Raw genomic sequence first — 207141 nt, 5'->3', positions numbered from 1 at the left:
CATGAGATCAAGCCCCATGTTGGGCTTGTGCTCATTGGGGGGGGGTCTGCTCAAGATTCTTTCCCTCTCCCTCTTGCCCCACTTGTGTGCTCGCTCGCTCTCTCTCAAATCTTTAAAGAAACCCCATAAATAAGTTTCCAAGATCTATAAAGAACTTATTAAACTCAACACCAAAGAAACAAACAATCCAATCATGAAATGGGCAAAAGACATGAACAGAAATCTCTCAGAGGAAGACATAGACATGGCCAACATGCACATGAGAAAATGCTCTGCATCACCTGCCATCAGGGAAATACAAATCAAAACCACAATGAGATACCACCTCACACCAGTGAGAATGGGGAAAATTAACAAGGCAGGAAACAACAAATGTTGGAGAGGATGCGGAGAAAAGGGAACCCTCTTACACTGTTGGTGGGAATGTGAACTGGTGCAGCCACTCTGGAAAACTGTGTGGAGGTTCCTCAAAGAGTTAAAAATAGACCTGCCCTACGACCCAGCAATTGCACTGCTGGGGATTTACCCCAAAGATACAGATGCAGTGAAACGCCGGGACACCTGCACCCCGATGTTTATAGCAGCAATGGCCACGATAGCCAAACTGTGGAAGGAGCCTCGGTGTCCAACGAAAGATAAATGGATAAAGAAGATGTGGTTTATGTATACAATGGAATATTACTCAGCTATTAGAAATGACAAATACCCACCATTTGCTTCAACGTGGATGGAACTGGAGGGTATTATGCTGAGTGAAGTAAGCCAGTCGGAGAAGGACAAACATTATATGTTCTCATTCATTTGGGGAATATAAATAATAGTGAAAGGGAATATAAGGGAAGGGGGAAGAAATGTGTGGGAAATATCAGAAAGGGAGACAGAACGTAAAGACTGCTAACTCTGGGAAACGAACTAGGGGTGGTAGAAGGGGAGGAGTGCAGGGGGTGGGAGTGAATGGGTGACGGGCACTGGGGGTTATTCTGTATGTTAGTAAATTGAACACCAATAAAAAAAAAAAAAAAAAAAGAAACCCCATAAATAGGTGGAAGTTAAATAACACTACTAAACAATGAAGTTTCGGGCAGCCCCGGTGGCGCAGCGGTTTAGTGCTGCCTGCAGCCTGGGGTGTGATCCTGGAGACCCAGGATTGAGTCCCACATCGGGCTCCTTGTATGGAACCTGCTTCTCCCTCTGCCTGTGTCTCTGCCTCTCTCTCTCTCATTCTGTGTCTCTCATGAATAAATAAATAAAATATTTAAAAAAAAACAAATTTCTTGGTCAACCAAGAAATTAAAGAGGAAATTAAAAAATGCTTGGAGAGACCAATGAAAACAACACAGTAATCCAAAATGTTTAGGATGCAGTGAAAGCTGTTCTAAGAGGGAAGATTATAGCAATGCAGGCCTATTCCAAGAAACCAGAAAAATTCAATGTAAGTTTACACATAAAGGGCTAGAAAAAGAAAAAAAAAAACAACCCAAAATCAGTAGAAGGAAGAATAAAGATTAGAGCAGAAATGAAATAGAATGAAAAAAAGAACCCAAGATCTTTGAAAATATCAACAAAATTGATAAACCTTTAGCCAAACTAAGCAAAAACTAAACCTACTCTTACCATGTTCTCTGGCAATCACATTCCTTGGTATTTGCTCAAATATGTTGAAAATGTATGTTCACAAAAAAACCTGCATGCAAAGGTTTATAGCAGCTTTATTCAGACTTGCCCAAACTTGGAAGCAACCAAGATGTCCTTCAGTAGGTGAATGCATAAATAAAATACGGTATATCCAGATAATGGGAAATTATTCAGGAAAAAAAAAAAAAACCTATCAAGCCACAAAAAGACATGGAGGAAACTTAAATGTTTATTACTAAGTGAAAAACGAGTCTGAAAAGGCTATATGATGTATGATTCCTACTACATGACATTCTGGAAAATGGGAAAACTATGGAGACGGTGAAAAGATAAGAGGTGGGGGGTGGTGTAGGGAGAGATGACAAGGTGGAGCACAGACGATTTTTAGGGCAAGGAAACTATTCTGAATAATACTATAATGGTGGGATACATGTCCTGTATTCTTCCAAACCTGTAGAATGTGAAATACTAAGCACCAACCCTGATGCAAACTGTGGACTTGGGGTGCTTATGATGTGTCAGTGTGGGTTGCAGTTTTGACACATGTACCATTTCTGGTAGGGGATGTTGGTAGTGGGGGAAGCTATATGTAATGGGAAATCTCTATCTGCCACTCAGTTTCGCTGTGAACCTAAAATTGCTCTAAAAAAATATTTAAGTGAGTATATTAGGGAGACCTCTGGCAACATGGCAGACTGAACAAATGCTGACCAAAATAGGAGGAAAAAAATGTGTGTGAAGTAGCTAAATTTGGGGAAAATGGAACAAGGGAAGGGAGGGAAAGAAGAAGGAAAGAAAACATCAAGGTACAAGAAAGAAAGGGGAGCCAGAGTCATAATATTTGATGCCAACACAGCTCCCAGGATTATGGACAAAAGTGCATGGGCAGAGCAGGAGCAGTGAGGATTTTCATTCCACTTAAGGATAGAAGATGCCTATGAGGTGCCTCATTACAGGAGTGAAGTCTCTTGGATGAAGAGAGCTAGAGCCTGAAAGGGTCCCTGCCAATCATCCTGGGGCGGCAACATGGAACTGAGGGGTAAAAAGACAATCATGGGAAATCCAAAGCCTGGGCCACATGTAGGTATATGTAGTCTGAATTTATATTACTAGCATGTGGAAGGACCAGAAGCTACCATGAACATTACCATGAAGATTGGTTCGGATGGGAGAGGGCCCAGAGCCCTGCAGAAACAAATGCAGTAAATTGGATTGCAGCAGGTTAAAGCAGCTAAAATGAGCTCCTGCAAGTTAAAGGAGAAAGAACGAGTGGCATAATATGAAAGATACAAAGACAGGGTACCTGGGTGGCTCAGCAGTTGAGCATCTGCCTTCGGCTCAGGTCATGATCCTGGGGTTCTGGGATCGAGTTCTGCATCGGCCTCCCCACGGGGAGCGTGCTTCTCCATCTATGTCTCTACCTCTCTGTGTCTATCATGAATAAAGAAATAAAATCTTTGAAAGAAAGATACAAAGACAGTTTTCCAGAATTAGAGGCAAATATCAGTCTTCTATCTGAAGAATCGGAGGATAAAGAAAAGCACATCCACTTCTAAGTATACTGTAGTAAAACTATAGAACCCCCAAAGACAGAATCTTAGCAAGTTAGAGGTGAAAGATTGCTTACAAAGAAAGGGTGTCAAACTAGCAGCTGATTTGTCATTCACCCACAAGTGCTTAATACGGAGGAATAGTAACTTAAAAATGCACCATTAGGGACGCCTGGGTGGCTTAACGGTTGAGCGTGTCTGCCTTCAGCTCGGCATGATCCTGGAGTCCCTGGATGGAGTCCCACATCAGGCATGTGGAGCCTGCTTCTCCCTCTGCCTGTGTCTCTGCCTCTCTTTTTCTGTGTATCTCATGAATAAATAAATAAATAAAAATTTAAAAAAATGCACCATCAACTTGGAATTCTGTTGCCAAGTACACATTTATTCCAAGGCAAGGGCAAAAATAGTGATATGTTTTAATAAAGATCAGAGCAGAAATTACTGAAAGAACAGAAAAACAAGAGTTGGTTATTTGAAAAGATTAACAAATGGGCAGATCTTCAGCTAGATTGGCCAAGGAAAAAAAGACTCAAATCACAAAACTCAGGAATGAAAGAAGGGATTATTGACCTGACAAATAAAAAGAATTATAAAGGGAATACTCTGAACAATTGGAGACATATCAATCCTCTCTATGCCAACAAACTAAGTATCTTAGATGAAATGGGTAAATTCCTATAGTTAATTTGCTACTTAATCAAAGTGTTATCTTTACCAGTTGTCTTTTTTGTTTGCCAAAACCATTTGATGATAACAGAAGTGACTGAGGCTAAAGGCATTCTCTTTCTTTCGGCTGACGGCAGAGTATGAGGTGCTAGTCCTCTGACATATTTTGGAGAAACCAGAGCCTTCACATTCCCTATGATCCTCTTAAATTCATTAAACCATGCCAAAACATGAAAAACTCATCTACCCCCTTGAAATCGTCTTAGAAACCTGTCTATGGGGATCCCTGGGTGGTGCAGCGGTTTGGCGCCTGCCTTTGGCCCAGGGCACGATCCTGGAGACCTGGGATCGAATCCCACGTCGGGCTCCCGGTGCATGGAGCCTGCTTCTCCCTCTGCCTGTGTCTCTGCCTCTCTCTCTCTCTCTCTCTCTCTGTGTGTGACTGTCATAAATAAATAAAAAATTAAAAGAAACCTGTCTATGGTTTCTCTCTTCAACAGGCCTGAGGGCTGGGGAGCAGAAAAAGGATCTTTGCCCCACCTGCTGATCAAGTTGCCTACCTTGTCAACACACACCACAGAGGGCGGGGTTTGATTTTCTGAGTCCCCAGTCCTACCCTATACACACTCAGGGCTGGGGTCTCATTTCTCTAACTTCTTTCCCAAGGCTGTTCAATCCACTTCAGCTATGCGTAATCAGTGTATCTTTTGACTGGTAGCTGTCGTACCTTGTCAGAAGGGAAACAGTCATGAAATACGTCAGGTTTTTGTGCTTAGTTCCCTTAAATATCATCCAACATCAAACTTAGTGAGCTGGCCTATTCATTCATCTAAAAAAATACTGAGAATCTATGATCTGCAAGATGTTATGTTAGGGGATGCAGGGATATACAGAAATCTTTAGTAATCAAGACAGTTTAAGGTCTAATGAGGTTAGAGATAAAAATGAAATAATTTTTAAGGGGAATATGCAAGTACCATGAACTATATAAAGTGTTTTTCTTATTTTTAAAAAAGTATTTATTTATTCATGATAGACACAGAGAGAGAGAGAGAGAGAGAGAGAGAGGCAGAGACACAGGTAGAGGGAGAAGCAGGCTCCATGCAGGGAGCCGGACACGGGACTCAATCCCAGGACTCCAGCATCACGCCCTGGGCTGAAGGCAGGTGCTAAACCTGCTGAGCCACCCAGGGGTCCCCCATATAAAGTCTTCTAATTCTATGGGTCATGACCAATAATAGGTCCTAAAATCATTTTAATGGGCTTGTTACCACTTTAAAAAAAAATTAAAGTAGGGATCCCTGGGTGGTGCAGTGGTTTGGCGCCTGCCTTTGGCCCAGGGCGCGATCCTGGAGACCCAGGATTGAATCCCACGTCGGGCTCCCAGTGCATGGAGCCTGTTTCTCCCTCTGCCTATGTCTCTGCCTCTCTCTCTCTCTCTGTGTGACTATCATAAATAAAAATTAAAAAAAATTAAAGTAGAATATAAAATAGCAGTACATTGCATATACTAAGGAAATTTTGTAAAACTTGTTTGCTGTATTATTTATACTGGAGTTATTTATACTGGAGTGTAAAATATTTTTTAACGTAGGTTACAGTCAAAAAAATTTCAAAGGGTGGATCAAATGTGCTACAGAAGAATCAAAAAGCTTTCTGGAGGGAAGTAGCTTTGAAGAGTTAGAATTTTAACAGGTGGAAAATGGAGCTAATAGGAAAAGGGGCATGTCATACGGAAAGAAATATAGAATTGGGGGCCCGAGCATGGCACTAGTATAAAAAATGGAGTACTACTCAGCAACAAGGAGAGATTTCGGGTTCACCCTACAGAATTTTGTGTGGGGGTGGATATGGAGTGTTAAGAACCTTTTGATTTTAAGCTGTGTTAATGATTAATTGTATTCCCCTAATGGATTACTGATAGCTTATCAGCTTTGGTGGACTTTGGCAACTTTACTCTCCGTCTGGTTGCAAACAAGTGAAATGCTGCCGTAGGCCCTGTGATGGGGTGTCTTGTCTTGCCTGCCCTCCGGTCTCTCTGACAGGAGCCTTGTTCCCCTGTGTAGTAATGACACCTTGCCTAGAAAAGTCATGGGATTGTTTATGGACCTCGGGTTTAAGAAGAGATTAACACATTCCTGTAATGTGCATTTATGGGCTTAATACTTTTCAGTGCTGTGTTAGAAGCATGCTTGTTTTGTTTAATCTCTGTGTGAGTTTCTCATTTCTTTCCCAGTACTTTAAGGAAGGAGTGGTATAGACTGGACCATTTCTGATGGCCCATTGGAGATGGGATTGAGTCCCAATGGATGACATAATGTCTGAAAAATACTCCGAGTTTAACCAAGAAAGACAAATATAAAGGGTTATTACAAAGATGAAGGGGCTCTGAGGGAAATTCTGCAAGAGATACTATTACTTTGAAATCACTTGGAAAATGAGAGGAATATCACCCCACCCCTTACCCAACTGGAGCACTATAATTGCAGGATGAGGATAATTGAATTTTAGAAAAACTCAGGGCCCAGCTAGTCTCTTCAGGAGTGGCATAAACAATCTGGCCTGCTCTGGCTTTGTTTCAATTCTTTCTTTTCCCTCTCTACCCAGTACTTAGGAACAAGCTGCCAGTGTGCCCCGGAGTCTTCCTGCTGTGTGCTCCAGGGATTGTCTGCTTTCCTCTTATCATTAGCACTGCCAGCATGAGGGTTCTCTCCAGAACTTTCAGAGTGGGATATAGTCCCCCTTCCCTGGGCAAATTCACAGAGACACTAAGTGCCAGGGAGGCATTAGTCATTGAGGTAAAACTGGGACATGGGTAGAAACCGGCTCCAGTTCTGCTTCAAGACCTTTCCTTTCGGTCCCCAACACCCAGGTGGCAGCTGGTATAGCTGTAGAGGAAATAATCATGATGTCCAGCAGAATAGAACAATGGGAGTTTAATGGGTGGCTTATTTTCTCAAGAAATTTGCATTTCCGAGGCCTGATATCCATCTCAATAGGAGTATCCCACACCGGAAGAGACTCCTAGGAGAAGCCTCAGCCCAAAATTAACATTTCTCCCACTTTGGGATTAAGAAATGTAGCTCCCTTAGTGAGCCTGATTATTTGGGGACGTTTAATTTGAAAGTAATACATGGTTTATTTGGAACTTGAACAGGACATTTTTGTTTTATTTTTTTTAAGATTTTATTTATTCATGAGAGACACACAGAGAGAGAGGCAGAGACACAGGCAGAGGGAGAAGTAGACTCCCTTCGGGGAGCCCGATAGGGGACTCGATGCCGGATCCCCGAGATCACGCTCCCTCCCTGAGCGGAAGGCCTACGCTCAACCGCTGGGCACCCAGGCGTCCCTGTTGTTCTTTGTTCTTCTGGCTGGTTGGAATACGCAGAACAAACATCCTATACGGGTGCATCCCTTCCTGGACTCTATTTCAGGGACGCCCGGGTGGCTCAGTGGTTGAGCGCCTGCCTTTGGCTCAGGTCGTGATCCCGGCGTCCTGGGTTCGAGTCCCACATTGGGGTCTCCATAGGAAGTCTGCCTCTCTGTGTCTCTCATGAATAAATAAATAAAATCTTAAAAAAAAAAAAAAAAAACAAAACCCAAACAAAATAGACTACATTTCAGATTTGAGTTTGGGGGGGTGGGGTGTGTGTGAGAAGTTTTTTCCATTAATCAAAAGTGTTAAAGTACATACGCACGTATAGGGTGAGTAGCAGTCTTAACTGCTGAGCGACGGAGGCCAGGTTGTAAGAGCTTCCCACGCTGAGAGGGAAAGGTCTTAATGGGAGTTTCCAAAGGAAGGAGGAGTCTGGGGCCCGGGTGAATGAAGAATGGAATCATGTCGGGCTGGAGGACGAGGCAGGTCCGGCCGGGATCCCAGGGAGCCGGGCTCCAGCGGGCGGCCAGCCGGCGGGGGCCCCACGTGGCAGGCCCCGGGGAGCGCAGGGTGCGGTGAGCGGGGGGCGGGGCCGGCGGGGCGGGGGCGGGGCCGGGCCGGGGCGGGGCGGGGCCGGGGCGGGGCGGGGGCGGGCCCTGCCGCTGACGCGCAGGCTATATAGCGGGGCATGCGCGGCGTGGCGGGGACGGCGGCAGGAGGGGGGCAGCGGCGCGCGGGGTCCCTCCGCTCACGCACCGACCGAGCTGCCGCCGTTGCTGCCGCCGCCGCGGGCCGCCCGAGGGCCTGGCTTGTGAGGTCGGCGGGGCCCAGGCGGCGTCCGCCGGAGCTTCAGGTGAGGGCGTGCGCGCGTGCGCGCGGGGCCGCGCAGGGCTCCGGAGTGGGGCATCGCGCCTCCAGGTCTCGGGGTCACCGGGTGGGGGCGGAGGCGCGCGCCCGGCGGCGCCGCGGACCCGGAGCCCCGCTCCGGATTCCGAAGCCTCGGGCTAGAGCGGGGAGGCGCCCCGGAGGACCCGCGCCTGGGCCGGACGCTGGATGGAGGGGACACCTGGCCGCGCTGCCGCGGCGGGGGTTACTTGGTGGCGGGGAAGGGGCTCGCAGCTGCTTTCCCTTCGGCTGGAGAGCGAGGGATGTGGGGGCCGGAGAGGGTTGTCCGCAACGTCTATAGCCGCCCCGAAAGGCCGAAAGGCTTCCTGGAGCCCGTGGGTAGCAGCTCAGGAAAGGCAGAGAGTAGATGGGCCAATCTGGTGGGCGGCTCCGATGGGACCCTGGTGTCCGGACTGGGCTTTCCGCGAAATGCGTCGCCCCAGCCCACCGCACCCGCCAGCCCACCAGCCCGCCGAAGACCGATGACCCCTGCCTTCCGGCTGCCTGGTAACTGGAGCTGGAGAGCGGCAGAGGAGGGATGGTGCTAAACCCTGACCTGGCTTACCCCGTGGGCATGGCTTTTTTAGCTATTTTTGGTCCTACCGACCGAGTTGGGCGATGTGGCTGAGGCTGCCCTCTCTTGGTGGGTTAGGGCAATGGGACAAAAGAGCCATCCAAGCAGCTTCACCATGTGATTCTGAGATTCAGTTAAAGCCAACAAAATTTTCTCAGCTCGGGGTTGCGGCTTCCGTAGCGAAGACCTCGTGTCTGCCAGCGCCTGGGTGTCCAGTAGGACCGTGTGGGCATGACTGCAGGAGGGCAGAGGGCTCACCGGGGCCATAGGAGCGGCGAGGGTAGGAGCAGCTTTGAACCTGACTTTTCTTCCTGGAGGCACCCTGGATTTGGTTTTGTCTTTAGAATCGCTCTTCCCTGGGAGTCACAGGCACGTGGATAGGCTGCTGGGAGGTGGTGGTGGTGGTGGTGGTGGTACAGTGTGCTGGGGACCCGCCTGGTTACCCTGGTCTCTGTCCCAGCTCTGCTCCTAACCTGCCCTGTGACCTTGGGAAGGGGGTTAGTGCTAAGGTCAGAATAGATCTATCTGCAGCATCTGTGATTAACCCTTAACTCTTAAAACAAGAGCCACAGAAACTGAGAGGAACTTGGTGGTGAAGCGAGGGAAAGAATGTCCAGAATTGTGACTTTTAAAAGCTGTGATAAAAACGACATATCCCATTTCTTGTTGGTGGTCCAGAGGTGGGCTTTTCATAAATTGTGTGGTAGCCAGGAGATAGATAAGTGCTATTCTTTCTGCCTCTGGTTTGCAGGTATGACTAAAGGGCACCAAACAGAATTACTGGCCTTGTCATTTAGGCAAGAAGAGTAAATAAAAACTGTAGGCTCTGTGACTCTCCAGTAAATCCGTACGGAGGGCCTGGTTTGTGTTCAGCTCTGCAGGGCCACTGCTGGGTGCAAAGAGGGGATGGATGAGGCCTGGCTTCTGCAGACTCTTGATGAGGAGAGAGAACATCCAGACAAGAAGAATAAGGTAGCAACACAAGAGAGGCCATGCTGTTGTGTTCAGTAAGTTCAGAGAAGACAGCACTCTATTAGCGGTGGTGTAAGGTGGTGGGAGAGTCTGGGCTTTTGAGCCAGATCAATCTGTTCAAATCCTGACCCCATTACTCAACAGCAGGGCGGTTTTCTAACCTCTGTAGGCCTGTTCTCCCTACAGTGAAGCACGCTGTGATTGTTCTTGGAACATCGTAGAGGTCTCATCATCATCTCTGTGGGATGGAGTGTATTATTTAGGGGTCTAAAGCTGATAGGTAGGTTGGGTTGTAGGAGTGGTATGAGTGCAGACTTGGGGTTGATTCATCTCCTCCTTAGGAACATGGTTGCAATTTCCATGCCTTTTCTAGGTAGGTGGCATTTCTGTGCCCTGCCAGGGATTGTCCCACAGAATCACCGAGCAAAGGGAAAAGAGGGTTGTTGTTTTTTTCCCCTAACCTTTAGTTTTGGGAGCTATTCTGTTTTCTTCAGGTAATCGAAGTGTACTCCTTTTCTGAGCCGATAATAGGCCAGAAAGACTAATATTGTGGGTTGGAGGCCTGTGGGTATAGATCAGTCAGTCACTGGACTGGTTCTGTTTTCAGTCCCTTCCCACAGTTTTCCTTACCTCCTCCTACCCCACTCTATTCCAGGAGGAACCTGAATGCATGTCCAATAATCACAGGATCTTGGGATCTGAGGAGTGGTTCTGTGACTAGATGGTATATGTCTGAGAATTGGAAACTCCTTCTCCCCACCATGCTACAATAATTCAGCCTGTTTGCATGAAGAAAATAATGCTTAGGCATTTTGCAGAACTACAACTAAAGAAACTAGATCTGTAGAGGTTAATTGGTATTCCCAAGTCACATTGCTTGCTAGTGACCAAGGGACTTAATGGAGAAGACTGAAGAAAGCTTCTGTTTTTATTCCTAAGTGTGAAGATAAAATTGCTAATTCTAGTCTTTTCCTTGAAAAGGTGAAGAGGAAGGAGCTAGTTATCCCCTGTACTTATTTAGGGGAAAGGAAGTTGCTTTGCTTGTGTGGAAGTTTCCTCTGGAGAAGTCTTCTACTTCTCTTTCCAGAATGCCTTGAGACATGTGAGGGTAGGGAGTGGATGCGGAAGGGTCATGCTGCTGGGGCCCCAGCCAGGACTCACTAGATGTCTACAGTGGGACTTTTCTGACCTCGAGACTGGCGGGTTGGCAAAATGCCAGCAGATAAAGCAGTCCAGAGTCTGCTGCCAGCCAGGGGCCTCATGCCCTCCCAGGGAACCAGTAGGACAACCTCACCACAAAGTCTCTGAGACCCAACTGCCTTGTCCCCACCCTTACTGTGGTCATTGAGCCTCCCCGAGGCAGAACTCTTGTGGGCCCTCTGAGACCCACCACCCTAAAGCAAGAGGAAAAGTGCCCACAGAATCAGCCTGGAGAGAGCCTGGCATGCTCAGTTGTGGGAAACAATAAATATTCCCTGCCTTGAGAACTCAAGATCTGGCTGTGTTCTCAGGCCTCCTAACCAGCATCTGGCCCTGGAGAGTGTTGGGGTTTGGTGGAATGAGAAGGTGGCAGTCCTAAATTTGTGCCTAGGGGCTCATAGGCAAGGCACTCAGTAAATTAAAAAGTCAGCTTAAAGTAGGGAGTTTTAAACAATCCATATTTTAAGCAATTTGTTTAATTTTAAAAACCTACGCATGTATTTTTTTTTATTCACTACAGTGATTTAGGGCTGAGGCCTTTTCTTTGGGTTTCTGGGTACCCTAATTAAACTTGCAAATTGTCTATAAAAATCATACCTATACATAACCACCTGCAATTTTCACATTTCCTTTTTTTTTTTTTTTTCCTTTTTTTTCCTTTTTTTTTTTTTTAAGATTTTATTTATTCATGAGAGACAGAGAGAGAGAGAGAGAGGCAGAGAAGCAGGCTCCATGCAGGGAGCCTGACATGGGACTCGATCCTGGGACTCCAGGATCATGCCCTGGGCCAAAGGCAGGTGCCAAACCACTGAGCCACCCAGGGATCCCCTTCACATTTCCTTTTATTTTTAAATATTTTATTTTAAAGAGAGTGAACACCTGCCTGCACAAGCAGGATTGGGGGGTGGGGGGTGGGAGTAGGCAGAGGGAGAGGGAGAAGCGGGCTCCCTGCTGAGCAGGGAGCCCCACACAGGGCTCAATCCCAGGACGCTGGGATCATGACTTGAGCTGAAGGTGGAGGCTTAACCAACTGAGCCACCCAGTGCCCCCACATTTTCTTTTCTTTTATTAATTTTTTTTTCACTAGGCTCTGTTCACATAGTTCAAGAATCAAAAGGTTAAAAAACAATATACACACTCACACCTGGTGAAACATCAGTGAAACATCTTACCCTTGCCCCCTTTTTTTACAGATGGTTCAAGTTAGCACTTTAGACATGACATGTTGTTTACCCTTTGCTGTTTTTACCTCCTAGCTGTATTGGATCTTTCCATATGGGCACAGAGAACACTTGGGTCATTCTTTTATTGTGGTCACATATTCAGGATATGGAAGTACAGTGATATTTTAACCAATGTACGTAAGTCATCTCTCCCTGTCTCTGAACTTGGGTTATTTCCATTATTTTGTCTGTTTTGTTATTACATACAATGCTGCAATGAATAACTTTGTACAAATGGTATTTCCTACGTGTGTAATTATGACTCTAGAAGAAATTCTCAGAAGTGGGATTGCTGGGTAAATGGACACAGACATCTGTTCATTAGTTTTTCTTTTTCTTTTTTTTTTTTTAATATTTATTTATTAATGAGAGACATAAAGAGGCAGAGAACATAGGCAGAGGAAGAAGCAGGCTCCCTGTGGGGAGATGTGGGACTCAATCCCAGGACTCTGGGATCATGACGTGAGCCAAAGGCAGATACGCTCAACCATTGAGCCACTCAGGTGCCCCCCAAATTTTATTTATTTTTTGAAGGTTTTATTTATTTATATGAGAGTACACGCACAAGAGTCAGGAGAGGGCCAGAGGGACAAGCAGACTCTGCTGAGTGCAGAGTCTGAGACCAGGGCCTACATCCCAGGACCCTGAGATCATGACCTGAGCCAAAGTTACGTGCTTAACCGACTAAGCCACGTAAGTGTGCCCATTTTTCCCCTCCTTTGTTACATGCCTTTCTAGATGAGCAGTTCTCAGACTTTTTGATCCGAAGATTCTTTAATAATGTCTTTTATGTTCCAAATCTCTTGATATTTGCTGTGTTAAGAATTAAAATCGATTTGAGGCACCTGGGTGGCTCAGTCAGTTAAGCATCCAACTCTTGATTTCAGGTCTGGTCCTGATGTCAGGGTTGTGAGATTGAGCCCCATGTTGTGTTCTGAGCTGGGTGTGGAGACTGCTTGGGATTCTCTCTCTCCCTCTCCCCCCACCAAAAAATTTAAGCAGATTTAAATATAATAAATAAAAACATTATAAGTAAACATAAAAAACGTATTTTAATAAAAATATCTTTTCCGGGGCGCCTGGGTGGCTCAGTTGGTTAAGCACCTGCCTTCAGCTCAAGTCATTGATCACAGGGTCCTGGGATCGATCCCTGTGTCAGGCTCCCTGCTTCTCCCTCTCCTCTGCCATACCCCCTGCTTGTGATGTCAAATAATTTTTTAAAATACCTGTTTTCCTAGATTAAAAAAAGCGGAGAACAGAATGGCGTTTGCTTTTACATTTTTGCTGATCTACAGGATTTCAAAATAGTCATTTATTAGATGATAGCAGAAATTGTAATAGCTATAGTGTAAGTTTGCTGGTAAAGACTCAGTTGAAGTCATGAGAACAAACTAAGTTAATCCCTGAAAACACACATATTTATACTCTAAACTTCTACCTTAGAATTCTTCATAAAACTTAAGGCTACTGTATTCACCATACTTCATGTAGCCTCTAAAAAGGACAGTGAAGAGACTTTTTAAAATGTTATTATAATGAAGATAGTTTTTATCTGCTAGACCTCCTGAATGGGTCTCAGTGACCCCAGTTATCCTCTAAGACCGGAATTGCAGAATTGCTGTGCTAGAGTGTTTAATTTTCATAGAAACTAAACTTTTTCTTTCTGCACTGACATTTCAGTTACTACTTAATAAAATCATAACCACAAAAACAAAACTAGCATAAAGATGTTTGGGCATAGGCTCAGCAGACTTGGTAAATGTGACCTCTGCTGGTGACAGCAGAGGGGCCATTTGCTGGAGGACATACTGGGGCAGAGGTGGGGGGTGGGGCAAGCCCCTGGAGCTCAGCTGAGAGCTTCCACCCAGTGAAGATAGGCAAACTCTGTCTCAGGTCTAAAGATGCTTGCAGAGTCCATGCAGAGATGCACTGAGTACACATGGAATGTTATGTGCTGTCTTGTGGGTTGTTAAGCTACAGTTGAATGAAGCAGGTGAGATACTTCCACTGAAAGAAGGTGAAGGGATTAGGGTAGGAGTAAGCTGGGAGGGCTTTCTGGAGGTGGAATTAAACCAAATTTTGAAAGCTATGAAGAAAGGAAACTGAGGAGTCCTGGCAAGGAGGGTTGTGTGAATAATGGCACAAAGAACATACTGTCCTGGAGTAGGGGTGCTCAGCATAGACCAGAGGTTGATAGCTGGAGAAGAAAGAGCAGGTGACAGGCATCACTGAAAATTTAGGTTGGATCCAGGGGTTTTGAAGGGCTCTGGAGTCTAAGGTACTGAAACTCACTCTGAGAACCCTTAGCTGTTTCCATGTCAAGCACTTAACTGCCCTCTTTCAGCAGCTGTCTCGGGGTCCAGCCTGCTCTTATCCAGAACAACTCTGTGGCTCCAAATCTAGATCCTCTGCACCAGTCCACTTAAACTGCCACCTCCTGCCTCCTCTTAGCCCTCAGAGGCAGGGAACACTTTTCTATCCCATCTCAACACTGCCCTGTCTACCTTAAAAAGCCTTTTCCAGAAACTTTGTGGTTAATCATATTCCACAGCATCTCCAAGCGGCGGTTGTGTATGTTTGAAATTTTAATTTTTTTTCTGATTATCAAAAGTAAGGCATACTTATTGTAAAGAAGAAAGTAAAGAAGTATTGGAGAAAAAGACTGTAATCCTGTGACCCCGAGGCAACCTCTGTTCACAAATTGCATATTTCTTTGTCATTGTTTTTCATGATACAGTTGGGTACCCATCCCCTGCCCCCTTACCTTGGCATCAGATTTTCTCCTTAAGGATTTAGTCTGCTTTCTGGCTCTCTAATAACTTAGGCAACTATTTCCTTTTAAACTTTTAATTTTGAACTAATTTTAGACTTAAGGAAAAGCTGCAGAAAATATAGCACAGCAGAGTTCCTTCATATCCTTCACCCTGTACTGTGTAGTACAATTCTCAAGAACAGGAAGTCAACATTGGCAAATATTATTTACTAAGCTATAGGCCTTCTTTAAATTTTACCAGTATTTTCGCTACGGCCATTTTCCTATTCCTATTATCCCACGTTACATTTAGTAGTTATTTCTCTTTGGTCTCCTCTAGTTTGTAAGAGTTCCCCTGTCTTTCCTTCTTAGAATGGAGTCAGGCATTTTGGGTAAGAATATCACAGAAATGATGCTGCATCCTTTTCAGAGCATCCTATCAAGGCATTCATGACGCCAAGATGTCTGATTACTGGTGAGGTTTTCCTGGATCACTTGGTTAAATTGGTGTCTATTAGAATTCCACACTGAAAAAAAGACTCTTTCTCCCATGGCGAATCCTTTTATGCCTCAAATCCCTTTTACCAGGAGGATCCTGTCTCTTTCAAGGGCTCACCTGATTAGTTGTGGTCACATAAGGTAATTTCTCTATCTTAAGGTCAACAAATTTGGTCAGCTAACACCAGCAAAATCCCTTTTTGCCAGAGTTTGTAACATTATGACAGGCGTGATGTCTCATATTGACAGGTCCTGCCTCCACACAAGGGCGAGGGTCACTGGGGTCATCTTAAGATCCCGCCAGCCATAGCAAGAGAACCCCAGATCAAAATAATCAGACCTTAATTCCAGCACCAAAGCATGAGTTTGCCATTTCTGCTCTAGCAAATGATCACAAACTGGGTAGCTTGAAACAACAGAAATGTATCCTCTCACAGTTTTGGAGGCCCGAAGTTTGAAATCAAGGTGTCAGCAGTACCACACTCCCTCAAGGCTCTAGGGGAGAATTCGACCTTGAGGCCAGCTTCTGTTCTTGGCTCACTCACTCCAATCTCTTCCTCCATCATCAGATATCTTTCTCTGTGTGCCTCTGTCCAAATTCACTTCTACTTTATCTCGTAAAGATGCCAGTCATTAGATTAGGGGCCCACCCTAAATACTGGATGGTTTCATCCTAAGATCCTTAACTAATTATATCTGCAAAGATCCTATCCAAATAAAGTCAGATTCTGAAGTTTTGGGTAGACATGGATTGGGGGGGTGGTATTTTTCAAACCACTACACTTAGGATGGAGGAGGGAATGTCCTTTGTGGACTGTCATTCAAAAGAAAAAAGAGGGCTGCAAAAGAAAAAAGAGGCTTCTTTTTAGACCTAAGTCAGAAAGCAGGCCTTGCTATTGAGGCAAGGGCCCAACCTTAACTTGCCTGCTCCCCTCATGTTGACACAGATCTGAGAAGCAAATATAAACTAGAAAGCTGGCCTCTGAGGTCCTTCATGCTTGGGATCCATACATCTTGCAGTACCAACAGCTTGCCTGTGCATGGAGCTCTCACTGAGCACTAGTTTCCATATAGGATAGGCAGGGCAGAGATGGTGGGACTCATTTGGTAGGGGGAGGCAGGATCTGACTTCAGAGAGTTTAGATATATCACAATGTTATAATTTAGTCACGTCCTGTCCAGCGGTTCTGAAATGTCAGACCAGTGCTCCAGCCCAGTTTCAGGTTGATCTCTTAGAACTTGATGTACAGATAGATACCTGGATCTCACCCAAGATGCTCTGATCCAGGAGAACTGAGGTGAGGCCCTGCTCACTGGGGTGGCCAGGTTAGAAACCAACCAAGCACAAATGTAAACCATCCCAGGGCAGATGAGGACTGCCGCCTACCTCCAATTCTTAAGATCTTTAAAAAGGAGAGGGAAAAGCCTTCCCATTTGGTCATCATTAAGCCTGTCCCATTTCCTAACTGGAATCTAAAATTAACTTTCTTCTTAAAAGTAATACATGTTCATTGTGGAAAATGCAGATGAATAAGAAGATAACAACCATTAAACCCATCATCAAGAGATAACAATTAGATATTTATAGTCATTTTCTGTGAATGTATACAGCTTAAGGAAAGATGGTCTGCTGTGCCTACAGTTTGATAGGTTCTTTGTTTCCATTTACCCTATCATGAACATCTTTCCATGTTAATCTTTCCCCAAATAACTAAGATGTATCAAACAGTTACTGTGTGTTGGGCACTGTATTTATATTCAGTATCTCATTTACTTTTCTTCCCTGTTCTTCAGGAGGGACCATTAGTAAATAGGCTTTGTTTTTCTGTATAAGGAAAATAAGTCTTTTTGACTCAGGCCTTGAAGCTAGTGAAAGCAGATTTAGAATTCACACTGAAGTCTGTCTCACCTAAAGCCGAAGCTTCTAATCTCTGTGCTCAAACTATACAAATTTTGTTATATGGATTTCCTTGTTCTAGCAGTCCCCTTCTCTTATGCATCCATTTATTTTTAAGATTTTTATTTATTTGACAGGGAGAAGGAGAGAAAGAGAAGCAGGCTCCCTGCTGAGCAGGAAGCCTGACTCAGGGCTCAAACCCAGGACCCTGGGACCATGACCTGAGCTGAAGGCAGATGTTTAATTGACTGAGCCACCCAGGTACCCTATTTTAAGGTGTTTTTTTTTTGTTTGTTTGTTTTTTTTAAGATTTTTGTAGGTGTTAGAGAGAGAGAGCATATGCACATGCGAGCATGAGTTGGGGGAGGGACGGAAAGGGACCAAAAGAATCTTGAGCAGACTCTGCGCCAAACACAGAGCCTGACATGGGAGTCAGTCCCATGACCCTGAAATTATGACCTGAACTGAAACCAAGAGTCAGGTGCTCAACTGACTGAGCCACCCAGGTGCCCCTAAGATTTTATTTTTATGCAATCTTTACGCCCACTGTGGAGCTCAGACTTAAAACCTTGAGATCAAAGTTGCATGCTCTTCTGACTGAGCCCATCAGGCACCCCTATTGTGCATTTAGATGACTGGCAACTTTATACCATTACAAGTACTGCAAGAATGCATGCTCTGTGAGGGTAACATTTTTGTTTTGTTTATTGCTGTATTCCCTATGCCCAGAACAGTTGGCACTCAATAGATAGATGTCGAATGTATGTACACTTCTGTAAAGTCCTTAAAGCTGAATACCCTCTTGCAACATGATTTCCATAGGATGAATTCCCAACGGGGAAGTATTGGGACTTGACAAGAGAACTTAAAAAGTTTTTTTCTGAAAGAATAAATGTGTAAAAATAGCCAAACAATTTAAAGAAAGTGGGGCAGCTGGGTGGCTCAGTCGGTTAAGCATCTGCCTTTGGCTCATCTCATGATCCCAAGGTCTTGGGATCAAGCCCTGGATCAGGCTCCCTGCTCAGGGTAGGGGAGTCTGCTTGTAGGCTCTCTCTCTGTGTCTGTGCCAAATAAATAAATAAAATTAAAAAAAAAATAAAGAAGGAAGTAGTGAAGTTAGACTTGCTTTACCAGGGAAAAACATGGTGACATTGGCACAGGAGAGGCAATTAAAACTAAATAGAAACCTCCAAAACCAGACTGCAATGTGTGTAGGAATTTAGCAAATGATACTATTTCTGACTAGTTTTGATCTGATTTTGAACACGTATTCTTAGCTTCAGTATCCTCACCTGTAAAATGAAGATGATGCTATCTTACGGTGCTTTGGTTTTATTTTAATGTTTCCAAAATAGAGTTATCTCATTTATGTGGGCATTTCATGCAGTGTCTTCTACTCTGAAAAGATGTTGTTAATACTTTTACAATTAGGGAAGTCCTGTAGACTCTATCGTAACACAAAGGTTGTTAATGAAGATTAAGTGAGGATGAAAATGAATTGCTTAGCCGTGGTACCTAGCAGACAACAATAAATCCAGGCAGTTCTTACTGTAAAATAAAGAAAAAAAAGGATTATGGATAAGTTACAGGGGTGTTGAGTACAAATGACAGAGGCCAACCAATGCTGGTTTGGTAAATAACTTGTAAGGTCGTATAAGGTGATGCCTGTAGGGTCCCAGGCTCTCCTTAGTGCCTCTCTGCTCTGTCATCCTTTGCAGAGGACTTTGGTCTTGTAATAGTTGCTTGCCAGCCTATACCTCTGGGCAGGAATGAGGAAAGAAAAGAGAGGACACCCACATTTTATTAGCTAGAGCAGCCACCTATGCAAAGGATATATCTGACTTTTATCTCTGTTTCTTATCTTTCATAGACTGTACACTTAAAGCTTATAAAGAAAATGGACTTTATTAAACAATACTGGGTTAAATGAGTATTTTTTAAAAGTTAGATTTTCCAGGCACCTGAGTGGCTCAGGTGATTAAGCATCTGTCTTAGGCTTAGGTCATGATCCTGGGTCCTGCTCAGTGGGGAGTCAGCTTCTCCCTCTGCCTGCTGCTCCCCCTGCTTGTGCTCTGTCAGGTGAATAAAAAAAAAAAAAAAAAAAGTTAAATTCCCTTTCTTACACTGTGCCAAATCAAATTCTAAATGAGATTTAAATTTTTTTTTAAATTTATTTATGATAGTCATACAGGGAGAGAGGCAGAGACATAGGCAGAGGGAGAAGCAGGCTCCATGCACCGGGAGCCCGATGTGGGATTCGATCCCGGGTCTCCACGATCGCACCCTGGGCCAAAGGCAGGCGCCAAACCGCTGCGCCACCCAGGGATCCCGATTTAAATTTTTTAAATGCAAGAAAATACAGATGTATATTTCTGTAATTTCAGGTTGGGGAAGGATTTTCTAAGCACACTACTTAAAGCAGAAGCATATTTACTTTGCCTCTATTTTAAAAATTTGTCAGTAAACCAATTGACAAAATTAAGAGGCAAGTAATTAATCAGGTAGGTATTTGTAACTATGTGGCAGGAGATTAATATTTTTACCATACAGTGAACTCCTGCTAACACCAGTAAGAACAAAGATGAATGAATCTCAGCAAAAATGGGCAAAGGAGAGTAATTGGTGAAAGAAGATATAGAAATGTTAGTAAATGAGAAAACACATTTAGCCACACTGCTAATGCAAGAAATGCAAATTAAAAGAATTGAAAGAATGATTTTTAACCTATTTGGCAAAGGTGGAATGTTATTTTAATAGTAAACATTGGTGAGAATCTTACAAAACAGGCATTTTTTTTTTTTTTTAAGGGAATGCACTGTGAGCAGGGGAGGGGCAGAAAGGGAGAGAGAGAGAATCTCATGTAGGCTTCAAGCAGGCTTCTTGCCCAGCATGGAACCAGTCACCAGGCTGGATCTCACAACCCTAAGATCTTGATCTGAGCTGAAATCAAGAGTCAGATACCCAACATACTGAGCCACCTAGGGTCCCTGACACAGGCATTCTTATGCACGGATACTAGGAGTATTAAATTAGTTAAACTTTCAAAAGGGGCAGCCCAGGTGGCTCAGCGGTTTAGTGCCGCCTTCAGCCCAGGGCCTGATCCTGGAGACCCAGGATCGAGTCCCATGTCAGGCTCCCTGCATGGAGCCTGCTTCTCCCTCTGCCTGTGTCTCTGCCTGCCTCTCTTTTCCCCCCCCATCTCTCATTAATAAATAAATAAAATCTTATTAAAAAAAAAACTTTCAAAAGGATGGAGTAAATTGTGGAGTAAGGGGTGTGTGTGTGTTTGTTTTTTAGAGAAAGGGTGGGCGAGGGAGAGAGACTCTCAAGCAGACTCCCTGCTGAGCTCAGAGCCAGACCACATGGGGCTTGATCTCAAGACCCTGAGGTCATGACCTGAGCCTAAACCTGGACCAAGAGTCCAGACCTTTAACCCACTGAGCCACCTAGGCACCCCTAAAGTAAGTTCTTAGTAAATATTTGTTGACTGCTGCTCTGGGACAGGCCTGACCCCCAGGATAACTTGCTCCTGGATCTCACTGATTCCTTCTGCAGAGACCCCCTGATGCTTTAGGGCCTCCCCCGCATGCCCTGCTGCCAGGTGGAGGTTGAGAGAGGAGACAGCTCACCCCTCTGAAGGCCTTTCCCCACCACTCGGACCCCAGGATTGCTGAGCCGTCCTCCCAAAGGGAGGTTAGGAGGGCAGACTCAACAGCTATTTGTTTTCTCACTTTTTTACTGGAAGCCTAAAAAATTGGATTGTGGGGGGAGGGGGTGGAATGTGTGTGTGTCCTGCTAGTCCAGAAAGTCCTGTAAAATCATGGGGCGCAGGCTGAACTGTTGGGCACTCTCATCCTTTCCTGGAAACCGGAGGGCTCCCAGCCAGCCCCAGGGACTCTTGTTTTCTTAGAGCACAGAGTACGTGAGGCTTGGGGCGAGGTGGAGCCATGTTGGCCTGGGGAAAGCTGGCCCTGTTTCCCTCCAGGAGATGAGCCAGTGGCCTAAGGCCCTGAAATTAATCCCTTCCCGCCTCTTTCTTTCTCTCCCCCTGCTCATGGATGGCATGGCCCGGCTCTGCCATCCTAGGCCCAGGTGACACTGACTGGCATGTGTGTATTTCAGCGCTGAACAGTTTTCTCTGATGTTGGAGACGTTCCATCGGAGAGGCCAGGCAAGTTCTCAGGATTCCAGGTCCCTGGTTAATTTCCAGGAGCAGCAAGCCACGACCCATCTCCTCACCTTTCCCAGAAAGGTGCAAAAAGTACAAAGACAACCACCCCACCAGGCTCTAGCCACAGAGGCCTGTGGAGCAATCTGAGCAGCCCTAGGAACAGAGATTGTGACCCTCAGAGATTGTTCCTGCTCGTCCCTCCTCGTCCCTCCTCAGCCACCCCCCACGTCCAGCAGACACTGTGTGGGGATGCCTCCCACGGCAGAGGCCTTGACCATGGGCAAACCGAGGTGTGTGCACAGCCCTGCTGCCCAGCTTATGCCTGTGACCTTGACTGTTCTCACACCACTCCCTCTTGGCAGCCATTCACAAGCCCCTCCCCCCGCATTTCAGGATGTGTGCAGTTGGCACATTGAGAGGTTATATGCAACTAGGCCGGGACTCGGAGTTTCCATGAGCAGCTGAGAAATTCTAGAAACAGCCTGTACTTGTGGGGTTTGCTTTCCTTTTCTTCCCTGCCATGGGGAAAAGTTCACGTTATTTTTGGCGGGATCATCAGATGGCTGCCCATCCTCTACACTGTCTTCGGGGTTGCAGGGCAGGGAGACTGCCTGCCTGTGCCTGCTTCTCTCCCACCATCTTGCTCTTAGATCCCCTGCTACAGCTTAGATATCTCTGTCTTACATTTTATATTTCGGCTCCAGATAAACTTCTGGGGGGGATCTTCAGCTCTATTTAAGCTATAGGAGAAGGGGTCCAGTCCCCAAGGTTGCTGTTAGTTCAACTGTAGATAGAGACCAAAGAACAACACGATTCTAAACTGCCTGGCACTGTGAAAACAAGCAGTGGGAAATTAACCATTTCACTCAGCAGGTATTCTTTGGGTGCTGACTTGGTGCCAGCCACGCATTTCTCAGGCTCTGGGAGGGTCAGAGATCTGGAGTCTCCACTACTGTGCAGTTTACAGCATAGTACTAAGAGACAGAAAATAAAAATATAATCGAAAAAAGAAAAAGACTATTTTATTAAGATTTTATTTGAGACAGAGTACAAGTGAAGGAGAGGGGAGGGGCAGAGGGAGAGGGAGAGGGAGAAGCAGGCTCCCCACTGAGCAGGGAGCCTGACTTGGGGCTCAGTCCCAGTACCCCAAGATCATGACCTGAGCCGAAGACAGATGCTTGACCAACCAAGCCACCCAGGCATCCCAAGAAGATGATAGTGACTTAGGCCAAGAAGAAAATAAAACAGTGTGTTGGGGGGCACCTGGGTGGTGCAGTGGTTGAGCATCTGCCTTTGGTTCAGGTCATTGGTCCTGGGGTCCTGTGATCGAGTCCTGCATCAGGTTCCCTGCAGGGAGTCGGCTTCTCCCTCTGTCTCTGCCTCTTTCTCGGTCTCTCATGAATAAATAAATAAAATCTTAAAAAAAAATAAAACAGTGTGTTGAAATTCTGAATGACTGGAAGTGGGCTCTTTTTTTTTTTTTTTCTTCTTCTTTTTTTTTTTAATGAACCATGTGACTCTCCACCTTTGTAGAGGTGACATTTGAAAAAGCACTCTAAGCAGAGGGAACAACAAATGCAAAGGCCCTGAGATCAGAATGCATATAACACATTAAAAGGATAGAAAGAAGGCCAGAGTGGCTAAATCCTAGTGAGTGAGAGGGCTCAAAAATGTAAGTGGGGTTGGCAAGGACCAGATGACACAGTGACTTTTAGACCAGGGAAAGGAGTCTAGGTTTTATTCCACTTGTACTGGAAAGCCATCAGAGGGTTTAGAGTAAAGAACGTGCTGTGATCAGAATTATGCTTAAAAGGATGACTTCTTTCATTGAGCTGTACACTTAAGATTTGGGCACTTTATATGTGTGTTATAGTTTAAAAAGGGAGAGAAAGGACTGACAGTATGGGGGTAGGTAGGTGCCCAGTGGAATCTGGAAGGCTGGTTAAGAGGTTTCATTTCATTTCAATATCCCCTCCACTCGCATTCCCCATGCTCCATCAGCTTTACAAGGAACCAGAATGGGTTCTTGTTCTTGGGGAGTTTATAGTGTAGTGTTTTCTTTTTTTTTTCCTTTAAGATTTTATTTATTTACTCATGAGAAATACAGAGAGGGAGGCAGAGACACAGGCGGAGGGAGAAGCAGGCTCCCTCCGGGGAACCTGATGCGGAACTTGATCCCAGGACCCCAGGATCACACCCTGAGCAGGTGCTCTACCCCTGAGCCACCGAGGTGCCTCATTTGTAGTATCTTTTGATTCAGACAGTCCTTCCCAACCTTCCTGGAGAAGAAGCCTGAAACAGTGAGTGGCATTCACAAGGCAGTTGTTATTAACGTCTTGTAATACACACTCGATGTTAATGTCACTGTGGGTGATTTCACTTTTGTTGTATACTATTCTGTTGTGAGAATTGGTTCATTTATTCATCTACTCTTGCTGATGGGTTTTGGGGGTTGCCTCCAAGGTTTTTGTTATTGTGAGTAGTGCTGCCCTCGAATCATTCTTTTCTAACCCCCTCTCTGTTTTGGGTGGAAAGTCACCCAAACTACAGCTCGTCTGAGTTGCAAGCCAAAATCAGAAACACTTTCCAGGGGGTAATCCAGTTGCCCCTCAAGGTTGGGGTTGGGGTTGGGGTTGGTTGGAGAGGGGTTAAGCCTCTAAGTCTGGTCAGAATGTTGATCCCTTTTTAATAGGCAAGCAGTTTATAGGAAGTGGGGAAGTGGAAGGGAAAGTGGAAATACATGCATAAATAGTAGTGTTTTTAGGGAAGTCACTTCTGCAATGGATTGTCCAGACTGCTGCTGTACCCACAGCCTTTGGGATGTTTTAACCTGCAGAAGGGGAACTTTGCCCATGTGGGTCTTTTGTTGGCGCTGTTCTGTATCTTGTGATAAGAGGCAGAAACCTGGTTGCCTTTGCTCTGGAATCCATCTGTGTGCTCTTGACAGCCTCTGTAGAGCTCTGGCAGAGAAGGGACAATCCGGAGGGCAAAGGGTCAGATCCTCATGCTTTCCTTTGCCCCTTTGGAGTGGGCTTTGGGAAGACACTCTCACTTGGTCCTGCCCTTGACCCCACGGCTGTAAGTGGGGCATCTTCAGTGAAGCCTATCTCTGTAATCTCCAGACAAGATGGTACATTTGCATATATATGCATTTGTATTTACATATTCATGCAGCAGGTGCTTATGTAGGTTCTACCAACCTAGGACTGTTATGAAGCAACCTGGGAAGGTAGTCGAAAGTATTAGAACCAGTTGGCCTTCAAGGACAGAACACAGTTGAGACAGGAATGGTAGGAACCAGAGGAAGGTAAGGGTGCTTCCCCGAATGGTGGGACCTGTGCTAGGAGGATTTAGGGTGGGTCAGAGGGGGAGCTTTGTTGCCTGCATGTCATCCTTTTTTTTTTTTTTTTTTTTCTTTTCCTCCTCCACATCCAGGCCCTTCATACCTTATGAAGAGAATGCTTGAAACACATGCAGACTTTCTGACAGGTGTTTCTAGCAGGTGTTAATCAGACTTCTAGCCTGTGGGTTGCAAAGACAGGAGGTACAGGGGTGAAGAGGGGTGTGGGTAGGGCATTCCCGATATGAACCCAGGGTCCAGGCCAGAGAATAAACACAGGCGATGGTGCAAGCGTTAGGGTCTAGTTGCAGGGACTCTTAGTCCTAACTATAGGCAGAGGGATTGAGCTTGCTGTGGGGTGGAAGAAAGTGCTGGGAAGGTAGCATTATTTTAGCATGAGAGGTAGGATGGCATGGTGCAGGGGAGTGGAGGGAATGAGATGGAGTCTATAAGCAGATACAGCATGAAGCTGTGGGCGACTCTGGTTTCTCTTTAGGAATCATAGGAAGAGGGGTTCTCTGGTCACGTGGCAAGGCCTGCAGTGAGGAAGCAGGATGTGGGAAAGCCTTTGCCTCAATAATTAGATGGTAACTGCCAGTAACCTTGGGTCAGTGATGAGCCATGTGGGCAGTTGGGACAGTGGGAGGGAAAGTGGAGGAATATGATTCAGGGATGTAATTACTCAGTGTCCCTCCCTTTCCTGTCACTTTCCCCAATTTGGAAATAAGGGGTTTTTTCTTTCTTTTCCCCAATAATCCTCTTTTTCATAAAAATAGGGCTCATTTATGACTCTGCTGAGAAATCTGTGCCTCTCTACTGGGGCCTCTGGTCACATGCAGGAGCAGGAGCTGGGCAAGAAGGGGTTGTCCTCTTTGAAGAAATCGAGTGCTGGGCCCCACCCCAGGGTTGCTGACTCATCTGCTTTGGTGCAGCCGAGAATTTGCACTTGCAGCAAGTTCCCAGGTGATGATGATGATGCTGGTCCAGGGGCCACGCTTTGAGAACCAGTTTTCTAGAAAAAATTATCACACAGTTCAGCATCTCACTGTGGAGATTGGCATGGTCAGAGTCTTTGACGAGGAGTCAGGGGCTTGAGCCAGCTTAAGGATGGAAGGGCTGTTATAGGGGGAGGTAGTGTGCAGAAGGGCATTGAAGAGGAGGGGCGGGTGGAGCAGCTGGCCCCAAGGCAGAGATAGTCTTTTTTTTTTTAAGATTTTTAATTTTATTTATCCATAGAGACACAGAGAGGCAGAGACACAGGCAGAGGGAGAAGCAGGCTCCATGCAGGGAGCCTGACATGGGACTCAATCCCGGGATCCCAGGATCACGCCCTGGGCTGCAGGCGGCACTAAACCTCTGTGCCACCAGGGCTGCCCAGAGATAGTCTTTGCTACAGAGCAGTGGAGCTGCCCAGGTCCTGGCTCCTGGTAGAGAGAGGTTCACTGCATCAGGAAAACCAAGCGTGCCTCTGCTGGGTGTAGCTCAGGGTCTTATAAAGGCTCACTGTCTGGTAAGGGCCCACCTCACCTCCCAGAGGGAGCCTGAGGCTCAGAGGATCATTCTTACCCATTTGGGGAAGAAGACAGCATAAGAGACTTGTAGGCAGAGGCTCTTGGTGGCAAATTTTGCCCGCAGTGTTGCTGCAGGGAGTTGGGAGTTAGCATTTATAAATGGCACTCTTGTGACAGCAGGACAGTTGTGCAGACCTGTTTGACCCTGATTTAGGAAATGATGGCAGGAGGTAGGTTGGTCTTTTTTAACTCACTCTGATACTTTTGGTTATGAAGACAATGATGTGGCTTCTTCCTTCCTAATAGCTGCTAGAGAGGAGCCCATTTGGTTTTTTTAATGGAAAACTAGGAGGCCGGCAGGGGCAGGGGAAGCACACCAGGCTGGGTTGAAGTAAGGAGAAAGACGCTTTGCTCTTGAGAACAAACTGAGTGCTGTGTTCTTTCTTCCACCCATATTCAAGAGCGCCTCTTGGTCTCCCAGCTTTAGTGCTTGACCACCTCAAGTCCGTTCTCCAGACCATAACCAGACTAGTACACTAAAATCACAAATCTGATCACCTCTTTACTGGAAATGAAGTCCAGCCACCTTTACATGTTTTACTGAACTTGTAAGTTCTTCTGTGTGCCATCTTCGCAGCTACATTCCAGAACATTCTACTTCACCCCCACTGCCATGACCTTTCCTGGCCCACTTTTACATGTCCTCATGTCTCTGCTAAAATAATGTTTCTTTTTGGAGGCCTTTTCTGATGCTAGATTTGATCGCCCCACCGTGTTCCCCGTAGCATCCTGTACCCCGCCTACTCAACCAGGCCTCCGTGCCCAGGCCACTCTGTGGTTTACTCCTGTTCTCGCCATGTGTTTATTCACAGTGCCTCCTTTCACTATCTCAAGCACACTACTTTGGATAATTATGTTCTGAACCTACTAAAAGTAGAGTCAGAAACTCACTTGCACTAAAATTCCACTGTGACTTGGATTCACTGATTAGCTGCCCTCAATCCAGGCTTTTTTTTTTTTTTTTTTTTAAGATTTTATTTATTTAGTCATAGACACAGAGAGAGGCAGAGGGAAAAGCAGGCTCTCTGTGGGGAGCCCAATTCGGGACTCGATCCCAGGATTATGACCCAAAGGCAGACGCTTAACCACTGAGCCACCCAGGTGCCCCTTGATCCAGTCTTAAATGTGTGAATATCCTCTTCCTCAGGATGCAACCCAGGACATCCATTTTGCTGGTATAGATCATGGCAGGGGCGACATCGTTCTGAAGCAGGCAGCTTCTTGATACCATACCACCTGATGGCAGGAGAGGCAGCTGCTCCTTGGTGATCCATCTCTACCCTGTGATCTGGGGAGCCCTCCTCAGTCTACAGTGTGCTGTATGTTTCTTCACCTCTTCCCATGATTCTCTAAGCCGTTCAATATGTTCCACAAAATCCCTTTCTGTTTAAATTCCTGGCTGAACCCTGAACAACATGATGACCCTTGTCATCATCGTTCTTGTAAGTTGCTGAATTATTTGCTTTCCCTACTCCCTGAGGACAGCTACCAGGCATCCTCAGTACCTAGTGTGATTCCTGGTATAAAGCCAGTATGCAATGAATACTTATTGAAAAAAATGAACTCTTGGGCTCAGTTTTTAAAAGTCTGGTAGATGTAGCTAGCTTTTAGTTCAATGAATATAAATGAAATTGAAGGAATGGGGATTGTTTAGTCTAGAGAATAGGAGAGTAGTAAGTGGTGTTGGCCGCTGACTTCAGATAATATCTGAAGGCCCCAGGTTGGGGAGACAGAATGTCTCTGGAAGGGGGCACTGAGCTCCCTGTTTCTTATCAAGCTGTAAGGACAATGCAGGCAAACATCATGTTGGAGGGACGCCTGGGTGGCTCAGTGGTTGAGACTCTGCCTTCAGCTCAGGGCGTGATCCCAGGGTCCCGGGATTGAGTCTCACACTGGGCTCCTTCAGGGAGCCTGCTTTTCCCTCTGCCTATGTCTTTGCCTCTCTCTCTCTCTCTCTCTCTCTCTCTCATGAATAAATAAAGTCTTAAAAAAATAATAGAAGGGACATTGGACTTCACATCTTCCAGCAGATTTTCTGCTTTCCCTTCCTTGTGTGCCCAGCACTGGTCCAGGCACTGTGTTCTGGGGAGGAGTAAAGTGAGGCCCTCCTGGCCTTCAAGGAGCAAAAAATCTGTTGGGAGGGATCCCTGGGACACCAGATGATGAGTCCAAGGTAGTTGGAGAAGAGTGTCCAAAGAGTGTTCCTGGAAGAAGATAGCACTAAGCTTCTTTCTTTTAAGATTTTATTTATTTATTTGAGAGAGAGAGCACAAGCAGAGGAAGAGGGACAAGCAGATTCTGTGCTGAGCAGGGAGACCACATGGGGCTCAATCCCAGGACCCTGGGATCACTACCTGAGCTGAAGTCAGACCCTTAATCTTAATCGACTGAGCCACCCAGGTGCCCGCACTGAACTGCCTTCTGAGATTAGGCAGGAGTCAGCTGTAGGTGAAGGGATTGGCCTGAGAGCTTGGGGGTTGAAAGGGAAGGAACAGACTAAGCTCTCTCTCTCTTATCAGCGTGCCCCTGTGAGGTGGGACGTCTCATGGCTTAATTGTACTGGGGGCACATGGTAAATAAGTGGCAGGCCTCAGATTTGAACCCAGGTCTGCCCAGCTTGTCATGTTGTCTGATGATTTAGCAGCTAGATCATACATTTTTCTTATTTATTTGACTTTGAATAACAAGTTAGGGAGTTTTGCTTCAGGCAGGTGACGTAAGTGGTGGATGTGAGCACTGTGTTTCCTAAGCCACATGTCGGGCCCCGTGGTCTGACAAACAGGAGTGGACTTAAGGGACAACAGGTCAGAATTTTGCAACCAAGTGTCTGGGAAGTGGTGATGGATGAATGATGAGAACAGCAGTGACTCTTGACCTAGCCTCTGGTGGGGAAGCCCCTACTGGCTGCTGCTCCCCAGGCCGCCTGACTCATTTAGTTAGTTTTGGAAGACTTCTCTGCTTTGTCAAGTCCAGGCTCCAGCTGAATGCAGGAGCCTGGCAGAATGCACTTCCTCTCTCCCCTACTGGTCCAGCCCTCAGGGCCTGGCTGTCATTTCCCTCACTCAGGGCTCAGCAGGTGGCTAAGTCAAGCCGCTAGCTGCATCACCCCACCCCACCCCCACCCCGCCTCAGCTGTCTACACTGGGCCCTGACTCCAGGCTCTGACTTTCTCAATCTCCCTCCCATAGGCACACACACAGTGGGGGCTCAGTAAATATTACTCAATGAGCAGCAGGCTGGCTGCTGGTTCTAATTTTGTTCCCTGCTTCTGAGTCCCCACTTTTTATATATATATAAAGTTTCTCATCCTGCCCCTCCCAGCAACAAGGGGTTTTTCTGGGGAAAGTAAATGGGCCACTGCCCCTAGGTAACACCACCCTTCTCCCGCCCCTCCACCCAGCAGACCTCCTGCACTGTTTGCAGAAATCAGGCCTGATTTCTGGGTGGCCTTTGGTTGAGCCAAAGCTCCAGGCTAAGGTTCTGGGAGTAGGAGCTGGGAGAAGAGAAGACATCCTTTTAGGGTGTGTAAGAGAGCAGAAGCCTGGAGGGGGCAGAAGAATGGGCCCATTGAGACCTGGGCCTCTTGGGCGAGGAGGAGGGCTGGCTTTCAAGCCACTGTGTTTGCACTGTACTTGGAGGGGATTTCAGCCCACCCCAGAGGAGGGTGGCTTCTTGGACATGGTTCTTTTGGTGAATGGGGGTGGGGGGGTGCTGCATACTGGATGGTAGTTCTCAAAAATTCTTTGAACTCCAGAGAGCCAGTAGGGTATTTCCCCCGAGGACCGGGCTGTGAGGCTACTGGTTTTCTCATTCAGACGACTGTATCACTATTAGTTTGAGCACGAATACTGGGAGTATACTAATTTATAGAACACTGGGCGGTTTTTGTAGTCAGATGTACTGATCATTGCTTTTATAGATTGTAGGTTTTATGCCATATTTAGAAAGTTCACCCTAACTCCTTGACTATAAAAATAACCACCTATGTTTACGTGTATTGCCCTTATCCCCACCTCCCATTGGGACACATCAGTGAGTTGAAGTAAAAAACTAAAAACAAATGCTCCAAATCCCACCATTCAAATGGTCCTCACTACTATTAGGTAGATACTCTTCTGGATAATCTTCTAAGCATACTTACAGGTGAATGCATATAGAGAAAGAAATAATCTTACAGAGAAGTATTTAAAATTTCCCTGAATGTAACAGAAGAAAAGGAAGCAGTAAAATTAAAGGAATTATTAAGCTTTAAAGAAATATGTTTTTTCACCAAGAGATTATTTCGTAAAAGAGGTTTAAAAACAAAAACTGAGTCATATCTATAATAACTGTTTTAGATAGTATTTATTCCTGCTAGGAGAGATGAGGACATTAGCATTTTCACATTTTTGTGTCCTCATCTTTTTTTTTTTTTTCAAATGTGTCCTCATCTTTTTGTCTTGTCTTGTAAATTGTCCATTTTTATAACACTTAGGTTCTGTACTGTAACCATAATCCCCAGGGTTTATTTTTCTAAGGGTTTTACCTTAATGTTTACCATCAGTACTTTTACCATGGTTTCTGCTTTCCTAAGATCTTTATTTCTCTATATTAGCTGCATTTCATTCTTCTGTTTTCGCACTCTAGGAAGGAGACTATAGCCTTTGACTTCTTTCATGCTTGAGAATTTCTGCCTGTTGTCCTCACTAGATTTGTGTGACATCTCGGCTGGGAACAATATCTCTGGTTCTTTTTTTTTTTTTTTTTTTTTAATTTTTATTTATTTATGATAGTCACAGAGAGAGAGAGAGAGAGAGAGAGAGGCAGAGACATAGGTAGAGGGAGAAGCAGGCTCCATGCAGGGAGCCCGACGTGGGATTCGATCCCGGGTCTCCAGGATCGCGCCCCGGGCCAAAGGCAGGCGCTAAACCGCTGTGCCACCCAGGGATCCCATATCTCTGGTTCTTTTCTCTCCCACTGATGTAAACATTGGTGCATTTTCTTCTGATACTGAATGTTGCTCTGGGGAAGATGAGGGAAGTCTGTATTTTCTGCCTCTTAAGAGAGTTTTAATATGTTTCACAATTTCTGTAATAAAATTTTTTTGGGGAAAAAATTCCTTTTTGATGCCTGAAAACATCTTTCAAGTTTAGCATTCTGCTTCAGATTGTTGTGGGAGGTAGTTTATTATTTCAGTCTTCAGGTTCTGTTGCTCCTTTCGTTTCAGGGAAATCTTGTGCCCTTTATCTTTGAACATACCTTGGAATCCAGTCTTGGGTTTAGGAACTTTAGGAACCCCAGTTATCCTATGTTTGGTATCATTGTCTTCTCATTACATTTTTTGTTTGTTTTGTTTTTAGATTCATTTTTTTAGTAATCCCTGCACCCAAACTGGGGCTTGAACTTACAACCCCAAGACCAAGAGTTGCAAGGTCTGCCCACTTGAGCCACTAGCGCCCCTCATTCCCCACCTCCCATTGGGACACATCAGTGAGATGAATCTGTCTTTTCCATCTACATTCACTGTGGTTATCTTGGACCCTCTTTTTGTCAATGTTTCTATTTTAAATTACTGGTAGAATTTTGTTCTATGTTCATTATAATTTATTGATTGATTGTTTAGTGATGTTTTGTTCTTTTTTTAGGAAGCCTGCATTCTCTTTGATCTCATTTGGTTTTGTAATTTCATCTTTGAGCTCTGGTTTTATTGCATTAATGTTTTAATTTATTGTGCAGTGTGAGGCAGTTGGGAAGAATTGCTTCTCTGGAGTTATGTTTTACTTTGGGTTGATGTCTTTGTCTTTTGCATTATGTTTCCATCATGTTCACGCTAGTGCTGTTGGACTTTGTCAGCTCTAAAACATGACCATGACTCTACACTGGGGCTGACTTGCCCCCTACTCTAGCACCAGCAATGTTAAGGGCTGCGTATTTCTCACCTGTTTACGGAGCCTTGCACCAGTAGGAATGTGGAGATGAGATGGGGCAGATGGATCTGTCCCAGATTCTGGGTGTTAGTAGCAGCTCCTGTGGCATGGCTCAGCCCACAGATTTGGGGGGTGTGTCCCACTGGTGTTGGAGGGGGAGGTATACTCACTGGATGTGGATCATTTCTCCAGTTCAGTCTATGGCCTTGGAGCTCCCATTTCCCTCAAAAGAGAGTCACTCATTGTTCTTGTTTCAGTGTCACCTGTTTATTTTCCCAGCAGCTTTTCCCACTACTCCTTAATTGGAGAGGAAAAGGGATTGGCAACCGTTTGCCTCTGCAGATGTGGGGGAGGTTAGTGAGAACTCTAGCTCTTCTCCGCTGTCCCTGCTAATGGCTGTGAGGCTGGGCCAGGCGTCAGAGGTGGGCCATGGGTGGTGCCTCTTGGATTTCTTAACCTGCCTCTGGATTTGAAGCTACTATATTAGACTATGTCTACCCTCTTGTTTGGTTACTCTTGGTGTTTTGTTTTGGTTTTGCTCATGTTTTACTCAAATGTTAATGATTTAGGGGAAGGAAAATTGTGAAAACCATTTGGGTTCTCCATCTGAACTCAGGTCTTTATTTTCATATAATGTTTCAACGTACTTTATCTTTCTTAATATTGAGAAAACGCTGAAGATTTCTTTTCCCTCTTTGTGAACTAAGGAAACAGACCCAGTGAGATGAGTGTGTTGAGTGGAGTCCCTGCAAATTGGCTTTCAGGCCCAGTGGTCCTTCTCCTGCCAAAGCCAGCACTTCCTTTGGTATTTCATGGATGAGGAAGACAGATGCCCAGTGTTCTGAAGACAGATGCCCAGTGTTCTTGATTCCTCAAGACCTTCCCCACCCACTCTGTTCCCCCTAGCTTTGTCTTTGTCTGCGAGTTTCAGGGTTTTGTATACCTCTCCTAATAGAGGTGCAGGAATGTTGCCCCCTTGACTCCCCTGGGGCCATCTGCATTTGTTTACCCCTCAATAGTTAACCATTAGTGAGGAGTCTCCCCTGGGGAGACAGTTCTACTGGAGAAAGACCAATCTATCAAAAGCTGTTCTACAGAAGTGAACTGTTGACCTGGAAAGAATCCCCAGAGGGGTGGGGAATTGCCTCATAGTTAGCTGGGTCACTCATAGCCCTGGAGCCCTGGATGTGCTGAGGTCACAGGTACCTCAGAGACCCCCTACTGTCTGTCCCCAAGAGGAACATAAGAGAACTAGACACTTCTTTTGACATCCTTTGGATTTTAGGTGGAGGAGAAGACAGTTCAGAGGAAAGCTTAAGGTGATTCACTGAGGCCAGCCAGTGGTGGGGCCAAGGGTTCTGGGGAGCCATTGTTTCTGTCACTGTGGCATCCCCCTCGCTCTCTGCTACCCCTCCAACCCCCATGGCCATTCTTGCTTGCTTGCTTTGGTATGGACAATCAACCTTTTAAGTTAAGTGCTTTGTAAAATTTTAAGTCAAGCGCTTTGTAAAAACCCAGTTGAGATGCCCTTGCCCTGAATGCTGCCATTCAATCTGCAGCTAAGACATCAGCTTGAATTCTAGCTTTAGAATTCATGGTGCTCCTACATAACCCATCATTTGAGGGGTTACAGGATAGGCCCAAGTAGGTGTGCTTACAAACATCTTTCACCCATTTCCTGCGGCTTACCAGTGGCCTCGGATACAGTTGTCTCTGGAGCATTCTTTTCTTTTCTTCCCTGTTCATTCCTTGCTCAGAGGGATCTGAGAATGAGAACGGTGGGCCAGCTGGTAGTCAGGGAAGGAAGTGGATGTTGGGAGGCCTAGAAGATCCAGCATCAGGAAAAGGTGCCACTGTATCACCATAGAGAGAAATCAATGTTTGCTCATGTCTGACAGGGGAGGTGGGCATAGAAAACCAACAGTGTGGTAAATACAACAGTAAAACTATGTCCACAGCACAGAAATGCCGTGTTTAGGATAAGATACTTCTGAGCCAAGTGAAGGGATGGGTGGATGGCAGGCAGGTGGAATTAGGAGCCCCCAAGATGGTAGAGAGACCTGAAGGTTCACAGAGGGTCTGAAAGCAAGCGTCTCTCACTGACTTTCTCCCTGGGGGTTTTTTACTTCCCCCTAGAAGGGCTGGGTCTGGCGCCTTGGAGGCAGACCTAAAGGCACTAAAATAATTGACTTCTTTGAACCCAGGCCAAGTGAACAAAGGAGTGGAGAGACTCCAACTTCTCTTGAGTGGGAGAGCCTGGTCCTCTGAGCCAAGAGCACATTTCAAACCTTTGTCTCTTTCCAGCTTGTTTTCCTGTCCTGTGCGCTTCTCTTAGGACTCCTGGAAGGTGTCCTTGAGCGCAGCTGGCTTGGCTCCCTGGAAAGACCAGAGCGGCTCACCCAGGGGCCTGCCCATTTCCATAGCCATCAGAGACTGGGCTTGTCCTGCAGCTGGGCCCACAAGGTGACGGATGACCCCTGCTCAGCACCACCATCCATCTGCATCAAGAACTCTATGTGTTCTCGTCCACTCTCCTTTCTTTCCTCCAAAGAATCTTTCATAAACTTTTTTTTCCCCCCTAAGAATAACTGGGAGCGGGCAGCCCGGGTGGCTCAGTGGTTTAGCGCCTTCAGCCCAGGGGGTGATCCTGGAGACCCAGGATTGAGTCCCGCGTTGGGCTCCCTGCATGGAGCCTGCTTCTCCCTCTGCCTGTGTCTCTGCCTCTCTCTCTCTCTCTCCCTCTCTCTCTCTCTCCCCTCCCCCCCGTATTCTCATGAATAAACAAATTTTTAAAATCTTCAAAAAAAAAAAAAAAGAATAACTGGGAGCTAAAGAAAAAAAAAAATCTCTATTGGAGCAGAAGGCTCCCTTTTGTGTCTACCAAAAGGCCAGGGTCACTTGGATTTGAAGTGTCTTTTAGCAACTCCAAGATCCCTGGACCAGGACCTCTTCCTGCCCTTCAGTTGTTTTTAGATGCTCTGAGGGGTGGGTTGTGTCTTGAGTGTTGGGTCAGGCAGTAGGTCCCACTCACTGAACGTACTCATGCACTTGGGGAGCTGTGCCAGCCGGCCAGGGAGTTGGCAAAGAGCAAATGTTTTGTAAATGCTGACTTTGAAATGAATGGCAATCCAGGTAAAGCTGCTAAAGTTCTGTGGGGTGTCTCACACTTGAAGTGATTTTGTGTTTGTTTTGAGGTTGCTGCAGATAAATGTGAGAAATGTAACTGAAGTGGGAACCATTGTTTATTAGGAAGGTACCCGTAACACCGCCTGGCCTCTAAGGTGTACGGGGTGTCTCTTGCGCAGGTCTTCAGCATGCGTTATGCCTGGATTTGGGGTGCTTGCTGAGGGTGGTAGAAATTGGGAAGAGCTGGGGTGCCTGGCTGGTTCAGGCAGTAGCATGTGCCGACTCTTGATCTTGGAGTTGTAAGGTCGAGCCTCACGTTGGATGTAGAGGTTACTTTAAAAAAAATCTTTAAAGAGATTGGGAAGCCCTGCCTAGGAGACATGCGAGATGTTTCAGGCCTCCTCGGGGAGCCAGGGCGTGTATTTTATGTCTCCATACAGCGGGGAAGTGGTTCAGAGTGCATGGACTTTCCTTTCATTCAGACCTGGCTTCACTTGATGAAAAATTTAATTTCTAGTTTCACTGCTCAACTTGTTGGCCATCGATCACGTTTCCTAATCTCTGAAACCGGGTTTCCTCATCTATTAGATGAAGATAAGCATCCCAACTTCTTTTCAAGGCATCTGTGACTGTCAGGTGCTTATTAGCAGGGTTGGCGCTGGTGAAGCCAGCTGCTGCCCTCATCATCTCTTTGCCCTCCTTTGCTAAATCCACAGCCCTGCTCTCCTTTGATAGTACAACACCTGTCTCAGATGACAGGGTGTTCAGGTAGAGAACCATTTGCTTTGTACATTGGATTTTAGCCATTTTGGCCTAAGATCCCACCTGCTCACTGTATGAACTTCTGGTTCTCTGTAGATTTGAGAGTTGTTAACCTCAAAGTAACACTTTACAAAACCGCCGTTTGTTCTGATGGCTAATCCACTCTTTTGTGTAACTCAAAGGACATTCCACTGAAGGGTGAGATTTTCCAGATCTGTGCATGTCCCATGTGTGGAAGCTAAAGCCTGGAATGTCCCCTGGGAGAATTGTGTGATGTGTGTTCTATGGGCCTGGAGTAAAGTTAGCCACAGGGGTATTCTTGTTAGTTCTAGGTGTAGCTGACTCCCATCCCAGGTCCTGAAAGTGGAGGAACTCTGCTGATTATAATCAAATTATAACATTTGAGGGGATCCCTGGGTGGTTCAGTGGTTCAGCACCTGCGTTGGGCCCAGGGCGAGATCATGGAGTCCTGGGATCGAGTCCCGCATCAGGCTCCCAGCATGGAGCCTGCTTCTCCCTCTGCCTGTGTCTCTGCCTCTCTATGTCTATCATGAATAAATAAATAAAATATTTAAAAAAAAGAAAAAAAAAGAACTAGGCCATGAATAAAAGAAAAAAAATCCCTTTAAAAAAATTATAACATTTGATTGAGTGCTTTCTATAGGTCAGGCCCTTGGTGACTTGCCGTAGCTCATGTCATTAATTTTCACAATAATCCAGTGTGGTATGTACCCATTTTATAGAAGAGAAAACTGAAGTAGAGAGCCCAAGTAACTTGCCCAAGGCCACTTAATCTGGCCAGCACAGTGGCACAGAAATTCAGACCAGGTTTTCTGACACTAAAGGCCAGGGTAAGCTGCATTACTACTTTTTTTTTTCTTTTTTTTAAGATTTTGTTTTGTTAGGTAATCTAGCCACCAAATATGGGGCCCTAGATCAAGAGTGGTAGGCTCCATCATCGACTGAGCCAGCTGGGTGTTCCTGCATCACTGCTCTGATTCCAGAATGTTGACTCTGGTTAAATTTATCGGCCAACATTGCACCACTTGTAAGCGACAGAACCAGGGTGCAAACAAGCCTGTTCTTAAGCACTCTGCTCTGGCTCCAATGTCACCAGCAATGGCCTGGAGGTGGAGTGATCCACTGTGGGACGTGCCCAGGCCCCGGAAGCCTGGGAGGCGTGGAAACCCCTGCAGTGATTGGGTTCCTGGGCCTAGATTAAATAGGAGGCTCGTTTTCCCCACCTGGTGTTTATTTCCCTAATTAAATTATAACTATACTGAGGGAAATGATTAACGAAAGAAAATCATCATCACCCCTGCTATCTCTCAGGCCTGTATTTCCCTCTTCCTTCTCACAGCCTAACTTTTACATAATTGTTCTGTTTCTTTGCTTAACATTAAACTCCATACTATTGGATGAATTGATATAATTCACCTGACCATAACTTTCTGCCTATAACCTTTTTATTTTTGGATTGCTTTATTAGTATCAATTTTATAGGCTTTTTAAAAATTTATTTGAGGGAGAGCATGAGCAAGCAAGAGAGAGCACCATCAGGGGGAGGAGCAGAGGGAGAGGGAAAGGGATGAGCAGGGAGCCCGTTTATTGTCCTATAACTTTTCAAAAGTCTCGATATTTACCTAGCCACCGGCAGCATCCTACTCTGTTGTTTCACCTCACTAACATTCAGTTTTGTATTTTTTTGAAATCTGTTTTGCTGTAATAGACAGCAATATAGCACCATCCATCTTTTAAGTTTGTTTGTTTGTTTTTTTTTTAATTTTTATTTATTTATGATAGTCACATAGAGAGAGAGGGGCAGAGACACAGGCAGAGGGAGAAGCAGGCTCCATGCACCGGGAGCCCGACGTGGGATTCGATCCAGGGTCTCCCGGATCGCGCCCTGGGCCAAAGGCAGGCGCCAAACCGCTGTGTCACCCAGGGATCCCTAAGTTTGTTTTTTTAATTGAAGTATAGTTAACATACAATCTAGTAGTTTCAGGTGTGGACCATAGTGATTTGACGTTTATCTATGTTACACGGTGCTCAGCACGATAAGTGTATTCACCACCTGTCACCACACCAACTTATTATAGTAGCGTTGACTATGTTCCCCTTGCTGTACTTTTTTTTTAGAGGTTTCTATTACTACTTTATTTTTATTTAAATTCAATTTTTGCCAACATATAGTATAACACCTAGTGCTCATCACATCATGTGCCTGTTATGCTATACTTTTCATCCCCCTATCTTAATTTATAGCTGGAAGTTGGCACCCTCTTAATCCCCTTCACCTGTTTCGCCCATCCTCTTGCCCCCTTAAGTGTGTATTCCTAACAAACCAGAGAGTATTCTTTCATTTTTATTCTCTAATTTAGGTGGTATAGAAATAAACCCATCATGTTTGGTGTACTCCCCCCACCCCTTTTAGTTGTAGTTTTTTTGTGTTTTCTTTTTAAGGAAAATTTTTTATTTTGGAGAATTTCCAATGTACAAAAGTGTAATAATAGTATAGGGGTGCCTGGCTGGCTCAGTCGGCAGAGCATGCAACTCTCGATCTCGGGGAGTTTGAGTCCCACATTGAGTGTAGAGCTTACTTTAAAAAAGGGGGGGATATAATAAATACCCATTCACTCATCAAGCAGTTTCATGAGTTATTAACTCATGCTGAGTCTTATTTCATCTATGCTCTTAGTGCAAATACCCCCTCCTTTGTTATTTTGAAGCAAATTCCAGATATCATTTAATTTGTGATCTAAGTATCTCTAAAAAGATAATTTTTATAGCATAATCACAGTTTTAATTTTTAAATTTAGTCAAACCTGTTGATTTGTCCTTTCCTTTCATTTTTTTATTCTATGCTTTTTCTCAAAAGTTTGGCAGAGGTTTTAGAGAAGGGTGAAGAGTCAGAGGGGAGAGAAGGCTGTGTGGAGCTGAGGCTGCCGGGTCTGGTGCATCTGGTGGGGAAGTGAGAGGAGAGGATGGGTTTCTGAAGCCTCTCACTCACCTGCCTCTCCTTCTTGCAGGCTTATTTGTCACCATGAAGCTGCTACACCCAGCGGCCTTTAACTGCTTCCAGCTGATCCTGCTCAGTTTATGGAGTGCTGTTCCTGAAGCTCACGCTTTGTCCACGGGGACGCCAACCATCAATGCAGTCTCTTTCCTGCAGGACCTCCTGCATCGCTATGGGGAGGGTGACAGCCTCACTCTGCAGCAGCTGAAGGCCCTTCTCAACCACCTGGATGTGGGGGTAGGCCGGGACAATGTCACCCACACCCTGCACGGACAGAGGAACCTCTCAACGGTAAGGCTGTCAGGTCTGCTGAGCACGGTCTGCCCTCGGGGTGGGGGGGTCACAGTCCCATCAGGCATGAGTAGCCCAAGCAGCTTGGGACAGACGAGCCTTGATGGCAGAGCAGAGGGGCCAGCTCTTCCCTTTTAGTCTGGGTCCCCAGCAGCACCTCCTGTCCTTCCACATGGCTGTTTTGGAGCCCTTACTGGAGGAAGCAGCCAGTGAGGCTCCTCAGTCCTCCACCGGCTTCCTCACAGCTGCAGTGGGATCACCTGGCCCCGCCAGCAAGCTGAGCATTTTTCACAGGGTTTATGCTCTACAAGGCCTCTCTGCAGTTGCAGGGGAGCCTCACAGTACCTCCAACAGAAGGCGGAAGGTCTTCATTATTTTTAAGGGAATTCCAGGGGTCCCACAGTTCCTGGTCCCAAGTCCTTGGCTTCTCGTTCTTTGTTCTTTCTTCCATGTCATCTTGGCTAATCATAGTCTGAGGCTATTTGTGGCAGCCAAATGTAAGTCAGCCAGCAGTGTCTTTATATATCTGCTCTGTTCCCGGGGTTGAGTGCTGCGAGAAATAGAGAAAAATGAGTCATGTCGAAGAGTTTGCTGTCAAGATGGAGAGCTTAACCAGCTGAGGACAAAGTTATCGGATAATAAACTGAAGTATTAGGGGCATCTGGGTGGCTCAGTTAGTTGAGCATCTATCTCTTGACTTTGCTCAGGTCATGATCTTGGGGTCATGGGAGGGGTTGTGGGATTGAGTCCAACTTTGGGCTCCACGCTTGGCAGGAAGTCTACTTGAGATTCTCCCTCTCCCTGCCCCTCCCCCATGCTTGCTCACTCTCATTCTCGTGCTCTCTCACTCTCATTCTCGTGCTCTCTCAAAATGAATAAATAAATCTTTTTTAAAAATGGAGTGTTAGGGGATCCCTGGATGGCTCGGCGGTTTAGCACCTGCCTTCGGCCCAGGGCATGATCCTGGAGTCCTGGGATCGAGTCCCATGTCGGGCTCCCTGCATGGAGCCTGCTTCTCCCTCTGCCTGTGTCTCTGCCTCTCTCTCTCTTTCTCTGTCATAAATAAATTAAATAAATAAGTTAGATGCTGTGAGTTGGACACTCTTCATAGGGCTCAGAAACGAGAGAGGGAGTGGGGTGTGTGTGCTATAGTAATCAAGGAAGGTCCGTGGGTTAGGTGTCCAGGGACTTTATCTTGAAGGACAACTTTTTGTAGAGGTAAGGGACCAGGTAGCCTGGACACAGAACCACAGGCTGGAGGTAATGTCAGAGTTGGGGAGGAGGCTGCCCGCATAGGCTCCTGCAGACTGACCCCAGAGGCCCTCCTGGCATGGCAGCAATGTCTTGAGGTCACTAGAGTCCAACCCTCTGCTCTGTGGGCCCAGAAGCTCTCACTTGTCAGCACATCCAGAGGGCTGTTAGAGACCCGTATTAAACCACCTCAGATAGATAAAGACTGATGTGTAAGTATATAAAGTATAATTAGAAGTAAAACTGCAGTGTTTCATGAGAACGGTATGTGAGAACCATTCCCTAACCGCCTCCTAAGGGGACTGAGTGTTCATGTCCTGTACCAGCCCTTGCCTGCTCCACGGTAGAGTGAATCTTTATTTTTTCCTTCCTTCCTCCCCTAATCACTGTCAACACATTCTTCAGGCTGGGGTCAACGCTACGTATATGGTCATGGAGACCTCCTTAGATGCCGGAGCTCAGTAGCTCTGGAGAAGTCTCTCAAATAGGCACTTTGATACAATAGCTCCTCAGGCTGTTGTGATGTGCGGGCAGATTTGGTATCTGGATGAAGCTATATCTTCAGGTATGCAAATAGAATCATGTTTTCCAAAAAACACACCCTGCTCACAAAGATTAGAAACCAGCTGTTCCCAGACCTCGTGGGCAGCCATGTTCTAGTGCATGTGTGTCAGGTGTGTGACTTTCACTGGGTGACTGATGCCTGAGATTTTACTTCTAAGTTTTCCAAGTTTAGGGACTACCTTGTTCTCCTCCCATGAGATGAGTCTGCAGACTCCCCAGGATTGGGACAGGTCCCATCTTTGTTTTCCATGCTTGTAAGGCCGAGTCCGTGGCGACAAGGGGCGAGATATGAGTTTGGATCCTGAGAGACTTCCTGCTTCTCCCCTTTGCCTCAGTGCTTTAGCTCTGGAGACCTCTTTGCTGCCCACAACTTGAGCAACCAGTCACGGATCGGAAGGAACGAGTTCCAGGAGTTCTGTCCCACCATCCTCCAGCAGCTGGATTCCCGAGCCTGCTCCTCTGAGAACCAGGAAAACGAGGAGGATGAGCAGATAGAAGAGGGGAAGCCAAGTGCCATCGAAGGTGAGCTGGGGCAAGAAGGCAGGGGCCGGGGGCCATGCAGGTCTTCGCGTGGACTGCCGGGCTAATGGATGGTGCTGCTCGCGGCAGATCTGACCAGTGAGCAGCTCGTCCACACCTGGGGAGTGGATTAGAGGAATGACTACACTGGCATCTCCTGCGCTCACAAGATGCCCTGGCATATTGTTTGGACCCGGTGGTGTGGCTGTTGAACGTTCAGTACTGGCCTTTTGGACCAGCCACTTTTTCATTTTTGTAACTACAAGGGACTAATGCCTCCGTTTTTCAGTTTGGCTGCCCTTGGCCCCCACCTCCCTTCCCCCGCCCTGCCCAGTATCTCTGCTCCAGCCACAGCAGACTCACCGTGGCCATGAGCTTGTGTGACTTCACGGGCCTGCATCGCCCTGAAATTCTGCCTCGCTGGTGCCCGCGGCCCACCCCTTGGTGCCTAGCACGTGCTGCCTGCCTTGTGCTCATTGTTTCCTGCTGTCCATTTCCCTCCCGGTTTTTAAACTTTTCCTGTTGTTTTCACCTGCCTCTCCCATCTGACAGGTAAGCTGCTTTTGATAGCGACTCTGCTGTGCTGTTGGTAGGCTTCCCCACAGCATCCCGCCAGAGATGGACTCAACAAACACGTGCTGATGGGTTGGTGTTCTCTGTCTGCCCCGCTCGTAGCTGAACTGAGAACGGGCCTCCCCAGGCAGCAGGAACACCCCCACCCTCAGTAACGGAGGCCCCCATCTGTTCTTGTTCCTCCGCAGTGTGGGGCTTTGGCTTCCTCAGTGTTTCACTGATTAACCTGGCCTCTCTCCTGGGAGTCCTCGTCCTGCCGTGCACGGAGAAAGCATTTTTCAGCCGTGTGCTCACATACTTCATCGCCCTGTCCATTGGAACGCTGTTCTCTAACGCGCTCTTCCAGCTCATCCCAGAGGTGCAGTAGAACAGAAACTTGTGCGTCCTCTCTCCCCGGGGGCTGGCCACTGTGCCGCCCTGCTTCATGGCCCTGTCCCACCCCCTTGTCCTGAGGCACCTGGCAGCCACCACCTGGAAAATTCACTTCTCCCTCATATGAAGGGACACCAATATGTCTTCAAACTCTGGATCTCAAGGGCCTTCTTCTTGCTCCTGGGGCACCCAGGTTGGCCTGTGGCCTCTTCAGGTGATGTCAGATGCAAGGCACTCTGAATTTGCCCTCCCTGTCCAAGATCTCTCTGTCTCCTTTCCCTGGTCGCTGACTCTCTGAAACCCGGTTTGCAGGGCTCAGAAGGAGCGCTGCAGCTGGTGGTCACTGTCTGAGCCCTGGTCCTTTGTGCCGTCTCTGCTCTAAGTAGAGGTCCTGGCTATACTCCAGTGTGGCCACCCAGAGATCCATATGGAAAGAGACGGAAGGAAAAGAGGCTACCAACTGATCGATAAAATTGGCTTCAAAAGCAAGTGATCCTTTTATTTTTTTATTTCAAGTAGGCCACAATTCAGAGCATAGAGAGCCAAACAGAACCAAAACTTTATCTAACAAAACAAAATTAAAATTCTGAGACAAAGAAAAGAGGCTCTCAGTCCTTTATACCTTGCATCTTGACTTTTTCCTGGGATAGGACTGACTTCCTGGTGCCCTTACTTGACTGTTTTGTAATATTTGTTAATTTTGCTTTTTAATTGTGACCAGTGAGGAGCTAAAAAAAAAAAAAAGAAGAAGACCCAAGTTGATGGTCTGCCCATGTTGTCAGCTCTGGCAAGGCTGTGCCCATGTGGTCGGGGTGACTCTGTGGGCCGCCTTTGGGAACAGGGGCAGCCGCCTTTCATAAAAAGAGCCGGTGTCAGTGGCTGCCCAGCTTATCCCAATCAAGACTCTTACCCAGAAGAGCTGCCAATAGGATTCCTGGGCCTTTCCTGGTTCTAAGTGAAGGAAGAAATCTGGCTTAAGAGGAACCATCTCATTGTTAACCTCAAAATCCCACGTAAATCTAACAAACACTTGTCATGGGAGGCCTCATCTTGGGCTTTTCTTTTTTCAGCTCCAGACATTGAATTTATTAATTTTTTAAAGATTTGAAATAAAATACCGTATTGCTTATTGAATGGAAATGTAATAATTGTACATTCTGTGCCCCTGTGGTTCACAGGGGCATGCATCTCATCCTGGCTCCATTTCATCCTACCTAGAGTGTGGGATGCTGGGAAATGACAGAGGAAATACTGTTTTGTGACAAGGTGATCTTGGAACTCTGCCCTGTATGTTGGAGCACTCTCAGAGCAAATGGCAACAAACTTGGGGAGAAAAAAAAAGAAACAAAACACAAACCCTGAGAAGTTAAGAGACTGAATTTGATGGGCATCAGGCTTTGCCTGTTCTCTCTCCCGCCGCCCTGCACCTCTGACCTGTTGTATCTTGCACAAAGCCGACCTAGTCCAGGTGGTACTGAATGGTCCAGATGTGAAAGCAAACACGGCAGCACCGTGAGCTCTCTTTGTCCCCTTGATCTTGTTTCCTATTAAAGAGAGCGCCCTCAAGTCCAAAGTCTGCCATGCACTGCCTGGGGATAGGCCCGAGCACACCTCAGCACACCTCAGCACACCTCAGCTGTGTGACGAGGCGGCGCCCCACCCTGTAGCTACAGCAGCTGGCAGGTGCACCTCCAGGTGTCACTCGGGCCACCAGAAGCGGCAGCCACAGGGTTCCAAGGCCACCTTGAGTTCCTCCTCATTTCTCCTGAACTGATTGAAGGAAATTTCATCAGACCTGAATCACTAACAAATTTTCTGTTTCTCTCTCCCTCCCTACTTGTCTCTCTGATTTTTCTTTTTGTTTCCTTGTTAATATCCACCCAAACCTTCCTCATTGCCTCCCCATCCTTTCCACCCTGTGTTTCCCCTAAATGGTGGTTGCTGTGAAATGGGGCATTTGCCCTGCTCCCTGTCCCGGGTGGGGCTGGCTCTCCCCCAACGGCAGTGTGGGGATATGGTCTCCTCTGTGTGACCGTCATCTCCCTCTGCTCCCTCATGGGGGCCAGCGTGGTGCCCTTCATGAAGAAGACTTTTTACAAGAGGCTGCTGCTCTACTTCATAGCTCTGGCGATTGGAACCCTCTACTCCAACGCCCTCTTCCAGCTCATCCCCGAGGTATGACAAGCCAGGGCTTTCTCACACAGGAGCATGCCAGTCTCTGGGGGGGGACTGCGGGGCACAGTGGGAGGACCCTCCACTTTGACGCAAGGCATAGGAGGTCCTTTCCTTTCGGAAGGTGAAGCTGAGATTGAATCTCGAGTTAGGAAAGACCACATAATGTAGGTTTGGGAGCTAAGTTGGATCCCAGCTCCACCTTTGACAAGTTCTTTGACCTTGGGCATGTCGCTGGACCTCTCTGGGCTTCTGTTTCCTCCTATACAAAACAGGGGAAATGATAGGATGGGCCTCACGATGACGTTGTGAGGGCTACGTGAGTTAATACTTGTAAGGCAACTGGGTGCCTGCTATGTACTCTCTAACTGCTGGGTGAGAAGATGCAGTGTAGTTAAGATTGCTTTATGGCTCCCAATTTGGAGCTTGTGGCACAAGCAGAGAAACCAACAGAATCCATAGGTCTCAGTAAAAAGATCAGTTCCCTGCAGTAGGTTGTTTTGGGGCAAAGGTAATCTGAATAAAGCAGCCTGGTTTTCACGTACATTAATGGCACCTTTGCCCCATTCCCTAGGTTACTGAGAAAATCTTCAGAGAACTTAGTCCCTGTGGGGTTTGGCAGGCAGCCGTGGAGAAGCTTTATCTGACTTGGTGCAGCGTCTGTGGTGGTGTGCGGGCGGCGTCTCCTTGTGGTGGTCTGACAGGCCTGGGCATAGCCAGAGTCTGGCACAAACATGACGCCGCCTGCTGCTTCTTAGAGCACCTTGTGTTTTCTAAGAGGTGGTTTTCTGTCTCCCTGATCGAATCTTAGATCAGCTAATGTCTAGAGATCTAGTAACATTTTACCCATTTAACGGATACGGAACAAGAGCACATATCCTAGAGGCCAGGTTTCATAACTCCTAAGGCCATGCCTTTGTGGAGAACTGTTAGTTGGCGGTTTCCACTCCACTCTTCTGAGATGCTGTGCCTCTCCTGGAAAGTCGGCCTCCATGTGCCGTTTCTACTCTACAACTTAACCTTTACATCTCTTAGGAAGCTACACAAGCAAGTGGAGATGCGTTTTTGCCCCTTTAAAACAGAAAGGAAAAACACTTAACCTTTTAAGCAGTCTAGTGTTCCTGGTACTTAGGATCACTTTCATCTTAGACCTATCCACATGAGAAGGTGGGTTTATTCAAGAGGCTTGTTTCCGGTCTGAAAATGGAGAGAGCCCTTCACTGGCCAGCTTCCCAAGACCTCACCACAAGTCAGGAGCGTCACTGAGCATGGAATTCTCCCGATTCCTATTCCAGTCCTCTTCCCAGTAGATTGCTTTTTTCCACCCCCATGGTCATTGAAGTTTCCAGAAATAACCCCAAACAACCCCCCCTTCCCTTCCCACTCCCCAAATTGGCATGTGCAGCAACACAGTTTGCTTTCTTGGCTTTGTGGTCACTGGGAGGTCTGTGGTCAGGAAGATGCCAAAATTCTTACTATTTAACTGGGGAATGGATTTCCCATTTTAGAAAGCGTAATTACACCATCACTCTTTGTTTATAAGCAGATCAGCGAGGGACATTAGATAACAATGAAAGTAAACACAAGTGTCTCCTTAAGGATGGAATTTGCAGGCAGATTGTGTCCTTGTAGCAGAAAACCAGGAAAAATGTAAACAGTCTTTTCTAAAAGTGGAAAACCATATCCAAGGGCTGTTCTTCCTGACAGTAAAATTCTAAAGAGGATCGGTCTTTTGCATCTGAAAATAAGCTAGAGAGAACCTAACAGGCATGGTGATGTGGCTTGAAGGAAAGTCAGGAGTTCGATTTTGCTGGGAAAGGAAGGAACTGGTAGGTAGCAGAGCTACCCCCACTGAGGGCCACTCTTTCCAGTCCTAGAATAAGAAAGTGGTTAAGAGACAAGCGGGGACCTGTGAAGATTTTTTATTTTCTTAAACTCATTTTGTTTTCCTGGGTCCACAGGCTTTTGGTTTCAACCCTCTCGAAGATTATTATGTCTCCAAGTCTGCAGTGGTGTTTGGGGGCTTTTATCTTTTCTTTTTCACAGAGAAGATCTTGAAGATGCTTCTTAAGCAGAAAAATGAGGTGAGGCCCAATTTTTGGTTAAAAACAGTGCTCCTGGGCAGCCCCGGTGGCACAGCGGACTGGCGCCGCCTACAGCCTGGGGTGTGATCCTGGAGACCTGGGATCGAGTCCCATATCGGGCTCTCTGCATGGAGCCTGCTTCTCCCTCTGTCTTTGTCTCTGCCCCTCTCTCTGTGTTTATGAATAAATAAATAAAATCTTTAAAAAATAAAAACAGTGCTCCTGGGCAGCCCGGGTGGCTCAGCGGTCTGCCTTCAGCCCAGGGTGTGGTCCCTGGTCCTCCTGGTCCAGGGATCGAGTCCCACATAGGACTCTCTGCATGGAGCCTGCTTCTCCCTCTGCCTGTGTCTCTGCCTCTCTTTCTGTGTGTGTCTCTCATGAATCAATAAATAAAATCTTTAAAAAATAAAAATAAAAACAAAAAAACCGTGCTCCTAGGCATGCATCCATCCTAGAAATGTTTGTATGTCTCAGTAGTCGTATTATCTTACAAGCACCAATGCAGTGAACTTACCTGCTGTGGACAGATTTCAGGAACAGATCTCCTATCTCACCTTACCAGGCAAGGATGTCCATGTCTGGCCTGTGTGTGTGCCTTTGCTAGGCAGCAGCAGTTTATTCCCTTGTCTCATTCAAAATTATTTCTTTAATGCACCTTTTGTACCTTTAGGAGGTGAGGGAGGTGCTTGATGTGTATAGTCATGGTGTAGGAAGTACCACTACAAAGAAACAGGATGATTACTGTAGTATAGCTCCGAAAAGGTATCTTTGGTGCCTGGCATGTGGATGTCCTCCAAATAGTTGCTGAATGGAATAAAATGAGCCATTGCAAAGGAGGAGCTATAAACTTTTCAAGCAAAGCCGCCTCACCGGAACAGGTGTTGGCTCTGAGGTCACAGCTTCGATTTCTGTCCTACACCAAGTCCTGCCTTCACCTGGGTTCATCTTCCTATAACAACTTTCCTTTTCCTGTGTGTATTGCCTGCTTGTGTTTTCTCTGATGGTGGGAAGGAGGAGGTCTTCCCAGTGCTGGGAGCACCTATCCATAGTGAGTGCTCAGGAAGCTTTGTGGTTTTGGTGAGTGTCATGCTGATCCCTCCTGATGGCCCCTCCAGCATCATCATGGACATAGCCATTATGCCTCTGAGACACTTCCTTCCAAGAAGGACCAGGAGGAGGGGGTGACCGAGAAGCTGCAGAATGGGGATTTGGACCATATGATTCCTCAGCACTGCAGCAGTGAGCTGGATGGGAAGGCCCCCGTGATGGACGAGAAGGTCATCGTGGGCTCACTCTCTGTCCAGGTCAGTGGGCCGTCTGCTGTTGGGTGGGAGCCTTTAACTAGTAATGGCCTTGATGGCTCAGGCTTACCTTGAAGGACCATCCTCCACCTTTTGACCTGGGGGCCATGGGGATGGGCTCTGTTGTAGGACTTGCAGGCTTCCCAGAGTGCCTGCTACTGGCTCAAAGGCGTTCGCTACTCTGATATCGGCACTCTGGCCTGGATGATCACGCTGAGCGACGGCCTCCATAATTTCATTGATGGCCTGGCTATTGGTGCCTCCTTCACCGTGTCTGTTTTCCAAGGCATCAGTACCTCAGTGGCCATCCTCTGCGAGGAGTTCCCACATGAGCTAGGTAAGAATGCCTGCACTGTGCCATTCCCGTTGTACCTGCACTGCTGTGGTTGTTGGCACAGCACCCTTCTTATTTATTTGAGAGAGAGTGGGGGGGGGGGGGGCTGGAGGAAGAGGGAGAGAGAATCTTAAGCCATCTCTACACTAAGCATGGAGGCTGACACAGGGCTTGATCCTGCAACCCAGAGATTAGCTGAGCCAAAATCAAGAGACACCTAACTGAGTGAGGCCCAGGTGCCCCAAAAATGATGGACATTTTTATAGAGGTGTTTGTTTCCCTGTGGCTCAGTTTCCTCACCTCTAAAATGGGGTTAATAATAATACTTCATAGATTTTTCATGAGGATTAAAGGAGCAAAAACAGTGAAAAGGACTTGCTTTGTGCCATGTGTATTCTAAGTGTTCAGAGTAGGTTATCTTTCTCTCTCTCTCTCTCTCTCTCTCTCTCTTTATTTTTTTTTCTCTCTCTCTTTTTAAGGTTATCTCTTACATCCTATCAATCTTACTAGGTTCAGATGTCAGTTAGAGGTCAGTGGGTGGAAGAAGTAGATGAGCCGGGAGTTAGGAAGTCCTTAGTTTTATCAGAGCAAGAATGTAAAAGGCCCAGACTTCAGAGGCTCAGAAACTCAAGGTCAGGTCCTGGCTTTGCCAATCTACTGGCTTGTGACTTCGGGCAAATTATTTAACTTCTCTCAGTGTCACTTTGGTTTTCTGAGAATACCATTCAGTGTAGTTGTGAGGAAAGAAGCTCCTATTTCACCATCCATCTAAAGAGCAGTGAGGTTCTTGCTAGTTGCTTATCTATGTTGAAAATCCTGTATGTTATTTTCACCTCTAGGCTGGAAATGCATGGTTACTTTTGTAAATGGAGAAAGCTCCTAGATGTGAAGAGGAAAGGGTGCTTTGGACTTGTCATTGCAGTCTCAGGCCTGAGGCTGTCTTGATTTTTTTTTTTCCCCCCCCAAGACATGATGCATAGCTGAAACAGTTTGTCCTCATCACGTTCTCTGTCTGTGACCTAGAGTAACTCTTCCCCACCTTTCCCTCTTGTCCCCCCTTAGGAGACTTTGTCATCCTGCTCAATGCCGGGATGAGTATCCAGCAGGCTCTCTTCTTCAACTTCCTTTCTGCTTGCTGCTGTTACGTGGGTCTGGCCTTTGGCATCCTGGCTGGCAGCCACTTCTCTGCCAACTGGATCTTTGCACTGGCTGGAGGAATGTTCTTGTATATTGCTCTGGCTGATATGGTAAGTCTTCCATAGTTCATGCCATGTAGGCACCATGGGAGGGACTGGGTTATTCACTGGGCAGGAGGCAGCCGAGAGGACATGAGTTTGTTTTTAGTAACAGCTTTGTTGAGGAATCACTCCTACCACACAATTCACCTACTTAAGGTCTACAGTTCAGTACTTTTAAAGAAGACATTGGATTTTAAAGGACAAAAAACTTACCAGCGTGTGTTATTAAAGAAAATGATTAACCTTAATCCCACACTCCTCCCTTAAATACTTAAGTATTACAGAATAAGTATGTACAGATAAACGAAGGGAAGGAAGGAAAAGAAATGAACATTGAATATATACTTTTATGTTCTGCTTTCCTTTTTTACTTCATGTATCTAGACATTTTTTCCACGTTGCGTACCCTTTAGAAGCATATTCTATTCCATGGCAGTGTTATTTGGTGAGAGGATATACCTTTTCCAGAACTAGAATTGCTGGCTCAAGAAGGATGTATTGTGGTTGGAGGCTTTTGATGAGTGTCACTGCTTTCGGCGGTGACCGCCAACATTCGTGGTACTGTACCCACTAACGTTGGCGTGACCCTTTTAAGTGGCTTTAAGTCGGCTAATGAAATACCTGATTGGTTACATCTTTTGTAGATGGAGGTTGATTTCTTGTTGGCATGACATTCTCTGGCATGTTTGCATGACTTATTTCCCACATCCTTTGAAAATAATACTTTTGGTACAGTGATGAGAGTGCTGACCACCATGACCCCTCCTCACTCCCTGGAAACATTTTAAATTCCCTCCTCTCTTGTGGGGAGCCCCTCCCACGGTGAGGATATCCTTTTGCATTACTTGAATTAGGAGGTCTAGGAAGTTTGTTCATTGTCACCTGCTTTGCTGGCCAGCAGCCCAGGGCCTTGAGTCATAGCCATCTCATAGCTCCAAGCTCTGGCTCCTCGCACAGTTGCTGAATTTTCCAAAGAGGTGGCAGCAGCGTTTTAGTAACAAAAAGATCTTCTCGAGTGTTCTTCAAGTCCACAGCAAAAAGTTGACTTTTATCAAAGCAGTTCTTTTTAGCCAACATCTAAACCTATCCAGGGTTTCATGCACAGATACTTTTACCTCAGTAGTTGAAAAGTAGTAGTAGCCACCTTGGACCAAAGCTGATAAGGCTACTGCTGCTGGCGTTTTTTGTGAAGGACTTCTATGTAATATACATATATCTCATTTACATATTCTTTCCCTATAATATAACACTTGAATGATACATAACATACTCTAATACAGATATTCTTAGGATAGGTATAACGATGAGTCCGTCCATGTGATCCATCTCTCACTGAATTGTCCTGGACTCCCCAGGTTTGGAAAGGAACTCTAGCTCTCTTGTTTTTCTCCTTTCTCAGTTCCCTGAGATGAATGAGGTCTGCCAAGAGGATGAAAGGAATGGGAGCGTATTGATCCCCTTTGTCATCCAGAACCTGGGCCTCTTGACGGGTTTCACCATCATGCTGCTCCTCACTATGTATTCAGGACAGATCCAGATTGGGTAGGGCCCTGCCAGGAGCCGGCGGGATTGGAAGTTGGCTCTGGGCCGCCCAGTCCCTGGCCCAAGGACTCTGCACCCGCGACGCACCTCCGAAGTGGCAGTTGTATTAAAGACTGTGACACGGACTGTACTCCCGCATTCAGATGTCAGCTGTTTTTACACATGCTCTGTCCTAGGAATAAGCTGCCCTGGCAACCAGTGTCTAGGTAGTGCCTCTCTCCCCTCTCTCCCCCTTTCTCAGATTGACCCTGGAACCTTGAATGCAGCTTACTTAGCAGGCAAGCCTAACTTTTTTCTTTGGTTACCCTGGCCTCTTTCTCTTTGAACCAGCACTGAGAGGTTTTGTACCATCGCCCTACAATGCAAAAATACCACCAGTGTTCATGACTTGGTTCATGGTAATGGGAGGCAAATCTGGGGTTTCAGGGCCCATGAATCTAAATGTGTGTCCTGGACCTCAAGATAACCCATTTTGAAGTAGATTCACCTATTTTTACAGAGAAAGGGTCCAGGGAACAAGAACCCCTCCTATTTTTTTCAAAGTCTGTCCAGTTGCCTGTTTTCTCAGAGAGAACTGAAAGTTGGAACACGTGTAGGGCAGGAGAGGAGCGTAAGAATCCTCATTGCGTGCGAGGTGGGTGGCTAGCAGTGATGGTTGTGCCCTGTCATGATGGTTACCTGTCCCCCTGGCATGCTGCAGCTGCGATCTCATGGCTGTACCGGTGAGCTCACATTCCCCACTGGTGGGCCGCTGCATGGGGCCAGTTGCCTGGACCACCTCCCCTTCTTTCACATTAACACTGACAGAATGGAAGGCCAAGAATGGAGACCTGCAAGATACCAGTTGGTTTTGCTATGATTTCCACCTCCCCTTCCTCCCCTCTCCCTTCTTCTGAGAGATTTTTATCTGCCTCCATAGAAGCACATTCTGAGCACACCCAGTCTTGTATTTGAGGGGAGACTGCACAAATTTCCCTCCCCTGGTCACCACTTCTGCTGCAAAGTGGCAATCCAATCACTTGCAGAATCGGGTGCAGATCATGCTCTTCTTAGACAAAGGTGATCAGAAATGGAATCGGTGCGGGCACAGTTTAGGATTTCATAGATAAAAAAGTACGAGTCATGGAAGTCTGAGTTGGAAGATCCAAGTGCTCAGATGGGGCGCTGCAGATGCTTGCAGAACAGGAGCTTCCTGGTGATGCCACGAGTGGGTTTTAGGTTCCCCTTCATCCCTCACCCCAAGCAAGAAAGGGCGAATCCTAGACTGAACGGAACATGAATTGCTCTAACCCTCTTCAGAAGATGGATTGATAGGCTTGTCTGTGAGACTGTAGGCCAGCCCCAGGCACTGTGGAGCCGTCGCCTCAGAACTCTGGCTTCAGGGGGAGCTCATCTCCAGGTTCACTAGGTGAATTGATTTATTATTATCATATTGATAATGTGAGATTCTTAGCCACTTTGGGGAGCCAGTCTCCCCAGAAGCCTTTTTTAGTGGTGCCCACAGTTGCAGCCCAGGGGCTGTGCTCACTAACTGATTTGTGTGCATGACTCACAGGTGTGCTGCTCATGGCCCACACCTGTGAGCTTTTCTGTTCTTACACAGGAAGACTTTCCACAACACAATAATTAAAAGCCACATCTCTTTTGGTTTTTCCTCTTCTTGGGAAATGGCCCTCAAATCAGGAATAGTCTTGAAAAGAGTATGAGCGGGAACACTGCACTGCTGGCGATGCTTTATAAGTTTTTTTCCTTCTCTTGCCTGTTGACTTGGAGAGATTTGAGAAGGGGCTGAAGAAGAAGGAAAACTTGAGTTCTCATGATTCTAGAGTAAATATCAGGCCTGACTCCTGATAGGATTATGGTCCAATTTTACCAAAGAACCAATTCCTCGAATGTTGGAATCTAACTTTTTATATTATCATTGTTTTTATTATCGTTGTTGCTATTTTAAAAACGGTTCTTTGTCTTCTCTGTTTTATTTTTCTGTGTCTGACTTTGCTTTCAGGAGCTAGCAGCCAGTAACAAACTTTAAGACTTTACGGAGATTTTTCTTTCCCTAATTCACATTAATATATGAAATTTATAATTTTAGCATTCCCTATAGATCCGTCATTCCTTACAAATACCGATCTTCTTGGAGTAGAATACTAAGTTAGAGGTAGTGGGATCCTAGTTTTAGGAGAAGAGCTTGAACATGTAATTGTTATCAAATTTAAAAATCAAGTATGAAGTAGTAGGGTGCTTTCCCTTTTCATGCACATCTATATTAACTTAAGAATTTTTCCTTTCATAGACAGCTGCCTCAAAGAGAAATTCTCTTTAAACTGTAATTGGTCCAGAGACCAGTCCTGGCTGGAACTCAGGAGGGGTGGAGGCACGCAAATAGTACAATCGAGTCTGTGTTGCCATTGGCAGCAGATTTGCCTCGAGCATTGAAAATGTGGCAATTCCTTTTTGACTTTGAAGTATTGGATTTGCTGTTTTAAGCATTTGTACATATTAGAAGTCTGAAGAGTAGCAAGCTTTGAGAACCCCTGGCATTAGCACCTTTGACATCTTTCCCCAGGTGACCAGCTCCTAATGTCAACAAGGAAAGCCTGTATCATGAACAGGAGCGGTGACCCAGGAGCAGGCTTCTGCTGCTTTTACCCTTGCCCTGGCCAGCAGGTTGCCTTCTGTCCTCCCCCCTCCCAGAGGTGTTTAGGATCTTTTGTTTCTAGTGTCAACTCGGGCTTTTCCTCATAGGTTCTTTGCCCTGGGTTTAAAAGAGGAGGCGTCTCTGGGTGTCCTAAGACCTGTCTTTAGGAAGTCCCATTCCAAAGAGATGGTAGTATTCTGGAAATCTGCTTAAAAACAAGAAGCTGTCTGATTTTTGCAAAAGAGAGAGGTTAGGTTTTTATTCATCTTTTCTTTTACAGTTCTGCAGTTCCATCACAGTGTTTTTTTTCAATAACTCAGGTGTTAATGAGGATAAATTAGAAAAGAAAATAACTTATGTGGACTGTAAATGTTTTATTTGTAAGATTCTATAAATAAAAGCTATATTCTGTACTACTGAATCACAAGTGTGATCTTTTACAGTAAGGGAGACTGGGGGACACAAGGTGGCGATAGTGTCACACCAATGTCTAAAGCTTTGTGTGCCAATCCCGCTTCTATTTGCAAAGGGGATTTTAGACAGAAAGAACCTTAGATACCATAACCTGCTCGCTTTAAAATGATTTAGGGGCACCTCGCTGGCTCAGTCAGTGAAGCATGCAACTTTTATTATTATTATTATTTTTTAAGATTTATTTATTCATGAGAGACACAGAGGGGCAGAAACACATGCAGAGGGAGAAGTAGGCTTCCTGTGGGGAGCCCGATGTGGGACAAGATCTCAGAGCCCTGGGATCACACCCTGAGCTGAAGGCAGATGCTCAACTGCTGAGCCACCCAGGTGCCCCAAGCATGTGACTCTTGATCTCGGGATTGTGAATTTGTGCCCCATGTTGGGTATAGAGATTCCTTAAAAATAAATCTTTTTAAAGAATGAAAAGAAAATCATTTATCTTTGATGGAGCCTGACTTTGCTAATGTTGCATCACAGAAGAACTTGGGTTTCCTTTTTTTTTTTTAAGATTTTTATTTATTTTATTATTTTTTATTAATTATTTTTTTATTCATGAGAGACACAGAGGCAGAGTGAGAAGCAGGCTCCCTGCAAGGAGCCCGATGCGGGACTCTATCCCAGACTCCAGGATCACACCCTGAGCCAAAGGCAGACGCTCAGCCGCTGAGCCACCCAGGCATCCCTGACTTATGTTTACTAAGGAGAGCTTTCTATCCACGCTCTTCTCCCTTGTGCACATCCACCACTTGAATGAAATTTGTAGAGTAAGCTTGGTTGATTTGAGCCACATCTCCTGTATGGGTTACAGGAGAAAATCCTGTCATGGGACCTAAAATTTTAAACCCTTCTTATTCCAGTTTAGTCACAGGGCCAGGGATCAGTTATGTTTCTTCCGCAACAAAAATGAGCAGTAAGGAGGTGCCTAGGTGGCTCAGCTGGTTAAGCAGCTGTCTTTGGCTTAAGTTATGAACTCAGGGTCCTGGGATCGAGCACCACCTTGGCTCAGTGGGGAGTCTGTTTCTCCCTCTCTGCCCCTTCCCCTGGTTTCTTGGTGGGATTTCAGCACCTGCCACACAGGAGGAATAAATGAAGAAAAACAACTGAAAGGTCTGTGAAAATAATCTTTTTCCACTGGCAATTGTTTGAGTGGGGTTTTTCTCTTTGGTGTTGGTTTTGCTTCTGCCTTGCTACCTGACTCTATCTACTTTTCCTAATTAAATATTTTAAAGATTTTTTTTTAAGTAATCTCTATGTCCAATGTGGGGCTCAAACTTAGAACCCTGAGATAGAGAACCACATGCTCTACCAACTGAGCCAGCCAGGTGCCTCTAGTCCTCCTTCATTTAGAAACAAGTTTTTTTTTTTTTTTTTTAATTTTTTATTTATTTATGGTAGTCACACAGAGAGAGAGAGAGGCAGAGACATAGGCAGAGGGAGAAGCAGGCTCCATGCACCGGGAGCCCGACGTGGGATTCGATCCCGGGTCTCCAGGACCGCGCCCTGAGCCAAAGGCAGGCGCTAAACCGCTGCGCCACCCAGCGATCCCTAGAAACAAGTTTTTGAGAGTTGAATTTGTGGTCTGTGTAGAAGAGAGCTAAACATAAATAAGTCCTTCAGGGGGTTAAAACAGATCATAGCCCATTCTTTGTAATGCTCTTAACCAGGTAGGCCATTTAAGACTTTAAGATTGTTTTTTTTTTTTTTTTTTAAGTTATCTTTACACCCACTGTGGGACAAACCTACAACCCCAAGAGTCACATGCTTCACCCACTGAGCCAGCAAGGGGTCCCATCCCAATGCTCTTCTATTTTAAGATTTTACTTACTTATTAGAGGGTACAAGCAGGGGGAGGCACAGAGGGAGAGGGACAAGCGTCCCTGCTGAGTGTGGAGCCCAACTCAGGGCTCAACCCCAGGACCCTGAAATCATGATCTGAGCCAAAATTAAGAGCTGGACATTTAACCAACTTGAACCACCCAGGCACCCCAGTGCTCATCTCTTTTAAAGATTTTTGCACTCTAGATTTAGTGTGGAATACCTAGGTTTCTGAGGAATGATAGGTTCGAATCCCACCAGAAGTAGACTCCTTTCATCCCTCTGGAATAAAATGAATTAACATTCCATTTAAAATAGAAAATACTGGGGCAGCCCAGGTGACTCAGCGGTTTAGCGCCTGCCTTCAGCCCAGGGCCTGATCCTGGAGACCCCAGATCAAGTCCCACATCAGGCTCCCTGCATGGAGCCTGCTTCTCCCTGCCTGTGTCTCTGCCTCTCTCTCTCTCTCTCTCTTTCTCTCTCATCTCTCATGAATAAATAAATAAAATCTTTGAATAAATAAATAAAAATAAAATAAAATACAAAATACTGGTAGTTGGAAAAGATCCATAGGCCCTTATCAGCCCTTGGAGAAGTATGTTTAGAGTCCATGGCCAAGAAAACATTTTTCTTACCAACATCACAGCCCCTTCCTGTTGGATGCCTGTTGATGGTTTTGAGGGGGTGGGAGGTTGGCTCCATCCCCAACTTGGAGCTTGAACTCAACACCCCCAAGATCAAAAGTCGCTTGCTTAACTGACTGAGCCAGTTAGGCACTCCTCATGGTTTGTTTTTAAAGATTTTATTCATTCATTTATTCTTGAGCGACACAGAGGGAGAAGCAGGGAGCCCGATGCGGGACTCAATCCGATGTGGGACTCGATCCTGAGACCCTAAGATCACACCCTGGGCTGAAGGTAGGCGCTAAACCGCCGAGCCACCCAGGAATCCCCTCATGGTTTGTTTTAAACGAAGGGAGGGAGTTAATAGACCATGTCCCTGTAGAACAGCAATCTTTGACCCTGGCAGTAGGTGAGATTTCACGATATAGTTAAGGAATAACCCCAAATTGTTCTCTGACCGACAGTCACAAGCCAAGAAGTAGTTTTTTCTTCCACTGGGATCTGGATTTTTTCTTTTTCAATGTAGTTTGCTTCTAGTTTTTTGGAACACTAAGAATAAACTCATAATCATGGGAGGACGCCTGGGTGGCTCAGTGGTTGAGTGTCTGCCTTGGGCTCAGGGTGTGATACCGGGGTCTGGGATCGAGTCCCAGGTCAGGCTCCCTGTGAGGAGCCTGCTTCTCTCTCTGCCTATGTCTCTGCCTCTCTCTGTGTGCCTCTCATGAATAAATAAACAAAAATTTAAAAAAAATCTGTATCATCCTGCAGTTGGCTTTGTGTATGTGTATACATTTAATAAAAGAAGTGGGGTATTGCCATCTCTGTCGATGTGGATGGGGTGGTAGGAAGACAACCAGAGGGACTAATGCCCCAGAGAGGCTGTCATGGCCCTAGGCTGGGGGAAAGGGTGCAGACCGAGGGGTCAGGGCAGGGTTGGGTGAAGCTCTGCCCGCATTCTTGGACCACAGTCCAGGCCCACTCAGTCACCAAAGGTAGAATCGAATACAAAAATTGCAACCCCCGTGTTGGGAGGGGGAAGAATGAAGACACCAGGCTTGCCCACAGCCCACCTTCAGTGCAGCCAGGTCTGGCCCCACCTCCTGGCCAGCCCCTCTTGACCTTGACCGATCACCCTTACATCCATCTGTCTGCGAGCTAGGCGGGGCCCCTGTGCAGTTACATACATACTGGCTTTGAATCCGTGGTTATCAGCAAAAGCCACCACCGCATGGCCGGTGCCAGTCCCTGTGCGCCCCGCGCGGGATCTGAAGACCGTTGATACAGAACAGGAAGGGGCCAGGGTGCAGAATAACCTGGATGCTACTGTTGGCTCCACCCCAGTCCCTCCGGAGTCTGCAGCTACTCCCCGGGGAGTAAGCTTGAACTGGAACTCTCCACCCACTCTCCCGCCTTCACGGGATTGATTCTGGAACTCCTGCACTACAATCCCATTCTTGTTTAAGCCACAAAACGGGGCCCTACCAAATGCCCTTGGGTTGGAAGGTGAAAACACAACCTGTCAACCACCATGATGTGGCCACTTTGGGGGCCCAGGAGGTGGCCGGCTCCAATCTCAGTCTTTTTTTTTTTTTTTTAAGATTTCATTTATTTAGGGATGCCGGGTGGCTCAGCGGTTGAGCATCTGCCTTTGGCTCCGGGTGTGATCCCAGAGTCCAGGGATCGAGTCCCACATCGGGCTCCCTGCAGGAGGCCTGCTTCTCCCTCTGCCTGTGTCTCTGCCTCTGTGTCTCTCAGGAATAAGTAAATAAATTCTTAGATCATGACCTGCACCAAAGGCAGATGCTCAACCACTGAGCCGCACAGGTGTGCCTCCAATCTGTCTTCAACTTGCCCTCAGGGCAAAGGATGCTGACCTGGTGGTTGTCCCAGTCTGCCACAGCTGTCAGGCAGGCCCTGCAGCCGCCTAGGGGAACCCTCTGAAACCCCTCAGGGGTACTTGCCCTGGCCTTGCTGGAGGAAATCAGCTTGTGGCCGTCTGCTACCACTACGCTGTGCTGCTAGCTATGAGCTGGTGAACTTGACCTCCCTTCCACAACTGCCGGCACGGAAGATGGGGTTGTCCTGCCTGAGGCCTGCGGTGGCCTGGGAGCTGGGTCTACGGCCTGCCTTCTGGTGCATGCGGCTGCCCGGGAGGCAGGGATGGACATCGGGGGACTGGGGCCAAATCCTGGGAGAAAGGATGTGTGCGCTGCTTGGCTAACTGTTTTTTTAAAAAGATTTTATTTATTCATAAGAGACACACAGAGAGAGAGGAGAGACACAGGCAGAGGAAAAAGTAGGCTCCCTGCAAGGATCCCGATGCAGGACTTGATCCCAGGACCTCAGGATCATGACCTGGGTCAAAGGCAGGTGCTCAACCGCTGAGTCATCCAGGTGTCCCGGCTAACATTTTTTAATGCAACAAAATCTAAGAATGACACCCAAGCCAGTTTAGTGGAAATTCCTTCCAAACATGATGCTAACCCTATGGGTTTTAAGGGATGGGAAAACAGTTCATTCGATAAAGACTTTTTGTTGTTGCTTAAAATAAAAGTTTAGGTCTTTCATTACAGATGCTAGTAAGGAGGTGAAAAAAGTCTCTTTGATCCAGCACATCCTCCCAGGATAGGAAATTCTTTCAAGTGGTATATTTCCTATAACTTCTCAACTTCTTGAGGTTTATTAACCTCAAGAATAAATTCTTTTGAATTCAGTGTCTGGTTGTATCCTATAGGTGAGGCCCCTGAGGAGAAATCTCTTAGCCTACCAAATTCACATGGTTTAAACATTTTGTAGTAATTCTCCAAGTAATGTAGGGTTTTTTTCCCCTTCTCTCAAAAATTGTGTGAGCAGAAGAAGAGATTAAATGATTTTTTGGGAAGCCCGGGTGGCTCAGCTCGGCGCTTTAGTGCCACCTTCAGCCTGGGGTGTGATCCTGGAGACCCAGGATCGAGTCCCACGTCGGGCTCCCTGCATGGAGCCTGCTTCTCCCTCTGCCTCTGTCTCTCTCTGTGTCTCTCATGAATAAATAAATAAAATCTTTTTTAAAAAATTTAGATTTTTCTTTTCTGGAAAAACTGATTTTTAAAATTTTTTTTGAATGTAGGCTCCACGCTTGATGTGGGGTTTGAACTTATGACCCCGAGGTCAAGAGTCTCTCTATGGACTCTGCTCAGCCAAGTGCCCCTGGAAAAATTGATTTTTTTTAAATTAAATTGATTTTTTAATATAGATGATTCAGTCGTATATCCTAATTAAAAGTGTAGATAAAATCTAAACATTAGAGATTTCAATGTTGTTTTTATTTAGTTTTAAAGTTTATTATATTTAATCCTGCAATCTGATTTTCCTAATTATGCTCTACTTAGCCTAACAAAACTAATTTGCAATCCTTGGTTCATGCATTAAAATTTTGCTTGAAAACTGCCTTGATCTAGCTGATGGTAATTTTTCATTGAAAATTTTAATTCAGCCTTATATGCTAGTTTAAACAAAGTTTTGAAGCAAATGAAGATGAGCAAGAATGAATACAAGACTGCTCCCCCATGGTTCTGGATTCTGTTTATGTCTTCACCTAAAGAAGCATAAGATCTTTAGGCCAATTGGATGTGTCAATTCCATTACTGACTGGCTAGGTGAACTGCACCTCAGTGCCTTTATTTATGAAGTAGAAGTTGTCATTTCCATCCCATCTATATCCATAAATGTAATGAGAACAAAATGTATGAGACAGTGCTTTATAAATTAAAACTCTATACCAGTGGTAATTAACATGAATATTCTGTTTGGATTCCTTTCAGAATCTGAAAATTTTCTAACATTTCTCTCACACACACCCTAAACCACTTGCAAATATACTCTGAACCTTAATTTCATTTATAGTTGGGGGCAGGATGAGAAGGGAGTGATCTGAAAGCCTTGCACCACAGGTTAAGAACTGCTTCAGACAAGGGTAAGATATTCATTCATTCAACAAATTATTGAGCTCCAACTTTGTGCTAGGCACAGCACTGACAATGGCAGTGAACAGGACAAAGATGTTCCCCTTGAGGAGTGAGGGTAGACACACACACAAAAAACAAGTGCTACAGATAAAGTAGGATAAAGTAGTAGTAAATGCAAGAGCCCTGGGACAGAAATGAACTTGGTCTGTGTGAGGCCAGTTTGTAACTAAATCTAGTACATACAGTATAAACAAGGCCACCATGTCTGAACTGCAGCAGGCAGAGGAAAGAGGTCTGAGCTGAGTTCAGAGTAGACTGGAGTCAGGCCACTTTGGGGAAAGGAAGAGACACTTGAGGATTTTATTTTATTTATTTATTTTTAAAAGATTTTATTTATTTGAGATAGTGAATGAGAGAGAAAGAGAGCATGGTGGGGGCACAGATGGAGAAGGATAAGCAGACTCCCTGCTGAGCGGGGAGCCCCACTCGGGGTTGCATCCCAGGACCCCGGGATCATGACCTGAGCTGAAGGCAGATGCTTCATGACTGAGCTACCCAGGTGCCCCAGACACTTGAAGATTCTAAAGCAGAGGAATGATACAAATCGGGTTTATGTTTGAAGTTTGGAAAGATTTGTTGTGTGAGAAAATGGACTGTAGGGGGCGTCAGTTGACAGGATATGTCTCCTGAAGGAGGGTGTCCTCTCCTCTAATCGCCCCCCTCATTCTAAATTTTTGGCCCAAGCAACTTGATGAATGCCAGTGCCACTTACCTTGGCATCCTACCTGTGGAATGCTGGGGCTCAGGTGTGAAAGAGGTATTAAATTCTATTCTTCTAGATGATTATATTATGTAACCAGTAATGACTGCCACCATTATTTCTTGCTTTGGAATGATGCAAACAAAAGTAATAGGGGATGATGGCAGTTTTGGGGCTCCTTGTCATATCATGGTTCTCACAGTATGGGGGTCTCCCAGGAAGAACAAGGGATAACACACTAAGAGGTTTACACACTGCCCCAAAATAGCCTGAATATCAACCTGTAAATACATATTTACCAGTCAGCAGGACTTTCATGAGGATTTTTTACTTACAAGTGTCTGAAGAGATTCCGAATTTCATATTGGGCTCTTATAATTAGTAGGATGTTGCTTTAGGCTGTGTTCTTAATTTGGATTCATTAATTGTTTTAGACCTCAAGACTGTGGAAGGTCCATGCCAAGATAATCCAATCAAAATTTAATCAAGGTAATTTAATCAAAACTAAAACATACTCATAGGAAGATATGAATTAAATATAATACCTTATATGATGTCCATACAATATGTATTACTAATTGGGGTACCTGGCTGGATCAGTTCATGGAGCATGGGACTCTTGATTTCAAGTTGAGCCCCATGTCGGGTGTAGAGATTACTTTTAAAAAATTATGTAGTGCTTTTCTTTCTTTTTTTAAAAAATATTTTATTTGTTTATTCATGACAGAGAGAGGCAGAGACATAGGCAGAGGGAGAAGCAGGCTCTCTGTAGGGAGCCTGATGATGAATTCAATCCCAGGACCCGGGATCACACCCTGTGCCAAAGGCAGACCCCCAATCTCCTCTGAGCCCCCCAAGTGCCCCTATGTAGGGATTTTCATATAAAATTAGGAATTATATACTATAAGATACTTTCTTTTTTTTATTTTTTTTACCCTTTATATATATATATATTTTTTTTTTTTTTAATTTATTCATGATAGTCACAGAGAGAGAGAGAGAGAGAGGCAGAGACATAGGCAGAGGGAGAAGCAGGCTCCATGCACCGGGAGCCCGACGTGGGATTCAATTCCGGATCTCCAGGATCGCACCCTGGGCCAAAGGCAGGTGCTAAACCGCTGCGCCACCCAGGGATCCCTATAAGATAACCTTTCTATGTAGCTATTTTAGAAACACTCATTTTATTTTAGTTTAAAAAACATTATATAGTTCTCTTAACCTGCATTTAACCCAGAAGTTTAATGGCTTCATACAAATAGAAACTGAAACCAGGTTACTTTTATACAACAATGGAAACTAGAATTCCCTGTGCATTGTTAAAGCTTTGTAATTATTTCTCAGAAGAGCTGCTCGTTAATTAAGGTTTATGAAGTGCTTAGGGAGTTTCACAAGGAAATATACCAAATCTCCCAAGCTCTGTAAGATGGAAACCTAGCTTTGAAAAGATGAGTAGAAATGCCAATTACCCATCAATCTTGGTGATTCCAAATATTTAGTTAATCCTGACCAATGCAGAAAGTGAAAAGAAAGAGAATCAGATTCACCACAGCTCCTGTAGATTAAAATACCACAGCTGGCCAGGTGGATGATGTATAAGCTGAATGAAATAAAACATCTAATTGTTGCTGGGGACTGTTAAGGTTATGACTAAAAGCATCACTACAATCAATAAAGTTAAGCCTCACTTATCTAAAATTGGGAAGGAGCTTAATTAGAGTGTTCTTTTCATATTTTCATGAATTTAAAAAAATAATTTATTTGAGAGAGAGAGCATGAGCAGGGGGAGGTGCAGAGGGAGATGGAGAAATAGACTCCCCTCTGAGCAAGAAGCCCCACATGGGACTGGATCCCAGGATCCTGACCTAGCTGAAGGCAGACACCCAACCGACTGAGCCACCAAGGTACCCTCATTGAGTTGTTTTGATCAGAGAAGTCAGAAAGTACCCCCAAATGAATATGTAACACTACTGGAAATAGGCATGGACAATCGATCTTTGAAAGAAAAGTGCACTTTTCTTTATGTTCACCTAGTTATAAAGTAAAATATTCTCACCAGGGAAAATTTGTAAACCACAGAAATTACTGTTCATTTGTTTCGCGTAAGTCATTCTTAGCCACCGAGAGATGGCTATTAACATTGTTTTCTAAATCAGACAATGTTGGAGGTTTGATTGAATTGTGTCAATTTGGGCAGCCCGGGTGGCGCAGCGGTTTAGCGCCGCCTGCAGCCCGGGGTGTGATCCTGGAGACCCGGAATCGAGTCCCAAGTCGGGCTCCCTGCATGGAGCCTGCTTCTCTCTCTGCCTGTGTCTCTGCCTCTCTTTTGCTCTCTCTGAATGAATGAATGAATGAATGAATAAATAAATAAATAAATAAATAAATCTTTAAAAAAAAGAATTGTGTCAATTTTAGTTCATCCTACCACCTAGCACAGTACCTGGCATAGTGGGCATCTGATTAATGTTTATTGAGTGTACAAATGTACAAATATATTGATATCTCCTTCTAATCTTTTTATGCACACATTTGCTTGTTTGTTAACAAATAGGGTCCATACTGTGCGTTCTTATATTCTAGCTTTTTCACTTTTCATTATTTCCTGAGGCTTTTCTCATGATACCAAGTATCTTAGTAACGTAAAATATGTTTGTTTTTTGGGGCACCTGGCTGGTTGAGTCAGCAGTTGCTCATGCAGCTCTAGATCTCAGGGTTGTGAGTCTGAGTCCCATATTGGATGTAGAGATTACTTGAATAAACAAACAAACAAATAAATATTGGTTTTTCATAAAGCACAATGTCATATCCAATATCATATTTCATGTCATCACCTATGCAAATGAAATCATATAGTATGTACTATTTTGTATTTTGCTTCTTTTGTTCACAATGTTTTTGGGATTCATCCATATTGTTGCATGTATCAGTAATTATTCCTCTTTATTAGCTAAGTAGCATTTCATTGTTTGAATAACCATTGCTGTCAGGTAAAATACCTGAGTATAATTACTGGGTCATAGAGTAGGTGTATATTTAACTTTATAAGAAACTACCAAACTGTTTTCCAAAGTTGTTTTAGCATTTTACCCTCCCACCAGTAACATAGTAGAGTTGCAGTTGCTCCCACTCTTGCCAACACTTGATATAATCTTTTTTTGTGACGATTGCATTTTATTTTATTTTTTAAAGATTTTATTTATTTATTCATGAGAGACACAGAAAGAGAAGCAAAGACATAGGCACAGGGAGAAGTGGGCTCCTCTCAGGGAGTCTGATGCACCGTTCAATCCCCAGACCCGGGATCATGCTCTGAGCCGAAGGCAGACACTCAACCGCTAAGCCACCCAGGTGTTCCACATTGCATTTTATTTATTTGTTTGTCTGTTTATTTTTAAGGGGCTCGAACTCATGATCCTAAGTTCAAAAGTTACATACTCTGCTGAGCCAGTCAAGTATCCTAGTACTAAGAATCTTTAGTACTATTCAGCCTAGTGAAGTGGTATCTCAGTATGGTTTATCTTGCATTTCCTTGATGGCTAATGATAGTGAGAGAACCCTTTTTTTTTTTTTTTAAGATTTTATTTATTTATTCATGAGATATGCAGAGAGAGAGAGAGACATAGGCAAATGGAGAAGCAGGCTTCCTGTGGGGAACCCAATGCTGGACTCAATCCCAGGACCCTAGGATCACAACCTGAGCCAGAGGCAAATGCTCAGCCACTGAGCCACCCAGTTGCCCCGAGAGAATCTTTTCATCAGCCATATCCAAGCTCTTCTTTGACTGATACTGACAAATCCCTTTCCAGAGAAATTGTGCTAATTTGTAATTCTACCAACAGTGTCATTTTTTTTTTTTTTTTTAAGTAATCTCTACACCCAACATTGGGCTGGAACTCATGACTCCAAGATCAAGAGTTGCATGCTCTGTAGAGTGTCCCCTTTTAAAAATGTTTTCTGGGCACCTGGGTGGCTCAGTGGTTGAGCATCTGCCTTTGGCTCAGGTCATGATCCTGGTCCTGGGTTTGGGTCCCACATCCGGCTTCCTGCATGGAGCCTGCTTCTCCCTTTGCCTATGTCTCTGCCTCTCTATGTCTCTAGTGGATAAATAAATTAAAATCTTAAAAAAAATAAAAATAAAAAAGTTTTCTAATTTTTTATGTGAAAAAATGGCATTTTTAAAAACAGATTTTATTTATTTATTCATGAGAGACAGACAGACGCAGAGACATAGGCAGAGAGAGAAGCAGGCTCCATGCAGGGAGCCCAACACCGGACTCGATCCCGGATCTCCAGGACCACACCCTGGGCTGAAGGCGGCACTAAACCCCTGAGCCACCCAGGCTGCTCAAAGTCGAACATTTTGTAATGTTTAGTGCCTTATCTTTTACTCTTTTATAAATTCATTGTTCATGGCCTTTGCCCATACTTGTATTGTAGATCTCTTTTGAATAGTGGAAGTTCTTTATCCTGACTTAGGAGATGCAAATATCTTCCTGGTTTTGTGCTTTTTGATTGTGTTTATCTTTTTCAAGTAGTCAAACACAATATTCTTTTGTGATTCCTTTCATTACTTCTTTGGGGGGGGCAGTAAGATTGATTGATTGATTTTTGAGAGAGACAGAGACACATGGGGAGGGGCAAAGAGAGAGAGGGAGAGAAGCCAACTCTGCTAAGCAGAGAGACTGAGGTGGGTCTCCATCCCACAAATGAGATCATCACCTGAGCCAAATTCAAGAGTCAGATGCTTAACTGACTGAGCCACCCAGGTGCTCCCCTTTCATTACCTTTGAGCCTTGAAAGCCCTTCTCTGAATTAACTAAGTTGTGTTTGATCTGGTAAGTGGGGGAAGGGAGCATCAGCATCTGTTGGCATATATTATTAGCTCTGGAGTTACCACAATTTTTTTTTAAAGATTTATTTATTTATGAGAGAGAGAGAGAGGCAGAGACACAGGAGGAGGGAGAAGCAGGCTCCATGCCGAGAGCCTGACATGGGCCTTCATCCTGGGTCTCCAGGATCACACCCTGGGCCAAAGGCAGGCGCTAAACTGCTGAGCCACCCAGGGATCCCTGGAGTTACCACAATTAACCAAATTAACCAAGATAACTTTATTTTCTTCTTGATAGTCTTTCTTTCTTTCTTTCTTTCTTATATATTTATCTATTTACTCATGAGAGACACACAGAGAGAGGCAGAGACACAGGCAGAGGGAGAAGCAGGCTCCATGCAGGGAGCCCGATGTGGGACTCGATCCTGGGACTCCCAGGATCAGCCCCGGGGCTGAAGCTGGCGCTAAACTGCTGAGCCAACGAGGCTGCCCTAGATAGTTTTTCCTTTTATTTTTTTATATGTAACTTTTTAAACAAGGTTCACTTTATTTATTTATTTATTTTTTAAATTTTTTTTTTATTTTATTTTTTTTATTTATTTATGATAGTCACAGAGAGAGAGAGAGAGAGAGAGGCAGAGACATAGGCAGAGGGAGAAGCAGGCTCCATGCACTGGGAGCCTGATGTGGGATTCGATCCCGGGTCTCCAGGATCGTGCCCTGGGCCAAAGGCAGGCGCCAAACCGCTGCGCCACCCAGGGATCCCTGTTTTTATGTTTTTTAACAAGGTTCACTTTATTCTAATGTTACAGAGATTGCTTACAAATAAAATCTTAAAAAAAATAAATTAGTAAAATAAAAATCCTTGAGGTGCCTGGCTGGCTCAGTCAGTAGAGCACGCACCTCTTGGGTTGTGAGTTTGAACTCACAGGGTTGTGAGTTTGAGCCCCACATTGGGTGTAGAGATAACTTAAAAATAAAACCTTTTTTAAAAAGTAAAAAATAAAATATTTTGATATTATGGAGTGGCTCCAACTTGAGATCCAAATGGTAATTTTTCCACTACTATTTTTTTTTAAAGATTTTATTTATTCATGAGAGAGACAGAGACACGAGCAGAGGGAGAAGCAGGCTCCCTGCAGGGAACCTGATGCAGGACTCGATCCCAGGACCCCGGGATCATGACCTGAGCCAAAGGCAGATGCTCAACCACTGAGCCACCCAGGTGTCCCTCCACTATTACTATTATCATTATTATTGAAAAATCCATCTCTTCACATTGGTTTGCAAAGTTTGACATTTTTGTTTTTAGTTATCCTGTTTATGTTCTTCCAGATGAATTTTAGCATCTACCATGCTGCAGGGACCAATTTATTTTTGACCTTTAGCGGTTTGCTCTGTTTGATAGAAGTCTGGAGTTCTCGTTACTTCTTAAATGAAGAACTTCCTCAGGATATCTGAACAACTCTCTTGGGTAGAAGCCTGATGTCAAGACCCAAGAAAACAGAACCAAATTAAATCCAGCTTTCAAAGTGTTCCTGCCTTGTTGGGGTTGCCATGAATGGCTTTAGGTCAAAATTCCAAGGCATAATTCAGGGAATGACTGCAATATATATATATATATATATATATATATATATCCCCAGATCTCCTCCCAATACATAAATCTACTATATTAGTGGAGATAGAGGCTTTAACCCTTCAGATCTCTTAGCTAGGAGCTGTCCAAAAGAACTTTCTGCTATGATGGAAATGTCCTATGCTACCATGTCCAATACTGTAGCCACCAGCCACGAGTAGTTACTGAGCACTTGAAATGTGGCTAGTGCACTTGAGGAACTGAATATTCAAATTTCTAATTCTATTTAAATGTGTGTAACCACATAGGACTTACTGCCCCCACAGTAACTGTTAAGACTGGATTGCCTGTTTTCCTTGGGTCTCAGTTTCACTATTACATTATCATTGCTAAAACTCAAAATACTTTTGACTTTGCTAGGCACTATACTCAGGGAGGGAAGACAGTCACAGTAAGACAGTTTCTGTTCTAGGCTCACAATAGAAGGAAAGAAGAGGCCTTTTTTTTTTTTTTAAGATTTTATTTATTTATTCATGAGAGGCACACAGAGAGAGAGAGAGAGAGATGCAGAGACACAGGCAGAGGGAGAAGCAGGCTCCATGCAGGGAGCCCAATGCGGGACTCGATCCCCGGGTCCAGGATCAAGCCCTGGGCCCAAGGCAGACGCTCAACCGCTGAGCCACCCAGGCGTCCCAAGCGGTCAGTTTTTAACCCAGAGACAAGCTAGATTGTTAAGACTCTCTAGCCTTTTTTTTTTTTTTTTATGATAGTCGCAGAGAGAGAGAGAGAGAGAGAGGCAGAGACACAGGCAGAGGGAGAAGCAGGCTCCATGCACCGGGAGCCTGACGTGGGATTCGATCCCGGGTCTCCAGGATCACGCCCTGGGCCAAAGGCAGGCGCCAAACCGCTGCGCCACCCAGGGATCCCCAAGACTCTCTAGTCTTGCCCATTGTGTTCCCCAGTGCATGAGCGGGGCCAGCAGGTGCTGTCATTGCAACAAGGGGGAAAAAGGAGGGGGATGCTTCTAGCAAAGGAGGTGACACGCAGGGCTTATAAGGTCAGTTCCCTGCACATCAGAGGTCCAGGCCAGCGGCTCCCTCCTCGGAGACCGGGAAAGCAAGTGGGGAGGCCACGGGGCCTAGCCGGGTCTCGAGCCGCTTGGAATCGAAGGCTCCCCAAGGACTGGGCTGGAACTAGCACGGGCACCAGCGGGCTTCCTCCTGTACTAACTGCACCGCACCACCGCGAACACTGAGATCAGGGCTTCCGCGGGCCTGGAGAATGCAGAGGAGAAACCGAGGTGAGGAGCGTGGCCGGGCTGACGGCGGCGCCTGGAGACCGAGCCCGAGGAGGACCGGGAGGAAAGGAGGGAGGCCCCCGCTGCGGAAGGTCGGGGAGGTCGGGGACGGCAAGGGCTCCCGGCGGGGTGGCCCCAGGGGAAGGCTCGCGGCCCAAGGGGCTGCGACCGGGTCACAAGATGGCCGCTGCGTCGTCCCGGCTTTCCGTGCGGGGCCCGGGGGCGGGGGGCAGGTGCTGCGGGCCCGGCCGGCCGGCGCCTCGCCTTGGGCCTCGGAGCCGCGGCGGCGGGGACGGCGGCGGCGCGCGCGCGGGCCGCCGGGAAGTTGGGAGAGCGGGTGCGGGAGCGGGAGCGGGAGCGCGCGCACGCGCACGTGGGGCCGGGTCGCGAGCCGCCGCGGCCGCCCGGGTTGCCTCCCTCCGCCGCCCGCGCTCCCGACCCGGCGCCTCAGGAGGGAGCGGCCAGTGGGCCCGCATCCTGTCGGCGGGGTTCGAGGCCGGGCTGCGGCGGCCACCGCCCTCCGGTACCTGGGCCAGCGGGAGGAGCACCGGCCGGCGCACGGCGGGCCGACTGGCCCCGGAGAGCTGACACCCGCGGGACTCGAAGGCGGAGGCGCTCGTCTGGAGGTCGCCGGGAGCGGGAGGAGGCCGAGGGGACCATGTCCGGGAGGAACCTCCACCTCTCCACCACCGAGCGCGTCGTCAAAGGTGCCGGGCGGGCCGGGCCCTCGTCGTCCCCCCGCGGGAAACGGCCCACGGCAGGGCGACGGCGGAGGGACGGAGGGCGGCGGGGACCCTGGCTGCGTGGGTCCGGGGGGACAGCCTGGAGGGGGTGTGAGGGACGGGAGGGGATCCCGGGGCGTCTTCCCTCGCACCTCAGGCCGCCTCAGGCCGGAGCTCGCCGGGATGGCTCGTCCACCTCCCGCCGTCGTGTGGGACTTGCAGGTGGGATGGGGAGTTCCCCCGCCACCCCAGAGGGCCGGGACCCCCATCTTTTTTTTTTTTTTTTTTCCCTTCAATTCCTCTATTCTCGCCTTTTAACTGGTGAAGCCATCTAGGGTGATGTAGTAGATTCTTCCAAGTCACATCTCTCTCAGCCGCTCCCCGTTAGGACCTGATCATCTCGCCCTTCCCCCACCCCCCCCCTTTTTTTTTTTTGAGGAGGTTTATCAAGTACCTTTTGGCTCACTTTCTACAGATCATCCTAAATTACTGCTGTTATGAAAAGAAACCATTGGTGAAATAGACACAACTAAATCCATTTTGCGATGCTTTAGAGGGATTTACAGATCTCTTGACATGGTGTTTTTAGTTTTTGGCTGTAGAGACTTGGAGAAGGACGTTCTCTGGTTCAGAGGTCTCACCAAAAATTAGGTTGTTCCTTACGGATACTTCTGGGGTGTTACACTGCAGTTGTTTCTGCTCTTTTTTTTTTTTTTTTTCTTTAAAGATTTTATTTATTTATTCATGAGAGACACACAGAGACACAGGCAGAGGGAGGAGCAGGCTCCATGTAGGGAGCCTGACCTGGGACTCGACCCCTGGACCCAGGATCACGCCCTGGGCTGAAGGCAGGAGCCAAACCACTGAGCCACCCAGGGATCCCCCTGTTTCTGCTCTTAAACTATGGATACTGGTTTAAACATGACCACTATTTTATGCACTTCTTTTGTTCAGCGGTAGCACTTAGGTAAAGACTCTTCTCTCTTTAACTACCGGTTTTGAAAGCACTGGTTTTATAAGAAGGGAGTATGCTTCGACCAGCTGTTTTAGTGGCTTCTGGATGTGGGCAAAACTATCAAAATGTATCCTGTCACCAATGTTAGTTTCCTTTCTCCTTCTAATCACCGAAATGGAAAAAATAAAAGTATTTTAAGTGGAAAAGCCTATTTTGAATGTTCAGTGAAGAGACAGAATTTTAGTGTTTGACTTAGATTTTTTTTCTCCCTAAAACATGAATCATCATAAATGTTGATCTTCTGCACTGCTAAATTTTTGCATGTAACTAAGTTTTTCCCCCCCTCTAAAAAGTCAAGATCCTAAGTGATGATCATAAACACTGATGACCTATATTATGTAATATTCAGTGAATATAATGGGGTTTTTGAAATTTATCTACTCAGTTTGATATTATTAAGGGTCTAAGTGAATTAATTGTTCATATGACTGACAGCCGTTTAACAGCTAAATAATTTTGGCCATTTTAATGTCAGTTTTTATAGTATATAACCCATAAAGAGTATAATAAAACTTCTCTTAAGATAAAGAATATACTAAACATAACCTTTTTGGATAAATCAAGGTCAGTTGTGTACATTAATTTCTGTCCTCTGATGTTAACATGGCTGGTGCATTCTGCTGTAGAAGGGTGTTGGCACTTTCCTCCTGTACCAAAATGACTCCTTACTGCTATACTATTTAATAATGCTTTTGTCTGTTTTTAGTTTATATCCTGCAGTACTGTTCTTTATCTGTCAAAATATGCCCTTCTAATCTGCTATTTCTAAGCTGAAGGAGGCAGGGAAACCAGATAAACCAGAATTGTGTGTCAAGTCAGAATGAATAGGATCTCAGTGAAGCTTAGTGTCAGCCCTCAGACCTTCAGGAATCTCAAATTCTGATCACCATTGTAGCATGTAATTTCCACTGTAAGATGCCATGAGATATAAAGGAAATTTTCAATTTTAAAATAACCCTTTCAGACCCTGAAGTATAGAAGTAAAGTAAAATGAAATGTAGTTAAAAAGCAGGTGCTGTCTTACTGCTAGGCATGCTCACAGTTAAGTAAACACCCTTATAATCTGTATAATTTTTGTTTTTTAGGAGTATATTGCATGTTGTATACTTATAAGATTACTCTTAAATAAATGAAATATAATAATTTCAAGCCATTACTTAGAATGTGTGGATTTATCTTAAAAACTGTAGTGTAAGAACTTGACCGTAGCAATTTTGGCTTCTCCGTGACTTATGTTGCTTTTTTTTTCTGGGTTTTGCAGAGTTTGAAATAGTTGAGATTTGTTCAGTGAAAGGTGTCATTGTATATGTAGCTAAGGTCCATTGTATTGGGTACTAAATCCTGATCTGATGTTATCTTGTCTGGCCAGAGTTGTCTGCATTTATTCACAGCTGGAAATCTTTTTCAGAGGTGAGACCACACCCCAGTTATTTTTGGTTCTGTCATTTCCTGTTAACTTTAAAGTCTACTTAATTGTTTTCTTTGAACAAATCTTGAAGAAGAGTGGGAGGGAATGACTAGTATTTTAAGTGTCCTTTAAACAGCAACTTTCCTAAAATGAAGAAGGACTAGATGGATGGTCAAGAAACCTAGGTTTTACTGCATCTGGAGCTTACTTGCGACCTTGCCCTTTTTTTTTTTTTGACCTTCCTTTTTTTACTTAACCCCCCCCCCTTTTTTTGCTTCAATAATCTCACTGGCAAAATAGGGTTACTAAAATCTTTGTCAAGCTTCAGAGCCATGCAAATGATATAACTGACATGAAAAGCTTAAGACAGGTTGTATTATGAAACATGATAGTTTGATAATAGATCTACATAAGTGGTTAGTAGAGAAATCATTAACATTTTTAAATGATTGATTGATTGATTGACTTGGGGGGGCATGACTTGGGGGAGGGGCAGAGAGAAATGAGAGAGAATGGTAGAGACTCCAGGCTGAGTGTGGAGCAATGCGCTGTGCTCCATCTCACAACCTTGAGATCATGCATGACCTGAGCTGAAATCAACTTAACCAACTGAACCACCCAGGTGCCCCTCATTAACATTTTTTGAGAAATCAACACTTGAAAAAGTAAGAATTAGAAAGTATATGAAATTATAACATAGGTTGGAAAACTGTTCCAGTCAGGAAAATACCTGTTCTACAATTAATTTTTTTATTTTTAAGTAATCTCTACACCCAACATGGGGCTCAGATTTACAATCCTCTGGATCAAACGTCTCATGCTCTACTGAATGATCCAGGCAGGCGCCCCTCCCCTTCTTATGCTTTAGAGGATATCTGGGTGGAATCTCATGTGTAACAGCATGAAGAGATCAATACATTTCCGTCTAGTACTTTCTTGGCAGCTGGTTTCTCCCCTAGCAGTCGAAGGTGTTTGTTTTATGTTTAAAAATATAAAAATTCTTAGGGTTTCACTCATTCCTTAAGTGTTTATGGAGAGCCATCTGCAGTGTATACCAACAAGTGCTCATTTGTTTCTTTTTTGTTTTTAAAGTAACAGTTCTGTGTGCCTCTAGAATAGTCCATATACACTGTGGTGGCATCGATGCTGTTATCTAGAGCAGAAAAAACCCCCAGAAACTCAAATGACTGAATTGTGAAGGTCTTTCAGCTTGATCTATCTCCTTCCTTCCTTTCTTTCTTCTTTCTTTCTTTCTTTTTCTTTCTTTCTTTCTTTCTTTCTTTCTTTCTTTCTTTCTTTCTTTCTTTCTTTCTTTCTTTCTTTCTTTCTCTTTTCTTTCTTTTTTCCTTTCCTTTCCTTTCCTTTCCTTTCCTTTCCTTTCCTCTCCTCTCCTCTCCTCTCCTCTCCTCTCCTCTCCTCTCCTCTCCTCTCCTCTCCTCTCCTCTCCTCTCCTCTCCTCTCCTCTCCTCTCCTCTCCTCTCCTCTCCTCTCCTTTCCTTTCCTTTCCTTTCCTTTCCTTTTTTTCTCTTTTCTCCTTTCTGGCTTCCAAGTTCTTTTCCTGTTTAAGAAAATTTTTTCCTTTGACAGTGATTTTTTTTTTAAAGGTTTATTTTCCTGTGCTGCAATAAAGAAATTTCACTAGGAATTGCATGACAGATATGGAGAATCCATTGTTGTTGGTCAAATGATGTTTCACAAAAAGTCAGATTTCTTTTCAGTAAGATGCTGATACATTTCTTCCATTCATTTGGAATTCAAGTGTATTGTATATTCACAAAATGTACGGTCATTTGTAGCACACAGAGGCTACTGATTTTTGTATATCCTGCCAATTGGAAGAGTGTGGCTATAGCTTTCTTAAAAGATTTTAAGAATAGTATGTACAAAAATTGCTATTTTCACAAGTATACCCTGAACTGTTTCAGTCCTTGGTACCTATGCCTCATTTATTTATACAGCTCTTATCCTCTCTTGCCTTTTTCTGTATTATGAGAATGTGTTTACCAAGGGTTTGGTTTTTAAATTTTCTTTTTAAGATTTTATTTATTTATTCATGAGAGACAGAGAGAGAGAGAGAGGCAGAGACACAGGCAGAAGGAGAAACAGGCTTCATGGAGGGAGCCCGACGTGGGACTCGATCCCGGGTCCCCAGGGTCAGGCCCTGGGCTGAAGGCGGTGCTAAACCACTGAGCCACCCAAGGTGCCCCGGTTTTAAAATTTTTTTGAATTTTTATTTTTTTTAAGATTTTTGTTTATTCATGAGAGACACAGAGAGAGAGGCAGAGACGTAGGCAGAGGGAGAAGCAGGCTCCCTGTAGGGAACCCGATATGGGACTTGATCCCAGGACCCCAGGATCATGAGCCAAAGGCAGACACTAAACCACTGAGCCACCCAGGCATCCCAAGTGTTTTTTCTTTTTTTTTTTTTTAATTTTTTCTGGGATGCCTGAGTGGCTCAGCAGTTGAATGTCTGCCTTTGGCTCAGAGCGTAATCCCGGATTCCTGGGTTTGAGTCCCACATCGGGCTCCTTGCATGGAGCCTGCTTCTCCCTTTGCCTATGTCTCTGCCTCTCTCTCTCTCATGAATAAATAAATAATATCTTTTTAAAAATAATTTTTTTCTTTTTCTCATTATTCTTAAAGATTTTATTTTATTTTTTTAAAATTTTTATTTATTTATGATAGTCACAGAGAGAGAGAGAGAGAGAGAGAGAGGCAGAGACACAGGCAGAGGGAGAAGCAGGCTCCATGCACCGGGAGCCCGATGTGGGATTCGATTCTGGGTCTCCAGGATCGCGCCCTGGGCCAAAGGCAGGCGCCAAACTGCTGCGCCACCCAGGGATCCCTAAAGATTTTATTTTTATCTTATTTTTATTTATTATTTATTTATTTTTATTTTATTTTTATTATTGTTTTTTAAATATTTATTTATTTATGATAGACATAGAGAGAGAGAGAGAGGCAGAGACACAGGCAGAGGGAGAAGCAGGCTCCATGCACCGGGAGCCCGACGTGGGACTTGATTCTGGGACTCCAGGATCGCGCCCTGGGCCAAAGGCAGGCGCTAAACCGCTGAGCCACCCAGGGATCCCTTATTTATTTATTTTTAAAGATTTTATTTATTCATGACAGAGAGAGAGAGAGAGACAGGCAGAGGTAGAAGCAGGCTCCATGCAGGGAGCCCGATGTGGGACTCCATCCCTGGTCTCCAGGATCACACCCCAGGCTGAAGGCGGTGCTAAACCGCTGGGCCACCGGGGCTGCCCAGATTTTATTTTTAACTAACCTCTATACACAACATAGGGCTTGAACTCACAACTCTGAGATGAAGAGTTGCATGTTCGGCCAACTGAGCCAGCCAGGCATCTCAATTTTTTTCTTTTCTTTAAAAATTTTTTTTTTCTTTTAAATATAAGCTTAGGGACGCCTGAGTGTCTCAGCAGTTGAATGTCTGCGTTGGGCTCAGGGCATGATCCTGGAATTCGGGATTGAGTCCCCCATCGGGGCTCCTTGCAGGGAGCCTGCTTCTCCCTCTGTCTCTCTCTCTCTCTGTATCTCTCATGAATAAATAAATAAAATCCTTAAAAAACATATAAGTTTAATCCTGCTAATTATAAAATTTGAAAGGCAGAAAGGGAAGAAAACAAAGGTATCCTGGGGCACCTGTGTAGCTCAGTGGTTAAGCGATTGGCTTTGGCTCAGGTCATGATCCCAGAGTCCTGGGATCGAGTCCCGCATCGGGCTCCCTGTATGGAGCCTGCTTCTCCCTCTGCCTATGTCTCTGCCTGCCTCTCTCTTTCTGTGTCTCTCATGAATGAATGAATGAATGAATGAATAAATAAATAAATAAATAAATAAAAGAAAACAAAGGTGTCGTATTTCTCCCGGAAATAAGTGCTCTTAAAACTTTTCATGTATTTCTGTGTTAGTATATTTTGAATTCAAAGGAGAATAGGTCACATATATTAAAGTTTGTTCTTGGAAAATGTTTTCATATCATTTTAACATAAATATTATAATTTTACCTAAATATCCATGACGGTTTCAATCAGTATGGAATGGTTTGAAAGTGCTTTTATTCATATTTTGGACCTTTATGAATAAAATCAATCATTTGATACAGTGTCAATCTGGAAGAAACATTTCAAATATAAATATTTGACATAGACAAGTTAGATAGTGTATATCTGTTGAATTTGTCAACACTATTACTAAGTTATACTTAGTTTTACCATTGTACTTACCAAGCTGCCAAACTATTTAAACATTGGAAATCTGTGCTAGTGGATCCCTGGGTGGCGCAGCGGTTTAGCGCCTGCCTTTGGCCCAGGGCGCCATCTTGGAGACCTGGGATCGAGTCCCACATTGGGCTCCTGGTGCATGGAGCCTGCTTCTCCCTCTACCTATGTCTCTGCCTCTCTCTCTCTCTCTCTCTGTAACTATCATAAATAAATAAAAATTAAAAAAAAAAAGGAAATCTGTGCTATTTGAGATTCATACCTCTGAGTGGAAGTCTCAAACCTTGGAAAGGATATCTTAATGTAAACACTTAATTCTTCGAGTAGGAATAAGGTGTTCTTTTTTACCTGTATGTTAATGGTTATGATTAAAGCTTTATTTATATCAGACATTTGGTAATAAAGCTTTCTCCCATAAAGTAACATATTACTACATTTTAGTAAAAGTAAAAAATGTTTTTGAATCATTTGAAAAAAAAAATGGTAAGGATTCAGTACCTAAGGTGATTTAAAAATTAATGCCTGGGTGGCTCAGCAGTTGAGCGCCTGCCTTAGGCTTGGTTGTGCTCTCAGGCATGCACATTGCACAATGCACAATGGGCTCTCTGCTCAGTGGGGAGTCTGCTTCTCCTCTCTCTCCTTCTGCCCTCCCTCCTACTTGTACACTCCCTCTCTCTCAAATAAATAAATAATCTTTAAAAAACAAATCTTCCTTTAAGTGGTATTTGGTAATAAATTATCTTTCCAGGGATGCCTGGGTGGCTCAGTGGTTGAGTGTCTGCCTTCAGCTCAGGACGTGGTTCCCGGGGTCCTGGGATTGAGTCCTATATTGGGCTCCCTGGAGGGGGTCTGCTTCTTCCTCTACCTGTGTCTCTGCCTCTCTCATGAATAAATAAATAAACTATTTAAAAAAATAAAATATTTTTTCATTAAAGAAACATTTTGGGGAAAATAATTTTAGACATACCTAGACAAAAAAAAAAAAAAAAAAAGACATACCTAGACATATATACAAAATTATTCAGCTAATTCTTGGTATTTACTGTCATTTTGGGGCTTTGCTGCTACTTAATTGCTACAGGACTAATGGAAATAAAGGGGTGTCTGGTAATCATTCTTTGGTATAATCATGAACAGAATACAGAATACTATGTTTTTAAGTTTTCATGTTAAATTTTAGCTGCATTTTAAATTGCAAAACTGAGATGTAAAAGTTACAACTCATGGTTGGTGATATCTTAGTTATCTTTATAATCTACTTAATTATTCAGATACATGCAGAGAGTACTTAGTTTTATCTATTCAGTTTTATTTGGTGCAAACTAGATTTTTATCAAGAAATCTGTTAGTTTCTTGAGTCTTTATTATTAGAAGAGGATACAGCTTGGTAACTATAATCTTTGAGGTGACAGATATGTTGTATAAGCTAGCCAAGGCAATGTGTATTTTCCATGATCATTATTAGATTTATTGAATGCAAACAATTCATGATGTTTTGTGCAGTGTAGACAGTGTTAGCTCAAGAGATGGAAGTAAAACAAGTGAAATAAACACTGGGAGATAATTTTAGAATTCATTCAAGAATTACCTATATAATCCTTGCTAAAAATATTTAACCTGGATCAGGTTATAATAAATAATCAGACAAATCCAATTTGTGGGACTTTATATAAGACAGCTGGTTTGAACTCTTCAAAAATGTCAAGCTGATGAAAAATATAAAAGGCAGAAAGACTATTCTAGAGGAAAGGAAATGAAAGAGAAATGACTGTCAAGTATAGTGCCAAGCCTGAATTGGGAAAATAAAGTTGTAGAGGCCATTTTGGAGACAACTGGGGAAATATGAATATGGAACATATATTAGATAATATATCAGTGTTGAGTGTCTTGGGTCTGATGATATAGTATTGTGCTTGTAAAGACGAATGATCTTAGATGATACCTGATGAAGTATTTAGGTTAAAATGTCAGCAATTTGCTTTCAAATGGTTCAGAAAAAAATTACGTATTTATTGGGAGAGAAAGCAAAAGTAGCAAAATGTCCACCATTTTGAATGTAGAAAAGGAGCAAATAGGTATTCATGTTACCAGTCTTTTACTTTCTTCTTTAAAAAAAAAAAAAAAAGATTTTATTTATAAGTAATCTCTACACCCAGTGTGGGGGTTGACCTCACAACCCTGAGATTAGGAGTCACAGATTCCACTTACTGAGGCAGCCAGGCACCCCTATTCTTTTACTCTCTTGATAGGACTACAGTTTTTCAAAACAGAAAATTAGGGAGAGGAAAAAAAAGAATTAACACTTAAGTGTATCAAAACAGGTAGACTTGGGAAAGGCTACCATCATATCGAAGGATTCAGTAGTGTCTTCGTGAAAGCTAAAAAGGAGAAAAATGAGTTTTCAAGTATGTTATACCTGATATGAAGTGGAAGTAACTTATTTAGCAAAACAGAAGTTGTTTCAGCTACATAGGGTTTGGAAAAACATGCAGAAGTAAGGATGTAGAAAAACAAAGTGTACTTGATGAAGGAGTAGATGGGGTAGGTAAAATTAGAAATGCTAAAGAATTAAAAGAGGTGAAATGAGGAAGAGGGATAGCTGAAAACTGCTAGGGCAGTTGACAATGATTCCATTGAGGGAACAGCAAGATTATTTTGATGGCTATATGTTAAAAAAAAAAAAAAAAAAAAAAAAAAAAAAACCCAAGGCTTAATTGGCTTGTAAATGTAACTCAGGATTACAGATGATTTAAACATCATACAAGCAGATATTGTGAAAGTGAGACAGGCTTGTTTTTATTTCATTGAAGAGATTTTGAAAAAAGAAAAAGTTGGTAGAACAATAAAATAAATATTAAAAAGCACTAAAAAGCAGAGGAGATAGAAAGGATTTTCTAAATGTATTTCCCATCCCTGTTAATCACACCACTTACCCATTTAGTCACTGGCTCAGATGACAAGCCTGGGAGTCAGTCCAGACTCTTTCCTATCCCTTTCACTTCACATCCAGTTCTACCAGACTCAGTTCTGTGGTCTTTTGGTTTGTACAGAACCTTCTCGTTATCTCCCTCTCTTTTTGCTTATACTATTGCAGTAGCCTTTTGCTAGGGCGATTTAATTTAGTGTCCATGGTGCCATCATGATCTGTAGATAATGTAAATGATTATTCTTGTGCATGAAATCCTTCAAGAGCACTTTCTGCCCATTGGATAAACTCTAATTTTGTTGATAAATAGTTCCCTTCATGCTAAATCTCTAATCCTGTGTTACTTTTTCCCATTTCATACCCCTGTTCCCAAACTTACTTTACTATTACTTCCCCAGAATGTCATGAAATTTTGTATCTGTGAATGGGTTCTTTGCATTATTATTTTTTTTAAGATTTTATTTATTTATTCATGAGAGACACAGAGAGAGAGGCAGAGACATGGGTAGAGGCTCCATGCAGGGACCTGATGTGAGACTGGATCCCAGGTCTCTGGGATCAGGACCTGAGCCAAAGGCAGATGCTTAAGGCAGACACTTAACCGCTGAGCCACCCAGGCCTCCCTCTTTGCATTATTTTTATGTAGAATACTATGACCCAACTTGACCAGCCCCTATTTATCTTTCAAGAATTAGCTAAGAGGACATCTGAGAAGCTTTTTCTCCTTTACTACTAAGAGGCTGTATAGAGGGGTGCCTGGGTGGCTCAATCTGTTAAGTATCTGCTTTTGGCTCAGGTTATGATCCCAGGGTTGTGGGATGGAGCCCTATGTTGGACTTCCCTGCTCAAGCTGGGAGTCTGCTTCTTCCTCTCCCTCTGCCACTCCCCTCCTCTCCTGCCCCTGCCCATGGTCCCTCTTGTGCTGTCTCTCTCTCAAATAAGTAAAATCTTTAAAGAGAGAGAGAGAGACTGATTTTATTTATTTTTATTTTTTTTTAAAGATTTCATTTATTTATTCATAGAGACACACAGAGAGAGAGAGAGGCAGAGACATGGGCAGAGGGAGAAGCAGGCTCCATGCAGGGAGCCCGACATGGGACTTGATCCCAGGTCTCCAGGATCACACCCGGGGCTGCAAGTGGCACTAAACTGCTGAGCCACCCAGGCTGCCCGAGAGACTGATTTTTTTTTTTAATATTTTTTTTCTTTATTTATTTATGATAGTCACAGAGAGAGAGAGAGAGAGAGGCAGAGACACAGGCAGAGGGAGAAGCCGGCTACATGCCCCGTGAGCTGGACGTGGGATTCGATACCGGGTCTCCAGGATCGCGCCCTAGGCCAAAGGCAGGCGCCAAACCACTGCGCCACCCAGGGATCCCGAGAGACTGATTTTAGAACATGGCCTTGAGGGACACCTAGGTGGCTCCTTTTCCCTATCTGAAGAAAAGGCATAATAGAGCCTAATTTATAGGATAGTTGTAGGATCTTTTTTTTTTTTTTTAATCTGTTGATCAGTAACCTAAAGAAGTAAGACTTAATTTGTGGATTTTTGTGTATATCCATAGGTACATTTTGTTTTTGTGACCAAAGGCTTTGTGGAGGTTTAAAAATAAAATAGGAAAAGTAAAATGCTAAATAAAATTTTAAAAAATAAGGTAGTTTAAAAAAAAATAAGGTAGCTTTAATTAATGGCCAGAGTAGTAAAGGTAATTGGTGGGTTTATCTGTGAAATAAGTCTACTTATTTTTTACTGTTGTACACTGTTTTATTGAAAACATGATGTCACCATAAACTTACTGCTTCTCTCAGACTATCACCGATAGTGGTTATTACTTAATTGGTTCTAGGAGGACTAGTTCCAATACTTTGAAAGTGTGCTCTATGACTATCAAAGAATAGAGGGAATAATCTCAAAGAGCTGTATCCAATCACTGAAATAAAATTACTTGTTCTAATAGATTATGAAAGAATCTGAAAGCTATGTATGACTTTCAATAATACTTAACATAACCTTTTCAGCAGTGTTTAACTGGTTCATGATTGGAAAAGCAGGTGAGTAGATTAGGAAATAAGTCTGCAAAAGTAGGGCAGGCTTGCTGGCTTAAAATAGGAATGAAAGCAGGGTTATTTGTAGTGAACAGAGATAGCTAAATCCTAGTATCCCATGAGGGTAAGACCACACAATAATCTAAAAATAATAGCTTATAGGCCAATAACTTTTAAGATTTATCTTTTATACTTACTGCAGAATTAAAGTGGTCATCAGAAATGTTTTCTTTCTCTTTTATGCAGATTTGCATCTGATGTTAGGTCTATTACCTAACAATGTTATTTATATAGTGGATGTACATTGTAGCATGATACTGAACTGATTTTGCCTGTGAAAAGGTTGCAGAATTTCTTCAGTGTACTTTAGAAACTTAGTTTTAGGGCAGCTCTGGTGGCTCAGCAGTTTAGCATCTGCCTTCAGCCTGGGGCATGATCCTAGAGAGCTGGGATCAAGTCCCGCGTCGGGCTCCTTGCATGGAGCCTGCTTCTTCCTCTGCCTGTGTCTCTGCCTCTCTCTCTCTCTGTGTCTCTCATGAATAAATAAATAAAATATTTAAAAAAAAAGAAACTTAGTTTTAAAAATTCATGTATGTTTATTAATTTTTAAAAAGATTTTATTTATTTATATGAGAGAGAGCAGGAGAAGGGGCAGAGGGAGAGGGAGAAGCAGACTCTCTGCTGAGCAGGGGGCTGGCCATGGGGCTTGATCCCAGGATCCTTAGATGATGAGCTGAGCTGAAAGCAGACTATTAACTGACTACGCCACCCAGGCGCCCCAGTTTTTTACTTTTAGATAATAGATTCACAGGATGTTGCCAAGAAATGTACAGAGAGGTCCTATACATCCTCCCCAAGGTCTCTGTCTTCCACAGTATCAACATCCTACAGTGCCACAGCACTATACCAAACCAAGAAATTGACGTTGGCACAGTGCACAGACTTCATTCAGGCTTCACCAGTTATATGTGAACCTGTGCACACATGCATGTGTGTGTAGCGCTATACAATTGTACATGTGTAGACTTGCATAACTACCACCACAATCAAGATGTTTAAGTGAGGGGCTCCTGGGTGGCTCATTTGGTAGGGCATCTGCCTTCAGTTAAGGTCATGGTCCCAGAGTTCCTGGAGTTCCTGGATCAAGCTACACCTCAGGCTCCCTGCTTGAGTGGGGCTCCCTGTTGGGCTCCCTGCACTGTAGGAGTCTTTCTCCCTCTCCCTCTGCCCCTCCCTTGCTGGTGCTTTCGCTTGCTCACTCTCATAAATAAATAAATAAATAATCAATCAATCAATCAAAAAGCCAAAAAAAAAAAAAAAGATTGTTCTCAGCTCTAGTTACCCATCAGAATTAGCTGTCGAACTTAAAAACAAAAATGGGAGAAAAATGACTACTGTGGCCCCATTCTAGGTAAATCTGAAAAGCAATGTTGAGTATAAAAATATAAAAATGTAAGTTACAAAAAGATACACAGTATGATGCTGTTTATATAAAATTTAAAATATACTATGTTGTGTATAGATATATTCGTAACAAATTATATAAGTATGAGAAGGATGTACAACTACTTAAATGTAGTAATTACCTCTGGAGTGGAAGGAAGCAGATGGAAGTTGCTCCATTATATCTGCAATATTTTAGTTCTTAAAAATATTTGGAACAAATATGGCGAACTTAATATTTTAAATCTACATGGTAGGTATATGAGTAGGTAGCAACATTTGTGGCATTTATTTCCTGTGCCATTTTATGTTAAATTATTTTTGAAATATTTCATTAAAAATATCCATACATACAGTATATTATGTGTATGTCTATAATTTCTTCTTTTCTTCCTTTTAGTATACCTTTTATTTATTTTATTTTGGTGCCAAGAGTGGAATGCTGCCATGACAAATATCTGAACATGAGGAAGTGGCTTTGGAAATTCGAGAAACCCAGCTCAAGTCTCAACTTCCTGTTGAGACTTGATTTCTGTAGCCACCACTGATATCTCCTTTGTATGCTTCCATACTTAGAGTCTATACCATTTAATATATTACTTAACTCTTCTGTGTTCATATTAAATCTTTATATGAATTATTTTGTCTACTTAAATAGAACATAGGGTCATCTGGCAGACTCAGTCGGTAGAGTAGGTAACTTGATCTTGGAGGGTTGAGTTTGAGCCCAATGTTGAGTGTTGAGATTATTTTAAAATAAAATCTTTAAAAAAAAAAGAACATAAAGTTTCTTCAAGGTAGAGTCCAACTGTTAAAACTATAATCTCTAAATGACTTACACAATGTGAACATGTAATAGGTATCAGATAAATATTGGATTATTTAACTTAAAATATAACTACTTATGTACTATTTTTGACCTTTACTTACCCTTCCAGCTCTCTTTCTCCTACAGATTTCAGGACTTTAGATTTATTTATTTATTTATTTATTTGGACTTTAGATTTTTAACAAATATTGTTATCCAGTTCCAAAAAAGCTAAGTATATAAAAAAAAAGCTAAGTATAGAAACTTAGATCTATTTTAAATAGAATTATTATTGACTGTTTTGTTTTTCAGTTACTATCATATAATCTCAGCTTTTAAAAGGCTGACACTGGGGGACGCCTGGGTGGCTCAGCGGTTGAGTGTCTGCCTTCAGCTCAGGGTGTGATCCCAGGGTCTGGGATTGAATAGTCATCTCGGGCTCCTTGCAAGAGGCCTGCTTCTCCCTCTGCCTCTCTCTCTGTCTCTCATGAATAAATATAAAAAAAAAAATAGATAGATAGATAGATAGATGATACTGGATAATTAGACTTGAATTGTAAACATTGTAAACTTCCCCCAATTGGTGTTGTTAGAGATGAAGCTAAAATGTTAAAGTTTCATAAAGAAACAGGAGAGAGTTGGTAATTATACCCAGTCTTTTGTAGCTTTTATTATTAGGAAGAGAGAAAGGTAGTTTTAATTGTGATTAGTGGATTTCCTCTAAATTTGCTACTTTTAAATCAAATCAAGGAGGTCAGCAACAGTAAGTAGAATGATAAAAGGAAAAAAATGCTTCATTGTTAGGAAGAAGGGTGCAGTCTTAGCATGTGGCATTGTATGTTTCACATATTGAAGTTGACATCAGAAAGGTAAATTTAGTATTTTTTTTAAATCTCTGTTCTCTTTTATGATAAAGCCACAAGTTGTTACTATTCCTTATGCAATTCAGGTGTGAATTATTTACTAATATTTGAAGTCCTGAAGTTTTTGAATGATTTTACATATTTTAGAATTAGAGTGAATTCAGAATGACCATTAATAATCACTTTACAGTCATTCACTTTGGTATGTGGGTTTTTTTGTATGTATTCTTTTTAAGATTTTATTTATTAGAGTGCGTGTGTGCACACATGAGTTGCGGGGAAGAAGCAGACTCCCAACTGAGTGCAGAGTAGGAGTTGGGGTTTTATCCCAGGACTCTCAAGATCTGGAGCTGAGCTGAAGGCAGACCCTGAAACTTAACTGACTGAGGCACTGTTTTTTTTTTTGTTTTTTTTTTTTGGTATGTAGAAGAGTTTTAGCTAATTTATATAGAATTATGTAAAATCCTTTTGTATCCATGAGAGTCTGTCTTGCATATTTGTTGTGTGTTATGTATGCCTACATAGTTCTCATTTGGACTTAAACTTTAGTGGCCTCTCAGAGAACTTACTTTCATTCTAAGCTATGTTATATTTGTTAAGAAAAAGAGAGTATTTGGTAAAGCAGTATAGCAGAAGAGGGATAAGAGCTTAGTCTCTGGAATCAACTGACCTGGAATCAAACTTCACCTCCTCCAGTTGCTAGTTGTGAGATCTTTGATAGATTTTCTAACTTCCCTAACCCTTGGCTGCCACATGTGTCAAATAGAGATAATAATACTTAATAGAGTGTTATTAGATTCAGTGAGAATATATATAAAGCCGTTAGCTTAATGTCTGTTGTGTAGTTAGCATACAAACAGTAAACATCAGGATCACTATTGTTATTGCAACTCCAGTTAAGGAAATTGAAATCTAAAACCTGTATTGAAACCTATATTGAAAAGGTTTTGTAGATACCTTAGTTCCGATGGTTAGCAAAACGTAAGTCATTTAGCATCAGATTTTTAACTAACTTGTATTAGCAACTTGAATATACTAATAATAGCATAATTACCAAGTAGGGTATATCCCAGGAATGCAAAGTTGGCTTGAAAATCAATCAGTATAATCTACCATATTAACAAAATAAGGTAGGAAACTCACATGATTACTTCAGTAAATTCAGAGAAACCATTTGACAACAATTCACCATCCATTCACGGTTTAAATAAAACTCAGAAAACTAGGAATAAGTTAGGAGGTGCTTCCTCGACTGATGATCATCTAAGAAAAACCTACAGCAAATTCATACTTAATGGTAAAATAGTGAATGCTTTTCCCTTAAGGTATCCCTTAGGAATAAGGCAAAGATGGCCTTGCTTGCCATTTCTGTCGTTCTAACCATTGAAATAGGGTAAAAAGCAGAACTAAAAAGCATATGGTTTGGAAAGAAAGAAAAAAAATATCTCTATTTATAAATTGCAAGATTGTTTATATAGAAAATCCTAGGTAATCTGCAGAATAATCATTAGTATAATTGAATTTAGCAAAGTCAAAGAATATAAGGTGAATATATAAAAATCAATTGTATCTTTATATACTATCAGTAAGGAATTAGGAAATGAAATTTCCAAAAATTTTATTTAGAATATTTCCAAAACCCACAAAATACTTAGGAATAAATGTGACAAAATGCATAAAATTTATTTATTGAAAACTACAGGACATTGCTGAGAGAAATTTAAGACCTAACTATAAGGAAGTTACATCATGTTCATAATCAGACAGTGCAAAATTATTAAGATGTCAGTTCTCCAAACTGATTTATAAAGAAACGCAGTATTAAAAATTTTTTTAAAAAAAGAAATGCAATATTAATCAAAATCCTGGGATTTTTTTTGAGAGGATTTATTTATTTTTAAGATTTATCTATTAAAAAAAAGATTTATCTATTTACTCATGAGAGGGGAAGAGAGAGAGGCAGAGGCAAAGAGAGAAGCAGGCTCCACTCAGGGAGTCCAATGCGGGACTCGATCCCAGGATCCTGGAACCACGCCCCAAGCCAAAGGCAAACGCTCAACCACTGAGCCATCCAGGTGTCCCGGTTTTATTTATTCAAGAGAAAGAGAGCACAGAGGGAGAGTGTGAGGGAGAAGCATACTCCTCACTGAGCAGAGAGCCTGAACTGGGGCTCTGTATCAGGACCGTGAGATCATGACCTGAGCCACCCAACCACCCCCAAAATCCTGGGATTTTGTAATAAAAATTGGTAAGCTGGTTCTAAAACTTATATGGAGGGGCACCTGACTGGCTCATTCCATAAAGCATGTGACTCTTGATTTTGAGGTTACGAGTTCAGGCTCTATGTTTGGTGTAGAGATTATAAATAAGTAAACTTTAGAAAAAATAAAGTTTATATGGAATTGTAAAAGTCTGAGAATTAAGCAAACCAATTTCCAAAAGGAAGAACAAAGTTGAAGAACTCTAACTACCTGATTTAAAGACTTACTATAAAGCTGCAATGATCAAGGCATAGGAGAGATCTTTGTTACTTGGGGTAGGCAAAGTTTTCTTAGGTCACAAAACATGAACCATAAAAACTGATAACTTTTGATGGACTATATCAAAATTAAAATGTTTGGTTCTTCTAAATATGTTTCATTAAGAAAATGAAAAGGCATGGGGTACCTGGGAAGCTCTGTTGGTTAAGTGTCTAACTCTTCATCTTGGCTCAGGTCTTGATCTCAGGATGGTGAGTTCAAGCCCAATGTTGGGCTCCACACTGGGCATAAAGCCTACTTTAAAAAGGTGGGGGGATTCCTGGGGGGTTCAGTTGGTTAAGCATCTGCTTTCAGCTCAGGTTGTGATTTCAGGGTCCTGGGATCCAGCCCTGTATTGGACTCCCCACTCAGTGAGGAGTCTGCTTCTCCCTCTCCCTCTGCTCTTCCCCCTGCTCATGCTCGCTCTCTCAAATAAAATCTTGAAAGAAAGAAAGAAAGAAAGAAAGAAAGAAAGAAAGAAAGAAAGAAAGAAAGAAAGAAAGAGAAAGAAAGAAAGAAAGAGAGAGAAGAAAGAAAGAAAGAGAGAGAAGAAAGAAAGAAAAGACAAGCCACAGACTGGGAGAGAATATTCACACTATATCTTACAAAAGACTTGTACCAATAATATATGAAATAAAATTCACTAATAAGACAATCAGAATTTAAAAAATGGACTAAGGATTTGAACAGATGAGTCACAAAGGAATGTTTATAGATGACCAGTGGCATACAAGAAGATATTCAACATCATTAGCTACTGGGAAAATGCAAATTAAAACTACATTGAAAAAAATAAAATAAAACTACATTGAGAGATGCCTGGGTGGCTCAGGCTCAGCGGTTTGGTGTCTGCCTTCAGCCCAGGGCGTGATCCTGGAGACCTGGGATCTAGTCCCACATCAGGCTCCCTGCAGGGAGCCTGCTTCTCCCTCTGCCTGTGTCTCTCTGCCTCTCTCTCTCTCGCCGTGTGTCTCTCATGAATGAATAAATAAAATCTTTTTAAAAAAATAAAATAAAACTACAATGATATACCACTACATACCCATTAGAACAGCTGAAACTAAAAATTACTAGTTTTGACAAGGATGTGGAATTAGTGGACCTTTCATATACTGCTGGTGAGAATGTAAACTACTTGGGAAAATTATTTGACAGTTTCTTTTTTTTTTTTTTATTTTTATTTGACAGTTTCTTAATATGTTAGTTATGCACCTCCCATTCTACCATGGCATTCTACCCCCAGGTATTTACCCAAGAGAAATGAAAACAAAAGATTTTATACATATGTGTTTATAGCAGTGTTGGTCATAATAGCCAAAACTAGAAAATATTCAACAAGTAAATGAATAACCATAACATGGTACATCCTTACTTGGCAATAAAAAGATACAAACTTCTGATATATGCAACAGCACAGGTGAATCACAAAAACATAGTGAAAAAAGCCAGACATAAATGACTGTATACTGGACAGTTCCAGTTATATAAAACTAGAAAAGTTCAAATTTATCTTGTGACAGAGATCAGATCAGTAGTTGTGGTGCTGGGGGCTGGCAGAGGAGAGGATCTTTTGGTAGTAATGGAGATGTTCTGTATCTTGATTTGAGATTGTGGTTTTGACAAATATATACATGTGTCAAGACTTACCAACTTATACACTTCAGTGGATGTGTTTATTGTACCTAAATAAAACTTTGATAAAGCTTATTTAAAAAAAAAAAAAAAGCTATGGAAGCTATTCCCTAAAATTAATGCAGGATTTAGTACAAATGACTTACCTTGGTTAGTATATGTGCTACCAAAGCTAGCACTGACTTACCTTGATTAAAATGAGATCATAAGTTAATAGGCTATTGTGGAATTGTATTGACAGCCTGAAAGAAGGAAGTAAATGGAGATTCCCCTATGAACTAGGGATTAGTAGTTTGCTTTAGGAAGATAAAATTTACTTTAAGATATCACCTGGGGTGCCTGGTTGGCTGAGTCAGTGGAGATTTAATCAAGTCAGTCTTGATTTCAGGGCTGTGAGTTCAAGCCCCACTTTGGGTATAGAGATTGCTTAAAAATAAAATAATTTTTTTGGTAAAGAAATGGTCCTGCCAGATGCAGGACTTGATCCCAGGACTCTGGGATCATGACCTAGGCCAAAGGCATATGCTTAACCGACTAAGCCATGTAGGTGCCCCAAAATAAAATCTTTTTTAAAAAAGTGAAATAGGGATGTGAGATAAATCCCTGAAATAGGGATGCTTAACTGACTAGTCAGTTAAGCATCTGCCCAGGTCGTGATCTCAGGGTCCTGGAATCAAGCCCCACATTAGGCTCCCTGCTCAATGGAGGGTCTCCCTACCTCTCTTCCCTGCTCATGCTCTCTCTTCCACCCTCTTGCTCTCAAATAAATAAATAAAATCTCTAAAAAATAAAAACTAAAAAAAATTTAAAAAGTGAAATATATAAGAAAATATTGCCTGGAGTCGGGGTGCCTGGCTGGCTCAGGAAAAGCATGCAACTCTTGAACTCGGGGTTATAAATTGGAGTCCCACATTGAATGTAGAGATTACTTTTTTTTTTTTAAGATTTTATTTGGGGGATCCCTGGGTGGCGCAGCGGTTTAGCGCCGGCCTTTGGCCCAGGGCGCGATCCTGGAGACCCGGGATCGAATCCCACATCGGGCTCCCGGTGCATGGAGCCTGCTTCTCCCTCTGCCTGTGTCTCTGCCTCTCTCTGTGTGACTATCATAAATAAATAAATAAAAATTAAAAAAAAAAAAAGATTTTATTTGGGCAGCCCCGTTGGCTCAGCAGTTTAGCGCCACCTTCAGCACAGGTGTGATCCGGGAGACCCAGGATCGCCCATGTCAGGCTCCCTGCATGGAGCCTGCTTCTCCCTCTGCCTGTGTTTCTGCCTCTCTCTCTCTCTCTCTCTCTCTCTCTGTGTGTGTGTGTCTCATGAATAAATAAAATCTAAAAAAAAAGATTTTATTTGTTTATTCAAGAGAGAGGCAGAGACATAGGCAGAGGGAGAAGCAGGCTCCCTGTGGGGAGCCTGATATGGGACTTGATCCCAGGACCCCAAGATTATGACCTAAGCCAAAGGCAGATGCTCAACCACTAAGCCACCCAGGTGCCCTTATTGTAGAGATTACTTTAAAAAAAAAAAATAAATAAAATATTGCCTGGAGTTGAAATGCCTTTTAAAAGTATGCTTTAGGGAAAAAATATTTATGTTTTACTACTAGTTTTATTTTTTTTTATTTTTTATTTTTTTTTAAAGATTTTGTTCATTTATTCATGAGAGACACACACACACAGAGAGAGAGAGAGAGGCAGAGACACAGGCAGAGGGAGATGCAGGCCCCATGCAAGGAGCCTGATGTGGAACTCGATCCTGGGACTCCAGGATCACGCCCTGGGCCGAAGGCAGGCGCTAAACCACTGTGCCACCCAGGGATTCCCACTACTAGCTTTAATATGTCCCACTACTAGCTTTAATATTAATATGTTTAATATTTAAAGATGTTTTTAGTCATCTTTTTATATTTAACTGCAAATCATAGAAAAAGAAAAATGAGCAAAGGGTAAGCTGTTTATAGATAATTTATAAATGAATACATTTATTTTTTAAAATATTTTATTTACTTATTCATGAGAGGCACAGAGAGGCAGAGACATAGACAGAGGGAGAAGCAGGACTTGATCCCAGGACCCCAGGATCAAACCCTGAGCTGAAGGCAGATGCTCAACCATTGAACCACCCAGATGTCCCATAAATGAATACATATAAAGGGTTGATAAACGTGTGAGTTCATAATGTATTAACAAAGATATTTGTTGCTACCTTATTCATGATAGCAAAGAAGAAAACAATAACTGTATTGTTTAATAATAGCAGATTAGGGAATGCCTCGGTGGCTCAGCGGGTTGAGCGTCTGCCTTTGGCTCAGGACATGATTCCAGATTCCTGGGATCGAGTCCCACATCAGACTCCTTGCATGGAGCCTGCTTCTCCTCCCTCTGCCTGTGTCTCTGCCCCTCTCTCTGTGTCTCTCATGAATAAATAAATAAAATCTTAAAAAAAAAGTAATAGCAGATTAGTTAGGTGAATTACATTATCTCGTGATGCAGAGTCTGAAAATTATAGAAGAATATTTGTTGGTATGAGAAAATTTTAGTAGCTTGCACAAAATTCAAAAGAGACTATGGACTGTATAATATAACTAAGTATAAAATATTTTTAAATATTTAAAATGTTAAGATATATACCAAAATTTTATTAAATGGTTATCTTTGGCATTCTAAGAGATTTGTTTTTATTCTGTGGTAGTTATTGTTTTTTTGTGCTCTAGGTTTTTTTTTTTTTTGCTCTAGGTTTTTTATATTATTATTATTTTTTTAAATAGTCCCATGCCCAATATGGGGCTTGAACCCACGACCCCAAGGTCATGCTCTACCCACTGAGCCAGCCAGGTGCATGTGTGCTCTTTAGTTTTTAAAAAATTCCTTTGCGGGCAGCCTGGGTGACTCAGGGGTTTGGCGCTGCCTTCAGCCCAGAGCATGATCCTGGAGACCTGGGATTGAGTCCCACATCAGGCTTCCTGCATGGAGCCTGCTTTTCCCTCTGCCAGTGTCTCTGCCTCTCTCCGTCTCTATGTCTCTCATGAATAAATAAAATCTTTAAATAAATAAATAAATAAATAAATAAATAATTCTTTTGCGTTGAATTATAATGTAGTATCTTTGATTTAGAGAAATCTTTAAATAAAGAGTAGCTTGAAGATTAGCAGAAGGTTGTTAATTGTTGCTACGTGGGTATTCATTATACTGTTCCACATAGTATAATAAAAATTTGTTCACATTAGATGCAAAGCTAATTTTCACTTCTAACTGCTGGCTGATTTAGATTTAACTTCCAAACAAGAGGAGATTTTGAATTTTGACACAAAGATCTGTTGATGACCTATTGATGATCCATTAGTGGTCTGGAATCTTTTTAGCCTTGTAGAGACAGGTAGTAAATTTTGACTGCTGACAGCCAGCAATACTCTGATTGCTGGCTGAATTGCTGCTGATTGAATATTGGTAGTTTTAGTGTTGGTTGACTTATTTATAAAAGACTTATATACATTTGTTGGTTCTCATTTTATTCTTTTAAATAGGTAATTCAATAACGGTATAAAAATTTAAAAGGTATATATCATAAAGTCTTCTTCCTATTCCTAATTCTGGGCCACCAGTTGTCTGCCTTGAGGATATTAAAGCCCACTACCAAAGACCACCAGGAATATACCTATAGACAAAAATAAGTTCACATTTATTTAGCTTGCTACAGCAAGGAATAATACACACCAGAATAACTGTGAGGCATCTCAAAAGGAGGAGGTTTGCAAAGAAGATACATAGGATGTTAGGAGCTGGGGTTAGTTGTAGAGTGATTTTAGGGTGGAAATTAGTCGTTTGGACAGGGATTGGCTAGAATCTGTAATTTAAGTGAGTTGCTGGAATAGTCAATGGTTCTTAGCTTTAGAACACAGGAGTCCTTCAGAAGTTACAGTTAGATCAATTTGTCTATTGTATTGCAGTATAATGAGCTAATATTTTAAAAAATTTGAGCTTGGATAGCACTTTGTGGTTTGGTTTGGTTCAGTATATCTGTTTTATAAGTCATAGTGTTTTTGTGAGTGTTTGTGAGCAATTTATGGTTTCTCTTTCAATTCTCAGTCTCTGCTTTTGATCATTTGTTAAGGAAGCGGGAGGACTTAACATCATTTAGGGGAAGTGATCAATTAAGATCTGTATCATTGGGCAGCCCGGGTGGCTCAGGGGTTTAGCGCTGCGTTCAGCCCAGGGCCTGATCCTGGAGTCCCAGGATCAAGTCCCACGTCAGGCTCCCTGCATGGAGCCTGCTTCTCCTTCTGCCTGTGTCTGCCCCCCCGCACCCCGTCTCATGAATAAATAAAATCTTTAAAAAAAAAAAAAAAGATCTATATCACTGTTAGATAGGTTGTGAATGTTTATCAAGCTTTTGATGGTAGTAATTTTGACCTCTATAAGCACAGGCCACTCTGTTCTGTTTCTTTCTTTCATTTTTTTTTTTAAAGATTTATTTATTCATGAGAGACAGAGACTGAGAGAGAGAGGCAGAGACATAGGCAGAGGAAAAAGCAGGCTCCCTGCATGGAGCCTGATGTGGGACTGGATCCCGGACCTCGGGATCATGACCTGAGCCAAAGGCAGGTGCCCAACTGCTGAGCCACCCAGGCGTCCCCACTCTGTTCTCTTTCTTAGGTGTTCATTTGTTAAATCATCTGGCATGATAATATGTGACTGTAGCATTTAAAACCCAGAGATCATACACACATGTCATCTGCAACAAAAGCTCAAACAAGAGTTACTATTTTTTTAAGATTTATTTATTTATTTATTTATTTATTTATTTATTTATTTGAGACAGAGAGAGAGAGGCAGAGACACAGGCAGAGGGAGAAGCAGGCTCCATGCAGGGAGCCCGACGTGGGACTCGATCCTGGGTCTCCAGGATCAGGCCCTGGGCTGAAGGCGGCGCTAAACCGCTGAGCCACCCGGGCTGCCCAAGAGTTACTATTAAAGTGATATAATGTCCTATATATTCCATATCTATTTGAATCTTCCTTTAGTAAGCAAGTGATTTTTTTCCCCTTTAATTTTAGGTATGGATTATTCACCTTGCAAGTGTCTGAAGAATTAGTCCTATATGTGGTGATTGTCAAGAATACAGGTCTTGGTAGTGCTAAGAATAAGGAACAGGGTGGGTTTTTTTTTTGTTTGTTTGTTTGTTTGTTTGCATATAGTTTTAATTAGTTTTAATTAATTAATTAATTTGAGAGAGAGAGCAAAAGAGAGCAAGAGAAAGCACAAGCAGAGGAGAAAGGGAGAAACAGACTCCCCACTGAGCAGGGAGCTGGACCTGGGGCTTGATCCCAGCACCCTGGGATCATGACCTGAGCCAAAGGCAGACATTGGTCTGAGCACCAAGGCGTCCCAGGACAGGGTGTTTATTGACAGTCTGGATCTTGATGTAAGTCATAACTATCCAAAGAAATAGTTTCAGAAAAGTCTCTTCCTCTTCTTCAGAAATCTCTTCCTCAAATGTGGGGCTCAAACTCACATCCCCAAGATGAAGAGTTGAATGCTCTCTGACTGAGCCAGCCAGGCACCCCCAAGCAGTATTTTTAAAAACAGTGATTATTGGGGCATCTGGGTGACTCAGTGGTTGAGTGTCTGCCTTTGGCTCAGGTCTTGATTCCAGGGTCCTGGGATCGAGTTCCGCATCAGGCTCCCTGCAGGGAGCCTGCTTTTTCCTCATGAATAAATAAATAAAATCTTAAATAAATAAATAAAAACAATGATTATTGGGAATGTTAATTTTTTTTCCCGGAAGTAAGGAACTTAAAAAAAAAGATTTATGAGTATTCCAAAAAGCACAGAGATTTAACAGAATATTTTGATAATTTAAGGGATGTCTTATCTGGGCACAAAATAGCTTTGTTTTTTCAACAAAAGGAAATTAAATCCTAGTTTTATTCCATTTATTATTTATGGAGAGTTTACATTAAAAGGACTTTTTTCTTAAAGATTTTATTTATTCATGAGAGACAGAGAGACAGAGGCAGAGACATAGGCAGAGGGAGAAGCAGGCTCCATGCAGGGTGCCCGACATGGGATTCGATCCCGGGACTCCAGGATCATACCCTGAGCCAAGCATAGACACTTAATCGCTGAGCCACGCAGGCATCCCACATTAAAAGGATTTGTAAGCCTTTATTTTTAAGCTATTATTTTAAAATTATGTTTTATGATAAACCTCTCACATTTGATCAGTTTTATTAAAAATTTTAACATGTGGGGATCCCTGGGTGGCGCAGCGGTTTAGCGCCTGCCTTTGGCCCAGGGCGTGATCCTGGAGACCCGGGATCGAATCCCACATCGGGCTCCCGGTGCATGGAGCCTGCTTTTCCCTCTGCCTATGTCTCTGTCTCTGTCTCTCTCTCTCTCTCTGTGGGACTATCATAAATAAATGTAAAAAAATTTTTTTTAACATGTTTTATTTCTACCTTCAAATTCTTTTTTTTATGGTAGCTATTACAAACCCAGACAAATAAAGTGTAATAATTCTCATTCTACCTTTATAGTGAGTGTCAAATTTTTTTTCTACACCTTGGTACAGCAATTTCTCAAATTTCTCACTTTTTTTTCCAGTTTTACTGAGATACAATTGACATATAACATGTAATTTTAAGATGTACAATGAGTTCATTTGATACACCTATATATTTTGCAAAATGAATTACCACCATAGGATTAGCTAACAATATATAATGCTATGTAATTACCATTTCTTTTTTTGGTGGTAAAATACGCATTTCTTACTTAAGGCAAAATTATCCTCTTTATTTCTAGATAAACAAAAACACATCTGATACTATGCATTCACATTCTCCTGTCTTCACACATACTCTTTTACATTCCTTCAAAATCAGTATTACTGCAAGACAGTGTTACAGTTAAGGGCCAAGTGAGAGGGGATTTCTAAAGGTATTAGAAATTCCGGGATCCCTGGGTGGCGCAGCGGTTTGGCGCCTGCCTTTGGCCCAGGGCGCGATCCTGGAGACCCGGGATCGAATCCCACCTTGGGCTCCCGGTGCATGGAGCCTGCTTCTCCCTCTGCCTGTGTCTCTGCCTCTCTCTCTCTCTCTCTCTCTCTGTGACTATCACAAATAAATAAAAAATTAAAAAAAAAAAAAAGAAATTCCTACCACTTGAGTAATCTCATAACTTCCAGAGAGTTAAAAATCATAAGTTTTTCATTGTTTTTTTTTAAAAAATTATTTTAAAGATTTTTTTATTTACTTGAGAGAGAGAGAGAGAGAGCACAAGCAGGGGGGAGAGGCAAAGAAGAGGGAGCAGCAGACTCCCCACTGAGCAGGGAGCCCAACATGGGACCTTGAGATCATGACCTGAGCTGAAGGCAGACACTCAACCAGCTGAGGCACTTGGGTGTCCCTTTTTCATTTTTTTTTTTTAAGATTTTATTTATTTATTCATGAGAGGTACAGAGAGAGAGAGAGAGGCAGAGACACAAGCAGAGGGAGAAGCAGGCTCCATGCAGGGAGCCTGATGCGGGACTTGATCCTGGGACTGTGGGGTCACACCCTGGGCCGAAGGCAGACGCTAAACCGCTGAACCACCCAGGGATCCTTTCTTTTTTTTCTTTTTTTTTTTTAAAGGATTAATCTCTAATTTCTTTTTAGGGTGATTCCAATTAGCCTTTACCAGGCTTTGCATCTCCTAGGTACATCAGAATAGACTAATTGATAGACATTAGGGAGGCCTACACAAGGCTGATTTTTTTCAATAAACTTTCTTCTTTTGTTAAGATTCATTTTGTTTTAGAAAGAGAGAATGATGGAGTTTGTGATCAGGGGGGCAGGGATAGAGGGAGAGGAAGAGAAGCAGACTCCCTGCTTAGGGTGGAGACCCACGTGGGGCTCAGTCTCAGGTCCCTGAAACCATGACCTGAGCCAAAATCAAGAGTCAGACACCTAACTGACTGAGCCACCCAGGTACCCCTGAACTTTCTCCTTTTTATCCTGGGGTTTGGGAATTCTTTCAGGGAGGCAGTTTTAGAATTTGAATTGTATTTAGAAATTTCCCCATGTTAAGGAGTGAATACCGTTGAATAGTCAAAATTGTTTCTTTTTTTTATTTTCTTTTTAAAGATTTATTTATTTATTTTTAGAACGAGTGCAGGAGCGGGGTGGAGGAGAGGGAGAGAATCTCAAGCAGACTCAAGAAGTCTGATTCTGGGCTCCATCTTATGACCCTGAGATCATAACCTGAACCAATATCAAGAGTCAGTCACTTAACCAACTCATGTGACACCTAGACACTCCACCTTTTTCTTTTAAGGTACCTCTCAAACAATCTTGTTTGTGTCAATAGTTCCCTAAGAGGATGTTTATAATTCAGAATTTTTTTTAAAGATTTTATTTATTTATTCATGAGAGAGACATAGGTAGAGGGAGAAGCAGGGTCCGTGCAGAGAGCCTGATGTGGAACTCGATCCTGGGTCTCCAGGATCATGCTCTGGACTGAAGGCAGTGCTAAACCGCTGAGCCACCCGGGCTGCTCCAATTCAGAATTTTTTTTAGTGAAATTATGCCATTTGTTGGGTTATATTCATCATCTGAAAGCATGAAGGAAGTATATAGAGGAGGCACGGAGTGGACACAGATATAGACTAAGAAAATTCTTATGTGACCTGCAGTAAGATTGGATGTAAGGATGGTGCTTTTGTAGAAAACAGGAAGTGATACTCAAGATCAGCTTTCATTAGTTGAGAACTTGTCAGAACCTCAGCTCCAAGTTCAGAACTAAGTAAAACATATCTCAAGATTATAAGGACTAAGGAAAGTCCTTAAGAAGTTTTAGAAAACATGACTCAATACAAAGTTTATGTAAAGATGCTGGTCTGGTGAGACCTGAACGTGTCAGCTTTTGGAGCTGGCTGGAAGATAGGCTTATTAGGACTGAATTTGTCCTGTGCTATGGACTTCCTTTTAGAGATGAATGACACTCAAGTTACTGAACAAGGGGTGCCTGCCTGGATCAGTCGGTAGAGCATGTGACTCTTGATCTCATGGCCATGAGTTCAAGCTCCATGCTGGGTGTTGAGCTTACTTAAATAAAGATATTCAACAAGCAGACAGACGATAGGAATGTTATTAACTAGGTAGAAGCCAAATTTCATTCATGAACAGCATAATCTGGTAAGACTTATAGTCAGAGGACCCAACTTTCACCTTGATCCTGAAGTGCTCAACAAAATCACTGAAGCTCAGATACCTCACTATTGCAGGCAGAATGGCCTTGAACAGCTGAGAAATCAAGTGGTCACATACATGCACACTATGACAAAGTCATAGGTCTCCCCAGAAACAAAGGGGTCAACTGAATCTTAGTGGAAATGCCAGTTGTTAAATAGTAGGATACCCATAAACCACCTACCAGTGATCATCAAGGATTTATTTGTAGTTAAAAAAAAGTTAGTTAGCTTTATTTAACTTCCTACAACAAGCAGAGAACCAGAGGAATGAGGAGTCTTCTCAAAAGGGGGAACAGTTAGGAAAACCTGCTCATCAAGGATTAGCAGGTTTGTTGTTAGATTAGGGACTGTTGTTAGATTTTAGGGTGGAAGTTTGTAATCTGAGCAAGGATTGATTAGAATTTGTACACTAGATGAGTTGCTAGAACTCATGAGATTCTAGTACAGAGAAGATTAGATCTAGTGTCTGTGCAGTTAACTATTAAATCAGTTTGTGTGAGGCCTTACCTTGGAACATATGAATTTGAAGTTTGGTGTTAAAAAAGAGTTTGAATTCAACACCAAAAAAAAAAAAAAAAAAATCTGATTAAAAAATGGGCAGAAGAGACGCCTGAGTGGCTCAGCAGTTGGGCACCTGCCTTCGGCCCAGGGCGTGATCCTAGAGACCCGGGATCGAGTCCCACATCAGGCTCTCTGATGGAGCTTGCTTTTCTCTCTGTCTGGGTCTCTGCCTCTCTCTCTCTCTCTCTGTCTCTCATGAATAAATAAATTTTTAAAAAGATGGGCAGAGGACCTGAATAGACATTTTTCCAAAGAACACATACAGGTGGCCAACAGACACATGAAAAAATGCTTCAACATCACTGATCATCAGGGAAATGGAAGTCAAAAAACCACAATGAAATATCACCTCATACCTGTCAGAATGGTTAAAATTAAAAGAAAAAAAAAAGAATAAATAACAAGAGTTGACAAGGATGTAGAGAAAAGGGAACCGTTGTGTACTGTTGGTGGGAATGTAAATTGGTATAACCACTAAGGAAAGCAGAATGGAGGTTCCTCAAAAAGTTAAAAATAGAAATACCATATGATCCAGTAATTCTACTGGTATTTATCCAAAGAAAATGAAAACACCAATTTGAAGATATATGTATCCCTATGTTTATTGCAGCATATTTACAGTAGCCAGGATATGTAAGCACTCTAAACCTAAGTGTCCATTAATAGATGAATGGATAAAGAAGATGTGGGGTGTGCACACTGGAATATTATTTGGCCATAAAAAAGAAATGAGATCTTGCCGTTTGAGACAACATGAATGGACCTAGAGGATATTATGCTAAGTGAAATAAGCCAGACAGTGAAAGATAAATACCTCCCCCCAAAAAGAAGACAAATACCATATCATTTTACTTATATGTGGAATCTAAAAAGCAAAACAAATGAACAAACAAAAGAACAGAGAACAAACGTGATTGCCAGAGAGGAGGTAGGTGGGGGGATGGGTTGAATAGATAAAGGAGAAAAATGAGAAAAAAACAGTTTGAGTTTAAGATAGTCTGTGATACATGTTGTGGTTTGGTTTGGTTTGGTTCAGTTTATCTGTTTTATGAATCATAGCACAGTTACAAGTTGTGGCTTCTGTTGCAATTCTAAGAGACAGCCTATGTTAGTTTCTTGTGTATTTAACACTGTATTTGTAATTGTTGAAAGGCCTTAGAAAAGAATTTTGACTTCAAGAATTCTGCATTAGTTTTTTATTCCTGTGTCACAACTCAGTGGTTAAAAACAGCAACCAATTTTTAGCTCAAAATTTTGTGGGTCAAAAGTCCAATCATGGCATGGACTTCCCTGCTCATGGTGGTCTCAAAGGCTGAAATCAAAGTGCCCAAACAGGCTGTTTTCATGTGGAGTTTCTGGGGAAGAATCTGCCTTTTTTTTTTTTTTTTTTTTTTTTTTTTAAGATTTTCTTTATTTATTCATGAGAAACACACAGAGAGAGGCAGAGATATAGACAGAGGGAGAAGCGGGTTCTGTGTAGGGAGCCCGACATGGGACTCGATCCAGGCATCCTGGGATCAACCGCTGAGTCACCCAGGCATCCCAAGAATCTGCTTTTAAGCTCATTGAGGTTGTTGGCAATTCATCATGGTGGTAGTAATGAAATCCATATTTGTTGCTGGCAGGGGGTATAGCTCAGTGGTAGAGCATTTGACTGCATATTTGTTGCTGGCTGTCTGTCAACCAGGGGTCACTCCTAGAAATTGCCTGTATTCCTTGCTACATGGTCCCCTCTATCTTCAAGCCAATAATGTGGAACTTGCAAATGAAATCTCTCATGCTTCAAATCCATGAAATATTACATATATTATCTCTAGATCCAGATTTAAAGGTGTCATATGATTAGATCAGGCCCACTTGGATAATTATATTTAAAGGTCACCTGATTTGGGACCTTAATTATGTTTGCAGATTTCCTTCACAGCAGTACCTACATTATTGTTTGATGATATAACTGGGAGAAGATGTGTATATATCATAGGCCAGAAATCTTGGGGGCCTACCTCCTGCCTATCATAGTGTCTTTTTAATCCTCTGAAGCATAAGCCTGTGTGTCATCTTAGTAACTCTTGGTGGTTTATAGGTGTAACGTAAGTTTGAGGTTGAATTTTTCAGTGTTACTCATAAGAGTCAGTTCGGGATATAGCTCTACTGATCTAAGAAAAGTATTTAGGTATAAAACTGATTACCATATGGAAGGTTATTGCAAATGGGATTGTTGTGTTTTTTTTTTTGCATCTGTTACTTTTATTTGAATAAAGTTTACAAAAATGTGAAATAAACTAGAATGTAGGGCAAAGCAGATAGAAAAAAACAAAACAAAACCACCTGTAGTCCAAACACTCTTCCTTTTTTTTTTTTTAATTTTTATTTATTTATGGTAGGCACACAGTGAGAGAGAGGCAGAGACACAGGCAGAGGGAGAAGCAGGCTCCATGCACCGGGAGCCCTACGTGGGATTCGATCCCGGGTCTCCAGGATTGTGCCCTGGGCCAAAGGCAGGTGCTAAACCGCTGTGCCACCCAGGGATCCCCAAACACTCTTCCTTATACTATTTTTTTTCTTTTAAAGATTTTATTTATTCATGGGAGAGTCAGAGAGAGACAGAGACATAGGCAGAAAGAAAAGCAGGCTCCATGCAGGGAGCCTGATGTGGGACTTGATCCTGGGATTCCAGGATCACGCCCTGGGCAGAAGACAGGCACTCAACCGCTGAGCCATCCAGGCGTCCCTTCCTTCTACTACTTTTCATCATTTTCTTCCAGTTTTTATTGTTCAATTAAAAGAATATCATTGTAGGGTGCTTGGGTGGCTCAGTGGGTTGAGCATCTGCCTTTTGCTTGGGTCATGGTCTCAGGGTCCTGGGACCCTCATTGGGCTCCCTGTTCAGCGGGGAATCTGCTTCTGCCTCACCCCTTCCCCCTTGCTCATGATATCACTCTCTCTCAAGTAAATAAATAAAATATTTTTAAAAGGAAAGAGAATATCATTATAATCACAGGGTGTATGAAATAATTATACTGACTTAAGTGTATTTTTTCACTAATTATCAAAGTAATACAGTCATTGGAAAAGTTAAAAAAAATAGGAAAGTAAGAAGAATAAAATAATTTAGAATCTTGTTACTCATCACTAATACTTGGATATATTTCCTTAGTACCTTTTCTAATGTATTCTTTAATCACAGTTTAGATCCTATTGTGTGGATTTATTTTTAAGTAGAGTTAACACTGGAACACTTGTGGATATTATGTAAGAGGCATTTGACATATTATATATTGCCTGGTAGAGTTTTTTGTATCCTAATCTTTAAAAATGACTTCACTGGGGCACTTGGGTGGCTCAGTTGTTATGGCATCTGACTCTGTTTTGGCTCAGGTTATGATCTCAGGGTCATGGGATTGATCCCCATGTCAGGTTCTGTGCTCAAAGGGGAGCCTGCTTGGGATTCTTTTTCTCCCTCTCCACGCTGTACATGTGTGCTCTCTCTTTCTAAAATAAATATTTTAAAAAACTAAAACTAAAAATAAAAATTACTATTCTGTATGAGTTTTAGATTTATAAATGTTTCTTCTATTCAAAATTGTACATATGTATGTATGTATATATTTGTGTGTATATACGTATTGATAGGGACACCTGGGTGGCTCAGTGGTTGAGCTTCTGCCTTCGGCTCAGTGCATGATCCCGGGATCCAGGATCGAGTCCCACATTGGGCTCCTTGCAGAGAGCCTGCTTCTCCTCCTGCCTGTGTCTCTGCCTCTCTCCCTCTGTGTCTCTCATAAATAAATAAAATCTTTTAAAAAATATGTATTGATATAGGTTCATAATCAATATTTAATGAAATAGTAAAAAAAACAAAACAAAATTCCATGGTCTATCTAAATTGACTCAGTCCTCAAGGGTCCCTGACAGTTGAGTTTTCACTGTTTATTATTAGCATCAATGGGCGAAGGATAGCACATTTCCATTGGCTCTTCGGTCTTATTCCTTGGCACAAGATGCACTGGCTCTGGCATCCCTATTGGGGGACAAGTTGCTCAAGAGAAGAAAATGGCTTTGAAAAGAGGTCTTTTTTTTATTAAAAAAATTTTTTTTTTTGAAAAATTTATTCATGAGAGACACAGACAGAAGCAGAGACACAGGCAGAGGGAGAAGCAGGCTTCCTTGTGGGGAGCCCGATGTGGGACTCGATCCCAGGACCCTGGTATCATGACCTGAGCTGAAGGCAGATGCTCAACCACTAAGCCACCCAGGTCCCCCTTTTTATTATTTTTATTAAGTAATCTCTACACCCAATGTGGGCTCAAACTTGATCCTGGGATCAAGTCATATGCTCTTCCAACTGAGCCAGCCACATGCCCCTAAAAGAGGTCTTTTTTTTTTTTTTTTTTTTATTCGAGAGAGAGAGAGAGAGAGAGAGAGAGAGAGGCAGAGACACAGGTAGAGGGAGAAGCAGGCTCCATGCAGGGAACCTGACATGGGACTTGATCGGGACACCAGGATTGTGCCCTGGGCCAAAGGTGGCATTAAACCGCTGAGCCACCCGGGCTGCCCAAAAAGAGGTCTTTAAAAAAAAAAAAAATTTTTTTTTATCTTACAGAGAGCATACATGTGCAAGCAGGGGGAGGGGCGAAGGGTGAAGGGGAGGGAGAGAATCTCAAGCAGACTCTTGAGCTGGAGCCCTGATGTGGTTGGATCTCATGACCCAAGATCATGACCTGAGCCGAAAACCAGAGTCAAAGGCTTAACCAACTGAGCCACCCAGGCACCACCCCCCAAAAAGAGGTCTGAAAAGAACATTCTAGATTTAGTAAAACAGAGTACTGTATCTTATGTCCCCTCCTGGTTTCTTATACTGACTATCATGCCAAAATGTCTCAGCTGAAGGTACAGACTAATATCAAACCTCAGTGCACTGTCTTTCTTTTGAAATACTGGTAGACTGGGCTCTCTTACTAGGTGAATTTTTTTTTTTTTTACGATTTTATTTATTTGAGAGAGGGAGAGAGTGAGCATGCAAGCAGGGGGAGGACCAGAGCAAGAGAGCAAGAGGGACAAGCAGACTGAGCTGAGTGAAGCCTGACTCAGGGCTCAATCCCATGTTCCTGAGATCATGACCTGAGCTGAAATCAAGAGTAGGCTGCTTAACCACCCAGGTACCCCTCTTGCTATGTGAATTTTTTACTTTATTATTATTTTTATTTATTTATTTTTTTATGTTTGTGTGTATGTGTGTGTGTGTGTGTGAATTTTTTAAAAAGATTTTATTTATTTATTTAAGAGAGAGAGCACAAATGGTGGGAAGGGGCAGAAGGAGAGGGAGAAGCTGACTTGCCGTTGAGCAGAGAGCTCGATATAGGGCTCTATCCCAGGACCCTGAGATCATGACCTGAGCTGAAGGCAGACACTGAACCAACTAAGCCACCCAGGTGCCCCTTGCTATGTGAATTTTTAAAGAATACAGAAAATCATTTTTTGAGTTGCTCGACAATAAAATAGATTATTACTTGCTATACTTTTACTTTTGAAGAGAGGGGAGAGGTAAAGACAGATATTTTGTTATGTAATTTTTCTTGCAGAGTATCCAGAATGTAATTTGGATGTGGTCATCAACCGTATCAAGAGAGTTTCTGTTAAGTTTGATCTCAGAGTTATATAATCTTGAAATCAACCTGGACTTCTGGATCTAGGTTCAAAGTGAATAAAGCTGGACTTGAAAATCTTTAGTACCATGACATCTTCATTTTAAACTGAGAACTTGACATTTTATTTTTTTTATTTATTTTTTTATTTTTAAAGATTTTATTTATGTATTCATGAGAGACATAGAGAGAGAGAGAAAGAGGCAGAGACACAGGCAGAGGGAGCAGCAGGCTCCATGCAGGAGTCTGACATGGGACTTGATCCCGGGACCCCAGGATCACACCCTGGGCTGAAGGCAGGCGCTAAACTGCTGAGCCACCCAGGGATCCCCATTGACATTTTATTTTGAATCAAGTATTTGTAAAATGTTCACCTTATATCAATAGTTTATTTTTGCATTTTTATCTTTTTTATTTAAAAATCCTGATTTGTTTTTTAACAACTAGCAAATCAGAAAACAGTTTATGCAACTTCTAATACAGTACCCTAAATTTTTTTGAAACATTTGGGAATTATCTACTTTAATGTTTTCCCTATAATAAGTGAATAAATATTCTCATTTGATAATAGCCTGGAGAATATAGGACAGACTGTTTAAAAAGGACTCGAATTTAAAGGACACCTGAGTAACTCAGTTGGTTAAGTATCTGCCTTTGGCTCAGGTCATGATCCCAGAGTCCTGGGATTGAGCCTTGCATTGGGCTCCTTGCTCAGCGGGGAGCCTGCTTCTCTCTGCCTGCTGTTCCCCTTGCTTGTGTGCTTTCTCTCTCTTTCTCTGACAAGTAAATAAATAAAGTAAAATAAAGGTATCATTAGAGGCATTGGTGACTTTTCCCCTTTGAAATAGAGAAAGTATGACAGATTCTTTTTCTTTTTTTTCTTTTTTTTTTTTTAAGATTTTATTTATTTATTCATGAGAGACACACAGAGAAAGAGAGAGGCAGAGACACAGGCAGAGAGAGATGCAGTCTCCATGCAGGGAGCCCGATGCAGGAGATGCAGGACTCAATCCTCGGACTCCAGAATCACACCCTGGGCTGAAGACAGGTGCTAAATGCTGAACCACCCAGGGATCCCCAGATTCTCTTTTTCAAGTAATGGCCACAGCAGTATTTCTAGTCTCACATACTCACAGAATTTTGCCACTCTCCATCAATAGGTGGAATCCATTTCCTATCCCCTTGAATTTGGGAAGACTTGTGACTGCTCCAACCAGTTGAGTGTGGTAGAAATGATATGATGTGACTTCTGAGACTAGAATATAAAAAGAATACAGGTTCCTCCTGCCTTTTTCTTTATCTTGAGATCCATGTTCTTAGAATTCAGTCATATGAGCAGGCCACTTGTAGATAATTTCATTGAAAACCTGAGCTAAGCCTCAGGCAATAGTCGTTAACCATTGGATGAGTGAGTGGGTGAGCTTTCAGATGATTCCAGCTCCTGGCTGTCAAGTATCCACTGCAGCCCCGGACATTATGGAGGAGAAACAAGTCAGCCCCACTGTTTCCACTGTCTAAATTCATGGTCCACAGAATCTGTGAGAGATAACAATAACTATTATTGTTTTAAAGCCACTAAGTTTTGGGGTGCCTGAGTGGCTTAGTAGATAAGTGTCTAGCTCTTGATTTTGTCTCAGGGTTGTGAGATCAAGCCCCACATCAGCTCTGCGCTGAGCATGGAGCCTGCTCAAGATTCTGTCTCCCCCTCTGCCCCTCCCCCATCTCTAAAAAGTGAAAAGGAAGAAGAAAGCCACTAAGTTTTGGGTAATTTGTTATACAACAGTAAATAATTATATGCAAGTTTTAAACATCTGTTGTAGGGAAATAATCAGATTTGGACAAGGACATATATATAAGAATTTTCACTACCGTATAATTTATGACTATAAATTTTTTGGAAATAGCATAACCATCAGTAAGAAAATAGTTAAATATATAATATATCCCCTAGGGCACCTGGGTGGCTCAGTGATTGAACATCTGCCTTTGGCTCAGGTCATGATCTTGGGGTCCTGGGATTGAGTCCCACACTGGGTTCCCCACGGGTGATTTCAAACATACTACAAACCTGTAAGTAGTCAAAATGGTATGGTACTGGCATAGAAATAGACACACAGACCAGTGGAACAGAATCAGGAGCCCAAAAATAAACCCTTGCATGTACAGTCAACTAATAATTTGATAAGGGCTCCAAGAAATACAATGGGGGAAGGATAGCCTCTTCATTAAATGGTATTGGGAAAACTGGATAACCACATGCAGAAGAACGAAACTAGATTCCTATCTTTTACCACTCACAAAATTAACTCATAATGGATTAAAATGGATTAAGTTTCGGGCAGCCCGGGTTGCTCAGCGGTTTAGCACCGCCTTCGGCCCAGGGCGCAATCCTAGAGACCCCGGATCGAGTCCCACATCGGGCTCCCCACATGGAACCTGCTTCTCCCTCTGCCTGTGTCTCTGCCTCTCTCTCTCTCCCTGTGTCTCATGAATAAATAAATAAAATCTTTGAAAAAAAAATAATTCATTTAAACTTAATCCATTTTATTTTTTTTATTTTTAAAGATTTTATTTATTCATGAGAGACACAGAGAGAAGAGAGAGAGAGGCAGAGAGAGAAGCAGGCTCCATGCAGGGAGCCCAGTGTGGGACTTGATCCCACAACTCCAGGATCACGCCCTGAGCCGAAGGCAGATGCTCAACCACTGAGCCACCCAGTCATCCCTGTTTAAATGAATTAAATTTGAGACCTGAAGCCATAAAATTTCTAGAAGGAAACACAAGGAAAAGCTCCTTGACCTTGGTTATGGCAATGATTTTTTGGACTTGACACCAGAAGCATAGGATCAAAAAGCAAACAAAATAAGTGGAACTATATCAAACTAAAATGCTTTTGCATAACAAAAGCAATCAACAAAAAGAAAACCTATATGTAATGGGAGAGAATATTTATAAATCATGTATCTGATAGGTAACAAACTTGTACAACTTTTTTTTTTTTAAGGTTTTATTTATTCTTGAGAGACAGAAAGAGAGAGGCAGAGACACAGGCAGAGATACAGGCAGAGGGAGAAGCAGGCTCCATGCCGGGAGCCTGATGTGGGACTCCATCCTGGGTCCCCAGGATCAGGCCCAGGACTGAAGGCAGGCACCAAACCGCTGAGCCACCGGGGCTGCCACTTGTACAACTTAATAGCAAAAACAAGCGAATAGTCTGATTAACAAAATCGGAAAGGAGCTAAATAGATTTTTTTCCAAAGAAGACATGCAGAAGATCAGCAGGTACTTGAAAAGCTGCTTGGCATCACTAATGATCAGGGAAATGCAAATTAAAGCCACAGTTAAGACATCATCTCACATCTGTTAGAATGGGTACATTGTGCTTCCAGCACGAATGAGGACTGGCTGGAGAGTCTCCAAATTTAAAGTATATTTTAAAGGTAGAATGAACCAGGGGCACTTAGCTGGCTCAGTCAGTAGAGGTCAGAGCAGTGACTTTTTTTTTTTTTTAAGATTTTATTTATTCATGACAGAGAGAGAGAGAGAGAGACAGGCAGAGGGAGAAGCAGGCTCCCCTCAGGGAGCCTGAGCGGGGACACGATCCCAGGTCTCCAGGATCATGCCCTGGGCTTCAGGCAGCACTAAACTGCTGAGCCACCGGGCTGCCTCTTTTTTAAAAAGATTTTATTCATTTATTTGAGAGACAGGGAGAGAGAACAAGCGGGGGGGGGGGGGGGGCGGGGGTTGGTAGAGGAAGAGGGAGAAGCAGACTCCCCATTGAGCAGGGAGCTTGATGTGGGGCTCAGTCCCAGGACCCTGAAGATTATGACCTGAGCCAAAGACAGATGCTTAACCAACTGAGCCACTCAGGCGCCCCTCTAAGTGGCCTTTTTTTAGTACTGATCTTCTTTGAATAACAAGGACCTCCTCTACTCTTCAAAAAAAAAAGTACTGTAGTTTTATAATCCCCAAATTATTGCATTTCTGGATAAAGTCATCTTTTGGCTCATAGTCATTTTTTTTAACTCCGTGCTTGTATTTTGAGACCCTTCGATCCCTCTAGTAACTCTCCTTTCTCATTGGTAAAGATTGTAGTTTATCCAATAATAGACCTATATTAAAGATGAAGGGACAACTTCCCCTCAATTTATGATATGATATAATCAATAAAGCAGTAAATTGAGAGCTGACACTAATGACATTTTGATTCTTTCATTTAAAAATGCCTAGTTTAATTTTTTGAACAAATGAAATGTCTGGAATTACTATTAGCCTTGAAAATCAGTTAAGTACATTTTCTTTGAAATTTGAAAAATTGTGTCAAGACATTTTGGAAGTATGACCATAAATGGAGTGTTTAAAGAGGTAACATACAGCCTCAGAAAGAAGGGAAACTTCAGTGCTTGGTGTTGAGTAGTTTGTTTATAATTTGAAAAGATTCAAGAACTAAAACTCTTGTGTTACAGTTTATATACTTCATAGTTTAAGGCAGGGATAAGCTAAAAGTTGAGGTTGTTCGTCTGCTTGTATAGTCATAGTGTTTTGTTGAATTTTTTGTTAGTGAAATCCTGTGTGTCATTAAGAACAGTTGGAAATGAACTTATCAGACTTGGGTTCTAAGAAAAGATTATCATTCAGCACTGTGAAGTGAATAGTGAAGTCAGCTGAAAATCCTCCTATGTATACATTAGACATAATAAAATCTCCAAACTCTGGCTTAAAGATGGATACAAGGCAGCCCCCGGGTGGCTCAGGGGTTTAGTGCCGCCTTCAGCCCGGGGCGTGATCCTGGAGACCCAGGATCGAGTCCCACGTCGGGCTCCCTGTATGGAGCCTGCTTCTCCCTCTGCCTGTGTCTCTGCCTTTCTCTTTCTCTCTGTGTATTCTCATGAATAAATAAATAAAATCTTAAAAAAAATGTAAAAAAAAAAAAAGATGGATACATACATAATATTCAAGTTTTGACTTTAGTCCTATTCTTGTTCCCCTAAATCCTTGTTTATCCAAACCAGTGTTAACACAAAGTGTGGTCCATGGATCAGTGTCAGTTTACAACCTGTTATTAACTTCAAGAAGTATAGAAATTGAGCATTAAAAAACTTAAATAGTAATTTGACATTGGCACAACATCTAAGCATGTGGTCGTTTTTCCAGTAATTTATTTTTATTGCATTTTACAAAGTACAGGTTTTGACAAGTTGGAGGATGGAGTGAGGCACTTCCCACAGATAGTTTGAGAAACACTACTAGTGATCCTCTCTTCTTCTTCTTCTTTTTTTTTTTTTTTAAGATTTTATTTATTCATGACACAGAAAGAGAGAGAGAGAGGCAGAGACACTGGCAGAGGGAAATCCCCTGGGACACCTGTTAATGATGCAAATGCCTGTGCAGGATCCCTCCAAATTTTAATTCTACCAGTCTGAGACCCAAGAATTTACATTCTAAACAAACATCCCAGCTGATTCTGGTGAATATTGTTTTTGGGTAGGTGATTTAAATCAGGATACTTGAGAGTAAAAGAGGACACTACTGAATCACATTAGGGCAAGATAAATAATCTGAGAATATCTTAATACACATACTCAGACACATGGTCACTGTACCTGGGGCTTGTTTTTTGAAAATAGAGGTTTAAAGTTTATTTTATTTTATTTTATTTTTTTTTTTGAGGTTTAAAGTTTAATCAGAAAGTTCCCGCTATTTCTTTTCATGACCAAACTTAGCTAGATTTCCTTTAGTCTTCTCAGGATGATGGCTGTTCCCACTCTTCTACGAATCAACCTTAATAATAATGTGTATATAACTATCTAATAAAGGAAGATGGCATTCAGGGCTTTTAAACATAGCTAATAACTTGAAGGGAGATAGGACCCACTCCTTTAAAGTGGAAGATTCTTTTCTTCTGATTTGAAGGAAATTGATTTTATTTGCCCTTAGCTAAAAACTTAGGACTCTTCTGGAACTTTCTGTTATGCATGTTGTCTCAAGCCAGTCTTAATGCCTCTTAGTGTTCCTGGATCAGCTGTGTCCCATTTCTCTTAGCTGGGCATAATCCCCTTGATCCATTTCAACCTTGCTTTCATTTTCATTTAACTAAGTGACTTGTTTACTTGTTTTAAGTAAATTGCAACTGAAGAATTTGAGAGAAAGAAAAAATACCTTTCTAAATTTAAGAGTTCTTTAGGTTGTTGTCACCTTTCCTTACGTAAATTATATGATAGAAAAAATGGTTTTTCTATTTTGTAAATTATTATTTGATTGCAACTGAATATTGGGGCGGGTGGCTGCCTGGGTGGCTCAATCAGTTGGGCATCTGCCTTCAACTCAGGTCACGATTGTGGAGTCCTGAGATAGAGCCCTGCATCGGGCTCCTTGCTCCGTGAGAAGTCTGCTTCTCCCTCTGCCCCTCACCACACCTGTGCTCTCTCTCTCTCAAATAAATAAATAAAATCTTTAAAAAACAACTGAATTTTAGTATTATTATTTTTATTAGTAGTAATAATCCTGCTGCTAGAAGTCAAATATCATCTGTGGATCTCTTGTCTCTGAGACTACCTCTATTAAAATACCATTTTTGTCAATTCCAACATATTTGGTTTTATATTATTGCATTTTGTTTATAGTTTGTTGACCAATTTCTTTTATTTACAAAGTGTAAATTAAAAACAAGCAGGCTTTCTTTTGGGTTCATTTAAAAATGGGGAAGGGCAGGTTGGCTAGCCAGAATTGAGAGTAAAACTTTGAAAACCAAAAAGAGGTAAATTAAGTATGAAAAGGGGACTGATTAAATACGTTTCTTTATTTTTCTGGAAAAAGATTTCAGAGGACTGGAGGTTCTCTGAAGTTATGTACAAGAAATTAAGTGTAGCTCTTGATTGAACCTCATATAAATTTCCCCAAAGAAAGTTACTCTAAGACTTAAACTCTTGTGGTGCCTGGGTGGCTCAGTGGGTTAAGCATCTGCCTTGGGTTCAGGTCATGATATCAGGGTCCTGGGATCAAGCCCTCAGAGTTGATCAGCTGGGAGTCTGCTACTCCTTCTTCCTCTGCCCCTTCCCCTGTTCATGTTCTTTCTCTCTCTCTCTCAAACAATTAAATAATCTTAAAAAAAAAAAAAAAACCTTATACCCTTAGTTTTGGTAATTTTTCCACTTTTAAAAAATAAGTATTTCAAATGTATTAGAACAATAGAGGAACTTTCAAGTGAATATCACTCAGCTTCAGTTAGTAACTCAAAACCAGTCTTTTTTTTCCTCTGTGCCACTGCTTATTCCCTGTCCCTCCATTATTTTGAAGTAAATCCCAAGTAGCATATAATTTCATCTGCAGATATTTCAATAAGAATCTCTAAACTGGGCAGCCCAGGTGGCTCAGCGGTTTAGTGCCACCTTCAGCCCAGGGTGTGATCTTGAAGACCCGGGATCGAGTCCCACGTCAGGCTCCCTGCATGGAGCCTGGTTCTCCCTCTGCCTGTGTCTCTGACTCTCTCATGAATGAATGAATGAATAAATAATAAAATAAATCTTTAAAAAAAAAGAATCTCTAAACTATAAAGGACTCTGTTGTTATTGTTAAACACAACCATATTACAATACACTTCAGTAAAAATTTAAGTAAATTTGTTTAGGACTTATCTTTCACTCTGTTGTAGAGACTCACCAGATGAATAAATTTTAAAAATCTTCATTATCTTATTTTTGTTTTATTTTTTAAAGATTTTACTTATTTATTCATGAGAGAGACAGAGAGAGAGAGAGAGGCAGAGACACAGGCAGAGAGAGAAGCAGGCTCCATGCAGGGAGCCCGATGCGGGACTCGATCTCCGGACTCCAGGACTACACCCTGGGCGGAGGACAGGTGCTAGACTGCTGAGCCATCCAAGGATACACCTGTTTTATTTTAGAAGTAGATTATTTTACTAAAATAATGTATTGATATTCTACCTGAATAACACAAATTAAATTAATTTAACCTGCAAATTAGAATACTTTTGAGAGTGAAAGCTGGCACTATGAACAATTACGATAGGAGAGCAGTGGAAATCTACGACTGCCTGCATAAACTGGGATGTATATGGTCCCCTATTTCAAGGTAATATTTGCTGGTTAGATAACTACTATAATTTTTTCAGTAAGCTCTGAATAGCCCAAAAAATTCAAGTTGTAGCTAAGAGCCTGGTGAAACTACCATTTTCAAGGATTTTCAAGTCTCAAATTTTTATAGTGCCTATAGATTTCAACTTGGTTCTCTCTCTTTTTTTTTTTTTTTTTTTTACAGAGAGCATAAGAGTGAGACTACACACATGCATGTGCAAACTATGGGGTAGGAGAGGGAGAAGGGAATAGAATCCCAAGCAGGCTCCACACTCATCTTAGAGCCCAACATGTGGGCTCAATATCACAGCCCTGAAATCAGGACCTGAGCTGAAATCAACAGTTGGACACATAACCAACTGAGCTACCAGGTGCCTCTCCCCCCTTTTAAAGTTTATTTGTTTAAATAATCTCCCAACCCCAAGATCAAGAGTCATTCACTCCTCTGATTGAGCCAGCCAAGAGTCCCTCATCTTGGTACTTAACACATGCATAAAGCTAGAAGTGGAACTACCAGGCATAAATCACAAATTAAAATGAGCCCTTCTTTTAAATGTATAATTTATAGCCTTGTGAATGTTAGATCATAGATAATCTAAAGTAGACTACCTTATGAAGTAAGTAAATGAGATTTATTTATTTATGTAATATTCATGAGAGACACACAGAGAGGCAGAGACATAGGCAAGGGGAGAAGCAGGCTCCAAGCAGGGAGCCCGATGTGGCACTCGATCCTAGGACTCCACGATCATACCCTGACCTAAAGGGAGACGCTCAACCCCTGAGCCACCCAGGCATCCCGATGGCCAATTTTAAAGTCAAAAATTTTTTTCCTGTTAAAGTTGCTAGTTCACCATGATATCACATGAACTTTATATCAGACATAAACTGAAGTTATCTTTTAGCATTTCCAGATTAGAAAACACAGCTAGACCTTCCTTATCTGGTATTCTCGAGTTTATGCTGTGTCACTGTAACAAGTAATTCTGAGGAACAGCTCCATTCAGTTAGTGATATGCTTGCTATCAGTAATATTTTAAGCAACTGCTTTTTCATAATAAAGTATACAACTATGATTCATTACCCGATCAGGAGCTGAAGTCAGACTTTTAAAACAGTTCCATTATGTCAGTTCATTGGAAAAATAAATGCCCTTTAGTGTTGATTTCTTTTTTTTTTAAGATTTTATTTATTTATTCATGAAAGATGCAGGGGGAGAGAGAGAGAGAGAGAGAGGCAGGCTCCAGGCAGGAGCCTGGTGTGGGATTCGATCCTGGCACTCCACGATCATGCCCTGAGCTGAAGGCAGACACTTAACCGTTAAGCCACCCAGGCGTCCCACACATACATCTTTTAAACACTTTAACTGTGGCTTTTTAAAAAATTAGAGTCTATCATCTGTAACATACAGTATCTTAGATTTCTTTCCCCATAAAATTCTAGTGCTGTGGTTGTGAAATCATAGTGATGTATTAGGTATAATTTGTTATGTAAAAGAAATGGGTTCACAGTTCTCTCTACGTTTAAGTATTTTAAATTACTTTTCCTCTCTTTCTAGCTGTTCCCTTTCCTCCAACCCAACGGCTTACTTTGAAGGAAGTATTTGAGAATGGGAAGCCTAAAATTGATGTTTTGAAAAACCATTTGGTGAAGGAAGGGCGACTGGAAGAGGAAGTAGCATTAAAGATAATCAATGATGGGGCTGCCATCCTGAGACAAGAGAAGACCATGATAGAAGTAGAGGCTCCAATCACGGGTAAGAGAAGTGTTTGCACAGCGGCAAATTTGAGAAATTATTACAAATAACCAACTAAGATGTATGATAATCTTTCTAGGAATTATGAAATAGTCTTACGGATTGTTCAGTATGTTTGTTCGTCGAAGAAATACAATTTAAAATACCTAATATTTCCAGTATTGGTAGATTGACTACAATTATAGAACAATCCAGTCAAAAGCTAAAGTGATTTAAGTTAAAAGTTAAACTGTGATCTTATTGGTGTACTGCCCTTCTCTTATAAGATACAATTTTTCACCTCACCTTGTGTCCTTTTTCCTAGTTTGTGGTGACATTCATGGACAATTCTTTGACCTGATGAAGTTGTTTGAAGTTGGGGGATCACCTAGTAACACGCGCTACCTCTTTCTGGGTGACTATGTGGACAGAGGCTATTTCAGTATAGAGGTAAAAATTAAACTGGATACCTTGGAACAATTATATTGTCTTTTTTTTAGAAATTTGCTTTCCAGGGCAGCCCCGGTGGTGCAGCGGTTTAGCGCCGCCTGCAGCCCATGGCGTGATCCTGGAGACCTGGGATCGAGTCCCATGTCGGGCTCCCTGCATGGAGCCTGCTTCTCTCTCTGCCTGTGTCTCTGCCTCTCTCTCTCTCTCTCTCTCTCTCGCTCTGTATCTCTCATGAGTAAATAAAATAAAATCTTAAAAAAAAAAAAAGAAAAAAAGAAATTTGTTTTCCATTCTTCAGCAGAAGAAATTTAAATGAGAACACTGGCAGAATTTATAAACTTTGTTACTTTGAGTATTAAAGTGTTGGAAAAATGTTTTCATTTATATAAGAAAGGTCTATTCCTTCTTGTAGCTTCTGTATGTAGTAGACATATAGAAATCTATATTAACTCAGCTTTGCAAATAAATTGTTTACCAAACTTTTCTCATGAAAATAGTGTATAGGCTGTATATAAATGACATAAATTACTATTCCTCCTAAACAGGGCTTGAATTAGCAGACCTTATTTATAAAACCATAAGCTGCTGGGCTGCAATTTACTCTTAAATTAGCTCCCAATGCTAAATAAGCAGTCATTTAGCATGTTGTAGGAATAATTTTTGATATTCTTGCACATAGTAAGCAATAAATATTCACTGAAGGAAAAAATAAAGTTAATGAAGTTAATGTAAACCCACAATTTACTTAAATATATTTCAAAAATTGAATGATGAGAAAAAATGATTAGAATTAAAGTAGGAGGGACTGGGTGGCTCAGTTGCTTAAGCATCTGACTCTTGGTTTCGGCTCAGATCATGATGTCAGGGTTTGGCTCCACATTGGGCATGAAGACTGCTTGGGGTTCTCTCTCTCCCTCTTCCTCTGCTCCTCTCCCTGATCATTCTCTTTCTCTCAAAAAAATAAATAAAATCTTTAAAAAAGAAATAATTAAAGTGTAAACTGTTATATATATAAAAGACAAAACTGTTTTAGACCCTAATGCAATGACTTGAGTAAAGTGGAACAAAAAGCACATTCATATTTAATGTCCATTGATGCAGCTATGTATACATGTTTGGCAAATAAAAGAGAAGTAACTTGAAATAGTGCAGGTAATTGAATTTATAATGTGTCCAGAATAAACATGAGATGAGAAATTGAGTCTGCTTGCTGTTCTTTTAGTCTTTAGTTGTGCTTCTCCTTCATAGCGTTATATAGTCTCACTGTACTTAGTGTATTTATGGCAGTTAAAAGTTTATTGTTTTTGCAGCATCACTCCTAGATCCAAGTCAACTCTCCTACCTAGTGCTCAACCAAAAAAAGCAGCATTCTAAAGATGCTAGAAAGATACACAAGAGAAATAGCTTGTCCTTTTTAGTTAGATGAGTGTTCTAAATTAATGAATCAGAAGTTTGGTGTTACCTGCCAGTGACTCCAATTAATTTAGTGTCATCTGTGAGGACAGAAGTTAGTGATAGAGGGATGTCTGGGTGGCTCAGTGGGTGAGCCTCTGCCTTTGGCTCAGGTCATGATCCTGGGGTCCTGGGATGGAGTCCCATATCGGGCTCTCCGCAGGAAGCCTGCTTCTCCCTCTGCCTGTGTCTCTGCCTCTTTCTTTGTGTCTGTCATGTATAAATAAATAAAATCTTAAAAAAAAAAAAAAAGGTAGTGGTAGAAGCTAAGAAAATAATTATGTTTCCCTGCTGCTCAGTAAATTCCCAAAGTCTCTAAGTAGGGACCTGGGATGGGTAGAGATGATACTTGCAGACTGTACCATTGAAATGTTTCTCTATTCTAAGTAATCTCACTGTCCATTAATAGATAAGTGGATAAAGATGTGTTCTATATACATATATACCAGATATAATAGAATTTTACTCAGACATAAAAGAGAATGAAAAGTGGCTATTTGCAACAACATGGATGGACCTAGAGGATATTATGCTAAGTGAAATAAGACAGAGAAAGACAAATACTATATGATTTCATTTATGTGGAATGTAAAAAACAAAACAAATGAACAAACAAAACAGAAGCTAACTTATAAACACAAAACAAACTGGTGGTTCCCGAGGGGGGCGGAATGTACGGATTTGGGAAAATAGAGGGGATTAAGAGGTACAGACTTCAGGTCATAAAATAAATAAGTCACAGGGATGAAATGTGCATCACCAAAAATATAGTCAGTAATACTGTAATAACTTTGTAGGGTTGGGATGCCTGGGTGGCTCAGCAGTTGAGCATCTGCCTTTGGTTCAGGGCCTGATCCCGGATTCTTAGGATTGAGTCCCACATCAGGTTCCTTGCATGGAAACTGCTTCTTCTTCGGCCTGTGTCTCTGCCTCTCTTTCTGTGTCTTTCATAAATAAATAAATAAAATCTTAAAAAAAATAACTTTATAGGGTTATAGGTGATAACTACACTTATGTGGTAAGCACTGCATATTGTATAGGATTATTAAATCACTATGTTGTACACTAGAAACTAATATAATATTGTATATCAACTGTAGTTCAATAAATAAGATAAAAAGGGAAGCAAACATAGCCTAAAAAAGAAAAGATTCCTACTTTCTATTCATATCACGTTTCAATAGACAGTCAAAAGTATGGATTTTGAAAGACAGATTGAATGTGTACTTATTTGTGTATTTGTTAGCATGAAGAGGTTTTAGAAGCTGACGAGAAGAATACAAAACTTACTAAATTTTTAGTTCTATTTAATGAAACATTTTTTTAAAGATTATTTATTTATTTATTTATTCATGAGAGACACACACACACAGAGGCAGAGACACACACAGAGAGAGAGGCAGAGTCACAGGCAGAGGGAAAAGCAGGCTCCTCGCAGGGAGCCTGATGTGGGACTCAAACCCAGGGCTCCGGGATCATGCCCTGGACTGAAGGCAGCGCTAAACCGCTGAGCCACTCAGCTGCCCCAATGAAACAACTTCTTAAAAAGATAATATTGTACCAAATCATCTTCAGATTATCAACTCACATATTTATAAATAGTTTCAATGCATCAGTATGTTCAGTAAAGCATACATCAAAAAAATCCATAATGATTTTTATATACATATACTATATTCAGAATATTTTCTGTTATATATTTTTTTCCTCATTCACCAACAAATGTTTCCTGATTGCCAACTTTATGGCAGGCTCTTAAGATAAATTAATGGGGCAGCCCCGGTGGCCCAGGGGTTTAGTGCCACCTTCGGCCTGGGGCCTGATCCTGGAGACCCGGGATCAAGACCCACGTTGGGCTCCCTGCATGGGGCCTGGTCCTCCCCCTGCCTGTGTCTCTAGCTCTCTCTCTCTCTCTCTCTCTCTCTGTGTCTGTCATGAATAAAAAAAAATTTTAAAAAAAAGAAATTAATGAATAAAATTCATGATTTCTATTTTTTGTTTGTTTTCTTTTTAAGATTCATGCTTTCAGGACACCTGGATGGCTCAGTCAGTTAAGCATCCAACTCTTGATTTCTCTTCAGGTCATGCTCTCAGGGTCATGAGACTGAGCCCCTCGTGGCTGCATGCTTAGCTGGGAATCTACTTGGGATTCTTTCTCTCCCTTTGCCCCTCCACGCCCTCTATTCCCCATGTTCACACACTCTCGAAAATAATAAATAAATCTTTTCTTTTTTTTTTTTTAATTTTTATTTATTTATGATAGTCACACAGAGAGAGAGAGAGAGAGGCAGAGACACAGGCAGAGGGAGAAGCAGGCTCCATGAACTGGGAGCCCGACGTGGGATTCGATCCCGGGTCTCCAGGATCGCGCCCTGGGCCAAAGGCAGGCACTAAACCGCTGTGCCACCCAGGGATCCCAATAAATAAATCTTAAAAAAAAAAAGATTCATGCTTTCTAAAGGAGCTGACAGTCTATTAGAAAAGATGCACTTATAAACAGATCTTTCAGTAATCGTACAAAAATGCTGATTTAATTTTTTGCAGTATTCTTCATATTAGGAACTGGCATATTGCCTGACAGTAGACACTGAATCTCTATTTGTTGAATGAATGAATGTTAATAAATCAGTTTCATTTTATCTTGTTATTTGATGTTTGACTAACTTAAAGGATTTTTCTGGAATAGCTGAAGAGATAAATGGATTAAAACTGTAAAGTGACAATGCTATTTTTTTTCCTTTATTTTTTTTAGATTTTATTTATTCATGAGAGAGAGAGAGAGAGAGAGAGGCAGAGACACAGGCAGAGGGAGAAGCAGGCTCCATGCAGGGAGCCTGATATGGGACTCCATCCTGGGACCCCAGAATCATGCCCTGAGCCAAAGAAGGACCTTCAATCACTGAGCTACCCCGGTGTCCCAGTGACAATGCTATTTTATCCCAGTTTTTTTTTTTTTAATTTTTATTCATTTATGATAGTCACAGAGAGAGAGAGAGAGGCAGAGACACAGGCAGAGGGAGAAGCAGGCTCCATGCACCGGGAGCCTGACGTGGGATTCGATCCCGGGTCTCCAGGATCGCGCCCTGGACCAAAGGCAGGCGCTAAACCGCTGCGCCACCCAGGGATCCCTATTTTATCCCAGTTTTAAAAGTAAACATCAGGGTGTATGTAGTGTTAGTTGGAAGTCACTTATTTGTAAACCCCTAAGGTTATAAACTTCTGTAGGCAACAGATTAGTCCAATATAATACAAGTATATATTTGAACCATTTTTTATCAGTGTCCTTGATAAGCATGAATATGATGTTTTTGTCAAATGGATGCAAATAGGTAATGGAACCCTTATTACAATTTTTTGTTGTTGTAAATAGTTCACTTTTTTTTTTAAAGATTTTATTTATCCATGAAAGACGAGAGAGAGAGAGAGAGAGAGAGGCAGAGACATAGGCAGAGGGAGGAGAAGCAGGCTCCATTCTGAGAGCCCAATGTAGGACTCGAGGTGCCCAGGTACTCATAAATAGTTCATTTTTGTAGAAAAATTTGGAAATGTAGAATCTAAGAAAACAAAAACTTTTGGGACACCTGAGTGGCTCAGTGGTTGAGCATCTGCCTTCGGCTCAGGTTGTAATCCCAGAGTCCTGGGATCAAGTAAGTCCTGCATCAGGCTTCCCTGCATGGAACCTACTTCTCCTTCCTCTGCCTATGTCTCTGTCTCTCTCTTTCTGTGTCTCTCATGGATAAATAAATAAAATCTTAAAAGAAAAAAAACATTATAAATCAGATATAATCACTGTTAACATCTTGTATTTTCTTTCTTTTTTTTTTTATAAAGATTTTTTTTTGGGTAATCTATGTCCAATGTGGGGCTCAAGCTCACAACCTTGAGACCAAGAGTTGCCTGCTCCACTGACAGGCACCAACATCTTATATTTTATTATAGTCTTTCTTCTTCTTTTATATATGCATATATCTTTTTTAAAGAAAATTGAAATCATTTTGTACATTTCCTTTTTGTAGTCTTTTTTCCCCACTCAGTATTGTATTGAAAGCATTTTTCTCTGTTATTTGGAAAAATCTCTCCAAAATATGGCTAATGGTAAAAATATCATAAATTACTTCACCATTCTCCTATTGTTGGATAATTATTAGCAGGTAATTTTTAGCAGGTACTGCTTGTTGCCCAATAATTTTTAGCAGGTACTGCTTGTTGCCCATCTTTTCTCTCCTTCTTCCTTACTATCAAAATACCTATTTTGTTCAGATAAATGAGATTGGGGGTTTAGAGAGAACCTTGATTTCAGGAAAGGAGGCCCTTTAACCCAACCTCAGGGAATGAATTCTAATTGGTCTGAGCTACTCATGTGAATTAATTCCCTGTCATCAGTGATTGGTCTAGGGTAAACATGGGATTCTGTTTTGCCCAGTAATATGTAATGGGAACTCTGCTGTGTATATTTTGGTGTGAGGGTGCACACACACTTGGGTACTTTGGAATACTTGTTTCCAGATGAAAAGACTCTCGCAAGGTGAAAGCTTTTGAGCACTATTTCACCTTGTCATTTCAAATGTACTGTAGCAGCCACTTTGTGGCCATGTGGAAGGAAGGGCTAAGAATGAAAAGCAGACTTGCTGTGAATTACAGATCAAAGAGAGAGGACATGGTTTCTTGGTGACAGTACTGAGCTGATACACTAAACTGGGCATCTGATTTCTTGTTTCTTCCTAAATTACTTAAATGTCTCTGTGGCTTAAGCCATATTTAATTGCATATTTATTATTTTTACAAGTGGTCATTTTCTAGTTATTTCCATTTTGCATATTGCTGCAGTTAATATCTTTTCGAATAAATTTTTAATAGCATTTCTGATATTTCCTTGAGTCATATTATTTTTTTTTTAAGATTTTTATTTATTTATTCATGAGAGACAGAGAGAGAGAAGGGGAGGGGGCAGAGACATAGGCAGAGGGAAAAGCAGGCTCCCTTCAAGGAGCCCCAAGCGGGACTTGATCCCAGAACCCCAGGATCATGAACAGAGTCAAAGGCAGATGCTCAACCACTGAGCCACCCAGGTGCCCCAAGAAGTGAGTTTTTAAAAATATTTTATTTATTTATTCATGAGACACAGAAAGAGAGGCAGAGATATAGGCAGAGGGAGAAGCAGGCTCCATGCAGGGAGCCCGACGTGGGTCTCGATCCCAGGACTCCAGGACCATGCCCAGGGCTGAAGGCAGGCCCTAAACCTCTGAGCCACCCAGAGATCCCCCTGTCTTTTTTTTTTTTTTTTTAAGTATAATTAACACAACGTTATATTGTGTACAACATAGTGATTCAACAAGTTTATAAGTTATGCTATGCTCACCACAAGTGGAGCTAACATACGATGCTAGTACAATACCATTGACTGTATTTCCTATACTGTCTCTTATTTCTTTGACTTAATCATTCCATAAGTAGAATCCTATACCTCTTACTCCCTTTACCCATTTTGTCAGTCCCTCCACACACCTCCCCTCTAGCAACTATCAATTTGTTCTCTGTATTTATGAATTTGATTCTGCTTTTTATGTTTATTTATTCAGTTTTGTGTTGAATTCCACAAGTAAGTGAAGTCATACGGTATTTGTTTTTCTCTGCCTGACTTATTTCATTTAAAATTTAATGTAGGGATCCCTGGGTGGCGCAGCGGTTTGGCGCCTGCCTTTGGCCCAGGGCGTGATCCTGGAGACCCGGGATCGAATCCCACATCAGGCTCCCGATGCATGGAGCCTGCTTCTCCCTCTGCCTGTGTCTCTGCGCCTCTCTCTCGCTCTCTGTGACTATCATAAAAAAAAAATAATAATAAAATAAAATAAAATAAAATTTAATGTATATTTTTTGGGGAATATTCTGTGCAAGTTGATATATATCAAAAACAAAGTCAACCAAAAAAAAAAAGTCATCTAAGTATATTTGTGTATGTCCACATATTTAAGTTTCTTGTTTGTTCTGCAGTGTCCTGAAATGTACATATATTTTGATACAACAGTTCTATTTTTTAGAAATACTGCAGATGTACACATAATTATGTACAAAGACATATGAATGAATAGTTTGTCAAAATGCTTGAGAAGTCCTACTGTCATTTAATGAGCTGGCTCCAGGGAAACATATCATCCAATGTGCAGGAAACTCCTGAACAACAAAGAACCACGCTTTTCAGATTGTCAGTACCTCTGTAGAGAAGCACCATTAAATTCTGGGGATGGAGATGAACAAGCAAAGCCAGGTCCCATACATGTTTTCTAGTGAAAAGGACTTCATTGTGTATTTGTTTATGCCTGTGAAAATCAAATCAGGGTAATGGGCCACAAGGATAACTAATTTAGTTGGAGATTAGGAAAGGCCTACTTGAGTTAACATCTGAATAGAAACTTGAATGACCTGAGGGAATGAGTCTTGCCTATGCAGTCCGGGTTGAGGGAGGGGTGAGAACATATTAAGTATAAAAGCTCTGAGGCTGGAGGAAGACTTATGCAGTCCTCGAATCATAACAAGGCCAATTTTGCCAGAAAGAATAATGAGTAAGGGGAAGTTGTAGGTGATGTATCAGAAAGATAGGCAGAGGTTAGATGATGTCAGCACTTTCAAACCATAGTAAGGGATTTATTCTGAATGCAATAGGAAGCCATTGGAGATTGATTGTTTTGAGCTGGGGAGTGACATATTCACATTTATATTTTAAAACAGTTACTCTGAGGCACCTGGCTCAGTCTGATGCCAACTCTTGATTTCTGCTCACCTCCTGACCTCAGGGTTGTGAGATGGAGCTGAACCCTTGTCAGGCTCCTGCTGTGCAGGAAGTCTGCTTAAGATTCTCTCTCCCTGGGCAGCCCTGGTGGCTCAGCGGTTTAGCGCTGCCTTCAGCCCAAGGCGTGATCCTGGAGACCTGGGATCAAGTCCCACGTCAGGCTCCCTGCATGGAGCCTGCTTCTCCCTCTGCCTGTGTCTCTGCCTCTCTCTCTCAATGTGTCTCTCATGAATAAATAAATAAAATCTTAAAAAAAAAAAAAAAAGATTCTCTCTCCCTCTTCCCCTTCCCCCTCCTTCTCTAAAACAACAAACAAAACAAAACTAGTTACTCTGGCTCTTTTGTGGTAAACTGACTGTGGAAGCCTAAGAGTGGGTACAGGGAGGCCAGTTAGGAATCTAATCCAGTACATGGGCAGGAGATGTTGGTGATTTAGATTAGGCTTATTCATAAGCACCTGGGATTTAGAAGAAGTTTGAAGTCTCCTTTTTGGGAGGTGGGAAAATCTCAGTTCAAGTAATCAAGCTCATCAGGTCATGACACATTTATTACTAATCATTGCAAAGTCCCTGTCTTATTTTTTTTTTCTTATCTGTGAACTCTATTTTTTTCTTCCTCTTGCTATTATGTATATCTCTGTTATGTTTAGTATATACCTCAGAATACATATAATACATTACATTAATTTTTTAATATGTAAGGTTTTGGATAAAGTATTTAAATTTTATATAAGTTTTTTTGGTGCTATTCAGTGGTCCTCAAACTTTAGCATGCATCATAACTCCCTGGAGCAGTTGCTCAAAAACAGATTACTGGGCCCCACCTCAGAATTTCTGATTCACTTTCTGATATAGAGTCTGAAAATCTCTATTTCTAACAAGTTGCCATGTAATGCTAATGCACCACATTTGAGATGAATATGACCACACTGAGAACTACTGCTGTGGCTTTGTTTCTGTTGATTTGGGTTTTCACTTATGATGTTTATAAGATCTATCCAGATTACTGTCTCTCGGTCATTGCTTTCTGCCTGCTGTGTAGTTTCCATAGTATACCTATATGACATTTTAGTTCCTTATTCTCAATGGTGGACAGCTAGTTTGTCTGTAGTTTCTTTCTACAGTGAACATTGCTGTGATAAATATTCTTATATAGGGCAGCCCAGGTGGCTTTGCGGTTTAGCGCCTGCCTTTGGCCCAGGGCCTGATCCTGGAGACGTGGGATCGAGTCCCACATCGGGCTCCCTGCATGGAGCCTGCTTCTCCCTCTGCCTCTCTCTTTCTGTGTGTGTCTCTTATGAATAAATAAATAAAATCTTAAAAAAAAAATTCTTATATAAATCCACTGATATTCCCATGCTTTAGTTTCTCTGTGGTTTATGAACAAGAGTGGAATTGCCAGGGAAAAAGGTATATACTTTTATACTTGAAGGTATATACTTCATACTCTATACTTCATACTTGAACTGACGATCCCAGATTCCTCTTCAGAATAGTTGTACCAATCTATATGCCTACCTGTAGCACCTAAGAGTTCATTTTTCCTTACAGTCCTCTCTCCAGAATTTAGTTTTATCTCACTTTCTAATATTTAGCGAAAATGTCTCCAATTACTAATGAAATTGAGCATCTCCTCATATGTTAGCTTTACAAACATATTTCCATATGTTTTTATTTTTTATTTTTTTCCACATGTTTTTAAAAAATAAATGTACTTGTCAGTGTATATTGCCCCTTAAGTGCTACTTTATTTGGGTCCCACAGATTTTGGCATGTATTGTTTTTATTATTATTTGGTATTTTATATTTAAGAATTCTCTTTAACCCTAGGATAATGAAGTAGTTTGGTTTTTATTTCCAGTCATGCAGGATTTTTTTTTTAGAGTTAGTATTTTGTTACTGATTCTAATTAATATAATTTAGAGAACATAACCTGAATAATATTCTTTGGAATTTATTGAGACTCCTTTCCTGAGGTACCTACTAGATTTTTGTGACTATTTTTTTTTTTAAGTAATCTGTGTACCCAACATGAGGCTTGAACTCACAGCCCCAAGATCAAGAGTCACATGTTCTGCCAACTGAGCCAGCCAGGTGCCTCTTTGTACTATCTTGCATATACTTGAAAATAATGCATTGTCTTTGGAATTGTTCCCTGTAACTTTCGTTATTTTTATCTGCTTGAACTAGGAGTTACTTTTTATGTGTCAAAATTGCCAACTACAGTTACTGATTGTTGGATTCTCCCCCTAGTCCTGTCAATTGTTGCTGTGTTTTGAGACTATGTGTGAGATATGTATATTTCATAATTAGTATATATGATTGGTTTCATTATTTGCAGGTTCTGTATTTGCATATATGTCTCCCTGATAAAATTTATTTTAGTCCCCAATTCAATACACCTAGTGATTCTGAGGTCCTAGGCCCTCTCACCAGGAACTGGGAAATATATATAAGCATACCAACCTGTACATTTTTATTTGTTTCTGTATTTCTCTTATATACCCTAAAAAGAATGAATTTTGATTACAGTCCAACCATCACAAGATTTAGTCTAGCCTTCCTCCTTTCCTACTCCCATTATCTACAGTATATTCACTTGTCTGTTCAATCTTAGTATATCCATAAAATAGGTATATATCAGCCAGTTCATACTGTGAAAACAGATTTCCTAACTAGAGATACAGTGTTTGTGTACATTTCTTTGTGTCTTTAGTCTTGTAGTAGGCAGTCAAAATACTATTTTCCAAAGTTACTTGGGTTCTTTTTCCCCATACCCTTCTTTGTTGCTTTGATATCTATTTATAATACAGTTAGGGTTATTACTGTTTGTATTCTGTTTGGGGTTTCTTTCACATGCTGGTTGATTTAATTATTTATTTTGGGAGACACATGTAAAACATTACTGTTGTTCTAGGAGTCAAAGCTATCCAAAAGGTTATCCTTTGAGAGGCACTGCTCTCTCCTCAACCCTCTTAAACTGTCCCCAGTGCCCCCTCCTTTCCACCCCTTTCCTCTGTGCCCACTGTAAGTAACTTTAGTTTCTGACTTATCCTTCCTGTAATTCTTCTGCACAAATGAGTAAGTACATATGTCTTTTTGTATCCCTTCTTTATTACAGAAACAGTAGCATACTCTTTTGTACTTTACTTTTTTCACTTCATACTGTATTTTAGAAATTGCTCCAAATCAGTTTATACAGCTCTTTCTCTCTGTTTTGTGTGTGTCATAATTTGCTAAGCCTTCTGTCCAATGTATGGTCATTTAGGTTGTTTCTGAAATGTTGCTATTACAAGCAATACCACAGGGCACCTGGGTGGCTCAGTGGTTGAGGATCTGCCTTCTCAGGTCAAGTGATCCCCAGGTCCTGGGATAGAGTCCCACATCAGGCTCCCCCCAGAGAGCATGCTTCTCCCTCTGCCTATGTCTCTGCCTCTCTCTGTGTCTCTCGTGAATAAATAAATAAAATCTTATAAAAAATAAACACCACCACAACTTTGTATTATTATTATTATTTGGAGGTATATCTTCAGGGTAGGTCAAAAGTTAAATGAATATGTAGTTTTAGCAGTTTTTGCCAGTTTTTTTACTGTACAAATTATTTTTATTTTATTTGTATATAGTCAAATTTATCCATCCTTTAAACAAATTTTTTAAAAGATTTTTATTTATTTATTCATGAGAGACAGAGAGAAAGAGGCAGAGACACAGGCAGAGGGAGAAGCAGGCTCCATTCCATGCAGGGAGCCCGATGTGGGACTCGATCCCGGGACTCGATCTCGGGACTCCAGGATCACACCCTGGGCCAAAGGCAGGCGCCAAACCGCTGAGCCACCCAGGGATCCCTATCCATCCTTTAAAAAATTTTTTTAGGGCAGCCCTGATGGCTCAGCAGTTTAGCGTCCCCTTCAGCCCAGGGCCTGATCCTGGAGACCCGGGATCGAGTCCCATGTCGGGCTCCTTGCATGGAGCCTGCTTTTCCCTCTGCCTGTGTCTCTGCACCTCTCTCTGTCTCTCATAAATAAATAAGACTTTAAATAAATAAATAAATAAATAAATAAATAAATAAATAAATAGATAGATAAAATTTTTAAAAATTTATTCAGGAGAAAGAAAAAGCACAAATGGGGAGTGAGGTGGGGGGCAGAGAAAGAGGGACAAGCAGAGTCCCCATTGAGCAGTGAGCCTGACATGGGCTGAGACTCAGGACCCTGAGATGATGACTTGAACTGAAGGCAAATGCTTAACCAGCTGAGCCATCCAAGAGCCCCTCCATCTTTTCTTTTTTCTTTTCTTTTTTTTTCTTTTCTTTTCTTTTCTTTTCTTTTCTTTTCTTTTCCCCTAGTTTTTTTTTAATTAATATATTTTTTTAAATTTTTATTTATTTATGATAGTCACACACACAGAGAGAGAGAGGCAGGGACACAGGCAGAGGGAGAAGCAGGCTCCATGCACCAGGAGCCCGACGTGGGATTCGATCCCGGGTCTCCAGGATCGCGCCCTGAGCCAAAGGCAGGCACTAAACCGCTGTGCCACCCAGGGTTCCCTGCCCCTGGTTTTTTTTTATCATTAGTTAAGATCAAGTTTTTCCCCGGGGTGCCTGAGTGGCTCAGTGGTTGAGCGTCTGCCTTTGGATTAGGCGTGATCCTGGAGTCCCGGGATTGAGTCCCACATTGGGCCCCCTGCATGGAGCCTGCTTTTCTCCCTCTGCCTATGTCTCTACCTCTCTCTGTATCTCTCATGAATAAATAAATAAAATCTTTTAAAAAAAATCAAGTTTCCCCCTACATTAAGGGTACAGAACTCACCACTTTTTTTATAGAACTTGCATGATTTCATTTTGATACAGTTAGCTCCCTTATCCATTTGTCATTTATTATGTATTACATGAGATATAGATCTAATTTTTTTTTGAAATGGCATCAGATGACCCAGAGATATTTATTAAGAAATCCATCATTAGGGGCACCTGATGGCTTTGTCAGTAAGCATCTGACCAGCTCAGGTCATTATCTCAGAGTCCTGGGATCAAGTCCCATGTGCAGGCCCACAAGGAGACCCACGCTGAGCTCCCCACTTAATGGGGAATCTGCTTGTCCCTCTGCCCCTCTCTATGTTTGTGTGCAACGATGTGCTCTCTCTCTCAAATAAATAAATAAAAACTTAAATCCATCATTACCCTCAGTGAACTAGGATGCTACCTTTATTATATACCAAAAAATTTGTGTATACTTGGATTAATTTCTGAGCTAGTTTATTCCACTGGTATATTTATATATGTGCCAGTACCACTGTTTTAATTATAGAAGCTTTATAGTATCTCTTAATGTCCAGTAAGACTAGTTCCCCTCCATTCTCTGTCCGCCCATAGTTCTCATTTTTCAGTGTTTTTTTCCTGGCTGTTTCCTGGCTATTCTTGCATGTTTATTTTTCCATAGAAAATAACTTGTTAAAAAAAAAAAAAGAAAATAACTTGTTGGTATTTTTTTTGGAATTACAATGATTTTATAAATTAGGAAGAACTAAGGCAGAATCATCCTATCCAAGAACAAGGGATGTTTTTCCATTTGTTCTTGCCTACTTTTGTGTCTTTCAGGAGGGTCTTAAATTTTTCTTGGTATTAATTTTGTACAGTTCTTGCTAAATTTGTTCCTGTATGTTTAATCTTCTTTGCTGCTATTATAAATGGCAGGTGTCCTATTTATTGGTTGTGTATATGAAGGCTATTTATTTTATATATTAATTTTATATCCTGCCATGTTACTGAATTCTTTTATTATTTGAGTTGGGTTCTTTTTTTTTTTTAAGATTTTATTTATTTATTCATGAGAGACACAGAGAGAGAGAGAGAGAGAGAGAGGCAGAGACACAGGCAGAGGGAGAAGCAGGCTCCATGCAGGGAGCCCGATATGGGACTCGATCCCAGGTCTCCAGGATCAGGCCTTGGGCTGAAGGCAGTGCTAATAAACCCCTGAGCCACCCTGGCTGTCCTGTGTTTTGTTTTTGTTTTTTTTTAAGATTTTATTTATTGGACGATCCCTGGGTGGCTCAGAGGTTTAGTGCCTGCCCCTTCGGCCCAGGGCCTGATCCTGGAGACCTGGGATCGAGTCCCACATCAGGCTCCCTGCATGGAGCCTGCTTCTCCCTCTGCCTGTGTCTCTGCCTCTCTCTCTGCCTCTCTCTCTCTCTCTCGTATGTGTGTGTGTGTGTGTGTGTGTCTCATAAATAAATAAATAAAATCTTTTTTTAAAAAAAGATTTTATTTATTTATTTGAATGAGAGTAGCCAGAGAGCATGAGTGGGGGAGAGGCAGAGGGAGAAGCCGACTCCTTACTGAGCAGGGAGCCAAACATGGGATTCGGTCCTGGGACTCCAGGATCATGACCTAAACCAAAGGCAGATGCTTAACCAACTAAGCCACCCACGTGTTCCACTGAGTTAGTTTTATCATTGATTTTTTTGGGGGTTTTTGGATATACTATTTTTTTTTTGGATATACTATTATTATATATATTCTTCAAATAGAGTTATTTTATTTTTTCTTTATCCATTCCTTTTTTTTTTTAATAAAGATTTTATTTATTCATAAGAGACAGAGAGAGAGGCAGAGACATAGGTAGAGGGAGAAGCAGGATCCCTGCAGGGAGCCTGATGTGGAACTTGATCCCAGGACCCCCGGATCATGACCTGAGCCAAAGACAGACACTCGACCACTGAGCCATCCAGGTGCCCCTCTTTACCCATTCTTTGTTTTTTTTTTTTCTCTTTACCCATTCTTAAACCTCTAATTGATTTCTTTTGTCTAAATTAATTACCTGTACCTCTAGTACAGTGTTGAATAATAGCAGAGATAGTGGATATCCTTGCCTCATTCCTTATTTTAATGGAAATGTCTCTGGTGTTTCTTCATTAAATAAAATACTGATTTTAGGACCAAGAGTGTGGGGGTAGGGTCAGTAGGTGGCTTTGTCACAGAGTTATAGATATTTGGATAGAACATTAAAATATAAATTAAGAAGAGGTATGTATGAAACTACTGTCTGTCAGATTTTAGAGCAACAGTATGTCACATTCAAAAAGTTAGAAAGTTGTGCTCGCTTCGGCAGCACATATACAAAAAGTTAGAAAGTTTCATGTCTCAATTTGAGAATAGCAATGAGATATGCCATTATAGCAGGTCATTTGAATTTCTATAAATTATCCTTATGCATTATGGTCACAAATAAAAATATATCCTTATTTTTGTCTTATAGTGTGTGCTGTTTTTGTGGAGTTTAAAGATTAATCATCCCAAAACAGTATTTCTGCTTCGAGGAAATCATGAATGTAGGCATCTTACAGAATATTTCACCTTCAAACAAGAATGTAAGTATAATCACTTTTCCAGAACTTTTTTTTTTGAAGTAAACTCTACCCCCAGTGTGAGGCTTGGACTCAAAACTCTGAAATCAAGAGTCATATGCTCTACCAACTGAACCAGGCACCACATAAATTTTTTAGTTACCGTTTGTCAATCCCAAAATGAATCAAACATAAACTAAATTAATGGAACTCAAATGCCTCCTATTTATTTCTGGTAAGAACCAAGACATTTGTTTTCAAAATAACTTTTGTGGTTTTCCCCTATGTATGTAAAGTAGTACATTTGGGGTATTTGGAAAACATAGAATAGTCCAAAGAAGATAAAAGTTGTCCACAGTAAAACCACTTAAAGATAATAACTATTGGGCAGCCCTGGTGGCGCAGCGGTTTAGCACTGCCTGCAGCCCAGGGCATGATCCTGGAGACCCGGGATCGAGTCCCACATCAGGCTCCCTGCATGGGGCCTGCTTCTCCCTCTGCCTCTCTCTCTCTCTCTCTCTCTCTCTCTGTGTCTCTCATGAATAAATAAAAAATAAAATCTTTAAAAAAAAAAGATAACTATTATCTCACTATTTGAGAGGTAGTCTTTTCTGTATACATAAAAACCTATCATGAAAGAGTTCAAATGCATGTATATTTGTACGTTTTCAAAATAAAATTGGGCTTTTATATGCACTGCTTAATAAATTGTGCCTTTCACTTTAATAAAATTTCTCTGTATCATTAAATATTTTTAAACAGGATTTTAAAATGTTATTTTAATATTTTTAAAGTATTCCATCTTATGAGGTGCCTCGGTGGCTCAATCATTTAAGCATCTGACTTCTGCTTGGGTTGTAATCCCAGGATCCTGGGATAGAGGCTTGCTGAGCAGGGAGCCTGCTCCTCCCTCTCCCTCTGCCACTCCCCCTGCTTGTGTGCCCTCTCTCAAATAAATAAATAAGTTCTTAAAGAAAAAAAAAAAGGTCTTCCATCTTATGAATGCACTATCATGTAGCCAGTTTAGTGACAACTGTATGACATTTCTGTTGAATGACATTAATACTGTAATAGTTTAAAAAAAACTATTATTAAAGGTAGAGTTTTTTAAAGTCAAAATATTGGCGATCCCTGGGTGGCTCAGCAGTTTAGCGCAACCTTTGGTCCAGGGTGTGATCCTGGAGACCCGGGATGGAGTCCCACGTCAGGCTCCCTGCGTGGAGCCTGCTTCTCCCTCTGCCCTCCCCCCTCTGTGTGTCTCTCATGAATAAATAAATAAAATCTTAAAAAAAAAAAATTGCTGTTTGATAAAAAAAACAAAAAACGTCACAGATTTCTTGGACCAAAAAAAAAGATTTCTTTGACCAGAATCTAGGTACTCACTATTGACTCTTAACTAACATTCAATGTGAATATTAATCTATTGGGCTTGTTTGAGAGAATTTACCCCAGGACATTTGTACTTAGTATTTCTTGTTTTCCCAGTTAGCTATCTGTTCATAAGACCTATGTCCTTACTTCACTGATGTCATCTCAGAGACTTTCTTCCTTGGTTGCTTTTTCTAAATTATATATATCATCATTTTACTCTCATACCTCGCCTTTTTTTTAATATTATCTATCAACACCTGGATTTTTATATAAGATTTATATTTTTAAAAATAGATTTGTTTATTATTTTTCTCTCCTACCATAATTTAAGTTTCATGACAGCAGGGACATGTTTTATCCACTGTTGTTTTTCCATAATAGCGTCTAATAACTCCTAGGAGAGGGTAGCCCCTGTGACTCAGCGGTTTAGCACCGCCTTCAGTCCAGGGCGTGATCCTGGAGCCCCGGGATCGAGTCCCACATCGGGTTTCCTGCATGGAGCCTGCTTCTCCCTCTGCCTGTGTCTCTGCCTCTCTCTGTGTGTGTCTCTCATGAATAAATAAATAAAATCTTTAAAAAATAAATAAATAACTCAAAAGAGATGCTTAAAAATATTGGTTGAGTTAATTTGTTGAATGAATGATCATCTAGAATTTGTACTTTGGGCACATATTCTCAGAAGACAATTACTAAGTTAGAGAGCCCGAACATTTTAAAGACTTGATACATACTCTAACTAGCCCTCTATAAAGATTTATCAATTTATACGTTAGGGAGTTTTTGTATTTTTATATAAAGTGAGAAGAAATAGAACCCACAAAATTTTAACACTTTTGATTTCTAAAATGTTAGCACATTCTTTATAAAATAAGGAAGCTCTGAGATCTACCTCTTTCCCCAAATAAAACTGAATATATACAAATGCTTTAATGTCATATAATTGATGATTTGATCATGGATTCTACTTTGCTTCCTATTTAGATTTCTCTTTATTATCTTGGAGGAATAAATCATAAAATATTTAAAGTTTTATTCCCAAAGAATATTCAAAATTGAAAAAAAAAACAACTTTTAAATTTATTTCCCAAGGTTCAAGAGTTCATCCAATCTTTCTCCCCCAAATCCCTTTATTTACAGGTAGGTAACAACTTAATAGTGTTCGACTCATAGTAACTCTTGTTATTGAAGCTTCCTACACTGGAGTTGGCAGTTGTGATGACAGTCTGTCTCCTAGTAGATTCTGAAAGAAAAGGTCATTCGTATTAGAATGAAAAATTTAGAGTATGAACACTTAAAAAAAAAATTCCTCTGACAGGACAGTCAGCTACAGGTGGGCAAGATAGAGATCATTCCAGCCCTTGGGATTTAGAATACAGTTCAAACCAGTAGGTAACAACCACGAAATTTTTTTAAAAATTAGATCTACGTTGGTGAGTGTTTAAATTGGTATAAAGTATTTGAAGAGTAATTTTGGAATGTCTGTGAAATTTCTGATCCAGCATCTTGGCTTCTAGCAATTTATCATGCAGATTATATACTTTTTTATATATATATACATTTTTTAATGCTGTATAACAAATCACCACAAATTCAGCTGTTCGAAACAATGCATTTATTATATCACAGTTACTGTAGGTCAGAGATCCAGGCAGAGTGTGGCTGAATTCTCTGCTCAGGGTCTCCCTGAGCTGAAATCCAAGTGTCACCAGGGCTGCAGTTCTCATCTGCAGCTTGGTATCTTTTCTAAGCTCACCAGTTATTGGCAGTAGGCAGTTCACAGTATCGATGTTTGCTTTCTTCCAGACAGCCTAAATGCATATCTCTACCGCCTTCTGTGATCAACCAGCTGGGGAAAACCCTTTTCTTTTTTTCTTTCTTACAGATTTTATTTATTTATTCATGAGAGAGAGAGAGGAAGAGACATAGACAGAGGAAGCAGCAGGGGCTCTTTACAGGGAGCCCTAGGTGAGACTATCCTCAGACTCAGGATTATGCCCTGAGCCAAAGGTAGACCTCAACCGCTGAGCTACCCAGGCATCCCAACCCTTTGCTTTTCAAAAGCTCACTTGATTAGGTCAGGTCCACCTAGCAGAATCTCCCTTTTGCTGTAATGATATGTAGTCATAGGACTCTCAACATAGCCACAAATTCCACACTCACTGCTGTAGGTCATTGCTGTTCATTTTAGAATTCTGCTTACTATACTCACAAAGATAATAGGTTATGCATGTATAAGGATGTATGATAACAATTATAGTATTAATTGTAATAGCAAAAAAGGAAAACAACAAAAAAAGAATTTGAATATAAATGAAGGACTACTTAAATAAGTGAGAATACATTTTAAAGAATGGAATACTAGGCAGCTATTGAAAGATCAAGGTGGGCCTACATGTACTGATATGGAGAGACGTTCAAATATATTGTTAGGTGACAGGATCCCATTTGCAGAACATATATAATGCCATCTCCTTTGTAAATTAAAAATATATAATGTTTAGAAGAAATGTATAATAGTTATTACCTGTGGGGAGTTGGGTCAGCGTAACTTGTATTTTTAATTTTATATCTGCCTGTGGTATTGCTAGAGTTATTTTTATAACTACCATGTACAACTATTACAATAAAATTTTTAACTGGTAATTTAGAATCACCTGAATGGGCCCCAAGCACTTAAGAGGCTTTTTTAAAGCTCTGCAGGTAATTGTGCTGCATGCCGCTGGTCTAGAGGCTTTGAAAGTATCTACAATTTGTCATTTGAGAACCGCTTCACCAAATAGTAAAAATTGGAAATATTTTGCATTGTTTTTATAAACCAAATATGGGGATATTACTCATTACACTTCTCTTTTCTTTACCTGGGAAAATTAAATAATGCGTATCAAGCCATTAACAAAGGTTCTGGAATGATCAGTATGTAGCAAAAAATAAGTCATAAGAAAGCTGCCTATGAATGCCTCTGTTCTGAATTAAGGGTCAGGTTTTTTTAGGTAATATTTTATCCAATCCTTCCTCTGTTTGCTCAGAGTTCTTTTTTTGACTAGTATAAATTGGTTCAGACTATTTTTAGAAGACGAAACAATACAACATTGGGAGAAAATTTTTTAAGTATTTCATTTTACACAGAATTTCTTATCTTAGGTTTTTATTTGCTTTTCACATGCTTTAATTTGTCAAACCAGGTTTCTTTCTTTTTTTCTTATCTATAGAGATACTCCAGTTTCAGTCAAATACTGCATATGAAATGTGGATAAATCTTGGAACAAGCACATAAATACACTTTCGCATTTTATTCTTATGAACAAAGATTATGTGTGCTGCTTTGCATGGATGTTTTCACTGATAAACTGTCTCTCTTAAAGGGCCATTGTGGCTTTTAGAATCAGCACCTTACAATTACTGCTAAATGATGCTTAGTTTCTGAGTGTGCAGCTGCAGTCTTGTGACTATTTCTAAGGATCGCAGGTGAAGATTGGTTTTTTTCTTTTTTTTTTCTTACATCAATTCTTAAGTTGCTTTACATTACAGTTTTTAAAAAACATTCCTTTCAAACCCAGAGATAATTTGAGTAGCAAAGAAAAATAGAAGTTAACTTTTGACATATCATTTATGGTTGCAAAAGCATTGTTTTATTGTTATATACTTGAAAAGTGAACCTAATGCTTTTATGATTCCATCTCATAGCAATTTCTAAAGTAAATTAATTGTTGTTTCCATAAGCCATTTTTTGATATTTAATTAAATAGCTTACTGACAAGTTCTGGAAACTCCTCTTGTAATTTTGCTAATGAAAACAGTACTGTAATGACAGGTTTATTTTTTTAAAATAAGTATTGCTTGTCATTAATTATAGTATTATTTGTAGTACTAAGAGATTGGTGTGGTTAAATTGTGGTATATCCATAAAGTGAACTACTAGCCATAAAGTATTTGTGTGCTTGTTCCAAGATTTATTCACATTTCAGATGCAGCATTAGAATGAAACAAGCATAAAAAATAATTACAAACTCTTCATATAAAGATGTGGCATGATCTCCAAAATATGTTAAGTACAAAAAGCAAGTGTAAAACAGTGTATATAAACTACCATTTATGTGAAAAACAAAAGGATGTTTTGAAAAGAGAATAAATATGTGCATGTGTATGCATAGGGTATCTTTGTAAAGATCTCCAGAAAACTAGAAATACTGGTTGCCTGCGGGGGGGGGGGTGGGGGGGGGTGGCAGGAGTAGAGGTTTGTAGGAGGCTCTGTATAGCCTTTTATAGCTTTTGTATTTTTTAACCATGTAAATGTAAATCTTTTTTTAAATAATGAAAGCAAATGTAAATGAAGATAAGTATATAATCAGTGGCTAGACCAGGTCAGGGTTTCTTGCAAATAGTGTTGACTCTCAAAATTACTTATAGGGCAGCCCGGATGGCTCAGCGGTTTAGCGGTTTAGCGCCGCCTTTAGCCCAGGGTGTGATACTGGAGACCTGGTATCGAGTTCTGTGTCAGGCTTCCTGCATGGAGCCTGCTTCTTCTCTGCCTGTGTCTCTCTCTGCCTCTCTCTCTCTCTCTCTCTGTTTTTCTCATGAATAAATAAATAAAATCTTAAAAAAAACCACAAAATTACTTTTAAAGAATATTGTTGAAACTTTGTTAATATTGTAGTGTTGATACTGGTTAGAACTTGTATCATCAGTGTGATCCTGTGATTGAGGTACGTTTTTCCTTTATTATGGAAATGATTGTCTTATGGAATGTAGCTTAAAATTTGTCATGAAAATAAAACACTGAGTCAAGTAATTTAATTAACCTTTGGGAATTATATGTTTGGCTATTTAGATTCTCCTATTAAATATTTAATTTGAAATAATGATTGGGAAGAGAACTGCCTGGTTTTAAGAGCATGAATAGGTTCAGTTTCCAGCCCAACATCTGGCAAGTAGACCCAATTTCTTTAGCTTTTTAATGAAGATAGTAATAGTACTTGTTTCATAGGGTTTCTGTGAAGATAAAATAAGGTAATTATATTAGTTAATACTTACATAGTACCTACTGTGTGCCAGACATTATTCAAAGCATTTTACATATATGAATTCATTTAATCTTCACAGCAGCCTTGTAATGTAGGCATGTATTGTTATTATGCCTATTTTATGGATGAGGACATCAAAGCATAGGGAGCTAAGTCATCTGTGCTGAGTAGCATAGCTAGTAAAACAAGGTTCAGATCCAGGCAGTCAGGTTCCAGATTGTTCTCTTGACCACTGTGCTGTGAGGAACACTTTTTTTTTTTTAAGATTTTATTTATTTATTTATTCATGAGAGACACAGAGAGAAAGGCAGAGACACAGGCAGAGAGAGGAGAACCAGGCTTCATGCAGGGAGCCCGATGGGGACTCAATCCCGGGACTCCAGGATCACACCCTGGGCCAAAGGCAGACGCTCAACCACTGAGCCACCCAGGCGTCCCTGTGAGGAACACTTAACCCAGATACACTGTGAGCCTTCAACAAATTCAATAATAAAGGTAATATGATAATATATATTATTATAGAAAGTTAATATATCTCATCAGAGAAAACACAAATAAACTAAGCCAAAGAAGAATATAGATATCATCTTCAGTCTAACCCCTCAGGAGATAAGTGTTGGTGTTTATATACCTATCCATATACTTTAAGAAAATAACATTTTGTAAACTATTTTGGTCATGTGTTAATATAACATTTACTTCTGTTTTGCTTAATTTGATTTATAACCTCCTGGTTTTTAAAAATTTTTATTAATTTTTAATTCCAGTATAGGTAACATGTAGTTTTATATTAGTTTCACATGTACAATATGTGATTCAGCAACTCTATATGTTACTTAGTGCTCATCATGATAAGTGTACCCTTAATCCCCATCACCTGTTTCATCCATCCCCCCCACTCACCTCTCCTCTGGTCATCATCAGTTTGTTCTCTATAGTTAAGAGTCTGTTTCTTGGTTTATCTCTGTCAGTTTTCCACCTGTTACTTAATGACATATTTTCTGGATAATTGTAGAGACCCCACCCTCTGCCCACCGGAGTGTTTCTTTGTTCTTTAACCCCAAAATACAATTTAAGATGAACATTTTTATACAGAATATAATTAGGACAAAATTTGCTTAAAGACCTTAAAGATCATGAGCAAAAGATTATTGACATTTTATTGATTACTCTTAACACTTCAGTTTCCATTAATATATGTTCAGTACCTCCAGGGAATCTTTTTAGACCCAATAAACATTTAGGCTTACAAGACTACCATGGGCCATATTGGCATTCATCTACTTAAGAAGGATATGGTCCAGGAAGGGGGACAACACCAGGCATTCCTTTTCATTCCTTTTCATTCCTTTTCATAGCAGTCCAGACGTTTTCTGCCTTTCACCATCCCCTCCAAGTCACAATCCCAGGTGCAGGGAAACAAAATCCACATTGGGCAGATCAGGGAGCCACTGTGGCTTAGAAGCCTCATGTAGCACAGTTGCCAGTATCTCCCATAAAGCTTGGTTGGTATAGATTCCAGGGTCCCAGAGGGACCTACCTTGAGTCATCATTGCACTCAAAAGTCCAAAGCTATAGCTGCCTATCAGGTAATTGAGTAATTTTTACCATAAGAAATGTTGCCTAATAACACAGCTGACATTCACCTTAACAGGTTTCCAGGACAACAGGACTAGAAGGTTAATCCAGGGTCATATTTGTCTTTAGAGAAGATTTTGTTTACCTTTTAGATTTTGTTTACAACTTTTCAAGAATATTTTTATAAAGATGATTGTGTTTTCAAATTTGCCTGAAATAAATGACTTTGAACTAGCTTCATAATTTTCTGCCCAATATTCTTATTCATATATGATAAATTTAGCTTTTCTTCTTTTGACTGTTTTTCTTTTTTTATAGGTCGAATTAAATATTCTGAAGAGGTATATGATGCATGTATGGAGACATTTGACTGTCTTCCTCTTGCTGCCCTCTTAAACCAGCAGTTTCTGTGTGTACATGGAGGGATGTCACCTGAAATTACTAGTTTAGATGACATTAAGAAAGTAAGTAACCTTTCATTAGCCTCATGGAATATATATTTTTTCAGTTTTTTTATTGTAGTCAACTATATGCCTCTATTGCTGAAAAATTTTAAATGCAGATAATCAAAAGTAAGAGAATGGAAATCATCTGTGACCTCATTATTGGGAGAGGACTACTATTAACATTTTGCTAAATGTCTTCCAGAAAATTTCTGTAAATTTTAGTGAAATCTGTACTTTCATCAACTGGAAACATAACCTATTTTGAGTATAGCCCTAAAATTTTAAATTATGTAGCATTACGAAAGGAAGGAAATCAGGCTTCCCCTGTTCTGCAATTAATTGTGTAACCTTGACCAAATCAAGGTTAACTCTTAGTTACATTTTCTTCTCTGGGAAATGAGGAAGTTAGAATGGATAGTCTGTGAACTTCCAGCTCTCAAATTCATTGGCTTTGGCATTTTATTTTATTATTTTTTTATTTTTTAAAGATTTTATTTGTGTATTCATGAGGGACACACAGAGAAAGAGAGAGAGAGAGAGGCAGAGACACAGTCAGAGGGAGAAGCAGGCTTCACGAAGGGAGCCTGATGCGGTACTCGATCCCAGGACTCTAGGATCATGCCCTGGGCTGGAGGTGGGCGCTAAACCGCTGAGCCACCCAGGGATCCTGGCTTTGACATTTTAGATGATAGAGTTTAACTGCTACACTTGCATGAGTTAATGATTATTATTTTCAGGATTTTCTATAAAGATGATCAATCTTTTTTTACTTCTTTTGTCCTACATTATCATCATCTTTTCTCTACCTTTGTATTGTACCTGTCTCATATAGGTACTGAAATTAAAGATTTTTTTTTGTTTATAAAACTTTTCTCTGAATTAAAGTTACTCTCCTCGGGGTAAGAGGGTGTGCCTATATTTCTGCTGCCTTATGATCTTTAAAATAACCGACTTTCTCCTTTACATTGTAAGTCTTGAATTTTGCAATTCTGAATCAATTGTATTAAAAACCTCCCCTTTCATTTAGAAGTCTTCAACTCTTTTAGTTACTGGGTTTGTCTTGGTTTTCATGCTACTAACCAAAGCAGCAATGACTAAAAGCTTAAATTAATAACTTACATTGAAATGCCTGCACTGCATAGAAGGGAAAGGATGAAAGTTCTTTACAAAATAAAACTAGAGGGGATCCCTGGGTGGCGCAGCGGTTTAGCGCCTGCCTTTGGCCCAGGGCACGATCCTGGAGACCCGGGATCGAATCCCACGTCGGGCTCCCGGTGCATGGAGCCTGCTTCTCCCTCTGCCTATGTCTCTGCCTCTCTCTCTCTCTCTCTCTCTGACTATCATAAATAAATAAAAATTAAAAAAAAAAAACTTAAAAAAAAGAAAAAAACAAACAAAACTAGAAATCTCCTTTGGAATGAGGTAAACAGTGAACAGAACCATTGTAAAACCTTTCCTGGTCTGATGGTAATGTTAGCTCACCTAGGCAGTTGAAGTGAATTTTACATAGTCTTTCTCAATAATAGTATATCTCTATAATGGTTGATTTCACATTTGAATTAAATGAGTTCTGCTTTTAAGACTAGGATGTAAAGGAGTCCTTTTCTACAGTATGGTTAGATGCCAGGGATATTTATAAAAATTTATTTCAAAAAAATAATAAATATGTATCCAGATTTGTTAAATGCTCATTTTCTTCCTAAAGGAAAACTCCTCTAAGGGGCTTTTCTCCTAATACATTCTTGTGGGTAGGAGGGTTTTGTTTTGTTTTGTTTTTTGACCCATACCAGTTTCCAAAAGCTCTTTTGCTTTCATGATTTTTCTTCTTTTGGCTTTTGTGTGTCTTTTAGTTAGACAGATTTAAAGAACCTCCAGCCTTTGGGCCAGTGTGTGACCTGCTTTGGTCCGATCCTTCAGAGGATTATGGCAATGAAAAGACTTTGGAGCACTATACCCACAACACTGTCCGAGGGTGCTCTTATTTTTACAGGTAAGCTAATCCCCAAAGTTATAAAATTAAGAAAGGAAATTGTAATATGTATCATCAAATTATTTTTAAGTACTTTATATCTCTGTGTAGTATAGAGACTTGTTTAATTTTTTGATTAATAGAAGGTAGAAAACGTGTTTATTTTGTTTTTCATGTTTTAATAGGTATTATGTGCTCCCATAATATATAGGAGTACCTTCATTAATACCTAAGTGTGATGTACTGAACATAATTGAACAGAACATCTTGCAGTGCTTAAGTGTTTTCTGATTCTAAACGATCTCGATTATTATCTATGAGTTTTTTAAAAATAAAGATTTGTTGGCTCTTCCCCCAGAGATTCTGATTAGGTAGATCTGAGACAGGAAAATCCGGTTATTTTTTTTTTTTTAAAGAGTTCTCCGGTGTTTGGAACCACTGCTATAGGCAAAGATATAAAAAGAATAGGACATTGTGAACTAAGTGCAGGACATTTCCTGGAAGTTGGCTGTTGTCTTAAATCTCCTATGTGAGCTTTTATTGTGTTCTGCCATTCAAAAATAGGGAGATAGAGGTTTGAAGTCTAAAGTTTTTTAATCCCAATATTTTACTGTGACAAGTAATGCATATATTTAGTTCCCTAAAAATCTCTGTTAATTGCATGAGATAACATATCCATTAAGTGAAATCCACATACAAAAAGTAAAAAGCTTTACTACTGCCATAGTTTTAACATTCTTCTAAGCAACCTTGTTTTAGTTCTTTCTAAATAATTTAGATTTTACTTCTCTTTTAAAAAAATTTAAGATTTTATTTATTTATTTTGAGAGAGAAAGAGAGCACATTGGGTGGGGGGAGGGGCAGAGTTTGAGGGAGAATCTCAAGCCGACTCTCCACAGAACATGGAACCCACACAGAGTATGGCTCAGTCCCATGACCCTGAGATCATGACTTGAGCCAAAACCAGGAGAAGGACAGTCAGCCAACTGACTACCTAAATTTTACTAATCTTTACACTGGTTAAAATAAAGAGCATAATGTCTTTTTATTGTTTGCTCAATATAAACTGGTATGATTTCTTTGGAGATGAACCTGACAGCATCTCTCTATTATAAAGGCCTTTAATCCAGAAGTTCTACTTCTAACGTGTGGTCCTGTGGCTATACAATTGATTCTTGGTATTTATGAATTCCGATATGCAAACTTGTCTACTTGCTAAGAATTACTTATAAGTGTAAAGTCCCCACTCATAGCACTTTCACTGTCATTCAGACATGTACACATGCAGAATGATGAAAAATATGTTACTTTATGTTACTTAATGTGTGTTCCTGAGGTCTCAAGGAGCTGCTCTGCCTTCTTGTTTCTGCTTTCATGCTTAAGACCATTCTTTTTCTGATCCATTTAGTGCAATATTTTTCGCATTTTTTTGTTGGTAAAATGGCCCCTAAGCATAGTGCTTAAATGCTATTGAGTATTTATTCATGTAAGAAGGCTGTGATGTGTCTTACAGACAAAATACGTGTATGTTGGGATGCCTGAGTGTCTCAGCAGTTGACCATCTGCCCTTGGCTCAGGGCGTGATCCTGGGTCTGGGGATTAAGTCCCCCATCAGGCTCTCTGCAGGGTGCCTCCTTCTCTCTCTATGTCTCTCTCTCTCTCTCTCTCTCTCTCTCTCTGTGTCTCTCATGAATAAATACATTTTAAAAAATACATTTATGTTATATAAGCTTTATTTGGGAATGACTTACAGCATTGTTGTCCATGAGTTCCATGTTAATTAACCAACAGTATATATTATTAAGTAAGGTATCCTTACACAGAGACACACATAAAACAAGGTTATATATTGATTGCTTAATGAAAATGTGACCAGAGGATCAGAGGACCCTAACTATGTATTTTCTCTAGGAGTGGTGGTTCAGTTTTAACTAACTCAGTATTTACAAGTTAGCTTTATAGAACATAGCTAATGCAAATAATAATAATCAACTATGTGGAAGTGTGTAAAATATATGTACAGTTGACCTTTGAACAATATGTGTTTGAACTGAACAGGTCTACTTACACATGGATTTTTAAATACAAATACAATACAGTACTATAAATTTATTTTTTCTTATGATTTTCTTTTTTAAGATTTCATTTATTTATTCATGAGAGACACACAGAGAGGCAGAGACATAGGCAGAGGGAAAAACAGGCTCCATGCAGGGAGCCCGATGTGGGACTCGATCCCAGGACCCCAGAATCACATCCTGGGCCAAAGGCAGCCACTCAATGGCTGAGCCACCCAGGTGTCCCCCTTATGATTTTCTTAATAACGTTTTTCTTTTTTCTAGCTTGCTTTAGTGTAAGAATACAGCATATAATAGATAGAACATAGAATGTTGATACAAAATATGTATCAATTGACTGTTAAGGGTAAGGCTTCTAGTCAATAGGCCAGTAAAGTTTTGGGGGAGTCAAAAGTTACATACGTGAGGAGTGCCTGGCTGGCCCAGTTAGTAGAGCATGTGACTTTTGATCTCAGGGCCATGAATTTAGGCCCCATGTTGGGCATGGAGCCTACTTAAAAAAAGTTTAACAGAAGAAAAATTTTAAACACAGCTTTTTGACTACATGGAGAATCAGCATCCCCACATTGTTTAAGAGTCAATGGTACGAGGTTATTCACTGCTGTATTATTTATGATAAAAACTCAATTTTTTTTTAAGTAGGCTCCATGCCCAGCAAGGAGCCCAACGTGGGGCTTGAATTCATGACCCTGAGACCCTAAAATCAAGATTGTGATGTTTAACCAATAGAGCCACACAGGACAGGGTACCCCTATGATAAAAGATTTAAAACAACCTAATTGTTAATAGAAGAGTAGTTAAATACCTTGTGGTACATTCAGACAATGGAATGTGCCAGATTATGCAATGAGGCTATTTTTTTAAAAGATTTTATTTATTTATTCATGAGAGACACACAGAGAGAGAGAGAGAGAGAGAGAGGCAGAGGGAGAAGCAGGCTCCATGCAGGGAGCCCGATGTGGGACTCAATCCCAGGACTCCAGGATTACGCCCTGGGCTGAAGGCAGTGCTGAACCACTGAGCCACCCAGGGATTCCGAGGCTATTTTTTTTTTTTAATTAAAAAAAAAAAAAAAAGAAAAGAAACTCTTTATATATGTATACAAAATAAAAGCATACCTTATTTTATTGCAAGGTATGTACATTATTTTTTTAGACATAAATAATGGGAATAAATTTTGGGAAACCAAAAAATTAATTTGACCTGCTTTATTTCAATATTTGCTTTGTTATGGTGGTCTGAAACAGAACCCACAACATCTCCAAGGTATGCCTATAGAATATCTTTTAAAGGATAGTCAAAGAAGCCGAGAACATTGGTTGCTTCTAAGGTAGCTGGAAGATAGATGTAAGAAGAAGGAGGCATTTAGGGGCACCTGGCTAGATCAGAAGAGCATGCAGCTGCCTCTTGATCTTGGGGGTGTGAGTTTGAGCCTCATGTTGGGTATAGAGATTATTTTTAAAAAATAAACTTAAAAAAAAAGGAAGCATTTCACTATATAACCATTTGTATGTTTCCATTTTATACCATGTGAATGTAATTGATTTTTCTAATGAGCATAATAAGAAATAAAGATTTAAACATGAAGTAAATAATTAACACTAATTCTAGGATAATTTAGTATCCTTCAATTTTTCCTATCAGATTTTTCTTTTTTCTTTTTTTTTTTAATAGAGAGAAAGAATCTTAAGAAACCTAAACAAAAATCAAGAGTGCACCTGGGGCACCTGAGTTTGGCTAGGTCTTGATCTCAGGGTTATGAGTTCCAACCCACTGAGCTCCATGCTCAACACAGAATCTACTTGAGATTCTCTCTCACTCTCTCTCTTTCTCTCCCTCCCCCCCCCCCCATTTTCACACACACTACCCTGGTTTTTTTTTATTATTATTATTAAGACAAGAAAAGTTTTGGTGGTGTTATGTTATGGGTTAAGACAAAAAAAATTAAAAGGTAAGGAAGCTCTTTTTCTGTCCTAAGGTTGTTTGTTATCTGCATATTTGATCTGGAATGAGGTATATTAGTGAAGTGGGAAAACAGTGATGATTGCTAAGCCATTAATAAAAGTTTATTGATATATCAAACCTATAATTTTGAAACAAATTCAACTTATAGCATCTTGACTTTTCCCCTTCCTCCTGTTAGAAAACAATTGTTTTGGGCACTTAAATGACTTAGTTGGTTAAGCATCTACTTTCGGCTCAGGTCAGGATCTCAGGGTCCTGGGATTGAGCCCTGAGTCAGGTCCTGCTCAGCAGGGAGCCTGCTTCCATTCTCCCTCTGCCCCTCCTCCCTCTACCTCTGCCCCTCCCCTGCACCCTTGCTTGGGCTCTCTTGCTCTCTCAAAAATAAATAAATTCTTTAAAAAAATAATAAAAAATAAGGGGTACCTGGGTGGCTCAATCAGTTATGTCTACCTTCGGCTCAAGTTATGATCTCCGGGTCCTGGGATTGAGCCCCCCATCGGGCTCCATGCTCAGTGGAGAGTCTGCTTCTCTCTCTCCCTCTGTGCTCGCTCTTTCTCTCTCTCAAATAAATAAATAAAATCTTTAAAAATAATAAAATAAAAGACAATTGTTTTAGTTCTCGGTTTATGTTTTCTAATTTTCTTTTTCAGTTACCCTGCAGTTTGTGAATTTTTGCAGAACAATAATTTGTTATCAATAATCAGAGCCCATGAAGCCCAGGATGCTGGGTAAGTTATATTAAAACTGTACCAAAAAATAATAATAATAAAAAAATAAAACTATACCAATTATCATGGTCGAGTTTTTGCCTTTAATATCAAGACAGATTATTATCTCTCTTCCAGGTATCGAATGTACAGGAAGAGCCAAACGACAGGCTTTCCATCACTCATTACAATTTTCTCTGCCCCCAATTACCTAGATGTCTATAATAATAAAGGTAAAGGAGTCCAGTGATATTTGAATTTGAATTTGTGAGTAAATGTGAGCTCTAGTTTAATTATATGTATGTATATATATTTTATATATATATATAAATTTTAAATAAGAAAAGAGGTCTTAATTGAAACAAGGGCCAAGGAACTTAGAATTTAGGCTACTGCTTGGTTTTCATTTCCTAAGGATTATTGGGCTTTTTGTAAATATAAATAATGATCATAATAGGTCTGATGTATACTCCTGAATCAAAATATAAGAAGAATGGGGTGCCTGGTGGCTCAGTTGGTTGAGTTAGTCCATTGAGTCCGTGGCTCTTGGTTTCTGATCAGATCATGATCTCGTGGGTTGTGGGATTGAGCTCTGTGCTCAGCAGGGAGTCTATTTGAAGATTCTGTCTGTGTGCCTCCTCCCCACTCTTTCTCCCTCTCTCTGTAAAATAAATCTTTAAAAATACGTATATAAGAAGAAGTTATTTCAGGTTCATGTTAGAATAGTCATCATAAATTATTGCTTTTGGTGAATTTAATTTATTTGTAACAGTATCTCAATAAAATGTCACTGGTATTTTAATGTTTGTAAATTATTAAGCTGTTTTTGCTTTTTGTGAATGATAGAGGTAGAATGAATACTGTATAACAAGTCAGAAAAATCATTTTAGTCCAAGCCCCACCATAAACCAATAGTGTGACTTTAAATAAGTCACATAATTTTTCTAAGCCTCAGTTTCCCATATAAACAAAGAGGGAAAAAATAAAAAATAAACAAAGAGGATTAAATATAAACATGCTTGCAATCCAGAAATTCTCATTCTTATACTTTATCCTATTGAAATTTTTTACTTTTACATATGCCCAATGTAGGGCTTGAACTCATGACCCTGAGATCAAGAGTTGCATACTCTACTGATGGAGCCAGCGAAGTACCCTGAAATTTTTTTTAAAAAATTTTTTATGATTCATAATTTGTAAGTATCAGGGCAAAATTCCTCTGTAATATCCTCTGTAACATGCCTCTGTGTAACTATTTTGTCGTTTACAAAGTATGACTATAAAATAATAGAACTTCCTTACAAACATGCTGGAACATATATATCCAAGTGAGTATTGTCCCTTCACAGTAGTTACCTTGGAAAGGTATATGCTTATTCCAACAATGCTGCCATTGTTCAAAACGTTTTTGGAACTCCTCTTTTGGCATTGCCTTCAGAGTCTGCGACACATTCTTTTGATTATCCTCAGTGATGGGAAATCTTCGTCCTTTGAGGGTGGATTTGATTTTTGGAACAGCCAAAAGTCATTCGGAGTCAAGACTGGTGAATAAGGTGAGTGATCAAGCTAGATGCTACCATTTGGGGTCAGAAACAAGGTATGATTATAGGGTAATGAGACTGGTTTTTCTTGTGTTGCTTATAAAATAGGTTTGGAGGCGATTCCAAAAGAGGAGTTCCAAAAATGTTTTGAGTAATGGCAGCATCTTTGGATTAAATATACAGTAAGGGAGCAAGGTATATTGAAAAGAGTACTAAGCTAGGAATCAGAAATTCTAGTCTAGTCCTGCTTCACTTTTAAATTCACAGTTAACATGACAATTTCACATTTAAGAAGACATTTAACTTCTCTGAGCCTCAGTGTATCTTTAAAATAGGGTTATTGAAGATAAGTTGGAACAATAAAAATAAACATTAAAAGCATCTGTCAAACTCTGAAATTGCTATGATACTATAACATTTTACTGTTATTGTACCTAGTGTGATTACATTGGAGGACCATACTCATCTCATATATAAGGTCTGGTGTGTTTGTAGTTGGTGGTTTTTAAGTCTCATTACTTTATAGTCATACCTTGTATATGCAGCTGGGGAGTCAAGTTTAAAAGAAATCCACAGTATACTAACTATGTAGCCTTTTTAAAGGGAAACTGAGGAATGACACATCTCACTTCAGTCTGATTTGAATCAGTCATCTCAGGGTCCTTCAGTGGCTTACTATCCATTTAAAAAAAAAAAAAACTTCTTTAAGTTCTCTCTTAGCGGGGATCCCTGGGTGGCGCAGTGGTTTGGCGCCTGCCTTTGGCCCAGGGTGCGATCCTGGAGACCCGGGATCAAATCCCACGTCGGGCTCCCTGTGCATGGAGCCTGCTTCTCCCTCTGCCTCTGCCTCTGTCTCTGCCTCTCTCTCTCTCTCTCTCTGTATGACTATCATAAATAAATAAAAAAATTAAAAAAAAAGTTCTCTCTTAGCTGTATAATTTTTTACATCTCGTCATTCTTTTCTGAGTCTTACCTATCCTGCAACACTCTGCTTCTCCCTAACTCCATTCTTTCTTATTTCCTCTTCCTACTATTCCCAATATGTTAGACTTAGTTTTGTTCTTATTTCTTCCATTATGAATGGTATGTACTGCTTGTATTGGTCACTTCTTCAAGGACACTTCCTGGCCCTAGCTCTTATATTTGTGAGAAGACGTTCCCTTGTCCCTTGTTAAACCTCTCTAGGAAGAGTGTCTGTTGACTGCACAGTGGATTTATCAGTGTGCTCACCTGAAGCATGGCACCCAACATAGCAGTCACTTCACTTACTCACTAAATACCCTAGCTCATTTTCTGCCCCCTTCTAACCTGGTTTTGATCTTGATTATTCCTTTAGTGAACTTTTAAATTCATAGTCATTCTACCAGAGTTTTCTGTTGACTGATACAATTGGTAACTTTATTTTAAACATTCTTATTTTCCTTGGTTGTTTCTCAAACTTTTTTTTTCTTTTTTTAAGAAAAACACAGTGGCATCTGAAACAATATCTGCTGGTACTCATTTACTCCCCATCCAAGTACCTCTTTCTTGAAAATGACAGCCCTCTCCCCCTTTCCTTTCTCTCTTTCTTCTCCTGTTGCTCTTCTTTCTTGCATATTGGTACCAACAAGTATTCCTTAGTTCCAATGATTATGTGAAAGATCCTTAAGTCATGATTTTTAAAGATTTCTATTTTCATTTTTTTGTGTCTACTGGGAACATACCCAAAAGCAATTTTTTATACTCTCATTTCTAATCACCCACTAGAAAGACCCACTTCTCACTTCTTTTTCCTGTATAGATTGAGAGAAATGCTGAATAATTATAAATTCATCTAACCTAAATAAAATACATGTATATGAAAATAATGGGACATGTATATCATATCCAGTGTTAGGTTTTTAAGAGCAGGAGATCCAGGGGATCCCTGGGTGGCGCAGCGGTTTGGCGCCTGCCTTTGGCCCAGGGCGCGATCCTGGAGACCCGGGATCAAATCCCACATCAGGCTCCCGGTGCATGGAGCCTGCTTCTCCCTCTGCCTATGTCTCTGCCTCTCTCTCTGTCTCTCTGTGACTATCATAAATAAATAAAAATTAAAAAAAAAATTAAAAAAAAAAAAAGCAGGAGATCCTACTTTAATGTGTTTTCTTTATAATCCATGGTGTACATTTTAGACACTCAGCAACTTAAATTTTGAGCATACGAGGCTATCCTTTAATAAGCAAAGAAACAGAAACTAGGAAATGACCTATACCTGTCATTTCTGGAGTACTTCATAATACCTGATTCTATTTATGATCACATAAATACTACTTCAAATAGACTCCCTGCTGAGCACAGTAAGAGTAAAGAGAATAATGCCAACAACATTGCAGTGCTTGTGCTCATGGTAAAGTCTAAGAAATTGGATTTTAAAACTTAAAATATAAAGAAAATTGGTACCAAAGTATGTATACAAATACATGAACTGGTTAATTTAAACATTTATACAGTGCTAGCAATATAGTGATTCTGTATAGGAGAGGTGGATATTTCTTAGTCCTTTATATAATATGCAGAGATGATTTAATCTACTTTTGAGCCTTGTAAATTGGTTCAGGTTTACCATCTGCATTCCCCTCTATGAATTGATAATTGCTATGTTATAAGCTCCCAGACAGTTTATAAAGTCTTTGGCTCTGGGTAATGACTAGCAAAACGAGCTGTGTTCACTTAATGAAAAATGTTTGTCTTCAAAAGAAAGCTGTGATTGTAACCATTTGTCCTATAAAGGGAAATTATGACAACATTTTTCTAATGTGGAACCTGAGATTTCTATAGACAGTTACTGTGCAGTGACCCTTTGAAGTTTCAAAATTCAGTTTCTTTTGTACTTTTATTATATGAGATCTTCAGGTAACTTTGTTCATTGGGATAATTCTCAAAAGAATGAACTGTGTAAAATGCTTTAAGATTTTCCATCTGTTCTTAAATACTGAGTTCTGAATTTACAAATGGAAAGTAAGCTCATGAATTCTGTTTAGTAGGTACACAGCTATACAAAGCATACCAGTTGCCATGTCGTGTTCTTCTGTACCAGACTTTCCTGCCTTTTCCTTTTTAGCTGCTGTGTTAAAATATGAAAACAATGTCATGAATATCAGGCAGTTTAACTGTTCTCCACACCCCTACTGGCTTCCAAACTTTATGGATGTTTTCACTTGGTCTTTGCCTTTTGTTGGGGAAAAAGGTAAGAGAACCGGATTATCGTCTTAATTAGTAATGGAACACACTTTTATATTTGCCTGAGCCCCCTGATTCAGAAATGTTTTTCTTAAACTTATAGAAGTAAAAAAATAATAAAAATAAGAATAATAAAGTTATCAGAAATATTTTCTAATTTTCTTCTTGACAAAGATTTTTGAGTGGCACTTAATTGGTTTTTAAATTATAGTTCTAGTCAATTATGCTCATCTTATTATAAATATCAATTTAAAGTAGCTATCCAGCTATGACCAGGATGTTAAAATAGCATAAATCACCGCACCTTTCCTTCAGTATTTATTCAGTGATAAAGAAATATAAATAGGAAATATTGTCCTGTAAATTTTATTTGTGCACCTATACAAGTAAGCTATGCAAATATAAAATAAATCTGTCTTTGTAAAATGGGAGGAAATCTTTTTGTGTACACATCAGTGAGGAAAAGGTTCTGGACAGCAGTTCCATGGAACCAAGTAATTCTGCAATCAAATCTTCAAAGACCTGACCTTTACTGAAGCAAGTAATTTCCCCAAATTCTTTATAAATCTGAAAGTCTAGATTTAATGTGACTTTTTATAATTATTCTTAATAGCATTATGATAAATAATTTTTGTTTATTTAACATGTATTTTACTTAGACATCCACATCATTGTAGAAAGACTATCTTACTAATTGTACAAATTCTGGGTTATTTTGTCTTCTCATACAGTCACAGAGATGCTGGTCAACATTCTCAACATCTGTTCTGACGATGAATTGATCTCTGATGATGAAATTGAAGGTAAACTTGCCTTTTTCTCATTTGAACTAGAAACAGAAATTTTAGCTTTGGTTTTAGTTTGTTTTGAGTAATTTTCTGTGTCTTGTTAAAAACAGAATTGTGTGTATTACAGAAAAATAAAATTTGAAAAATGCAGGAAACCATAAATAACAAAAAAGTTACCTATAATTCTACCATCTTATAGATAGCGACTGTTCATATCCTAATGTAATATTGGGTGACCTTTTTATCTTTGCATATATTTTCCCCCTCTTTTTCCTTTTTAACAAAAAGGTCATATATTAGTATCACAAACATTTATAGTTTTTTTATAGACTAATTTTTAATAGTTACTTAGTTGTCTTTATTGATGATTTGTTTTAATCAATCTCCTGCTGTTGGATATTGGATTTTTTCTAACTTTTTAAAAACCGTACAGTTTTGAAAATTCTTACAGATAAATCTTTACACATTCTGTCAATAACCAATATTTATTACATGCCTACTATTAGTACTATTTAGGTCCTTGCATGCAATAAGTTTATATTCTAGTGGTGGGAAGACAAACAATAAATAAGTGCAAGTCAGATGTTGATACATGATACGAAAGAAAGGGGGAAACATTAAGAAATTGAGAATAACATTTTCTTGTTTTCACAGGATAAACTTCTAGAAATTGAATATCTGTGTTAATTAGTATTTACAATTTTAAATCAGATACAGATAACTTCTTGGAAGGCTATACCAGATTACATTTTTTTGTGTATGATGCATAGTTCATGTGTACTCTCCAATACTGTTTATTACCATTTTTATGTCTGGTGTTTTTAAAATTTTAATTTGTATATTTATGATGACTGATGAACAGTTTTTTTAATTGACCACATGTATTTTTCTTTTGTGAATCGTCAATTCATTCCTTTTGCCCATTTTCTTACTGGGTTATGTGCATGTTTGTTTTTTGCTTTCTTCTTCTTAGCTGTGTGAGGGATCTTTATATAGTAACATTTTGTTAGATATGTAGCCATGTATTTTTTTGTCTAGTATGTTGTGGGAGGTTTGATTTTAAAGATAGGTCCTAATTTATCTGAGAATGTAGAAGATTCTGGAAAGGTGGTGGCTCCTAAGTTCAAACCTCTGGCTGTCTCATTTTCCAAGCTCTGTGCTGAAGTGACTTACTCACCTGTTAGGATAAACCATCTATGTAGTGGAAAAAGCCTAGCTTACTTTGGGCAGATAGAGAGGAGTTCTAAACATCCTTATGTTTTAGATTCCACATGAGGGTGAAGAGCAGATGGAGCATAGCTTGTGAGTATCTTTATATATGAGATAGGAGATCACTATAAGGAACCAGTTCTTGAGGAAATAGTATAGACAAGAGGAGATTAAAACAAAAAAAGCATTTAAGTTAGGGATAGATAAAATATGTAAGAAATAGATGTAATAGAATTTGTATTAAAATCTTTGTGCAGGGATCCCTGGGTGGCGCAGCAGTTTGGCGCCTGCCTTTGGCCCAGGGCGCGATCCTGGAGACCCGGGATCGAATCCCACATCGGGCTCCCGGTGCATGGAGCCTGCTTCTCCCTCTGCCTGTGTCTCTGCCTCTCTCTCTCTCTCTCTCTGTGACTATCATAAATAAATAAAAATTAAAAAAAAAATCTTTGTGCATATAGAAATTATTGTGAATGCTAATTGTATGCACTAAGAAAGGATTCTTAATTACCATAAAGATATGCTTACAAAATTATGCCAAAAATTGTATATGGAATATATATATTAAAATATTGTCATAATAGCAACAGATTCAAAATAATCTAAATGTCCCTCAGTGGAGAAGTGGGTAATTCAAGTATGACATACCCATATGATAGATTCAATACATAACATTATTTTCCTTATGCAAGACTCCTTTTCCTCCTTCTTTTCTAGTTAGCTCTTGTTCAGCTTATTATAACATTCTCATGGAAGACCTTTCTGACCTCCCTGACTAGATCTAATACCCCTGTCATGCTGTGTCATATCACCATGTCCCTCTCCTTACCATTTACTAGAATGGTAATTTTGCATTTATTTATATTAATATAAGATTAATATATTTTACTCCCACTCAACTATAAACCCCCTAAGGGCTAGGACACAGTTGGTTTTTGCTCACCAAGAGAGCCCTAAAGCCTAGTGTAGTGTAATGAGCATGGTAAGTAAACATTTCTTGAGTTAGATTGAGTGATATGAAGGGCAACTATTAAAAAGAGAATGGAGTAGAGCTTTTGGTGCTAATATGGAAAATTTATTAGATATTCTGTTAAGTGCAAAAGTAAATGAATAGAATCCTCTCCCATTTTTTACAGGGTGTGTAGCCATAAGCTGATATGTGCTTTTTAATTTTTTATGAAAGGAAATGAAGAATAACCTTTTAGGTTATGATGGTGAATTGAACATACTTCTAATTCCATTCCTTTCTGAAGCTACACTAAAACCACATACAATTTTAGTGATATAAACTAAAGATTTCTACTTTAATAATGCTATAATAGATCGTTTAAATCAATCCTGACTTAAGATAACTGTAAAAGCTAGACACAGTATTTTAAAATTTGCTTTAAAGGCATTCAGAAAGCTAATGAAGTAAAATAATTACCAAGAGACTTGAAAGAAGGCATAAATCAGAGAGGTAAAACCAAAATTTGGAACTATTTCTCTCCTGGAGATATTCATGAATTTCAAAAGAAGGGGCTAAGAGGTTAAGCAGCCCTCTTGATAGAAGCTAAGAAATTAGGGCTTGTATTATCTGGGTGTCTTAGTTGGTTGGGCATCCAACTCTTTTTTTTTTTTTTTTTTTTTTTTTAATTTTTATTTATGATAGGCACACAGTGAGAGAGAGAGAGGCAGAGACACAGGCAGAGGGAGAAGCAGGCTCCATGCACCGGGAGCCCGATGTGGGATTCGATCCCGGGTCTCCAGGATCGCGCCGTGGGCCAAAGGCAGGCGCCAAACCGCTGCGCCACCCAGGGATCCCCGGCATCCAACTCTTGATCTCAGATCAGCTCTTGGTCTTGGGGTTGTGAGTTCAAGCCCAGTGTTAGGCTAGGTATGGAGTCTAGGTTAAAAAAAAGTTAGGGCTTCATGGCTCGCTAAGGATGATGTGAATGCTGATAAGTTTCTGCTCTTTGGCTTGGGACTCCAGAACGTTGCATCTATTTAAGAGTCAAGGTGAACTGGAAGCAGAACAGCCCTGAAAGGGACTACAGTTTACCCTCAAATCATTTTAATCCATGAAATTTATTCATTCATTCATTCATTCACTCACTCATTCATTCGTTCATTCGAGACAGAGAGAGAGAGGCAGAGACACAAGCAGAGGGAGAAGCAGGCTCCACTCAGGAAGCCTGATGTGGGACTCAATCCCTGGTCTCCAGGATCACGCCCTGGGCTGAAGGCACTGCTAAACCGCTGAGCCACCCAGGCTGCCCTAATCCATGAAATTTAAATAAAGTAGCCCAGATGCCTGGCAAAAGTAAACCTCTCTATACTAAGATAACATCATGTAGAACTTTAAATTACTACAAATAGTCTTTCAAATATAATATGTGACTCACAACCAAAAATAACAAGGCTTATGAGGAAATATAACATAAATGAGAACCAACAGAAACAGAAAAAAAAAAACAACAAAAAAAAAACAGATGCTAGGTTCTCCAGACATTGGCTTTATCAGACTGAACTTTAAAATAACTATGCTGAGGCACCTGGGTGGCTCAGTGGGTTAAGCATCTGCTTTTGGGTCAGGTCATGATCCCAGCCAGGGTTCTGACATCGAGCCCCATGTCAGGCTCCCAGCTCAGCGGGGAATCTGCTTCTCCCTCTCCCTCTGCCTGCTGCTCCCTCTGCCTGTGCATTCTCTGTCAAATAAATAAATAAGCTCTTTCATCATAAAATAAAATAACTATGCTGAAAACCAAACCTAAACAATGTATACTATGTTCAAGAACGTAAAAAACTGGGATCCCTGGGTGGCGCAGCGGTTTGGCGCCTGCCTTTGGCCCAGGGCGCGATCCTGGAGACCCGGGATCAGATCCCACATCGGGCTCCCAGTGCATGGAGCCTGCTTCTCCCTCTGCCTGTGTCTCTGCCTCTCTCTCTCTGTGTGACTATCATAAATAAATAAAAATTAAAAAAAAAAGAACATAAAAAACTAGGTTTAAAATTTTGGCAGGAAATTGTGAATTATAAAAGCAGAGCTGATAAGCACTGAAAGAAAATGCTAGGAATGAAAAGTAAAATAAATTTTAAAATTGTGAAAGATGAATTAACAGATTCAGTAAAGCTAAATAAAGAATAAATGAACTAGACATTAGTTTGGAAAAGAAATTCAGAATGAAATCAATAGAAAAAATAAAATATGAAAAAAAGCCCAAGAAGCAGAAGATACAGTAATAGGCTTATCATCTTTGTGTTTGGAGTCCCAGAAGAGACAGAATGGGATAGAATCACTATTTGAAGAGATAATGGTTAATAATTTTCTAAAATTGACAAGACATTAAGCCACAGATTGAAGAAGCTCTGTAAACCAAAGTAGAATAAATACGAAAAAGAAGTAACACCTAAGCACAACATAGTAAAAATGCTTCGGATGACAAAGAAAAAAACCTTTTTTTTTTTTTTTTTAAGATTTTATTTATTTATTCTTGAGAGACACCAAGAGAGGCAGAAACATAGATAGGGGGAGAAGCAGGCTCTTTGCAGGGAGCCCGATGTAGGACTCGATCCCCAGACCCAGATTCACACCCTGAGCCAAAGGCAACTCAACTGTGAGCCACCCAGGCATCCCACAAAGAAAAAAATCTTAAAGCAGCCAGGGAAAAAAAGAGATTACTTTCAAAAGAGATCAATTTAACTGACAGTAGGAGCAAGAAAAATGGAATAACATATTCAAAGCACTGAAAGATGATAATTGGTAACCTGGAGACCTAGCAGAAATACCTTTAAGAGTGAAGAGAAAATAAGCATTTTTCAGATATCCCTTCCTTAAAATATTTACTTAGAGAATTACCAAGAGACCCACACTAAAATCTTTTAAAAATTAAATTAAATTAAAAAAAAAAAAAGATGTTACGGCAGCCCCGGTGGCGCAGCGGTTTAGCGCTGCCTGCAGCCCGGGGCGTGATCCTGGAGGACCAGGATCGAGTCCCATGTCGGGCTCCCTGCATGGAGCCTGCTTCTCCCTCTGCCTGTCTCTGCCTCTCTTTCTCTCTCTCTCTCAATAAATAAATTAGTTAATAATAAAAATAAAAAATTTAAAAAATTTAAAAAAGATGTAATAATTTTAAGTGTGTATGCAATGACTTAATAATATGGCTTCATAATATATAAAACAAAAAATAGCAGTATAATAAAAATATTCACAGCAATGGTGGAAGAAATGAACAAATATCTCTCAGTAATTGATGGAACAAGCAGACAAAATTAGAAACATTGTAGAAGATTACAATGTAATTAATGAACTTGACCTAATGGACATATAAAGAACACTGCATCCAAGAGGTGCTGAAATACACCTTTTTATTATTTTATTTTATTTTATTTTATTTTATTTTATTTTATATTTTATTTTATTTTATTTTTTAAAGACTTTTTATTTATTTATTCATGAGAGACACACAGAGAGAGGGGCAGACACACAGGCAGAGAGAGAAGCAGGCTCCACGCAGGGAGCCCAACGTGTGACTCGATCCTGGGCCACCGGGGCTGCCCAGAATACACCTTTTTAAACACACATAACATTTACAAAAATTGACCATGTACTGAGCTAAAAGCAAGTTTCAGATGTCAAAATATTTAATATTTAAAATCATAATTACTATATGTTCTTTGACCATATATAGTTAATATACAAATCAATAATAAAAAGGTAATCTAGAACACTCCTATATTTTAGGAGATTTAAAAATATATGTGGGGTGCCTGGGTGGCTAAGTTGGTTAAGCGTCCCATTTGTGATTTTGGCTCAAGTCATAATTTCATGGGTCATGAGATCGAGCTCCAGTTGAGCTTTAGTCGGGGAGTCTGCTTGAGATTCTCTTCCCTCTGCCCCTCCCCCCACTCACACACTCTCCTTCCCTCTCTCTAAAATAAGTGAATCTGGGATCCCTGGGTGGCGCAGCGGTTTGGCGCCTGCCTTTGGCCCAGGGCGTGATCCTGGAGACCCGGGATCGAATCCCACGTCGGGCTCCTGGTGCATGGAGCCTGCTTCTCTCTCTGCCTGTGTCTCTGCCTCTCTCTCTCTCTCTCTCTCTCTCTCTCTGTATGACTATCATAAATAAATAAAAAATAAAATAAAATATTTAAAAAAATAAAATAAAATAAGTGAATCTTTAAAGTATATATATTATATACACATATATACATACATACAAACAAACACTTGATACCTGCTCTGCTGGCTGGCTGGCTCAGTTGGTGGAACAGTTGGTGATTCTTAATCTCAGGGTCATGAGTTCAAACCCTACATTGGGGCTGGAGCTTACTTACCTACTTATGTACTTACTTACTTACTTTATTTATTTATAGATTTTATTTTATTTATTCATGAGAGACAGAGAGAGAGGCAGAGACACAGGCAGAAGGAGAAGCAGGCTCCCTCCAAGGAGGCTGATGTGGGACTCAATCCCAGATCCCGGGATCACACCTGAGCTGAAGGCAAATGCTCAACAGCTGAGCCACCCAGGCGTCCCTGGAGGTTACTTTAAAAAAAAAAAAAAGTATGTATACACACACACACACACACACACACATGTGCATATACATACTTGATAACCAATGAGTCAAATAAGAAATCACATTGAAAATTTGAAAATATTTTGAGCTGAATGAAAATGAAAAGTAGTGCATATTAAAGTTTAAGGACAGGCAGCACACCAGGCAGGACTGGGCTTGGGGCTAGAGCCTGAACCTTGTGGCCATGTCAGCAGATACTCACTGGTTGACAGCTTCTGCTGTCTTCTGAGAGGAATTTAGTTATACTTGACTTTAAAGTAACAGGATGGTCCGAATTAAGTAAAAGAGATGCCATCCACAAAGAGTTCTTCAAAAATTTTAATCAAGTATTTGGCTTTATGTCCTGAGTCTGCCTCTCTCTGCCTCTCTCTGTGTCTCTCATGAATAAATAAATAAAATCTAGAGTGCCAGAGACACAGGCAGAGGGAGAAGCAGGCTCCATGCAGGGAGCCCAACGTCGGACTCAATCCCGGGTCTCCAGGATCAGGCCCTGGACTGAAGGCGGCGCTAAACCGCTGAGCCACCCAGGCTGCCCTAAATAAAAGCTTTAAAAATAAAATAAAAATAAAATCAGTGCTTAAATACAAATTGATTTAAACTTGGGGGAAAAAAACAACAACATTTGGGGGATGTATCTAAAGCTGTGTTTAAATTTATAGTTTTAAATACATATACTGGAAAAGAAGAGAGGCAGAAAATCAGCATCCATCTCAAAAGGTTGACAAAAGGATAGACAGTACTTTAAACCTAAAGAAAATAGATGGAATAAAATAAAAAGTTAAGAATATTAGTTACAAAATAGGAAAAAAATACAGAGGTAGTAATACCAAAATGTGCTCGTTTAAAAGGGTAATAAAATTGATGGATCCTAGGTAAGATTTACCAAATAAACAAGATAAGACAAAAATTACCAATGGTAGTATTAAAAAATGTAGACATCAGACCCTATAGACTTTAAGAAAATAAAGTAAATTTATACCAATGAATTTTAAAACTTAGGTAAAATGGACAGATTCCTGAAAAATGTAGCTTATTCAAATTGACACAATATAGAAAATCTTTTTTTTTTAAGATTTATTTATTCATTTATTCATGATAGACACAGAGAGAGAGAGGCAGAGACACAGGAGGAGGGAGAAGCAGGCTCCATGCCGGGAGCCCGACGTGGGACTCCATCCTGGGACTCCAGGATCGCGCCCTAGGCCAAAGGCAGGCGCTAAACTGCTGAGCCACCCAGGGATCCCCAGAAAATCTTAATAATTACATGCCTACTAAGAAATAGGATCTGTAACTTAAAATCTTTCTAGGAAGAAAATTCCAGGTGAAGATAACTTTACCAACAAATGTACCAAACATTTAAGAAAGAAACAACACCAACCTTATACAAATTCCTCCTGAGAACAAAAAAGAAATGCTCCCCAGCTCATTTAGTGAGGCTGTTGTATAACTATGATACTAAAATGTGAAAGGACATTATTATATCTATATAATAATCCTAAGTAAATAATCCTAAACAAAACATCAAGAGATTCAAACTAACAATATACATAAAAGAATTATGCCTCCCAACCAAGTTGATTTATTCCAGAAATGTTGGAAGATTTGACATTCAGAATTCAGTCAGTAGGGATCCCTGGGTGGCGCAGTGGTTTGGCACCTGCCTTTGGCCCAGGGCGCGATCCTGGAGACCCGGGATCGAATCCCACATCGGGCTCTCGGTGCATGGAGCCTGCTTCTCCCTCTGCCTGTGTCTGCCTCTCTCTCTCTGTGACTATCATAAATAAATTAAAAAAAAAAAATTCAGTCAGTATATAGTAATGTAAGATCTTTTTTTTTTTTTTTTTTTGTAAGATCTTAATAATAGCGGGAACTGGGTGGAGAGTGTATGGGAACTCTATAGTGTCTTCACAACTTTGCTTAACATCTAAAACTATTCTTAAGAATTTTTATTTAAAACTGTATAATTCACTGCATTATAAAGGAGAAAAGTCATATCTTAGTAGATGTAGAAACAGCATTAAGAGTCATCATTCTTTTGCAATAGATATGTTAAACTCAGCTTACAAAGGAATTCCTTAATTTAACAAACATATCTATAAAAGCCTGTTGCAAACATCATATGGCAAAATATTGAAAGCTCTCCTTAGTGACTGGGAACAGACAAGAATGCCAGTATCAATACTTCTATACAATATCGTATCAGAAGTTGCACCCAATACAATAAGGCAGTAAAAAAGCAACATAGGGCATAAAGATTGGAAAGAGAGAAACAAAATTGTCATTATTTATAAATGATGTGATTGTGTGCAGAGAACACTTAAAAGAATCTATAGATTGTTAAAATCAACAAATGCATACAGCAGAACTGCTGGATACAAAATCGATAAGCAAAAATTATTTATATTTCTATTACCAGCAACAAACAAAATGAAATCTTAAAAGCATGCCATTTAGGATATCCTCCATAACAACAAATCTAGCAAGTAGTGTGTGATACCTCTGAACAACAAACTATAAAACATTATTAGAGAAATTATTTTTTTTTTTTTTAGAAATTATTTTTTATTTTTTTAAAGTTTTTTTTTTTTTAAGATTTTATTTATTTATTCATGATAGACAGAGAGAGAGAGGCAGAGGGAGAAGCAGGCTCCATGCCAGGAGCCCGATGCGGGACTCGATCCCAGGTCTCCAGGATCATGTCCTGGGCCAAAGGCAGGCACCAAACTGCTGAGCCACCCAGGGATCCCTAAAACATTATTAGAGAAATTAAAGGAGATCTAAACAAATGGAAAGAAATGTTCATTAATATTTGGAAACCTCAGTATTGGGCAGCCCTGGTGGCGCAGAGGTTTAGCGCCGCCTGCAGCCCAGGGCATGATCCTGGAGACCCTGGATCGAGTCCCACGTCGGGCTCTCTGCCTGGAGCCTGCTTCTCCCTCTGCCTGTGTCTCTGCCTCTCTCTCTATCTCTCTCTCTCTCTGTCTCTATGAATAAATAAATAAAATCTTAAAAAAAAAAAAAAGGAAACCTCAGTATTTAAAGATCTCAATTATTCCCACATTGATCTATGGATTTAGTACAAAGTCAAATATTAGCAGCCCATTCGATTCTAAAATTCCTATGGAGGGATGCCTGGGTGGCTCAGTGGTTGAGCACCTGCCTTTTGCTCAAGTCATGATCCTGGGATCCTGGGATTGAGTCCCGCATTGGGCTCCCCACAGGGAGCCTACTTCTCTGTCTGCCTCTGTCTCTGCCTCTTTCTCTGTGTCTCTCATGGGTAAGTAAAATCTTAAATAATAAATAAATAAACAAACAAATAAATAAAATTCATATGGAAATGCTGAGGATAGATTCTAAAATTTGTATGAAAATGCTACAGATAAGGTTCCAAAATTAGTATGGAAATAGCTTAAGTCTTGAAGAAGAACAAGGTGGGAGGACTTATTCTTCATATCAAGATTTACTATAAAGCTAGAGTAATTATAATTATTAATTCAAGGACAGATGAGCACTGAAACAGAACAGAGAACCCTGAAACATCACAACATATGTGGACACTTGGTTTACACCAGAGGTGGCACTACCAATAGTAGGAAAATGTTGTATTTTTAATAAGTGATTTGGGGATATCAGAAAAAATTATACCTGATCCATATCACATTTCAAGCCCCAGAATAATTTCCAGATGGATTAATACATTCAAATATGAAAGGCAAAACAGTAAAGCTTCTATTCTAGAATTTATAATATAGAATATCTTCATGGCTTTGGGGTAAAGGACAATTTCTTAGTGTGGACACAAAAAGCACTTACCATACAGGAAACTATTAATAAGTTGGACTACATTAAAATAAGAACTTATATTTATCAAAAGACCCTATTAAGAATGTGAAAAGACAAGGTACAGGGTGGTAGAGCATATTTGTAACACAATCAACAAAGAGCTCAGTTGCAGAATGTGTAAAGAACTGCAGGTCAGTTAGATGAGACTTGAACAAACACTTTACAAAAGAGAATATCAAAATGACCTGAAAAGATTTTCATCCACATTAGTAATTGTGAAAATGCAAATTAAAACCACAATGGATGATTCTGTACATCTGCTAGATTGGCTAAAATTAAAGGTGAATTACAGATAACACCAAATGGTGGCCTGGATGTGTAGCAACAGGAATGCTCATACACTGAAGTGTAAATTAGTATGTCCACTCTAGTGTCAGTAATGCCAAACTGTTGTCCAAAGTTGAACATATACATATCCAATAACTGAGCATTCTAATTCTTGGAATATACCTCACAGAAATAGCAGCAAGGAGAAATGCATCAGAATAGTCATAGCAGTCAAATTCACAATAGCCAAAAAATTGGAATCAGACCAAATACCACTGACAGTTAAAAGGGTAAATTGTGGCATATGTATACATAATAGAATTGTATACGATAATGACGATGGACTACAACAGGCAAAACACAGATCAGTCTTACAAACATAATGTTGAGGAGCACCTGGGTGGCTCAGTGGGCTAAGCGTCTGCCTTTGGCTCAGGTCATGATCCCAGGGTCCTGGGATTGAGCCCCACATCAGGCTCACTGCTCATCAAGGAGTCTCCTCTCTCTCCCTTTTTCCACCTCCTGCTCATGCTCTCTCTCACTATCTCTCTCAAATAAATAAAATCTTTAAATAAAAAACATAATGTTGAGGGCAGCCTGGGTGGCTCAGCGGTTTAGCGCCGCCTTCAGCCCAGGGTGTGATCTTGGAGACCCGGGATTGAGTCCCACATCGGGCTTCCTGCATGGAGCTGGCTTCTTCCTCTGCCTGTGTCTCTGCCTCTCTCTCTTTTTCTGTGTTTCTCTCATGAATAAATAAATAAAATCTTAAAAGAAAAAACAAAAACATAATGTTGAGCAAAAGAAGCCAGACACAAAAATATATATTTGATTGTTCCAATTACATAAAGTATAAAAACAATGAAAACCATAGTGCTTGTGGATCCACACACACTTACATGGTAAAACTATAAAGAACAGCAAGAAAGTGATTTCAATAAGGGTCAAGAGAACGATTTTCTTTGGGAAGAAAGAGATTATATATCTGTATTTTGTACTTTTCTTTATGTTTCTCCTACTTGACAATAAAAAAGTTTTAAAAGTTACAAACCTATAAAAACATGAGATTTTTGCAGGACTTTTTAGAAGCTGGAAAACGAATGAATGTTCCTCACTTGGCTGATTCAAGAAAGCTGAAGTAATGGGGAATGCTGAGTTCTAGCACAGAATTCTCAAAAGGCAAAGGAATTGGTAGTAGGAGTTTTTAGAATTGGGGACTGTGGGCTGTGGGGAGGAGGGAGATGGTCACTGAGTTGAAATGAGACTAGATGGAAGCTATTTGAAAGGCAATTACAGGGCGTCTGAGTGGCTCAGTCGTTGAGCTTTGGCTCAGGTCATGATCCCGGGGTCCTGGGATCAAGTCCCACATCAGGCTCCCCACAGGGAGTCTGCTTCTCTCTCTGCCTGTGTGTATCTCTCATGAATAAATAAAATCTTAAAAGAAAAAGGCAATTAAGTCCTAGTTGTTACTGGGTAACTGCCTCACCTCCAGGTCTGGAGGTTAATCTCTAAAAAAAAATGTAAGCCAAAGAATTTCTGGATTAGGGGTACAACTGAAGATGTCAGTGCCGTGCCCGAGACATGTGAATTAAGTGGCCATGTATATCCTCAATACTGATACAGAGAACTCCCTCACAAAGTCCCACTCTGATCACTTCTGATAAAGCTGTCCACTCGGCAACTTGGAGAGCCTTGTAGGTCCCCATTCTCAGCCACAATCAGACTCCTGGGATTATATCAGGATAGTCTTGAAGAGAATCAACAACACAAACAGCAAAAAGCAATGTGAATGAATGTGAGATTCTGAAGAGAATACAAAATTGAAAAAGGGAAAGACTATAATATCTCCAAAAAGATGTAGGAAGATAGTAACAAAAATTAAACAAAAAATATACCTCTCTTAAGAGATTTGTAGGCTCTTCATATTGCCCTTTGTTTTGGTTCCCTGTTTTCAGTGTCATTTGTTTCCCAAACAGTATCTTTTTCTTTGTCTAATTTTATTTGCGTGACTTATGGGGGGACAGGGTATGTTGGATGACAACAAATGTGAATTAATGTAAAACTATAGACTTTTAAGAAATGGAAAATGCTAACAAGAATTCTGTAATTTAATACTGTCTTGCTACCAAGGATGTCTCTTCTGAGCCGATAAAGATAGTAGCCTGCTTCTCTCATTGCATTTCATTTTGATTTTTTTTCTCTCTTCCATGTCAACTTAAATTTCTCTTGCCATATTTCTATCTTCATCTCCTTGTTTCTTGCTGTCTCTTCTCCCCGAAGATCACTACATTTCCAGCTATCGGAAAGGTATCCGACTAAAATGTGCTAAGAGCTTAATACCTGCTGTCTGTCCCACAACAGCCTATTAATTTTATTAGACTTTTTTAGTTGTAGTTGAATGATTTCAGAGAGGCTCTCCATCCTCCCTTTCTGTTTTAGTGTAAATGTTTTCTTTGTGCCTGCTGTATAATTCTGCAGAATATTGAGAGCTGAAGGGGCAAGGAAGGAGAGGCCATGTTTCTCTTTCTGACTTTTGAGTGCGGTCACCTGGTGCATGCCTGGACCTTGGCTTCATGTGTGAGCTGTTCCCTGAATCTTAGATGAGAAAAGGCCATACAATGTTGTGGTAGCTTTTTTAAAGAAGCCTCCCCCACCCCCATCATAACTGATATTGCACAGTTGTCTATGGTAGGAAGTAACTCACTGGTGTGTGAGTAAGTGAGGATTATAGAATGAAAGCAGCCCTCACTAAACTGAGGAGAGCTAGCTGTATGTTTGCCTGCAGAAGACAACTGCGTGAATCATCACTTGCCCTTTGGCAGGCCAAACCCTGCATCCTGAGGTGGCCCACAGCATTCTCAGAAGAGATCTTTGCTGTAGCAGCTGTCTTTGTTGACATGTGTATGTTTCATTCTTTGCTGTGCTCTGCATTTCAGAGGCCACAAAGAAGTCCCTGCCTCTCGTAGGTCCATCCAGTCTGTCTTTGTTGTGACCCTTCCATTTTTTCATCTTGTTTGCCCCCTTAGGTTGTTTTTTTCTCTTGCTCCTTAGAACTTTCTGGGATTTTTGTTTGTCTAAACAAACTTAGGCCCTGATTTCCTTTTCTAAAACAACCATTTCTTTAACTTAGAAAGAGACTTCATCCTGCATTTTTATCATCTAACCTGTTAACACATTCTTTTAACTCACTGATTCTTTGTATTGAAGGAGGCACTACAGTTCGAAAGGAGATCATCAAGAATAAAATCAGAGCCATTGGGAAGATGGCACGGGTCTTTTCAATTCTGCGGTAAGGATAAATCTGTCATTACAATGTGGGATCAAGGCATTTTGAGAGACAATTAGAAGTTGATTTCAGGACAGTTTTTTTTAGAATTGGAGTTTGGTATGATTGGATAGGTCTTCAGAGCTGAGTGCACACTGAATCTAACCAATATGTTAAAGTGACTAGAAATGTTTTGGCAAACATTCATTGGGCACAAGCTTAGATGTAGTGAATGCAGTGACTTACTGTGGATTCTTGGAGCCAGATTGCTTGTGTTCACATCCTGGCTCGACCTCTTCTTAGCTATGATTTTGAGCCTCAGTTTCCTTGTCTATAAAAGTGTGATAATAACAAGACCTGCTTTACAGTTATTAGGAGGATTAAATGGGATGATATATGGGAAACATTTAAATAGTTCCTGGCTATTGAACCTGCTGGTTGTTTAAAATTGGAATATTTACAGAAAGCATCTTTTTCTTTGGGTCAGGGAAGGGGTAGGAAGAAGGAGAACCTGTCCTCTATCTCTGTGCATCTTAACTTCCCTTCTAGTATCTTTGAACTGCTGAGTGGTAGACATCCTGGCATTAATGTAGGGCTTTCACCTTCCTTTGCAGGGAAGAGAGTGAGAGTGTGCTGACTCTTAAGGGCCTGACTCCTACAGGGACACTCCCTCTAGGTGTCCTCTCAGGAGGAAAGCAGACTATTGAGACAGGTGAGTATGAGAAATACTCCTTTCATGGAAGATGTGCTCCCATTACCCAGCAGTCAACAGAAAATTTAAAATTAGGGCTTCTTTCAATAAATGATATTAGAGCAATTGGATATCCATGTGAGGAGAAAGTGAATCTTAACTCTTATCTCTATATACAAAAATTAACTCAAAATGAATTATAACTTAAACATAAAAGATAAAACAATAAAACTCCCAGAAAAAAATATGGAGAGTATTGAAGTAGATAAAGAGTCCTTAGGGCACAAAAAGTAGTATCCTTAAAAGAAAAAAAAATCAATTAAATTTCATTAAAACTGAGAATTTCTATTCACAAAAATATATGATTAAGAAAGGGAAAAGGCAAGCCATTAACCGAGGGAAGATTTTTTGCAATATGTCTGTCTGACAAAGGGCTTAAATTCAGAATCTATAAAGAACTATAAACTCAAGAAGAAAAATACAACTACACTTTATGCTTCACAAAAGAGGGTATCAAAATGGCCAGAGAGCATATGAAAAGATGCTTAATATAGTTACTCATCTGGGAAATAGACATTAAAACCACAGTGAGATACCATTATATTCAGCAAAATGGCTAAAATTAAAAATTCTAGGGCAGCCCTGGTAACCCAGCCGTTTAGCGCTGCCTTCAGTCCAGGGTGTGATCCTGGAGACCCAGGATCGAGTCCCATGTCGGGCTCCCTGCATGGAGCCTGTTTCTCCCTCTACCTGTGTCTCTGCCTCTCTCTGTGTGTCTCTCATGAGTAAATAAATAAAATCTTAAAAAAAAAATTCTAACAATACCAAGTGTTGGTGAATTTGTGGAGAATAGAACTATATACATTGCTGCTGGGCATGTAAATTGGTTCAACCACTTTGGAAAACTGTTGGGCAATAAAGCAAAACATTATCGTACCCTAAAACCCAGCAATCCCAGACCTCGTATATCAAGGAGAAATAAGTGCATATGTCCACCAAAGGAATTGCATAAGAATGTTCACCATAGCTTTATTCATAATAGCCCCAAATGGGGAAAAACCTAAATGTTCATCAATAGCAGCATAGATAAATGTGTTCTGTTTATACAATGGAATATTACACATCAATGAAAAAATTATAGATACATGCAAAAACATGGTTGAATCTCACAAATGTTATGGTAAACTAAAAAAGCTAGGCACAAAAGGGCACAGACTGTGTAATTTATAGGATGTTCAAGAATAGACAAACTAGGGGCACCTGGGTGGCTCAATTGGTTAAGCATCTGCCTTCAGCTCATGTCATGATCCCAGGGTCCTGATTGAGCCACATGTCGGGCTCCCTGCTCAGTGGGGAGCCTGCTTCTGCCTCTGCCTCTGCCTCTGCCTCTGACCCTCCTTTTGCTGGTACTCTCTCTTGCTCTGTCTCAAATAAATAAAATCTTTAAACAAAAAAAGAAAGGGGGCAGCCTGGGTGGCTCAGCAGTTTAGCACCGCCTTCAGCCCAGGGCCTGATCCTGGAGACCTGGGATTGAGTCCCATGTTGAGCTCCCTGCATGGAGCCTGCTTCTCCCTCTCCCTGTGTCTCTGACTCTGTGTGTGTGTGTGTGTGTGTGTGTGTGTCTCATGAATAAATAAATAAATAAAATCTTAAAAAAAAAAAAAAGGAAAAGAAAAAGAAAGAATAAGCAAACTAGCCAAATGGTAATAGAAGCAGAATGACACTCTGTTGGGAGAATATTGACTCAGAAGAAGCAGAGGGGACTCCTGGAGTAGTGGCGATGCTGTATATTTCACTACCTGGGTAGTAGTTACATAAGTGTATTTTTTTTTAATTTTTTTTTTATTTATTTATGATAGTCACAGAGAGAGAGAGAGAGAGAGGCAGAGACATAGGCAGAGGGAGAAGCAGGCTCCATGCACCGGGAGCCCGATGTGGGATTCGATCCCGGGTCTCCAGGATCGCGCCCTGGGCCAAAGGCAGGTGCTAAACCGCTGCACCACCCAGGGATCCCTACATAAGTGTATTCATACACAAAAACGTATAGATATTGGTGCACATGATATGTCTCATGTATTTTTTTTTAAGATTTATTTATTTTAAAGAGAGAGAGAGCACTTGAGCCAGGGGATGGGTAGAGGGAAAGGGAGAGAGAGAATCTCAAGCAGACTCCCTGATGAGCATGGAGCCCATCTGGGGCTCGATCTCATGCCTAACTGAGATCATGATCCGAGTGGAAATCAAGAGTTAGACACTCAACTGACTGAGCCACGTAGACACCCCACTTAATGTCTTATTTTGGGGTGTTAGAATTTCTCAGAGAGGGAGTTTGCCTCTGCCTGCCAGCCATATCCTATTCCAGTGTCACAGTCACCTACCTATCCAGTCAGTGTCAGTACTAAAAAGCTTATGGATGCTGACTTGTAAGGAGAGGGCTTTATGGAACCCTGCAATGAAGAGATCAATGTTTGTCAGAATAGACATAGATGTGGTCAAGCAAGGCAACTAATTCTAGGCACAAAAACTGGAGTTGAAGCATTCACAACTTAAACTAGACTTTCACTGCTTTTATTGGCCCCTTATTTTATTACATTGTTTGTCTTTTTTTTTTCCTTGTCATACCATTACTTATAGGAATCCTTTGCTTTTTGTGGAAAATCCACTGATATTAATAGGAACAAGCCCCTTTTTCCCCTTTCCTTTTATAGGATTGAATTGCTCCTTCTCTTTCAAATTAAATACTGGAATATTAGAGTTCAACTATTTGGAAGGAGGAATGAACATTTTCTCCTTGGAAGTACATAACTATTTTCTTAATTTCTTTAGTTTCATAGAAAGGATCAGTAAACTACTTCAGGTTGAAATTTTTTCTCTCAAACAAATGTGCAGTTTCTTATAAACAAAATACTTCCATTACTTTGTTTGGTAGTTAGTCATGGGAGCTACTCTGAGAGTACTTCTGACGAGGCAGGTTGGAATTAGTAGGAAACACCATGGATAAGGAAAAAGGGAATGTCTATATCCTTACTTGAAAAATTTTAGAAACTTGCTGATCCACAAAGTTGTTGTTTTAATCTGCACCTTGAAAGACCAAATCTGGGATGAATAATGAAGAGAATTGTATAAATGTGCTATTTGGAGATTTGTTTATAATCTTTGGTCTGCCTTTTGTTCTCAGTCCCAAGTATATAGTTTCTCTTCATTCCTAATTGGAATATGAGTGTTTTAATAAAAATAGCATTTTTATTGATACTTTTGAAATTGATAGATGTCTTCAGGAATGCATTAAGAACAAAACTAAAGTTGGAGCCAGCTTTTTAGAGCTTCTTATGTCTCATTGATTGACAGAAACTGAATTTATTTTGTCGTTTTCCCATCACTCAGTTTTACAGGTTCATTGGCAAACTGGAGCATTAGCTAAAAAAGACCTTTTATTGTTCTGGTAACTCTACTTGGAGAGCTTTCAACCAACAATATCCCATATGGCCTTATGGGATTCATTCATTTATGTCTTAGCTTGTTCCAAGAGGGATTTGAGTAAGTTACAGTGTACATATAACACAGTGAAGTAAAATAAATATGCTTGGAATTAGAGCACAAAGGAAAACAAACAAACAAAAAGCCAATAGATAGTCACAGATTTTACTCCCAAGCTTCCTAGTACCGAAATAAAGAGGAGTGCCAAGAACTGAATGAGATTCACAAAGACCGTAAAATAAGAAACAAGTGGGTGATAAATTGGACTACATCAAAATTAACATTTGTGCTACAAATGAAACCATCATCAAGAAAGTGAAAAGACAGGACGCCTGGTTGGCTTAGTGATTGAGCATCTGCCTTTGGCTCATGGCGTGATCCCAGGGCCCTGGGATCGAGTTCTGCATTAGACTCCCTGCAGGGAGCCTGCTTTTCCCTCTGCTGATGTCTCTGCCTCTCTCTGTGTCTCTCACAAAAAAAGTCTTTTAAAAAAGAAAGTGAGGGATCCCTGGGTGGCGCAGCGGTTTGGCGCCTGCCTTTGGCCCAGGGCGCGATCCTGGAGACCCAGGATCGAATCCCACATCAGGCTCCCGGTGCATGGAGCCTGCTTCTCCCTCTGCCTGTGTCTCTGCCTCTCTCTCTCTCTGTAACTATCATAAATAAATATAAAAAAATTTAAAAAAAAATAAAAAAGAAAGTGAAAAGACAACCCATAGAATCGGTGGAAATATTTACAAATCATACATTTGATAAGGGACTGATATCTAGAAAACAGAAAAGAACTCTTATAATTGAATAATAAAAAGACAACCCAATTAAAAAATGAGTAAAAAAAGTTGAATAGACATTTTTCCAAAGACATGCAACTAGCCAACAAGCATGGGAAAAGTTGCTCAACATCATTAGATATTAAGGAAACACATCCAAACAACAATGAGATACCACTACATACCACACCCAGGATGGCTGTGATCACAAAGACAGATAGTAACAGGTGTTGGTGAGAATGTAGAGAAATTGAGACCTTCTGGTACCCTGCTGGTAGAAATGTGAAATGGTGAAGTATTTTGGAAACCAATCTGGCAGTTCCTTAGATCAGTAAACATCAGTTAACCTTATGACCAACCGTTCCACTTGTAGTTGTATACCCCCCAAAATGAAAATGTATCCACACAAAGACTTGTTCACAGCAGCATTTTTCATTAGAGCCAGTAGGTGGAAATGGCCCAGATGTCCATCACCTAATAAGGTGGCTATTCACACAACAGCATACTGTTCAGTCATAAAAAGGAAGGAATTACTGGTACATGCTTCAACATGACTAAACCTTAAAAACATTGTCATTTTCCCATCATTACGCTAAGTGAAAGAAGCCAGTCACCAAAATCACCCTCTGTGCAATTGCATTTATGTGAAATGTCCAGAGCAGGCAAATGTGCAGAGACAGAAAGTTGATTATTGGTTGGCTCAAGGATTAAGGGGAAGGGATATTTGGGGTGATGAAAATGTTTTAACCATAGATTGTGGTGATGGTTATACAACTCTAAATATATTAAATCATTGAACTGTACACTTTAAACAAGTGAATTTTATGGTATGTGAATTATATTTCAGTAAAGAAATATAATAAATATATATAAATTAAATATAAATAAACCAGTTTCTCAGGTTTTTTTGTGACTGTTTCTTATAATGCCCCTTAATGCAGGCTAGTATCTTAAAACTCCGTGCAAAAAGTAATTCTAGAAGGACTCAAAACAGTGTAATACTAGTACACATTTTACCACATAGCTTTTAAACTCTAATTAGACCAACAACCTGTATACAATTTCAGGCTGTGCTTTGTTCTTCCACTTTGTAGCAGTAGCAGCAGTGATGTACTGCTTGAAGGCACTATCATTTTCTTGTAAAAGTTTATTTGTTCTATTCCAGGAGATTAGGAAGCGTGTGACATTGCTTTACCACAGGCCCACATACGGTGGACAAATTCAAGCACTTGATAAGTTGATTCCAAGTTTCCATTTTTCACATTGTGACAGGAGGTTAATTGTCAGTCCTCCCAGTTTCTCCTCTCTTGTTGTTATATAAAACCTCAGAAACAGCAAGCTATACTGCTCATTATTTTTCCCTGACTTCTTGTAAAAATTTGTTACTGAAGGAACTGAGAGGGTTCCTCTAATAGGATCTTTCTTGCTACAACCTGTAACCTTTTCATATACTAGGGTTTTTACTGTTTTAAAAAGATGATGCAAGGAAGTTTACCTCCTGGCACTAATTTTTAAATTGCTTCCTTTCCCATCACTGAAGGAGAAGGCTCTCTTAGTAATTGACCCACTCTTCTGCACAGTGAATGGAAGCCATGTATGGGTTGGAAATGTCAGCTTCTGCTAGATCTCTAATCCCAAATGGTACATGAATTTGTATCCGGTATTGAGTAGTTTTATGTCTTTGCCAGTTTAGTATTCTACCCCTGGACAAGAAATAACCACTTACTTATAACCCATTTTTCTCTCCTTCCAAATGCTAGTCTGTTATTCAAAGGCCATTCTCTTTTTATTAGGTAATTAAAAAGGACAGTTGGACCCTACCCTACATAAATTGCTTAAGAGCAGTAAGAAGTAGTCTTAAATGACCATTTTGAATAGGACCCAGCAACAGCTCATTGAATACCATCTGAGCTGTTAGAAACTAAAGAACAGTTGTAATATTAAATTACTTGACTCAACTTATTTTGATATGTGAATGTCAAGATGTAAATTAGCAGCTGGCTATTTAAAAATGAGGAAAGCAACATAACTCTTGGTTTCTTATAGTCAGCTTGACTGACCTGTTGTCTTAGCTATAGATGCTATTAGCTAAAAAAGTTCCCATGCCACCTGAAATGTTAAAAAGTATCAGAACTCTCCCCATTTCACATTTTCTCCCCAATTTAGTTTTTTGTAGTAATCCTCACTTCTCTAACTAGTTGACTTTTATTATGGATGGGAATAGGCTGAGGTGGGAGCCTGGGATGTCTGTGCTGGCAGCAATGCTGTTGGTTTACTCACTCTTTTTCTGTCTTCATTTTTGCATGCCACTGCTCCTGCCTCTTACAGCCACAGTAGAAGCGGTAGAGGCCCGGGAAGGTATGGCCATATTCCTATGATAGATGTGATCATGTGTCTGTCTACTAGTTTTAAGAGCTTTGTCAACATCTGAAATCTTCTATTATTGCATCACCAGAAATGTAACAGTGAGAAAAGGAATAAATATTTCTAGGCATGCTCACAAAGTGTTTCCTTTATGTCCTGTATTTATGTTAATTTAAATTACCCTCTCCACAGCTAAAGGCCTCTCTGGGCTCTATCAGTTTTAATGCAATGGCTGAAGCTTAAGCAACTGGTCATGAGGAATCAGGTAGTTTAATCCTGTAGCCCTTCCATAGAGAAGTGACTTCTGTGTGATCACTAGAGACTCAAACAGGTCAGCCTCTTTATCTAATGATTCTGAGGGATATCCAGAGCAGAGACACAATTGGACAAGGATTTAGTTTGATTCATTTCTGAGTTGCCCTAAGGCAGTTAGGCTAAATTATCTGTTTCTATGAAAACAAATTTCAAGTAACAGATCATCTATGAATCCAATAATGGAAATCATTGGGATTGATAAACTTGTGTTATTAATTTCATTGTTTTGTTAAGTAAGGTGGGTTCAAAATAGGAATGCCTTTCCTTGGTGATACAAAAGTTCAACTAGAAGGAAGATATCCAGAAGCTCTTTTTTAGATGCCTTTTAACTTATATTCAGCCCCTGGTTGTGCAAGAGAAAAAGCTGTCCTTCTAAACAAAAAGATGAGCTCTTTTTTTATTTTTTTTGTGGTCAATATGGTGTTTGTGCTAAAGTCAACTACTCTGTTGAACTTGTTCTATTATTCTAGTGTTGTCTCTTCTCTTACATTAAGCATATTTCAGGCCCATAAGAAACTCTTTCTCAAATGTATTGAGGTTAAGAATGAACTTAGCCATTTGTCAGGTATACTTAGACCATGATTAATTGTATTGAGCTTCTGTGAAAATTAACTTTCTCAGTTTCGATGGCCTTATCAGCCTTAGGGAAGCAGTAGCTTCAGATGAGGCTGATTCAAATCAAGTCTTGCATATTACTTTCACCAGACATGTGCTCCAACCCTTCTTTGGTTTTCTCTACGAGGTTGCTGTATGCTAAAAAAACTTTAAGCTTGTTGCTTTGTTGTCTAATCAAGCTCCTCCCTTTCCTGTTTTTCTGTAGCCATCAGAGGGTTTTCGCTTCAGCACAGGATCCGGAGTTTTGAAGAAGCCCGAGGCCTGGACCGAATTAACGAACGGATGCCACCCCGAAAAGACAGCCAGTACCCTGATGGGCCAGTGAAATTGGTGGCTGCTGCACAACCCAATGCTGCGCATAGGAGTGATAGGGGGAGAAGAGCCAATAATGACACAGAGCCCTGCTGTGGCACAGGTGGATCCAAAACCTAAGAACGAATTTTATTTATTTATTATTGGAAAACAAAACAAAACAACTTTAACAACTTAAACCTGGAGGTGCATTCATAGTTCACTCTGCATTTATGCTGTAAGAAAGGTGACCATTTTATAAATTGTTTTTAATTTATGTTTAATATATATATAAAAAATACATGTTTTCCTTTTTTCCCCCTAATTTTTAGGAACTGATCTGATTGTCTGATACATATGTGAAGTCTTGTGCTACAAAGGGGACCTTCCCCTAATAAAAGGGCCTTGGAAACCTCCACCCTGGGTTTCTGACTTGAACTAGCCAGCCTTTTCTCTTGTTCTTTTGGAAGGTGATATCTTTCATTTCAGACTAATAAGACTTTTTCAAACACAAGAAGGTGTTTTTCTTTTCCCTTTCTATGGGGTGCCATTGAAAAGATTGTTCAGATTTCAGTGGCTAAAACTTCTCTTCTTATGGAAAACTTGATTAGAGTAGAACTTCTAAGTGAATAACCCAAATCCAGTGATTTGAAGGCCAAGGAGAATGTTTTCCATATAACCTACTTTCTTTTGGACTCTCAGTTCTTTTAATATGTTCTAGTAAAACAAAATAAAAAGCAATGAGGGATTTTCTTAAAATTACTCAAAATTTCTTCTTCCAACCGTGGGCATAATTGGTTTAAACTTCCCTTAGAACTTGGGAGGTTTCTTAACTGTTCCCAAATCCTTTTGCTTTGATTTTTGAAGCCCAGGTGATTTACCCAACTGCAAAGGAAGCTACGTATCTAAATATTTTATAAATGCCCTCTGTAGAACTTTTGACAGTAAGAGGTATTTATGTCCTTCTGTGCAATTGCATCAGCTGTTGTATCTGTTCTCCCCATTGTCCTTCTATTTTTCTATGTCAGCGTTTCAAAACTGATTAGAGTAGAATGATCCTCTTGATCCCCTTATGAATTCGAAGTCTTTCTAAAGGGCATTGGATGATGAGGATTTCCTATTTTCTGTATTTCCTATTTTCTGTAATTACTGGGATGTTTCTCCATCTTTAAACACTCATTAGGTTGAACTGTATGTCAGTCTCCATTAGCATATTTTGGAATACAAAAAGTATTCAGACACAGTGTTTGAATAGCCTTCTCTTACTTTTTCAAGTAACAACCAGTGAGGCAAAGAAATTTTGGTGATCCTTGGGCTCCCATTTTTGGTTTAGTCTGGTGACAAGTGCCATGTCATAATACTCACTGGTCAGCTTTGCAGTGAATGTGCATGTCTGGGCAATACTACACCAAAGTGATTATTAACAAAATTCTTAATATCATTTGGGATGTAGGAGTCCAGCATTGAAGCAAGTATCTCAGACAGTAATACTTAATGTTGTAAGCTTTAAGGACACCAGAAACCTTTCTCAAAAAACAAAAACAAAAACAAAAAACAAAACAAAAAATCCACACCATTTCACTAAAATAATGAGGATTTAGCCCATCTATCTCTGTTTTCCTATACCTTTTGCTATCAGTTCCCAATTTATGACAGAGATCAAAGCATTTTAGGGCTTGGAATCTGGTGACATGTATTGCTCTGTCAATAATAAAAAGATAGGAAGGAGATGGAGGAAGGAGATAGAAGACCTCTTACTGGCTTATGAGTAAAACCTGTGAAAGGAGGGAGCTAAAGCCATGAGTAGTTATCTTTTACTGATCATCATTTATTTATACTCAAAGAGGGAATTCATCACCTGAATAGCCTCATGCTCCTCCCTCCCCCAGTCCCACTATAGAAAGGACCACTGTTTTGGAAATCTCACCTAATATGAAGGTCAGTCCACATGACAGATTTGATGGATGGGAGTCCCCATCCCTTTCTCCTTTTCTCCTAGCTGAGGCTGTTATACATACATAACCTGCAGGTAGAAACCACTCTTAAGGGCTTCAATCAGCAGGCAAGTACAATGAAATAGTTATTGAAAATCTCTACAAGCAAAAAAATACTGTTCTAGTAAAAAGGATAGTTATTTAGGAATGTCTTCATATCTTCTCAAAAACAACTTATACAGTAAAGCAAGTCTTCTTGACAGGCCTGGCAAAAGACCTGTAAATACAGAGAACAAACTGAGGGTTGCCAGCAGGAGGGAGGGGAGTGAGGGATGGGCAGAATGGGTGAAGGCAAGAGGGAGATACAGGCCTCCAGTTATGAAGTAAATAAGTCATGGGAACAAAGGCACAGGATAAGGAGTACAGTCAATGATACCATAATAACAATGTAACAGGCCAAAATGGTAGCTACACTTGGGGTAAACATAGCATAATGTATTATCTTGTCATATGACTTAACTTGTATATCTGAAATGTAACATGTGTCAACTATACTCCAAGGAGGAAAAAAAAAAAAAAAAGGGATGTATTTTACAGGTACCCTGTTAGCTGTTAAGGGATCAGCCAGAAAGATAGGAAGTGATGATTCAAGAAAGTAAGAGTGAGTTTATAACAAAGTGACAAGGAAGTTAGGTTTGAAAATTCAAATTCTGTTGAGTTCTAAAGGCAAAGATATTTCTTAGTTCTGTAGAAAGTTGGGGTGTGTGTTTCAACAGTTTAGAAAATTGCGTATAAATGTGTGTCTGTGTGATACAGGTAGCTTCTGAAAGTAAGACCAACAATCTATACTTTCATCTGTATTTGCACCTATGACTCAAGATGGGTTTAGAAGGCCTGAGCCTTGAGGATCTATCTACCTACCAGATAGATTATGATAGGTCTATCACTATCTAGATATCTATAGATTACATCTATGGATAGTGATATCTATAGATAGTGGTAACAGACTGTGATAAAGTGATAGTAATAAAGACTGATAACAGTACTTTTTCTTCACTTTAGGCTTCATTGGAGGGTTTGTTTGTTTTCAAAGATTTTATTTATTTATTCATGAGAGACACAGAGAGAGAAGCAGAGACAGGCAGAAGGAGAAGCAGGCTCCATGCAGGGAGCCTGATGTAGGACTCGATCCTGGGACTCCAAGATCACACCCTGAGCCAAAGGCAGACGCTCAGCCACTGAGCCACTCAGGCATCCCTTACATTGGAGGGTATTTAATATGTTTTCAAATATTTTAATCTAAACAGTAGCTCCCAAGATGGCTGGTTACCTGTTCTGGGTTTCCCTTAGGCCATCATTTCAAACACTTTAACTGCTGTCAGAGCTCTGCTGTATCTCCATTTTCAAAGCCTCTTCTATTTTATTAAATCTTACCCCCACATGTTTTAAAGATACTAAAAATACTTTTCTCTTGTTCTCTACTTTAAGATCCATAGAGACCTTATTTTCTTCAATTCCTCTCATCTAGGAGGGAAAAAACCCACTTCTTACATCCGTTCCCTAGACATGTTGGAGGACATGTCTATTTTACTGAAATATAGTAAGTTTTTGTATATTTTACTGAAATATCATTTAAAAACTGATGCTTCCCAAGGACCAGTTTTTCTGACTTTTTTTTACATCTGCATCATAGGAAATTTCAAACTGATCAGATGACTTTTTTTTTTAATAAAAATGTAAAAACTCATCTAACACAAGCTTAAAATATACATCCTTTTTAAATCTCTGTGTTCTGAATATTTAGAGCTAAAACAACCCAATAAGCCAAGGGTGTGTGTGCGTGTGTGTTTAATGGCATGCTAAAACAAAAGCAGCCTCAGTTTTCTTTTAAAACCTCAAGGCAAACACTTGGTTAATAAGGACAGACATTGCTGTTTCACTGGCCTTTTGTGACTGGATACTGACCTGCAAACTGCAAAGTGAAAATTGTGAATCGCCCTCCGATGGGCTTGATCTGGCTCCTTGTGCAGGGGTAGAAGAATCAGACTCTCTGGGAATATCAGTATTTCTCCTATACTTCTATCTATATTTACATTGTCTTTTCTGTTCCTACACAAACAGTTGCAATTCAGTGAAGCAAGTTCTTGTCAATAGCAGACAGACATCCTAATAACTTATCCTAATAACTTAGGTATGACTTCCTGACACTGTTCAAAATAGGAAAAGAAAAATCCTTTTATTTGTTTTGCCAACAGAATATTATTATTCAATGTCATTAAGGAGCAAGGGTGGGATTTCTTAAAATCGGATAACTTTGGGGCCTTTCGGCTTTGTCATTGTCCCATATATCCTCTTCTCAGTAATTTTAAAATACAAAGTTTGAGGCAGCTGCTCTTCATAAGAAAAATAATATAAACCATGCTTACATGATATATAGCTGGGCTTACATGGTCATTACTAAAGAGTCTGTCCAGCCTCTCAGAAGGAATAAGGCTAAAATCGCTTCCCTCCACCCTCCTGTTTTATGTATATAGTGTAGCTGATTGCCAGAATTTTTGACTATTTTATCTATAAATATAAAATTCAAGCTCTTTAGAATTAACTAAGTTAAAATGGTTTAGGAAGAACTTGCCCCAGATTGACTAATTTATAAACTTTTTCTTCATATTAATTATCAGGTTTTTTCTCCAGTTTTTATATTGAAAATTATTTCTGAACCCATAAAGACTTGTTAAGACATCACTCTAGAATCCCCAATATTTATTGTAGTTGTTATAGTAACAGTGGAACCTAAGTGTTTTTCAGACATTATTCAGCTTTTTATACCTAGGCAGAAACAATTTCAGAGGAAAGGTAAACCCACAGCCCCAGTTTGGGAATGAGGTTCCAATTTCCTAAATCATTTGTGGTTATAGTGATGGATACCATCTTGTTTGGCACCTGGTCCACATCTTTCCCAAAGCCTCTATAAGAGGGAGTAGAGGGCAGCCTGGGAGACCTCATCAAGAGCCAGAGGAGGGTCTGAATGACCTGGAGGGTAGTTCCAAAGCACTATGTTGCTACAATTCCTCTTCAGCAGTAGTGTGATCAAACACTCATAGGAAAGTCAGAAGAAAGAGCAGATGTGTATAGAGGAAGAAAGTTGTGTAGTCGAAAAACAGGGCTGTTACTCTTGAGTTGTGCAGAGAACTGTGTTAACAGTAGAGCTTTGTGCCGTTGCCAGAGTGTGAAAGAGGGAACCTGTGTTACTCTGAGACTCATCACCTGCCCTGCCTATGTCTAGCCAGCCAAAGTGAATGGGGCCAGGCTTAGCTGCCTTCATCTATGCAGTCACAAAGGTAAAGATGATACTGGCGAGGATATTCCCTCCCGGGAGGCCTTGGCCTCACGCCCCAGCAACCTTGGCAAGACTTGCTAAATAACACCTTTGTCTGGGACAGGGTTATGCATCTTCCCCTCTTCTACACCCTCATGACAAGTCAAGGTGGCTTAAGATCAAGAAGCAAGGACAATGAATGTGGACCATCCCTCTGAGCAACTCTAAAGTAGGGCCATGCACACGGCCTTCCTGTAAGTTCTTGCCCCGATCCCGTTCACTTCCTTAACATAGCTGTTTCCAAATAACATTTTGTGGGGGTTTTTTTGCATGTTAAACTGAAAGTGCATGTAATAGGGAGGAAGCCTACCATAGATTTTGATTTGCGGCAATAAAGATAGGTTTTTTGTGTCAGAGAACCTTTTTGAAGATGTCATCATGAATGCCTTACTTTTCCTTTCTCAGCGCACTGTGACCAATAGTATTTTTCCCAATGGAAATGTTAGCAGGCATTTTCCAAGAAAGCATCCCAGTTTTGCTTCCTAAATGAGGTGGTCAGACATAAATTAGCTGGTAATGTCATTTTTTAAAAGGCCTTTCTGAATGATGGATCATTTGCCTATGCTGAGAGATTATTTGCTTTATCTTGCTTTTGGTTATGTGAAAGAAAATGGTGGAAATGTTATTTACTGGCAGAAATTAACAAGTCTTTTTTGTGATCAAGAAATTAATTTGTTAAAACTTTCTTATTGTAAATTGGAAGTCATCTTAAAAAAAAAAAACACTGTTAAAATTAAATGATAACCTTATTGGCTTCCTGTGTCTTTATTTCCTTTATTTCCTGGTAGAGGCACTTATATTTGGCTCTTACCCGTTTAATAATTCCATAAATCAAAGGAAAGTCTGGTGTTTGATGTCTGGTCTCTGATAAAGGAATCTCCTCACAATAAAAAAGACCTCTTCTTTCCCTTACCTCTTCAGCCCTTTCTTGAGTTTTAAATAGGCTCTGGTGACTGCAGTGTTGCCTCTCCCACTCAGAATCTACTGCCTTGCCCCACCCTCTTCCCCCGGCACTCTGCCTACCACTAACTCATGCTCCAGTCCCAGCTCCTCCTGTGGCTTTTCTGGCAGAGGCCACTACTTGTAGGAAAGGAAGAAAGAATGGAATGTCTTTCTTCTTTAGTTTTTATCTATCTTACAAAAGATAAAAATAATTTTTATTATAGTAACTTAATAATTGCAGATGATCCTAATAATAGGCATGAGTTCTATCTTGGGAAAAGTCACAGGAGCCAGAGAGGCATGGACTATGGGGCTGGACTGACAAGAAAAGGAAGTATAAGACCAGCCTTTTGATTCCTCCCCAAAGTAAAAATAGCATGAGGTGCTGTGGATTCACAAGGTAAAATAAGTAGAGGATTGAGAGGAGAGAAAGCACCCAGGGTCCTTAGGACAAATATATCAGAGGATTTTATCAGTTCTGGCAGAAGAGGCCAGACATCAGGCCTCTTAAATCCAGGCCTTGCCAGGCCTGAGTAAGGTAATTTCACTGCAAGTATAGCCACAGCAAGGGCCACAGAGCAATTTACAGGCCAGAATACAAGCCCAGCTTCCTAATTTCAAATAAGCTGGGTATGCATTTTGGGATCTTTGTTATCCAAATAGTGTCCTGACTTGGCAATGTCCTTATACCTCAGCTAAACCATCAGTAAAATGAGGCAATGTTTGCCCTTATTTCCAGAACTGTGAAAAAAGTTATTTAAAATCCTGGAAATTAAGAACTAAAGTGCAAACTCATATTTACCTCCCATTACGTGTAGATTCAATCTCTACCTTCTTGCCTGCTGTATGTAATTATATGGTCTTCCTGGGTTTTCTATTGTGACATGCAGGTTTTAGAAAGAATTAATTTTGACCCAGTAGATTAGTAACTTAATGGCAAATTAGACAATCTTTTTAATGTTGATACAGTTTAGGAGAAGTTTCATCATAGAACTCAAGGAGGGGAAGACAAGGTTATTCTTTGTTTGGAGGCCAGTAGACACCGTGAAGTCGTGCTCTGATCGACAAATCAGCCCTCTTATCTGTTTACCTGTGCTAGGGAAGAAGGTTGATGCAGACCTAGTTTTCCAGCCCCTGCTCTGTGTGCCCGTCTTTGTGGCTGAATTAACTTGGCTGGGTTTTCCCTCTGAGGTCATCACTTATTTATCCTTCCCTCATAAAATCTACTTTCTAAAGGGGCTGACAGCTACTTGCTCTTTCTTTCTTTTCTGAGAACTAAAAGAGGTCCAGCTCAGCTCTTCTCAAAGACACCCCATGTGCACATGATGCTTGTTTGCTCATCTATAAAAGGAGAGAGAACAGTCGCTGGCGTGATGTCAGTGTAAAGGCTTCCTTGAAGACAGCATAGACAATTGGACAAAAGATTGAGTTCTGTTGCAGCCTCTGGGGTTGGGATGTGACTGACTCCGAGAACCCTGCATATATGATGCCTGTTACATCATGTGTGTGCTATGGAGAGCCGTGTGCAAGGCAGGCCTGAGAGCCTCCTCCTCCACGCCCATGAGGGTCCACTCATGCACCCTGGCCGCCAGGCCCCAGCGCTGACCATATCTGACCTGTGGTGGGTATTTTTTCACTCCATTATGGTCTGCTCGCTCAGTTCCCCTGGCAGGAAGAGAACACTCTTCTGAGAGCACAAATAACCTGCTCAAAGCCTAACTAAAGAATATGCCAGAGTTCATCTCTGTGAAGAAGAGAAGGAATCAGATGCCCTTCCTTTGCCTAATGTGGGAGGACTGAGGCACAGGGCCAGAAAGCCACTTAACTGCTCAGGGCAGATCTCAGAGTGTGACATTCAAATACCGGACTCTTAGGACTAGATAAATACTTCTCCAGAAATGAGCGTTCCAGGTGTATGTCTTCTGGGATCCCTGGCTTCCTTTTCCCACTTGAGGAATAAAACTGAATTCTCTGCTCACTTACAGTAAAAAGCTATTTAAGGGCTTCTTCAATTCATCCTTTTTCTTGGTGACAGAGGTTGGTTTTCAGAGTGACCTGTATTCCTGTATGAACAGCCACAGGCTTCTTCTCCTGCTCTGTGTGAAGAGTCACATCTCTTGGGAGTCTCTTGACTAATCATTCCTTAGGGTGGTGGGCATGGACAGATCTCTGTTGACTTGGGTGCCACCAGGGGATAATTCCCGGAACAAAAGGTGCCAGGCTTGAGGAGCGGGGTGGGGGGTGGCGCATACGGCTGACCAGGATCAGATAGCTAGGAAAAACAGAGCAGTTATGTAACTGTGTTTACTATGGCTCAGGTGACTCTGAGAAGGCAGAGGCAGCCCCCTGACAGGAGGCACTGCCAGAGATGGGGGAAGAGTCACAGGGAGGGACGTCCCTGTTAGATAAGGGAGTCACCAGAGGAGATAATGCATTGGGATGAAAAGAATCTCTTTGTTGTTGACAACAGCCAGGTCACCTCGGACAGCCTCTCCCTAAACCGTGCCAGCTGTCTTCAGGGTTAGGCCATCAGCAAGTAGAACTGAGGCTGGAGGGAGGAGATGAGAGATCAGATACCTGTTTCTTGGCTACATCTCTGGACTTTGCTACTCCTCACCCCCGCCCTTTACTTTTTTATTTTTAGGACTTTTATTTATTTGAAAGAAAGACCACAAATGGGGAGGAAGGGCATAGGGAGAGGGAGAAGCAGACTCCCTGCTGAGTAGGACCCTGGGATCATGAACTGAGCCAAAGGCAGATGCTCAACCAACTGAGCCACCCAGGCGCCCTCCCCACCCCTCCTTTAATCTTCCACTTTTCAGAGGAGGGATTCTTCTCCCTAAATATGTGCAGAAAAGGAGCAATCAGTCAAGATTCCTTATGCTCTATGCTCCCACCAATCTCTCATCCTCTTTGCTATGAGGCCCAATGGCAACGAGGGAATATTACGCAGGGATCTTGTTGTAGCTCTTCCTTGGTCCAAGCACACGGCTCAAGACTCAGAGGAGAGTGATTTCCACTGGTACCCGGGCAGAGCAGGTTCTGACCTGAGAGAGGTGATAAGCCCAGCAGAGCCTGGGCCTAAGTAGGCAGAAGTCAGAGCAGCTCAGGAGAAAGGCTCAGGTCTCCAGTGTGGGACCTACCCTGCCTCCCCCCACAAAGCTGTTTACCGGACTCCCTATTCCCATAGAGATGAAACTGGTAGCCAGTCCCCAGCTCCTTGCCCCTGGCTGCTACCTCCTTTTGTGAGAAACAGGAAGTGAGGACCTTTGTCAGCTCAGCTGCACCATCTACATTAAATATTTATCTTGGAGTCCAGGTCAGAGCCCTAGAGAATAAGAGACGCTCGCTGCTGGTGAGAGAGGGTATGGCCAGGATTCCTGGAATTGGAAGATCTTCAGCTTCACCATCTTTGGAGAACAAGGAAGAACATGAAAGAGATGTGGCCCTTCTTAGTCGAAAGGATCCTGACAGGTGGGAAAAAATTGGTGACAGGGGAAAGGGGCATATATTTTATCTCTGAGGGAGGGAAGAGGATGGTGCGGAGGGTGGGTAGGTAAGTATCCAAGCTTTAGGGGTAGGACAATGCACTGCTGCCTGTCCTCAAGAAGTCCCAGAATGCCTACAATCCTTTCTGCAGCTGCATTCTGTGGGCCAGGGCTACCCATCGCACCCCATCCCTCAGCTCTCCTGGATAACCATAGATTCTTGGAAGGGGCCTTAACGGTGACCTTGTCCAGCTCCTTGCTCAGAGCAGTCACTGCTTTTAGACAGATACCCAATGATCAGTAGGCTTTGGAACCCCTGTAATCATTCTAGACGTTTTTCCTTGGAAACTTTGGATCAGCTTCCAAGTATGCACCCAAGGGTCCCACCTCTGTTAGTGCAGCCAGGCCGTTTCCACATGTCTACCCTGTAGACACTGGAAGCTAGCCAGCATGTCTGTCTCTCTCAATCTTTTCCACAACCTAAACGTGCCTCCTTCCTTCTTCACATGTGGTATTGTTTCAAGCTGGTTCACCACACTGGAATAGCTCTTTTAACTGAACTGAGAAAAGATAAAGCTAACAGCATCAATAATGGGATTAAAAAAAAAACTTTTTTTTTCATCTTTTCTTCATTCCCTTCCTTCTCCACTTCTGAGTTGAATGATGTGGTTGGAAGACACCCTTAAGCGCATGGTGGCTTTGGGACACCAATCTTACACCCAGTAGACATGCAATAAATGTTTTCATATTTTCATAAATTATCATTGATCCCTCGCAAAATAGATCTAAAATTGCCCAATAACTACTTGTTATTTTGGTTGGTTTGGGGCTTGGGTCCCAGAGGCAAGCCATGGGTGAAGCAGCCCTCCAGTTTTCCCATTAGCTGTGAACATTCATGAAGCATCTTGGCATTCTATACCATGCTCCGCGCCCGACGCAGAGGCTTGGGGGGGATGGAAAGATGGGCCAGAGGGCTTGGGAGCCAATGGGCGCAGGCTCTTGGGACTGGTGTCCGAGCAGTGGGAACAGCGGAAAAGCAGCAAGATCAAAACAAATACGGTGTATGGGAACACCAAGACCCTGGTAACCCCATCCCCGCCAAAGGGACCCCGCCCTCATCCTCTTCAGGGGCGCGGCACGCCCAGGGGGCCGCTCCCTACAGCTGATTTCCTCCCCCAGGCTGCCCTCAGCGGCGCTTGCACGTGTGTGAGCATCCGCCCATGTGCTGGCGCGCGCGCGTCTGCGTGCGTGTGTTTGTTTGCACACGCCCGGACGCGCGCTTACGAAAGCACAAAATCTCCCCCAAGAGGGGAAGGAGGCGGCGGGGCCTTAACTCGGTCCGCTGAGCCACTCCACTTGTCGGGGCGCCCTTATCCCGGCCCCAGCCTGTCTGCATCTCGGGCCTGTCTCCGAGCTGCCGGCGCGGTATCAGCCGCGGGCTTGCCCCGGGATCTTTAATCATCCCTGCCCTCTGTCCTGGCTCCGCCGTGCAGGGCTCCCTTCCCACACGCTGGAAATGTCGCTGGAAACTCTGAGTGGCGCTCGCCCCCCCGCCCCCCCGGCCGACGCCAGCCCTGCGGTGGGGGCCCGGGCAGGCAGCTGGGAAACCGGAGCGGGCTCCCCGGGGACCCTCGGCGGCCCCTCCCGGCGCCGCCCGCGGCCGGCCCGGCCCCCTCGGCAGGGGCCACCTCGTCCCCCGTCGCACCCCGACGCAGGGCACTCGCACGCCCCGCCGGCCCCGCGGCGCAGACTGGAGGGAGGCGAGCTGCGCCGCCCGCGCGCCCCTCGCCCCCGCCCGCCCCGCGCGCCCTCGGGCCCGGCGACCCCCCCGTCCTCCTCCGGCGCCCTGCCTCGCGGAGCCCGTCCTGACCCGGTCACGAGGGCGGGCGGCACGGCCCGGACTTCTCCCCGCCCGCCCTCCTCGAGGGCCCGCCGCGGCCGCAGCAGGCGGGGGCCGGCCGGAGATGCTCCTGCCCTCCCGGGCGTGCTCGGCCCGCGCCACCTGCTCGCCGGGGAAGGTAAGTGCCGGAAGGGGAGGGGGCGGAGAGGAGGCGGGGAGGGCGCGCGCTCCTCCCCCGGGGGGTCCCGTCCGCAGCTCTGGGGGGGAACGAGGTGGGAGTCCCCTCTCAATCTGGAAAAGGCAAAACTCGAGAAATCCTGTCCTTGCCCACGTGGACTTGCGGCTGGAAAATACCTGCTAAAGCTCCTAGGGCCAAGCCCCCAAGGGCAGGGCCATCCTTGGAGGTGGAAAGGAGTCTGCCCACTACGAGCGGCGGAGCTACCTCGCAGCTTACAGCCCTTCGGGTGAAGGACTGCCAGAATTATGGGAGGACCCCAGGAATTTCCTGGCACCCTCTCTGTCTGTCCTCGGCGGGTGCGGGACCAATGCCTCTGGGACCCCGTCTCCCTATCAGAAGTCGCTTTTAGTTTCTCCTGGCTCCGCCACTGAGAGCAAAAGTTAGCCCGCTCTTGCCCACGCACCCCTGTCTCTGGGGGGTGCCTGCCGCAGGCAACAGTGTGGGAGAGGGCAAGCTAGACCACCAAGGATCAGCAACCCCTGAAAAGTTGAGTGGTGTTGGGGGATCTCCTGTCCTACCCATCCTGCTAGGGGGGGCAGTTCTCTTGAGCAGAACTGGGTGGGACCGGAGGAGGGAAGGAGGCTGGGGTCAGCTGATGGCTGGGACTGCTGATGCTGACCTCGCAACTTGGCTACAAGCAGTCAGCTGGGAAGGGAGGGGTGGCTGCTAGGAATCAGCCTGCCCCGGGCCTCTGGATCTCCTGCTCTCCCCTGCCTCAATTTCCCTCTCAAGGGGAGGGAGCACAGCCGGAACTGGGGTGTGTCTGCATGTTTTGCTTTTGGTAAGAGTCCTAATTGGATCCAGCTGGTGAGCTGCCCCTCCTCCAGCCTCAGCCCTCACTCCCCCCACAGCCAGGGATGGGCATGGAATAGCTATGTCCCCAGTGGGTCTTTGCAAATGTCAGGCGAAATCCCCACTCAGAACAGAGACAGGGACCTGCCACCAGCCTTGTCTGTACCCTCCAGCCCTTGTGGCCTGAGCAGGAACTGGTACAGGAGTAATCACAGCCCTCTGTTGTACCTTCACCCCCTCTGGTGTCCATAGCTCTTGTGCTTCCCGTATGAACCCCCACTGCATACCCACCCACCCCCAACTACCATTCAGCTGACACCCCTCCCTACCCACAGCTTCCATGCTGCTCACGTACCTCCCAGCCCTATGGTATCTCCCACAAGTCACATTCACAGCACTGCACTCCCACCACACAAAAACATAGCACCTCACTGGGCCCCCTGGGCTTTCTCGTGAGCCCCCAAACCCCACAGACACACACAAGCCTAACCTCAAACACAGACACCAGAATAGGTCCAGCCCCAGCAGTGGAGGTTGGCTCAGCTCTGGTCCAGTCCAACTGCACAGGTAAGGAGGCTCATGCTCTGCACAGGGTAGAAAAGCCCTGTTGGACAGCCTGACCACCTCCATATCCTGGTGCCTGGGGTAACTTTTGCGTGGGGCAGAAGGACCAGGCTGGCCAGCCAGACCCTCTGCCAGGAAGACACTCTGTTCAAAAAGCCACCTAGATGATAGGAGCACCTGGCTGGCTCAGCTGGTAGCATGTGCAACTCTTGATCTTGGGGTTGTGAGTGTAAGCCCCAGTTGGGGGTGAAGAGATTAATTGAAAAACAAATCTTAAAAAACAAAACCAGCCTGGAGGTGTAAAAGAAAGTGGGACTGTAGGAGTGGGGGGCACTCAGCACCACGTCTCCAAGAGCAAGTCCAACGTTGTTGCTGTGCACCGCTTTGCTTTCCATCCCACCCCTCGCTGGCACCCTGAGCCCTCTGAGGCATCAGTCCCAGGGAAGAAGGCCAAAGAAGGGAGCTGATACTGCTTTGAGCTCAGGAGTGGTTCCTGCTGCCTGGAAATGCCCCGCCCCCTCCCATCGCCTTGGCCCTGTTGGACTGTGGGCGGGTGTCCTTGCTGTCACTGGGGCCTCTCCCACAGCCCAAGAAACTTGTGGTGCCTGCTGGCAAGCAGATGCTCACAGAGGGACTGGAGGAGGCATGGGGAACTGAAACAAAGTCCTGAATGCCCAGGACATCCTCTGCCAGCTGCCCCAGTTCCCTCTGCCTTCCCTCTGGGGGAGCAGGCCGCACTGTGCAGTGAGAGCCCCAGAGGGGCTGGCCAGCGGGCCCGTGTGCCCAGGGCTTTGTCCAGCAGGCCCACTCCTGGCCAGCCTCCCCTCCTCCTCGCCTGGCTTCCCCCTCCCCCGCTCCCACCCGGAGCTCCTGCCCAGCGGCCTAACAAGCAGCCCATTGTGCCTCTGGGAGCCAGCACGGGCAGCCTGCAGGCCGGTGCCCGCAGAAGCCTGTTTCCTGGGTCCCTGAGCTCCCACCCAGCTGGCCTGACCCCCTCCCACAGCTGTCCCCTCCTCCCCGACCCCAAGGTTGAGCCCAGAGGGCACAGGTGGCCTGAGCCCAGCTGGTCATTCCCTTCTTCCTTCCTTCCCTGCAGAGGACGCACAGAGGAGCAGCTGGCACACCCGGAACCCTCCAACCTTGACCCAAGCATGCAGGCCCCGCCTTGCAGCCTCCCCGCTGGGCTGAGCCTGGACGACTTCATCCCTGGCCATCTCCGGGCCCACAGAGGGTCATCCTCCCGGGGGGCACGGGTGAGTGAGACAGTGAGAAGCGGGCTCCTGTGGGTGCAGAGTTGATGGGGACCTCGAAGGACAGGCGGAGGGGTGGGAAGCAGGAGGATTAGAGGAATGGAGGGACAGGGCAGGAGGGAGCTCTAGAGAGCCTGATGGGCTACCTGCTAAGGGGTCAGGGTGGCCCTCCAGCCCTTCCCAGGGGGTAAACTGTATCCATGCTTCCCACCCCTCTGTGGAACCTTCGGGCCTGAGCTGCTGCTCCTGGCCCCTCCCCACAGGTGCCTGTGATCCGGAATGGTGGCTCCAACACCCTTAATTTCCAGTTTCATGACCCTGCGCCCAGGACCGTGTGCAATGGGTACTTCCCCCAGAGGAGAGATGCTTCCCGGCACCCAGGTGGGTCTGCTCAGGAAAACCTGCTCTGGGAGCTCCATGTCGGGGTTGGGGGGATCAGAGCCTCCCTGCCATCTGGCCACCACCCTGTGATGGGCAGGGGGGTCAGGAGGGGCATGAAGGGCTCTCAAGGTCTTGGGCTCTGCATTCAGCTAGCTGCCCTTCTCTATGTGAGCGCTGTGAGTGTGAAATCTGCTGTGGGAGAGAACAGGCTGACGCATGCCTTCCCCTCTCCCTGCCCCCCCTGAGCCAGGGGAAGGAAGTGTGCAGGGGACACAGCCTTGGGAGGCAGCGGGACCTCTAGCAGGCTGCGGAATAGCTTGGATTGGGGATGGAAGGGGGAGGGATGTGACCATGTGTTGGTTGCAGAAAGAGTACGAGGCCAAACCCCATGAGAGGCCCTGAGGGCTGCTGTGGTCTGTACTCACCAGCCAAGCAGAAGTTTGGAAAGGCAGCTCTGAGAGCCTGTCAGCTCCTGGGCTCCTGCAAGTCACACCAGTCTGGGCCATGGGATCCAAAAGATCCCAGGACCTCCTGGGTACAGGTCTACCCGGGAGGCCCCTTTCCTGAGGAGGGAGACATCCGTTCTTGAGCATCCCACTGAGGCAGGCACTGTGTGAAATAGTTTATTCATTTAACTTGTTGAACCCTTGGAACATGTGGGACATATTACAAGCCTTATCTCATATAATCCCTTGATGTCCTGGAAAGATAAGATACAATTGTCAACATCTTCCCACTGAGGAACCTGAGTCTCAGAGATGTTCAGTTGCAGAGGTTGAGCTGAGATTCAAACCCTGGTCGTTCCAGCCCCGAAGCCCTTCTGCCATTACTCTGGTGACTTGGAGGCTGAAGGTTCTAGGGGAGTTGAGGACACAGTTGCCATGTCTGGTGAATGAGTTTCTGTCCCTTATGAGGAGCCAAGTGACTATGTGTCAGGCACCTTGCTGGGCACGGTCACACACACTAGCTCTTCCTGGATGTCTGCCAAGATTATCCTCCTTTTACAGGAGTGGAAGCAGGGGCACTGAGAGGTTGCCTGCCGTACCCCAGGTCACACAGCCAGTAGGTGGCAGAGCTGGCACCTGAATCCTTTATCCCCTTCAAGCCCAGCGTCTTGTCTGCCACACCCTGCTGCCTTCTCAGCTGGGATTATCCCCAGCATTCTCTGCAAGTAATGATTCCCAGCCCTCACTCTGAAGACTTTTAGGACAGCCTGTGGAAAGGATAGGGCACATGTGGGCACAGATGTCCCCCCAAGACAAAATCCATTTTCATTCACTTTAACTAAAAAATAAACAACGTCGTGTGGTCCTTCTGGGGATGGGGAAGTCTGTAGAGTCTGCTTCATCAAGTCAAACAAACAAGATGTTGAAACTTTTGAACCCATGGGATCAAGTTCTGAAGAGCTAAGGCCCAAACTAGTCCAGGGGGTGCCCCTGCCGATTGCTAATGTGGTGCTGCTCACTCCCACAGACCCTGCTTGGTATCAGACCTGGCCAGGTCCTGGGAGCCGGCCCTCTGGGAGCCAGAAGACCCCTGCCTCCCAGCATCCCCAGAACTGGTCAGCTACGTGGACCAAGGACAACAAGCGTCAGGACAAGCGTTGGGTCAAGTACGAGGGAATCGGGCCTGTGGATGAGACCGGCATGCCTATTGCCCCCCGATCTGTGAGTCCAGGGCTGCGGGCCACTGATAACTGATAGATGGGGCCCGGGGACCCACGCTGAGCTCCACTTCTGTGAATTAGAGTGGGAGCCGCAAAGAATGCACCCAAGCCATTTCAGACTAAAACAGGGGTTCTGCCATGATGAGTTTGGTGGGGGTGTCATAAACCACATAAAATTACAGGTGTTCTTGTGTGTCTGAGTTGCACAAGTGGTCTGTAGGGGGGAAGGGGAATCTAGAATGCCCCTGCCACCAGGTTCTCAGAGGTACAGAGCCCCTGCTATAAGGGCTGACCTGGGCAGGGACCCCCTTTGTTCACAGCCCCAGGGCCAGGCACAGCTGCTGAGTGCATGACCTGGCTGGATAAGCCAGCAGAGTTCTGGGTGAAAAGGCCTTACACTGTGGCAGGCATGGAAGGCTCCAGGGCCCAGGCTCCAGGGCCTGCCTGTCTTCTACAGCCATGTCTATCTCGAGCCCACCACATGCCTCCAGTTCTCCATCTGAAACTGAAGTTGGTAGTATACCTCCCGGGCCTATTTTCAGGCTCCTTGGGGCAGGAGCTTTGAAACACCATTCTACTCCTATGTCATTGCATTTATTCTTTCATGACATAGAAACACATAGTTGTTGTAGAAGCATCAGAGATACAGAAAAGCAAAGAGAAAAAAAGAAACCACCCCAAATCTCATGGGCTTGGGATCATCGCTGAGGGAGATCCTTATGTACACCTCATTCATATGTAATATGCTATATGAAGTTATTGTTATTAGACCCATCACAACAGCCCACCCACCGGGGCTTCAAGGGTGGCTAGAGAAAGGACTCTGTGAAGAACAACTTCCGTGGCTTCATATTAAAAGGGCGGCCTGACTTTGTCTTTTCTGATCTCAGAGTGTTGATAGCCCCAGGGACTGGTACCGGAGAATGTTCCAGCAGATTCACCGGAAAATGCCAGGTAAAACACCCTGCCTGAGTGGGCTCCAGCCCTTGGGGCCAGGGGAGGGAGGCTAAAGGGGAGGTGCCTCCAGACTCCTTTCTGTCCTGCCATGCAGTCACTTATTTGTCCAATCCGTCCCCGACCATCTATCAAACACATAACTGCGTGACAAGCACTATACTAGGTGCTGAAGATAAAACAGGGAATAAAAAAGAATGTCACTGCCCCCAGTGAAGCTTAAGGCATGAGAATAAGCAGATACATATTTAATATGGCAGATGGCGGTAAGGGCAAGGGAGAAAAAGGAAAGGTCAGTGCCCAGTACAGGCTGGTCAGGGAAGGCCCTGTAGGTGGCATCTGAGCAGAGAGCTAAGGGAAAGGAGGAGCCAGTCCTGCAGAGCCAGGGGAAGCAGCAGAGACCCAGAGGCAGAAGCAGACCTGGCCTGTTCCAGAGCAGCAAGAAGAGGCTAGACTGGAGTGAGAGGAGCATTGGTGGGAGACAGAGTCAAAGTGATGGGATCTGGTCAGGGAGGCCCTTTGGGGCCATGATCAGGGCTTTGGCTTTTACTCTATAAGAGCTGAGGAGCCAATGGGAGGTTCTGAGCAGAAGAATGACATGCTCTGAAGGCTCCCTCCGGCGCCAGCTGGGGGAGGGTGATGAGGCAGTGGAGGATACAGCGGACCATTTAGGGGACCTGGCTTTCATCCAGGCTAGAAGCTGGCAGTGTCTCAAACCAGGTCAGTAGCAGCGGGCCTGGTGGGATCTGGAGACAGAGTCATGAGAATTTGCTGATACATTGGATGTGGCATGAAGGAAAGAAGTCAAGGATGATTTGAAACCTGAGCAAGTCAAAGGATGTTGCCTCCAAATTCAAGGAAGACTGAGGCAGGTACAGTCTAAGAGGCATTCAGTTTTCAGTGAGGTCCATCTGATTGGAGATGTCAAGTAGGCAGTTATATGCAAGTCTCTAGTTCAGCAGTGAGGCCTAAGCTGCAGATGGAAGTACCTGGGATTCACTCAAGGAGATTTTGATTTAAACCTCCCCAACTAATTCTAACGTGAATCCCTGCAATAGATGGGGTTTTCGAAGCCAGAAGACTAGACAGGATCACCTGGGGAGATAGACAGAGGCCTAATCACTGAGCCCTGAGGCACTTGGATGTTCAGAGGTTTGAGAGATGAACAGACATCAGCTGAGCAGCCTAAGAAGGTACAGCAGGGAGCAAAACTAGAGTTGTCTTCCTGAAGCCAAGTGGAAAAGGAATTTCAAGGAGGAATGATCTACTGTAACAGATGTTGCTGATGGGTCAAGTATTTTGATTTGGTAACATGCAGGTCACTGGGTCTTTTTTTTTTTTTTTTTTTAAGATTTTATTTATTTATTGGTGAGAGACAGAGAGAACACAGAGAGAGAAACAGAGACACAGGCAGAGGCAGACTCCCCACAGGGAGCCCAATGCTGGGACTCCGGGATCATGACCTGAGCCAAAGGCACTCAGCCACTGAGCCACCCAGGCGCCCCTCACTGGGGTCTTTTTTTTAAGAGCAGTTGGGGCAATGGTGATTGGGCTGAAAGTCTACTTAACCGAAAAGGGGAATTGGAGACGGTGAGTTAGTTATGGGCAATTGTTGGCTGCAAAGGAAAGCAAAATAGTCCAGGAGCTGGAGGACAGTATGGGATCTGGAGAGAGGCATTTTGGTTTGTATTTAAGACAAGTGCTGTTGTGGCACGTCTGCATGCCAAGGGGATCGAGTGGGTTGGTTGGGCAGTTGCTTTTCCAAAGAGGCCCGGGAAAGTCATGAGCACCATGAGGAGTAGGTCTGGGCACAGGAGGAAGGACAAGCATTTAGAAGGGGTGCGGAAAAGGAAAGAGGGAGAAGGAGAAGTGGAATTTCTCCAACCTGACATGGTGAGGGCAGGTTTACAAAGGTCAGGGCTAGGGTGTGTGTGGGAATGCAGGGAGGGAGGAGCAGGAGGGTTTGGGCAAGTCCACTGCCGGGGTTGGCTCACTCAGGCCCTAAGTCTGCCAGAGGCATTTCAAACCCTCCAGAGAACTGCCCTCCTAATTCCTTGCCTCCCTCGGGACATTCTTCAGGCCCTGACTCAGCCCCTCGGCCCCTGCTGTAGGCAGGGAGATGGCTGGGAGCAGCTGAGGCAGCCTCACAAGGCTCTCCATCCTCGCTTGCTGCCCCACCTCTGATCTGGTCCTTTCTGCTCCCACAGACCTGCAGCTGGACTGGAACTTTGAGGAATCACCCAAAGGTGAGGGGGGTGGTGTGGCAAGCTATGTCTGGCTTTGAGGCTCCCCAGTTGCTTAGTTCAACTTGAAAAGTTCATATACCCATTTTCGGTGAGCTCCAAATTTCCCAGTAGGTGGCAGTTAAGAGCCTCAGCTTCACTTTCCTGAGAGTGTCCTGGCCCTGGCTATGATTTCTCGGGGCTTCTCTCTCCTCATCTGTAAAATGGGGATACTCCTTGCCCCCAGAGTTGTGAAGATTTAGTAAAGAGTGTAAAGCTCTTGATGCGAAACCCCCATATAGTGGTCCAGAGCATCCCCAGCCCTGTTCCCACAAACCACCCAAGAGCATGTGTGGAAGTGGGTTCCAGAATCTTCAGTGCTCACCTGGGTACCCTCAAGCTCAGCTCTCACCTCCCCTGGCCTGTCTTCTCCCACCTTCAGTGCCTTCCTCCTGTGCCGCCTCTACAGACTCAAGGCATCCAGGGCCCCAGCAAAGACCAGTTGCCAGGCCGGGCCAGGCCTCTTCTCTGAGTGGGTGAGCCATCCTGGGAAAGGGCCCACAGGCTGCAGAGGGGCCCTGGCTTCCTGGAGGGGACTGGCACCCCCTGGTGGCCAAAGCCAGTGCAGCCTTTCCCCCCCACCCCATTCCACAGTTTGCTGCTCCTTCTTAGGGTCCCTACCCTAGATACTCTCTTTGTTCCCTGCCAGGGCCAAAGGGGAATGGCGGGCAGGGGTGGACTTAAGCACCCCTTTCCAGTCAGGAATGCCTCTGATGCTTTTGTGTTTGGCAGCAGGAACTCATCACGCCAAAGATCCACAGGTCATAATGCGATGGAAAGTGGGGTGGCCCATGGGTAGGTGTGGACCTGTGGCAATTCACTCCAAATCCTGGGAGAAAACAGGGGTATAGATGATCCCAACTTTCCTCAAAGGCAGGGGAGATGAGGATGAGTGAGGAACCCTTCCACATGAGTGAAGAATGTAGTTCTTTTGCCCTGCACAAACCACACAAGCCCCGCCCAGGCTGCTGGGGTCCTGGGGTGGGATGAGGGGTGGGGGGGTGGGGGGCGCTCAACCAGACCTTGAGAATCAGGAGCTTTGCCTCAAAATGAAATCCATGAGTTTCTTATTCCTTTGTAGGAAGGGATTAACCTCATTAGCATGGCCATACCTGGCCTGTGGCTCTTGGCATCATCAATAAGATAGAGGTTAAGAGCTCATGATTGAGCCCAGAGTTCAGATTCAAGCTGGTACACTGTCACTGGCCATGTGATCTTGGGCAACATAACCAATCTTAGCCATCTGCCAAGTGGGGACCCTGACAGGGTGGTTGTGAGAGTTTAGGCACATAGCAAATCTCCACGTATTATTATTTTTTAAAAGATTTCTTTCTTTATTTGAGAGAGACAGAGCATGAGTGTGGGGGGGGGGTAGGCAGAGGGAGAGGGAGGAGCAGGCTTCCCACTGAGCGGGGAGCCCAATGCAGGGTTCGATCCCAGGACCCTGGGATTGTGATTTGAGCCTAAGGTAGATGCTTAACCAACTGAGCCACGGATATTATTAATATACAGGCTCAGTTATGACTAGAGCTTCCCTAAGTTAGGAATAATATGTTCTGTTCTCATTATCAGTGGTATTACTAATATTATTATTGCTAAAATAGAGAATAGAGTCATAGTTACAGCCAATAAATCCTGACCCTCTGGTCAGACATTCCATCATTTGATAAGCTTGGTACAGTGGTGGAAACATTCTGACTCAACAGAGGCTGGAGCATCTGGGCCAGCCAAGAAAGGAGCCCTGGAGGGGAATGAAGGCAAACGTGACAGCGTGGAGCTTTGGTGGCTGGCGTGGTTTCACAGATGACATCACTGAATCCAGCACCCCCAGGGAACTGAGGCTCAGGGAGCAGAAATAGTTTGCCCGGGGTCCTGAGTCAAGGCTGCAGGCCCGTTGCTCTATCCTGGTTTTCAGACTAGGATGTCATCCCACCCATATCCTTGGGCATGTGAGCAAGACCGCTTGACTGTGACAGCCAGGAAGACCAGCTTCATCAAAGCTGCACAGACATACATAGCCACAGCGTGGGTTCAGACTGAACACAAATGTAGCGTATTTCACCAAAACCAGTGGGAAGGGACTGGCCACTCATGGAACAGATGCATGTGTTAGGCCTCCTGGGTGCCTCACATGTGTTCCCTCACCTGAGCTTCACCACACTCTCATGAAGGTGGGTCTCCTCCTCATATTACAGGTATTGAATCTGAGGCTCTGAGAGCTCTGTAACTCACCAACAGGTCACAGCTAAGTGGTGGAGCTGTCATCTGAACTTAGAGCTCATAACTCCTCGATGTAACAGTGCTTTCGCAGGCTGGAACCCATAGTGCAGGGGGATGGGGATGGTGGTGTTCTCACTCATGCCTCAGTCTCCCTAAAAGGAAACTTGAAGAGATGTCCTCCCCTTTCTTTAGAAGAAGCTGGAACCCCTCCGAAGAGTTTCCTAGAAGTACCTTCAACTGTAATCCTGGAGCACCCTCCTCCTTACACCAGACCCCAAAGCAGGTAGCCTGCCCGGCATCCTCTCCTCACTGCTGTGCTCTTGGGCCAGACACCTCTGCTGAAGAGCACAGATAATGAATGCCCTTTCAGTTTGGGGCCTGTCCTATGTAGCCAGGAGAGCCCAGAATCCTTAGGAGGGCACTGGCAGGCATAGAGGTGAGGCAGGGGCCTACAAGCCTGCTTTTTGAGCCTGGACAGTGTCCTGGTACCCCTCTGCTTAAGCTGATGCCCACCTACTTCCATGCAGGTACCCAAACGCCAAGAGAAAGCAGACAATGTCTGGACGGAAGATTCTTGGAACCAGTTTCTGCAAGAACTAGAAACTGGACAGAAGGTAAGTGTCCTCCTGGCCCTCTAAGAGTGAAGATACTCTTTAGCTAGTGCATTTTGGAAAGTGAGTTCACCCCCTCTGACTCACCCTTCCCACCTTTAGCCCAAGAAACCACTAGTGGATGACCCTGTTGAGAAGCCCTCCCAGCCCATTGAGGTGAGTCCTGCAGGACAGGTTGGAGGAGGAGGGAGACAGCTATGCAGGGGGATGAGTGAGGGAGACTTTGGGGTGGTGTTAGCCCCAGTTACCATGGGCAAAAACAGAGACCCAAAGCTCTGACCCTCTCCAGTCCCATACAGTTTGCCTCTGTATCCCCAGCACCTGGGACAGTGCCTGGCATACAGTCTGCCCACAAAGATGTGTTGAATACATGTCCCCTGACCAGAGCAGCAGCAGAGAAAGGAGTGGTCAGTGTGGACTTGTCAGGAAGTATTCTTGGAGGTGGAGCTGAGGTCTCAAGAGTTGGGAGGGCTTGGTTCTGGCAGACAGCCAGCTCAGTGTGAGGGAGATGCAGAAGCAAAGGAGGGAAAGCCGGTGGAGCACAGGCTGTGGAAAGCCGCCGGCAACTTGGTGAGGGAGGAAATAGGGAGCTCTATAGGCTCTGGAACAGGGAAGTGAACGGACAAAAGGCACCAACAGGAAGTACTAAGGTACTATCATGGGAGTAGGGATGGGTGAGCCAGGTCAGATGGGAGGGGCCAGCGAGGAGCTGTGGATGGGCCATCCTGACACCCTGAGACACAGCTCTGGGCAGGCCCACAGGCCGGGAGCCTGGCCTGGCCCTGTGCCCCGAGCCTGCCCTTTACCCAGGCACAGTGTGCTTTGCTTCGTCCTGCCGCCCCCTGGGTTTCTCACATCTGACCTGCGACCAGTGCTCCCCCACCGTGCCCTCCACCCCTCCGCCGCGCCCCGCTGCCCGGGTCTCTCCCCATAAATCCGCCCCCAGGTCTTGCTGGAGAGAGAGCTGGCCAAGCTGAGTGCGGAGCTGGACAAGGACCTGCGGGCCATTGAGACCCGGCAGCCGTCCCCGAAGGTACCGGCCCCCCAGTCCCCTCCCGGATGACCCGGAGTCCCCCGCACGGCCTCCGAGCGTGGGCGGGAGGGGCAGGCAAAGCGGAGGTGTCGCCCCCGGCGCGCTCGGCACGACCTTGGACGGACTTCATCCCGGACTGCTGTCTCCTGTATAAAATGCAGGGCGTTGACTTTTCCAAGTGACCCCTAAGAACCCTTCCAGGCGACTCCACGTCAGCCGGCCGGCGGGGTGCGGGGTGCTGGGGGCCCCCGCTCCCCCCGCCCCCCCCCCCGCCCGCAGGGACCCCCACCTACCCGGGCCGGGTTTCCTGGGCCGGCCTCCACTCTTCCGCCCCGCCCCCGCCCCCGCCCCCGCCCCCCGCGTTGTTCCTCCCGGGTTCCTGCGCGGCAGACTCTAGGACCCCGCGTCCCTCCGCCCCTCCCGCCCCTCCCCTGCCCTCCCCACCCCTCCTGCGGCCGAGCCGCAAACTTTTCCGGAGGCGGCGGCCTCGGCTGCCGCGGGAACCCGGCGCCCCGGGCCCTGACCGCGCCCCGTGTCCCCGCACAGAGCTCCCAGGCGCCCCGACGGTCCCGGGAGCCGCGGCCCCCAGCGCGGTGAGTTCGCGGCCGGGCGGGGCGCGGGGGACGTGGCGCGGGGCGGGGGGAGCCGGGCGAGGGCGCGGAGGAGGGGCCTGGCGGCGGGCGGGCGGGCGGGCGGCCGCGCGGGGGGACGGTCCCCGTCCCCGTCCCCGTCCCCGTCCCCGTCCCCCTCCCCGGTCCCCGTCCCCGTCCCCGTCCCCGTCCCGGTCCCCGTCCCCGTCCCCGTCCCCCTCCCCGGTCCCCGTCCCCGTCCCCGGTCCCCGCGCAGGGCCTGGGGGGCCGCGGCCCGCGCCCGGGGGAGCCTCGCGCTTCCCACGCGCGCTCCCGCCCCCCGCGGCCCGGGCCGCACCCTGTCCTGCCGGGGCTGCGGGGGAAGTAGGACGTCCTGCGGCGACCCCGGGACCGGGAGACGCCTTGGGGGCGGCGGGAGGGGGGACGCATCCGGGCGGCCGGGGTGAGTGGCTGCGGTGCGAGGCCCCGACAGGTGGCTCACGCGCCGCGTCCCCGCGCAGCCCGGCCTCCGCCTGGAGCACCAGCTCCCCGAATGCACTTTACCAGGGTTCCTCCCGGCCTCTGAGCCCCCACAGAATGGCGGATGGAGCGAGCCCCTTCCTAGGTCGTAGGGACTTTGTCTACCCTTCGTCGGCCCGAGGTAAGCACTGGATCCTGCACTTTCTCTCACCTGGAGGCCTGCCACCGTGCCCCCCCCCCCCCCCCCCCGCTGTGGGGTTGTGGGGAGCGGGCGGTCATAGAGCACCCTGCTTCCACTGGTCCATGTCCTGGGGTGGGGGGAGCAGAACCCCATCCCAACCCCGCCCCCCAGACGTGGCCTTCCCCAGCTGAGGTCGCACTTTTCCACAGACCCTAAGGCCACTGAACGCGGGGCCAGCCCAGTCAGGAAGGAAGAGAAGAAGGTAAGCAGGGATGGGAGCTACTCGGACCAGAGTGCATGGGGATCCAGGATGGATCTCCTGTTGGCTGTTCTGGACCTGCCACCTGCTTGACTAAGGTGCCTGCCTCTGTCCTCTCCCTCTGCCCAGAGGAAAGCTGCCAGACTCAAGTTTGACTTCCAGGCACAGTCCCCCAAGTAAGCGCCCTTCTCTCTCCACCCCACCCCCACCCCACATGTCTCTGCACCCCACGGAGGAGTGGTCTCCCCCAGAGGGTGGAGGAGACTGGGTGCACTAGACAGGGTCTGAAGGGAAGGAGGATGGGGAGGAGCTCACCTTGCTGGACATCCTTGCACTGGCCTGCAGGGAGCTGACTCTGAAGAAGGGTGATATTGTCTACATCCACAAGGAGGTGGACAAGAACTGGCTGGAGGGGGAACACCATGGCCGCCTGGGCATCTTCCCTGCTAATTATGTGGAGGTAAGCAGGGGTGCAAAGGAGAGCCCAGCTGGGAGGGTGGATGGGTTTGCAGAGACTTAGAGTGCAGATCCCTTTATCCCCTCCATAGCCTCTCTCTGGAGATAACCTACATCTGACAGGCTTCCTGATAGGTAAAACTGTGAACTCCAGGAGGCTGGGGCAAGCCAGCCTCATTCATGCTCTTGGCCCAGTGCTCTGCTTGCACTCAGGACATGTTTCTGAAATGAACACTAAAGGTGGAGCCCAGCCCATGGGGAACCAAATGAAACCTCTGGCTCCTGCACCAGAGGCCACCAGGCCAGACTTCCACCATTCAGCATCCACCTCTCTCAAGCTGTCTTTGGGAAGGATAATGAAGGCAACGGGGAAAAAGCACGAAGTGTGTGACAGCTTACAAATCACATATACATTCATCACATCCTTCACGCCTATTACCTCCATTGCTTTTCTCATTAACCTGAGAAGTGATCAGTCGTCCCCGTTTTACAGAAGCACTTGCTAAGGTTCAAAGACAAGTGGTTGAGTACAAGATCCAGAAGTGTCTGGCGGGCTCAGTCAGTAGAGCATGCAACTTTTGATCTTGGGGTTGTGAGTTTGAGCCTCGCGTTGGGGATAGAGTTTACTTAAAAATATTATACAAGCATTTAATGATATAAATTTCCCTCTAAGCAGTGCTTTAACTCCACCCCACAGATTTGGTATTTTGTGAGTTTTTTTTTTTTTTTCATTCAACTCAAATTATTTTCTCATTTCCTTTGTGACTTCCTCTTTGACCCATGGATTGGGCTGTTGTTTAATTCAGGCTCTTGATTTGATAAGCATTAGTAGGCCTCCCCTACCTTCAAAACAGTTTCTCTGATTCTGAAATTCCACCAAGTATATACAGCATTCCGTGGTATTAGTAATTTACTTCTTAGTATGAACTAGTTTACTAGCTTCTTGATTTTTTTTATAAGTAGGGTGAAGCAGAGAGAACATGGGAATTTTGGGTACCTGATGGGGTAGAAAGGTGGGGGGAAGAGAGACATTTGGTTCTCAGCAGTGGTCAAATGTTAGATCCTCAGGGTGCCTGGGTGGCTCAGTTAAGTATCTGCCTTCAGCTCAGGTCATGATTTCAGGGTCCTGGGATCGAACCCCACATTGGGCTCCCTCTACAGTGGGGAGCCTGCTTCTCCCTCTGCCAGTGCCCCCCTCCCAGCTCAAGCTCTCTCTCTCTCTCAAGTAAATAAATCTTAAAAACAAAAAGTTAGATCCTCACTTTTAGATCAGGTTACAGCTATCCCCTGCTTTTTTTTTTTTTTTTTAAGATTTTATTTATTTATTCATGAGAGACAGAGAGAGGGGCTGAGATATAGGCAGAGGGAGAAGCAGGCTCCCTGCAGGGAATCCAATGTGGGACTCGATCCCGGGACCCCAGGATCATACCCTGAGCCGAAGGCAGATGCTTTAACCGCTGAGCCACCCAGGCATCCCTATGCCTTGCTTTTTGGATCTCCTCATGTACATCTGGGCTCCAATATATGCTGTCTCTTAGGACTGGTTTCCATCTTTGGCTTGTCATTGCCTACTCTGCATACCTCCTGGGGAAATTCTTCCTCTAGTAGCCTTCTGGGACTAACCACCCCTTGGCTACCCTCAAGCTTGTGGCTGGTGTCTGTGTCCTTGCTGGCCTTGGGGGCAGATCGTGCCCATACCATCTTCTCTTTGTTACCTGTGCCCAATTGATATCCAGGCTGAGTCTTTCTCATGAACTTTCTTCCTGTAGGTGCTGCCTGCAGATGAGATCCCTAAGCCCATCAAGCCCCCCACCTACCAGGTGCTGGAGTATGGAGAAGCTGTGGCCCAGTACACTTTCAAGGGGGATCTGGAGGTGGAGCTGTCCTTCCGCAAGGTAAGGCCAGGCAGGAAGTAGGGGTGGGGTGAGGGGGGAGGTGAAGACATAGGTAAATATGTGTAGTAAAAACATCTTTTTAAAGAGTCAGGTGCACCAATCTTCAGCCAGTATTTAAAATTTTCCCTAATCTCTTTATCTATGTTTCCCTTAATTTAGCCCATTTTTTAAAAAGTTTGAAACTTCTAGAGTAGTTGTGGTTGTGTGTTTTTTTTTTTTTTTTCAGTTGCAGGTTGATAGGCTGTGAGCATTTTTAGAACAGAAAGGAAGTGTTAGAATGTCTTGCATGTAAAAAGGCTATTTTATCAAACTTTTAAGCGGTTACATATGTACCCATGCACATGTGTGTATACTGGGTTGTTATTAGGACATATTTTTTACTATAGATCATAGTCAGGGTAAGTTTGAAAAATGTTGTCCTAGGAAACAGAACTGGTCTCTCTTTGGTTGATTTTTGGGGCATGCCCTTAGAGAACATCCTCCAGAAGAACTAGCCCCAAGGAGACAAGGAGGGAGGTGGCTGGGTGGAGAGAGGTGGGGGGCAGGGAACCACCCTCCCCAGGGCAGCCTCACCTAATGTCAGTGAGCATGTAGGTTGGAGGATGTGCTGGCTGCCCTCGGAGAGTTTGTTTTTTGATGCACTGGTGATGGATCACCAGCGAGGAGGCAGGGACAGGAGTGGTGGCCGATGACTGTCCAGTGCTTCTTACCATCTGTCGCTGATCTCCTTTGCTCCTCACAGCAACAGGATTGTTCTTTCCACTTAACACGTGAGGGAACTAGGCTAAGAGATGCAAAGTAACTGGTCCAGTGCCGCCCAACTTGGAATTGGCAAAGCCCGATTTGTTCATAGCCACCAGAACTCTGGGGAGAGGATGCTATGAAGTCAGAGGGGTGCGTGTCAGATAGGCTTCCCAGAGAGGCAGGACCTGATCCACACCCAGGGCGGCATGTTGTGGGAAGAGCCTAGACTTCTGGGCTTCTTCAGGCGGCCTGGGCTTGGCTCCTGACTCTACCACTGCCTCGTGATGTGCCCGTGACTTCCTGCTGACCTGCTCACTCTGTGCAAGGCGCTAGGTCTAAATGAGACAGACCACACAGGCCCCTCCCCTCGGGGCATGATGCCCAGGAGGGCCTTGCAGATGCTAATGCCCCTGTGCCTGCCCCTCCAGGGGGAGCGCATCTGCCTCATCCGCAAGGTGAATGAGAACTGGTACGAGGGGCGTATCTCAGGCACCGGGCGCCAGGGCATCTTCCCTGCCAGCTACGTGCAGGTGTGCCGTGAGCCCCGGCTCCGGATCAGTGACGATGGTCCCCAGCTCCCCGCGTCACCGCGCCTGACCACCACCGCCCATCTGGCTCGGCACTCCAGCTCCCCATTGACACCACACAGCCCAGGTGATCCCACCGACTGGGGGAGCCGGACCTCCCCCCGCCGCACTGGCTTCTCCTTCCCCACCCAGGAGCCCAGAGCCCAGACCCAGGTAGGGTGATCTGCCTTGGGCTAGAGAGCTGACCCCTGCTCCCCACACCATTTCCTCCATTTCCCTGCTCCTCCCACCAAGTGGGTCTGCACTTTGGACTCCTTCCTGGTCTGCCCCGGACCGAGAGCCTTGCATCACAGAGCCACCCTGGCCTTGTGGCCTTCAGACCCCTGGTTGGCCTTTGAGCCACAGCTGCAGCCCACGGAGGCATGGGGCAGCCAGCCAGCTCTAGGAATGACCTGAAAGCCAGCGCAGGCCTCCTGACCCTATAGATTCCGCTTTTGTGATTTGCCAATAGGAATTTCTGGGACATGGTCACGTGGGAGTCAGAAGTCTGCCGTTCACCTGCTGTGTGACCTTGGGCAGATTTCTTACCCTCTCTGGATTTGGGTTTTCTCAGCTGTGGAATAGGGGTAGTAATTCCCCCTGAGGAGGGTACTTGGGTGGGTTTGACCTAAAAGTTTGTAGTAGCCAACAGGTAAAGGATTTCATTGGTCCTCATACTGATGTGGCCTGTAAACGAGTACATTCGCTCCCACACTCATCCATTCACTCAGGAAACCCCTGTGAGCAGGCTCAAGCCAGCGCGTGGGATGCTTCCGTTCCCAGCTTTGTGCTGGCATTTAGACTCAGTCACCTACCCTACCTGGGCCGCAGCTTCTTGGCGCCTGTGAAGCAAAACTGTCGAACAGACCGTGGGGGTTGAGAGGATGAGACGGGGCAATATGAGAACGCTGCTGCAGGACAGGTGGGAGGGCCCATCGCACTTCTCCTCCCTCATGCTTGCGTGTGCCTGCTTTTCCTCCTATGGACACCCAGGGTCTCAGCACCCCTGGGTCAACTCTGTCCCATCCTGGAGACTCCAGCCGTCCCCTGGACCTGGGGACCCCCACCACCACCACTCAGATACACTGGACCCCGTGAGTACCATCTGGGGATGCTGGATCAGGGGTAGAGTGTTGCTTGGCAGGCACTACTACGCACATTGACCATAGTCTGCCCCTTCCCCCCTAAGATGGATTTGGTGACTCCTACCTCCGGCACTTATGGGTTGTCTGTGGTGGTCCTCACCTGTCCCTGACAGCCCTACAGCCTTAAAACAAGCCTCCCATTCTCTGCCCCCTGGGCCTCAGTCTCCTCACTGGGTTTCCAGCTCTGTGGTCAGTGTGTGTATGCGTGAAGTGTGGAAACCAGTAGAACGAACTTGGAGGCAGTGGGAACTCAGAGGAGATGCTGGGGTGGCTAGGGCTCAGAGTGCAGGGAGCAGGCCTGGGGAAGAATGTGCTGAAGCCAGATGGGAGTCAGCATTCTAGGAGCTGGGCCAGGGCAAATGGGATCATCTGGAAAATCCGGGGGATGTGGCAACACTTGGGTTAGACTCTGGGCCTGGTTTGAGGCAGGGGCCGGGCTCTAGTAGTTGCCGCGATGCTGTCTCCCACAGGTATCGGGCGATGTACCAGTACAGGCCCCAGAATGAGGATGAGCTGGAGCTACAGGAGGGGGATCGGGTGGATGTCATGCAGCAGTGTGACGACGGCTGGTTTGTGGGTATGTGGGCCTGGAGGGGGCAGGCTGGAAGGGGTATTTCAGGGTCCCCAGGGGATGGGCTGAGGGGCGGACCAGAAGGGGGTACCTCTGAGTCCCCAGGTGGGGTAGCTGGGGGGGCAGACCAGAGGGAGTATCCCAGGATCCTGGGGAAGATGACTTGGGGGCAAGTTAGAAGGGAGTACCTTGGGGTTGCTGGGGAGATTTGGGTGGACTGTCACTGCCTGCCAGGGCTGATTGAGCAAAGATTCATGGTCTGACAGACGAGCCCAGGGTCACTGCTGAAGTCAGTACAGACTCGGGGCAGCAGGGCTCCTGACCTTCTACCCCTGCTCCTTCCCACCGCTCACCTGTCTCTGGAGCAGTTTGGCAAGGAAGGGCCTGTCTCTTGAGACACTGAGTTCCTGATGGAAAGGACTGAATCTCACACGCATGTATCACCCATCCCCTGCCCCCAGTTAGCAGCTGCCCCTGCCACCCCCCATGGGACAGAGTAGAGAAAGAGCCAGTCGTCAGGGCTGGCCCTAGGGCAGTTCATGAAAGGACTGAAGCAGGAAGCCTCAAGTTGGCCTTGGCCTGGTTCAAGGTGACCAAGCCAGCAGGCTTCACAAGGCCTTGTCCTCAGAGTGGGCAGGGCCAGCCTCAGCTTCAGAGGAAGGGGCTGTCCTCAAAGAGTAGTGAACAGCCCGAAGCCCCCTCCCACAGCAGACTGTAGAGCTTAAAGGGTGGCAAGGCTGCTAGAGCAGAGGTGGCCCCAAGGGCAGGCAGTCTCTTGACCTGGCAACCCACCCTTTCTCATCTGAATCCTAGCACCTCATTCCCCACCAAGTTTAGGACACACCAGTGATGATGGAGCACCAACCTGTTAACAGTTCTTGCCTTGGAGGGGTGGGCTCGGGGGCACATTATCATTTTACTGTGTACGCCCCTGCATTTGAATTTTTTTAATACCACTAATAAAATTGTGCAAATATAGACAAGAAGAAAAAGTGCCGTTTTGTGATATTAAAGCCATAAGTGCTTTCAGAGGAAAGGTTAAGAAAGTTCAGTGTCTTGGTCAGACTAGCACATTTCAAGTGCTCAGCAGCTACATGTGGCTAGTGGTTATCATTTCAGACAGTGCAGATCAGGGAAGGCTTCCTGGAGGAAGTGGGGGAGCGAGGCCGTGAAGGGCAAATGAGGCATCCCAGGCAGCAGGACTGTGTCAGCAAGACCTGGGGGGCGGCAGGGTGAGCAAGGGCTGCCCGGAAGGAAGTCAGGATGCCAGCCTGCAAGGAAGGGAAGGTTCAGGACTTTAATTTCATTTTACATTCCTATATCTTTTAGCACTCTCCTTTCTCCACCCCAGAACACGGGTTTCTTTGGGGTGGTAGCAGACCCGAGGCCTGGATTTTACTCCCACCTCTCCCTCTAAGCAAGAGTGCTTTTTGGGGATTCACTTGGCCTTCTCTTTAGGCCTTGCCTGCCTGTCCCATCTCTAAATTGAAGGTGAGACCAGTGAGTTTCCTCTGCATTTAAGTTCTGGATTCACCCTCCTGCTTCCTGGCATTCCTGAGGAAGGCGGGGTAATTCAGGGCTGAGTGCAAAGTTCTAGAGTACTTCAATTCCTAGTCCTTGCATTTAAAAAGTGTAGCTTTGGGCAGCCGTGGTGGCGCAGCAATTTGGTGCCGCCTGCGGCCCAGGGTGTGATCCTGGGGACCCTGGGTCGAGTCCCACGTTGGGCTCTCTATGTGGTGCCTGCTTCTCCCTCTGCCTGTGTCTCTGCCTCTCTGTGTGTCTCTCATGAATGAATAAATAAAATCTTAAAAAAAAAAAAAAGTAAAAAATAAATAAGTGTAGCTTAAAAAAAAAAAAGTGTAGCTTTGCCCATCTGCTCACTAGGGGGCAGAAACGAGTAAAATAAATCCTCCCTCCCTGGGTGGGGGACTCCACCTGCAGTTCTAGGCACTGCCAGTAGGGAGAAGATCCCTCACCCCGACCTTCCTCCTAAAGTCCAGGGAATGCCTTTTATGCCTTTCCTCTTTCTCTCTTTCAGGTGTCTCTCGGAGGACCCAGAAGTTTGGGACATTCCCTGGAAATTATGTAGCTCCGGTGTGAGTCGTCTCCGTGGCAACTCAGAGCCCAGCCAGGATGGGGTGCGGAGCAGTAGCACTTACAGGAAGGAAAGAGGATCCCCCTTCATCCTCTCCCCAAGACCCGAGCTGCTGGCATCTGCAGACTACCCCAGCAACCATTCTTTGGAGCCCCCCTCAAAGCCCCCTGGAACGCTTCCCACCCACAACTCACAAACATTCCTCCAGCAGCCTTTTTATTCCCCCCCTACCACACCCCTCAAATATAGAGGTCTGCTTTGAAGTGGAGACTGTTTCCAGGCCTTATTGAGACCAGACCCTGGAGCCCCGCTCCCCCCTGCCTTGCTATGGCGTTTCCTCTAACAGGGACTGGCTCCCAGCTTCACCCCCATGGGGTTCCTCTACCCAGAACCAGCTTTCCTAACCTAACAGAGACCAAAGGCCGCCTCTGCCTGGGGGGGCGGCAGGGGGGAGTCCTCCTCTTTCACTCCAACTTGCCTGCTGCCCCCTTTGTCTTCCTGCTTCCAGCTGGGCTTGGGAGTGAAGTGGGAGAGAGACCCAGCACCTCTTTAGTGCCTAAGCCCTGGCAAGAGGCCTTGCCTGAACGCCCCCTCTTCCCAGAGGCTGCCCAGACCTGGGCCTGGGCCGTGCGTGTCATCGTGTTGCTGCAGTGCCCAGGAAGGGCTGAGCCTCAGAGAACTGGCCGCCGCCCCAAGTGTTTTCTGGGGAGACTGAGGTGTGCTGCCCTCCTGTCTCACCCGCTCCTCCAAACCCCCAAATCCCCCTTGGAAGAGAATATAAAATAAATCTGGATACCAGGGACCTCGCCAGTCTGTTTCCTTCCGGGTGGGAAGGATTGTGGGGATTGTCTCGGCGGCTGGCTGTGCCGGGAGCCAGGTGGGACGTGAGGCTGTGTGTGAAAGGGGAGGTGAGACAGCACCATCATTATCTCTGGAGATCTCAGACGTCAGTTCGCGGGCGGAATGGGGCAGCCCCCCGGGATTGGGCAGCTGTCTGACAAGCAGCCCTGAGAGCACCTCTGTCACAGGGCCCAGGGCAAGGCCTGGCCATGGG

The 207141-nt window shown here is 42.8% G+C and overlaps 3 protein-coding genes across 24 annotated transcripts; all 3 read left to right on the top strand.

The window, feature by feature from the left end:
* The first annotated feature begins 7937 nt into the window (after positions 1–7937).
* Positions 7938–54423, top strand: SLC39A14 (solute carrier family 39 member 14). 5 transcript variants are annotated; one of them, XM_077868885.1, is made up of 10 exons: positions 7944–8083; positions 27461–27632; positions 39137–39414; positions 41565–41751; positions 44699–44868; positions 46827–46949; positions 48065–48253; positions 48380–48587; positions 49647–49831; positions 51222–54423. In XM_077868885.1, exons 3-10 carry the CDS (start codon positions 39151–39153, stop codon positions 51366–51368), a joined length of 1473 nt encoding a protein of 490 aa, XP_077725011.1. In that variant the 5' UTR covers positions 7944–8083; positions 27461–27632; positions 39137–39150; the 3' UTR covers positions 51369–54423. The 5 variants fall into 5 exon arrangements, with proteins under 5 accessions (XP_077725014.1, XP_077725011.1, XP_077725012.1 ...); XM_077868886.1 differs by lacking the exon at positions 27461–27632 and adding an exon at positions 17369–17492 and having other exon boundaries at positions 7960–8083; XM_077868888.1 differs by lacking the exon at positions 27461–27632 and having other exon boundaries at positions 7938–8083.
* A 14695-nt stretch (positions 54424–69118) lies between these two features.
* Positions 69119–179614, top strand: PPP3CC (protein phosphatase 3 catalytic subunit gamma). 5 transcript variants are annotated; one of them, XM_077868881.1, is made up of 15 exons: positions 69119–69322; positions 114025–114222; positions 114527–114651; positions 130143–130254; positions 138519–138664; positions 140497–140636; positions 145309–145386; positions 145504–145598; positions 149989–150114; positions 150839–150910; positions 164051–164077; positions 164978–165059; positions 165650–165747; positions 172299–172328; positions 173470–173973. In XM_077868881.1, the coding sequence occupies exons 1-15, from the start codon at positions 69304–69306 to the stop codon at positions 173694–173696; spliced, it is 1575 nt and encodes a 524-aa protein (XP_077725007.1). In that variant the 5' UTR covers positions 69119–69303; the 3' UTR covers positions 173697–173973. The 5 variants fall into 5 exon arrangements, with proteins under 5 accessions (XP_077725007.1, XP_077725004.1, XP_077725006.1 ...); XM_077868878.1 differs by lacking the exon at positions 69119–69322 and adding an exon at positions 69706–70026 and having other exon boundaries at positions 173470–179614; XM_077868880.1 differs by lacking the exons at positions 69119–69322; positions 172299–172328 and adding an exon at positions 72368–72466 and having other exon boundaries at positions 173470–179614.
* SORBS3 (sorbin and SH3 domain containing 3) lies at positions 178930–206889 on the top strand. 14 transcript variants are annotated; one of them, XM_077868874.1, is made up of 22 exons: positions 178930–179059; positions 187826–187982; positions 188243–188360; positions 189834–190027; positions 190917–190980; positions 193188–193226; positions 193645–193738; positions 193995–194057; positions 195675–195765; positions 196010–196096; positions 196196–196249; positions 197040–197126; positions 197673–197719; positions 198217–198356; positions 198566–198618; positions 198745–198791; positions 198961–199075; positions 200841–200966; positions 202139–202450; positions 203270–203370; positions 203892–203998; positions 206031–206889. In XM_077868874.1, the coding sequence occupies exons 1-22, from the start codon at positions 179043–179045 to the stop codon at positions 206090–206092; spliced, it is 2175 nt and encodes a 724-aa protein (XP_077725000.1). In that variant the 5' UTR covers positions 178930–179042; the 3' UTR covers positions 206093–206889. The 14 variants fall into 14 exon arrangements, with proteins under 14 accessions (XP_077725000.1, XP_077724996.1, XP_077724995.1 ...); XM_077868870.1 differs by lacking the exon at positions 178930–179059 and adding an exon at positions 183146–183281 and having other exon boundaries at positions 188288–188360; XM_077868869.1 differs by lacking the exon at positions 178930–179059 and adding an exon at positions 183146–183281 and having other exon boundaries at positions 193672–193738; positions 193998–194057; positions 195678–195765.
* Positions 206890–207141: the final 252 nt, after the last annotated feature.

Source organism: Canis aureus, chromosome 24 (genome assembly GCF_053574225.1).
Source record: "Canis aureus isolate CA01 chromosome 24, VMU_Caureus_v.1.0, whole genome shotgun sequence".
Taxonomy (NCBI): Eukaryota; Metazoa; Chordata; class Mammalia; order Carnivora; family Canidae; genus Canis; species Canis aureus.
This window is presented reverse-complemented; position numbering and strand designations above follow the sequence as displayed.

Excerpts from the sequence above, each read along its gene's own strand:
- SLC39A14 (XM_077868883.1), top strand. The coding sequence starts at position 8,921 with ATGACTGCAGGAGGGCAGAGGGCTCACCGGGGCCATAGGAGCGGCGAG. Across the intron at positions 44,869-46,826 it reads TCTTCCAGCTCATCCCCGAG|GCTTTTGGTTTCAACCCTCT; the intron begins GTATGACAAGCC and ends CTGGGTCCACAG. Across the intron at positions 48,588-49,646 it reads GGAGTTCCCACATGAGCTAG|GAGACTTTGTCATCCTGCTC; the intron begins GTAAGAATGCCT and ends GTCCCCCCTTAG.
- PPP3CC (XM_077868878.1), top strand. The coding sequence starts at position 69,978 with ATGTCCGGGAGGAACCTCCACCTCTCCACCACCGAGCGCGTCGTCAAA. Across the intron at positions 145,599-149,988 it reads AGATGTCTATAATAATAAAG|CTGCTGTGTTAAAATATGAA; the intron begins GTAAAGGAGTCC and ends TTTCCTTTTTAG. Across the intron at positions 165,060-165,649 it reads CGGGTCTTTTCAATTCTGCG|GGAAGAGAGTGAGAGTGTGC; the intron begins GTAAGGATAAAT and ends CTTCCTTTGCAG.
- SORBS3 (XM_077868863.1), top strand. The coding sequence starts at position 183,175 with ATGGCCAGGATTCCTGGAATTGGAAGATCTTCAGCTTCACCATCTTTG. Across the intron at positions 187,983-188,242 it reads CATCCTCCCGGGGGGCACGG|GTGCCTGTGATCCGGAATGG; the intron begins GTGAGTGAGACA and ends CCCTCCCCACAG. Across the intron at positions 196,097-196,195 it reads AACTAGAAACTGGACAGAAG|CCCAAGAAACCACTAGTGGA; the intron begins GTAAGTGTCCTC and ends TCCCACCTTTAG.